The 236494-nt window shown below is 40.5% G+C and overlaps 3 protein-coding genes across 36 annotated transcripts; 1 reads left to right on the forward strand and 2 right to left on the reverse strand.

Annotated features, from left to right (window-relative positions):
* The first annotated feature begins 2195 nt into the window (after positions 1-2195).
* Positions 2196-104408, forward strand: CD44 (CD44 molecule (IN blood group)). Of its 28 annotated transcripts, none has more exons than XM_073347941.1 (23): positions 2196-2361; positions 5835-5934; positions 36904-37069; positions 41471-41607; positions 43043-43114; positions 43815-44048; positions 46148-46273; positions 51227-51367; positions 62596-62715; positions 65037-65156; positions 66464-66589; positions 67493-67606; positions 69388-69606; positions 71443-71664; positions 74150-74371; positions 76246-76467; positions 79231-79401; positions 83248-83427; positions 85169-85348; positions 86453-86638; positions 90965-91063; positions 92154-92232; positions 96578-104408. In XM_073347941.1, the coding sequence occupies exons 1-23, from the start codon at positions 2356-2358 to the stop codon at positions 96792-96794; spliced, it is 3459 nt and encodes a 1152-aa protein (XP_073204042.1). In that variant the 5' UTR covers positions 2196-2355; the 3' UTR covers positions 96795-104408. The 28 variants fall into 28 exon arrangements, with proteins under 28 accessions (XP_073204042.1, XP_073204045.1, XP_073204044.1 ...); XM_073347944.1 differs by having other exon boundaries at positions 86456-86638; XM_073347943.1 differs by having other exon boundaries at positions 79234-79401.
* Positions 104409-109504: 5096 nt separating this feature from the next.
* Positions 109505-229110, reverse strand: SLC1A2 (solute carrier family 1 member 2). Of its 7 annotated transcripts, XR_012159391.1 has the most exons (14): positions 228745-229110; positions 213103-213208; positions 162451-162530; positions 159337-159476; positions 156736-156888; positions 155789-156039; positions 151221-151389; positions 148207-148333; positions 141797-142030; positions 137196-137390; positions 132928-133062; positions 124126-124357; positions 119885-120010; positions 109505-118558 (listed from the first exon to the last, which is right to left on the reverse strand). XR_012159391.1 is itself a non-coding variant. In XM_073347973.1 (13 exons), exons 2-13 carry the CDS (start codon positions 213124-213126, stop codon positions 119936-119938), a joined length of 1815 nt encoding a protein of 604 aa, XP_073204074.1. In that variant the 5' UTR covers positions 213127-213208; positions 228745-229110; the 3' UTR covers positions 109505-119935. The 7 variants fall into 7 exon arrangements, 6 of the variants coding, with proteins under 6 accessions (XP_073204074.1, XP_073204075.1, XP_073204080.1 ...); XM_073347973.1 differs by having other exon boundaries at positions 109505-120010; XM_073347974.1 differs by lacking the exon at positions 162451-162530 and having other exon boundaries at positions 109505-120010; positions 213103-213205.
* LOC140912836 (uncharacterized) lies at positions 205675-207831 on the reverse strand. Its single transcript, XM_073347981.1, has 2 exons — positions 206870-207831; positions 205675-206282 (listed from the first exon to the last, which is right to left on the reverse strand). The coding sequence occupies exons 1-2, from the start codon at positions 207450-207452 to the stop codon at positions 206131-206133; spliced, it is 735 nt and encodes a 244-aa protein (XP_073204082.1). The 5' UTR covers positions 207453-207831; the 3' UTR covers positions 205675-206130.
* Positions 229111-236494: the final 7384 nt, after the last annotated feature.

Below are 236494 nucleotides of genomic sequence, written 5' to 3' on the forward strand. Positions count from 1 at the left end.
TGAAGCTTCTTAAACATTTTGAAAACCTTGTTTACTTTACATACGACAATAGTTTAGTTATATAATATATAGACTGATAGAAAGAGACCTTCTAAAAAACGTTAAAATGTATTATCAAAAAGAAAAGGAGGACTTGCGGCACCTTAGAGACTAACCAATTTATTAGAGCATAAGCTTTCGTGAGCTACAGCTCACTTCTTCAGATGCATATCGTGGAAACTGCAGCAGGCTTTATATATACACAGAGAATATGAAACAATACCTATTCCCACCCCACTGTCCTGCTGGTAATAGCTTATCTAAAGTGATTTCCAGCACAAATCCAGGTTTTCTCACCCTCCACCCCCCCACACAAATTCACTCTCCTGCTGGTGATCATCAGCAGGAGAGTGAATTTGTGTGGGGGGGTGGAGGGTGAGAAAACCTGGATTTGTGCTGGAAATCACTTTAGATAAGCTATTACCAGCAGGACAGTGGGGTGGGAATAGGTATTGTTTCATATTCTCTGTGTATATATAAAGCCTGCTGCAGTTTCCACGATATGCATCTGAAGAAGTGAGCTGTAGCTCACGAAAGCTTATGCTCTAATAAATTGGTTAGTCTCTAAGGTGCCACAAGTCCTCCTTTTCTTTTTGCGAATACAGACTAACACGGCTGTTACTCTGAAAAATGTATTATGGCACTCAAAACCTTAAATTAGAGTGAATAAATGAAGACTCGGCACACCACTTCTGAAAGGTTGCCGACACCTGGTTTAGTAGGTTGTTTGTTAATGGAAAGACTTGAAAATTCATTCCTGCATGTTTGTATTTGGTACACAACATAAATGTTGCTGTATAAGTAACAGGGGCGGCACACATCCAGCAGTGTTACTGTGCAAACAGTAACTGTCACACAGATGAATCCAACATGATTTTGGCTTCTGTTTTTTTAAAGTAGTAACGTATTTTGTGTTTATCACTGGCTGTGAATCTGACCATGCAATGCCACCTCTACTCTCCACACAGACAGAGAAAAATGTTCATGCAACAGGTGAGCCACGCACAATGCATGTGACTGGACAAAAACCCACATTTGTGCCAAAACCTGGATGAACATATGGCCTGATCTAAATCCCATTTAAATCAATGGAAAGATTCCCTTTGACTTCCAAGGGCTTTGGATCAGGCCCATACTAGGCAACTGAGGACAAAAAACACCTATCTGCACATGCAGCTAACATTTTGCATATGCAAATGTAGAGTTTTACTCAGGCAGCAGGAATGTGTGCATTTTGTTTGGTTCATCCGTTGTGCTAGGACTGTATAATTTTGGCCCAACCATTCAAATACACAGTGTACAAAGGAGGAAGGGTAGATGAGAGACAGGACAGAGAGGTCTGGGAGAGGGGAAAGAGTATGAGATGGGGGGAAGAAAGAGAAGAGGAGGTAAATGGGTGAGGGCTGGAGAGACTATGGGTGAGGGAGAGAGGAGGGTCTCAGAGGAGAGGAATAGAAAGGGAAGAAAAGGCAGAGAGGGAAGGAGAGAGAGAGACAAGGGACAGAATAAGACACATTGAGAGAGAGACCCAAATGTGCATGTTCCACCTATTATTAAGCTGGAAAGGAAAGAGGGACAAGAGGATTATGCAAAAAGAAAAGGAGTACTTGTGGAACCTTAGAGACTAACAAATTTATTTGAGCATAAGCTTTCGTGAGCTCAAATAAATTGGTTAGTCTCTAAGGTGCCACAAGTACTCCCTTTCTTTTTGCAAATACAGACTAACATGGCTGCTACTCTGAAAAGAGGATTATGGCAGTTTATACCCTGAGACATACATTTTCAGGTTCTCATTACTCCACATCAGGCTTTCCCGAGGTGGCAGAGGGAATGATTCCAACCACCTACAGAGAGAGCTTATTTCCCCCCTTCCCCCGAAACTCCACATAATGTTGACTTGGTTAATAACTAATGCATTCAGTATGACTCTGCTGCATGCTAGCACACACTTCTGGCTTGTGACTGCATCTCTAGTGTGCTCTGTGTAGATCTCCCACTATGCCTCCCTGTCTCAAACACACATGTAGGAAGTGGTAGATGGTGGGGAGATTATAAAGTGGGATGGGCAATCTGACTACTCTGTGCAGTGCTGCAAGCTCTATGGGCTGGCCAGGGACCAAATGCTTTGATTAAACATTAGCTTAAGGAAACTGGTGGAGGCACGTGTTCTAAAGTAGAAGGGCGTTTGTAAAGTGTCCTTGACAATAAATTTGAATATCTGAAGCCATTGTGGTTTTTGCTCTGTATTGGTCTAACTTGTGTTCGGGAGAACTGAGGCAAAGCAGCAACACAGACTGAGAGCTGAGGAGGCTGAACATGAAGGTACCGTTCTGGGTTGCTTTTCTTTTTAGAAGTAAAGGGCTGGGGGCCATTGTTCATCTTCCTAATGCTGTGCAGGACTCAGGCTGTAAATTACATCTGGGAACAAAAGGTTGATGGGAATAGAATCAGGTGCCCAACTTCCCAAGGGAGTGCTTTGCCCTCAAGCCAAAGAAGCAGCTTCTCCAACTACTCAGCACAGACTCTGTTATCCCCTCCCTGTCAGCTCCTGGAGCCCAAGGAAAGGTGCACTCAAGCAGTGTTTGCTACAAGGAAACTTTAGGACCATTTCCATTATAAAACCTTGTTTCAGGATTAGCCATGACAATTAAAGCTAGGCTGAAATTTAGCAAACAAGATTTCAGAGTGGGAACAGAGGAGCAAAACAGATTAACCATGAATGATGAAACAAAGAATGAGTTATTCAGGTGCTCGAATGAATGGTAAAACTTCTATCTATACCATATTCCAGATGTTTTACAGAAAAGCCATTTTAGAAAAAGTTTGAGAGAGTTTAACATTTTTAGTTGTGTTATTTTTGATGTTTTTCTGACTTTGTAGCCAAGTTCTTTTAATTCCATGAATCCAACTGTACAGAGGACTGAGGGAGTAAAAAAACTCTAATAAATATATTTTAGAAACTTCTAATATTTTCCTATAAAAATATCCTTTTGGTACCTAATAATTTCATGGGTCCAAATCCTCAGTTCTGGTAAATCAATGGCATTGTGCTGATTTACTTCAGTTGAGGATCTGGCCGAGGGTTTTTATGTGCCTATGTCATGGTGTTGTCTCAGGTTAAACATAAGTGCTGCATGTTCCACTAAAACGATAGGCAATTCCTTTCTCCAATGTCATAAAGCTCCCTTTTCTAGCCATCTAGCATTGTGGACCCTAAATCTGAGCTAAATTATGATCAACCTACCCCTCAGGCCAATGTATTTTGGGGGGAGAAATTCCACATTTGGGTGGAAAAGGAGGAAATAGTTTTGTGTCAGGCATTGTTTAAAGACAACTGTTTGAAGCTGCTTAATAGTTTGGAATGTTAGAATAAGTCCTAGGGAGATGAATTAGTGGGCAGAGGGCAGGTGAGGTGGAAAAAAGTACATACTAAACGCAATTTATCACCTGGCTCTGCAGTTTATCACATGGGGTGACATCCATGTGATAAATTGCGTTTATCATGTACCTCTGACTGCCTTTCTTGAACTATGCACTAATCCATCTATGCACCTGGACTACTACTAACATTCCAAATCCCTGTACAGTCCCATACAACAATCTACCAAAGAAATATTTTCTAACCCCACCCCAATGTGGAATTTTCCCCAAAATTACACTATTTTGAGGTGCAGGATTATATTCAGTCCTGGATGAGTGACGGGTTTATGATCTGTTGCCTTGGGACCCACAGAGGCTAGAAGTGGAAGCTTTATTCCAGTAGAAAGCCAAGAATTCCCATTTCCAGAGGGGAAAGGCTTTTGAGAAAGATCCTCAACCACTGTAAATGGGCATAGTTTCTTTTAAGTCAATGAAACTCTCCAATTTACATCAGCTGAAGAGCTGGCTTTTTGTTTCTAAAGCTGGTTGGGCCTTAAAACAGTGATGTCTTATGTGTAAAAACAGCTGTTTCATGTAGTTTTTTAGAGTTTTACAACACTGGTTACATGTTTTCCTTCCAATGAGTGAAGTCCAATAGACACATATGGCCAGATTTTTGAAAATCCCAGTAGGTGCCTATACACATCCTAGAACACCTAAACCTTTCATAATCTGGCCCATAGTCCAAAGGTAGTCTAGCTTTACAAGTGGAGAAATATAGGCTATAATACACTCACAATAGGCTATAAGCCTATGAACAATACAAATTTTCTTTTGAAACAATAAGGAGTAGAGAGGTTATTTTACCTCTGCATTTGATACTAGTGCAACCACTGCTGGAATACTGTGACCAGTTCTGGTGTCCCCATTCAAAAAGGATGTTGATAAACTGGAGAGTGCTTAGAAAAGAGCCATGGGAATGATTAAAAGATTAGAAAACATGCCTAAACGAAGAGAAATCATTATATCCACTCAGTGAATATGTTTTAAGTGTGACTTTGAAGTTGTAAGCTACATAAGAAACAAAACTCTGCATGATTTGAGGAAAGGCTTCCACTTTGACCATGTCCCATTAGATATTCTAGAGCTGCTGCTAAAATTGGGGCTAGCCGAGGAAGGGGGAGCCAACCATCTTTAAGTATGATTTATTAGAAATGTTTACAAAAGCAGTCACTGCTCTCAGTAGATTCATTATGTCTGCATTGTAAATACTCCCAGAACCTAACTTCACTCTGGATTTTCTATTTCATATAATGAAATTAGATACTAGAAAGACCTATTAGATGATCCAGTTCATCCACTGTCTCTCACCATCCTGGCCTAATCCAGTGCTTTATAATACATTTCCTAGAGATTTGTCCAATCAAGTTTGAAAGGTGCCCCAGATTGGGACCTTCCATCACTTTCCTTTAGAGACTAAGAGTGTCCTTGAACCCGCCTCTATTCGCCAGTTGAAAACTTACTGTTCCCCTGTATGTGAAAGCACTGGGTCTCCTGCTAAGTTTTACAGGCACATCCTGAAACACTGTGTGTTATTTCCCAAATCACATTCAAAAGTGAAAGTCCTGAAATTTCCTTAGTTGTGTAAAGATTTAGTGCCTGTGGCTGGGAGAACCTGTGCTCTATACTTTTCCATTGTTTATCTTATGCAAAACTAAAAATGTATATAAAAGATCTTTAATGTGTGGAACGGATGGTTCAACAGTATCAATAGTAAAATGATATAGAAACTTTAATCTGTAGGTTGCTCATTGAAATCTAGCCCTGATCAATCATAGAATCGTAGGACAGGAAGGGACCCCGGGAGGTCTTCTAGTCCAGTCCCCTGCACTCAAGGCAGGACTAAATATTATCAATAGTGACTGAAAGCCATTGCCATCTCCTCGTTGTTAAAGGTTGATGTGTAATGGGCACTGTGGTCTCTGTCCAGTGCCAAGTGAAGCGATGTCTACTTCATGTAAACTACCACTATAACTGACATCAGCTGGGATGTCGAGGTATGGATGGACCGTGAAGCATGAACAGGACAGGGCAGGATGGCGGGAGTTTACACTTTTAGTGCCCATGTTGTACCCGCCCATGCATAAGCAGTGTCCAAGTCTTTTCACTGGCACCTTTCAACAGCATTAAATTAACATAAAACCCAACACTGCAATGAATATATGTACATATAGAAAACAAAAAATGTCAAACTTTCACTGACTCTTACATTGTCTTTTTGGAATAAAGTAAATAAGTCCTTCCCCTCTTACACCATAAAAATAAGGAATCATTGGTTTCAACCCAGCTCCCAGTGAGCATCTGATGTCTCTGACACAAAACAACCCACCATTATAACTGGTGCTATTTACCTCTCTTGTTGGTGATGTCTGCAGAGAGGCCACGAATTCAATGGGCCATGGAGACTGAGCTGTACCCTCATACTTACTGCAGTGGTGGTCTCTCCAGATCAGAACAGAGGCATGTTGCCAGAAGGTAAGTGTGAAGGAAATCTAATCTACCTGTGCTTCACCTGGACATTGTATCCCTGTGCTGTCACTGTAGTGCTTTTTCGCCAGCGCTTAATTCATTGGAAAATGAGGGAGAGAAAATGGAAAGAGAAAAATATCATTTAGAAATGTTTTTGGAGAGTTGCGGATGCTTTGGTGGGTTTCTAAAACTCAGATATTTTATGTTCTTCTGTCTCTTATAATAAAGAGGCTTTTAAACAGGCTAAGGGAGTGGATGCTGATAACAGTCAGTCCCTTTCTAAGCTAACTTGTGAGCCGTTGCAGAAACTTTCCAGCGAAGAAGCAGTAATATTACACTCATGAGTAAAAGAGTCTTGGTGCCTCTTTAAAACCCTGCTGTAGCTGCTTACTCAGAAGTAGTAGCTTCCCCCCACCCCCGCCCCTTGCGCCCTCTACTTTTGTTTCTACATGGGTGTGACTTTTGATTCAGCTCCCCCTCCCTGTTATGTCACTGTTTCAATTTCTTTAGAATCGGAATAAAAACTGCAGCAAACTTCAGAGCTCATTGACTGCAGGCTGAACAAGGCTTTTTTGATTTGTGCACCCTTCAAGGATCTCCTTAGTTTTGGCAAAGTAACTCTAAGAAACAATGAGCAACTTTTTGTTGTGTGCAACTTTTGGATTATGCTTGCTGCAGCTTTGTTTAGCAGAGACACGTAAGTAGTGTATGAATGAAAAGTCTAATGTTTGCTAATAAGTTTATGCTTCAAACAGCAGCTGCTATCCAGCCAGCCAGCTAGCAGCCTGCTTGTCACACCAGCGCATTTTTGAGGAAAGTTTTATTATCTCTATGTTTTTTTTCCAGTGAAAATCATACCAAAATATACTTGTGCTGTTTTTCTTTTTAACATGCAAGGAAAAAAAGTGCATGTTAAGTACAGCTACAAATACTCGAGAGGTTAACTGTAGATCGTCAAAGTTAAGTTTAAACTAAGAACTGAAGTACAATAGGCAACTGAGCTTCAGCAGAGCTGTTCTAAATTAAACTGTAGAAACAGCTATTTATTTATTTTGCTATATCAATGCTGTAAAACAGACAGTTGGTGGTGGTGGGGAGGGACCCAACCCTCCTGGCGTACAATAGCTGTATTATTAGGTTCACACAAGCTGAACTAAAGGCTAATGAATACAGGGTTGAGATGCAAAAACTAGGACAGGCATGCTGAAAAGAAACTTAACTGCTATGAACTGTGACTGAAATCTGGAAGAGCTTTATGGCAATGGTGCATTTTTCTGACCTATCTTTAAAGCTTTCTTTTGGGGTTAACTGGTGAGGTTTTAGAACAAACAAAGGAGTTTGGAGATGAGCAACCTGCTTTTTATACTTGTATAGTGTGACTACCAATACCAGAATAAATAACTTATTTTCAGAAATAAAAGCACTAAATTTTTCAAAATCGGAAAACCAGATGCCCAGGATGACAAAATGACCTTAAAATTTGATGTGGCGCAGGCACAACAGTGTTTGGGGAAACTAGCTGCGCCTGTAACAGAGTCTCATTGTAACAGCAATTGCCTTGAGTTGCTTTGGAGGGAAACGATTTATCCTTCCACCTCAGTTTTCTACTAGCCAGTTCTTGGGAATCTAACAAAATCCATTTGTCATGGACACTGTCACCTCAGTGCTTTTATGTTTACCTCTTGTTTACTCAAGCACCAGTACATGGCTCCAATTGATGGAGTGGTGTCAGAGATCTAAGATGCAAAGAAAAAGGAGAGCTGGGAATGTCATTGAGAGAGAGAGGCAGAGTGCCCATCGGCGTAGAAGTGGTGGCCAAAGTTGCACCACAAGAGGAGGTGAAAAGAAAGGGATACTATAATTTATCAATCAGTCAACGAGAGAAAGGGATCCTACCTGCCATTTAGGCTACATATCTCTTATGCAAACCTGTACGTAAAACAATTTGAATAAGCCTTTTGTGCTAGTTTATTTCAGAAAGGATATACCATTGTATACGTTGGCTATTCTCCCAAAGCTCTCAGTAACTAGATTTTAATAACGATTGGCTTGAACTGCTGTAGTCGTTTAATGGAAAGGTACAAATCTGCCCTTAGGCTCTCTGTGCCAAGCCAACAGACTGCAGTTGGGGGTGGTATTGCATTGTCTGGAGTGGGTGCTGTTAGTTCTTTGGTCAGTGGTGGCTTCCGCAGTGGCAGCATATACAGAGGGAGCGGGAGTGAGGCTTAAATGAAGGGGAGGGAAATGGCATCACAGTGCTGAAAACCCTTTAAGCTAAGCTCTCTTATACACATGGTGTGTTGTTGTGTGTAGTGTTGTTGAAGCAACTCATCATTTCAGTTAAGATTAAGTGAAGGATCAGAACCATATCTGAGATATGTCCTCCTCTGTGGGACTACGCCCTGCACTCTTAAGGACCAGGACTTGAAACATTATTATGATTAATTATTATTATTATTGCTGCTGCTATTTATATTGCACCACAAATGGACACAGGGTTCTTCAGTCGTTAGAGTGTGCCAAAAAATGCTCAGAATCCTTGTGCAGAAGAGCTTCGAGACCATACGGAACAATAAGGTGTAGACCAACATACGGCCATTCCAGCAAGTTTGCTTTGTGGAACCGATCAGTTCTCAGGCCTATTTTCAAGGAGCAAAGGGAAGTAGGTTGTTGTCCTTAGCAGTAAAATAAGATGGATAAGAGGGATGAGAAGCAGAGTCCAGAGAGAAGAGAGGTTGCAGTAATACAGCTGGGATATAGCTAGAGCATAGTCTACAGATTTGACAGTTGGGTTAAAGAGAAAAATATTTTTTGTAGACACTGGATTTGGTGAAGGTCCGGATATGAGCAGATTCACAGGCAAAAACTAGGTAGTAGAAAATGTTTGTGTTGTTGCCAGAGAAGAGATGGTTTCATGGAAACATAGTTAATTTTGAGCATGTTAAGCTTCAGAAAACATCAGAGAAAGTGGCAGACTAAACCGAGTGGAGAAAAGTAATCATCAGCAGAGAAGTGATGCCCATAGCTTTGAAAAAGATGGAATCTACAGGGACAAGACTCTGGGGGATTCTGACAGTTTTTTAGCAGCCCTTTCCCATTCCAACTACTGTTCTCTTGTATATTCTGTGTTTCTGGCTGTGATAGTGAGTGATCCTTTCAAAATACAGAATCAGAATTGGGGAAAGGAAATCTATACCTTAAACACTTGCGTTTCCATTTCCTATATCAATATGTATATATCTATCTATCTATATTTAACCTAGACTTCCATTTTAATTGCTTTATACATGTCCATAATTGAATTTGCATAATTACCTACTGTGTAATGTAATTTCACAGAGAGGATAATAATGGAACAGGCACTGCCCACTGTAATATTCTTTCCTAAATTTAAAAAGAATGCAACAGTGCATTGGCCCGAGAAATCACAATTGTCCATCACCCATAAAGAAGCAATAATCCCTCCAAAGCAAGCCTTACCACCTCCAGTAAGTTGGTATGTAATTTATAATGGCCACTATGGCTGTTGTTACAATCCTAGTAGCAAATGTAAGTGGGGGAATGGTCGCGCTATTGTGGGGAACTTTCTGACTTCTGCACTACCCCGGTGAAATGGGCTAGCAGAAGGATCTGAGTCCTTACTCCCACTTCCTTTACCCAGAGGCCTCCTTGCCCTCGAGGACTCCCCTTCTACTCTTCTGTCTGGGAGAGTCCTTGTAACCCCACCAAGGCTGGACCCAGGATTCCTGGGGGGCTCGACCCACAACCTTGCTGTGGTCACCTAGGACAGGGGCTAGTGTGTCCCCACTCCGGTGTACTCTCTCTGCAGTGGACACTTCTCTGACCCACTGATCATTACATATGATTTAAAGCAAATACAATTTATTTAATCAGCAATTAGTTTAAAAAGGAATAAGAAAAATTGGAAAGGTTAAAGGAAAACACATCACCCCGCTCTGTGGCAGGGAACATTACAAACAGTGTCTCTGTAACGTCAGGGCAGTTTACAGTCTGTTCCTTGTAGGTCCCAGGCCTTCTTCTCAGGCCCTAGCTGTGTAGCAGGGATGCTGCAGGTTGGACACTTGCTCTGGTGGTGGCCACATACCTCCGGGCTTTGGGTGGTGGGACCCTTCTTCCCAGCGTCAGCCCCCCATTCGGTTAAGATCCCTCTCACAGTCTGGCATGCAAGGACCTTTGGCTGGGGGTGTCTTTCTGCGCTGGGCCCTTTGCCCAGGGTCCCTCCTTAGCTCTCCCCAGCTGCTCACAGCACCTGGCTCCAGATTGCTCCAGCCCCAGTTCCACCACTCCGTCTCAGCTCCAGCTCCACTCTAACTCAGCACTGCTGCTTCTCTGGCCCCTCTGGCTCTGGTTGCTACAGCTCTGCTCCCAGGGCAGGTCTGCTCTCTCTGGGCTCTGTCTCTTGCTCTGTGGCTGCAGCCCTGCTCCCAGCACAGGGTCTGCTCTCTCTGGGCTGCTTTTCTGGCCCCTCTGGATCTGGTACATCTCTGCTCCCCAGCTAAGCTCAGGCCCCTGCTTTCTCCTTAGCTCAGCCCCACCCTGTCTGACTCAGGCAAATACAGCTCACATGGAGGACGGGACCCACCCTGGCCTCCTGACTCCCTGATTAGCCTGCCCGCCCTGTCAATGAGGCTGACCTGGAGCGTTGGCCTCTCCCCATTGTTCCTGGGGACTGTCAGTCTCAGGGTCCTGATTACCCATCAACCCTTCCCCTTTTAGTACTGGTAGCTAGCCAACCAAAACAGCCCCACTGAATGTCAGTAAGGGGACAACAGTCCCTTTACACAAGGCAGTGAGGGTCAGATTTGATTTCTTGTCACTTCCTTACCCTTCAAACCACAGTCTCCCTTGCAGTGGTATCAGCTAGAACAGTAGCAGCTGGCTGTGATTTTCCTGTGCCTGCTGAAGCAGACCCCACCCAAAGCATGAAAGGGGAATTTCCGCATATGAATGAATTGGAGAAGAGTAACAAGAAATGACACAGAGAAGGAGGTTTCTTAGAGGAGCTTCTCTCAAATTGAAACTCCAGCTAATTCCAGTGCATTTGGTTGATGAGTAGTTCCATGACTTGGTTTCCTTTCTAATGATGTCTGCATCAGTATTTAGGGTCTGTGGGTAGTATTAACAAGGGAATTGAACTCTCTTATGCACCAAAGAGATACAGATCATGTCTCTGGGGTTTTCCAGTCAGTCTTCGTTACAATGCCGGTTATGTTGTACAATGCAGTTTAACTTCTTTGTGTACAACATCCTTTATCCACTGTGTCACAAAGCAAAAAAGACAGAATTAAAACAAGTTAAAGGGCAGGCTGTAATTTTATTATTCACTCTGAAGCTGAAGCAATCACACCAATTCAAAGTAAAACTCACAGGGAAGACCTGAATTTTAAATATATCCACAGCTGGAAAGTATGTAGGTTGGCTTTTTTTACTCATGACTGAAGTCATCTCAGTAGGCTTGGAATCTCTGTGATCGTTGGAACTCCATGCACTATCAAACTACGGTTGCACACTGATACGCTGTGCTGTGTGTTTGCAAAAATAATATCAGACTGTGGTAAAACTTCCATCTCTGTTGCTGCAAATAAAGCTGTTTGAAAAGCAGCTAGTAAGCAGTGATAGTCAACTACACCAGTGGTTCTCAACCAGAGGTGTGTGTACCCTGGTTGGTATGCAGAGGTCTTCCAGGGGGTATGTCAACTCATCTAGACCAGTGTTTCTCAACCTGGGAAGGTTGTGGGACTGGTTGGGGAGGGGGAGGGGTTGCAAGTGCAGGCTGGCGTTGGGGGGTGGAAAGCAGGGCAATTGTGTGTGGCCCCATGCCTCCGGGGGCCCTGTGAAGCTAAGATACATGCTTCAACCCTGGGTGGCAGGGCTCGGGCTTCAGTAAAGGTTTACAGTAGTCTGGAAAGGTTGAGAAACACTGAACTACACCATTAATGTCTGGTTTTGTAAATATTTAAATTGCCGCAGAATAAATTACAGTCAAGTGCCTGTTATAACATTGTTTTTGGAGACTGGTATATGTTTCACTTTGGGGAGCTGCTGAACTGAGTGGGCCCCAATGGGAAATGCATTCTTGGTACTGGATTTCCATGGAGTATTTTTGTGTTATTGGATGGGTGCCTTTAAATCAATAGGGTGTGGCATATGTGGGTAGATGTGCTAAGTATGTTCTTTCAGCGTATTCACATTCAGCAGTGAGCTATTTCCAGGCACTTGGGGATGCTTAGAATGTGACCTGTATTTGAATAGAACCCTGTTATCCTTTCTGTGAATTTAACAATAATAACGTTTAGGGCTTTTCATCTGATCTCAAACCACTTTACACAGATGGGTAAGACTTAATAGCCATCATTTGCCATTGGGAACATTGTGATTACAGAGATGTGAAGTGACATGGCAACTCAGTGTCAGACAGGAACAGATCCCAAGTCTCCTTACTCACATTCCAGGCCTCCACCTACTAGATGAAGTTGCCATATTGGGAATATGAATAGTTAGCAGGGAGGGTTCAAGAAAGAGTGTCATTATGCAAACTGTAGAGGGAAATGATTCATTAATACTGAAAACAGCTAAGGTGTGGCCTGGTTGCCTCTCCCTTTCATCTTCCTTTCCCATTTCACTTTCACTCACTTTCCTGTTCCTCCTCATCCTCTTCCCATTAGATAGCTACTGTTAATTTTTCTGTCCCTTCCCTTTCTCGTGGTTTATCTGACCAGTTATAGAATGTATAGAGTACTTTAATGTTCCTCTGTTTTGCTGAAGCTTCTTCAAATTTTCAGTAACCGTTTTTGTTATTCACCCTTCATTAATGTTTTTATGCATAAAATGTAATGATAGGAATAAAGAATATATTTTTAACAGGGAAAGAGAAACTATATATATTGTGAAGTCAATTCAGATTAATTTCCTCTGCAGCAAATTTGTAAAAAAACACACTTTGAATGAAGCGTTTGTCCCTTTTGTTGACATTGCTGTCCAATTTCCTGTTTCATTGCATAAATGCTACCTGCACATAATCCTAAAACCTTTCAGCTCTTACCATTCACTGTCATTCGATTTTTCTTAAGTAGAAGTGGACACAGGTTGCAGTTTCCTATTTAAAAGTGTTCAAATCCAAGGTTTTGATTCAGATTTGTCATTTTTTTTAAATTAGGGATGTTCAAAACTATTTGAACAAAATAAGAGCTGACCCAAACCTTTGCCCCAAATTGATGTTAAAAAAATCAGTCTTAAAATTGATTTAAATTAATTTTAAAATCATGTAATTTTTTTTATTTTTCATTTTCTAGTCCAGATGACAATTCCTAGAATGTTACAAATGTAGCAGCTACTTATATTGTTTGGTACTCATGGATTTTCATGGCTAAATGACATTAAAATATCATGCCTCCCCAAGCAGATTAAAAATTGCAAACCTTGTCCCTCCTAGACTGCAGACCACCATTACATGGGCCTCATTATTCTCAGTATGCAGAAACATCTATCTTTAATTTTCTGTGCTTCTTCAGAGTAACTTGCAGCTGCTGTTGGTATTCCGTTTAACTAATTCCTTTGTATATGATGATCCCAGAAGTCTGCTTCCTTTACATTTCTTATTTCCATCATTGTCATTATGTTTTCCTCCTTTGTTCATTTTCCCTCTCTCTGGTATCTGGCTGAAGCAATCTGACAGTCTCTGTAGGTTCCTATCTGTCTAAATAGGTAACAGAAGGTTAAATCCAATTTGTCTAAATTTGGTCAGTACTCTCGTCATCTTCAGAAGAAATAAAAATCTACCCCACCAATTGCTCTCAAGAAATGGGCCTTGGGGGACACTTGAATGAAAGGAAAGTTTACAGGAGCAAATATGTTCTGGTTCTGGACTATATTTTTGTCCCTCACAACAAATATTTCTGTTCCTTTTAATTTCAGCCATCCTGTCCATGTAGCTCTGACTTGCGTCCCTGTGTTTTTAACCATACTGATGTCATTCTGGGATCCTGGCTCCCAGTGCTGTCAGGAGAATGGTACTAATGAAATGTCTCTGTCTGCCAGGGCAAGAAAGATCAGAGTCGTTTTGGACACCTTTGGAGATAAGTGAAATCTGAACACTTTCAGTTTTTAGTGCAGGAAAAAAGATCCTTGTGTGAAATAAATTCTTCAGTCTCTGACTTCATATGTGCTACCAACCTGTAATGGTGCCTCTCTTCATAGCCAGGATGCAGACATTTCATTTTCTAACCTGCAGGGAATAACTTTCTGGAAGTTACAATTAACCACCAGAGGAGTGCAGTGACCTTTCAGGTGAAAAGACATCCAATGCTGTTGAAGAAGAAATCCTTCTTCACCTCTAGAGCGGTGATGCTCAGACTTAATGAGCTGGAGAGCCACTTTCTCACTGAATGGAGAAACAATTACAGCAGAACATCCTTTGTGCTTTTGTGATGTGTGTGTTGTGACAGCATCATCCTACACTGAATCCAGCATCATGATGACAATAGTGGAATCCTTTGTCAGCATGTTGCACCATGCTGATTTTTGTATCTCACTGCAGTTCTCTCTTTTCCCTGTAGCCCCATTCCCTCTGTGCTTGGTGGGATGGGAGATAACCTTAGCATCGCTAATCTATTTTCTTAGTGTGTTCCCCACTCAACAAGCTTCAGACGTGTTGTGTAGCAGTAATATGAGTAGTGTTCTCCATGAGATCAGGCAGACTCAGAGGAATGCCGCACAGATCTAAGGATTCTAGGAGAGCTGCATGGAGGGCCCTACCGAGACTCACGCAGCTGTTGGGCACAGGTTGAGTATCACTGCTATTAAGTCTCTTTATAGCATCCCAGGGCTACTGAATGTAGCAGGCCATTCTCTTTTTCTAGTCTGAAACTATTCAGTATATGGATTGAGGCAGATGGCCTGGTCCCTTTCCTTTCATAAAGAGGCATGCTCCACAACTTAGAGGTTATCCACATTCAATATGTCTATAACAGAGTGAGAGAGACTGTGTCCAGTTTGCAGCACATTAGTGGTTTTGTTCTCTATTAACCTTTGACTGAGAGTACAGTTTTACCTGTACAGTTCATACCTCAGGGGGCTGGGTTGAACAAAGTCTTTATTACATTCAATGAGTATTCACTTGGAGTCAGCACTGTAGTGGTAATTGTCGATGAAAGTGTACCGTAAATACATATACTACAGTTGAGCAAACCATTGCATCTCACAGCAACCTTCCCTCACTGTGCAAGCAATTAGTAAACTTGGAAACTGGAATCCATCTTTCTGTCTACTTATACATTATTACAGTGCCTGTTAATATAGAATATAAGCTAGGCTTTCCCAGCTGCTGCAAAGTGGGCACACACTTGCTTCAAACATATAGAATGGCCACACACAATCCAAGATCCAAGACACTGTTGTGTTGATATGGGGATGCTTTGGGCTAAAGAAGGGATAAGTTAATATTTACTTCATACAACAATATTTGCTGATATTGCCAAATAGATGTCATCTAACCATATCTCCCAAGGTAAATGGGCCGGAGAGCTCTAGCAGTGTGCTAATAACAGAGCTGATGGTGAAGTAACACACCCTCAGTGTATCCTATTACATCCAGAAAATGTAAACTGTACACTACACTACATCGTGCATGATATGTACTTAGCCTCACCTGTCTTGATCCTCCCTGGAACCATACATCTGAAGGAAAAACGCAGATGCCTGTACTTTCTTAATGGACACAATATGATATCTCCTCAGAAATGGCTGGAGTATAGGATGCAATTTTGCTGATATGATCCAATCTGAAGTCAGCATTTGGATATTTCCTCTTTTTTTCTAGCACTATAAGTGATTCTGTGTAACTGTTACATCATTTGAGCTAGAAGGGAAACTCTGACACAATAGCAGGGTTGGGACCAGGTTGTAGGTGAATAAAGTACCAAGGAGCTTGGAATTTCATCACTTAAGTATACACATATCATTATGTAACACAACACAGATGAGCCTAGACAATGAGAAGCAAATGAATTAAACTGTTGAAGGATGGCACATCATAATACCTCTCTCTCTCTCTCTAATGGCTTTCCATCAGTAGAACTCAAAATACTTCACAAAGCAGATCAGTATCATGATCCCTGTTTTACAGGTGGGGACACAGAGGCACAGAGGGGGAAGTGACTTGCCCAAGTTCACCCAGCAGGCAAGTATCAGAGCCAGGAATAGAACCCAGGTCTCCTGAAATCCCAGTCGAGTGCTTTATCCACTTGACCTATTTCTTTTGCCTGTTTTCACAGAGGACAACAGTTATGAATTCATATAGCAGCTGTTTCAGAAATATGAGAAGGCTGTGAGGAAACTTCCTCCTAATGCTCTCAAAGTCAACAATAGCGCATAGGGCCAGGGATGTTTTCTGGAATGTGGTGTCTTAAAAAAATTCAAACTAGGAAGGAATCCAGGAAAAAGATCTATATTAAATAGATCTTTATAACCTTTTTCATTGGCTTGATTATGCAACCCTTGCTGATTTCAGTGGGACTATTCGGGTGAGTAAGTTGTCCACCAATGTAAGTAATTTTTTTTTCAAAAGCAAGGGAAGTGCAAGCCGACATTCAGAAGCAACTCTACAATAACAAGCTACTGGTTGTAGACCAGCACTTTAAGTGTTAGCAATATCAGCCAGCTAAGTTATTAACAGACTTTATCACTTACACTGTGGGAGTTCAGATTAAACTCAATTTATCAGCATTACAGCACACTATCATCTACCCACTGACTCACACAGGAAGTTCAGGTTGAACTTCTGCAAGATGACTCATTAACCCCTGAAACACACTGTTTTTTCCCAAGAGAAAGGAATATACTCAAGACAAACAACCCCCTACAAACAACAATAACCATGGTAACACATGACTATGCCAAGGTGAGACAAGGTGGGGTGCGTGAAGTAATATGTCTTTTCTTGGACCAACTTCTGTGGGCGAAAGAGACAAGCTTTCAAGCTTACACAAAGTTCTTCCTTCACTCTTTAACTTACTGGTTTGGTGCATGAAGTTGATGAATGCCCATTTAGTATCTTCCAACCTTGCAGAATAGAGTTAGTCACCTTGATTAGGAATTTTTTCATGCATCTTCACTAATAAGCAATTGTCTGAGACAGACTTTCAACATGTGTCATTTCCTGGTGGATAGGCAAATCTTTCCCATCTACAGTTACTGATCTTGGATCCTCTGGATTGATTCATAGATATTCATAGATATTTAGGTCAGAAGGGACCATTATGATCATCTAGATTGTTGTACTCTGAATCAGCTGTTTCTGTAGGCCCGACAAGATGTCTCTGGTTTCTGTGAAGAACTTGCCCTTGCTTTGCAAGAACCTGACAGGATCTTGTCACTTTTCTTTTAAAACTCTTTCACTGACTTCTTCTCCCCTTCAGCATCAACATGAAACTTCTTGTCCTCACCTTTGAAGCTCTTTATAACTGTGCTTGACTGCGTCTCTGCTCAGTTCCTCCTTCCCCCCAAAATCTCTTGAGTCCGTCTAAACCTCTCGCCTAACAACTCCCTTCTCCGACTTACTTTTAACTTCATGCTTTTTTCCTATTTCATCCTCCTTTACTTCTGGTGGATGTGGGTGGATGTGGCCCATTCCCAACAGTTGACAAGAAGGGATGAATATCAACAGAGGGAAAATTACTTTTTGTAGTGCTAACGAGGCCAATTCAGTCATGGTGGATGTGGTACATGCCCAACCGTGGCCCATTCTCAACAGATACTCAGAGACTTGTCAACTGTTGGGAATGGCTAAAATCCACCCTAATTGACTTGGCCTCGTTAGCACTGACGCCCCCATTTGGTAAGGCAACTCCCATCTTTTCATTTATATTATTCCTTCCTGTATATTTATTCCTTCCTTCTATATTTTCCACTCCATGCATCTGATGAAGTAAGTTATAGCCCATGAAAGCTTATGCCCAAATAAATTTGTTAGTCTTTAACATGCCACAAGGACTCCTCGTTGTTTTTAGATGAAATTGGTTGATCCTAGCATTTCCAAGGGACAACAGTGGTTCTCCGTTTGCCGATTCCTATATCTGAAGCAAATAGTACATACTCTTGCAATAGTTTCAGTGTTTGTTTCCATTTGTACATGGCCAAAACAAAATTTCTGTGCTCTCCCGGATATTTTAATCCCAACGTCCTTCATGGACAAGCATTTCCCAACATTTAAGCAGAATATTGTCATCCTAGATAATTCTTCAGAATATGAAGAGTCAGGGAGGTTAGCACTTTGTTTCTACAGCAATTCCTGATTACTTTGATCCATGTTTAAAACATGGATTGCAGCAGTCTTAGTTCTCTTTTTCACTTAGTTCACTTCCACATTAGCTGAGAATCTTGACTTAATTTCCCCTTCAGTTGTCAAGAAGTCAATTTAACTTAAAATATTGGAAAAACTAATAAAGTTTAAAAAATGAAAAAAAACCCCTGAAATAATCAACAACCCAGCATTGTATAATTATGCCGGCATATTGTAGATGGGCAGAGGGTGAGATGGGGCTCTGTACTACTACAGCAAACCTGTACTGGTGTAGGGTCCCACAAGAATTTTTCCATTGACCTCAGTGAACTCTGGATGAGGCCTTTATTCATCAAATTGAGCTACTACACATTATGTGATACATTATTTGTTTACTCCGCAATGCCTTTTTCTGTGACTTTCTATACTTTTAGGTCCATCAACACCAGCTGAATTCAAATCAAGACTTTTAAGTTGCTGAAAACCAAGTTTGTCTTTAAGCACTTCTATAGTTAGTTTATGCTCCATCAGCAGCCAACACTGACACGTGTATTTCACGTTTCAATTTTAAGTGGTATGCGGTGTGCTTCCAGTTGTCCTAAAGAAACATCATTGTTTCCTTCCCCAAATTGGAAATGTTCACATGACTCAGCACCTCAAATATCTTGGCTTGCTGTGGTGAGAAGCAGCTTGACTTTCAGCCCAGGCTTCGTTTTTGTGACTGCAATGGCTTGTAGGTACATCTGGAAATCAATCTTAGCTTTTCCCCAGATTCCTTTAAGACTGTCTGTGAGCCTGGTTTCAGAGTCACAGCCGTGTTAGTCTGTATTCGCAAAAAGAAAAGGAGTACTAGTGGCACCTTAGAGACTAACCAATTTATTTGAGCATAAGCTTTCGTGAGCTACAGCTACAGTATCCCGTTTGCTTATTTTCTCTTCTATGTCCAGCATTCCTGATCTCTGCAAAGTTGCCATTCCTGGTAACATGTGTTGTTAACAACAACCAGACTGCTAAATTATTAGCAGAATTTATTTCCCAAAATCAAAGGACTCAAAGTAAGCAGAGCTTCTCAGCATTACGCTACACAGACAGCTAACTGCCTGCTGCTGATAGGCAGGTCCCTTTAGTTCCAGATCAGAACTGAGCTGATGCAAGCTGAATCCTGCACCCCATAGCCACATAACACTCATGAGAGTCCCTACAACAACAACACAGTATGCCCAGCCCAGCATTCACAAGTCGCCTTTAATAACAAACCAGCAAGTATGAGAAAACCTACAATAACAAATCAGGGTGCGTATACCATTGTTCACAAGCAGCCAGCGTATGTCGCCCAGAGCTCAGTCACAAGGCAGTATCCTCACAATAACAAACCAGTTTGTGCAGCCCAGCAGTCTTGAGATCTGTGGGGTAATAAACAAGCTTGCAAAGATCTGTGGCCATGAGCAACCTTACAGTAACAAATCTGTGCATGCATGGAAAGAAGGGTAAATGTTTTGGTAAGAAGAAACGTAGTGGTTTTACATTTCAAGCTTTGAAGGAGCAAAAGTAACAGTGAGGCGGAAAATGTCTTTTAAAGACTTGCTGATAACTTGCTTGTGTCTCATTTTAAGACATGGTATCAAGATAATATTTTCTTCCCTTCCTCAGGTTTTGATAACATTCATTTCTGGGAAGCCAGGGTTTAAACCATTAAAGGTTGTAGTGCTGAGGTGCCTGGCCATAAATCGATCCAGTAATTTATTGGACTTGTAGCTTCTCAAGTACACAAATAGAGCCATGCTTATTCCTCCTGTGTATTCTGTACGAGACAGGAATGCAAATGTTGCCATACCTATATCAATGGCACATTCAACCTAGTATTTTGCCTCTGACACCTCTGAATCTCCTGACCACTACACATATTCAGCAGGCCAGTTGTACAATATTATACAACAGAGAAGATTAATTTTTTTTTGGCCCTAGTAGGTGATCAGCATAAACCCTAATGGCATAGATAGTTTAGTATACAATTTAATATTTTTGAATGATAAATGATTATTTGATTCTCAAGTGAATTTTTTCTCTCATATTAAAAAAAATAAGGGTGAAAATTCACAAGACCTCCAGACCCCAATGCACTTCAACTTCAGGAATGTTTGGATCGGAATCTAGACTGTATCTCTCACACCCAACAAATATAATGTTGAATCTAATTATTAAACTTGGCAGTTCAATCCCGCTCCCAATGAAATCATTTGATGACTTCTATGAGAGCTGTAGCAGGTCCTAAGTCAGGGCTTCCAGTTGTGAACTTGGGAGCTCCGATTGATCCTTTGGCAACTAAATTAGATCACTGGGCACCTATGTGCTCAGATGAGCACACAGATGAAGTACCAGATTCTTAATTTCAGTGGATAATTCTGTAGTAGATTGCAAGAAAATAGTACAAAATGGGTTTTGATTTCATGTCTTTATTTTCCAGACACTTGAAAATAGGAGAGAGAGAGAATTAGTCTGTCCATGGTGGACAAACTGTGTTTGGAATGAAAAATTTTAAAATAGATCTGTTGTTTTGGGGGATTATCTCTCTTCCTGCCATTACTTGTTGGTAGGAGGTCAGAATGGGTTGCTTGTCTTTTGGCATGTCTTCCTTTGTTGGGCGTAGTCTAAGCAGTCTTGCTCTACTTAGTATCAGAGGCACCAACTTCCTGAGTTCCTGGGGCGTGATTGACCTTCGCTCAGCCCCAGGCCCCACCCCCACTCCACCCCTCACCCAGACCCCCACCTCCACCTCTTTCTGCCCCGGCTCCACCTCACCTCTTCCCATCCCTGCTTGCCCCACTTCTTCCCGCTCTGTTCCATCCCCTCCCCTCCTCATCCTGCCCATGCTGGCCTACTCCTCCCTCTCCCCACCCCAGTGCCTCCTGCATGCTGCTGAACAGCTGATCATCAGCAGGCGGAAGGCGCTGGTGGGGAGGAGGGTTGATCGGTGGGGCTGCTGGTGGATGCTGAGAACCCATTAATTTGTTTCCATCGCATGGAGTCGGCGCCTATGCTTAGTATAGTTGTTACCTTAATGTTGTGTGAGTCTATGTTAATTTGCTGGTTTTCAGAATGTTTAAAAAGCTTCTTGTGGTTTCCTTTTTCTGTTGTTATTTGTGGTACAATGGCTCTACCGTTAAAGTCAACAGACGCTTTTGTATTCAACTTTTTTTTTTTTTTTACTGTTGAGTTTTCTTAATAAACTTTTTAATAAAGCTGGGTTTTTTTAATAAACTTTCCACTTAAGCCAGTTTAAAACAGGGAGAATGGTTATGAGAGTTTCATGTAATACTGGGAGAAAAAATGTAGTAACTAATGTATTTTATTGATTCTAGTTTGGAAATTATCCATTAACAGATCATGATTATTTTAAATTTATTGTGTCAAATTAGTGGAAATAATTCTCAGTCTCATCAACTGGAAGCACACTGCAAGTATTTGGAATTCATAATCTGTGCCATTTTAATTGGACATGTGGATCACATATCTCACATGGCATGATTCTCTTATCTGACTGAATGAGCATAACTCTTTGGTTTCTCATGTGATCAACTTATGATTTGCATGGCAAGTGGGGAGAACACAATAAAAGAGGATTTGTTTTAAAGTTCAAACAGACATTGACATGTTTTGCATCCCCCTGCCATTCCCTCCCAGTTATTCACCCCACTCTAGTTTCCTGTAAATATCTTCACCAGGACTGCATGTAATTAACAGCAACAAATGTGACCTCCCTTATTCTACCTTTGGGATTACAATTATGTTTCTTTCCTCACGCCATTGAGTTATTCTAGTGTCAACATTCGTGATTATGTTTTGCTCACCTCAAGGTGGCGTATGGCATGGTTGTCTAATTCCAGAACAATGATTTCTCTGCCTGAGCTTTTTGGTTTTCTATTGAAGTATTTGGCTCTGCTGCACAGCTGTACCACATTCTGGTGCAGGCTGAAGACTGTCATTCTGCTTTTGGGTGAAGCAACTGAAAATAAGATAATATTTAATGTAGAGAGTAAGGAAGTTAAACATGAGTTATGACAGTGTACAGACTATCTCCGGATGTTTACCACAACAACTGTTGCCAAGCAGATAAACGATGGTTGGAAGTTCCATTTGCAGCTTTTTTTGCTGCAGCAGCTGCTGAGGAGTGAAATAAATGGCTTGTTCTGACTTGTACTTTCACAGCGAGTCTAGCCTGCTCGGTTCAACGCTATTCAATTTATTCCTATTTTTAATAAAACTAATTTACTCATCTTGAAAGTTGCCAAACTAAGAGGTTGAAGCTTTCTGTCTACCTGCAGAACAGGTGCACAACAATGGCTTTGGAAGCTGGTGGGCAGATTCCCTAAAGAGGGCAGACCATATAGTCACATGCTCAAGTCTCACTCCACATTCCCTTCCTCAAGGTGGGCTTATTAAAAAACAGAATAGACAAGAGGCTCAAAATAATGCAAAACAATGAGAAATACTTTTTTGCTTTCTTTCAGCTGGACAAATCCTTCCCCTACTACATAGACCTTCCTCGCTAACACCCCATCTAGGACCATTCCTGCTCCTGCCTTCCCCTGCTACTATTTAAAAGACAGCTCTATTTGTAGCAGGTGCTGCTTGCAACATTCAGTCACATGGCCAATATCACATGCTCCCTGAATTCAGTCCCCTCAGTTTTAAAGGGTCAGGCCAGGGTGCAGAGATAAGAACATGAGAATGGCTACTGCAGTGGGTTCCCAAACTAGGGGCGCCGCTTGTTCAGGGAAAGCCCCTGGTGGGCCGGGCTGGTTTGTTTACCTGCTATGTCCTCAGGTTGAGCTGATTGCAGCTTCCAGTGGCTGCGGTTCACCATTCTTGGCCAATGGGGGCTGCGGGAAGCAGCTCAGGCCGAGGGACATGCTGGCTGCCCTTCCTGCAGCCCCCATTGGCCTGGAGCGGTGAACTGCGGCCAGTGGGAGCTGCTATCGGCCGAACCTGCGGACGTGGCAGGTAAACAAACCAGCCCAGCCCACCAGGAGCTTTCCCTGAACAAGTGGCACCCCTAGTTTGGGAACCACTGCCATACTTGGTCACACCAGTGGTCCATCTAACACAGTATCCTGTCTTCTGACAGTGGCCTGTGCCAGATCCTTCAGATGGAATGAACAGAATAGGGCAATTATTTAATGATCCATCCACTGTCATTCAGTCCCAGCTTTTGGCATTTGCAGGTTTAGGACACCTGGAGGGTAGGGTAGAGTCCCTGTCCATCTTGGTTAATAGCCACTGATGGACCTATCCTCCATGAACGTATCTAATTCTTTTTTGAACCCTGTTATAGTTTTGGCCTTCACAACATCCCCTGGCAATGAATTCCACAGGCTGACTGTACATTGTATGAAGAAGTACTTCCTTATGTTTGTTTTAAGCCTGCTGCCTTTAATTAAATTGGGCGACCACTGGTTCTTGCGTTATGTGAAGGGGTAAATAACACTTCCCTATTCACTTGCTCCACAACATTCATGATTTTATAGATCTCGATCATATCTCCCCTTCGTCGTCTCTTTTCTAAGATGACCTTTGCCAGTCTTTTAATCTCTCCTCATATGGAAGCTCTTGCATACTCCAATCATTTTTGTTGCCCTTCTCTGTACCTTTTCCAATTCTAATATATTGTTTTTGAGATGGGACTACCAGAATTGCATGCAATATTCAAGGTGTGGGCATATACCATGGATTTATATAGTGGCATTATTATACTTTCTGTCTTACTATCTAGCACTTTCCCAATGGCTCCTAACATTCTGTTAACTTTTTTTGACTGCCGGTGCACACTGAGCAGATGTTATCAGAAAACTATCCACTCTGACTCCAAGATCTGCTTCTTGATCCCATCGTTTTGTAAGTACAGTTGGGATTATTTTTTCTAATGTGCATTACTTTGCACTTCTCAACAGTGAATTTCATCTGCCATTTTGTTCCTTAGTTCCCCATTCTGAGAGAACCCTTAGTAACTCTTTGCAGTCAGCTTTGGACTTCACTATCTTGAATAATTTAGTATAATCTGTGAACTTTGCCATTTCACTTACCCCTTCCAGATCACTTCTGATTATGTTGAACAACATAGGTCCCAGTACAAATCTTTGGGGAACCCCCTATTTACCTCTTTCTAGTGTGAAAATTGACAATTTATTCCTACCCTTTGTTTCCTATCTTTGAACCAGTTTCTGATCCATGAGAGAACCTTCCCTCTTGTTCCATGACTGCCTATTTTCTTAAGAGCCTTAGGTGTGGTACCCTATCAAAGGCTTTCTGAAAGTCCAGGTAGATTATATCAACTGGATCATGCTTGTCCACATGTTGTTGACTCCTTCAGAGAATTCTAATAGATTGGTGAGGAATAATTTCCCTTTGCAAAAGCCATGTTCACTTTTCCCCAACATATTGTGTTTGTCTATGTCTCTGATAATTCTGTCCTTTACTACAATTTCACTAATTTGCCTGGTACTGAAGGCTTACTGGTCTGTAAGTACCAGGATCGTTCTGGAGCTTTTTCAAAAAATTAACATTACATTAGCTGTTCTTCAGTCATCTGGTACAGAGGCTGATTTAAGTGATAGGTTGCATACCACAGTTAGTAGTTCTGCAATTTCATATATGAGTTCCTTCCGAACTCTTGAGTGAATATCATCTGGTCCTGGTGAGTTATTTACTGTTTAATTTATCAATTTATTCCAAAACCTCCTGTATTGACACCTCAATTCCTCAGATCTGTCACCTAAAAAGAATGGCTCAGGTGTGGGACTCTCCCTCACATCTTCAAATACAAGAATTAATTTAGTTTCTTTGCAGTGGCTTTGTTTTCCTTGAGTGCTCCTTTAGCACATTGATTGTCCAGTACTGTGAACCCACTAATGGTTTGGCAAGCTTTTGATAAATAATTTGCTGTTTTTGCATCTTTTACTACTTGCGCTTCATATTCTTTTTTGGTCTGCCTAATTATACTTTTACACTTGAGTTGACCAGAGTTTATGCTCCTTTCTATTTTCCTCACTAGGATTTGACTTGCAATTTTTAAAGGAGGCCTTTTTTGTCTCTAACTGCTTCTTTTACGCTTCTGTTTAGCCATGCTGGCATTTTTTGGTCCTTTTACTAACTTTTTTTTTATTTGGTGTATACATATAGTTTGAGGCTCTATTATGGTATTTTTAAATAGTTTCCATTCAGCTTACAAGCATTTCACTCTTGTGACTGTTTCCTTTTAATTTCCATTTAACCAACTTCCTCATTTTTGTGTAGTTAAATGGTATTGTGTTGGGTTTCTTTGGTATTCCCCTCCCCTGCTAAAGGATGTTAAATTTAACTACATTATAGTCCCTGTTATAGAGTGGTTCAGCTGTATTCACCTCTTGGACCAGACCCCATGCTCCACTTACAGTCGCATGCATGCATGTGCTCCAGGGTTAGTACCCTGGTACAGGCAGGGCTGCATGGGAAATGGTTTTCCTGTCCCTGGAGAATTTTTGAGATATTGAAACATTTTCCCATCACAAATGGGACAAAAAGTTGAAATGTAAAAAATTTCACAAAACAATTATCTGATAACAATTTCAGCTCAGGTCAATTACAATGTTTTTGTTTTGATGTTCAACCTTTATTTTTAAACCTTTTGTTAGTATACATTAACAAAAATTTCTAATTGAAAAGTAGTTTCGAACTGAAAAACTTAACTGTTTACTTCTGAAATGTCAGAACAGGATGTTTTTTCAATTTTGGAACTTTTTTTCCAAAATGTTTTGAATTGACCCTTTCCCACAGTTTCAGTTTTGACAAATCAGCATTTTCTGCTGAAAAATCCGTGACCAGGTCTAATATAGACTTCCTTAAACTCATCACACTAGTGGACCCAACTCTGTCCTGGTGAGACCATCTTCAGGGTAAAAAGGTAGATCATTTTACAGGCTTATTAAGCCTGGATGCTTCTGGCAAGACTGTTGTGGTGTTTTTTTCTAGTAGGTACTAAACTGAAACCTACCAACTCATTACGCTGAATCACTATGTAATACGCTAGATTGTCTAACTGATGTTGCCTATCTGTTTCTAGATCCATGGAGAGGATAAGGGACCTACATTTGTTATCTGCTAAAGGAGATCTCCTTAAGTCTAAGCGGTAGAATTCAGTGATTTTGGAACTAAAGGGACAGAGTTCTAGAGTTGGCTCCCCAGGTTTATACGTATGATTTACGTAGTAGCTATGCAAGTTGTCATCAACATGCCTAACAACACTCAGTCCTTAATACTGACTTGGTTTGGATTTGAACCAATCATTCAGAACAAAAATATCAAACTTATATAATCCCTCAGCCATCTAAGGAAGCTACTCTATGTGTCTATCTGAGAGTGGAAAATTCAAAGGCTTATTTTTTGTTGTTATTTTTAAAGCTTAGGAGTTTTTCATTTTCTTTTGAATGTGGGTTGCATGCTTTTCAAAGATTTCCGTGCATCATCTCATCTTGGCTGTACATCTAGCACAGAACAACGTACTGAAACCCAGTAAATCTGGTACCTCTTAGAAGTCCAACAAATGGAGAGCATCTCATGAGTAAAATATGGCTGAATTGGCACCTACTGTACAAAATCTTTGCAGGGAGCGCTTGGACTGCTTAACAGTACTTTAGTGGGGTCACTCCCTAAGGAAAAAGCTAAACTCTGCTGGGCTCCCTTTAGAGCTTGAAAATCATATAACTTCTGCTTCTTTGAAAGAATCTTTTATGTTGCTCTATGATATCAGACTGGTATTTCTCTCTGTCTCCCATTCTCTATTGTCTGACCTTCTGCCCAGCTTTTTCCTATTTATTATTTTTCCATAATATTTTTATTTTAGTATTTTGACTTTACCTAGGTAGCTCCCACGCTTTTGCTCTACAGGCAAGTATGAAGACATGGTCCCTGCCCTAATGAGTTGCAATTTAAGTGTAATCTTGCTGTCTTCTTGGGCTAGTATATCACTGATAGTGTTGTTAAAAGATGGTCTTTCTGATCACACAAAGGACAGAACTTCTTGTGTCTTGGTGCACATATTTCACCACTTTAAAGTGCTGATTTAGCAAAGCACTTATGCACCTACTTAACTTTAAACAGACAAGTAATCCTTTCTCATCCCTCTTCAGCAATGCATTTTAGTGCATGCTTAAAATTTATTAGGATTTATGCAAGTGGTTTAACCATGTGCTTTAAGTGCTTTGATCAGGTCCTAACTCAGCCCCATGGTTTTAGGTAAATTTGACACTCTTGTACTATTTTGGTGATACCAGTACTGTACTATGCCAGTCATTAACTGAGTCACAAATATTTGTGAAAGGTGTATTTCATCATAATAACAACACTGCACTGATATAGTCCCTTTATTAACATTAAGCCTTACAACATTCCTTTGAATTATGTTAATATTATTATCCCCGATTTTTGGATGGGAAAACTGGGAGAGAAGTTAAATGCCTTATCAAACACACAGTAAGTTAATGGCAGAGGTATGGGAATAGAACACACATCTCCTACCTCCAAGTCATCTTCACTGTCCTCTAGGTACATTTTGTTTTTGGCAATAATATGTAAATATTATTATTACTTTTCATGGGGGTTTTTAAGTGAGTGTAATGCTGGTGAAAGTTGACAGATGTACGGTCCTAGAGTTGAAGATCTCTGTTTCTCTTCAAATATCACAGTGATGGGAGCAATATAAAGATCTAAACAGAACAGAATAGCTACAGGCTAGGTGCAGCATAGATAACAACAGTGAAGCTTCCCACATATTACCCTACTAGTGTGCCTGTGTTGTCTTCTCGAAGGCATCTCTCGGAGTCAGCTGGTGTTTCAATATTGAATCAGCCTTGTAGTGAGTAATGAGAAAGGTGTCACTTGTGGTGAAGCTGAATTCTTACCTGGACACCAGTCCATCAGTCGCTAGATGTAGAATGCCAACTCACTTCATATAGGCCCCTCTGAGTCCTACAATGAACTGAACCAGTGACCTAGAGATTAAAGCCTCCTTAGGCCTACCCCAAGGCACCTTTAATTAGTTGAACTGAAGTCAGGTACTGAATCTATGAAGGGTTTCTCTATAAAAAAAGTTCTTTGAATTTGTTCCCTTTTAATTCTGCTCTGCCACATTGTAGATTGGCAATTGGGATACTGGGAAACACTGGGTTTTTTTCTGTTGCTGACCCGAATGACAGTTTAATTACTGATCATAGATATGAATGCCAAACTGTTCACGCAAACAAAGCAGATTATATTTGTTACATTTTTAGTGGCTGATAAAGGAAATCTGCTTCTTTGACATGTCCTTGTTAAATTATTGTGGGTTCTGCAGAATTTGACTTTTTAATGTTGATCAGAATTTATTCATCCTAGTAAATTATTTCATTCATCCCACTATAGACTGTAGTGTTCCAACTTTCTTTGGCCACAAAGCCTCAAAGAGTGTCCGTGTTGATGTGGTTTAAAAACATGGACTCTTGTCTACTACTAACTACTTAGACTAATGACTCATTTTGCACAACCTGACAGTCATCAGTTATTTTTTGGGCACTGCTGACCTGGGCTTTATTCTAGCCTCTGACATAGAGGTGGAAGCCTCTGTATTCTATTACCAGTTGGCTGAGCCATACATTCCTCTAGTGCATATGTTTTGATAATATAATTTAAAGAAATACTGTGTTACTCAGGAAATAATAAGGTAAAAGGTAGTGAAATGTCATGATGTGACCTTGCCTTAACTCCACATCTCAGTCTTTCTGATCTTAGTGTATTAATAATCACTGACTGATGGAGTTGTTTGTTCAGATTCTGCAGGAAGACAAAACTAGCTGACTTTAGAATCTCTTAGTGTTTGTGTTCTAATAATTCTTTGATTTTTTTCCTTAAACATCTAATACATCCAAATAACATGAGATCTCGACTTCCAATGGCATTTCCACCAGGTAGGTGTGAAATAACCATTTTAATTTGGTTCCATAACTGATTCCCTGGTGTATTCTGACATTGTATATACCCTTGAAAAATATAAACACAAATTAGAGATGGGCTTGAACTGGGAGCTCCGCTCTGAATCCTGAAAACTCTGGGGAAGTTTGAATCTTGTCTGGCCCCATTTCTATAATTGGCTGGAGAGAAACCCTGGTTACAAAAAAATTGACATTCGAGGAAGTCTGAATATGGATCCAACACCCCATTTTGCACTTTAAGTCCTCCACTAGTGCAAATAAACACAAATACTTGAAATACAAATGTGAAAGCTGACCCCGTGCATCTTCCTTCTAGTATATGAGAACAAAACAAAATGATGTAGGGTACTATGACAGAAATGAAAACAATTATTCTCATAAGAATTTTGTATTTTTTTAAATAAAGAGATGATATTTGAACATGTGCAGAGCTGCATGCAATGAAATAACACAATCAACACAAGGCCTGTTTAATAACTAAGGACAACATTTGTAGCCATAGAACCTGAATCCTCTTGAAGTGTGTAGAAAGAAAATCATTCGTGCCATCAAAACCCTTGCTTCATGTCTTCTCACAGTCTTCATTCATCACGTCCTGGTTACCTGTCAATCATCTTGAACCACAAACCCAAAAAAGAAAATCCCCAAGAGAACAGTGAGCTGAGCACTTCCTGATTCTCCATGGCAATAAACATTGTGGTTTTACTGAGCAGACTTCCTGAAGACCTTGAGTGTCTAAACACCGTTTTACTTCAAGGTTTTCTGTGAAATGAGGCAAAGTTCCTGCAAATGGGTTGCTGCTCCTAGTTGCTTCCATGTGTCTGCAATTATCAGCATGATGTTTTACAGTATTAAACAATATCCCAGCTGACTATTACACTGACAGGAAGTGCATCTTGAACAGTAAAAGCAGAGAAAAAATAAAACTTCTACAGGATTATCAATAGGCCTTATGGAAAAGAGACTACATCAGCTCACTTGCATGAGGAAGTGCTACTCACGGTCAGTAAAGGTTGTGAAAACAGGCTCAGATGTAAGATTGAACTTGGTTTGGTGGTTGACTGCAGCTAAAAAGCCTGTGGTACGAATGACTTGGAGGTATATCAAACCATGAAAAGGCAGAGCTCCTTAGCCTAGCTCAGCCCATTAGATCACTGTGGTGGGCACTGGATAACAGTGTGTGTTTATGGCTTTGGCTAAAGAGGTTCAGCTCTCACTATGGGCAATTGGTTCCAGAGATAAGCAAGCAAGGCAACTGCTAAGTGAAAGGAACAAGGCTGAATCAGATATAAGTCTTCTTGACAGGGTATGCTGACATATGGAGTGACAGGAGTGGTTTAGATTGGGATGGGGGGTAAGATTAGGAGAGGAGGGCTGATCAGGGAAGAATTTGCAGCTGCTTTCTCAATGCCTGTGGATGACAAGCAGAAGACAAAGGCTCCCAGGAAAGGCAAGGAGAAGAGTATCTGAGAGGTAGTTGTGTTAATCTGGATCTGTAAAAGTGGCAAAGAGTCCTGTGGCTTAACAAACGTATTGGAGCATGAGCTTTCGTGGGTGAATACCCACTTCCAAGAGTGTGTGTGTGTGTTAATGTTTTCCATGCTCATTAAATCAGAAACATCCTTGGGGCATTCCATGTCTTCAAGTTGAGTCACCAAAGTCTCGTGGTCTGGGTAAGATTAATGATGATGACAATTAAGGCATGTTGTGTAATTTTTGCCTCTTTTAAGAATGATTATTAAACAATATTGTCTTTCAGCTATAGCACATCACATGGCTGTCACGGAAAGAACGTGGTCATGCCAGCTCTGAAGGGCAGAGTGAAAGGAAATATTTTGGTATTGATTCTGATCCTAATGTAAGTGGGTTTAGAATCAGACCCTTTGAGACTTCAGGCAAGTTGAAAGTGTTAAAAGTAGTTTGATGCACAGCATGAGTTACATGTTGGTTGGGTGGAAGTGGGCTAGAACTGAGGGCAAAATTCTCTCTTGGCGCAACACTGGTAAAGTCAATAGAGTTTTACTAACAAAGAATTTGACCCCAAAACTCTGGATCTGAATAGCCCTGAACTTTGGAGAAGGTGGAATCTCTAGATTTGGGTCTGGACTTGGCATTCCAGACTCTTCTTTAGTTCACAAGTAGACTGGAATCTTTCTCACCATTAAAGAAAGATAAGGCCACTGTGTTGGTTTAGTTAGGAGCCTACATTTTATTTTCAATAGGGTTTTACATAGGCTAGTACGAATAGAAGCATTTTTATTAAATCAATTATTCGCTACATAAAGGGCAGCATTATCTAGAGATTAGGGTTTAGGATTGTAGAACAGGACCTGCTGAGCTCTATTTCTGATCCAGCCACTGACTTTCTGTGAAGCTTTGGGCAACCTTTGGTGTCTCCATTTTCCCATTTGTAAAATGGGGCTAATAATATTGACTTCACAAAGGTGTTAAGATAAATTAATGCTTGTACAACACTGCAAATGTAAAGCATTATGTGAGTGCTAAATATTGTTTGTTTCATGCATAGTGTCTCCTGGGGAGAGATGTCTGCAATGCTAAGTAAAGTTGGTCTTCCCAGCTGCTGTAACAGCATATAGAAGAGATACAGCAAAAGTAATATGGATTCCATTATGGGAAAGTTCTTTAGAAGTTAATAGGGATGAAAACAGTCCTGCAAATACCCACATGAGTAACTTTAGGCATGTGAATAGTCCCGCTAAGTTGAACTGGGTAGTTGTTTGCAGGATTAGGGTCAAAGGGTTTCCAATCGGAATGAAATGAGTAGAGTGTTTAGCAAAATGAGGTTCCAAACATAACGGGGGCTTCTGGGTGCTACTATAATGTAAATAATAATGATCTGAAACAATAAATTAGCCCAAATTTGCTCACATCTGGGCCAAGGTTCACACCAAAGAGCTGTGACTTTACCCAACATTTCCGTGAGGCTAAGCTGAGTTTCAGGTTTGTAGCACAACCCAAAACCAGGCAAGTTTTATGTGATTTCTGATTTCTTAGTGAAAGTTTCCTATAGCCCCAGAAATGAATCCAAAATTAATAACTAGTTCCAAAATCTCCAGGTTTGTTGTTCTTAATCTCCCTAATAGTTCTGTAGGATATAATAGCCCAATTTATTAATGAATCTTAGAGTTGATGGAATGTATATTATTCACAGATTTAGCTAGCTCATTTGTGGAGGAAACAACTATAATTCGGCAGCTTGTGCGACAACTCCCCAAATGCTTTATCAAGTTTTGAATCAGGAGCCCTCAGATCCAAAGCTCCATTAGCTGATTGCAATCGTAGGCTGTTGCCCTCTATGTGGGCCAGTCACTAAAGGGAGATGTAACACACACTTTGTGTTACGCCTACATCCTAAGAGCTCAAGGGGTAGAGTAGCAAGCAATGCCATTTCCCCTGATCACGCTGAAAGAGGCATTTTTCATCTGAGTGGAGTGAATGGCTATGGCCACATCTCTTGTTTTCAGCTAGCCTCAGGAATCAGCGCTGCAGAGCACCTGGGGAGGCTTTATGCCTGTTTCTGCACTCTGTAGGAGTAATGCCTCTGACTGCCACTTCTAAGGCAGCCCCCCAGCTTCTCCCCTCCCAGCACAATTCAGGTGCCTTGAGCCATACTGGGAAAACGTCTTTGCTTCTTCTTCCAGTCTGCATCATATACAAGCGCTCATTCTTGCCATCAAAGGCCCACACATCATGGCTACCATTAAAGCTGGTTACAAAAACTTACATGGAATCATTTTCTGTCAGAGAATGCAGTCTGTCAAAGTTGAAACAATGCAAAATCATGTCTATTTTTGTCATTATTTCATTTATGAGAAAAACTGATCAAAATGTTCCGACAGTGTCGAAATCTCTTGTTTTGATGTTTTCAGTAAAAAAATTTTGAATTTTTGTTTTCAAACAACTTTTGGTTTTGAATGTTTACAACTTTGAATCATATATAATATAAAAATTAAAAAAGGGAGAATTGAAATAAAATACTGAGATTGAACTGAAATACATTTTTTTCGGAATTTTCTGTTGGGGGGAATTGGAACCAAGACAGGTATCAAAATCTCAAAATCCTTCACCAAATGGAATTGCAGTTCTCCACACAGCTCTAGCTGCCATTTTGCTCTGATCTCATCTCCTTTCAAGTCCTTCTGCTCTAGCCAAGCTGAATAGCAAACCACCATCTTTGTTTGCTTCTCCCACTCTGATCGTTGTGCCTCTTTCTGGGTAGGCCCCTGAAATCAGCTTTTTCCTGACTAGTCTGCCATTCCTCCAGTCACCCCTTCCTTTAGACCGCTTCAGGTCTAACTGAAGAAACCACAATGCCTTCTTGTTAAAAACCACATCCTCCCTTTCTCCACCCCTCCTATCTCCAGGATTTGGTCCTAAATTTATACATGAGATGAAACATGTACTACCTGGTGCAATGTCTGCTACCATAATTTAGTCCCGCTGCCTTGGTAGTAAGTGTCTGCAGGATTGAGCCCATAGATTCTAAACTCTTCAGGTCAGGGACATTGTCAGTGTCACGTACCTTTATGGTGCAGTTACTCTTGTATAAATAATAAAAATCCTTTTACATACATACAGTCTGAGTCTGATTTACTGTTCCATTTGCTTATTTGTTTCCAACTTCCATATGGGAAGAAATATTCCATGTGGTTTACAACAGTGGTGATTATGCAGTACCCTTTGATTACTATCATTTATTTTGATGTGTGTGTTTATAGAATAACATCGGCTGTCTAGCTCATGGCAAAAGACAGGAGTTAAAGGAGAGTGATTGCCAATATATCCAGAAGAGGTGTCTATACAAATGTTTAGGGCTTGCATTCTGGAGCTCATAGGGGAGAGATTATTATGTGGTACCTTTTAGTTTTGTAGGCACCAGAGAGAAACAACATTGCAATGTGTGCAGGAGATTGGATCTGTTTTCTCCCTATGCATGTTGGAACTCCCACTAATGTTAATATGAATCATGCCCTGCACTTCACTGGGAAGAATAAACTGAGTTTTTGCATGATCTGGGATTGTCATTTTAGTCTGGGGCTGCAGTCAAGTTTCCTCTTGAAGGAAGGGTGGGGTCGGAGCTGAGTTAATTATTTTTTGCTTTGAAGTATATCGAGTCTTTCCCCACCTTCCAGAGCTGTTATTTTTTTCCACGCTGTCAAAAAAGCAGTTCATTGTGTATGTTTGCTTTCTTCTTCCCCTCGCTCCTTTTGTTGTTGTCTGTGGGCATTCTTCGGATCATACAGTCTTTTCCGCGCTTTACCATCCATACCGCGAAGGCTCTAACTTGCCAGGCCGAAGAGGAAGGGAGAGGTGTTCTCTTTAGAGCCGCTCTAGTTTTACGCCTTTCGCCATCTCATGCAGCCTCTACAGCACAATTTGAGGCACTTTCCTCCCTTAGGAGCTGAATGTGCTACTTGTTCAGTGGTCCCAGGCCAGAGGAATGATCGAGGCTTTTAGAAACGGATACCTAAAGTTAGGGTCTTACATCCATATTTAGGGACCTAAATAAGTGTCCTCATTTTCAAAAGTCCTACAGTACCTCTGAAGCCAGTGGGAAGTCAACAGTAGGGGCGACTGAGTGCCCACAGGAGAGATTTATGTTTGTTTGAATTTTTTTATTTTTGTTGTTTGTTGTGCCATTAGGCTTTCAGACATTTAGATCAAATTCAGAGGTGAGTCTAAGGGTTTGCCTACATGAGAAAGTTTGCGTGCAGCACGCTAAATTGTGACTTTTAAGTGCACTAGCTACTCCACACTAAGTCCCCGTGTGGACACTCTCGCGGTGCATTAAAGGGATGTCTATACTTGGAGCTAGGGTTGCGATTCCCAGATCATGTAGACACACTCACTCTAGCTCCAGCTGAGACAGTGCGCTAAAAATAGTAGCGTAGTCACAGTGGCATGGGCAATGATAAGTGGTGGTGCTGGCTAGCCTCCCTGAATAGAAACCCGCCTGGACCACCTGGATACGTATTCAGGGCAGCTAGCCTATGCCAACGCTACCCCTGCATGAGACACTGTAACCACACTACTATTTTTAGCATGTTAACTTGATGAGAGCTAGTGCGATATGTATACATGCTCTGGGAATCAGACCCCAGCTCCAAGTGTAGACATAGCCTAGGAGTGCTTTTGAGCTTAACACATTGCCAAAGTTCATTAACTAAACTGCACAACGGTACTCTTAGTGAGCAGTGAGAGGGTCCACATGGGGAGCTAGTAAGGAGTCGCTAGGCTTACACTGGCTATTGCAGCCTTTTTCCTGTCTAGACAAGCCCTAAATGACCCTCCCTTCAGACTAGGTTGATATAACTTAAGTGCTGAGAATCTGGAAGAAGACTTACATTGCACCAGAACTCACTCCTGACTTTGGCCCATTTGAGTTGTCACATAACAGTGGCACCTAGATTTTTCAATAATACATAATTGTTGTTGATAAAATTACTTAGTTCTAGCGAAATATAGTGCTTTTCATGGGCAAAGCGGTTTATGATATTATTAAATTTTTAACATCCAGCATTCTTTACAATATTAGTTACATTGTTGTGTTGTATGCTGACATTGATATAGTGGTTCACAGTAGAAAACCACAGAGATGTTGACCATATCTCTGAAACCAATGTCCATAATGTGCTTCCAAATGAAAGTGAGTTAGGTGTATTCCAACCATTCCTAGCTGGCTGTATGGTTCCTTAGAGCTTGCCTGCCAGGGTATATTTAGCAGCTCAGCACTTTTATAGTTAGAAATACTGTTGCACACTGCTTACTGGCTGTCTACATCAGCTGTGGCATATGATATCAAACTAGTCTAACTAGTCTGCCCTGACCTAATAGATGCCAAAAGGAACCTATTCCTTGTGCTGATGCTAAAATAGTTTCAGATGTTAGTTCTGCTTTGATGTATGTTTTCATGAAAAATGTTAAACCCTGAAACAAACAGAATGAGGTCATTTAATACAGGGACTGTATATTTCAGAAATGGTTAGATTATAACCATTTTCACCTTTTCTTGTTTATTCCCTTTATGAATGAGGTACTTAGATGGACCTGGATGGTTGGACACTGTTTCCTTAGATATAGGACTATGGCTGCAAAGACTCAAACAGTGTACTTTCTATATACTTTATACCAATGTCAGTGGAGCGCCACTTATTTATGTGAATCTGGCACACATTGTATAAAAACTAGGGAAATCTGCAAGACTGCAGTTTTGAATGTGGTACATATTTATTAACAGGTTATTTGCTAACTACAGCAGTTTGGAAAATTTCATTGACAAATGTTTACAGTGAAGCCAAAACTTTTCCAGACAGATGTGTTTCTAAAATATCTTGGCAATCTTGTCCCATTAGATCTTCTGCACCAAATTGTTGTTGTTGTTGATGATGGGGTTTTTTTGCATGTTCCCAAAAGTGCTAGGCACTTCACAGAAACACTATGCTACTGTTCTTGGACATTAATGTGATGTTTGAGCAAAAAGGATCTGAGTGTAGTTTGGAAAACCAGATTTCTTGTGCAAGCCTTCTCCCCTAATGAACTGGCGGATGTTGATGGTTCTCTGTAACTTCATTGTACTTGGAAATGAAATCTTGCTAGTGTTTCAGTGAAACAGCATGTATTATCATTGTAATAATTTCTGGGTTTTTTTTCAATCAACAGAATTTAATATAAGTTGCAGATATGCAGGGGTTTTCCATGTTGAGAAAAATCGTCGCTACAATCTCACACGAAGTGAGGCAGTTGAACTCTGCAGAGCTCTCAATAGTACCCTGCCAACAATGGACCAGATGAAGAAAGCTCATGAATTAGGATTTGAAACTTGCAGGTAAGGAAACTCTAAAGAAGATAATATATAGTGAATATGTATAGCTATCTGTCTGTCCATCTGTGACGATGTGGTGTGCCAATTGCAATTACTTTTAAGTGGCTATTAATTAGATGGTCTATGAGTAGAAAAGGATAACTGAATTGTAGTTGTAAATGAAGTATCATAATCAAGCAGGTGTATTTCTAGTGGGATCCTGCAGGGACTGGCTCTTGGCCCTACACTAATTAAATTTTTTCAATGTCCTGGAAGAAAACATAAAATCATTATTGATAAAATTTGCAGATGACACAAGGATTTGGGAAGTAGTAAATAATGAAGTGGGCAAGTCATTGATTCAGAGTGATATGGATTACTTCGTAAGCTGGGTGCAAGCAAACAATACGTGTTTCAATACAGCCAAATGTAAAGTCCTACATCTAGAAATAAAGAAAGCAGGCCATACTTATAGGATGGGGGACTCTGTTTTGGGAAGCAGTGGATCATAGTGGATAATCAGTTGAACATGATCTCCAAGTGTGGCACTGTGGTGAAAAGGGCTAATGTGATCCTTGAGCATATAAAGGGGTGAGATATTGAGTAATAGATGATATTACCTCTGTATTTGACACTGGTGTGACTGCAACTAGAATACACTGTCCAGTTCTGATGTGGACAATTCAAGAAGGATGTTGAAGAATTGGAGAGTGTTCAGTGAAAAATTGCATGAATGATTAAAGGATTGGAAAACATGCCTTATAGTGATAGACACTAGGAACTCGATCTATTTAGCTTATTGTGAGAAGGATAAGGGGTGAATTGATTAGTCTATAAGTACCTACATGGGGAACAAATATTTGATAATACAGGACTCTTCAGTCTAGCAGACAAAGATATAACAATAGGAAATGGCTGGATGTTGAATCTAGACAAATTCAGATGGGAAATAAGGTACAAGGTCTTAACACTGAAGGTAATTAACCATTGGGACAATGGATCAACAGTTGTGGTGGATTCTCCATCACTGGAAATTTAAAAATCAAGATTGGATGCTTTTCTAAAAGATATGCTCTAGTTCAAACAGGAATTAATTCAGGGAAGTCCTATGTATGGTCTGTGTTATGCAGGAGGACTGACTAGCTGAACACAGTTGTTCTTCCTGGCCATATAATCTATGACTCTATGAATTATCCAGGTTATCCCAAACATGCAGCTGTAGAAAGGAGACAAGATTCAAGTGCAGCAGGCGCAGAGGGGATTCATTGTCAAGCAGTGTAGACTCATAGCAATAAAACTCTTATTTAAGTCAAATGGATCAACTAACTTCAGTGGGATTTCAGCTTTAGTAGGAAGTGAGTAGGGATTTCAGAATTCATCCTGAAGTTTATTGGGGTAGAAAGCTCGGTGGGCATCTCTTCAACTCTTTAAATTTTGCCAGCTTGTACTTTTTATCAGTCCTCTAAAGAGAGTCCTAATATTTACCACCAGAAAAATTAAACCAAATGACACTGTTTAAAGTTATTATATGCGAAGGTGGAATTGTCTGTTGTAAATTTGACTCAAGGCTGTTTTGTTTTTCAAAAACCAGTCAGAGAACACTTCAATCTCTTTGGTCACTCGATTACAGACCTAAAAGTGGCAATTCTTCAACAAAAATCTTCAAAAACAGACTCCAATGAGAGACTGCTGAATTGGAACTAATTTGCAAACTGGATATAATTAACTTAGGCTTCAATAAAGACTGGGAGTGGATGTGTCATTACACAAAGTAAAACTATTTCTCCCTGTTTATTCCCCCCCCCCCGGTTCTTGTCAACTACTGGAAATGGCCCACATTGATTATCACTACAAAAGTCACCCTGCCCCCCCCCCCCCTCCTGCTGGTAATAGTTCACCTTTTCTGATCACTCTTGTCACAGTCTGTATGGTAACACCCATTGTTTCATGTTCTCTGTGTATATAAATCTCCTCACTGTATTTTCCACTGTATGCATCCGATGAAGTGAGCTGTAGCTCACGAAAGCTTATGCTCAAATAAATTTGTTAGTCTCTAAGGTGCCACAAGTCCTCCTTTTCTTTTTGCGGATACAGACTAACTTGGCTGCTACTCTGAAACTTGTTTTTCTCAGTCTTTTAACTGTTTTAATTTCCTTCCCTTTGCATTAGTCTGCAAATTCATGAGAAATCGGTAAAATTGCTTTCATGTTAGTGTAGTATTGGCAAAATCATATCTATGGAAAGTGATTAGTTTAATTAGTATCAAAGTAATTAAATTAGTTCATGTTTGTGCAGTGCTTTGAAAATGTTTAGTGTGATGCTGTATAAATGTCACGCACTGCTAATATTAATTGCAAATGCGTGGGCAGATAATCTTTAAAGATCTCCTGCAGCCCTAGTTGCCCTTACACCAGGACTGTGCCCTGTGCTCATTCACTGGTATAAATCAGAATAATATGTGTGCCTCTGCAGTGGGAGAATGATGCTCACCATATTCCCAGGGAATATCAGGCAAAAATTCCCGATGGTGAGCGTTACATAACAGTCTCCCAAGTGAAGTGGAGGGATGATTTAAAATGCTGCCAAATGGAAGACTAGACTGGGACAGTCCTGCAGTGGTGGGGAAAGTATTGAAAGACCAAATAGGCATTTTCTATCTCTAACTTTTGAGTCTCATGCACTGGACAGAGTCTCTTATAGGTAAGATGAGAAGAAAATGGAAAAGAACTTAAAGGGTAAAAGAAATAGAGGGAACTATTTTTCACATTGGAGGAGAGCTGTGGTTTTGCTTTCACTGCACTTTCTCCCCTTATCCATGAACCTAGAAGAGGACAGATGTGGAATTTGAGATATTTTTTAATAATTTGTGGGTGCTGTGTATTTGTATTCCTCTGGCACAGTACCATAAATCCAACTGTATGGGCTTGAGTGGGAGACAAAAAGAAGAACTAGTACGTTATATATAATAGTCAAAGCACACAAGGAGTAGAGAGTGAATATGAATGAGTCAGCAGGCCATAAAACAAGAAAGATTTTTATTATAACGCCGCCAATATGATAGTCTTAGCAATAGGATACCGGATCTAGGACTAATAAAAAATATGGCTGTGCCAGTGAAGTAATCTATTGTTCCACCCATATTAGAGATTTAGAATTGCAAATATCATTGCCATGATTTGATCCAGGTGGACGTGAATCATGGATGTGGACTGTAACAGGGCTTGGGGAACCACAACTGAGACAGAGTCCAAGCAGCTAACATACCACGCCTGCCCCTCCCTGACAAGTAGCAGCTCTTAAAACAATCCCCAAACCCTAGGGCTTTTTAACATTTAATCACCACTCTCATCTAAATAGATTTCAGGGAAACCAGTACCTTCACAGGAATTAGTCATTTGATATGAGATTGCAAAATAGTAATAACTTGTTACGTAATTTTGTTAATCACAAGCTCACTTGAAATTTCAGCCTGATTTATGTGCCCCATACTCAAATAGCAGCATTATTTGCAACACATATTATCCAGGGGGATATTAAGTATTTTAGCTAACATTCTGTAGGCGAAATATTGCTACATTTGAACACTTTATTAAAGTTTTGCACTTCGCAGAGACTGGCATGTTATCAATCATCGCTGCACATCTTTGCTCACGATCTCCATCCATTCTTCAGATTTGTGGCATGCAATTCCAGTGCAAAATGGTACTGTGCAATTTATTAGGCTAGAAGTAGTGAAAATGTAGCTCAATGAAAGAAAATCAGAGCCTTGATCCTCTGTGTTCTATAATACACAACCCAACTGAACGAGAAGTGTTTACCCTTTTTATCCTTCATTTTCATTGCATCCCCATGCAGAGCAGTTGTCTTATCGAATAATTCACACTGCATTGCAATGGTTATTAGTTCAGAGATTACATGCAGAATGATTTTGGAGGTGGTTGCTGGTGATGTTAATGTGGATGTAAAAAAGGAGTAATCTCCATGACCAGATTTGGGATTATTCTTATTTCATTATATGAAATACTCTGTCTCCTATTTGGCCTATTTGGCGGTATTGAAAGTCCTGAGGAAAGTATCTGTTGTATGCTGTGTTACATAACATGGGGGTCAGATCTGGTGGTGGACATGCCAAGGGTCAAAGCCAGAGTCAGGAAACAAGCAGGGGAGCAGGGCCAGAGCAAGGAGGAACAAGGCTGGCACAGGAGCGATTGCAGCTGTGGACACAAGCTGTTGAGCAGCCAGCAATCTTCTGATGTAGCTGGGTTTAAGAACATGCCCGCTGGTTCCCCTCAGCTAGTCAGGCAGGTTGATCAATCAGCCAGTTCTGCTTTAGTTGTGGTCATTAGTCAGCCTGGAGACCGAGCTAGCAGGCTCAGCTGCATGCCTTCCTTCCTGACAGTGTTGTTCACTCTGTATTCTTCACAGATATGGTTACATAGAAGACAAAATTGTAATCCCACGAATCAAGCCATATTCTGTTTGTGCAGCAAATAACACTGGAATTTACATACTCACTTCAAATATAACAGACCGGTATGATACATATTGTTATAATGCATCAGGTAGGTATTTGCTGTACTGTGTAAGTGAGAATTAAGATATTTAACAATAACATATGCTCTCTCTCCTTTAGATTACTCGAACCAGAGCTTCCATATTAAATTGTATGTGTATTGTGGTCTTGTTTTCGCATTTGAAGATAGAACACATTTTGCCAGTCACTGGAGCTGCACCTGCTGATGCTATCAGTGACTTTGGCCCATTGTATTTTGAACTAAAAAAAAATCTGAGTTCATATTTAACTTATGATTCTAACCTCAAGAATTGTCATTTTAGTAGGGAAGTACCACAAGTATGGATCCAAAGAACACAGAATTGTTGAATGTGATGATTTCTACTCCTCACATTCTTTTACTCACATGTTTTTAGAGCTAATAATAGTGAAGTTACAAGCGCTGAAAGATCAGGGACCCTGAAGACTCTTAGCTTGCTTTCTCTGCTTGCATGAGGCCCCTGGCAAGCACAAATTCAGGTGTTGCTTAGCTACATTAATATTGTAGGTTCAAAGGCAGGCCACTTCTTTTGTGGAATTCTTCCATTATATGGAGTTACAGTTCTTAATAATAATTTTAAATGTTTCTGATTTTGTTTATTTTTCTATGCCACATGAGGACCCCTGCAAAATTAAAATTTTCAGAGTCAAATTGTCAGGGAGCCGTGGATAATTTTGCTCAGTGTTTGTGCTGCAATAACTGGGCACAGGAAATGTGTTAAGAGTAAGAGACTGGCTTGATTGAGTTGCCTAGATTTTGTTAAATTAATTGGTCATATTCAGAGCTGGTATAGATAGAGGCAACCCCACAAAAATCCTTAGGCCAAATTCAACGGTGATTTAAATAGAAGTGACATTTTGAAATTACAATTTGCTTTGACATAAAATATCTGAAGCTTTATTCCACTCTCTGGAACTCAAAGGGCTTAATCCTGGGTTGGGGTAGAGAGAGGCAAAGGGCTCTGAGCTACCAGCTCTGATACTGGAGCTGTCGGAGGGAGTCAAACTGGACCATAGAGGAATTCTAATTTATATTGATTGGAATGATCCCTAAAGGACTGTTCCGCCAGCCCAGGATTAGCTTTGTATTCCGTAATAGATTTCCAGTGTTGCCTAAGTGCTCTACCCCGGAATGCCCTCAGTGCAGAGGAATCATACAGTCCATCCCTTTGGCAAAATGGGGACTTGTCCTGGGTTGAGGATCTGACTCAAATTGAGAACACTGAGAATAACTTTGTGAAATTTGATTAAAATGCACCAATTTTGTCCCTTTAAAAATGTTTATAAAATTCTTAGTTTTCTCAAAGCCACTTTCAGACGAGACCCCAAGAAACTTTTCTAAGAAGTTGTTGATAACACTATGAATCTAATAAATAGGGCAGAAAAGAGTGAATTTTTCTCACCACCCTTTGTCAAATTAACTAATTATTTTCTTCTCCTTTCAGAAACTAGGGATATGGCATGTGAACCAATCATAAAACTAAATGATTCTTGGCATGATAATCAAAGCCGAATAGGTAATGTATTGCATAAGTGAATGATTTAGCATTGATTCCATTTTCAGCTACCAGGTTTCTCTTCTGTATGTGAGTAATGCAAATGTTCAATATCATGCTACACATAAGAAAAGCAAGTCCAGAGATGGTAATATACTGAAAGTGAAGCAATCAGACCTCCATCTGCCACCTAGAATTAGGCTATATGTGACAGCATTTATCTTGAGGTGGTTCTAGCGTAGTAAATTTTCCATATTGACACTAGATTGTTTTTGATAAATAGAGGACTGATGTTGCTTCTTTGATGAGAGAGCTTTGTTGAAGCCTTCTATGTCCTACAGTTATTATGTACCTTCCACATCATGCCGAAGCCTGCTAGCCAGGCAAGGAACTAGGGATGGAACCGGGCTCTCAGGATGAAATCCTGGCCTCATTGGAGTCAATGGGAGTTTTATCCTTGACTTCAATGGTACCAGGATTTCACCCTGAAAGTTAATCCAGACTTTGGCCCACTTACCAGACTGGGCCCATTATGATGATGCATACACAAATTAGAACTACAATAGATAGATCAGTGAAGGATAAAACAGACAGACAGAAAACAAATTGCTTGATATCAGGTCTGACTACAACTGTGGCCATAGCCCTTTAACCTCACCCCACAACTCCAACATTCATGATGCCTCAGCTATTTCAATTGATCTCTTTCTCCTTCCAACAGTCATAGATAATGCAGATGGCTCACGTTACGCTGATGGTGTGAAACAGCCTGACCCAACTCCAGTTACAGATGATAATCATGTGGGTAGTGGTTCAACATATGACGGAGATACAACAAACCCCACCATCATCAGAATTCACACGGCTGGTGCCCCATATTATGAAGATACAACCCCAGATGCAACAGATTATTCTTCTGTGTCGGGCAGAAAGGAATATCATTCCACAAGTACCAGTAAGAATAATGGATTATATACTATTGTAGCTTAACTTGTCCTCTTAAAATAACTGTATGAAAACATTGCACTGTGATTCAATTCTTAGAATGCTAAGGGGCATCACTGGTGGACACAGTGTGTCTTAGGGCATCAAAATCTGTAATGGCTTTGTAACCACTGTAGCCATGGAAAAGAGAGAGCACAATCTCTGCCCCATATTCCTGGTGCTCTTGAGAAAGAATTGGACGGAAAAAAGTTGTGTGTCTTTGTGATCATAGAAACTTTTTTTTTCACTTTCCAGAGACATTTCATAATAACATGAGAGTGTAAAGCAATCACAAACCAAAAAAGTTCTGCTTTTCTTCCTCCAGGAATAATTTCACAGTATGTGTGATGATAGATCTTTCTAAGAGCCTGGTGTTGTGCCTACTGCAATCAATGGGAATATTATGGTTGATTTCACTGGCAGAAGGATCAGGCTCAATGAAATCTAGCAAAACATTATTTCTATAACAAAGAAATATCACAGGTGCAAAGGATGAACATAATTAAGTATTTTACCAGAAGAATCTGGAAAAGTAAGTGCAGAAAGATAGGATTTCAGTACCTAGAGATCAAGCTGGAATAGTCTTACCTACCTAATAGTCTCCGGTATGATCATATTTGTGGAGTCCATATTAAATAATACATGCATAAGAAGAGAGTTACAGTACAAATGCAGTTGAATCCCTTCTTTGCAAACCGTATGTTGTAAACTGTATTTGATAAGCATATCACAATATGCAAAAACAGTAAAAATGTTGGTGCTGTCAGCCTTCCGTTTATGGCTTTTCTTTTTCCAGGAGATAGGGAAGGGCTTTCTGTATAGACCAAAAACCATATTCTGCCCTGAGCTACATCCGGGAAGCCCTAGAGGAGACAAAATTGGGTCTGGGTTAACCATGGAGTTGTATAGGTGTGACCTAGGGCAAAATTTGTGTAGGTGAATAGAAGAGAATTAAATTGTTTCATTTTCTTGGTTTTCTTTTTCTTTTGACTTCAGGGCACATGTGGTAGAAGATTTTCTATTTAATCTCTTTATGTTGATGGTTAAGTACCTATTAGCTTTCATATTTGTAAGCACTTACATGGCCCACATCCTCAGAGTACGTGCGGGTCTCACAAATATTAATAAATTTGCCCTCACAAATTGGGAAGTGCTGTATGATCTCCATTTTAGAGAAGAGGAACTGAGATACAGGAAAACTAAGTGACTTGCCCAAGATCCCGCAGGAAGTGTGGATTAAGCCTAGGTTTCCTTAGTCCTGTTTCAGCAACTTAACCACAAGATCAGCCATCCTTCCTCTGTAGCAGAGAGCATTCCTCTGGGCTGTGGACACAAGGTTTTATTTAACCGTTCACTAACCATTTACAAGTAGAGGATACCAAGAGATCATGCCATTGTCCTACCCATCGATGTTTAGTTAAAATGTTTAGTTAATTGTTTGTTGAGTGGAAGTGTTAGCAGAGGATAAATTTGATTTGCTGGTGGTACTGTACTTGTGGGACTTTGGGCCTGCTTCTCCACATGGCTTACCAGTGACATCAAAATACTATGGCAGGGTAATGGGAATTAATGTTGGAACAACACTCTTCTCAAATTTCGTGAATTGTCTTTCCAAGAGGAAATTCTCCTCTTTTCTGCTTACAATTGTAGTCTTTGCCTGGACCAAAGCTCATAATATGTAAAAATAATGGCAGCATTACAAACGGCCTCAAGCACTTTTGTAGGTTCCAGATCCAGAGTTGCCACAGCTACAAGAACATAAATCCAGGCTTCGGTGAGCAAGTTGTTGTCTTTGCCACCTTAGCTGCCATGCTCATTATCATTGGGCTGCTGCAAATTCACACTCCCGTGAACAACCAGTGTTAGTGATTAGATACCAAGATTAGAAAATCAATTATATTTAATGACGAACTAAACAAGGACCCCAGTCTCCTCTCCTTTTATCCTTCCACTGGACCAACAAATGAAAGACCTAGGCTTCCTATAGTGTGAAAGCTCTAACAATGAGAACAGCAGGAGTGGTGGCTCAGCAAATGAAAAGTTACAGTTGATTCACCCTTCATCACACAGATGATATTGCAATACCTTTCGATGACAAGCGGGGTGAAGATTCAACCATGATTTCACTGATAACTGATGGTGTTCCTGGAAAAGACAGTGATCATCCTAGCAAAGGACAACATCCCACAAGTACTAGTAAGGCTAATGAATTGTAATAACTTTGCCAACTGCAGACTGTATTTAACCTACTCTCTTATTCTGGCAGGATATTATGATAAGTAGCCAAGTACTTATCTTCAGCATTGGAACAACATTTCAGAACAGAGCTTTCTGGGGTAGTTAAATCAGAAATGAGATCTACGGCAGTCACTGGTGATCAGAAGGGACAAGTGGAGACAAGGGTTGCCTTGTAACCTGCGTTTAAAGTTAAGAAGTGATTCGTGGACTCTTTGGTGCATATCTCTCATGTTCCATTTCATCACACCTATTCACCCTATACCAAGCAACATAATTTAATTTGTTTTGGGCTACAGGTACCTCTGTGCATCATCACTTGCAGACACTGTATATGAGAATTAGAAGTGCAATTTCTGCCCCTTTATGCAGCATATGTGTGCTTTGATACTTGATTCATCAGTGTGTGGTTTTAACTCATTCATGGCTGTGAAGTAGGTAGCACAGATCAAAATCCTGACTTAACTCACTAAGGAGGTACTTTGAGGGAGTGACAGAGTTAAGGTTGGAGATGCCATCCTGCTTGTGCACTGCATATAGGAATAGATTGTATTTCCAAGTGCTTGTTGTCATTTGCAGCATGACCACAATGGTACTGTGCTTACCAGGCTTCTTGGGCTTTGGGATACTTGAAGAGACATTAGGTGGTGACCTTTCCTCTAGTATTCAGTAGAACTCTAGCACTGTTTCCTGCCCTCTTCCTGAATAACTGTGCTAAGGTGTGTAAAAAGCAACTCCCTGTGATATCTTCCTCCAGCATCCAGTGCACCTGTGCACCATGGGGTAGGATCTTATGAGTAGTGGGACAGCAACATTAAGTAAAATCAACTTAATTTTTTTAAAATGGGTCTTTAAATATATTTGATGGAATTCTTCATTTTAAAGTTTTGGGATTTTTCTTTTGTGTTTAGAAAGTTAGGAACCATTATGATTTAACTGGGAATTGGTCCTGCTTCGAGCAGGGGGTTGGACTAGATGACCTTCTGGGGTCCCTTCCAACCCTGATATTCTATGATTCTATGATTAGGAAAGGGATGCCACAATGCCACTATATAAAGCCATGGTACGCCCACATCTTGAATACTGCATGCAGTTTTGGTTGCCCCTTCTCAAAAAAGATATATTAGAATGGGAAAAGGCACAGAGAAGGGTAACAGAAATGATGAGAGGTATGAAACAGCTTCCGTTTGAGGAGAGATTAAATAGACTGGGACTGTTCAGCTTGGAAAAGAGATGACTCAGGGGGGATATGACAGAGGTCTATAAAATCAAAAAAGGTGTGGAGAAAGTGAATAGGGAAGTGTTATTTACCCCTTCGCATAACACAAGAACCCAATGAAATGAAAGGCAGCAGGTTTAAAATCAACAAAAGGAAGTACTACTTCACACAACGCATGATCAAACCTATGTAGGGTGACTAGATGTCCTGATAAACTTGGGACTGTCCCAATATTTAACTCTTTGTCCTACATCCCGACCAATGTATGATTGGGATGCCATTTGTCCCGATATTGTAGGGTTGCCAGGCATCCGGTTGGTGCAGGGATGGCAGGCTCCCTACCTGACTCTGCGCAGCTCCCTGGAAGCGGCGACATCTCCCTCTGGCTCCTAGTTAGAGGGAAGGCCTGGGGGGCTCTGGATGCTGCCCCCACCATGAGCACAGGCTCTGTAACTCCCATTGGCCAGGATCTGTGGCCAATGGGAGCTGCGGGGGCGGTACCTGCAGATGGAGGCAACAGTAGCGCATGGAGCTGCTTGGCCTTGCCTCCGCCTAGGACCCAGAGAGAGATGTCACCACTTCCGGGGAGCCACCCGAGGTAAGCACACCTGGAGCCTGCACCCCCTCCCGCTGAGGGCTGGAGCTGGGGCTGTACACCCCTGACACGGGGCTGGAGCTGCTCGGGCCAGCCGGCCTGGGGTTCCTCTGGTACTGGGGGTTGGGTGGTTTGGGGTTCCAGCCACGGAGAAGGTAGGGGAGCTCAGGGCTCCTGCCACGGGAGGCAGGACCTTGTGTAGGCAGGGGCAAGGCCATGGGGGTAGCCTTCCCGAAGGGGGGAGTCCACCCACCACCCATGCCCACCCATGTGTCCTGATATTTTATTCTTGCGATCGAGTCACCCTACACCTCTGGAACTCATTGCCAGAAGATGCTCTGAATGCCAGAAGTATATGTGGGTTCAGAAAAGAATAAATTCATGGAGGATAGGTCCATCAATGGCTAGTAGCCAAGATGGTCAGGGTTGCAACCCCATGCTCTGGGTGTTCATAAATGTCTGACTGCCAGATGTTGGGACTGGATGACTCGATAATTGGGGATGGATATTCGATAATTGGCCTGTGCTGTTCATTCCCTCTGAAGCATCTGACATTGGCCACTGTCAGAAGACAGGATGCTGGGCTTAATGGACCATTGGTCTGACCAAGTATGGCCATTTGTATTGTCTTATGTGTCCTTGGAAGGACATAGATGTTTCTGGAAGGGGAAACGAATGCAGTATAGGAGTTCTTGTTGAAATTCCCAAAGACTTTTTCCACTTGGCTCAACTAGAACACTGTGTCCAGTTCTGGGAGAACACATTATCCAGTTTTATGGAATAGAAGAAATCAGTTCAACTCTGGACTCATCACTAAGGTTTCTTTATTCGCATACAGTTAAACTACACTTCAGTTGATCAAGCTCGAGAGTAGAGGGCGGGTACAGGGTATACCACAAACCCAAGATACATAATCATGAATTAGCTTATCGACATACTTACACTAAATACTATTTGTTAATACATTATATCATATATTTTATGATTGATGCACTAATTTTTATAATTGATCCTGGTACAGATCATGAATTGTCCAAGAGCTACAAAGTATGCTAGTAAGCAAAGCTGCAGCTACAAGCTTATCACATGTGACAATTCTTACAATTTCTTTATCAACTACCTATATATTATTGACAAGGCCACTTATGAACTTATGCTTTGTCCATTGTTAACCTCTGTTTCCTTACCTCTCTTTCTTCATTCCTTCTTGCATTGTTCATGCAAGGCCTACATTTCTAATGGCTTTTTGTGGTAAACACTGGGACTGGTGGAGAAAGAAAATAATAGAATGATTTCTTTCTACCATCTCTTGCTTCACATTGATGCCAACGGAACGTAAGCATGTATCTAAAGTTAAGCATATGCTTAAGAGCTTTTCTGGACAGAGATAAACGGATGAAGGAGGCCCTGATCACCATAGGTATGGCAGATATTTCCCCAATCACACAGGTAATATAGCAGAGTTAGAAGAATAGGATTCCTTACAGTGGTATTAAAAGCTTTATGAAAATGGGGAGGCTTCTTATGTAAACAAATGTGACCTTCTGCCTGAGAAAATGTGAAAGAGGTTCACACCTTATGGACATCCTCAGATGGAGACATAAAAGATCAATAATATTCAAAATAAGAAACATGACAGTTAATTTTCTAGTTGTAGGTTTGGATGTGGAGCAAGACTTTCTCTACAGCATGGCTTCTGGAAACCTTAGTCTTGCTAGGGCCTAGTAGGGAAAAAACAGTTCCAAAATGGCATAAAATCTTGACTTGTTTTGCAATTTTGTTGTCTGGTTGTTTCTACTGGGATTTTTTTCTTCTTGGTTTCCTCTTTCTTTGCATGAATAGTTTTGTGCTGTTGCAAAATCTGTGTATAATCTTGGACAGGGGCTTCGTGATGAACGTTTGGTTTTCTTTTCCTTAATTGTTTATGAAATGCATTGACACTTAAGGCTGATGTCTTGCTCGTGTTCTCACACTCCTCCTTCACTGGCATGACAAAGTTTTGGGGTGAAAGTTAGAGTGGAGTGAAGTTTCAATGAAAAAAATGATAAAAAAAATTCAACAATTTTGTGCACATGTGTGTGAAAATATGTTGCTATTTCTTGATCAGTTGTAGTGTGAAAATATTGGCAGGATTGCTTAGTAATATATGGTGATGCAGTAACTCTTCAGTTAAATCTGCTGTGGGGATGCCACTTGTGGATTTTCCTGACAGGAACTATCATCCATTGTTCAACAGCATCTTTTTTAACTGAGAGCAAGGCATTGTGCGAATTATACCAGCAGGGATTTCATTTTACTGCATTACAAACTAGCAAAACCAATTTCAAAATAAATTGTTACATTTATGCTATCTATCTCCCTGAACAATCTTCTCCCAGATAATTCTGTGACATGGGAAAAATGACAGTTACAGAAGAGAAATCTAAGGATTGGCTCCCATTATGTAGTATTCAGATCACGCAGACACTGAGGCTTATTCCATAACCACGATTAGGGTCCCAGGGCAGGATCTCACTGATTGGTAAGTAAATCACATGGCTTAGGGTAAACAAAATGGGATCAGCTTTATTCCCATTAGGAGTTAAGCCCCAGAGAGAGCCAAAATATAGTTCTTAGGTAGGATGGGAAAATCGTAGCCTAGATATCACAGTAGCTGTATAGATACACGAGAAAGAGAGACCGAGAACATCGCAGGGCTAGCCAACAATACTGCATCAGTTTAGCTAATCTGAAGGCTCAAACCCATACAGTTATATATGGGTAACAAGTCACACTCTAGCTCTTCCAAGTGGATCTTTACAATGCATTTGAAATGGCCTGCCATTATTGCTGCTATTTCCTCGTCTGTTGCTGCAGCTGCATTGCACATTATCACTGGGATGTCCTCCATCAGTTTCACAACCCTAACCTCAGGATGTCGTGAATGAATGGATGAGGGAAAAAACAGTGATAGTGTTGAATAGAGCAGAGGGCTCTGTCTGCTGTCCCCTTTCTTTGCCCTTTGCACTAGAGAAAGAAAACGACCTGGTGTAAGAGGAACAAAGAGGTGAACATATTGTGAATAGTGGCTCATTAAATAAAATGTCGATAATTCATCCAGCCATCATCACAGCAGATGAGGACTCCCTACGTGGGGCACATCATGAAAACTCTACTCAAGGTCAAGAAATTCCTGGATTTATTCCTTTGCAGTGGCACTCGACAGATCACAAAGAAGAGCATCCCACCACTGCTATCAAGGGTAATACATTATAATCCTTTTATCTAATGTACTTCTGTAAGATCTGTTAAGTAACCGGTGGAAAGGAACCTGGCAGACAACCAGCTTTTCTCTTGCTCACTGAGTTTACCATCTATTCCCAGGTTTTATTTCCCATTGACCAGATTCTGAAAGGAACAAAGCATCCACAGCACTCTACTGAAGACATTCTCCCATCATTTCCTCTCTCCAAGCCCAACTAGGCCTTTTGCTGGATCCTTTAGGGAAGTCATACTCTCCCTGTGGATGCGCCAGGGTATCAGGATAGCCCGGCTCTGCAGGTTCAGTGCCTTCACTGATCTCCGAGTTAGAGAATCCATTGATTGCTGCTACTGATTTTTTGCTTCCACTTTAAGTAGACCATTTTGTGCTCTTGTAGCTTCTTCCTTTTTCTTTGTTCACAATATTTCCCACAAAATCATGTCACCGAATAAAAGCAGCTTATCAAGTGCTGGTATGATGGTAGGCTCTCTTGTATATAAAAGAAACCCCTATATATCGACTAATTGCTAAGCTAAATAAATCATTGAGGTCTGTTGTTAAAACAAAGAGTAAAGGTGAGAATTATGCTTTGTGTTGGTACTAACTCAGAGGAAAAGTTCAAAGGAAATTAGCATATTACAACAGATGAGACTCATATGACAATGATGCTGCTGCTGAACACTCAGTACAAGAGCTACTAAAACCTAGGCTCTTTCCTGAGTGGGACAACAATGAGAACGATGATTATTATTGAGGATAGTGATTAATTGCCCATTTATCTCCTATACTTCATTTAAGCCCTATAGATATAGCTTAGTGAAGAGTAGCATTGGGATGCCATTCACAAAATTTACCATATTTGGAAAGATGACATGTGATGGATGATGGCATGTCTGGTGATGCTGTGCCATTGCAAGACCATGACTTTGTGTGGCACTAATTTCAGGAATGGCATTAGCAACATATTGACCCCTATGATCGCTCACGAATGGGAACAGGGAATGAACATCCCTGCTCTACACCTGGTTTTCAGGTTTTAAAAAGCATTATATTCAGAGTTCTGTAATTTTCCTGAATTTGCTGGGTCCCCTACTATAGTGCACCATTTACATCATTTAAAAGAAATATATCAAGTAATTATCTCCTCTGTGAAATTATGTGTTCCTCACCTGAACTTGAAATGGGAGATGGGGTGTTCAATAGATCTCTACAGAGCTTTATATATTTTCTTATATTTTCTTATTGTCTGACGTTATGGACACCAGATTTAATGAATAATTAGGGCTTATGATTTTAGGATTTCACTGATAAATGCTGATAAAACATGCCCAATGCAATCAATCAATAGGTGTTTATCCAATGAACATGGGAAAAACACCAGAAATGGTAACTTGAATCTCAGGGCTTATCTAGACGGAGCTGTAATGCATCCTACAGGGGTCTGATTTCTAAAGTGCACGAAGTGTTGCGCATTAATTGGTCCATGTAGACCCTACTGGTGCTCAGTAAAGGTTCCCTAGGTGCTTTAACATAGTGCTGTTTGAAATAGTACCACATTAAAGCGCACTAGGGAAAAGCTTACAAAGAGATTACTCATTACAGTATATACAAAGAAAGAGCCCCAAAACATCCTAATTTTTGGACATCTACATGAAACTCAAACATTTTCTAAAAAGGGCCCCAAAAAGAAAATAATTAAACCATGATAAACAGAAGTCCGATGAATAGAGTTAGGTTTCAGAGTAACAGCCGTGTTAGTCTGTATTTGCAAAAAGAAAAGGAGTACTTGTGGCACCTAAGAGACTAACCAATTTATTTGAGCATAAGCTTTCATGAGCTACAACATTGCATTCGATGAAGTGAGCTGTAGCTCATGAAAGCTTATGCTCAAATAAATGGGTTAGTCTCTAAGGTGCCACAAGTACTCCTTTTCTGAATAGAGTTAGTAATTAGTAGAAATGGGCCTCAGGACAAACTCCAGATCGCAACTCCCTGTACATTGGTGACACATGACTCCAAGAACATATCCAAATATGAATGCCCTGGTTTTCCCCTCTCTCAGTACTGGGATGAACCAAACGCTGCATACCTCAACAACCCTGCAATTTGAGGAAGTAGGGATCTGTAGCTAAACATTGCCACTCCAGCCTGTAACTCATGGCTATTTGGGTGATAATCCTTCGCACTGATAATGAAGAGCATCTGAAAAGATAAGCATTTCTATATGAATTAATGTGATCTCTTACTTAAGAGACTATCGGTTGCTAAGTGTCCGTGTGGGTAGCATCACATGAAAGGAAGGCCAATAACTTATAAAATAAGAATTGTGGGGGGTTTTTTAATGTTGATTGCATTATTAAAGTTGATTTTGCTGGATTAGGGGTGTGCATGTGCAGAAAGTTTTTCTCTCTGTCATTGGCATCATAAGACTTAATCAGGACATGATAGGAGACAAACATCTAATATTACTAGAGACCAAATTCCGCTCTCCTTTCTCAGTTATTAACAAGTCCGCTGATATATTTTTCCCTGAGGAAATGAACGCAGGATTTGACCCTAAAATCTTACTTTGCTTTGGCAGTTTGTTTGCATAACAGCTGGGTGTTTCTGGTGGGAATTCCCCTGCTTCATCTCTCTTTTGGCAATTGACTTTATGCCCATTGCCAATATCCTAGTCAACCTCTAAATCATCCTCTGGCCAGGGGCTTTTGTTCTCCTTACACTTATTGTTTATATAATAAATTAATACCAAAGGCTCATGTCCTTTTAACGTTCAGTGCACTACTGACATTATTATAGGCCAATACATAAAATCAAAACTTCAGTTGAAAAGCTGTGGTGGTGCTTCTTGTGACTTTGTTTTAGAACATGTCTGCAGTTCAAAAAGAAGGAAAGAACAAGAAGAAACAACAAATGGAGAATGAAAACAAGAAGTAACAACAATGGTTCCTTTAATGTAGAGCAGGGTTCTGTCTTTTTTACATCAGATGAGATATTTTATTTTGCTGCATCATAAACTAGATAAAGAAGTTGACCCCAATTCCAAATTGTTCTGAATGATCTTTTCCCAGATAATTATGTGATGTAGAGAGAGAATGTCACAAGTGAGTAAACTAGTGGTCACATACCATTACATTGCAACCAGATCATGCAATCTCTGCAGATTCAATGTCATTCCTTAACTATGATTTGGAACCATAAGCAAGTCAGTCACAGTGCTCAGAGTATTTTCCCTTTAGAAGCTCACACAGAGACTTTTATTTCCAGCACACATCTTTGAGATAGGGATTATGGAACTTGTAGCCTGGATAGCACATGTTCCTTTGCAAGTGCATAAGAAAGACACACATGGCTAGAAAGCTTAAAGACACATGGATAGGGAACTCCACAATAACAATATATGCACTTCACTAATTTGCCCCTTGTGATATGTAGAATAAACAATTACCCTCCTGCGCTCCCAAGTGACTCTTTACAAGTGATGGAAATGACAAGTTTATGCTGCTGGTTGGTCTATTGCTGAATCTACTTCCTCTTCTGTTACTACTGCTGCTTTGCTTATTATCACTGGGATGCTCTCCATCAAATTTACTTCTTCTCATCCCAAGACGATGTGTCCGGATGAATGAGAAAAGAACAGTGGTAATGGTAAACAAAACTGATGGTCTTCTCTACTATCCTCCTCTTTCTTCACAATATTCACCAAAGAAGGACAAAGACTGTGGGTTTGACCGTAGGGGGACAATCAGGAAGGTTAACCCAAGTTAACTAAAGGAGTGAATTGAAAATGGATTAGTTAAATTGCATTAAACCCCTGTGTGGATACTCCCATTCAGAATTAATGTGGCCTTAATTTGGTTTAGTTTAATTTATTTAATTCTGAATGAGTGTCTGCACAGCAGTTTAATGCAATGTACTTAATTCACCTTAAATTCACACCTTTAATCAATTTGTCTCAATTTTCCCAAGTCTCCCCCATGTAGAGAAGCTCTGAGTGTCAAAAGAGCAAAAGTTGAAAATAATAATGGGGTGGTCTCATAGCAAATAATTCATTAACCCATCATCACAGCAGATGAAGATTCACACGATGGGGCAAATCGTGAAAACTCAACTCAAGATCATTGGATTCTTGGATTTATTCCTTGGACATGGCACTCTGCAGATCACAAGGAAGAGCGTCCCACCTCTGCCAGCAAGGGTAAAACCTTACAACAATTATAACTAATGTCCTTTATACAGAGTAACTTGCTAACACTGATAAACAGCAGCACATAAGAATAAACTCTCCACTGATAGGATCTGGCAGCTAATCACCTTTTCTCATGTTATCTGAATTGTCCATTTATTCCCAAATTCTGTTTCCAATAGGTGAGATCCTGAGAGGTGCTGAGCACATGTAATGTCCCACTGAATACATTCTTCATCATTTTTGTCCCTCCATACTCTGTTAGTCCCACTTTCTCACACCTAAATTAAATAAGTCCCAGCAGGACAGCTAGGCTTACTGTAAAAACAATAGATAAGAATTAAACCTTTGGTGGCTCAATAAATAAAAAGTTCTTAGTGTATTTAACTTCACTGTGACAGATATAGACTCACACAAAGATGGTGCAGCTGGTGAAGACTCAGTGCACGATTTATTAAAACCTGGATTTTTTCCTGCAGGGGAGAACTAGATGATAAGGAACAGCAACCGCCTCATAGTAGTAAGGATAATAATGGATAATCCTTCTATATAATGAGTTTTATTTTAAGTCTATAGATATAGCTAAGTAAAGAGCCACACTGGAATTACGACACTATCCTTGGAAGGATGACGTATGCCAGCTGGTCAGCCTTTCAACTGATGGTTTGTCATTCTGGATCAGGTGATTATGTTTGCCATTGATTCCAGAAATGGATTAAGCAGCATGATGACCTATATGGTTGCTCGGAATAGGGAACAGGGAAGAGATTTCTCTGCTCTACTGTAGGGTTTTCATTTTGGAAAAACCCTGTATTCAGAGTTCCAAAAGTTTTCAGAACTTGCGGCATCTAGCTTTACTGGTGCACCATTAACGACATTTTAAAGAAACTCTCAAAAATATTTCTCATAAAACCTCATTGTGGTTCCTTAGTGTGACCTGAAGTGGGAGACAGGGTGTTCACTAGATTTCTACAGACACAGCAGGCATTTCCTTTATCTCTGAGTTTATGACCACTTGATTTCATGACTAATGTAGTTAAGAGAGGTGGGAACCATCCAAACCCTCAAATCTGAACACCTCTGTTTGGTGAAATTTGATTTCAGAGTGGGTTTTAAATCTGAGCTTCATGGCTGACTTTTATCTGTATCATCAGCTTACCCAGAAGCTGTGTTCCAAACTTCCCCAGACTTTACTGGAGGTCAGATCTGAAATCAAGCACATTTTGACTCAATATCCATGAACAGACTATGATACCATATTAGATTTTCTGCTCTGAGAGGAGCAATATACTCTTGGAGCAAAAACTCAGTAACATATCAGGTAAGGCAAACGTGATTTTTCTTTATTGTTATGTTAATACATTAACAATGTGGCTTTTGCTGAGGTAGGGTTTTGTGGAAACTGTAAACTCTCGCTCTGTGTACAGATCTCTGGCAACACAAATGTTTAGGATTAGAAGATGGAAAATATATTTTAAATACATTAGGGTATTTCCGATATTTTTGTTTTCTTGAATTTATTGGTGTTTGTGGTGATATTTTCTCTGGCTAAACTTCAGTTCTAGCAGATGGCTTTATGCCCATTGCCTATACTCTAGTTCAGCATGGTATATATTCTCTGGGCAGGGACTTTTGTTTTCCTTGCACTGGTAGTCCATTGTACCCTAGCTCATGTCTTCATCCTGCTCTCATAGATATGGCATGTTACTCTTGCTACTTGATCTTCCATTATTACTGCTAGTCCTTTTGCTGCATCGACTTCCTTTTCTGTTGCTGCAGCTGCTTTGCCCATTAGTGCTGGGTTGTGCTCCATCAATCTCACTCCTCCTGATCTCAGGATGATGTGACTGAATTGATGAGAAAAAAAATGAACAGAACAGAAGGTGCTTCTGGCTGTCATCCTCTTTCTCTACAATATAGAAAGGGAAAAGACAAAGATGTATAAGAAGATCAAAAGGTGAAAAAACTATTGGAGGTGGTGGGTCAGTAAATAAGATGTTCAATGATTGATTCATCCAACATCGCAGCATACGAGGACTCTCATAATGGAAACTCTACTCAAGGCCAACAGATGCCTGGATTTATTCCTTCACGGCAGCACTCTGCAGATCACAAGGGAGAGCATCTCTACACCTCCACTGCTGGCCAGGGTAATCCATTATAATAATGTTATCTTATGTGCTCCATCTACTGCCTGTTGAGAAACCTGAGCAAAAGAGGAACTCCAAACGGCAAACTCCTTGATGGCAAATGGCAATTAATCAGCTTTTCTCATCCTATTTGTGTTTTTTATTTATTACTAACTCTATATGGAATCCCCTCTTGTTGGAAGTTTTTAAGAACAGCCTAGACAAACACCTGTCAGGGATGGGCTAGATGTACTTAGTCTTGCCTAAGCACATAGGGATGGACTAGATCAGTGCTACTCAAAGTGGTGGTCCACGGATCGGTGCCTGTCCACAAGCCATCGGCTGCCGGTCTGCGTGCACATTGGAAAAAAAAATTGCCGGTCCACCACATCAGATAGCTTGAGAAGCACTGGACTAGATGACCTCTTGAGGTCCCTTCCAACCCTATATTTTTATGATTCTGTGATTCTATATTCTATGGCCAGATCCTGAGAGGATGCTGAACACTTGTAACTCCTTAATGTAGGTCCTCAGCGTCTCTCAGGATTTAGCCGAGTACAAGCAACGCAAACTTTATCTATAATTTTATGCTATCACCCATTCGAATTAATATGGTAAATTCATCATTAAAGGTATTACTCAAAAGGGGATGACTCATAGACAAAAGTGGTATCTCGGTACCATAAGCAATTTTCTTTATTAGTTTGTTTCTGGATGAGTGAAGAAATATTTTGTTAGTGGATGACTTGAATAAGTGAACAGATTTAGTCATTTTAAAAAATTGTAAGTTATAGTAAGGTATTTATTATATTTATCCTGCTGAATCATACAGACAAAAAGAGAGGAAAATTTGTACTTGGTCTGCACAGTGGGGTTTTTTTTTTTAATTCTCTGTCATTGAAGATATTTTAGTCATGTATTTGTCCCTTCCAAGCTATTCTCTCCTCCTTCTTGATCCTACAATTAAATCTTCATAATCCTGTACATATGACAACTGTCATGACTATCTCTTGACATAAAAATCATAATTATGCCACAAATTCATCTTTATTTCAGAGAAGGAGGCATTATTTTGACTTTCTTTGCTAGTAGAATACAGTAATTTCTGTTACTGTGAATGCTTCACCATTATTCAGGGATAATTTCCAGCAAATCACAATTTCTTCCAGTAAAAGCGTAAAATCTGTTGTAAAAACAAGAAGAGATGAAGATATAATTGTCTGCGTGCTGGCTCATTATCCAAAAGTTCATATCAGGTTTAACATCATCACAGCAGATGAGGACTCACAGAAGAATATTACACGTGGTGAAGATTCTAGGCAAAGTCCCCTAAACCGTGGCTCTCTTCCTGAAGGAGACAACAATGAGGCGAAGGAAGGACATCCCACAAGCACCTGTAAGGATATTGAATTATAATCCACTTGGTTAATTGATTTTATATAACTCTTATGGACCAAATCAGCTTTAAACTCATAAAAATAGCACTAAACACCACATTTGTCTATAATAAGCATAGGACTAAATCCGAAGGATCTTAGTCTATTTTTTCTCAGACCTTACTTGGGCAAAAATTGACTGATTTTATAAGTCCCCACCCTTGACAAGATGTCAAAGGCCTCTTGCAAAGTACTTCTGGTGCAGAAGTGTCATTCCTAGAGAGATGACTTTGTGCTGTGCTTAGTCCAGAAGTATCAATGGCAACACAGTGACAATTAGGGTTATTTATATTGGCAAGCAGGGAGTAAACTTCTCTGCTTTTTACCTGGGTTGACATTTTAAAAGCCCTGTGTTCAGAGTTCCATAGCTTTTCTGAACTTGTTTCGTCCATCTCCGACATGCACCATTTGTAACATTTTAAAGATGGAACTATAAAATGATTTTTTGTGTAAAACATTGTCACCATTTTTGAGAGAGTAATTCTGTAGAAGAGAGTTAAATTTGCCACATCTCCACAGATGCCGGAGGTATTTATCTTAACAGTTGATCTTTATTAGTGCCATATTTTTAGCTTAGTGGTATAAATCTCAACTGTAATTAAATGGTGTATGAGGAAGGTGCGTCTCTCGACTGAAATCAGTGACACGCCCTGCTTCAGAAGCTATGTCTTTTGCTGAGTGTTGCTGAGAAAGTCCGTGACACTGTGTTTAACTCATTTCTAGCTGTGAGAGGGGCAATAGCATATGAAGGGTGTAATAAGTGTCTAGCACACAAGTATCTTCGTAAGAGACTGGTTTTATTTGCTGGCCTCAGTCACATGATATAGGTCAGGTTTACATAGCAGAGGTGGGAATGCCATGAGTCCACTGCTTCATGTTATGAGTGGGATGGAATGCATAAAAAAATCTGTAATGTTTAAAGTCAGATGCTGTTCAAACTTTTTTTAAAATTGTTTTTAAAATACTGAGTTTGATTTTACTGGCATAGAGTTATGTGTATGGAGATGTGGGTGTCCAATTTTGCAGTCTGGTCTTTGACAACATAACTTGAAGGGAGAAAATTATCTAAAAGAACTAAAGGCCAGATCTTGCAGTCCTTACCAAAGTCAGGGGCATCTCGCTTACATAAAGACTGCAGTATTTGGCTTTAAAGTGTAACTTTGGGTTTTTTTTCTTGGTTTCTTGCTGTTTTGTGGTGGGAATCTTTGTGTCTTCATCTATCTTTGAGCTGATGGGTTTGCGTACAGCACTCTTCGCACATACTGTATATTCTCTGGGTTTCCTTGCACTAATCTTTTACAACATGCATTGATGCCAGATGCTCCAACCTTTATCTTGTACTCATATTCATTTCAATATTGTCATATTTATTGGCCAATTCCTCTTACCATTTAATTCAGTGGCTGAACTTGTATTGATTTCTATTGATTTCAAAGGGAGCAGGATTAAACCCTTTGTTTTTTGGTGGAAGTGTGCACAAATTTTTAGCTTCTATATGTAAGGCTGATATATTGGTAGTACTTTTGTACTTCTTCCTGATAAGCATATCTCTGTCATCCAGTAGTGATGGTGCAGTGTTTCTGCTATCCTTGGAAGGTTTTCATTTCATTAGGTGACAAACTAGCTGGAAAAAATATGGTTTTTTGAATCTTTTGAATTTTTTTGCATTGCAGAATAAACACTCTTCTGTCTGCTTGTTAGAATTGGTTAGTTGTAATTACAAAACAATAAGTGAATTTAGTTTTTGAAAGCAATACAGTTTCAGTGTCATTAACAAAAGATGAGTTAGAGGAACAATCAAATAACAGAAAGGTTGCTGCTATGTGGTCTGCCACTGCTGCTTCTGTAACTTCCTTTGTTCTTGCTACTTTGCTCTGTATTACTGGAAGAAATTCCAGAAAATTCACATTTCCTGATACCAGAAGTGGATGGATGGGAAAACCAGTGATACAGCTGAACAAAGCAGAGGGTCATCTCTATTTACCTCTTCTTTCTCCACTATATACACGAGTAAAAAACAAAGCCCAGGTGTAGAGAACAACAACGAATGGGAATCATGTAAGTTAAGACTCATCAGTGAAGTGCTCTACATTGATTTCACTATTGTCCTAACAGCTGTGGATCGCCACCATTACACACATCATGAAACCACCACCCACGCAAAACCTTTTTTTTCCCCATGGTGGCATTCTGTAAGTTCCAAGGAACAGCACCTGACAACTGCCAGTAACGGCAAAGAATTTATATAATTTCACCTAAGCAGCTTTGCTTAAAGTCTGTTGATAAAGCTGAGTAGAAGGCAGCATGGAAGTATATATGAAGTGGCAGCCAAACAGCCTTTCTGATACTGTGTTGGCTTCTTATGTGTTTTTCCTGTTTCTGTTTCCAATAAGAATAACTCATTCTTTTATATTCACTATGTATTCACTGGAACTAATCTGTTGCGTCTTGAGGTCCTAATCTAGTGCACTTTTATATAGCATGTGCAAAGGGCAAAGTTTATTGGAAAAACACAAGTGACAATGTGCATACTAGATAGCTAGCTGCTGGAGTGATAAAAACATTTAAAATGTGCATAATAATAAATATCTTGGCTTTAGAACGTAACTTATTTTAAATGCATATGTGGCATATCTGTAGCAACATAAACCCTTGTTTCTTACTGAGAAAGAATATATTTTGTTGGTAGCATCACAGGAATAGAATAACAAATATGATTATGTTTACAACTACAAATTATGTGAAAGGGATTTCTTAAGATTTCTTAATTGGAACTGTCACATTGAAATAGAGAATATATATATTAAATGTACTTGGCCATTATTTTCCTTGGTTTCCTAAGTTAATTTTTTAAATGACGGTATTCTTCCTCTAAGCCTGGATTCTCCATTGGCTTGATCCTACACTGAAGTCACCATAATCCTATACTTGTTACATCAAAGTCAGAGCAGGATTAAATTCAAGGAAGAATATATGGGTTTTACGAAGAAAAAATCCTTGATCAATCACAACTAGTTTTTAGCATAAGCCAAGATCTATTAGGCTTTGTTAACAAAGGGCCACATGCAGAACAAGTAGGGCTCTCAGTGACACCCGAGAGTGTATACTGATAGAGAAACTTTTATGGTTGAATGACATCAGCCATCTCTTAGAGTGATAGGCTTCTACCTACGTTGACTTCCACTGTTAGCAGGATGCTTTCTCTTATTGTGGTTTATTGGTGGAGGAGTTTGTAGTGATTTTATGCCTGGTGAACAAAACTGTGATGTTAATGGATGTTTTATAAAAAAGTTATGTGTGCAGAAGCTATTTCTGTGCATAAAAAGAAAGGTCCCCAACTTTTCTTCTCCTCTTATTAGACATGTACCATTAAAAATGAGACCATTGTAAATGGCAGGAGAAATACAAATGAAACTGATAATGGGTAGTAGTTTGGCAGATGAAAAGTTCACAGTACATTTAACATCATCACAACAGATGTGAACTCACATGACGGTGGTGCAGATGATGAAGATTCAACTGAAGAGACTTTAAAACCAATGGTACTTCCTGGATGGGACATAAATGATGTCAAGAACGAGTATCCTACAAGTACTAGTAAGGAAACTGAAATATATATCTGTTTTGCTCTATGTGCCCTATTCTTTATAGCTATATTGAAGAAAGAGTGGTAATGTTTTCAGTAGAATCCAACTCTGGAAAGTTGTCCTTTGGAAGGAATCCACCTGAAAAGAATTTCTAGTGCTGCATATTCAGGACAAATGACTATCTGTAGAATGAATAGTAGCCATCGTTGCTCGGAATTGGGAACAAGATGGAACATCTGCATTCTACATATGGATTTCATAAAAATAATACTGTGTCCAGAGAAGTACAAATATTCTGAAAAGGTCCTGAAGTCTGCACAGTTACTGTAGAATTATATGATTTCTACAGATGTGCATACTTGACTGGCATTATAGATCAAATGGGAGAGGAGTGAGTTCCAGTAATTTACATGATGCTCTGTTTGAAAACGTATTTCCTTTTTAAAATGTTCATGAGATCTGTATGGAATAATAATAGTTTATGTCTTGCTATTGGAGGACAACATTTTATGCATTGCATCAGCCAGAGGAAAAGTTCAATAACTTTTACTAAAAAGCGTTTGTTTCTGAAGTGGATTTTGCTGGTGCTTGTTTGTGTGCAACGTGGCTCTTGCTATAGGCCTGGTCTTTGGTAACATCAACTTAATCAGGATCTCCATGGACAAAAAAGCTAAATTAACACTCAGTTTTCTTGTGGGACATTTTTTCCCTTTCTCTTATCTGGATGGTTTTTTGTTTGCTTGGTTGGTTGGTTGGGTTTTTTTGTTTTTGTCTCTGTTGCTTCATCTGTTCTTGTGCCGGTGTTTGGGTGCTGGTTCCAACTGTGCTTTTAGTCACACTTATGCAGCCCAATGCAGACTACATGGACTTCTGTGGTGTTTGCAAGGACATGTAATTGATCTGGGCCACTGTAGCTGAGCACTGTGTATATTGTTGGGACTGGGACTATTGTTTTTTCTTGCAACTAATCAGTTAGCAAACGCACTGATACCAGAGTTTTATGTCTTTAACGTGCACTCATATTCAGCTTATTGGCATGAGCATATTTATGGGTGAAAGTGTTGATGGATTTTAACTTTGCAAGGAAAAGGTGGCTCAGCACATAAAAAAGATCACCAGTGATTTAACCATAGTCTTAGCAGCTGTGAAGCCCATTTATGAGGAAACCTCTACCCAACCTCACTGGAATCAATTTGCTGACTCGTGGTGGTGGTGGTCCCATCCTGACCACAAGGAACAGCAGCCTACTCAGGCAACAGGGGGTAAAGATTTTAAATATTAAATCATGTACTTTGTCTACAGTCTGAATAAATAGCAGCACAGAAATACCAGCTCCACAAAAATATCCAGTCACCATGAATTTGTATTTCTGATGCCATATGAGTTCCATCTTTAATCTTAAATTGTATTTTGAATGGGAAAATATACACCCCACCCTTGCCTATAACCTGTAATATTACCCAGATGACCCTGGAAGACTTGGTCTTGGCTATGAAGTAGTCATATCTTAAAAAGAAGAAATTCTGTATAAATTAAAGTGATATTTGGACTTCAGAAGTTCTCTTCTTTTCATTGTTTGTGACATGCCTGTGATGATTTTTTTTAGCTTATTTCTAGCTGACAGGATAAATATTTTGTTCATTGCATGAACAAAGAAACAGAAATAGTCTTTTTTAAAATGTACATTGCAGTAAAGGATTTAATCTGTTTTTATATGTCGACTTTCACCGTGAAGATGATTTGGAAAGAAGAGAGCATTTATACTAAACTAAATGAACTTGAAACTGTACTTTTCTGCGACCCTTTGTTATTCAAGATAAAACTCTTTTGTCCTATCACCTCCACTGTAACCCAAGAGAATTAGGCCTTCCTAAAAACAAGACTATATACATCCCTTTAACTTTTATTGACATCTTGGAATATTTGTTCATAGCTCCAGAAACAACTGGTTGTGTTGGTTTTATGTCATCAATTATCCCTGATTTTAGGGGAGCATTTAAATGCTCTTGATTAGTTTTTACTCCCATAATCCCATTTCTTGTAGAACACATTTCCTTCTGCTGTTGTGGCTGTTTGGCCAATTGTAGGGGGTAATAATCTACATTCAGAACATTGTAGCTGCTAAGGGAAAGTCTGATGTTACTGAGCAGTTTGCCAGATTGAAAAATGGATGTTTTGTGCATGAGAAAGAAAACCCTGTCCCCTTTGCTACATTTCTTTAAGATGAAAGAGCTGACATTAGTAAAGACAGGAAAAAATAAATTTGAAAATGATGTGGATGGTTGCTCAGCAAATGGAAACTTCATAGTACATTTAACATCATTATAACAGATCTCAGCTCACATGATGATGGTGCAGATGGTGAAGACTCAACACAGGATCCGTTAATACCAGTAATTTCCCTCGGAGGGGACAACAGTGATGACAAGGAACAGCACCCTCCAAGTAGCAGTAAGGATAATGAAATAATATCACGAATTTAGACCACAAATCAGCAAAGCATTTATATGTACATGCTTAACTTTTAATATGTGCTTAAGTCCCATGGAATTCAATGGGAGTAGTCACCCTCTTGAAGTTTAGTATGGTGAACTTCTGTCCCATGAAGGGAAAAATTCTAAACTAACACAAACTCAGTTTCCTTTGGGATTTTTCTTTCCTTAAGGTCTGGAATTTCCTTTTGCTTCATATCTCTCTGTTCCCATGTTTAGTGTACATTCCACATGCTTGGCCAACTCTGCTCTTACCCATGCAATTTGTGTGGACTTCTTTGGTGTTCTGTGGTGATTTCACAGGCATGTAAGTAATCTGGGCTATTGGAATTGAGCATTTTGGCCTTAAATTTCAAAAGTGACTGGTGATGGGAGGTTTCTCCATTTTTCGGTGCCCGATTTCAGATACCTTAAAGCAACCTGATTTTTAGAAAGTGCTGAGCACTTGCCCATGCAGATCAGACCCCTGTAAATTGATACCCAAACTCACTAGACACTTTTGAAAATTTAGGTCATGATGTCTTTTTCTGGACAGACTATTTTGTTTTCTTGTACTAGTCTTTACACATGAATTGATGCCAATTCTGCACACACATTCATGTTATTATTGGCATGATTCTACTTTCAGGTGAAGGTGTTTCAAAGCTTTCAGCTTTGTGGTATGGTTTTGGTGCTGTTACTAGTTGGATTTTTTGAGCATTATCTCTTTGTGGTTCAATAACTGCACCTTTAACAGGAAACGTGGGATGTGCCATACTTACAAAGTATTTTACTAAGCACTGGAATGAGATCAAATTACATTTTCCCTCTCTATGTTCCTGAATTGGCTAACTACCTAATTCTCTAATATAGCAAAAAAAGGATACAATTACAAAATTAAATTAATGTCCCCACCTACAGTTAGATGGATCAGTGTAAGAAAATTCTGTAAGTTCACTGGCTACAGTCAAACCTCAATTAAAAGTGCAAGTTGTTGCTTCTGCCTGTTCAGTTACTGCTGCTGCTTTGCCATGAAGACTGTGGTATTCTGTAGCAAGAACCTACCTTCCAATACCAGGATGATGTGGAAGAAGTGGATTAGAAAATCGATTAACCTGTCAACAAACCAGAGTTCCCACTTGACTCTGCTCCAGTTTCCTTGCAATCTGTATATTTGTAAAAGAGATATATTGGATATAGAAAAGAGAAGAACAGAAGCTGAATATATTTAGGTTAGTGGCTGAGCCAGTAAAAAAATCACAAATGATTGAACCATTGTCCTAACAGCTGTGAACCCGGATCATGGTGCACATGAGGAAACCTCCAGCCAACATGAGGGGAATCCGTCCCCTGACATTTGGTGGTGGTCCAATACAGATCACAAGGAGCAGCATCCAACCACAGCAACTAAGGGTAAATCATATGTCTTTTTAACTACTAGTGTTTGATTAAGATCATCCAATAAATTAAGTAATAAGCCACTTTACAATTCAAATAATGACCTATTGATGTCTGGTGGCTGTTAAACAGCCTTCTTAATGCTCCATAAGGGAGAATAATATATTTTCCTTCAGAGTCTACTCTCTTAGAGCAGGACTGTGTCTGGAATGCACAAGTCCACACTGGGAAAAAGTGAAGTGACACTCCCCAATGAGAACACCTGAGTAGACCCTTCCTGATGAGGCACATACCCACTGCTATTCCCGTGCTCTTGATTTAGAAATCTCTCTTTGGCACATCACTTGTTCACTCCCAGAAACTCTGCAAGGTTTATGTGTTCAGTTAACCCTGATTCTATGCTCCTTTTTATTTTGACCCCCATTGTTAGCAGCACACAATATTTTTTGCCTTAATGGCCCCTTGGTCCGTTATAGATGGAAAAAATTACAGAAATCTCATGCCTGCTAAATAGAATCATGATGTCAACAGATGTCATAATGACCTGAAAACCCAGAGCTGGCTGAGGGTGAGATGACTTTCACTTATTGTGTCATGTCAGAATTACATTGTGGGTTCTTCAGGGAAGGGAGCATGTCTCTAATTGCTTTATGAGTTTTTGGCACATTTTGGGGTGCTTAATCATAAATGCTATAAATAAGATAAACAATAATAATCATCATCATCACAAACAGCAACAGATTTTCTTCTACAAAGAATGCACCTCTATCACATTCTTTCTTCTTTGCTAAATAAATCTCTAAAAAAGCACAGCCTATTATAAAGGCAAGAAAGAATAAAGATGAGAATTATTTGAGTGATGATGGTGGTGGGTCAGCAAATGAAAAGTTTACAGGTGGTTTAACATCATTGCAACAGATGAGGATTCACAAGAAAATGAAACAGATGATGAAGATTCACTGCAAGATCCATTACACTCTGGATGGGACACAAATGATGACACGGAACAGCACCCTCCAGTTACCAATAAGGGTAATGAATTCTAATAGTTTTATCTAACTTACTATATTTAAAGCAAAATGACATACCTCAGTAAAGAGTGGCATCTGGTGCCATTTGCACAAGTAAGCTAATATGTCACATAGACCAGACAGCTCAGAAATCTGTCAGGTGCCACCAGAAATGCAGCTATAGTCTATCAGTGTTTATGGAATAAAGGGATGAAACATCCCTGCTGTAAATCTGTGTATTCAGTTATCTACTGTGCAATATTTAAAACAGTGTAATGATCATCTATCACATAATTAGTTCTCCTGTACTGTCCGTACTTTATGCCATGAACTAGGAGATGAAGCTTATATTTTACTGGGAGAAGACAGGAAAGTATAGGTGTTGAAAATAAAAAGCTCAGTTATGGTTATCAGTAAAGAGTTTTGTTGTTTATTTTAAAGATCTTATCAATATTTGTGTTTCTGAACTTGGTTTAGGTGTGTGGAGAGACTTTCAGTGGGTTCTTTTTTCAGCAGGGGATTTCATTAGGAATTCAATAAAGAATGCCTAATGAAAAACTCAGTTTGCTTTGGGATTTTTGTTGTCTTCATTGGCCTGAGTTTTGGGAGTTTCTGGTGTTATTTATTTATTTATTTTTTGCTTCATCTCTCTCTGTGCTGACTATTTATTATATCCTTACTACGCCTTCTGCCTTCTGTGATTTCAGTGATGGTTGAAAAATTGTGTCCCATTGCAACTAAGAGCTGTATTTAGTCTCTGATCACCTTGCATTGACCATTTATAAACTGCATTAATGCCAGAGGTCTCTGTCCTTATCTTGTGCTCAGATTCCTCCTAATTTTGGTATTGAGCTATTGGTAGATTTTAACTCTTTTGGCTAAAGTTGGTGGTGGAATGTTACTTACGGACTTTTTGTTGACTGCATAGCTCTCTGGCTCAACAACAGAACGTTTCACACTAATCTCTGAGCTCAGTATTAGCACTTGGCAAGGATGCATTATTCAAATCCAAATCCTTCATGTTATTTGTTGCAGCATTATCCTTCAAACTTGAGTTAGAGGGGCAAGTTGTTACAACAACTGCATTAGTTTTGTCACTGTTTCTGCTGTAGTTTATTCTTCTGTTGCTATTGTTTTTCCCAATATCACTGGGAAACTTCATAGAAAGAAAACAGCTCCTGAACAGTGGTGTGATGCAAATGGATGGATGAGAAAACTAGTGATACTACAGTAAAAACTATGCATCCATCTTCAATGCTCTTCTTCTACACTATGTATATTAATAATATATTACTGATGCATAGGAAAGAAAAGCAAATGGCTAATTGAGTGTGGGTGGTGGCTCAGCAAATATACATATCCCCTTTGAGACATCCATTGTCCTAGCACCTGTGGATTCCTGACATGCTGCAGTCCTGGAAACCTCCAGCTACCCTATTGAAAAAAATCCTCGTACATTTCCATTATTAAATGTCTGTTATAAGATCAATATAAACAAATGGTGAGCAAATGTGGTTGGTGGCTCAGAAAACAAAATATTTGCAATTATCCAAACAAATTTGGGTTGTCCATTACCATTGATATTCTTCTCAGCCAAATCATACTTCCTGAACAAAAGAAGATCTTGTTGGTTAGGATTAAACCAGAGGGCACCTTTTACTCTTTTCTCCTATCCATTGCACATTACACATATATAACTACACAGCTTCTTGCAGAAATAACTGGGACAGGAGTTGAGAATAATGTGAGTGGCAGCTCAGCAAATTTTAAGTTCACAATCTATTTCGAACATACCCTAAACAGATGTGGATTCCCATGGTGATCCCAAGCGTATAGAATCAACCCAAGAGCCTTTGTTGCATAATGTTTATCATGGAGGGGACAAAGATGAGGACAAGTATCCCACAAACACTACTGTGGATAATGTGAAGCCTGAACTTTTCCCTACAAAGGAAAGAGATCATTCCTCTTCAAGTGAGATGGTGAATAATGAAATAGGACTCAACACATCTACTCCTACAGGTATCAGTCAGAATAATGAACTGTAATCATTTTATCTCCTTGTAGGCCAAACTCTGGGCCCAGATTCTCAGCTGGTGCTAATTGGCATAGCTTCATTGACCATGATGGAGTTATGCAAGTTTAAACCAGTTGAGGGTCTAGTCCCTAATGTCCATAATTGCAAAGTGGACTTTTTTGTGAAAGAGACTTTTGCCAGACTAAGGACTGACTATCAACAGAATAAAGACTTTAGGACTCTCGTCCAGTAGTAGCAGAGATCCTGTTACTTACACATCCAAGTCATTATACTACAAGATGTTAATTAAGTTTATTACTAAATTTGGGTGAGGGAAGTACTCAGATTTCATTTGCAGAGTTTCGGCCTCTAGAATTGTATTTTGAATTGGCCTATTTGGTGTTAGTGATGGTGCTATGCCAACCTTTGGCATATGTCTTTCAGTAAGAGTAACTTCAGAATCTGAGCATTCTTACAGGTGTTCAGAAAGGAGAGTAGAGGGAAATGTTACTACCTGAGAGTCTGAAAAAACTCCACGTTCGGTGTTCTTAGATACAACTGAACCTATTTGTGGCTTTTGTACACTTTTTGAAAAATTTGATTGATGAATTTCAAAAAGCTAATTCTCAAGATCATTCAGAATCAAAATCCCAGTTGCAGTCTGAATAGAAAAGTAACCACAAGGTCCTATGTTGTGAGCGTATACCTAGTCCCTTATTCTATCACCGCTACTGTTAGCTTGGAAGCAGTAACCAAATGAATCTCAAAGATCAACAAAAAGGAGGACTTTCTGCATCTATCCACATGTTCCTCTTCCTCAGAAACAGTTTCTTTGGCTAATTATACATGAAATGTCTGTCATCTGATAGGTTGTTCTAGGCTGTGAGATGGCCGGCATCATATGGATGGCATCAAGTGGAAACAGTGTGCATTTGATAATACTTTAAATATGGAGTTGTGTGATATATTTTTATTGTATTATTACAGTTATTTTTTTAGTGAAGGTTGTGTGTTTGGAAAATGCCTCCTCTATGGTGTCATGATTGCTGACAACATTGTGCCGGCTTAGAGAGTGAAGGGAGAAAAAAAATCTAAAATAACCAAAAATACACACTTTACTGTGTGATTTGTTTGTGTGCTGCTTTCTTGACTCAAGGTTATGTTTGGTGGGATCTTTTGTTGTCTGAATTTCTCTGGTGTGATTTTCCTGCTTATTTCTTTCTGCTGCTGCGTGGGTACCTAACTGCATCCGGTGCAGTGGACTTTTATTTTTCAGTGGAAATGATTTACAAAATGGCTTTGTAAAGTGCCTTCTCCCTTTACTCTGCAATCACATTTAACTTGCCCTTGCAATCGTGTTTTCTGGTGAAATGGTTGGTGGTTTATACTTTTGACATGGTGGTGGTACTCATGGACTTTTCTGGCTGCTTTTCTCTGTGGTATGTTTAATAAGGGGTAGGACACTTTCTATATTGCCTCAATGATTGGTTTATTTGTCTATATCATCAACTATGAATAAAACTATGATGTAGATTTTCAAATCTTCCCTCTTTTCCCACAATGCCTCAGCAAAATAACCTCTCTGCGTAGCACAAATATGAGCAGCTGTACGATAGTGAAACCGATACAACAAAAAATCAAAAAGTTGTTGGCACATCCACTTTTACCAATCCTTATCAGGGTCCTGGAAATGGATGATTGAGATGGCGGTGATGTGGCAGAGCAATAAATAGGGCTTTACTCCTAAAAGGTGCATTAGGTAACAAGAACTGAAAGTAACGGTAATGGTGTAAGTGGTTCTGCAGATATTAAATTCAAAATTGATTCAACCATTTTTACAGCAGTTGTGGTCTCCAATGAAGGTGCCAAAAATGAAGATGCAACCGAAGATCCTTTCTTGCATAATGTTTATCTTGGAGGGGACAAAGATGAGGACAAATATGCCACAAACACTTCTGTGGATAGTGTGAAGCCTGAACTTTTCCCTGCAAAGGAAAGAGATCATTCTTCTTCAAGTGTGACAGTGAACAATGAAATAGGACGCAACACATATACTCCTACAGGTATCAGTCAGAATAATGAACTGTAATCATTTTATCTCCTTGTAGGCCAAACTCTTGGCCCAGCTTCTCAGCCTGTGCTAATTGGCGTAGCTTCATTGACCATGATGGAGTTATGCAAGTTTACACCAGTTGAGGGTCTAGTCTATAGGCGGGAAAACTTTTTGGCCTGAGGGCCCCATTGGGTTTCCAAAATTGTATGGACGGCCGACTAGGGGAGGCAGTGTTTCCCCAGATTTTCAGGTGTGGCCCAGCTCCCACCTCCTATCTGACCTCCCCTGCTTCTTGCCCCCTGACAGCTCCTCCGGGACTCCTGCCCCATCCAATACTCCCCTTTCCGCTTATGGCCCCCCGGTACTGCTACCCCATCCAACCACCCCTACTCCCTGTCCCCATCCAACCCCCCTGTTCCCTGCTCTCTGACCGCCCCAACCCCTATTCACACCCCCGTCCCCTGACCAACCCCCTCTCCAACTCCTCTGCCCTCTATCCATCCCCTATGCTCCCTGCCCCCTTACTGCTTTACCGGGAGCATCGGTGGCTGGCGGTACTACAGCCACGCCGCCCAGAGCACTGGGTCAGACCACGGCTCTGCAACTGCGCTGCCCGGCCACCCATAAAATTGTGCCGGCGGATCAGTGCGCGGGGGTTGTGGGGGTAGGGGGACAGCGGGAGAGAGGCCAGGAGTGAGCCTCCTGGGCCAGGAGCTCAGGGGCAGGGAAGGAGGATTCCACGGTCTGGATGTGGCCCACGGGCCGTAGTTTCCCACCTCTGGTCTAGTCCCGAATGTCCATTACTGCAAAGTGGACTTTTTTGTGAAAGAGACTTTTGCCAGAGTAAGGACTGACTATCAACAGAATAAAGACCTACGACTTTCGTCCAGTAGTAGCAGAGATACTGTTACTTTCACATCCAAATCATTATACTGTACGATGGTATTTAAAGTTTATTCCTAAATTTGGGTGAGGGAAGTACTCAGATTTCATTTGCGGAGTTTTGGCCTCTAGAATCACATTTGAATTGGCCTAGTTGATGTTAGTGATGGTGCTATGCCAACCCTTGGCATATGTCTTTCAGTAACAGTAACTTCAGAATCTGGGGGGGTGGAGGGTGAGAAAACCTGGATTTGTGCTGGAAATCACTTTAGATAAGCTATTACCAGCAGGACAGTGGGGTGGGAAAAGGTATTGTTTCATATTCTCTGTGTATATATAAAGCCTGCTGCAGTTTCCACGATATGCATCTGAGGAAGTGAGCTGTAGCTCACGAAAGCTTATGCTCTAATAAATTGGTTAGTCTCTAAGGTGCCACAAGTCCTCCTTTTCTTTTTGCGAATACAGACTAACACGGCTGTTACTCTGAAACCTTTCAGAATCTGAGCATTCTTACAGGTGTTCAGAAAGGAGAGTTGAGGGAAATGTTACTACTTGAGAGTCTGAAACATCTCTGCATTCTGTGTTCTTAGATATGACTGAACCTATTTGGGTTGTGGCTTTTGTACATTTTTTTCAAAAATTTGATTGATGAATTTTAAAAAGCTAATTATCAAGATCATTCAGTGTCAAAATCCCAGCTGCAGTCTGAATAGAAAAGTAACCACCAGGTCATATGTTGTGAGCGTATACCTAGTCCCTTATTCTATCACCACTGCTATTAGTTTGGAAGCAATAACCAAATGAATCTCAAAGATCAGCAAAAAGGAGGCAAATTGTGCCGGCTTAGAGAGTGAAGGGAGAAAAAAAATCTAAAATAACCAAAATACACACTTTACTGTGTGATTAGTTTGTGTGCTGCTTTCTTGACTCAAGGTTATGTTTGGTGGGATCTTTTGTTGTCTGAATTTCTCTGGTGTGATTTTCCTGCTTATTTCTTTCTGCTGCTGTGTGGGTACCTAACTACATCCGGTGCAGCGGACTTTTATTTTTCAGAGGAAATGATTTACAAAATGGCTTTGTAAAGTGCCTTCTCCCTTTACTCTGCAATCACATTTAACTTGCCCTAGTAATCGTGTTTTCTGGTGAAATGGTTGGTGGTTTATACTTTTAATATGGTGGTGGTACTCATGAAACTTTTCTGGCTGCTTTTCTCTGTGGTATGTTTAATAAGGTGTAGGACACTTTCTATATTACCTCAATGATTGGTTTATTTGTCTGTATCATCAACTACGAATAAAGCTATGATGTAGATTTTCAAATCTTCCCCCTTTTCCCACAATGCCTCAGCAAAATAACCTCTCTGCGTAGCACAAATATGAGCACTTGTACGATAGTGAAACCAGTACAACGAAAAATCAGAAAGTTGTTGGCGACATCCAACAACTTATCAGAGTCCTGGAAATGGATGATTGAGATGACGGTGATATGGTAGAACAATAAATAGGGCTTTACTCCTATAAGGTGCATTAAAGAGACAAGAACTGAAAGTAAAAATAACAGTGTAAGTGGTTCTGCAGATATTAAATTCAAAATTGATTCAACCATTTTTATAGCAGCTGTGGTCTCCAATGAAGGTGCCAAAAATGAAGATGCAACCCAAGATCCTTTCTTGCATAATGATTATCTTGGAGTGGACAAAGATGAGGACAAGTATCCCACAAACACTACTGAGGATAGTGTGAAGTCTGAACTTTTACCTGCAAAGGAAAGAGATCATTCTTCTTCAAGTGAGACAGTGAATAATGAAATAGAACGCAACACATATACTCCTACAGGTATCAGTCAGAATAATGAACTGTAATCATTTTATCTCCTTGTAGTCCAAACTCTTGGCCCAGATTCTCAGTCTGTGCTATTTGGGATAGCTTCATTGACCATGATGAAGTCATGCAGGTTTAAACCAGTTGAGGGTCTAGTCCCTAATGTCCATAATTGCAAAGTGGACTTTTTTGTGAAAGAGACTTTTGCCAGACTAAGGACTGACTATCAACAGAATAAAGACTTTAGGACTCTCGTCCAGTAGTAGCAGAGATCCTGTTACTTTCACATCCAAGTCATTATACTACAAGATGTTAATTAAAGTTTATTACTAAATTTGGGTGAAGGAAGTACTCAGATTTTATATGCAGAGTTTCGGCCTCTGGAATCGTATTTTGAATTGGTCTATTTGGTGTTAGTGATGGTGCTATGCCAACCCTTGGCATATGTCTTTCAGTAACAGTAACTTCAGAATCTGAGCATTCTTACAGGTGTTCAGAAAGGAGAGTAGAGGGAAATGTTACTACCTGAGAGTCTGAAAAATCTCTGCATTCTGTGTTCTTAGATACAACTGAACCTATTTGGGTTGTGGCTTTCGTACACTTTTTCAAAAATTTGATAGATGAATTTCAAAAAGCTAATTCTCAAGATCATTCATTCTCAAAATCCCAGCTGCACTCTGAACAGAAAAGTATCCACCAGGTCCAATGTTGTGAGCGTATACCTAGTCCCTTATTCTATCACCACTACTATTAGCTTGGAAGCAATAACCAAATGAATCTCAAAGATCAGCAAAATGGAGGCACTTCCTGCATCTATCCACATGTTCCTGTTCCTTAGAAACAGTTTCTTTGGCTAATTATACATGAAATGCCTGTCATCTGATAGTTTGTTCTAGGTTGTGAAAAGGCAGCATCATATGGATGGCATCAAGTGAAACAGTGTGCATTTGAAAGTAGTTTAAATATGGAGTTGTATGAAATATTTTTACTTTATTATTACCGTTAATTTTAATTAGTGAAGGTTGTGTGTTTGGAAAATGCCTCCTCTGTGGTGTCTTGATTGCTGACAACATTGTCCCGGCTTAGAGAGTGAAGGGAGAAAAAAAATCTAAAATAACCAAAAATACACACTTTACTGTGTGATTAGTTTGTGTGCTGCTTTCTTGACTCAAGGTTATGCTTGGTGGGATCTTTTGTTGTCTGAATTTCTTTGGTGTGATTTTCCTGCTTATTTCTTTCTGCTGCTGCGTGCTGCTTTCTACCTAACTGCATCCGGTGCAGCGGACATTTATTTTTCAGTGGAAATGATTTACAAAATGGCTTTGTAAAGTGCCTTCTCCCTTTACTCTGCAATCACATTTAACTTGCCCTTGCAATCGTGTTTTCTGGTGAAATGGTTGGTGGTTTATACTTTTGGAGGATGAAGTTGATATGGTGGTGGTACTCATGGACTTTTCTGGCTACTTTTCTCTGTAGTTCAAGAATGGCATGTTTAATAACGTGTAGGATACATTCTGTATTGCCTCAATGATTGGTTTATTTGTCTGTATCATTAACTACGAATAAAACTATGATGTAGATTTTCAAGTCTTCCCTCTTTTCCCACAATGCCTCAGGAAAGTAATCTCTGTGTGTAGCACAAATATGAGCACCTGTACAATAGTGAAACCGGTACAACAAAAAATCAGAAAGTTGTTGGCCGCATCCACTTTTATGGATCCATATCAGGGTCCAGTAAATGGATGATTGAGATGATTGTGATATGGTAGAACTATAAATAGGGCTTTACTCTATGAGGTACATTAAAGAGACAAGAACTGAAAGTAAAGATAACAGTGTAAGTGGTTCTGCAGATATTAAATTCAAAATTGATTCAACCATTTTTATAGCAGTTGTGGTTTCCAATGAAGGTGCCAAAAATGAAGATGCAACCGAAGATCCTTTCTTGCATAATGTTTATCTTGGAGGGGACAAAGATGAGGACAAATATGCCACAAACACTACTCTGGATAGTGTGAAGCCTGAACTTTTCCCTGCAAAGGAAAGAGATCATTCTTCTTCAAGTGTGACGGTGAATAATGAAATAGGACGCAACACATATACTCCTACAGGTATCAGTCAGAATAATGAACTGTAATCATTTTATCTCCTTGTAGTCCAAACTCTTGGCCCAGATTCTCTCTCTGTGCTATTTGGCATAGCTTCATTGACCATGACAGAGTTATGCAAGTTTACACCAGTTGAGGGTCTAGTCTCTAATATCCATTATTGCAAAGTGAACTTTTTTGTGAAAGAGACTTTTGCCAGACTAAGGACTGACTATCAACAGAATAAAGACTTTAGGACTTTCGTCCAGTAGTAGCAGAGATCCTGTTACTTTCACATCCAAGTCATTATGCTATAAGATGTTATTTAAAGCTTATTGCTATATTTGGGTGAGGGAATGTCACGGTTCCTCCCCCACTCTGAACTCTAGGGTACAGATGTGGGGACCTGCATGAAAAACCTCCTAAGCTTATCTTTACCAGCTTAGGTCAAAACTTCCCCAAGGTACAAAATATTACCCCCGTTATCCTTGGACTGGCCGCTACCACCACCAAACTAATACTGGTTACTGGGGAAGAGCTGTTTGGACGCGTCCTTCCCCCCAAAATACTTCCCAAAACCTTGCACCCCACTTCCTGGACAAGGTTTGGTAAAAAGCCTCACCAATTTGCCTAGGTGACTACAGACCCAGACCCTTGGATCTTAAGAATAATGAACAATCCTCCCAACACTTGCACCCCCGCTTTCCTGGGAAATGTTGGATAAAAAGCCTCACCAATTTGCATAGGTGACCACAGACCCAAACCCTTGGATCTGAGAACAATGAAAAAGCATTCAGTGTTTTACAAGAAGACTTTTAATAAAAAATAGAAGTAAATAGAAATAAAGAAATCCCCGCTGTAAAATCAGGATGGTAGATATCTTACAGGGTAATTAGATTCAAAAACATAGAGAACCCCTCTAGGCAAAACCTTAAGTTACAAAAAAGATACACAGACAGAAATAGTTATTCTATTCAGCACAATTCTTTTCTCAGCCATTTAAAGAAATCATAATCTAACACATACCTAGCTAGATTACTTACTAAAAGTTCTAAGACTCCATTCCTGTTCTGTCCCTGGCCAAGACGACTACAGACAGACACAGACCCTTTGTTTCTCTCCCTCCTCCCAGCTTTTGAAAGTATCTTGTCTCCTCATTGGTCATTTTGGTCAGGTGCCAGCGAGGTTACCTTTAGCTTCTTAACCCTTTACAGGTGAGAGGAGCTTTCCCCTGGCCAGGAGGGACTTCAAAGGGGTTTACCCTTCCCGTTATATTTATGACAGGGAAGTACTCAGATTTCATTTGTAGAGTTACGACCTCTAGAATCGTATTCTGAATTGGCCTATTTGGTGTTAGTGATGGTGCTATGCCAACCCTTGGCATATGTCTTTCAGTAACAGAAACTTCAGAATCTGAGCATTCTTACAGGTGTTCAGAAAGGAGAGTAGAGGGAAATGTTACTACCTGAGAGTCTGAAAAAACTCCACGTTCGGTGTTCTTAGATACAACTGAACCTATTTGTGGCTTTTGTACACTTTTTGAAAAATTTGATTGATGAATTTCAAAAAGCTAATTCTCAAGATCATTCAGAATCAAAATCCCAGTTGCAGTCTGAATAGAAAAGTAACCACAAGGTCCTATGTTGTGAGCGTATACCTAGTCCCTTATTCTATCACCGCTACTGTTAGCTTGGAAGCAGTAACCAAATGAATCTCAAAGATCAGCAAAAAGGAGGACTTTCTGCATCTATCCACATTTTCCTCTTCCTCAGAAACAGTTTCTTTGGCTAATTATACATGAAATGTCTGTCATCTGATAGGTTGTTCTAGGCTGTGAGATGGCCGGCATCATATGGATGGCATCAAGTGGAAACAGTGTGCATTTGATAATACTTTAAATATGGAGTTGTGTGATATATTTTTATTGTATTATTACAGTTATTTTTTTAGTGAAGGTTGTGTGTTTGGAAAATGCCTCCTCTATGGTGTCATGATTGCTGACAACATTGTGCCGGCTTAGAGAGTGAAGGGAGAAAAAAAATCTAAAATAACCAAAAATACACACTTTACTGTGTGATTTGTTTGTGTGCTGCTTTCTTGATTCAAGGTTATGTTTGGTGGGATCTTTTGTTGTCTGAATTTCTCTGGTGTGATTTTCCTGCTTATTTCTTTCTGCTGCTGCGTGGGTACCTAACTGCATCCGGTGCAGTGGACTTTTATTTTTCAGTGGAAATGATTTACAAAATGGCTTTGTAAAGTGCCTTCTCCCTTTACTCTGCAATCACATTTAACTTGCCCTTGCAATCGTGTTTTCTGGTGAAATGGTTGGTGGTTTATACTTTTGACATGGTGGTGGTACTCATGGACTTTTCTGGCTGCTTTTCTCTGTGGTATGTTTAATAAGGGGTAGGACACTTTCTATATTGCCTCAATGATTGGTTTATTTGTCTATATCATCAACTATGAATAAAACTATGATGTAGATTTTCAAATCTTCCCTCTTTTCCCACAATGCCTCAGCAAAATAACCTCTCTGCGTAGCACAAATATGAGCAGCTGTACGATAGTGAAACCGATACAACAAAAAATCAAAAAGTTGTTGGCACATCCACTTTTACCAATCCTTATCAGGGTCCTGGAAATGGATGATTGAGATGGCGGTGATGTGGCAGAGCAATAAATAGGGCTTTACTCCTAAAAGGTGCATTAAGGAGACAAGAACTGAAAGTAATGGTGTAAGTGGTTCTGCAGATATTAAGTTCAAAATTGATTCAACCATTTTTTTAGCAGTTGTGGTTTCCAATGAAGGTGCCAAAAATGAAGACCTGACCCAAGATCCACTGCTGAATGGGGCTCATTCTGGATGGAGTGATAAAGTCAAGTATTCCACAAATGCTACTAGGGATGATGTACTACCTGGAGTTATTCCTTCACGTGGAAGTGAACATTCAACTACAGGTATCAGTAATTAAGTGAGAACTTGAGAGTTTTTCTTTGGCATTGAACATTATTTTTGCTTTCTGAACTCAGAGGCTAAAGGCCAATAAGTTTATTAGGTGTGGATACTTCTGCGTGAACAGGAAGCATTGTTCAGGTGTCGCTGCATGGTGATTAAACAGGTCTGAGTTATAATTAGGTTTAAAGTACAGCTGGGTCTGAACTGTAGAGTTTGGAATATTTCAGATACATTGTTCCATTTCTTTCCATTAAAGAGAGACACCCAAATCCACAAAGTCTGGATCCAGAACCAACTTTCTGTTTCTATTTATTGTCTGTTTTAGGGACAGATGATACCAGATAAGCAGTACTTTTTTATGGGGCTTGTGGAGAGCCATCTCCTTCTCTCTCTTCCCCCAGCTTCCCTACTGGAAGTTTGGGGATTAATTGTAACTCATACAAAGTGGCATACAGAGAGACTGTGCCTGCTGCACCATCCGTTTAGATGTACATGAGATGAGTCTAACATCCTGATAGCTTCCTTTTTGGTTGTGAGATAGTAAAGTTGCTTTTTTCTGGAAGTGAAGTATTATGTGAGTGGCATCAGGTCGGACAACTACTAGAACAATAAACGTTTCAGTGAGGATTAGTGTGTCAAGGTTTATTTTGTAAATATTTTAAAGCTGTTTTATTCTTAGATTTTAAGGCCAGAAAAGACTGTTATGAGCATCTTCTCCTTCCTTTGGCATAACAGAGGACATAGAATTTAGCTCAGTAATTCCTGCATCAATCCCATAATATCAGGGTAAACTAGAGCATTAGTCAGTGCAGGTTGTGTAAGTGTAAAACGGCCTTCTCTATGAGCATTGTATTGCTTGCAATGTGGAGCTTGTTTAAGAATTGAAAGAATAAATGCCACCTTCTCTAAATAAATAAATAAAATCCACACTTTCTTGGGTTTAGTTGGTGTACTTTGCTCTTGCTGTCGCTTTGTGCTGATGGTCATTGCGTATTGCAAAGGGTTGTCTATAATTTTTTCATCCTCTGGATATGGGCCCTTATTTAACCATGAGCGTTTCACTCATGGAATGCACCGATATCGAAGGCAATATTCTTAGACTGTGTTCTAAATCATCCTAATCTTACATACATCATGTTTGCCAGTGTGTTTTCTGAAAGGCTTTTAACTTTGAAGGGTAAATCTGGTGTGGTGGCGGTGTTTCAAGACATTTCTGACTGCATCTCCTATGTCTAAACAACAGCACCTTGAATAGCGAACAAGACAATTCATTTACTGTGTCAGCTGACATTTTAATACAGCACAGAATACCAATACGAATATATTTTCAACTTCAAATGTATATACACAAGTACTCCAAATATCCAACCATAGTATCCTATACCATTCTCACAAACAAAGGCAACTGGAGCCAAATCTATAATTATTCAGAGAAGTAGAGTAAATGGTGGATTCTCTGTAACTTGAAGTCTTTAAACCAAGATTTGAGGACTTCAGTAACTCAACCAGAGTTTATGGGCCTATTACGGGTGGGTGAGGTCCTGTTGGCTATGATGTGCAGGAGGGCATCATGATGGTTCCTTCTGGCCTTGGAGTCTATGAGATACTATCTAAAAAAAATAATTTCCACTTATATGAATCCAGAAGCCACAGACTCTGCATATTAATTGGCATCTATCAAAGATGAGTGAGAGAGGTACAAGTTGTTGTTGTTACTTGTTCTGCCACTGCTGCAACTCTGACCTTTTCTGCTGTTGCCAACTTTCATTGGGACAATCTCCAGCAGACTTAAAGCTTGTTACTTGTATTGTTGTAGCACTTAGAGCCCCCAATCCCTCCAGAGATTGGCCCTATAAGTACTAGAATACCTAGTTTAAAATCTATTGATAAAGCTCAGTTTAGCATGTCAATATGACCTGGTTGCATGGAATCATCAGGTCAAAACTTCCAGTTTTTTGGCTTATTTTGATTATTCAGTTTATTATTTTGTTGTGTTTTCTTTTGGGTTTTTGAAGGTGTTGGTATTTTCTTTGGCTTCTCCGTGCTTGCTGAATAGAATAAACCAGGATTAACAAATGTTAGCAAAAATAATTATTCACCTGAAAATTCCCACAGGACATTTATTATTTGCTATTCATTTGACCCACCATTTGAAAGTTTCTGTGATCCACCCTGGAAACAGAAAGAACACCATGTGACTTATAGCCATTGATTATTGACTATTTTTTGTGTCATGTGGTTTGATATTCACAAACATTTCATAGATTCATAGACTTTAAGGCCAGAAAAGACCATCATGATCATCTTGTCTGACCTCCTGGATATCTCAAGCCACAGAACCTCACTCACCCAATCCTGTAATAGACCCATAACCTCTGGCTAAATTATTGAAGTCCTCAGATCATGATTTAAAGACTTAAAGTTATAGAGAATACACTGTTTACTCTAGTTTAAACCAAAAGTGACCCGTGCCCCATGCTGCAGAGGAAGGTGAAAAACCCTCAGAGTCTCTGCCAAACTGATCTGGGGGGAAATTTCTTCCTGACCCCAAATATGGTGATCAGTTAAACCCTGAGCATATCAACGAGACAAACTGTAATCAGAATAGGATTAGTTCAAACAATTCAATTAATACTTAAAATAACTCATATATTTGACAGGTTTCAGAGTAGCAGTTGTGTTAGTCTATATTTGCAAAAAGAAAAGGAGTACTTGTGGCACCTTAGAGACTAACACATTTATTTGAGCATAAGCTGAAGTGAGCTACAGCTCACTTCATCGGATGTATTTATTTGAGAAAATTGAAATGAAATGGCTTGTCTCAATTGTCAGAATCTGCCTGTCTGGAGACAAGCACTGTAATATATATAAAGCACTGAAATCCCCAAAAAAGAAAAATTATTCTTCCCTGCCATATTTGTGATTCAGTCTTCATGCCATGTAACTGAGCTCAAACCTGAGTTACAAAGGCAAGCTGATGCTGCTATTTCTTCTCTTCTCGCTGTTGCTTTTACCTCTGTTGTCAGAGGATTTCTGTTGAAAACATTGCCCCTGAACAGGAGCATGGCCAGGGATGGTGATAATGTTATCAAAAATAAAAAGTCCTCTCTGCTTTTCTGTTCTTATGCTCTAAAGCCCCATTCAGCAAACACTTAAGAAAATTCTTAACTTTGAATATGTGAGTAGTCTCTCACTGAAGTCAAATAAGCACATGATGACATGTTTGCTGCAACACCACCTAAATACAGCAGGAATATCAAATTAAATATTGGCCATTTCGTTCCATCATTTTCTTACATGTTGTTATGTGCCCTTTATGTTACAGAAGCAGGTTTTCTCCCACCCGTGGTCAGACTCTACTTGTCTGGAGGGAGTGTAACTAAATAAAACAGTGAAATCTTGAAAGAGAAAATTAATAGTTGTTGTTAATGAGACATAGTCCTCATTCTGAGTGTCTGATCAAACCTGAATTATGGGACCAAATTCTTGGAGCTACTTCTTCTTTGTTGTTCTTGCTTCTGTGCCCATTTCCACTGCATTTATGGTCAGCCAGGACACAGTCTTGAAAATTAGCATGGTGCTGGTAAAAAGGTTTTGAAAACTATTGATGTATCTTGAGTCAGAAGAGCATTTAAGTGTGAATTTAAGTCCTGTTGATGTCAGTGGGACAGTTTTCTGAACTGAGATAATAAAGAGGAGCAAAACCTTTATACTCCTTCTTTACTACTAAGTGTAGTAGATATATAAAAGGACGAGGCCTGTTTTACAGAGAAGAACTGAAGAGGAGAATAATATAGTGTGGTTCTGTGTGTATTAATTTCACAATTGCTTCACCATCATCGTAATAGCTGTGGTCTCCAATGGCGGGACCAAACATGAAGACTCAACCCAAGATCCACTACTGCGTACTGTTCATCCTGGTTGGGGCAATGCAGACAAGTATCCCACGAATGTCACTAGGGATGATGTGCTGCATGGAATTATTCCTCCAAGTGAAAATGATCAGGAAAAGGAATCTTCTCATACAGGTACCAAAAAGAATAATTAATTATGCATGAGAATTTCAAAAGCACTCTGCATTGACCTAAATCTGCTCTCATTGAAATAAGTAGGAGTTTTACTATTTGACTAGAGAAGAGTTTACTATTTTACTATTTGACAAGAGAAGAGTTTGACCAATGCTGAATTCTTTTCAAAATCCCACCCTATAGTCCATTTACTCCCTATTTGGAAGGAATAACACTACTTCTACATCTGTGTAATTTCATTATGATACTCTATTGAAAGTCTATTGATAAAATTTGGTTTAGAGTGGTACTGTGATAATCATTAGCATAGAATCAGCTGTCTGAAATTTCCTAGGTTGTGATTTCTTGTTTGCATTTTTCTGAGGTGATGGATTGGGGTTTTTTCTGACTATGCTGATTAAAGCTTGCTGAATAATGAAAAATAAGATTCACACATAACTTATAGGTAAACGCGAAATCCCAAATGAGAAAATTATTGGTCACTGTCATATTAATGGTCAGTCCTCAAATTCAGTAACTGAGCTAAGACTTGGATTACAAAGTCCAAGATATAGCGGCTGCTATATCTTTTCTTGCCATGACATCTATCTGTGTTATCAGCATGGATAAGTTCAGCCACATCATAGTGCCCAAACAGCAAGATGGTGTTGGTTAAAAGTTGAGAAAACCAATGATAATGTGGAGCAAAATAGAAGGTCTCTGCTTTCCTTCTCCTACAAACTTAATACAGTAGAAATATAAAACTGAATCCTGCCTCCAGATAATCAACCAGGATTGGGCAGTGAGGACAAATATCCTATAAATACCTCCAGGGATTATGTCATACCTGAAAATGAAAATGAGTCTTATACAGGAACCAGTAAGAATAATGAATTATATTCATTTTACCACCTTGTGTGTAATGAGACATTATTTCTTCTGCATACGATTTATTCACTCTCATACTTTGTTGGAAATCTAAATTCTCAGCAAAGAGGTGCATTGGTATATCTTTTTGACCTTATTGCATGGAAACAGGTGAACAAAAATTTTTATTTTTTAAATGTTCTTCTCTCTGTTTTTTTCTGGGTCTGTATATTGAACTTTCCTCTAGCTTTTTCTGTGTGCTGACTAGACCATATTGAATAGTGAAAATAAGATTCAAAAATGTATTTGTGAATCTGAGACTTGAATTGAATTTGATCATATATTTTGCTTTCTCCTTATTCTGTGATGACTAGGGATTCACCTAAACCGGGGAAATCCCTAAATGTCTTGGCAGGTCAGGTTGCTAGACATATGTTGAACATAGAGCCTGGTAATTCCAAAATCCCATTTTTTTAATCTTATACTACCAGCAGCCTAAATATTTTCTGTCTCGTTGTGCTTTAACGACATTCTGATTTACGGAGATAAATTTGGTGAGGTGCTGCTGTATTTGTGAGCTTATCTGACTGCTTCTCCCATTGGCTGAGATCAGACCTGAGTTCCAGAGACAAGTAGATACTTCTGCTTTCCCTGCTCAGGCTTCCATGTCCATTGTCATTAGGGTTCTGTTAAACCACAGTAATCCAACAGTATTGGTTGAAAAGGTGAGAAATGTGGATCAAAAGCATTCTGTGCGTCTCTCCTCTGCTACTCTAAATACAGCAGAAATTTTAGAGCAAGGCCAGGCATAGAGGCAAACACTGAAGATGAGACTAACGTGGCTAGTGCTTTTGCAAATATTAAGTTCCCAATTGCTTCACCATCGTTACAACAGCTGTGGTCTCCAATGATGGTGCCACACATGAAGGCTCAACCCAAGATCCATTGTTGCACAGTGTTCATCCTGGCTGGGGCAATGAAGACAAGTATCTCACAGCTACCTCTAGGGATGATGTGCTACCTGGAATCATTCCTCTAAGTGAAACTGAACATAAAAATGAATCTTCTCATACAGGTACCAGTAAGAATAATAAATTATAGTCTTGTTACTTCTTTTTTGGATGAGATCATTTTAATTGTTATTTCACCATTTATAATATGCTAAAAGTCTATTGATAACTCTTAATAAGTTGTGGCATGTTGTTGTACCTGATTACAGGAAATCAGTTAATCAAAAATTTCTGTAATACTGTGAAATTATTTTTTGTTTTAGTTTATTCTTGACTTGTTTCTTTTTGTGTTAAGAGTTTCCTCTTTGTGTTGTTGGATTGGTACATAATGAGCTTACATGAGGGCTATTCTTGTCTCCTTAGGTAATGCTAGGTGTTCTAATAATCATTCTTCTTAGCACTCTATCATTTTGCAAGTTGTACAGCTTGGTTATGCCAAGCGCTCTCATTTTTGATCTTGCATTCCTGTTAACCTTTAGATTATCATCTCTGAGTTTATATTCTGGTGCGCTTGTAATTGTGGGATATAAATCTGGTGCGGTGGTGATGTTTTTGGTGAGATTTTCTGTTGGCTTGCTCCTGTGGCTCACCAGTAACCTCTTTATAGAAGAGCACTGTCTAGAGGATCAGGGACAGGATTTTACAAAATAATTGCAATATCATAAATGCTCCATGCCATTCCATCAGACCTTCTTATGTTGCATGCGTCTTTTATGTCACTGAAGCCTGTTCTAAGCAGTATCACTTAAGGACAAGAACATAAAAGAAATTAGTGAAATTTCTAAAGAAAAAATAATTGCCATATTTATTGGACATAGTTCCAGTGCTCAGCATCTGTAATCACTCCCGATCACTCCTGGCTGCTTCTTGCTCTTGGGTTTGTTTTTTTTTTGGGTTGTATTTTTTTGGTGGTCTTGCTTCTGTGTCCATTGTCACTGAGACTCTTCTAAATTAAATCATAACCCTGAGGAACAGCAAGAGGGTGTCAGTTAAAAAGTTGATAAACCAGTGACAATGTGAAAGAAAGCAGAATACCTTCTCTTCTTATGCTCTTCTTATGCTCTAAACACAATAAAAATGTAAAAGATCAAGGCCTGTTGTAGAGGAAAATAATGGTGGTGGTTCTACAAATATTAAGTTTAAAATTGATTCAAGCATCATTATAACAGCAGTGGTCTCCAATGATGGTATCAAACATGAAGACTCAACTAAAGATCCACTGGCACCGAGCATTCAACCTGGAGGGGATAATGAAGACAAATATCCCACAAACAATCCCATTGATAATTTGATACCTGGAGTTTTTTCTGACATTGAAAGTGGACATGGCAGAGGACCAGCTTCTACAGCCACCAGTAAGAACAATGAATTACAATAATTGTATCTTATCCTTCACCCCTTTTTTAATGTCTCTGGATATAAAGGTAAATTTGTAAAGTATTGGGGGACATGTTATGATCCAAAAGTTTTTTCTTTTAATTGGAGTTTTGAAAGCTAGAAAATAGCCTCCTACCAATGTGCATGAAAGAGAAAGTGTTTTAATTGTTTTAATTTAAGTGTTTTAATTTAATTAACTATGTGGAGTGGGATGATTTAACTCAACTGTTTCCAGCAATCTTTCTTCTCAGAGAAGATGAGTAGCATTTCTTCTTTTCACCAACTCTGGGGAACCTCTCTAGAACATCAGAGAAATAAATGCATAAGAAAACATCTGATTGCAATTGCTAGTGTTCCATTGTCAAGCTGTGGAGATAGTATTTTCTATACTAAAGACTCAAACCACAGAACATTTTGTTCCATCTTCCTGATCATTTTATTTATTTTATTCTCTGTCATCCAACGGCAGTTATTTTGAATGCTAGCAAAGTAACACTTAGTCCAGCCAGCCCTCACCCCACCCTCCTGATATTATGGACATGTACCATGGAAGATAATTTCCAGTATGGCTTCCACCCTCCCCAGTAATTTTTGCTGTTAAGTAATCCATCAGTGATTATTGACATCTACGGGTGCTAGGAAGCAACAGGCTTTTCATTTCTCAGCTGCTTCAGTTTTAAAAGCTTGTTTCTGATAGAGCTAGTTTGCATAAAGAAATAACATGCACTGATCACAGTGTGAATTTTGTTGTTCCATGTTGCAACATGCAAGTAATTATTTTTGAAAATTAAGAGGCTTTCCTTGTGCCCAAATGTACTTTTCATTTAAATTATCAACCCAGAGGCTAAGGTTTTCCTAAATGGTACACCTTCTTATTCATGCTGCATCAAATTACCTGCTGGTATAACTCCATAGAAGTCAATACAGACATGCCAGCAGAGACTCTGTCCAACAATCTACAGCCATTTGTTGCACACAACCAAGAATATGAACTTGTATTAATACCACATCTGTCATCAAAGTATTTTAGAAGAGAGTCATGAAACATTAATAGTTTAAAAGAGTTAGAATTTGCATCAAATGAACTCTTTAATTTGATTTTGAAAGGAGCTTTGAATATGAAAAATGAGTTGGTTCTATAGCGGAGACACACTGATTTGGTTTCTATAGTTTCTGGACTCTAGCTGGGTTATATTAAAGGTTCTGGATGTTACTCTCATCTCACACCAGTTTTACACTGGCATAATTCCATTGGCTTTGGTGGAGGCAGTGTTATTTACATTGGTTTAAGTGAGATCAGAACCCAGCCCTCATCTTTTCAGATCTTAATGAACAACATGATACAAACTCAGCAAAATAAACCAGATCAAAAAACTGCCTTTAGAAGCCAAATTTTGTAGAGTCTAGATGCCTCAAGTATTATAAATTTAACAAATATCTTTTGAAAACTGCTATTTTATTTTTCTATTTGTAATATTTAAATGTGTAACTTGCAAAGGAGAACTCATGTGTCCTGACTTCCAGTCCCCCATTTTATTCGGCCGTCTCCCTAATTTACTGTGTGTACATTCGACGCTGTGTAGAAGGGTTTGGTTCCTTTCCTTTTTTGAATATGTAAAATCTGACAGAGCTGGTGCTGAGGTGACTTTCTGGGATCATCTGCTTAGATTCTTAGCAGAATCAAAGATGTGACGTTAACGGAGCAACGGAGTTCATGAGACCCAAATTTTCCCAACATTTTTCCGGCATGGCATGCTGTGTGTCTGTTTCTTTTAGTGCTGTGGCATCATAGCAAAGCAGAGCGAATGCTAGGTCACAACTCTACCACAGTGGAAAATGTGTGCACACATTGAGGGAGGGAAGGAAGGTCCTTTTTTCATAAGATGGGCCCTGCGAAGCATGAATGGGATGACAAAGAAAGTTCACTTCACGTGTTAATAGAACATATTTAAAGGCTCATTCTGAAGAAATTCTTTGTTCAGTCTGCTATGCCTCATGTTTTGACTTGCTTTCCCTCTATAGTCATGTTCAGCTGTGGTCTGACATCATACATATGTCTGATCTTTTGCCCAAAAGCCACAGTGGGATAGTGAAACCATGCACTGAAGAAATCCAACTACATATTTGATTCTTCACAAAGAAAGAATGTGGTTAAGAAGTCATAAGTTGAACCTCACAGAGGTCCCTAGAGCCCCTGTCTGTCTACTTACTGCAAGTGTCTCCTATGGAGTGGATAATCTGGGCCTGTGATGTTAAGTTGCATAGTTGAATCCTAGATATTGTGAATATTTCTGTGGTGTTGATAATATAGTTCTAGACAGCTAAAATCTTTAGTTACTAACTGGGCTTTATTGCTAAACAAAAGTTAGCTGTTTAGTTCAAAGGGGTTGGAGTATCATGCTAGGGCCCCTGATCAGGTAACTATGTCTCTTGAAGTCTGTGGGTACACAATCCACCATAATAGTCTAACCATCTTTGTCTGTTTTCTTGGAGATCAGGTCAGCTCTCCCAGTTGCTAAATTCAGTGCTCAGTTCTTGGTGCTGAGCTATGAATTTCCCATGAGATAGCATGAAGTAGCCCATCAGACATAAGTAAAAACATCTGGATGTTTCACGAAGAGCCTGTTAACAGCAAGAAAAAAATGTGCTTCTTAGCTCTGTGTTTGCCAGCTATTATTAATGAGGTCAGAGATTCTGGTCAGAGAGGAGTCGTGAAGTGCCTTGAAGGTAAGGGAAAGTTTAAACAGGACAAGGGAGAATCTATGAGGCATTCAAAGGGTTTATAGGTGTATGTGGCGGGGTGGCTTGACTGGAAATTGGCACCAACGTGGGGATAGAGATGGCCAAGATGTTACCATACTCAAGAATTAAGTTGATCGGTGCATGGCCCAGCAAATGTTTTTTTATGAGAAATAGGTCAGAGTGAGGGTATATGGTTGAATTGCAGACCTAATCCAACTTCACAACTCAATGTCAAGACAACTTGTCTTCCAGAGGGCTTCACTTCTGGAACATGAAAATTCTGAGAACTGTATCCATATTGATACCTAAACAGAGTCCCTAGGGTCTAGAAGGACCATTCATAAAACCAACACCAACCAACACGGTGATGTCGTGGTTCAGCACGAAAGAGATACCTGCTCCAAGCTTAGCCCACTGGACCTATCTCTATAGTGTGATCAGTTGATGTCAATATAGCAATGTTTGTGACCTTACAGATTGATTTGGCTAACCCATACCAATGTAAAATCCACATGTAGCATGGATTATAAACTTATTCTGGTCAGTAAATTGCTGTGTGGCTGACTCTACTTGATTCATGAAATCATGGAATCACTTGGGTCCAAGTACATCCAGTTCTTCTTTTGCTCCCCAGACAGAAGGCTTTGAGAATGCTGAGAGGACCGCGTGCTTGGCCTGATTGGAGAGAGTACCTAACACCTTGTCCAACAGCATATCAACTGGTTGTTTAAGGGCAGAGACCCATCCAATATAAGGCCAGAAAATAGTTGTAGCTGCATGATGGTGATAAAAAGACAAAGGGATCTATCTGCACGTGGCAGAAGACAATCCTTTCATTAGAAACAACATTCTGATGTTTGAGACCTCTTCATGATAGTAGCTATCAGATTTAGAGCTGGCCAGTAAATGACAATTCTGTTTCATGAACATTTGAGGTTTTCAAATGTGTTTTTGTTGCATATTGGAATGAAAACAAAACCTTTAGAAAGTTTTCATGGAACAGATTTGTGTTGAAACCTCCATTTTTGGATCAAAAAGGTCAGGATTTCAATTTCTCTCTGTCTCTGTCTCTGTCTCTCTCTCTCTCGAATTGACCAGACAGTCCTTCCTGGACCTCAGAAACCTTACTGTCAGAAATTTCATCAAAATCAATACATTTCTGCAAAACATTTTTATGTCAATGAAACAGCATTTTTTCCATGGAAATTTCCTGACCAGCTTCATATTTTAACCCATGAAACAGTAGCAAAATGAAAAGTGAAAACCGCCCAAAAACAACAACATACTATTGTTGAGAAAAATGAATCATATTATTCAAGATAATGAGGCCAGCCCTAGTTATACTGATTATGAACGTATTTTGATGAGCTGTGGGCTGTGCAATGTTTTTCTATGCTACTTTAGTCTGAGATTTTGCAGGGTAAACTCTTTGTTTCTGGACTCAAGGTGAACTTTGTAGTCATATCATCCTTTTAATTGTGAAAGGGCAAGTCTGTAGTGTATAGCTTCCTGTTAAGTATCCTCTAGGCTTGTTGGTCATAATGGATGTTTTTGTTGTCTAGGTTCTATAACTAACAAACACGGTGGCAGAAGAGCAAATCCATCTGGACAGGTCACATCACCAAAAATAGCTTCACAGCCGAGATCAGCCCAAATACCAGGTTGGTATCTGAAGCGATTGCCTTTGGCAGGCTGATCACAGAATTAAAGAAATGGAAATGAAGAGGTTATTACGGGAGATCATAGCTAATCCACACTCCTGTCAATGCATTCAGTTCGTCAGCTCTGAAGCAAAATATTCAGGACAGCTGGAAAGGTGAAAATAGAGATCTAGAGCACTGGGAGGTTCTGCATATGCCACAGATGCTTTTTCTAATGTATTGTCTACAATGTGTATGATTATGTGTTAGAAAGATATCATACCAGATTCTACTCCCATTGTATCATGCCTAACACAATATCAATGGAAGTGATCCCATAAAAGTAGCTTCACTGCTGGGCCTAATTTTGATCTCACTTACATCTCCATTGATGGAGTGGATTTACTCTCAATTTACACTGGGGTAAATGGATTCAGAATAAGGCTCAGAATTTACAGTCAATGTCAGGTTCTCATGTACTAGCTCTATGATGCAATGTTTGGATTGTAAACAGTGTAGGGGAATTTATTTACTGGAAACAAACAAACAAACAAAAAAAGCCAAAATATGCTGTTTCCATATTTCCATATTGCTGCTGGTATGATCCATTTTTTCTGAAACCAAAAACGGAGGGCAAAGTTTAGGATCTCACTTTAAATGGCAAAATGAAGAAAAGTGTAGACCCTCCACTCTGCTTTTAAGTCATCTCTGCATATTGTTTCAGATATCTCAAAACCAGGCCCCTTTCTCCCACTGAAGAAGCAAACAACTAATGTAAATCCTTTCCTTCGCTATAGGCCCAATCACTGTCTCACAGTATAGAGTTTCCAGATGTTAACAGTCAGCGACAGTTTCATTTAATTTGACATGCGCATCATTAAATGTATTTCTCATTCACATGCTCGGTAACTATCGGTAATATCTTAGCACAGTATTACTTACACTCTTGTGTTAGTACCGTATTATATTTACATCCTTGCATATTAGAAAAAACCCTGACAATAACAGGAGAGGTGTATTGTAAACGAATGCAAAAGTGTCCAAGTTCCTGCTATTGTGTCAAATTGCAAATTAGAATAGAAGATAAATTATTTCCCAATTCCACCCACAGAATGGTTGATCATAGTGGCTTCTCTTCTGGCACTGACATTGATTCTGGCAGTCTGCATTGCTGTCAACAGTCGGAGAAGGTAAGGAAGCCCATTTCTAGCTTTGGTTAGAGGAGGTCATTGTTGGAGAGCATGCTGCCTTGCTGTCTTTATTGTTGGGACATCTGTGAAGCTTCTGGTAGCTTTGGAAAAGTACAGAGAAGAGTTTCTGCCAAAATGGCAATCTCTGTGAACAGCACACCTCTTCTTTTGTAATAAACAGTAGTTATTAGACATTGCTGAAGTTTGAGGCTCTGGTCCTGTGCTGAGCACTGTGAAGTGAACCCTTGCACTTAGGTGGAGCCCTATTGAAATCAGTGGGTCATTATTGTTCATTTTCACAGTGACAAAAACTGAACTTATGCATGGCAGAGTAAGGGAATAATTTCTCTCTGTGTCTTACATACTAATGGCCTGATCCTGCTTCTTCTGAAGTTAATGAAAGTTAATAATATGCTAGATGGATGTGAACAGAAGCATGTACAGTAAATAACAAGCTGGTCCCCAGGTTAACTAAATATAAGCTGATGATGTGCATTGTATAGGCCACAAGAGTACAGTTACTCTGTGTGATAAGCTGTATACACCCCATCCAGAGGACTGTAGAGACAGGATTCACCTGCTCCCACTAGCTAAAGGAAGGGTCACAGCTGCCAATCCTGATTGCAGGAGTTTGCCGTGAGCCTGGCTGGATCAGCTGCAGAGAATCAATTCCCTAGGCCCTCCAGCAGACTATAAAGGGGTTCTGCTGTGGGGAATTTGAAGCTGGTGCTGAAGGAAAGGTTCTTTAGTTAGAAAGCTGGAACTGGGAGAAGAATTGAATGGGAGGAGGGAGAAGGAGGTCCTTTGGATCTTGGCTGACATGAGCCACGGTTTTGACCTTTGTTTTAGGAGTGGTTGAGGGAAACCCTGTAGTAAGCAAAGGGTCTAATAATTTAGGAGAAATCTTTTAAGTATTCAGAATATTCCTTGGCAGTGTCAAGTTCACTACTTTTCTTCCTTGTTCTTTTAGCTTATACTGTCATTTCTACAGCACCTTCCATATGAGGATCTCAGAATGCTTTTACAAACATTAGTGAAAATATCCTCACAACACCACTGTGAGATAGATAAATGCTATTTGCCCCCATTTTACAGATGGGGAAACTGGGGCACAGAAAGGTGACATGACTTACCCAAGTTTAACCAGGAAGTCTGTGGAAACCAGGTCTCCCTATTCTAAGTCCTAAACACAAGACTGTCTTTCTTATCTTAGTAAACCACAGAACAGTTACTAATATTTGTTAGTAACAAATTGCGACTTTTATTTTAAACCTGAACTTTTCATCAGTGCAAATATTCCCATACACTTTTGTCATAGTACACAGTGAGCTAAATTAGTTCCTGGTTTACACTGGCCCTCCTTGAAAGCACTGATTACCTCGCCTCTGGGGCCTGTATGCCCAAGAAAGTGAGTGATGCTTAATAGGGAGGAGATATAGCCAGATTGGCCATTGAAATGTGGTCTCCACTAGCAGTATACCATAGTGTAAATTAAAGCTGGAGGGAGGGAACCTTTGGTTAGATCCTGCACCAGACTAAAGCAGGCTTATGTGAGGCAGGGAAGTACAAATTGGGTGAACTCAGATTGTGATCTGAGGGTCAGGTCCTCAGCTGGTGTAAAATGATATAGTTCTGTTCAAGTCAACAGAGGTGGTGCCGATTTACACCAGTTGAGGTTATGGTCTTATGACTATATCCACATTAAATGTGCTCCTTGAATAGTTTAGAGTAGCAATTTCTCTAGACTATGTCACATGGTAAAACACACAAGAATCTACAACCTCCCTCTTGTTAGTTGATCTAGAAATTATAGTGTGAATGTTATGGTTTATTGATTTGTGTCACTCTGCTATGTCTACAAAGCTGAGACTGCCTTCTCCCCTCCACCCCCCACCCCCCCCGCAAATCACCATAGAAACAGACAGGTCCATCCATGATCGAATACAGATTGTTTGTTTCATTTCTGGACAGATTCTATCAGAAAGCTATAAATTATGAACTACTTTTTTTTATTAAAAACATATTTTTAACTATGAAATTCAGGGACTTAAATGATCTGTACAGCATAACACTAGGTGGGTACACACACACACAGCCCCCTGCTAATTTGTACTGACTGGGAGGAAAATTTTGTGAAATAGAAAGTAGGGGTCTGCTCCAACACACATTGAAGTGAAGGGGAATCTTTCCATTGACTTTAAGGGACACTGGATCAGGCCTTACGTTAATAAATACAGGGTTTTAAAAAAGAAAAAAACAAAAAAAAAACCATGAGTAACTTTTTGCTCATCTATTTGACAAGTGTAAATTAGTTTTAATTACTTAGTCATTTATACTACCTGATAAGTATACTGTAGACTATTTTCCAAAAATTATAAGTCTTAGAAATATGAAAATAGTAATTTATGATCTCACAATAGCAACTTTGTTGTGAGATCTTTGCTGAAAAGCAGGATGAAGTAAACTGAGGGTTTCGTGAGTGGGTTGTTAGAGAGTTAGAAAGTAGAATTTGGAAGGCTTTCACACATATATTTTTAAATGACCAGCTAAATTATGATGTGTTTCCAATACTTAATTGAACTTTTAACCAACCAATCACATATATTTTCAGTCTCCTCCTCATACACACTGGTCAGGATGGGCCCAGGAAGTATATATTGTAATGCTTCAGAATCCAATTTTCACAAGAAATCTTTGACTTGCCTAAAGCACCGAAATGTTTGATTCATTGCTCAAGAGACTGAGCCTCTCTAGTTGGGAGGTTTATGTGACACAGAATGTCTTAGAAATTCTAACCAAAGAAGTAGATCATTTTGGCGAATAGGGAATAGCTTGATCTTATTTAAATTTTCCTTTTTTCACAATTCCTACCTGGGTTATATTTTGAAACAGTGTGACCCAAGGCCCAGCATGGCTTGTGGAGCCCCAACAAAATGAATGAATATTTTATGTAAAGAATCCACCTTTCTAGTCCGAATAACCCCTCCACAATATTCATGGATTGTGGAGGGTCCTTCCCTCCACAATCCATGATGGGATGCAGCACAGTTTAGATATCATTTTGGAAAGAAATTATGCTCTGCCTTACATCCCATGGAATCCCATTACTGTGTACTATTTTCTGTATTGGTGTTGTGTGGGTGTAATTCAGGGCTGAATTTGCTCACATGTGTTGCATAAAGTAAACATAGTGAAACTGAGACAAGGCGGATCTGCTCTCTGTCACCTTGGCTAAAACAGCTGTCGTATGTCTGTCTGGCAAAAATATATATATATACTTGATTCAAACTAAAGATGGAGAAATAATTTAACTGCCAAATTAGTAGTTCAAATGGAATTCACTTAGCCAAAGCAGGAAGCATTTTAAAAGATGTTTGCAGAAACATTGTAGTTGTTTTCAAAGAATAGTGCTGCGTGTGTATGTCTTTAATTAATTATATTTAGCTGTGCACATCTTATACTTAACTGTGCATCATAACCAGAAAGCCAGTTTAACCAGCTCCATGAGATATCCCTGAATGGTATAGAACCAGCACAGCTCGCTTCTATGCCACTCCTCCTACAGCATAACACAGGGGTGTGTTAGGGGGAAGCAATGACTGTTCCCACCCCCTTTTTCCAGAGTTCTGATGCATTATAATGAATGTCAGCTGACATATCAACCCCTTGGGGCCATAGTCTGCAGGTATAGTTTGTAGCTGTACTAAGGCTGCTCAGAACTACATGAGGGATTGGTCAGCATAGAACCAGTCCCAGGATCAGAAAGCCTCAGATGACTTACTTGTGACCTCACCCGTAGCTGCATCCAGGATGCAGCTAAGAATCTGAGGCATAATCTCTAAGCCCAGTCTTTATTTTCCATCCTCAATATAGCCTTTAACAAGCTAAACTGTTGATGATAGCATTGTGACCCCTTCCATAGCATGGTCAGCATGGTTCTAGTCCAGACACACGAAAAAGAGAACAGAAGAGAAAAAATGATCCTCTGAGATAACTGTAGATAGGTTGGAACCCTGGATTGAAATATTACCAGTTCCAAACATTGAACCTTCAGACCTAGTTCTAAAAATAATTGAGCAATATATGAAGGAAGGGATTGTCAAAAGAACTGTGTTCCCACTTAAGTCAATGGGAGTAGAATAAGAGCAGTGGTGGATACTTTTGGATATCCCACCTGAAAAACTTAATATATCCATTAAAGACAAAAGCTTTATGTATTATATTTTAGCTTTTCTCCATTGACAGACTCAAGTTTTATTTCCTTTGCCCCCTTTCTAGAAAATCTACTCTGTATGTTGTGCTTCCCAGTTCCATAATCTCCATTTGTGTTGCTTATTTTTTCTAGATGTGGGCAGAAGAAAAAGCTAGTGATTAACAATGGCAAAGGGTCAGTGTCAGACAAGAAGATGGGTGGACTGAATGGAGAAGCCAGCAAATCTCAAGAAATGGTGCACTTGGTACATAAAGAACAGCCAGATAATCGAACAGGACCATGTGATGAATTCCTAACCACAGATGAAACGCAAAATCAGCAAGAAGCTAACATGAAGACTGGGATGTAGTAGTGTTGGGCCATCTTGTAGATCGAGAGTTGGGGAAATCAAAATCACATGGAACTGGGCCTGGAACTCACAGATGCAATGTGCTACTGATGTCTTTTGAGCATAATTAAGCGTACATTTTATTCTTCTTTTTAATATTTTTAAAAGTCAGGTCCAGATTTTTAAAAATTGACATTGCTTTCTGATATAAGTGCCTGAGACTTGCATAAATTTGGCAGTTCCCATTTCCTACCTGGAAGACACTTATATGTAAGGAGGGATGCTAGTTGAAATCATATTTTCCCCAGTTGCAGCACCTTCACTAAGTGAAAATACAGAAATATCTAGTCACTGCATCTCAAAGGCATTTATGGTAATAAATGTCTAGAGAAAAATAGAGTTAAAGAAAAAAAGGGCTTTGGTAGAGTCTGTATTACACCAGAATCTTTTAAAATCCCCTTCCAGCCCTGAGGAGTTTGTCAGGTGCATTCAGGATCTGCAGGTATAGGCAAACTGTGACATTTTAGAATGATTACAACTAGGGTTACAATGAGAAACCCCAAAAGGACAAAACTATTTATCTCTGTTTTTTTAAATGCCCATGGATATATAATGCCAATAATTTTTATTGGAGTGAGTGGGAAAAGACACAAAAACTTGAGCTGATACATAATAAATGTCTGTTCTTTATTATCTTAACAATCTGTGCAGTTATCCTTCAGTTTCAAAACTGTCTGTTGCTGTTCCCCGATCAATCATATTTTGAGTAAGTTCCCTAGTGAACCTTGTTAGTTAAGTTGACAAATAAATGCAGTGACCACAACTCAAACACATATTTCAAAACCTAGCAGTAGGAAATGATCAAACAAGATGGCAATATTTTGTTTCTTACAGAATAGGGCTCTATCTATCCCTGCTCTCAGATATTATCATAAGATGTTGAGCTTAGCACAACCTGTTTTTCCCCATACTTGTTGCATGTTACATTATCTTGCTGATATTTTAACAGTCAAATTAAAATTATGTGATGTTCTCTTTTGGATTCCATTTCATCCATCTTTTTGTTTAATCTCTGCTTCTTAAAAATGCCAAGAGAAATGTTGTTCACTTGTTGAAACAAGAAGTTGGAAAACTATATAAAGATCAAAGAAAACTATTCAAACAACATAAAATAGCTGCAGCTGCATTGCCTCATGTTTCCCTCCCCTTTGTACACCCCATTTATGTAAAGTATCTGTGTAAACTAAGATGGCGTGCAGTAAGGTACACTGAATTGATTGTACATATTATCAGCAAGAAATTGAATTACCAGCAATAGTCTATCCAACTTCACTTTAAGGAAAAATCTAAGTAAAAACAATTCATTATGTAATTATGATCAATGAGGACCCTATGCACCAGGGGATGGGAATTGTTAAATGGTTAGTCAGTTAAGCAAAATAGTCCCATTCACTGACCATAGATCCTTAATGAACTGAGACGAGCCCGCTAAAGTCATTTATTTTAATTCATTTTTAAAGAAACTTCAGCAGTTAAAATTTCAGCTAGAATTGTCTAATATTTTGCTTTATTCATACTACTATGCATGAGATTGCTGAGGTTGTGTTTCTCAATGTAGATCTTTAGCAGCTCACCATAAATGTTTGTTTTAATGACATACTGTAACATGGTAAGTTTTCTCAGGCAGATTGACATTGATGAAATTCACCCTTGTGCAAGAGGGCCAGCAAAGCATGACTTATTTTGACTGCTTAAGTGGCATATGTGACTTATTTTGACTGCTTAAGTGGCATATGTGCTGGCCCACTGAACAGGGATGTTTCACACATAGAAAGTCACACGTTCGTGGGCTGAATATGATCATATGCTTTGAAGTCAATGGAGTTATACCTGTTTACATCATCAGTAAATATGGTCCAATGTCAACATTCTCATCCTGTCATGAACATACATAACTCAGTTATGCTGTGGGAGATCTGTTTCCTTCAGGCATTTTTCATTCCTGAAGTAGTTTTTGACAATGTTTTCCATTGTAAATCAGAATGGTTGGTCTCTTGAAGGATGCATTGAAATGGGCACTGTGCATAAAATTTGATCAAAGCAGAGGTTCAGAACAAGGCCTCTTCACCTCTTGAGTCCTAGCTGAACATAGGGTCTCTGAAAAGACCTCTTTAAGTACAGGCTTTGGCATGTTACACATTAGAATTCTTACTCTAAACAGGAGTATACCTATTCAGATATTTAATGGGGAAATCTGCCATCTCCTTCCCAGATTACTCAATTTCAGTATCTAGTATGGCAAGGATATCATGACTTGACTTCTTTGGAGGGGTTTTTGGTTTTGTTTTTGTTTTTTGATAGGGTGGCATGCAATCTCTCCTACAGAAGCCGTGCCATTATTTTATATCTGCAAAAGTGATTCTATATTAAATGCCATGTGCCACATGTGTAATTAATTTGCATTATAGTTTCATGCATATAACAATCGTTTGTACTGAGGTGGGGTTTTATTGTTTGGGGACTTTGTTTATTACAGAGCACCCTTGGTATATTTGTATATTTATTAACAGATTAATTAGAAGGAAGAAAGAATCATCTCTAAATTGTAACCAGAAACCTGGGGGGAAAAGTAAATTGTAAATTGAGCTTCCAAAAATAAATTTAATTCTAAATTAAGGGAAAAGATAAGACTGGTATTATTATTAGCTAGGGTTTTTTTTTTTTTTTGTTTTGTCCCAATGAGCCACAGATCTATTTACCTGGTTGTAAACACTAGGCTACACCCAGCAGAAACTCCCTGTACTCTTGAATGCTTTACTAACATTGTGTGTGCGGTTTCCAAGCATTCATTCGTCTGGGGGAAAAAAGTCAGCTTGGCAGTTTGAAATGGGTGGTTTGGCTTCTCTAGAAATTGGATGATGAGTCTAATTCTCATCTCACCTAGAGCTGAATCCTGTAAGATACTGACCTCCCATTGAAGTCAGTGGCAATTGAGGGGGCTCAGCACCTAATGGAATCAAGCCCTTACATCTTTGTCTCACCAGTGAAATTCCACTAACTTAGACAGATTTGGTGTGTGCATGGACCTGATATTTTTTGCTGGCTCTACTTAATTTTCCAGTGGGACAGGTTTAACTCAGAAAAAGCAAAGGTAGGGCAGCCTTGTAAGTAGCATATGGTGTTAAATTACCTCAGACAATGCTGAAAATAAGAAATATAGCCAATACTTGAAGTTACATGGAAATATCTAAAGCACCAAGTGTATTAAGAGTGAGACGTGGCTGTAATCTCTCTCTTTCTGATCAATGACTTCACCCCTGTTTTCTGGATGATTTATAAAGAATGGTTTATTGAAGCAGAGAAGTGAGAAGGGTTACATTATGTTAAAAAGCTTTATGGCAAGAGAGTGTTTTAATATTTTCCACAAAGTCAGTGGGAATTGGAATTCCAGTATGATATTTCTATGTTTTTTTTCTGGCATCTCAGGGATGTTCTGTGTGTGTAATTTGACAGTAACACGAACCTACCCCTGTATTAAGTAGTTTGGAAGGATTTAGCATGCTGATGGAGACTTCCAAGGAGATCATTACCAGGGACCTGATTACTAGAGAGTAATGGAGCTGTGCAAGACAGAGTCTTGCCCCTTGGTTAGGGGAGTGCCTAATTATCCTTTCTATGGCTCCAGGAAAGTACCTATTTCCCTCTCAGAATTAGCTGTTGGACCCAGGAGACTTAGGACTTGTCTACACTTACCGGGGATCAATGCTGTGGTGTTCATAGTGAAGACCTGTTAAATCAACCACAGATCGTTCTCCCATTGATGCCAGTACTCCATTGGAAGAAGAAGAGTAAGGGGATGCTCTCCCGTCGACATAGTGTAGTGTGGACCCAGCGGTATCTAAAGCTTTGTCGACTTGAGTTACTCTACTAACATAACTCAAATTGCGTAGCTTAGATCGTCTTTCCCCCATAGTGTAGACAGCCTCAAAGAACTTAATTGAGCCAGCGGTTGTGGGGACTATTTTGATTTAGATTGGCTTCTTGGAGGAAGTTATTCAATATTGCAGCCAAAAGCTTTTACTTCATCTTAGTAAGCTACTCATCGCTCCTACTACTCTAGTTGAAGGCGATTAGATTGAATTAGATTTGATACTTTATATTTATCTAAATATAGACACAGGAGATAGATCTGGATATTGATTAGCTTTCTGATGTAGGGAAGAAGATGTTGAAACCTGAAGTTGCCCAGGGTGAAATCATGCCTCCATTGAAGTCAGTGACAAGTCTCCCATTCACTTTAATGGAGTAAGGTGTTTTGGGGAACAGAGCTTAACATGATGAGGATGGGAGAGAGAATGCTTTAGGCAGCAAGAAGTTTGTGAGAGAGTTAAGAGAAGGGGTGCAGTGAGAGTGAAATCTCTGTGTTACTCACTAGGAAAGTCCCTTCCCCAGAACTGGTACTTAGCATCTGACATTTGAACATGTTGTAATTCTAGGCAAAAAAACCTGAACTGATCTTTCCCAATGAGCTTTCCTCCCACTGTTTGTAAGCTGAATGTGAGATCTCTCCCACTCGCAGCTCATCTAGTTATTACTATGGCAGGTGGCAAGTAGTACATACCCAGTGCACATGTCTGCTGTTAAGAACTGCTTTCCCTACTGAAAGTAAAGAAAACCAGAGTGTGAATTTGGCAAAGAGGAACAATGATGCCCGTTAAATATGGTTCAGATTATACTTTTGTCTTCATTATCTCTATTTAAAGCTATTGTTAAAGATGTACTTTCCCAGTGCTTAACACGAGGCTTCTGGAACTGTCCTATTGGCACCTATTATTACGTTTTTAAAGATTACGCAGGCTAAGCAGGTTTGTGGTTGTTGGTTTTTCCCTTTTCATGGAGGAATTATGGATTTTACCAGTTAACATGGAATGAAAATCCACTTTTGTATGCAGGTACATTGCTCGCTTTCAAGTCAGCTGTGAATATTGAATATTTTCCGGTACTGCGATTTTTGGAAAGTAGTGATGATAAAAAGTTGCTTTTTATCAAAAGTGTCCTCAGTCAGAGGTGGCCTTCTGTCCTCAAGAATGCTGATTGTTTTTTCAAGGGGAAAGGCAACTGAAGTCAATGAAGTTCTACTTTTGCCCTTACAGTCAGCGTGTGTTCCATGGTGACCTGGAGAATGTCTAACCAGTGGTATTTGCACTGCTTAAAGGGAAGTCACCATTTTATATTCTAACCTTTTCCCCTCTTTTCAAATATTCTGTGGACAAGTGAATCCCTTTTATCTAATTTTGAACCCACTGGAATATGGAGGTTTGAAAGTTTGACTTAAAAATCACTGAGTTCTGCATAGGAAAAAAGGAACAGAGAAGAAAATCCAATGATAAAATGAAAGTGAAAAATTGACGAGAGAGCAGAATGAAAACCAAAGGCAGAGAGACTGACATAATGAACAAAGAGGGGAATGAAAAAAAATTCTCATAAAAAGTAGACATAGTTTTAATGCCATATATAGGAACCTCATTGTACCAGACTATATTTTTGGAAAGTTCCTCTATTCCTTATACATAGCACAGGCTTTCCTCTACCTAGGAAACAAATAGTTTCAAATAATTGCAGCATCTCTGGAAAACAGCATGTATTTTAACTTTCAGGGAAATAAGACTTGTGAATTAAAATAGGTTTTGAGTACCTTGTAAAGCTCAGTACAACTGTTTAAAAATTTCACAAAACTACCCTCCATAATGTTCACTAATCCCTATTTCTAGCTCAACCATAAAAATTTGTTCTGGACAGAAACTTGCTGAAAAGAAATCCAGAGACAATTAGAAGTTCTGCTTATTCCCCCACAAACTTTTGAGAGGAAAATAATGTTTTAGCAATTTTAAGATAGAATTGTGAAGTTAAAAACCATATATATTTTTGTACGTATTTTAGCAGTTTGTTTCTTTTGGATTGCTCAAAATAAAATGTATTATTTCTTCCAGTAAAAAGGCCAAATTCTGATCTCGTTTAGGCCTTGATTCAGGAAGGTATGTAAACATTTGCTTAGCTTTAAGTGAAGAGATTTAAGCAGATTCTGAAAAAAATAGTTCACATTGAGCTTAGTTGTGGAACTGGACAGGTGTGTATGAACTGGGGATGGAATGAGGCATCTAATTTCTTCCTTACTCGGTTCACCTATCGCTAACGCTGCTGTAAAGAAGGAACTAAGCTCCCCTGCCCTGTGTAGCTTTAAGGGTCTAAGGTAAAATAAGATTACAATACCAGGCATGTTCAGAGTTCATGCTGAAATAATGGACCATGGAATAACAACTTGATAAAATTGATCTATTGTTTATTCACTCTCTATACACCATAAATGAGAGCCTGGTTCTAGCTCTGGTTCCTTTATACCAAGTAAAGGGCCAGTGTGTTGTAAAGGGGACCTAAAAGCCCTGGTTCTGTCTAGGAAGAATTTGTCTGGTGCAGAAACTGAGACAGACAGTCGTAAGGCTGCCCACGGGTGGCCCTCTTGTAAGTCCTGGCATAGGGAGCATAGTGGAGTGGGTTTGGGGGCAGGAGAGGTGTATTGGGAGTACAGATTGCAGACATGGGAGGGTGCCAAAAGTTAGACAGGCCTCTAGGGCTAAATTATGTTTGGGGGGGCCCCTCCAGCCCTCAGAGCAGCTCAGGACCAGGATGGTGCGAAGTTCACTTTAAGCCATCTTAGCTTCACTTCCCCCTGGGTTGTGAATTCTGTGCTGCTCCTCTTAGAATCTCTCTCCAGGACACCAGTTTAGTAGTAGGTTCCAACTTCCATACATACCAGAGCACAAGCAAGTTGGGTTAAGGATAGAGTTTCAGCTGAATTTTCTTGCATTTGTTGGTTTAATCGGAGCCATTGGCATTATTTTCTCACACGGTTTTCTTGGTGCTTTGTTTGTTTTCCTTCACTGGCTTAACCTAGAAAACACTTAGATATTTTCAGTGACCCCATTTTCTCTGCAAGCAGGACAGTGAACGCAGGCTTCATGCCTTCTTTCTACCCAGAGCAGCCAGGGCTGAACTGAATACTTTTTACTCCTGTTCAAACCTTTAAACCTGGGGCTGTATTTACAGCTTTTGTCCACCTCTGGACAAACAGAAAGCACTCAGCTCTGGAATAGAAAGCACTTGGCTCAGGGCTGCTGTTTCAAGTTTCTGTCAGTGCCCTCACTGTGGATCCTGGGTGAAAAGTTTCCACTCCCAGTTTGTGGAATGTTTCTTCCCCACCCCCAACCCCAAGTTGACAGTGCTTGCCTTGGGTGGAAACAAGCCTCTACATCATGCCTTAGCTTCCTTCAGTGTCCCAAGTCAAAATGGTCCCAACTGACATTTGCTATGATTCCACAAATCCTGGGAGTGGGAGAGAAAATTCTTTTTTGCAAGTGCTCTGGATTAGAACCCTAAATGATGAGAGCCTCACCACAAAACTCTAGAGCAATGGGGTGGTTTGTTTTCCTTTTCAGATCCACAAGAGATTCAATGTTTGGGCTTCAATCATGCAGTGATGCTTTGTGTACAAAACCTGTACTTATTTGTTGTAGTTTGCAAATGTGGATGGTTTTTTATAATAAATGATCTGTTCTCAAATTATTAATTAAAATAAAAAGCTGGTTTTGTTTGACTGAATTGGCTCATCTTATTCACCAGAGGAAAAAGTGAAATTTGCAGCTAGAAGTCTGTTTCTTTTTCTCCTCTTTCCTTTTCTTCTTCTTTCTTTTGCGATTCGTTTGCTAATAACACATCTTCCATTAGCTCCAAAAAGTTGTGAATGAATTCTGTTTCATTTTTCTAAAAGCCAGTGATATAAACAGCAAAGTAGGTCAAAAATCACTTGTTCATAAGAGATTAAATTCACCTTTGTGCAGAGGGGCAATACAAGGCCTATGTTTCAGTTAGAATTTCCCTTATGTCCTGAAAATAGGGTGTAAATAGGATTTAATAATGGTAACACCACCTAGCTCTGATATAGCACTTTTCATTTTTAGATTTCAAAGTGCTTGACAAAGGAGGTAAGTATCATTATCCCCATTTTACACCTGGAGAAACAGGCATAGGGAGGGAAGTGACTTGCCCAAGGTTACCTAGCAGGCCAGTGGCCAAGCCAAGAATTGACTAGGAGTCTCCCAAGTCCTAGTCAAATGCCCTGTCCACTAGACTATAGTGCCTTCTTTTGTGGTGGCCTTCTGTAAAGGGATGAATTTCACCCATGAGACTATTAATCATTTCTCGCTCACAAGGAATATTGTCTTTGAGAAATAATGTAAGATGACAAAGGAGAGAATGAAAGAATTCAAATCACTCACAAAGGCCATGTGAGGCCCAGTCCTGCAGCCCTGACTCATGGGAGTAGGTTCTTACTCAACCAAGTAATTATGGCCATGAGTAAGGATTATGAGCCAAATTTTCAAAGATATTTAAAAAGCCTAAATAGGGAGATAGGCACTTACTGGGATTTACAGAAGGACCTAAGTAGGTTAGGCACCTAACATCAATGATGCAGGTGCTTAACATGCTTAGGTGCTTTTGAATCATCAGGTGCCTGCCAGTGTCTTTAGACAGCTAAATACTTTTGAAATCTGGCCCTAAAGGACTAGGTTTGTGTTCCCTCTGGCTGAATATAGCTGAGGGTTGAGGGGAACGTTTTGACCTGAGTAAGCCAGCCCTTAATTTCCCTCTGCCCCAAATCCTGCAGCAATCAACACCACAACAGTTTAAAATCATTACCGCCATCATTAAACATTATTAAAGGCACTCCATATTCTACCCTTTGTGCACCTGAGCATCAGCCTCCTCCCTTCAGATCACAGCGGATGTTTTTCCAGAGGATGGAAGGGTGTAGGCAGGCAAGGAGAGCAGTGTATGTGTGATCCCTTTTCCATTTCAGAAGTAGTAACTGGCCTTACCTGCTTTTGAGCTAGTGACTAAGAAGTGAAAGGATAAAAGCTTACCAAGACATGGCTACTTTATGCACTTCCCAAATCCAGGAGAGTCAGTAAAATCACCTTCACAGACACTGTATTACAATACACAGAGATGTCAGTAGCCAAACAGTGTTATTCCCAGGTTAGGTCCATCATACCTGGAAGATAGCCATACCTGCCTATCATCCCAGTGATAAAGTGCCACATCTGGAAATTGATGGTAAATATATGACAACGGACACACTGTATTTAGGTGTATGAATAATACCTCATTTATGAAATGCTTTGTGTTCTAGTCCAGGATGCTGAAATTTTTGCAAACATGCTCGCCTGTCTATAGTATCACATGCAAATTCTGTCCCTTGGACTAGACTTAAATCATGAGAGCAAAATCAGTTTCTATATTTAATTGTTTTCCTTAGGATAGCTGTAGCCCTGTCAGCCCCTCTTGGAGTTTGAAGAGGGATCTCACAGATGTACCCTTTTTAATATTCCTCTTCTCCTTTTCCTCCTAAACCTCATCAGCAATCTTCCCTTTGATGGAGGAGGGCTGGAGCATCGCTCCTTTCAGAGCTTGTCAATACAGTTTCCTGTGGGCAGAATTCAGTGTTCTACTTTATCCGTCTGTACATGTATGTCACGTGCATTACTGCAATACCTGAGTGCCTTACAAAGATAACTACAACCACAAGATGCAGACTTGCACATAGTCTAGTTTCCTCCCTACTACTTCTAATTCAGATGAGACATTTAATTTCATTCTCTCCACATAATGGCAAAGCCTAATGCCTCTATAATTCTCTCAACTCCTGGTAGCCCTCAAAACTGTCACCTAAACTCAGATGTCCCACTTCATAACAGAATTACTTCAGCTCCTGAAGTGGGGCCTCAACCCTGATTGGGGCCTTTGGCTGCTGTTATAAATAAATATTAATAATACTACTAGGCCAGTATGAGTGACTACACTTGGATCTATTATAGCTGACTAATTCTGCCTCAGGTCTCATGGTCACATCAGTTTTAATATTTTTCCTAAAGGTGTATTAACTTTAGGTGCACCAGTTTCTTTCAGTATGATGATGACTTCTCTTCCTGTTTACACAGCATCTAGTGCAAAGTGCATGGTAAAAGGATGTACATAAGATCAGGGAGTTGCATGACATTCTCATTCTTTTCTGAGAACCTCCTCTTCACTATTATTTTCTTACATGCCCTCAGGGGATTGGGGGAAAAGGGATTAAAAAACCCCTCTTTTGTTGTTAGTAAATGATCCACAAGATACCCTTTTTTACTCTACTTCATACTTCACTCACCTGTTTCCCTGATAAAGAAGGAATCACTCCATAAACGATCAGTCATGTTGGAAAGGAATGCTCCTCTAAGATTGGGGATTTTGGGGGCTGGGTTGGAACTGTGAGTTTTCACCTGGAGCACTTAGCTAGGCATGTCCTCTGTTCTTTCTATATTTTTTCTTCTATGCTTCTAACATAACAAAGCTTTGGAATGTAATCAGTGTAGATCTTGTTACAGTTCCTTTGATCCGAAAGGATCCCAAAGTATGGTCCAAGCTTATCAAAGTGAGGTCCCAATATGGAGAAACCATCTCTGGGTTGGAGCATAAAAGGGGTGTAAAAGTGCACAAACACACCAGATTAGGCCAGAAAGTGAAGGAGAATCCTGAGTCCAACTAATCTCAAGAGGAATTTTAGGGGAGCAGAATGATTTGACACCCTTAATTCTTGTAAAAAGTGTTGTCAGGAGATATTTAATGACAGAGCGATCAGGACTTCTGTTTTAAGTTTTGTCCAAAAAATCCCCTTTGTCACCATATTGGGGTATTGAATCATGACTGACTCAGAGGAAAGCATGCCAGCTATTTGACTGCCAACACCACTTTCTGCCATACCCTGGGTTTTCCTTAGCAGTATCCCCCTTCGTAGCTTTGTAAGAGTTAATAAGATCACAGCCTGCAGGCTATTAAATCTCACAGATTAAAGGACTGATCATTTCATATGATAGAAATAATATAACTAACTGTAATTATTCCCAAAAAGAAAAGGAGGACTTGTGGCACCTTAGAGACTAACAAATTTTATGCTCAAATAAATTTGTTAGTCTCTAAGGTGCCACAAGTCCTCCTTTTCTTTTTGCGGATACAGATGGCTGCTACTCTGAAACCTGTCATTATTCCCACTTTGACTATAAAGATTTTAGCTTCCCCATCACACTTAGCAGCCGAAGCACCTGTGATAGTGAGTCATTCCATTGTCATCTTCTAATTATAACTCAGATATTAAAAAGAACAGAAGGACTTGTGGCACCTCAGAGACGAACAAATTTATTTGAGCATAAGCTTTTGTGAGCTACAGCTCACTTCACTGAATGCATCGGATGAAGTGAGCTGTGGCTCACGAAAGCTCATGCTCAAATAAATTGGTTAGTCTCTAAGGTGCCACAAGTCCTCCTTTTCTTTTTGTGAATACAGACTAACACGGCTGCTACTCTGAAACCTGTCAGATATTAAACAGATTCCTCTGCAAAGAGCTCCAGAGGTTCAAAGGTACCTCTTATTTCAGCAAAACTAAAAAGGCAGGATTTAATTTTTAGTAGACAGCGGAAGGAGGTCAGGTTGCTAAAGCAACTGCATGTGTTCAGTGTTCTCCTTTATTTTGTAACAGGACTCTCAGGCTTCTCTAGAATTAGAATTTCAGTTTAAAAATATACATTGAAAATAGGACATAAAATATGCCACTGGGCTTCAAACCTCCCCGCCCCCACCAAGACATGTGTGTATCTTGGTATAACTCCACATTCTGCAGTGTGATATCAATAAAATAACACTCATGTTTCTTTACAGTTAATTACTATTTATGTACTACAAATATTGGGAGTATACAGCTCTGGATTGATATTTCTGATGCTTAGACAAATACAGATCCAACCTCTACAGTTTAGAATAGAAAGCCAATCAGATCATTCAATTTTATTCAAATTCATATCCAAGGAATGGTAAATAGTTCAGTAAGGGAGTACCAGCTAGCAGAGGTGACTAGCAATAAAAATTGATTGAGCACTCAAGTCACATGGCTTTTTTTCTGTGCCCTGCAACACACAGCAAGAAGGCCACAAAAGGATTCCTGGCACCAGGTGAGCACATTCGCACGAGCACACAACTTTCCACCAGTCAATCGTTTGTGCAAACAAAATATATCACTTGCATGAATGCTCCCTGAAACAACTCTAAAGGAGTCACGTCAAAGCGATCACAGCTCCGGTGACAATTTTGTCTTAGGCCTTTCTATAGCTCCATGGCTGTGGTACAGAGACATTCAATTAAAAGAGTAAAAATCACATTATTTTTTGCTCAAGGATTTTCAATGCTCCTGAGCCCTCCTAGATTTAGCAAACTGTAGTTGAATTGGGGGTTGTTTGTAGTGGCTGATCTCAGTCCACCGCCTACTAAACAGCTGCCCACATCATGAGAATCACCTTCACTATTAACATTAGCATCTTAACCACACCCCTTTGTTGGCCAAGCATTGGATTAAATGGGCATGGAGAGTGAAGTTCAACCATAAAGATGACGAGTCCAGAGCTGGATAAGATGCATTAGCAGGGCAGGGAGGAGCTTGCTACTACCACTGTGCTATATCTGTTCTGTGCATTACTGGAGTACTTCAGATTCAGTTTGGTATTCTTTAGTGGAAAGGAGGAATCCTTTAGTCTGTGGTTTCAACAAATGAATTGGTGTGCGTTATATACAAATATCAACCATGAGAATTACGAATCAACATTTATTGAAGATATATACATAAAAGGTACAACACTTAGTGAAATATTGTATTCACGGATTATTTCCAGTATATAAAGAATGTCCAGTTTGTTTTATACATGAAAGTTACAGAAATCAGTTCACACAGTAAGAAAGCATTTAAAGCAAATGGCTAAAGTATTACTGTAAGGAAGAGAAGTTCTGAATTACTTAGGCATTCCTACTACACTATAAAAGAAAGGGGGAGCCCAGAGTTAGTAGAAATTTTATCGTCTGCATCCATTAGTCTTCAAACAAAATGTGCTACAGATACTGTACAATACGTCACTTCAAGTCCCAGATAAACATTTACAATCGAAGGAAAAGATCAAGCTTCTTTTGTTTTGTTTCTTTTTACATGAAGGAGCCAAGCTAGTGAGTGGGCCTCTCTTGAGAGGAAGCACGTGAGGAAGCATGTAAGGCCTAGAAGTAAGCAGGGAAGACATGGAGTACTGTGGAACATTCAGTTTGAATGGAAACATAATACATCTCATAAGAAACCAGACATCCCCCACTGGTTGGGCCTGATTCTGAACTCATCCCAGTTTTACCCTGGTTTAACTCCATTGACTCTAATGGAGTTATTTTCAACTGTGAGGAGAATCAGGACCATTGTCTCCAGGAACTAATTGGCTTGGTGCATCTCTCCTGAGGTGTCTCAGATCCACTGAGCATCAGTTGCACTTCATAACACTTTCAGTTTTCAGTCCAGAAATGAGGATTTCTTCCTTATAAGCTCATGGACATGACTTATAGCACAGGTTTTACAATATCCCTGCCATTATATATTTGCCCTATATGCATTGTATGGATGTATAATTCTGCAAATCAAATAAGCATAAATGAACACCAAAGACCATTTTTTGTCTTTTTTGCATAACTGACATGCATTTGGTTTTGTGCTTAATTCTCAATATCTATTAATATCCTTATTTGATAATGGAAACAGCATTAGTCAATCCATTTACTTATGGTTCTATAAATCTTATGCAGATTGTTTCTACAGAGGAAATGAAATGAAGGTTCATGCTTTGCATTCCAGGGCACATAATAGAGTAAGCAGTCAAGCATGTGCTTCTGTTTAAGACTAAATGTCAGGCTTAGTCATGGTCTTCTGACTTTAGTTTCTTCACTGGAGTCTGCAGTCAATGAGTAACTGAAAGTGAGTCAGAGGAATCCTGAAACTCTGCTGTGTGAATATGGATTCCTTGTTGTAAGCTACACATATTGCCAAAGATAGACATGGTGCCGAGAGGGAGAGTAAAAGTTAATTTTTCCTTCTGACCATTGTGCTAATTTACACAGTGACTTACTAACCTTATGTTGCTACAATTCCAACATGTCAAGTGTACAAGAAGCATCTACTCCTAAACTAAATGAATCATGCACATGCACATTAATTCATAATGTATTAACTATTGCATTCACGGTGCAGCATATCCATACTGCAATCACTTTCACTGAGGGCCAGGGAATTTCAGATGCAATGCCAGTTAGATAGTTGAAAACTCACAACATATCTACGAGTGGGCTGTGTATAGGATTTGACCATTATCAAAACAAGATATGCATTGACATGTTGTTTATATACATAAACATACAAAGCCAGTTATCAAGCTATGGCAATTATTCAGTTAAATGTCTAAAATAAACACAACACAGACAACCAAACCAAAAACAACCAGAAAAGAGGTTTTCAAAACAGAGATCAAATTTTCTACTTTATCTCAATGCACATCAACAAACTAAATTACATGAAAATACAGCTACCTGTACTGTATGCACCATTTCACTGAAATTACACATAGATAGCTATGTTATCTACGCAAAATGGGGAGAGGCACTGATCATCATGCTTAAGCAATGAGTAAAAACTGGTATTTATAAGTATGCCATGCTTTGACAGCTATTAATACTTCAGCTACACACTACGCTACCTTCAACTCCAATTAAGAGAATACCTGATATGACTGATTTAAAAATATAAGGAGATTAAAAAATAAGGGCACATCAATACATAAATATATATCTTTTACCCACATAAACCTCAGGAGACTATCAGGGCCCTACAACAAATTTCTGAAAATGTATCTGCTTTGTGGACAGGTGGCATTTTCAATTCCATGTTCTTTTTTGTCTTGAATTGTAGGCCATGTGGTTGATTCACCACATAAGGAATTTTCCTTGATGTAATTTTTATTGTTGATTTTAACTAAGCAATTGACTGTAGTCATTTTTATTTACTAATTAAATATGCTTCATTAATTTCATGACCTTAAGTCCAACAGGTATTTGCCTACCAAGAATTGATTGTTATAAAAGAAAAATAAATCCCACTTGTCCTGGTCAAAAATATATGGTTTGTTTTTCTTATAAATGTTTAAGAAGGCAGGAGGTATTTCTACAGTGCTACCCTATTAAAGTGGTCCCATTGTTGTGTCATTGGTCCATTTACATGAAGGCAAAGCTAAGAGGCCAAATACTGAATTCTTTACCGAGGCCAAACTCATACAAGTTTTGCCTGAGTAAGATCGACTGAGTGGCTGATCCTTTACTCCTTGCACATGCAGCTCTCCAGCTCATAACCCAAGCGTTGTGGGTAAATCAGTTATTCAGGATCTGACCCCGAGAAACAACTAAGGATTTGGCCCAGGTAAAACCATGCCAAATGTCACACATAAGGGATGAGCAATCCATAAAATTGTCAATCTAGAAGATTGTTTAGGATATAATAATACAGTGTTCCATAGTGAACTGCAGCATTTAAGGACACCTCGAAATTCTTAATTCCTAATTGCATTTTGTGCTTTGCTTATAATTCATCACTAAATTGCTTTTCTTAGTTCATTAAACAAAATACAGGAAAAAAATATTAATCCTAAAATGTTGTTAGAAAACTGGTTTTGCTCTAAGGTATGGATCACCTGTAAGAATTTTTTCCCTTATCTTATATGGTCATATATAAAATATTATAAGAAAATATTTGTGTGTCTGTAAATTACAGATACTAAGTAATTTAGTTCCATCTACATTGTAGTTCTTTCTGGTTTCTGGAGAATAGGTACACACCCATAAAATCTGTATTAACGGCTGAATCAGTTTTGAGCATATCATATTTAACAAGTGTAATTACATGTGTAATTCTTTTCTCATGCATTCTATAAATTACAGTTCACACTAGAGTATTAACTGGATACATTAAGAAAGAAAGCAGGATAGGTAAGAAAGAAGTCTATAGATTTTTGTTGCAATATTCTTTAAGAAGGAAAGACAACCTGCAGTTCATGAGAAGTTACAAGCCTACATGAAGCCAAAAATGGAAATACTTGAATCTATAGTATTGACTGCAAAATCTGTTTGTAAATATGCTTTGCAAATGGTCTTCCAAAACTCTAGAAAAGAATGATACAAAAATCCCCATGAAGTATCCTATTTATGTACAAAGCACTACGCAGTAATTAGACCATCTAGGTTATGTGATGCTATCTATGAAACACAATTTTGTAAGTTTCCTCTCTACTTAAAGGTGTATGCCTCAGAGTATTTATTGAAAATATTGAAGACTCTGCTGTCTTTAGTTACGAAAATCACACTAGAAGCATTAAATACTCCAACAACGGCAGGTGACCGCTCTGTACAAGAACCTAGAATGACAAATACGTGATTTGGGGAAATAAACCAAAAAGCTGGGTGATGTCATAATATTATACCTCCCTACCTCTCTAAACCCTTCATTAGCACATTGGTGAGTGGCATCTTTAACTAGCAGAAAACCTATGTAGTGCCTCAACAGTATGCTTAAACAATGTTACCATATGGAGTTCAGAGTTTATAAAGGACCATGGCTTTAAATGCATCACTGCCATATCCATTAGGAACTGTAACTGTGGGTAGCAGAGAGCTGCCAGGTTTCAACTTATCAGATGAAGATGTCTCTTGGGTAGGAAGAAAGGCTGGGGGTTGGGTCTAAAGAGTCTTGTGTCACTAAACCCATGCATTCCACAGATAAACAAGTTCTCAGTGCCTTGGCATTAGTGAAAATTAGCAGCATTGTGGCTCATTACAGCAACAGATTTCAATTCAATACCAAACAAGAGCCTAGGAAGAAATAAGGGGAAGCAAAGGGTAACTATTAGTGTGGACCCAATTCTGCAGTCCTCTCTCTGGAACAGCTCCCATTGACTTTAGTGGAAGTTTTGCCTAAGTAATGCCAGGATGGCAGAGTCTGCCTGAGAACTGCAGTATTGGTCCCTGCATGTGTGTGTGTAGGGGTAATGGAAGATTACTGGAGAAGTGAAAAATATATGTTACAAAATATTGCTTCTAGTGAATATTGAGCAAGAATTTAACACTTGTGGAACACCATCTCAGGGCAAAGTTCAGCAAATTCGTTTCACATCTCCTCCTTATCCTCCCTTCCCTTTCTCAACCTTGCTGTGCAGGACAATTGCTTTTTGTAATGTCTGTAGCTATAATCTGTACGTCACTCTTCTGCAAGACAAAACTAGATAAAAGTCTTTTCTTCAACATCATCAGCATGACTGAAAAAGATCACTCTCAAACCTATGTTTTTTCAAAATATATTCTATGTGTAGCAGTAATTTCAACACAAGATGGCCTAAAAATTAATAATCATGCTACTGCAGCAGGAGCAGAATTGCTCCCTGGTGTAACTCCATTCAGATCAGTAGAGTTACACCAGAGAAGAATTTGTCCCAATGTGCTATATGCTTATGACAATAACCCACAAGGCAAATATTACAGTAATGGGCCAAGAATTCACAGTAATACGATCAGCTGTAGTCCTCTGGCTCAGTACAGTAGAATACTGCAGTGTATTTTTATAAGTTGCCTTTATTTATTATTCTGTGCTTCCTGGAGTAAAACCAAATGCAGTCAACAAAAATGGAACAAAAGGGACTTAATCTAATGAGAAGGAGATGTACTTTTAAATATTCATAATAGGGTTTTTCAGGCCTGGTACTGAAGCTCAAAGCCTTTCTAAAGGCATTCACAAGAGGCTGTGGAAGTCAGAGGGTAGATTGGCAACTGATGCTGTTTTCAGAAAATGGTTTGCTTTCCCAGCCTCATGCTGCTGTATGATGCCTGTTGTAGCAGCTCAGCAGCAATCAAAGAAAAGACAGGCAGTTGCTAGTGTAAATTAATTTGAGCTCTGTTGGGTTTTGCTGCCGCTTCTATTGTAAGACAAGTAGTTTGCTCTGCTAAACATCAGCATCCCTCAAAGTACCAACCCAAGGATTGATGATGGAAAACAAATCAGAACTCTCTGTTGCTCATAGATCTTTAAAAACCCGTAATGTTTGGAATTCTGTGTTCCCAGAGGTGTTGGCAGAGTCCACTTACTAGGATTCTAGACAAAAATGGACACTAGCTATATGTCGGGGTATAAACAGAGAAGAAACTTAATGAGAGTGGTCTGAATTCAGATGCAGAGGTTTAAACTCACTGCTGGGATGGGAAATTATTTCCCTTTATTGGCAGAGACCTTTTGGATGGGGGAGGCATCGTCAGCTAGAGAACCAAGAAAAGATAATTCACTGGGATCAGACGGAAGGAATTGCACAGTCTGTTTCCATTGGCTGAAGGAGGTGGGAGGGTCCACTGTTGGACCTTGACACTTCTTAGATTCTTCTATATTGCAAGAGTTTAAAAAGCTTTCAAAAGGTGACACAGACCATTCAATCAGTTTAATAAGAATCCATATTATTGTTTGTTGCTTACCTGCCAGCATTGCCAAAACAAGCTCCCACAATAGCCCTATTTATGAACAAATTAATCCCTCATTATTTTAGCTTAAAGCATTCATTGATTTTCTTCTGTCTCTGATGTTGTGGCCCATATTTTGGTCTTTGCAAGTGGAGGAAAGATGGTGTATTTATAATTATATATGACTGAGATTGCTATATGTACAGAAACTGAAAACAGACCATTTCAAATAAGACAGCATGGGCCTCAACATGAAATACAGGCTCTGATCCTGCTCCCACTGAAATCAGTGATGAAACCCCACCTGCTTTCCAACAATGCAGGACCAGGGCTAAAGTCTCCAGCTAGCACTAAGAACAGACAATGTATTAATAGCAACTTCTCTGGAATGGTGCAGGGTGAAAAATAACAATCCTTCTCCATCTTAAAATTAACAGGAGTTTTTAATGTATATAGTTGGGTTGATCAGGCTCTGTACAGGCTGCCAGGTGCTAAGTGCTTCTGGAAGGAAGCATACATCCTCAACTCCCAAAGGGAATTCAGAGTGGTCCGCAACTTGCAGGCTGTTTTCAAAGAAACAAAAATAGTCTCTCCGTTCTAAATGACAGGGGCCCCCCTTACTGTAATACTGTCTAATTGGCATAAATATAGGGGCATCTTAATGCATGAGACCTGTGTAAACTTGTTTTATACAAAGTGCTGGTGAAGTCTTTGTTTTTCTGGAGGAGGAGTACAGAAGAAGGAACACATTCAGAAGCAAACTGTTTCCCCAAGTTAACTATAATGTGCACTGGGTCTTGAAGACTAGCACCAGAACAAACCCTAACAGAGTCATGGCCCTCATTCAGCAAAGTTCTCAAGCAGGTGCTTAAATACAGTCCTATTCAGAAAAGCACGTGCTGCTAAATTTTAACCTAAGGATGCTTACCAGTATCCAGGCTTCCCATGTTCCACTGATGATGTCAGTGTTCTAGAGGGCACATATATATCCTACTTCTATAAGCAGCAGAGCAATAGCTAAGAGCAGAGCAAAGCAAATGACTGTAGAAGGGAACTTCAGTTCATATGGAAATAACTCCCAGCATGTGCTGCTTTATTCTGTGCACATCCTTGAGTTTTGCCATCCAAACAATGGGGAAATGAGTAAAGGAAGAAAACATTCTGAAGGCCACATGCAAAATAATGAGACTAAAGGAAGGTGTGACAGTGACAAGCATTATCCACTAAATGTGAAACTTGCATTAGCTCGAGTGGCCATTTCCTGGGTTTTTGTCTTGTTTGTTTAGTTACGCAGCAACCCAGCCTCATGTGGAATGAACAAATTACCAACTACAAGCCAAGTATGAGTTACATTTCCCCCCAAGAAAGCTTTTTGATGGTTAAATTCAGTACTGTGCCAGAGTAGCTACATGTTAAATATTACATGGGAGAATTCAGCCTGGCAGATAGCCAAATTGTTTCCCATAAGCAGCACATTTCTAAGTAGAAGAATAACATGATAATTATCTTTTGAAAGTTCCCTGAGTTACTGCAACTAACAAACTATAAAGTCTTAAAAGTCCTACAGTCTGCTTTTTTAGTCAAAACTAAAGCCCCAAATTTGCTCTCTGTACGTGGGTAGAGTTACTCTAGATTTTCACCTCCTCCTCCTCTAGTCCCATCTGAAGAATCACTTTTTAAAGGGAAATCTGGCCAAAGCCAGATAGTCCATAGGTGTAAGGAAGGATGTCTGAACCCCTGTTTCTCAATAGGTAACTGTGTGGAGCGGCTTAGTCACATGGTGCTGGCTCTCCTACCTGTTTTCAGCTATCATATTGCTTTAAAAGACAGCTAAAAATAGACTAAACACTTTCCTAATGTTACCTTTCTCTGTAAGCAGTTGGTGTAGCTGCCACAGGGAAGTTAGATTATTATGAATAGGGTGGAAGTGGTTTAGGAGATCACCTCTCTAAAATATGGGCCAGGCTATGAAAGTCTTTGAGAACCCAAGCTCAACACTACAACAAACACTATGTTCTAGTCTGGTACAATTTCAGGGTGATCATATGTCCCGTTTTGGCTGGGACAGGCCCTTTTTTAAGCCCTTTAAGCTCTTGGCTGTCCTAACTTTTTTAAAGGAGGCATTTATCCCGTTTGCTCTTGATGACTTGATCAGTTGGCACGAGCAAATGGGACAAATGCCCATTTTTGTCCAGAAAAAAAAAAGCAGGGTGTGGTGCAGAGAGGGTGAGCAGAGATGCCAGTCCCCGGTTGTGGTGGGAAGGCAGAGCTGGGGGGGAGACAACATTCCAGCATGGGGGGTGGGGCACCAAGGTTCCAGCATGGTCAATAGCCTTCTGAGTGAGCCCTCCTCCTCACAGGGTTCCAGCAAACAGCTTCCTGAGGGGGCCCCCGGAGGGCACCAATGATGGGGAACAGCCTTACGTGGCGGGGAGGGGGAAGGGGCTTCAGGTGAGCAGCTGGGGGTGTCCTGTTTTGTCTTTTGGAAATATGGTCACCCTATACAATTGCTACTTAGCTCTCAGTGACTTATGAGATGAGCCAACAGCCCAAATGTTAAATAGAGTTCATTTTAGAGAGTGTTAGAGCTTCTCTTGGGCAATTGATCCCTTTCTGTGGGGATCAGGGAAGTGAACTCTTCCTCAAATCCAGACTAGGTCCCTGATCCTGAGTTCTGCGTACCCACAATTTCCATTAAATATGTTGAACAAGATGGAACAGAATTCCATAGAATGGTACAAAAGACCTACAGAAAAGGACTAAATTCTCTATTAAATTCTTTAGGTTGTCAGAATAATGTCCATAGAACTCACAGTAATTTAATAGCTATTAAATTCATTAGGACTTTTCATTTAGTGAGACAGCAAGGGGATGTCAAAAGATCACTAATATTCCCAAGGAAAATACTGCACAGCTACAAATATTTGAATGGTGAATTTGTTGACTATAGGTTTGATTCTGCAAACCATTAAACAGGTGAGTAGTCCTTACAAGCAGGGCGGGGGCCCATAGTGACTTCAGTGGAATAGCTAACACGAATACAAATTAGCAAAACCAGACTGGATTATTGTTTAAACTCTACATTCATACATGTTGTTCCTGTTTACGTCCATGGTAGCATTGCACTATGCATGGACAGAGAGAAGCACATGTGCGTCATTTCCCATCTCACCTTGTAGGTAGGTTCATTATAAGCTCATAGGCTGGACAGCTCAGAGAACATTTTAAGAAACACTCACATCACAGAAGGTTTGTTCAGTGGGCAGGGTTTCCCGCAGCTACCTGGCTCAGCTTTGCTGTAAAACATTATTAATTTCATCATAGAGTTCACCTATGTCTTTACAAAAGTGAGACTGATTTTTAACAAGCACCTTTTAAACAACCTAAGAGAATGATTATTGCACCTCTACATCTTACAGATGAATGAGTTAGTTATACCGTGTCAACAAAACTCTGCCTTGTTCATTCATATGCCATGTGGACTAGAATCACTGCTTGTCTGACATCAAAGACATTTATACAAATTGTTGCTTCACAATAGAGAGATGGGGATTCAATTTATTGGACTGAATCCTGAAGTCCTGGTTTACTTTTCACTCAGTCCTAACTCTGGCAAAATTCCCATTGACTTCAATGCAAAATTTGACCAGGTAATGACTTCAAGATTTAGTTCATTGACTCAAATCTAAGACGTACTTGAGAAGAAAAAATAGTTATCACTTCAAATTAAGTGTCCTAAATATACATTTAGTTTAGCGTAGTTAATAAACCGACGCATGCTAAGCACCATTACATTTTAACACGCTATTAGATATAATTGCTCGATATTGAAAAAGAATGTTCAATAACCATTTGGGGACAGATTCTGGTGCTCTTCCTTAAGTTAAATAACACCATTCTCCTTGAATAGTTTCAGTGGGACTACATGGGCTGTAAGGTCCTATTTGATGTGAAGAGAGCATCAGAATCTGGCGCTATCTGAGAGAGGCCCAAAATCTGGCCCTTTGTATTTACTCCACTGATTTTAATGAAGTTATGCCTGGGATGAATTTTGCCCCCAAAATCTAAATGAAATATTTATTTGAGAAACTTAATTTAAAGCGTACCTGGTGAAGATAAAAATTCTGAGTCCCCCCCATGCCAGCTGCTAGTTATCAATAAAACTTATAGAAAACCTTTAGAGACACTTACAATAAATAGTGTAGTTACACAATGTTGACTGTACCAAAAGGTACACTGCAGTACGGATTTGTACATACATCACAAGAAGAGACACTGAGAACAATTTAAGGTTTATATGATACTATATGTTCATTACCCTGAGTCCCTGGAGAAAGCCATACCGGCTTTTTGATCTTTCCATTTTGCATCATCTACATTTTCTGCATTTTGAGCAAAAGGGAGAGGTTGGTGAGAATATATCTCTTAACTCAGAGTGTTCTCCAGTTGCATCCATTCAAACAGTAAAAGTGAGACAGATAGTTATGGATCACTGTTTGGCAAAAACACGGTAGCTACAATGACTTGATGAGATCATTGCTAAGTTTCAGTTAAATTAAATAAGCAGAAACTTTAGATGTTAAATAAATAGAGAAATATTCTTTAATCTTGATATCTTTTACCATAAGATAGCTTCAGGGGTTTATTAATGATGGAGATGGGACTCGCTTTCCTTAATTTTCAGGTTTCCAAGGCTCTTCCTCAACAACATTGAAGTCTGCAGATTTGCCATTGGTTGCCAGTGTCACCTGCAAGTAATTATCATTGACATCTAACTTAAAGGCCAAGGCACTTTGACAAGATAAGTTATGAGTTATATGGAGAAGCATGATATTTATAGGAATAACATACTCCATGTGTGAATATATATGTATTTTATATTTATTTATTCATAATTCACAGTGTCCCCAAAGTGTGGAGAGGTGCGGCGGGGGAGAGGACGGTAATTTTAATATTGGCTAGAAAACATTAGTGAACAATTTTATTTTCCCTTCACTGTTTGAAGTCGTATAGTTTTCATAAATATTTTGCACATATAGACAGTCCTGTCACTTTCAGATTTTTCCTAATTTGCAAGAAGAGTTTAACTTGAACTAAAAAATTTTCCTATAGAACTCATCTGCATTTCAGGACATCTACTTGAGGACATTGAGGAATGTGAAAGGGACAGAATGATAGAGAAATGTGGATACATATATACACACACATTACAAAAACTTCAAAGAAAATAGCAGAATAGTTGCTCCACAGACATGTTGTAAAGCATCTTTCATTGTGCCACTATTTCTACTCATGCATGTGAAAGGTTCAGTTACAATCAGGCCAAACAATTCTTATTAATACTATATTTTATACACAGAACTACAAAAAGATCATTGTAGCATTTCAAGGTTCATGCTTCAATATTAATTTGATAAGTATACTGGAAGACCAATATTGGTTTATCAGTTCATGGGAAATGTTGGTCGCCAACAGTCAATATAAAAATAGCCATGTGAAATCCTTAACAGGAGATGTGTGGGGCTCTAGCTAAACTATTTTGTTTGACTGAGGAAAAATTAACTGGACCTTTACATAGTATGTGAACCTTTGGTCTAATTCTAAATGGATGGCCTATTCTTTCCTAGCTTACCTTCCAAGTTACTGTCCTCAGCTTCATATGAAAACTTAAAGACAGGACTGATATTCCAAATGATGGGTAAACCATACGTATGGAAGCATTGGGACAGGGAAACATTACAAAAATGCACCAATGTTTAAAACAAAGCCAACCTTTTTCACAGATAATTGGAAGGGAAACACATGCAGTTACAAGAATAAACAGCATATTTGGAACTGAAAACCACAAAAAGTTGTGTGAAATGTGATCATAAAAATAGAGAAATATCATGTAATAAGAGCCACTATACTCCAACATAAAAAAATAGGCTACTTATTATAAATGTACAGTGGCTGCACAAGACTATAAACTACTTGAATTATATGGAGTATATTACAGGAAGTAAATAGAGATGTCATGTTAATATATTAGCTTTTCAAAACTTTGATCAGAGTTGCAGCAAACTTTTCTCCCCTTCAGTGAATTCTGCAGGATAAGGAAATCTCTCTTCAAGCTCAAGACCTTGGTATTTGGCGCCTGATATGGTAACACTACATCATCATCACCACCAGAATATTTTGCAGTTGTAGAGCACTTTACATGTTCAAAGTGCTTTCCAAATATCAGCTAATCCTCACAACACCCCTGTGAGGTAGGTAAGTATTATTATCCCCATTTGGCAGGTGAGGACACTGAGCCAGACAAGTATTTGCCCAAGGCCAGTCCTGTGTTTACTCTACAAGGTCAAGGTTCCTCTCATACACCTGAATGTACTAATTAGGGTCCCAATGAAGAGCAAGCCTAAAACAATGACAAGTGTCAAATTTTGCTAGCTTAAGAGTCAGTGGTATCCAAACAAAAAAGGCCTGCTGATATAATTCAAGAATTGTGTTAAATTCATGTCTGGTAAACAAGAACAGTGTGGGACTGGAAAACAATGAACCAAAATTGGTGTGTTTGAAATTAGAGCAAACTGGTGAACAAAATAATGAGGGGATGGACTAGTGCATCCATCACTCCCTTTTGAGGTTCTTAAAAGAGACTTGGGGGCGGGGGTGAAAATTAGCTGAGGGAAAAACCTGGCTAGCTCAGCACTGGTAGAGTGCAAGAAGGGGGAAGGAGCAAACGTCACCATTATGAAAGACAAAATTAGGGAAGTTCTGTTTCCCTGGGTTCTGAGAGTTCCTGTAATGAGGAACCTTTGTAGCTCAATCCAGTTTCTCTGTGGATCTGTCCAACAAAAATCCCACCTTAAAAAGTTCCTGGTAGCAGTGTCACCAGAGCATCATCTGCAAGTGATGACCTAAACCTCAAAATCCCACTGTGTTTGGCGATTGTAACACAGCCAGTAATTTATGGCTTGTTGGTATCTTTTAAATGAAAGACGGACTGGTCCTGAAAAGTCCTGAAGTGGTACATGTTCTGAACGCCTTTTAAAATCAAGCCCAGAGTGTATCTTCAGGTTAGGGTGACCAGACAGCAAGTGTGAAAAATCAGGACAGAGGGTGGGGGGGAAATAGGAGCCTATATAAGAAAAAAATCCCAAATACTGAGACTGTCCCTATAAAATCGGGACATCTGGTCACCTGACTTCAGGTGCTTCCTAGTAGCACTAAATCCAATAGAATCAGCCAGTAATTGTCAGGCCAAAAAACCCAGGACTGATTCTAACATCAAAGGTAATTGGTTCTTTCCACTTCTTTAGGAAGAGGAACAGTTTTATCAGACTGTGAAATGGTTTTTCAAAGGAAGTGATAAAAATCCCATCAATCCGGTCTAGAACTGGTAAAAAAAAAAATCGATTTTTTTCATGAAAAATGTCTTTTTAAAAGAAATGGATATTGCCAGACAATTTCTTTTCCTTTCAAAAGAAAAACACAAAAAATTGTATAAAAAGTTCATTTTGTTTCAATTTTCAAATTTTTATTTCTTTCCCCGCACCCTACTTCCCCCATTTCTTCTTGATTTTCCAGTAGAATGAAAGGGAAGAGAAGAGAAGAGAGAGGGGGGAAATATCCCCCAAAATTGAAAACCAAAACAAAATGATTTTTTCATTCAAAATGAAAAGTTTCATTCATCTTAACTTCATCAAAAAAAAAAAACTGAAAAATTCCATGAAAAAAAAAGTTGAACAAAATGAAAGCTTTGGTTAATTCAAAATTTTTTCAAACAAATCATTTGACCCTGGATAGGGCAAACCTCTGAAAAAATGTACTGTGAAGAATGGTCTTTGGCTTAGGGGTGGGGACAATGACATCATAAATCTTTTCCATCTCCATTGTCTATGATAATTTAGCAATTGGATTAGTAGAGATGGGACTCATGTCCATATTCTAAATCTGTTGTGGAGACTTAAAGGTGCCAGAGAAACCACAAGCTTTCTCTTTCTTTCTGTAGACAAATATCTGGATGTGGTTGACTCACTAGCCAATCTAGACATGTTTTGATAAAATATGGAACAGGTCACTTGATATACAATCAGGTGGGAGGAGCAGGAGAAGCAGCTAAAGAAAAAATTGGCCATAACATGAAAAGTTTTAATTTGGTTTTGAATTTTTCCCTTTTCAATTAAATATTGTCCTTTGACTTTAATCAGGCCTGTCTGAGTCCTGGTTGCCTTGTAAACCTTTATACACAAATCACTCAACCTAGCTTTTCATTCAACTGGTGGGGTTTCTGAAGTTCGCTTCACTCTAATCAAGACATTTTTTTCTTTTTAAAATCCAGGTTAGTTACAGTGAAGATTAGATAGAAATTGCAAAGTTTGTATTTTTACAATGACTACCAAGAATGATGATGAAAGAAAAGCATACATGTGCTGTATGAGTGCTGGAGCGATCAGCTGATATGGTGCATTTAACACGTGTGTCTCTTTATGGCGTATCATGGAAGACTGCCATCAAATAACAATACTTGCACTTGGTTTGCAGCTAGCCTTCATTTGAGCAGCAATAAACTCTGTTAACAAAGGAAACTAAGTAGATAGCCATATTCTGTCTGTCTTGGAATATTCCATAATACGCTGCATAATCCCTTAGTTTTTGATATGTAAACATTGTATATGATTTTTCACCTCAAATACCATGTTTAAGAAGAGTGCAAAAAATCTTTGTAACTTTTTAAACTTACTTAATGTCTGAGATTCACAGAGACTGTCACATTTGTGAAACAATAAAAAAAAAATACATGCAGGTTAAAAAATGAAGTAAAACACAGCATGCACAGCTATATACAAGTCTCAATATCCATAAATGTGAAAGGTACCTTGCATTCATCTACTATGACAGAGTTGTGAGCTGCATAAACACATTGGTTTGAGTTGTTTTCCCTATGATTTTTCATGTCATCATAAATTGACTGAGTCTTGGTCATTTCAATGTCTTCATGCCCCTTTTGCTGGGAATCTAGGTTTTCCAGCTCTGCCTTGGAGAGGTGATACACAATGCCAGCACCGAAAGAATCTCCTACAACATTTACTGATGTTCTCATCCGGTCTCTGCAGAAGGAGAGACAGACAGGTTTGATAGTTAATGATAAATCAGTTTGGAGTTCACTATTAGGGAAAGCGGAAAGTTCAGGATGAAAGGAGTGCCTAATTTTGCAGGTGCTGCTGCTGCTGTCATTTATCCTCTACAGAACGTTTATGGGATCTTTAGAGTGGAAAGGATTTTAGCTTTCAAGAGAAGTTGAAAAGAATTGCCTTCCCAGGGGACTATTCAAACAGAAACTATATACAAACTTCCATGGCACAGATGTCCACAGTCACAGATCTGGTTCCCTGATGTGGCAGAGTGATTGTCCAAAGAAACACCAAACTGTATTTTGTATTTTGCTGAGATCTGTAAAGTGCCTGCTTCTTGGGTTGGAGATTTCATATCGATATGCCCTTCCCACCTCACTGTCAGTAAATTAACCTGAATTCATCAGGGTCACGAATTCTCTTTACACAACCAGAGGAAATGATTTTTAGATTTAGTGATGTATTCCAGCTCTCGGGTGGTATAAATAAATAGCCTCTCCCCTTTATTCAAACTCAGGAAGCTATGGGAAGATGATGTGAAATCTCGCTATGGGACTCAAACCTTCAATGCACCTATTGGATTCTGGTCACTTCGCACCATACAGACACATGGCCAGCTGTTACAGTGGCACTGTGCCCATTCATACTGTACTGCCAGTATTGATCGGGTGTATGTGCCAACAAAATATAGGTCATAACCTGTGAAATGATAAACCAGTGACACTTCTTCAGTAATAAGAGCCTCCGGGTTGCAAGTTGATGCCAAATTAGGCCCACATGCGTCTTTACAAGGAAACATATTTGTTGGCACTTGCAGACATTAGACCATACAGTGGAGGCCCTACCTTTCTCCAGTATCCTTTTTACACTGCTGGTGATTCTGACCATGAAGGAATAGATTCTCCCCCACACCAGAACCCTGCTGAGGTGCAAGTTTTTAAAGGGAGGTTGTCTGAGAACAGGTTTCAGGGCTCTGATTCCATGCCTCCTGCCTATAGCAGACACTTGAGCTGCTCCATTGCACCTGATGTAGTCATTTATGTCAGTGTAAATTAAGTGCAAGTAGATGTAAAATGCTTTCACTCTGGTCTGGTGCCACTTTACACTGGGTTTACACTGATGTAAATGACAACAACAACACTGTGGGACTGTTAAAACGTCACATTTCACCCCAAGAGGCAGCTGTGGTTCCGGGGCAGAGGAAGTGATCCATGTATAGTGTTGTGAATGTCTATTTAACTTGAAAGGTGCTTTGAAATTCTTTTAGCGTCCAAAATGTAAAACATAATAATAATAATAATAATAATTAATAAATCTGTAGCCCTCTACCGATATTAGCTGGACAGAAGCATCCTCAGAAAACTCTGTTAATTCTAATCTAACAAACCCACAGCAAGCAAGGGAAGAATCCTTGTGGTGTCCTGGTTTCTGCTTCATCAGGGAGTCACTCAGAAATGGGAATACAGAAAGGCTGAGGTGTATTTCCAAAAAACCCAAGTCTACTCAGGAAGATTGAGCAATATGAACTTTGATCAAATGACAGAAAAGCAGGCATGTACAATTCCATGCTGGTAGAATTCCTTTCCACATGACAGTCATTGATTTGACAACATTGCTTTTTCCCTGCTCTTTCTAATATTGCTGGTACTAGGTTTGCATTGTACTGCCGCTCAGCACTGTGCTAAAAGTTTAAATCTGATTTACAAATCAGTTAACTACTACTAATCATTTTATATCCTTATGAGTGAAACTTTTGTTTAGCGCTTTGACAAAAAAATTCAGTGTAAACATTTACAAAACCCAATTGAATCTATTTCACAAGTGTTTTTCATTATTTTGCCATTGTATCTGACAATTATGGTGGAATTTCATAAGCATATCAGCAAATTTTTTGCAAAATATTCATCAAAATAGTACCAAAGTGTGAAAAACATTTTTCATTTATGGCCAATACTCACAACAAAACATTATAGAAGGAAAAATCCCTCCAGTTTTGCTTTGCTTGAGTGAAAGTTTTTACACAGTTATGTCATGCACGTATGATCCTAATTCTAGTGGAAGTGGCAGACTTGGAAAATATTACTTGCAGAGGGTTCATTTTTTAATAAAACCCATCAAATATACTGTACTCAGCAATAAGATCTCCATGGAAACATTATAGAACGCCTGAATAATTTTGAGTGAATAGTGTTACATCTTGAATGAATTCATTAATGCCGCTCCAGGGTGCTCAGAATGCCAAGACAGGAGGTGGAGACCAGAATCCACAAATATAGTTCCAGTATGTTTTATATTTAAAAGGTGAGGAGATGCCTCAATCTATCTGTGTCTGTTAGTAGACAAGAAAAGACATTCAACTAAGCTAACGGCACAATGTTTCAGAACTATTCACTTTAGACTGGGCTAGATTGACTTAACGGAAACACGGAGTGTGAAATCCTGGCCCCACTGACTCCCATTGACTTCAGTCAGGATGATTACATCCAGAGAAGAAGGATGGGTAAAGAGAGAAGGTTCCATTCATTTTTTTCTTAAAAACAATAGACCAAATTATGTTGATTACAGTGGTACGACCCCACTGAAGTCAATAGGGTTGCATCAGTGTAAATAAGAGGAAAATTTGGCCTAGTAAATTATTTGTGCAGCATATCGACTTCAATGTAGCCTGAAACATGAATTCTGAAATGAAGACTGAGAAAGGGAGTCAACCTGGCTTCTGCTGAGATACAGCAAATATTTTGGGAACACAAGGAGTCTCTCTCTCTTCCAACTACCCAAAATACTTAGTAATGTCAAGATCAGAAGAATCAACACATGGTTGATGGCTGGGTCAGCAATGATGAAACCCAGAGATCTGAAGAAGAAAGGATTTCTCATACTTATGTTATTTCTCTTGTAGAATCAGATCCAGCTCCCATTGACTTTTATGAGAGTTGGATCAGGCTCATAGGGTCTGACTCTGTATTCCACTCACTCCAGTATAAATCAAAGTTAGCAGCACTGGAGGCAATAAAGTTATACCACTATATGAGTGAGAGGAGAAGCGGGTCCACCAAGTGGTGTTGGGTGTTATTATTAATACTAGCATGTAAAAAGACGTTGTCCCTTCCAAGGAGTTTCTTGACTAGATACTCTAGATCCTAGAAATGATCCTAAAAAGGAGATTAAATAAATTCTTCAAGGCTCCCACTGACTCAAAAAGTGACATGCTTAACTTGCCTTCATCTTGTTGGCACTTAGGGGAATAGCTACTTCTGTTTTTCATATTTCATTCTACTTGAGTTTACATTCTAGAGACAGACCTAAGCAATAACATTCAAATCTCAACTTTCCCAAGGAATGTGGGCCTAAGCATTTTGAATTTAGACCCATGTTACACAAGCTACAGAAAAGATTCAGATGTCATGCAGACTTTACCAGTTGTGTTTCTGAATGTAGGTGTCTGCTTTAGATGTTGGATCTGAGCAGTTTTCCCAGTGCAAAGTACTTCCGCACCTGGGCCCATGGTATGGCATTTGCTAAGCTGGTCAGTCTCACAGCTGGAAGGTAGCCAGCTCTTGGCTACAGCTAATGATGCTGGATTCATTCCAGATGTTGGCATATAATGCTTTCCTATTAAATGTCACCACTGTGTTTTGTTTAGTTTTAAACTGAGAGAGTTGTGAAAGCTTGGTAAATTTGCCTGATAAAGTTCTGTGTGTCTGTCTTTCTACTCAATCTCTCTGTAAAAGAGAGGGACCAATGAGGATATGATCTGCTCTAGATCCAGAACTCCCTTAAGCCTCAATTTGAGGGGATGGAGAGTCAAGGCTGAGATCCAGTCAAAACTCAGGTTTGCATGTGAGTGTTCTGAAATTGTGAAAGCTGTTTTCTGTGAGATTTCAGCCTAATCCTGTCAAATCAGGTTATTTTGTGATCTTTCCTTTCATCTTGAACAATAAAAAGCTCACAAGATGAGCCATTTTTGCAAGATTTTTTCTAATTTGACCTGAAATGCCAGGATAATTGCTATTCTTAAAAGATTTCTACTGTATTGATTTGCATCCAGTTCCAAGACAAGTTCCAGATATCAGGCTCATCATGATTGTTTGTACCTGTATCCATCTCCTGTATTTATATCTATCACTCAGTCAGTTAATAGAGAGCCTGATTCTGATCTCACACAGAAGTTAATGGATTTACACTGGTGTAAAACTAGCATAACCGAGGTCAGAATCAGGCCCTGAATGTTTCATTAGCTTTATCAGCATGACAAGATATACAGAACTTGCCTCCTTTTTTTCTCTCTTGAGCCTTGACACTAAGCCTGCTGAATTGGAATTAATTTGCAAACTGGATACAATTAACTTAGGCTTGAATAGAGACTGGGAGTGGATGTGTCATTACACAAAGTAAAACTATTTCCCCATGTTAATCTTTTTATTACTGACCTGGGCACAAAAAGTGGGAGTGTGCTAATAAAGTTTGCAGATGATACAAAGCTGGGAGGTATTGCTAATTTAGAGAAGGACAGGGATACCCTACAGGAGGATCTGGATGACCTTGTAAACTGGAGTAATAGGAATAGGATGAAATTTAATAGTGAGAAGTGTAAGGTCATGCATTTAGGGATTAATAACAAGAATTTTAGTTATAAGCTAGGGACGCATCAACTAGAAGTAACGGAGGAGGAAAAGGACCTTGGAGTATTGGTTGATCATAGGTTGACTATGAGCTGCCAATGTGATATGGCTGTGAAAAAAGCTAATGTCGTCTTGGGATGCATCAGGAGAGGTATTTCCAGTAGGGATAAGGAGGTTTTAGTACCGTTATATAAGGCACTGGTGAGACCTCACCTGGAATACTGTGTGCAGTTCTGGTCTCCCATGTTTAAGAAGGATGAATTCAAACTGGAACAGGTACAGAGAAGGGCTACTAGGATGATCCGAGGAATGGAAAACTTGTCTTATGAAAGGAGACTCAGGGAGCTTGGCTTGTTTAGCCTAACTAAAAGAAGGTTGAGGGGAGATATGATTGCTCTCTATAAATATATCAGAGGGATAAATACCAGAGAGGGAGAGGAATTATTTAAACTCAATACCAATGTGGACACAAGAACAAATGGATATAAACTGGCCACTAGGAAATTTAGATTAGAAATTAGACGAAGGTTTCTAACCATCAGAGGAGTGAAGTTTTGGAATAGCCTTCCGAGGGAAGTAGTGGGGGCAAAAGATCTATCTTGCTTTAAGATTAAACTCGATAAGTTTATGGAGGAGATGGTATGATGGGATAACATGGTTTTGGTAATTAAATATTCATGGTAAATAGGCCCAATGGCCTGTGATGGGTTTTTAGATGGGGTAAGATCCAAGTTACCCGGGAAAGAATTTTCTGTAGTATCTGGCTGATGAATCTTGCCCATATGCTCAGGGTTTAGCTGATCGCCATATTTGGGGTCGGGAAGGAATTTTCCTCCAGGGCAGATTGGAAGGCCCTGGAGGTTTTTCGCCTTCCTCTGTAGCATGGGGCACGGGTCACTTGCTGGAGGATTCTCTGCTCCTTGAGGTCTTCAAACTACAATTTGAGGACTTCAATAGCACAGATATAGGTGTGAGGTCTTTTTTAGGAGTGGTGGGTGAAATTCTGTGGCCTGCATTGTGCAGGAGGTCAGACTAGATGATCATAATGGTCCCTTCTGACCTAAATATCTATGAATCTATGTTTATTTCCCCCCCTCCCCCTGCCCCCGCTCCTCAGACCTTCCTGTTAACTGCTAGCAATGGCCCACCTTGATTATCACTACAAAAGGTTTTCTCTTCCCCCCACCCCCCGCTCTCCTGCTGGTAATAGCTCATCTTAAGTGATCACTCTCCTTACAATGTGTATGATAACACCCATTTTTTCATGTTCTGTGTGTATATAAATCTCCTCACTGTATTTTCCACTGAATGCATCCGATGAAGTGAGCTGTAGCTCACGAAAGCTTATGCTCAAATAAATTGGTTAGTCTCTAAGGTGCCACAAGTACTCCTTTTCTTTTTGCGAATACAGACTAACATGGCTGCTACTCTGAAATAAGCCTCTGATATTATCACTATGGATTCCACTGTTGCTTGTCAGGCCAAAGAACCCCAAAGCCCTCCCAGTCTGGGAGAAGGTTCCAGGCTTGTCTTTCACTTGGAAACAATCCTGTAACATTCCTTTCAGAGGTTCCTTCTCTGACTCTGGCCTTGTCTATACTAGCAAGCTTCATAACTGGGATTCACCACCAACACAGCTTCATGGCACAGGCATTGCTACTCCCCTGTTGTTTAACCCTCCTCCGAGCAGGGCTAGATGACACAGAGGTAAAATCGTCTGAGCCCTGCCCACACTGTAGCTCCCGCCAGTGGAGCAGCACTACTCATGAATTACGGCTCTGAGGTTAGCTAGTGTAGGTAGGGCTTAAAATGACATTTCCCTAAGAACCCAAACAAACCACATGCTGTATTTACGCATCCTCCTACCAGTAGCAGAACGCTATCTACTTGGCCTATTTTGAGTTCCAATGAAAACATATATTTAAAACCTGAACATGGACCTCTGCTTGTCCTTCCACTCCTAGCTGCAAATTCCTACGCCGCTTTCCTGTTTTGAGCCATGACTTCACCAATATATTTAAAACCACATAATATCCTCTTTTCCCTTCGCCAGCTGCCTGCTGAGCCCCACCCTGGTTCCCCATTCTGAGCTATGATTTCACACAATTACAATATATTTTTAAAAATCATGTTTTCCCTTTGCTTGCCCCAGCTGTAAATTCCTGCCTCATTTTCCCCAATAACTGGGACTGGAGCTGTGAACTGTTCTTAGACACTGGTGTGTCACAGACAGGGTGATACGCTGGCTGTAATTGAAGAAAATCCCTCATCTCAGATCTAGCAGATATATCACAGAAGGATGGCTAAAGGAGCTATGTTACGGTGTGGATTGAGACCTTGAATGCTTCCCAATACGGCAACAAGGGCCAATGGCAACAAGGGATAAATAGCATATTATGTCACTAAAGTTTCAAAGCCAAATACTCAGCCCTGCTAAGCCCCTTCTGCATAACTCCAATGGCACAACGCACTGAAGATGCGTCAGTTGGGCTACTGGGGATTCCCCTGGCCTGGGGACATCAGTAAGTGGTATAAAGCTGCATAGCTAGAGTTACACTTCTTCCCAGCATTACTGCCTGCAACCTTATAGCTTAGGCTGTGTAGTGGTGTGCTGAAGCAGGAAAGGCAGTGACCGGAGAGAACTGTGCTCCAGTAATTCAGGCTGATGTAAAGGTTTCTAGGGGTCTGTCACCAATCAGTGCAACTTAGAGGAGCCCTGGGACTGCTCTAAGTTGTGTTGATGGGCTGAACTGGTCCCTGGGAACTCTGTGGCAAGGTGGCACAAAGATATCTACACCTCCAAACTAAAATGCACCTAAGGATCTAACTCTGGGTGTATTATTATTGTTATAATTATTAATGGGGCTTCTAAATCCCAGAGGTGAGGGACAGAAAGCTCTGGGAGAAGGGTGGAACAGGTTGATGTCTCTTGGCTGACTATCTGCAATGGCACTGAAAGGACTCTAACTCCAAGACCCTGAGGTTGATAGGTAGGTAAGGTCATATTTTAGAGAATTTCCTGGTAAAAACTGACCAGGAATTTCCTTCCATTTTCCAGTCTGCTTTCTCATTTCATTCAGTTTGTGGGCTCCTTTAGGACATTCATCCTACAGTGTCTTTGTTGAGAAGAATTTTATGAAGAAACCTGATTCTATTAGGAATGTAGAACTTGCTATGCTGGATCGATCAGTGGTCCATCTCATCTGTAGCTCCATAAGTACCTGATGCTTCAGAGAAAGATGTAAGACTCCTATAGCATAACAGACAACTATTATCATGGGGGTAGGGTGGGAGGATTTCTTCCTAACCTCAAGCAGTTGCCTGAAGCACTTTCATTCTAGCTAATGTAACTGGAGATTATATTATTAATACAAATGCCCAATGCCATATAAAATCCTTCTGTTCTAGACAGACATCATTGCAGTGTAATCCACAGACTCAGTACCCATCCCTCAATTTAGACAAGAATTATAATAGGGAAACATAAAAGCAGAGATGAATAACTGTTATTGAACTGTGTTTGTAGTTTGGAACAACAGCTTGGAAGGTTACGTATCTCTAGGGAATGTAGTGGCTTTGGCAGGAGTCTGTGAGTCAAGCCTCTTAGGGACAGAACCTCAGCTGGTATATGTTGTCATAGCTCCATTGAAGTCAACTGACTTCAATGTAACTATGGCAAGTTACATCAGCCACAGTTTAGATCTGCCCTTTAGGTTCTATTTCTTGTTCTAATGCTGACTTAAGTGGCCCGTATCAAACCACTTCACCTATCTGTTCCCCACTTGCTCCATCTGTACAATAGGTATATTGTAGAGTGCTTTGAGATCCAGGATTGAAAGGTAGCAGAGAAGAGTAAATCATTATTTGTTACTTGAAGAAAGTACATGATGACTTCTTCGGAATCATGGAGTCACTATTACTTACAAGAGCCAGTCAACAGCAACAAGCAGACTGATGTCCTGAGTGGGGAGACCCACCGCGGTGAGGATGAGAAGCATGGTGACCAGTCCTGCACTGGGTATACTGGCAGCTCCAACACTTGCTAAGGTGGCTGTCAGACTGTAAGAATAAACACATTATTGGGTAACAACAAAGAGGGTGTAACTTTCAACGTGTACTCACTTGATCAAAACAAAAGGTTGGTTTTCACTGACATTTCCCAGAAAATACAGGGCTGCATAGCTACTAGAGATGAGATCAAGCCACAGTTTGGAGGATTCTGTTCCTCCACCAACTCCAATTTAAGAAAGTTCAGATCTGGGGGTTTTGTTCAGACTACTATAAAGATAAAGTCAATTTGCAACATTCCTACTGTTAGCCTGGTTTTGATTTTCAACCTTCTTCCCTACATTTCGGGGATGTTTGAATCCAGGGCTTTTGCCCAGATCCACATCCCCATTCCAACTGGAATTTCTGCAGTGTAGGGGCTGCAGGCTGAATTTCCAGTGCAGTTCATTAATGTTAATTTATGGAACTTGCAGTTTGTATTGTGAGATAACGGTGTGGGGGAATTGGTTGTTATCAATAAGGAAATGGTGAAAGACTATGTCTCCTACAGTCACATGCTCCAAACTCTGGGAGCTTGTGATAAACCAAGCCCAGATACAAAGCTCTCTTGTTCTGGTTTGCAAAACCAACATTCAGCCAACTAGGTTTTGCAAATCCAAAGCCATGTCTGCTTTTGCTCCAATTAGTAGAATGTGAAAGTCAAGTACAGTGAATGTCTATGCTACAAATGCTGGAAGTTTGAAAAACCAGGCTACAGAGACACTGGGCATTCCTTTGTAGAATGGAAAATACATTAGGCAGTGAGGCAGCCAAGGAACAATAAAAAGTATAAAAGAAGTCTCTGTCTTTCTGAAATAGATCACACAATTTACTACTAAATTTGAGATGCTGTGAGTTCACCAAGGAAGATTTTAAAGTGCTTCCAATAAAGGGGTGGGGGAATAAGTGCCTCCATGGGGTAAATACTTGGCTACAGCCATGGTGCTAATGTGAGGACACAGCATTTGAGCCCCTACCATTTCCAGGATTATCATCTCCAAGGGGTAGGTTGCTTTGCCAGGTCTGGTTGTTGGGTTAAAGCAGAAATGCCAAAACGACAGATATGAGGTGCAAAAAGGAGAATTGCTAAGCCTGCCTGAGCCTGCATTTGGGTCATTTGAACCTAACCCCAGCATTGCTAGTTGGGTTTGGCAGATATAAGAGAACAACCTTCTAGCCATTTGCATTGTCATATCAGGACATAGTATGAGTGTCACAACACAAATGTCATCCCATCATATTGCACTGGGGAAAGAGTTGCTCTCTGCCAAACTCATTCAGATCTCAGACCAACATACATCAAGAATCATTCTGGGAAGTTCAGGGGGTCAACTGCACTAGTGTACACATGGTGCAAGATCTGAATCAGGCACAGTGAGTCAATTCTTTAGAGTAGGAGCAGGAGGAATAATTCAGGTTCACCAAGACTTGTGGTCAACAAGTTCCAGAACTTCCTCTGGCAGCAAATATTTTATTAGCAACTCACCACTAAAAAGAATGTTCTTATTTCTAAAAACTAAATTGTATTATTCAAGGTCCAACTTTGCAGCATCTGCCTTTGAGAGAAGCAGCCTAACCCCTTTAAAACCGTATGTTACTATTGTAAGTAACCTGCAGGAGGCAAAGAACTGGAAAATATGTTACTAATATAGTTGGGCAAGAAATGCAACACTAGAAATTCCAGTGCGGGCACTTCTTTATCCTGAAAAGGGGTTAGCTAAGACGAAGGTGGGTGGATTAGAGACACAAGGAAAAGGCAAACTTGGCAGCATTCATGTGTGGTTTGAATTATTATGATTCAAAATGTCAAGCTTGGTGCATCTGTCATATTTTCCATTGTAAATGAATTCAGCAGCAACAGTCATAACTTTACCATTCTCTTTTTTTAGTCACAGGATCAAATATGACTTTAAATTGGGTTACAGTAAAACATGCCAAAATTATACTAACCTAATTTAAATGTGCGTATTCCTTTTAGCTTCCAGATATTTCAACGTAGTTCTATATGTACTGATTTGACATAATAGGGATATATCTACTGTACTCGGGGTTAACGAAAGCACACTGAGGTAGAATTTAAGATCTACAGTCTCCAGTCTATTTTGCTGTAATGGTAGCTCAGGGGTGTCAAACTCATTTCATGTGACAGGACTGATCTGATACCCTGCCACTTGGAACAGTCAGCAAAAGTTATTAATATAGAAATAGATAAATATAAACCCTGTTGGTAGTTACTTACATCCCCCCTTAGACTTATCTGAAGTTTCCTTTTCTTTGACTTGCCTGGTTGGGGTACCTATTCTCCAGCTGGCAGGTAAGCTGTCTTCAGTGCCACTTCCCCTCACCCAGACATGTTCCAGCTTCTACCAGACTTGTACCCCTCTAGTGCCTCTTGAACATGACCAAGTGGTTCTACACCTGCACGTGAGATTTTGCTGGATTGCTGTGCCAGAGTCTGGACTATGGGGATATGAACTGAAGAGCACACAAGCGTTTTCCTCTCCAACTCCCCTGAGTGGACCCTGCTGGAGCACACTAAATGTCCCTTAGTGAGCATTGATGTAGTCCGGGTGGGGAGGACTGAATTAGGCCAGGCAGACCCAATTAACCAATTAAGTGGCAGACAGGAGAGAGATTTAGGCTAGGAGGCAGCCACTAATTGGAATCTAGCTCACCTGTGAGGGAACAGATGGGGCTTACATAAAGCCAAGAGACTGGCAACAAAAAGGAGGCTGTGGGGTGAAGAGTGGTGGTCTCTCTTCTTGAGAAAAAGAGGGTGAGGAATCCCAATAGGACCTAGTAGACCCTAGGAGAGAGGGACTTGACTAGTATGGGTGGAAGCAGAGTAGGAAGTAGTCCTAGGGCAAGAGCAGTAATGTTAGGGAAGCTGCAGACCTTGACTGCTTGGTAAAGAGCCCTGGGCTGGAACCCAGAGTACAGGATAGGCCTGGGTTCCCTTACCAACTAATCCTGCCAGAGTGGTATTGCCAGGGACAGTGAATTAGCAGACTGTTACAGGGGTAAGGCAGTGGATGTGAGGATTGTTGAATGCTATTTGTCTAGAGGTACCTAGAAAGTATCATACCCCGGAAGGGAAAACCACTTAGTGTCCTGTCCAGGAGGCTGAATCACAAAGGGGAAGCAGCAGCTCCTGGAGCAACAGAAGGGCTGCAGACAGAGAGTGAGGGAGTGCAGCTGCTGGAAAGGGGTGTTAGCTGAGCAGAACTAATCCCCAGAACAGCCTGGAGGAGGAGCTGTCAAGTGATGAGTAAAGTACCCTGTGACTCCTAGCCTTGCCTCTAGGAACTCAAGGGCTACATCAGTATTTGTGCCACAGCAACACTCATTGTAAATGTCGGCTGGGGAGGCATATATGGCCCTCTTCCCCGTAATCAAAGGGGCTGCCCAGAGCCAAACTGGCCCTAGGACAAGTTTAAAAGTGCATAAGGGCTGCTCTCATGTCTACTGGCAGATCCCAAGAAATCCCTCTGCTCATCTGGACTATGCCAGAATACATTACACAGCAGCCATCTCTCTTTGTCACCATTGCCCACTCACAGTCTGAAAATGCCTTGCACCAAGGCCATTATTTTTATTATTAACTGGCAAAATGAGAGGAAATAACACAAGCTAACCATATGCATATGGATACTTTTTATGGGAAAGTCTTTTTCTATTAGTACTCAGATGGACTTTCTAAATAATTAATGTCCTGTACCTACCTTGGAGCATCCCGCTACATTTAATTAAGTTTATTATTATGTTGGACAGACAAGACCATTGCCTTGCTCCTCGTGTTGTCATTTACTCCTGTGCAAAATGAGTTTAAAATGTTACTAACCCAGAAGTCACAAATGATGACACACAGTGCAAGGCAGTGGAGAATCTCTTTGGGAAGTCTTATGGCCTGTGTTAATACAGGAAGTCAGATTAGAGGATCACAATGGTCCATTCTGGTCTTAGAATCCATGAATTGAGGCCATAGCTATTTAACGGTCTTATCCATTCAATACCACTGTGAGAAGTCAAAGTCCATACATTTCACTGTATAAGAATCCATAGGCATTCAGAAGCCATCACTGCATCTTCATACTATACAGCCTTCTAAATCAAAGACCCAGTTTGCAGAAACATATAGAACCCACCTCACAGTGACTATCTGCCCACCATCCAACACAATTCCATTCATCTGTGCTATGAAGATGGCAGCAACTGCTTCATACAGGGCCGTCCCATCCATGTTAATTGTTGCTCCAACAGGCAGGACAAATCTTGTTACACGCTTATCAATACCCAAGTTTTCTTCAAGACAACGGAAAGTGACAGGTAATGTACCAGCACTGAAAAAATGAGCAAAGACAGGGTTACGTGGTACACAATATTCTTGCATGATGGTCATAGCAAAATTGCAATAGTTCTGGTCTTGTTCCATTTCCTTTCTCAAGTCCAATACATGCATTAAAGAACGTGCAACCAAATAGAAGTTACTGAATTCTATAGAAAAGACAAGCACAGCGCTTAATACGAGATTTTTAGTACCTAGAAAGCTGGCAACATTACATATTTCCCTTCCTTTGCCAAATTTTGGTTTTTTCAATCCTCCTGTGGCCATAAACCTTTTTTCAATCAAGACATACTTCAGTATTAACTGGAGGTCAGATTCTGGGTCACACAGGGGCTAGCTGGACTTTCTACCCAATGTATGAATTATTTCTTGGATTTTTTTTCAAAGCACAGAGCCAAATGGTTTTTTGCAATGGGAATTAAAACCAATATTGAAGAGTCAAATTCTGCATCTCTTCAGTTGAGGAGGTGTTCTTTGCAGAGGAACCAGTGGCCTGTGTACTCCTCGTTCACAGAGCTTGGGGGACAGCAAGGTTGGCATTGAGGAACAGGTGCTTGTGTGGATCTACCCTGCCACCCCTCTGTAGGGGGCAGAGCAGGCTATTTCACCCATTAGGCCTGAGTATCCTCAGCAGAGTAGTTCCATAACCACTCTTTCTGTCTAGTGAGTTGAGATTCCTTCCTCTGCTGCCTAAGTGTGCTTAGCTCAGCTGAAGGATCTGCCTCTAGATTAATGAATCCAATTCAATTACATATATTGATGTAATTTTCATTTTCAGTGTTTGACTCTGATCCAACCTTCACTAAATGAACTTGGTTACATCCTGACCAGAGTCAACTCTGAAAATGAACACTGTTCTGGGGAAATTCCTGTAGAGCAGTTGCTCAATATAAAGATAGGTGAAACATGTCTGTACCAACTCATTTGCATACCCCCAGATGAGCTAATGGAAATTTCTCAAAGGTCATCCTGATTACTGTACCAATACTAGTTTTGGTCTGACAAGAATGTTTACTATTGCTTATAGTGAGCAGAACAAAGGGCTGAATTCACTAAAGTATACTGCAATAAATCCTTACTGCATATTGCATATACTGCCTTGCAACTTCAGTTTTTAACATTCAGTACTTAGTCCCCACAGTGACTCTCTGAAGTACAAAAATATAGATATCTCCATTTTACAGAAGGATAAAATGAGAAACCAAAAGATTAAGTGACTTCTTCAATATCACAGATGGAGTAAGAGTCTGAGGTCAATTTGGTTCTTGTATTCCTGGCTCACGGTCCTGTGCTTATAATGCCACCCTGCTCTTCTCACTTGCTGAGGGTTTTTTAAAAAGAGATCCATGAACCTGGTAAATAGGTTCAGCCAACTCTGTTCCGGCACCCATGTGGTTTAGTTATAACATGCAATGTTTTTTACCACAGCCAATCAAATATTCATTCTGTGATGTGACACAACTAGAGTATATATAAAAAATCAGAATAATCTCACTTCAAGATGGGAAATGTAAGGCATGTTCCCCCATGAGCTGCTTTAGTAGTCCATGTATAAGACTGCATGTATGGAGATGGCTGAATGTATAAAGGAGTACTCCCTGTTTTTTCACTCTGCTATGCTGTGCTGGCTTCCATGACAAAGGGATTTCCATATCTTACTCCTTAGAAAGGGAAAAACAGTTCTCTGACACACCATTGAAGTTCAGTTAAATAAGCTTCATTTTCTCCTCCATGAGTCACTTTTCACAACTTGGAGCAGAGATGAAAGTGTGTACATAGTAGTGGCCTACCTAGGGCTGCTGTAATTGACTCCTCCTGGTTTTGCCATTTACACTGAGGTGTTGCTTTGTCATTTGGAGGACAAGCAAGCCTTTTTCCCCTTAATTTTACTCTCTTTTTTAGCATAGATGAATTCCGTGCTCATGAATGGTGCCAGATTGACTGCCCCGGGGCTGGAAGTGATTTTTATCATCTCTGGAAGAAAGTGCAGGGTAGGTAGAAGCAGTACAGGATTCCCCATCTTGTCCTAACAATCTTAATCATGGTATGAGGAAGTGTTTGATTGTCCAAGAGTTTTGGCTTCTCAGTGAGGACCCCAAACAAGAGTGCCAGCTGCAATACTGTGATGTGATGTGGACACTTGTCTATAAGAATTTGGACTGAGAACTACTGAATCATTTCACACAGGCTCTGAATAGCTGTCAGATGTTAAAGACTTTCAATCACTGCTGACCCAGGTTATATGTGAACCAATGGGTGAGATCTGGCTGTAACACAGATTATTTTTCCTGTGGAAAATTGTGATTGTTTTGGTGATAAAACAAAACATTTTGGACATAACACAACAATTTTCAGCCAAAAACTTTTGGTTGAAAACTGAACATTTTGATTCAGAAATGCTGCCTGAGTGCCACATGGCTCCCAGGCCAGATATCTCCCATGATCCACCACAATCTCCTGTCTTGTTGAGCCATTGCAGTGCATCATAGAAGTCACCGGCTATGGTGCATCATGGGAGATGCAGTCTGGCTCTGGGGAAATAGGGACAAGACTTTATTTTAGTCAAACCCAATTTTCCATTGAAAACCAATGATCCCTAGCAAAAAGCACCATATCTTATTACCGGTTCCTGAGTCATCCAGTGTCCTACTCCCTTTCCATTTACTGATTCACAGATCTGTGCTCGATGAAGGACTAAACAATTCAGATCCTTATCCAAAGCCCTTTAGCCTGCCAAACATGGCCAAAAGACACAGAAAAATAGAATTTTCAATGAGATTTTGAGTATCTCCTTCCTTCTGATTGGGCAAAATTTAGTTCCCAGTCCTAATTTGCAGAGAGCTCATGGGATACCTGTTGTGTCCTTTTTGGTAGCGAAGAGCTGGGAGCTGAGTTCTTAAAAATATAAATAGAACTTTTACGTCAAAATGCACAGACAAACTCTGGTTCTCTAGGTCTCAGACTAACTAAACGGCTTGTGCTATTCAATATCATCACTCAAGGTATTCCTAAATTCCAATCTGGAGGAAGCAGGCATGGGTGGAACTGCTGGTGAGAGTGCAGGACCTTCATCTACCTCTTGTGTTCCCTACTTGTAACCTAGCATTGCAACTTCATTTAGAAGCAGCAATGTGAATATTGTGACAAATGTGAGACCTTGAAAACGTGGAAAATTCAAAATATTTCTATATTGAGATGTACCATAAGCTATGAGCAAAGGGATTACTCATAAATGTGTGTCTATATTTACCTTCATGAGATGGGGATTGTATGCTAGCTCCAAGGAGAAGGGTTACTGTGCCAGCCCAGGGAACTAAAATCAGCAGGGGTAACCACTGCAGATCCTGGGACAGATAAACAGCTCCAGAGAAGTACCACCTCTGGGGCAAATTGCACATACTGGTTCAGACCCAGTTCAAAAGGTGTGGCAGACAAAGTAAGGGCTTTTGGAACAAAGGGTCAGCCTGAACTGGCTGGGGGAGCCTCACTTTGATCCTCAAACTTTCATGAAACTGTAACCAAGAGGCAAAAGCCCTGCTGGAAGAGTGGGAAGCAGTGGAACCTGCCAGGGTCTTCGTGTGGAAGATGGGTAACACCTGGTAAGCTTAGCTTGCATGCAAATTGTTTGTTTCAGGATATATTTCTCTAATGCTTTTGCCCTAAAATAAATGTACTTTACTTTGTGAAAGCTGGCTAGTGATTGGTAAACACTGTCATAGCCCCTGAGAGACAGCGGAACTGCAGGTGCTAAACTGAGATCAGAGCTGTTGGGATAGTCTACGTGAATTGCAGGGGAACAGCAAGGCTAAATCCCTGGTCTGGAGAGAGAGGGATGTGGGTATCCACCCACAGACAGGTGCTTCTGGAGGCCTGCAATGTAAAGGGGCATACTTGAGTACACCACAAAGGAGGGCAGAAGTGCAGTTAACCCCAGAACTGTGACAAATATGTAGCCCTGTGACAATTATGGCTCTGTACATTTCCATTTAATAACTAATAACACTCATAGCATTTCATCCACAGATCTTAAAGTGCTTAACCAAGGTGGGTAAGTAACATTATCCCTATTTTACAGGGCAGGAAACTAAAGCACAGATGTTACCTTGTTTGCACAGTGAGTCAGGGGCTACTCAGGGAACAGAAGTCCAGTCCCCTGACATTCAGCCTGGGGCCACTATCCAGCCTCTATGCCACTATCCATACTGCCTCTCTTTAAGTCTAGAGAATGTGAGGTAAAGATTTTTTTTTCAAATAGAAATAAGGTGATCAAAAGCTGTTTACTGATTGGTATTAATGACAAAATAACTTTCTGGTAAAGGTCAGAACAGCAGCTGCATAATGTCTAAATGGCAGCTAATGAGCTGCTAAAATATAAATAAGGTGGCAGTTCACATGGAGTACCTGGAAGCTGTGCCTAGAGCTGTGATCCATGCCTGGAAAATGCCAGCAAGGAATGTGAAGGGGCTTTTCCTTGTTATCACGAAGTACAGTGAAGGCAAGAAGATCCCACCGTGGATGAGAAGGCCCACGATCACTGTTACCATGTACATTCCAAGTTGCCTGGCAACCACTTCTAAGTCCTTAATTGCAATGATTTTCCCGCAAATAAGGCAGGCAATGCCGAAAGGAGAGTACCTAGAAAAAAAAAAAAACAGAACAGATGGAACTGATCCTTGCAGCATGCAGCCATAAAACCTGTGCACAAAAACATGTGGGACTATGGAGAGAGATCCAGGCTTCTAGACTGAACACTTTGAGATGTGAAGAGGACACAGAACTACTGAATGATGGTGGTTCAGTGGCTGTCCTTCATGCCTCTCTTAATATAGTATGAGTAAAGCCTATACAGAGGAACCTGCCATACTACAATACTTTAGGGGCCAAATCCTAAGGTTTTTACTCAATTTCTACTCAATTTTTTTTTACTCACCACCATTGAATTCAATGTATGTTTGCAGATTAAGGCTTTGGCCCTATAGTAATATCCCATAAGCAGGTAGTAACTGTACTATACATGCAAGTGTTTTGGATCTTTACTGAAGAATACTGTATTTTGGTTAAAATACTTAACTATTATGTAGTATTTTTCATCAAGTTCAGGTTTGAAATATTTGTTGAAGATAAATGATCTGACGTATCTAGCCATTTTTGCTGTGAGCCAATCTATTTTATGCTCATTGAATGGTTTCCACAAGCAGTTTTCAATCTATGGATTGTACATTAACTATATGCTTTCGATGGGGGGAGGGATAGCTCAGTGGTTTGAGCACTGGCCTGCTAAACCCAGGGTTGTGAAATCAATCCTTAAGGGGGCCATTTGGGATCTGGGGCAAAAATTGGGGATTGGTCCTGCTTTGAGCAGGGGGTTGGACTAGATGACCTCCTGAGATCCCTTCCAACCCTGATGTTCTATGATTCTATACCTGTGGTGTGTGATTGGTCACCTAAGTTACATGGTATTTCTTCTGCTCCTTGATTTTAAATGAGAATAACACATTTTGGTACTACATAATTTATAAGAACATAAGACTGGCCATACTGGGTCAGACCAAAGGTCCATCTAGCCCAGTATCCTGTCTTCCGCCAGTGGCCAATGCCAGGTGCTTCAGAGGGAATGAACAGAACAGGTAATCACCAAGTGATCCCATCCCCTGTCATCCATTCCCAGCCTCTGTTTGCCAGAAGCTGGAAATGGACAAGAACACCATCCCTGCCCATCCTAGCTAATAGCCATAGATAGGTTTATCTTCCATTAATTTATCTAGTTCTTTATTTAACCCTATTATAGTTTGGGCCTTTACAACATCCTCTGGCAAAGGGTTCCACAGATTGAGTGTGCATTGAGTGTGTTGTTCATTTATTATACTTCTAATAAATGACAAATAATGTGGATGAGGAATGCCTTCATGTCATGTGAATGTGAGTTCAGACAAGGTAACATTTACTCCACCTCAGGGGGATCAGTATAAAGTTTATAAGTCACTTCCATACATTTTTACCCTTGTCAGGAAGGTTTAAGTGGGACATAAATGTTGCATAGGTTTCGGCTGGGCTCCACTGCACAGGGATGAATTTAGTCCACATTGAAAAGCCTTTCCAAAACATTCATGTAAACAGTCACCGTTTGTGAAGATTCAATAAAGGGGATTTAAGAAAATCCTCATCATGTTTGAAGCAAGGAGACATTTTTCATTGTAAAGAATGTTTGCAAATGCTGGTTTGTGGTATTCATCTTGCTCAGCTTCTTTTTATAACATTCCTGCTGTGAGGAAACTGCACTTCTAGAGGAAGAGCAAACAATAAAATGTCCCTCCTGAATAAAATAGGGAGGGGTCTAAGTTTTCAAAAGTGGCTAGTGATTATGGGTGCCTAACTTGAGACGATTTGAAGGGATTTGAGTTTCAGAGGGCAGGTGCAAAGGGCTTTCTGAAAATCATGCTCTTTCAGTTTTCTCAGGTGTCGCACCCAAAAAATGACACCCTACTTTACTAGTCACTTAAAAATTTAGGCGTAATATTTCAAACCATTTCACCAGTTGCTGTGTAGTCTGTTTTTTCTATAAGATTCACCAAGGATAATCCCTGTAGAGGGATATACAGCATCACCACTGTAGTAAGATGTGGCCCTGAAACATAAGCCTTGTATCAGAGGCCCGGAATGAGGCCTGACGCCCCAACTAATGTAATGGTCAAGACTTTGCTAACATAAAGCAAAGTTAAGCTCTGAGCCAGAGGCAGGCCCTGCTCACAGAAGTTGGCAAGAAGGTGGCTGCTAATTGCACATATACAAATCTATAAGGTATAAAGTCCTAAAAGAATGAACGTGTGCCAGGATGGCACCAGAACATTCTGGTACGAACACATTCCACAGAAATAATGAGGAACAGGCTGACCCATCCTAAGGACAGGGTCAAAAGGCTAATATAATGGATAGAGTTGTTTGTTCGAACCAACATGTACCAGGAGAGAGGCAGCACCCTAACACATAGAGGGGTTGTACCTCAATACGTCAGGAGTGATGCGTAACTTGTTTGTACCTGTGTAAAAGAATGCATCCCTGAGTGGATGTCTGGAGTGTCCTGCCACTGACTGAGCTGCGTCCATTGTCAGGAAGCACATATGTACTAGCAGAACCGTAGACATCTGATCCAGGGAGTTAGAGACTGTGTTTCGTTTGGCAATAAACCTGGCTGGGCGCCTTTGTGCCTTATTGGAGTCTGTGGTCATTGGGGGTTCTCTTGAGATCTGCTGTGTCAGCTATCTGCACAGAGCTGGGGTAGCACACAGAGGGAACACACGCATTCAGCCGACTGTTATCAACATTGAACAGAGCAGAGCACCACAATGGTGATGTCTGACAACACTGGTGACTCCGACCACTGATCTGGTGAGTAAGCGAGCTGTCCGCTATAGGACTCGTGATCTAAGATGACAGAAAACCGCGAGCTAGGGAACCCCCTTAACCTCTCCCTGCAAATCCCCACAGAGTTTCAAAAATATAATGGGGAAGAAACATGTAATATAATTTGTAAAGCTAGGGCAGAGACTGTAGCCTTAAAATGTAAAATATTGCAAACTATAACCATGGCTGTTAAATGGTTAAAACAGCATGCCACAAAAAACACTGCATCCTAACTGAGGCACATGTTATTCAAAAACATTTTGTTCAATTGTCAGAGGTCACCGGTGTGGTGCTCTGCTCTGTTCAATGTTGATAACAGTTGGCTGTATGTGTGTGTTCCCTTTGTGTGCTTCCCCAGATATGTGTATATGTGAAATTTGCAGCTGCCTTCTTGCCAATTTCTGTGAGCAGGGCCTGACTCTGGCTCAGAGCTTACCTTTCCTTTATGTTAGCAAAGTCTTGACCATAACTTTAGTTTGGGGCCTCAGGCCTCATTCTGGTCTCTGATACACAACTTATGTTTCAGGGCCTCCTCTAACTACATTCTCCCACTTTTTTTCTTTTTATGAAGAGGAGGTTTACCTATTGTCCCGGAAAAGCATAATGCATGGACTAAAGATAACCCAGTGGGCTATTATGTGGTTACCTTATTTTACCATCCATACACTCATGCCCCACCTGTCTTTTTTAGTCTGCACATTCCCTCATACGACTGATATAGAGATTTTATTATCCAATTATTTTTAGTCCCTTATGGTAGGCCTAGGAATGTTAGGCCCGGGACCATGACTGAGGAATGTAGTATGATGATTGAGCCTTAGAGGCACTCCCAAATAATTAATATATATGAATAATATGGATATGGCGTACATATTTGTAGTGTATATTTGTATAGTATGTATGTGTGCATATGACACCACCTTATAGCCAAGCATAACCGTGTTTTCCAGTCTGGCATTGAACTCTGGCCCTTTTACTTCAGTGACACAGATAGAAACACACTCCTGTTAGGGCATTGCAGTTATCACCAGTATCATCATTAGTAGTAGGCTGAGTGTTTTGAAAAACTGAGATAGGCATTTTTATAGTGTGTTCCACAGTATTATGTATATGAGAAGTAAAAACAGAAATTTGGAGTAGGGACACTACAAATGAGGCCTTTATATATAAATGTCTTGTAATTAGTTACTACCCAGTACTGTGCATTCATGTTATGGGTTACCCTTACTGCTGGCTGTCACCCTCTGGTAAGCTATGCTGGGCAGGAAACAGGAATGGCTAGCTTCTCTGTTCCATGGTTTGCATTGCCCCTTGATACACCAGTAGTTGATGTAGATCCAGTTGTTTTTATGGATGTTGTTTTTCAGAAAGCCTACTGAATGGACAGTAACCAATTTCTCAAATATTGCTGTGTCAGGATTTAGTATTGGTACCCAAACAACCAGATGCCCAACTTTATTTTATGTTCTTATGGCTCATAAGAGTCTCAAATCACTGGAATTGCTCGAGGGCCTGGAGCTTTCTTCACAAAGAAATTTTAAATAGCTGGCATGATGACACCTCTGTATAAAGGAGGAAAGTTTTTATCTTTATGAACACAAAAAGCTGATTCTCGTCTCCTGCAACAATAACTTTAAAAATTCTGGGCCAAGATGAATAAGAGGTACTGCTGGTATCGCTCAGTCTCCCTCCTCTAGGACAGAGGAACGTGCACTTCATCAATGAAAAACTAATGTTGTTCTACTGGTAAGGCTCTAGTTATTACAACTCTGAAACCAACAGAAGCTTTACATTACTGATTAGACCAACATAAGTTTTGCCCTGGGTGTGCTGGCCAGTACTGCTTAAATGGAATATTGGTAAGCCCGGTTTCTTGGAGAATTTGAAGAATTATATTCATTGCTGGTCTATACATTAGAGAGCACCAGATTATAATAAATGCTGCAATCAAAATGTCTTTCCTCGCTAAAGCTACACTGTCGATTTGTGGTGAGGGACCAGACTGAAAAATAGATAGACTGTAGGAAAATGAGCCTGTCATTATCCACCGTCTCACACAGGTAAGCATCATTCTTATATAGTGCCTTCCACCTGAAACCTCAAATCGGTTACATTCCAGGCCCTAATGAATAGCACCCCAATGGGCTTAATTCATTTAAATCACATAGGGAGGCATATTTTAGTGCTGTGACTAAAAGGAAGTCAAACTTCCAGGGGCACCAGGGGGTCATGGAGAGCAGGGAGTCTTGTTGCATATGTTGCAATGGTGTGGTCAGTTCTATTCTTGCACTTCACAGCGGCTGGCAGTCAGTACATAAGGGACATGGGACTAATCCTGACACAAACAAATGCTAACCCAAAGTGGTATGTGAATTAAAGCTGCCAGAAACCCTAGAGTGTTCGCTCCTGGCATTCCCCACCACTGCTAGCCAAGGTATGACATTGTCCTGTGCTGAGTGGGTGAGTGAAGGGGCTTTTTGCTTCCTCTCTCGCTCTGGTTCATTAGTGCAGGACCCACAACGTACCAAAAGCAATAGGTTTTATGCCAAATGCTGTGGAGCATGTTCTGTTCTGAAAGGCTATCTGTAGATGACACAGGCATGCTTGGCACCTGTATATAAACAGTAAATAGCTCTGGGGCAATTCTCAAATAAGTGATACAAAAGGAAAAAAATCCTGCTCAAGAAATGTAAACAAGGCCTCCATCCCAACTGGCTGGAGTCACTCTGTTGCTGGGACGTGGAAGGGAAGTTGTTTTGAATGGGCAGGCCACACACTTTCCTAGCGAGACAACTCAGTTCAGTGCCTCTTATTCTGCTGATTTTATAGAATGCGAACTTTGCATGTGGACTCAGAGGCTATGGGAGGAGACTTTCGTATATTGACGCAAACCATTGGAATCTCATTTTGGTGGAATGCATATTTTGGGCAAGCCAATTTTGCTGTAGAACACTGGAAATAGAGCATGCCTCTTGGCTCCTCTGTAATTATACCTTTGAGCCTACGGTTTATTATTATGCTAGACTCACAGGAGAAGCTTAATGTTATGTTTTGAAGGGATGTTTGTTTTTTACTGTAGTGAACCACTAGAATAAATGTGATATTTTTACACTAGAGCTAAAGGTCTTAAGCTGGTGCCTGCATGTCTTGGAGCCCTGTATGCAGAAAATGACAGCATGCCTGTCATCTTCAGAAATGTTTCAAAATGCACCTTAATTATCACCCCACCCCACACCCAAAAGGAAACAATGTTATTCTAGTGGTGCCGTCTTTGTCATGGTTTAAAGAACCAACCCAGTGAGCCGAAATCTTTAGTTGTATGGATTGCCAATAAAATATAATGTGTCCAGTCTGTGGCAGGATTTGTCTTGTGTGTTTTTTGTATCTTAGAAGTTACGATATTGACTTACCACATGATCATAGTCACTAGTTTCATTACAATCTCATTCAGGATGCTGAAGAAATCCACCATCATTTTGGCTTGCTCTCCCATCTTCCCCATAGCAACGCCAAAAGCAATGAAGAACCCTATCAGGCCTGTCGGAGGAATCAGACCACAGAGAACCACCAGTTAGGACGTATGTTTTTTGGTCTGAGTCTCTGCAGCTATGTCAGAATAAAGTCACCCTGTTAATTCAACCTTCAACCAACTGCACTGTATTTCATAGCTGAAATGCTTTATCTCTTGTTAATGTGATCTTGTGCTAAACTTCCACAATGAAAACCAGGAAGTATTCTTCATTTTCTACTAGCCTATACATTCCAGGGCATAGAGATTGTTTTTTCTTATATTATGTCATAATATAGCACCTAGATTAATCAAATAAAATAATAGTTAATTAATTTACAGTATTTGATTTGATTCAGTTTGAAAGTAGGGGTACTGAGTCTCCATTGCATGGCCCCTTTACACTGCTCTTGTCTGTTCCTTTGGTTGACCGGTCCACCAAAGGAACACTCATAACATAGGCTTCAGTATGCCATACAGACTGCAGAGGCCTCACAGGCCTGGCAAAGGGGTGTGGCCAGACTCCGATTAGCTCTGGCTGCCATAATACCTTCTAGGGGCCATGTCCAGCTTTACCTAAGTTTAGAGCAGCCCTGATGCGGTTCTACCTTGTACAGGGGCCAACCTCAGAATACAGTGAGGTTCAAAGGGAGCATCCCTTCCCCATATCTCAACACACACAATTTTTGTCACTAGTTCAACCAAAAGGAATAATTGGGGTTTTATCTTTCCCTGTCTTAAAATATAGATATACATATTAAGGGACTAATGCTGCTCCAGATGAAATGATCGGGAGTTTTCCCTTTAAATCCAGTGGGAGCAGGAGCAGACCCTATTGTAATATAACAAAGGAAATTGTAACTGTTTTAAAAAAATGGAGGAAACTCTTGGATATTAGAAAACCAAACAGAGAATCAACTGAGTGAATGAGTACGCTAGGGACTATTTGATGATCTATATATGCTGTTTAGGATTAGTGTGCTCTGATGCAAGGCTTTGCTACCTGGGAATTTGCAGGGATCAAGAAAAAGTTCTAAAGCTCAGCAACCCTCAAGAGATTGAGCTGTGAGACATGATGAGAGTTTAGCATTTACCTAGTGTGTGAGCTCAGTTGGGAATTTCCCTTGTCAAAAAGCTAAGTAAGTCCCATTAGGATACAAAAACAGAGGAAGAAAGTGGTTGCAGATGTCAGAAATGACCAACTTGGCTATCTAAAAAAACTTACTCATTACTATGCGGGTGTTGTACTTGAGTATCACGAGTAGAAATAAAGGATGCATGTCTGTGTGTGCTGTAGAGCATGGAGGGATGTGTTGCTGATAAACTCTTAAATAGTCACTGACCAAGTAATTTCCTGGAATCCCAACTGTGGTCAGAAAATGTTAGTAGGGTTTTTTTGGTCCACTTAATGCCAAACTGGCAGTCACATTACTCATAGCACTCAAATTTGTTTGTGTTTGCTCGAATTTGCCCAGCAACTTTAACTCATGCAGCTATGAGGCCAATCCCCCTACATTTTCATTTTTCTTATAACCCCCCCGACATATTATGTCATCATGGGCCAAACTACTGTAGTAATGGTATCATGTAAGCTAGTGTTATTGGACCATTACTATATAAAACGGTAGTAGATTTATTTTCTTCTGCTTCAGCAATGTATTGGCCTTTCGGTCCCTCTTGTTGTTAATAAAAAGAACAGGAGGACTTGTGGCACCTTAGAGACTAACAAATTTATTAGAGCATAAGCTTTCGTGAGCTACACCTCACTTCATCGGATGCATTGTCAGTAGGATACAATTTCCTCCAAAACCTAGTACCAAATCTAATGTATCTCTCATATTATCCCTATTGTCTAGTGAGCCCGGTAGCATTCTGGCTTGGAATGATATGTACACATATATAGTAAGTGTGGATATGTGTTCAAACAGCACACATTTATGGCTGGGTTGTTATCTGGACTATACACAGGGGAGTAAGCAGGAGCAGGAACCTTCCTTAAGCCCTGGCGTGGCTAATAGGACCACGTGTCTCGGTGCATAGGTGCATGTCTGCCCCCTCTTTCTCTCCCACAGATGAGGTAAGCGGGCAGAGATGGGTGGGGAATGAGCAGAAACTTAACTCCATCTCTATTTGCTGGCCAGTACAGCTGAGATGGCATGGGGGAGGTTTGTAATTTAGTGCTTTTAAAGGTTACTCTCCCGTGAACAAAGAGGAAGCAGGGAGGGAATTGTGACTCCGGGAGGAAATTATGACTCAGATGCATGTCAATGTCCAAGGGATTCTCCTCAACTTGTGCAGTTTACAACCCCCCAGACTCCTTGTTTAGGGCTGTCCCTAAAGTTACAACTTAGAACAAAGTGCCCAAGAAAGGGTGCCCAGCAGACTGAAATTCTTTGTCTCCATGAAACAGTTAAAGCCGGGGGACCAGCTGTTCAAGCTTTCCCCGTGCATAGGATATTTTGGGTATTCACAGAGCCTAACACATTAATAGTAACAATGTCTTGATCATTTCTCAGCCTTTCTATATGGTTGAGAATTAGTGATACTTGTGGTGGTTGAATCTGTGATGTGGGCACATGGGCACTAGGAACAGGACTGAGACCATCAGATTTGTATCACTTAGGCCAACAAACAGTCAGCAAGTGGTAGCCACTTTTGGTGATGCACTGCGTAGGCCAAATTTGGGCTCCAGAATGGATCAGACGAACCCGGTTACTCACTGAGTGTCACTGAAAAGCAAGAGCTGGTATGTTATCAATAGAAGTTTCAATAGGAAACAAAAAGAAAAGGAGTACTAGTGGCACCTTAGAGACTAACCAATTTATTTGAGCATAAGCTTTCGTGAGCTACAGCTCACTTAATCGGATGCATTCAGTGGAAAATACAGTCAAACAAATAGGAAACAAGTTTCTTTACCTAAGACATTCATTCCATCTTTAAACTCAAGCCCCTTTTTAATGACCAGCTGGGCTTCTGGTGGTGCTTCAGTCATCGTCTCGTTCATCAGAGCAAAGACAGAGTCAGTGACGTTAGCTGGTTCTTCAGTTTGTGGAGGCACCAACACTTTCTTAGTGACAGTTTGGATCTGAAGAAGTTACAAAATGGGATGAGAATGGAATCACAACTGGATTTAATACATATGGGGGATCAGAGAATAAAATAATACTCCCCTTTCCAAATAACCCCAGGCAGTGCTGTTTTTAGAGGATCAGACTATGCAACCCACCACCTCTAACCCCTCTTCCAAAAATAAGTTAGTTTATAATGCTTCCAAGTTTAATTAAGTCCTGGGATCCTATTCCAAAACAGCAGCATAATGAGGATGGCAAACACCTTCGTCTTAATTGTTAATACTGTGACGGGGCAAGACCAGATGGCTATAGAAAAATAGTCGGAGATAGATCTATTAGCTCCAGGCTAAACAAATCCCTGGTACCAGGATAAGTGAAATGGAAGCTTCTCCAGGTCAATTAAGACACCTGGGGCCAATTAAGAACTTTCCAGAAGGCAGAGAGAAGGCTAGGTTGATTGGGACACCTGAAGCCAATCAGGGGCTGCCTGAAACTAGTTCAAAGCCTCCCAGTCAGTCAGGTAGGTGTGCATGTCAGGAGCTGTGGGAGGAAGTTGTGCTGTTGGAGAGGCTGAGTAATACACACCATATCAGGCACAAGGAAGGAGGCCCTGAGGTAAGGGTGAAGTGGAGCTTGAGGAAGTGAGGGCTGCTGGGAGGGAAGTAGCCCAGGGAATTGTACATGTCATGTTTCTAAAAGGTCAGCTACCGTAGCTGATACTATTAGGGTCCCTGGGCTGGAGCCCGGAGTAGAGGGTGGGCCCGGGCTCCCTCCCCCACCTTTGCCCCCTGATTAATCACTGAGACTGGGAGACAAGAGACTGTGCAAGGAAGGATAACTTCTCCTCACCTCCCTCACTGGCTTATGATGAAAATGGCTCAGTAGACTGTGACCCTTGTCTCTAGAGAAAGAAGGGTTACGTGGAGGGTCACAGTGAGCCTCTAAGGCTAGCGAAATCCGCCAGGAAATGTGGGACCCATGAAGGCAAGGACAGAGCTTTGTCACAATACATAACATCTTACATATAGGCCCTTTCATCCAGAAGGATCAAAAAGTGCTTCAGGCACTGTATTCCGTACAGACGTTTGGAACAGGTGATAGCAGCAATTCTGCCTCAACAATGCTACACAACAAAGACTTTTACCCAGAGGGGTACCTCCGATCTAAGGTACCATGGTAGTTTGGTTCAAAAACATGTTCTGATATTTCTAACACATCTCCACCCATCATGTGGCTGGTTCCTTTCTAGATTGGTTCAAAGTTCCTATCTAGGAGAGTTCAAATAAAACTAGTATACATAGAGACCCTCCTGGCATGGTAATTAATGACTCTGAGAGCTGGACTGCAGAAGAAATATCTAACCTGCCACACACCTGTTGCTAGCACCACAGTGGATAATCCAAAACATCTTACCACGGCAACCTGGAAAAGCATCTGCTATTTCTATATGTAGAGATAGTAGGATCTCATTAATGATAGCACTCAGAAAAAACATTGCTACATAACAGCTGGATAAGTTACGGTGAAATTAAATTATTAGGGATATAGATGCCCAGATTCAAAGCCTTAACATCTTATTTTACCCCTGTTTAAAAATGTGCCTCCTCTAAATATAGAAAATAAAAATATTCAGCTAGAAAAGTACACTGACAACGTGTGAGACACTCTTCAGCAACCCTGAAGCCAGCGGACATTTTTTATCTGATTTCATTTTTATCTTGGTAATTTTATTGTCCTGTGATTTTTATGTGAGATAGATGTAATGTCAAATCAGAAATAAATAGGGGGATTCTGAGCACTCACAACTCCCACTGGAGTCAATGAAAGCTGAAGGTCCCCAGCACTTCCCAGGATCAGACCCATAATTACTGGTGCAGGTTCAGATAAGCATCTTGAAAGTAAAAAATGCTTATCTGGACGTTAGTCATCATTCTAGAGCACACATTTAAGTGAGATGTTGTAACGCTTTTTAGAGGTACATAAACTCACAAACTAAGCATGGGTGGGTAGGGAAATAATGGGTTTCATTACAGGAAAATGAGGTTCACAAATTGAACTGTTTTTAAACCCAAAAAATAATAATTCAAGAAGTTCACAAAAGTCCCAAACTCAACCAGATTCAACTCTACAACCAAGCTGTACTTTCCATGCAACCTGAGAGCCTTTACTGTCATCTACCTGGCAGCAAGGGAAACTGTCTCTCTCCCTGGTGGATCATTACAATTCAGTGCTACTGCCATTAACATTACAAATTCATTTTAAATACCTGGTTGGAGCTCTGCAAAAAGACTTCTTGCATCCAAGGCCACCAGGACATGTTGAATGGCCACTAAGCTATTCCCAATAACCATAGGAAGGGAAAGCAGCTTTTGACACCACCCAAACTAGGTGAGGAGGGGAAAGGACCCCAACGTCCCCGGTAACCAAGAGAGAAAACAGGTAGAGGCCAACTCCAAAAGCTGGTATGTGAGGGGCTACAGCTGAATAGTAAAAGAGGTGTGGCTTTATGGCAGAAGCTTTGGTGGAGGCTAGTTTGGAATTTGTTCAGATAAAATACGGGAACACTAAAAAGCTCATTTAGGCCCCCATCCAAAGCCCTTTGAAGTCACTGGGAGTCTGTCCATTGACTTTGGTAGGCTTTGGACTGGGCCCATATGGGGCAATGTTAAAAAAGGGTCAGAGTGATAGCTGAGTCATAGGTGGCAAGATGAACTGTGCACACTAGCCATTAACACTATGCCGACTGAACAAGTCCAAGAAAAAAAAGTGTTGGATATTAGCAGCTTAATTCACCCTCACTCTTTCCAACTCATTCCCTGTTCCTACCTATGGATATTTGATCCATTTCCTACAGATCAAGGGCTGAATTCTCTTCCTCTCTATGATACAAGTAGGAGCAAAGAGGGAAAAACAGAACCCCACTTATTTTATGAGGACACTTCTCAATTTTCAAACAAAACATTGTGGTTTTTAGCCAGCCACGATTTGGCCACATGACTTCTATCTCCATGATGATTTGGGAATATTCTGAACATGCTCTTTTTAAACGCCAAGGACTCTGTGTTTTTATGTGAGAGTATGGGGAAGAAATAAAGCTCTCTGGGTCCTTTTGGCAGCTTAAGTCTGCCCCGTCTGTGTTCTCACTTTACTCCTCGCCCAATCCTCCCACCTGTAGCCACAGCTCCAGTTAACATTCTATTTCAAGTAGTACCATTTAGGAACATCTAATAATGGGTTTGGCAACAAATCTTGTTTGGTTCAACAAAAATAGACTGCATGATTGCCAAACAATTTAACTTTAGGAAAAAGCATCTCACACACAAGAAAGCTGCTGACAGAGGAACTGGGAAGCATATGTTCTTTGTAAGCATTTCTTTTATCTCTTACCAACACTGTGTTAATTTAATGCTGGTGAAAAGTGATTAGAGACTGAAGTATTTAACTCCAGAATAGGCAACAGCAGTATAAATCTCCTCCCTTCCTAGCCACTGCCCCCACAAGATGCCTTACAGCTGACATTGTGGAGCCCTCTATAGGCAGTTCAGCCATTTGTCTCCATTATCCATATAGATCTTGGTCTCCAGACAGACAATGAACTTGCGGTATGGGACAGTGGGTTTTGTGATGTGGACACCTGATCACTGGGAACTGGCCTGAAACCACCAATACATTTCACAGAGGGCATTGGACAACACTTAGCACCCGGACTGAATTCAAATTCAACCAGCAGCTGAGAGGTGAAATGTTCCATGACTCAACCATCCAGAACCCAGCATCTTTCTAGAGCAGGGGTAGGCCACCTATGGCATGCCTCCGCCAGCTGATTTTCAGTGGCACTCACACTTCCTGGGTCCTGGCCACCAGACTGGGGGGCTCTGCATTTTAATTTAATTTTATATGAAGCGTCTTAAACATTTTAAAAACCTTATTTACTTTACATACAACAATAGTTTAGTTATATATTATGGACTTATACAAAGAGACCTTCTAAAAACATTAAAATGCATTACTGGCACATGAAACCTTAAATTAGAGTGAATAAATGAAGACTCGGCACACCACTTCTGAAAGGATGCTGACCCCTGTTCTAGAGCATTAAATATTGTACATGAAGAATGAGGTGATTTTAAAAGATTACTTACTAGTGAACTGAAAAGACCTTTTTCAAAGAATTGATTCAAATAAAAGTGCTCAAGAACTGAAATCAGGAACAAAATTACGACATAGTAAAAGAAAATAGTTATAAACTATTTCCCTTCCTAATTTACCTGCCCAAAACTATAGTTCTGTATTCTCCCCATCAGTAATTTAATGCCTTTCACGAGGTGAAAGACAGAACTCTGAACACATATCTTGGAATGTAAAAAGGTCTTCGCATTTAAAAAGAATGTTGTGAGGAATAGGAATATTTACCTGCTGGAAGCATGCTTGGACTAGATTTTCAGGGAACAGGTTCCGGATGAGATCCAAGAAAGCATCCAAACTGGATACTTCATCATTTTTCTTTCCTTCTCCCAGCTGCTTCTTGAGTTTGGGATTTCCTGGGTGAATGGCTAAAACCAGAATCACCCCTAGCACAGCAGCAATGATAGTAGTAGACATGTAGTAGACCATGGCTCTTGTGCCCAGTCGGCCACTAGCTTTAGCATCCAAACCTGACAGTCCTGTGTTTAAAGAAATATGCAGTGGGACTAGTTATTATACAATTCATCAAATTATCACAAACCATCTGGAGACTCTGCCTATAGTTATTTCCATTTTAGTAACTATCTTGAGATGTTTTTTCTCCCTTAGGAATTCTTCACAATGTAGATGGTGCCATGAAGAACTTCCAATTTTTCTCCCATCTGAACAACACGTGTTTAAAGCTCCTGCTACCTGTGGAGAAATGGCTAAGACTGAATTCAACTGAATCCTTAATTGAGGGGTGTTATTGAGAAACACTAATCATGTTCATTAGGGCAAAGCAAACCTTGTAGTGATATCCTTTTGCCATTTATTTCCTGGAAGCTGGCCATTTCAAGGATGAGACACAGCTTTGAGCAATCCGTGCTGTCCAAACCTGTGCTACCATTCATACCCACATCCTTAAGTGGAATTTGTAAGACAGTATATTAGGGAAATGGTGACATTCAAGAGAGTATCACATGCTTATTTGGATACAAATTGGTTAGCAGCATCAACTACTGAAATCAATGAAGTTACACCAGAAACTGACTTCACCCATGAAATATGAATCAGCTATTATTAATTGCAAAAGACTCACTGCATCACATAATTATTCTTCCCTTCTCACTAAAGATGAACTATGTAATGTCTTTAGCTAGCATTTTAAAGTATTTATTGCTAATAGATCTCACCTGTGATTAAACTGGATATAATTAAAGGTAGGATCAACATTTTTAACATCCTCATAAGGATATCTCCTGGGAAGGCTATTAACATGATGATGTCAGGATCAATAGGAGTTGCCAGACGAAGAAGACCCCCACACAATGCACCCATTATGACACCTGAAAGGAGAATTAAAAAGGAAGGGTGGAGAAAGGAATCAGAGTCATAGAAGTGTAGCACTGGAAGGGACCTCAGGAGGTCTAGTCCAGTCCCCTGCACTCAAGGAAGGACTACGTAAATAAGGAGGCCATTCGTGACAGGTGTACATCTAACTGTTCTTAAAAACCTCCAGTGACACAGATTCCAGAATCTCCTGAAGCAATTTGTTCCAGTGCTTACCTAACCTGACAGGAAGTTTTTCCTAATGTTCAACCTAAACCTCCCTTGATGAAATTTAAGCCCATTGCTTCTTGTCTTATTCTCAGAGTTTAACTAGAACAATTTTTCACCCTCCTCCTTGTAACAATCTTTTATGTACTTGAAAATTGTTACCATGTTGCCCCTCAGTCTTCTCTTTTCCAGACTAAACAAATCCTTTTTTTGTTTTTCAATCTTTTCTCATAGGTCAGGTTTTCTAGACTTTATCATTTTTGTTGCTCTCCTCTGGACTTTCTCCAATTTGTCCACATCTTTCCTGAAACACAGTGCCCAGAACTGGACTCAATACTCCAGTTGAGGCCTTATCAGCATGGAGTACAGTGGAAACTTGAATCTTTATTCAACATACAGAAGAACAATCTTGAAGAAAAATGGTTTCAGAATGATCCTACTACATTCTGTCCAGTGTTATCTTTCATCTGACAATCCCACAGTAATTTGCAAATATTAATTAAGCCACAATGCCCTGAGAGGAAGGTAAGTCTAGTTAGTATAATCACTGTGCAGGTGGCTGAACTGAGGCACAGAGAGGTGAAGTGAATTATTCAAGACTATACCAGCAGCCAAAGCCAAATACAGTCAGTAGAAGAGCCAGAAATAGAACCCATCAGTCCTGAATACCACTCCTCTGCTTTCACCACTAGAACAGCGCCATTTCAAAACTCCAGTGGTATTACTTTGTCTTACCAAGCATACATTTTGCTTTGAGCTCTCTTCTTACAGAAGAATTGGCAAACAATATCACAGCTCAGCGAGAGATCTGATGGGAAAACTAGCAAGACTTTGTGATGAATATACATTCTACATTTTGTTACCAATATATTTAATATTAACGTTGAGTTCTCTGAATGGATTGCTATTAGTATCCAGTTCACAGACACACAACAGAGCAGAAAAGACCTAACAGATTACCCCCTATCAGGATTGCAATACAAACAGTGCATCTATTCCAATCTGAAATTACTAAGGCAATGGGGCTGCCACTATTCCCCTTCAGAAACTATTCCGTAATCCTGCACATGTCACTGTTAGATAACTTTTTTCAATATACAGCCTAAACCTTTGATTGCTGAATTTCTCCCATTGTTCTTAGTCTCACTATCTTAGATCATCCTAAACAATTCCTTTGATTAGTTTTTACTATTATTTATTTGTATTGCAATACTATCTTGGAGCCCTAGTCAGGGACCAGCACCCCATTGTTCTAGGTGCTATGTAAACAGAACAAAACAGTCCCTGCCCCAAATAGCTTACAATTTAAATACAGTGTTTACATTTTAAAATACTTGAATTTCCCTTTGCACTGTTACTGCATGTTTTTATCTCAGCTGTCTCTGTCTTTCTGATCTCAGGCCCTGTGTACAATCTCTATTGTAATAAGACACCACAAGACAATCTGAATTGTGCTTTGAAACTATTGTTGGAATAACTTATGGTTCTATGGTGATATCAGGTTGGTTCAATGTGAAATAAACTTATTTTATCATTGTGATCCTCTTGGAGAGTGAATCAGGCATCTTGGAGGTACTGGTCCAAGCCCAAACTTCTTGTCTATACAATTTCAGCTATGGGAAGGTTGAAAGTTGCACTACTTTTGAACTAAAGCTGCAGTTGGTCATTCAAGCAAAATGGACTGGGTCTGTGAATTCACTGCATTTGAAAAAAAGTAGTGGACATGGGGCCAATAACCCACAAAAAGATGTCAAACTGATCCCTATTTGGAGGGTTCTAAAACCAGAAAGCACTATTTCAAACTAGGTCACTGAACCCAATGTCTGTGTCAAGAGACACATAGGAGATAAAGCTTGAGTCTCAGCCAGGCTGAGTGGAGGAAAGTGTAAAAGATCAGGTAAAGGGTTTGTTTTTATATTTTCAAAGAGATTGAAAAGAAAATAGAGATTTTCTCTTTTAGTGATGGTGAAAGACATCACTTAAGTCCTATTACAGCCACAAAACACATGCAGCATGGACATTAGCTCTTCAGGATTCCTCCATGCTACTCCATCCATGTGCCTTTTCCCTGAACTAACAGAACCATGCTTACTGGGGGAAAGGGTAAATTCAGTCTCCGTTGCCCATTCATTCCTTGGCTGCCCAGCTGAGATTGGCAAACTTGCAGGCATTACTGAACACAAGTACAGTCTGTACACAAAGAACCATAGGATGCATACAAGCAGAGTATATCTTACCAAATACAGTAAGAGACAAGAGCAGGTTTTTTCTGAGTGATTGGCAGAACCGCAGGCATACATTCTTGGGCCTTGGCTCCATAGGGCTCAGTTGGCTTTCATGCATCCGCACTTCTACCTGCTTAGGCATATTGTTGGCACTAGAAGAAAAATGAATACCAGGTAAGCAGCTATAGTACCAGGTGCCAGAAGTGGGAGAAAACAGTTGAACTTTAAATGTACCACTGTCACATGTGTCTGGCAACTCTGATTCTGATAGCAAGATTTGGAACGTCCCATATCTTTGTAGGGTTTGAGTCCCAAAAGGCACAAACAGGTCAGCTGAGGTGGTAGTCTGGTATTGTCAAGGAAGTTCCATACAAACATGGCCAAATGCACAACAGCTAAAGTACTACGGCATCCTCAGTGGGGAAGGGGGAGGGGGCAGGGGGAAAGAGGCCTAAGCTCTGTCGATGGTGCCTTGTGATGTGCAGTGCCCAAGCAGCAGGGCTCTCAGTGTGTTGGGTGGATCCAGGTGAAAGACCACAAAGAGAAGCATGTTGAGCAGTGACCCCCACACTGGTGGCAGAGAGCTGCAGCCTGTGCTCTCTCTTGGAGGATGTGGGGCCCTGTATAACTGCCTGGGAGGAAGTTGCACACTAGCTCTGCTGCGTCTGTGCTCAGAGAATGAGTAGCAACAGTCTGCCCAGCTTCTGAATGGCTATGCTAGAGAGCATCCACATAGGACAAGACAGAATGTGTCCCTAAAAATATTCAGATTAAAAGCTAGGTCTATATAGAGTAGACAGGATATGCTTACACCGTATGCAAAAGCTGGTGCAGTGCCAGAGCTACTGACAGTAAGACAAATTCCCCTTTCTGCTCCAGCCATTTTGCACTGCCCGAGTGATGCTAAGTGCTTGGTTCCTTGTGAAGACTTTCCATGGTAGAGTTCGATTTCCCCACTGGTGTAAAGTTAGCACAGCCAGCACAGGAAAGGCATCAGGGAGGCAGGTGGAATGCCAAAGTGGGGGATCATGGTGGAGCAGAGCAATGCCATACATATGCTTCACTGGTGTAAAGTCCCTTCCACCACGCTAACTAATGCCAGGTCAGGCGGCGCCAAATCAGAGAGCTGCAACTGGCTCCCTCGGGCCCCCAACTCTTCTGTGCTGGGCACAGCTCAGGCATGGGAAAGAACTGAGCCAAAAATGCCTTTTATTTATCCAACGTTTTAAAAAGTCAATTGTTTGTGCATTATGGCCCTCATTCTGCCACCCCGCTCACATTGCGTGGTACCTTACACGCTGAGAGGCCCATTGAACTCAATAGGCCTACTCATGCAGTATAGGTACTCCTACTCAATATAAGGAGGGCAGATTATCGGGGTCCATAATGGGTCACATTCTGCCCTCAGTTAGATGTGTGCATCTTCCATTGATTTCCATAGAAGTTCCATACATTAGTGTGAGAGCAGAATTTGTATAGGCATTAAGTCCCAGGTCACTCTGGAAGACCAAATATCATTTACAAGGTAGAAATGGAGCCCCAAAAATTATATAAACAAATAACTCAGTCAGTCAGTCAGTCATCAGTCCATGTCAATGCAAATGCTATGATTCATAGAGAGAACAGATGTTTGGTTCTCAAGTAACCACAGAAAGATAACAAAAGTTGAACACTGCACTTGGGTTGTGATTTTATCATGTGCTACACAATCTATGTTTTGTTCCGAGATGTCGTATACTATATGCAGCTCACTGAAAACACTGGGGCAATATTTTCTCTGTCTGACCTGTGGATAAAAATCTCACGCCTAACAGCAATGTTAAAAATTCAAATGCTTAGATCATTATCCTTTGTGGCCTATTTTATTACATGCCGATTGTCATCTAGCACCCCGGCTTTTAACAGATATTTACACCTTACAAATTTTAGCAACAATGATTATTCTGCCTTATACAAGACTTATTGGTTAGAATTTCCAGAGTCAATGCATGCTGCCATCACACTTTTCACCCTAAGACCTAAAATATGTAAAGCTTGTCTTCTGAATGCATTGCAAAGGCCTCAAGTGAAGCACAGGACATCAAAGTGGGACTTGATCCGCTAGTTACTGAGAACTCCTCTGAGGTGTTTGCAATAATGTGGGGGATCTTTTCTTTTTGATCTTGCCTAAAGTTTCCTGTCAATTTATCTTCAAGGTTTCACAGGAATATAGGGTGAGAGAACACTGGGTGTGGGGTAGATATTTGGTCTAAAGTGAGTGACACATTCCATTTGGAGGTGGAGTGGAAACCAGAGATGAACCCTAATTGTAAAATTTTAGTCAGAATTTTCTCAGGGTGTTTGCACTTGGAGTTTTGGTTCAAGCCCCTCTCTAGCTAAAAGCTGGTGATGTGCATGAGTATCTGAAATTTGCAAACACTGGCACACCTTCTTTCTAATAGCTTCTCTCAAACAGACAATTCTGGCATACCATCCCCTGAAAGACAACAAGTTAGTGCAGGAAGGGGAGGTAGTGGCTGGCCCTCTTCCTAGTACAGAACAGAATGAATGCCCCAGCATGGTGGTACTGGCTACTATACTGATATTTTTGATGAGACTTGAAACTGAGACAAAACTACTTATGGTCAGCAAAGACCCACCATAGCACTTTGCACGAGAGTAGAGGCAGTAGGATCAATTTCCTCACTAAATTCCTATTCAAGTGTTTATTTGATAATAAAATTTGTTTTGGTGGTGGGGGAAAAACCGTTTCCCTTTTATGAGTTAGAAAAAGGAAGAAAAAATTAAAAAGTGAGAAAAAGTGGAATTTTTCCCACAAAAAGGAAAATAAAAACTTTCAAAAAATTATACCAACTTTTTTGTTTTGATACCAATGGGAATTTTTGTGCAACGTTTCAATTTCACTGACCTGCTCTAATATAGTAAGGAGCACCCGCCTGGAGAGGTATATCTGAGGCTTCCATAAAGGCTCAATCTAGCCTTAATCTATGAGTTTGCTTTGGGATATTCATTTACAAAAAATAAAGCTAAACATTGCTATATATTCTGTTAAAACTTTTCTAGAAGGACACTTAGTAAGAGTCTGAAAAGCAGCTTGCAGTCCTATAAATCAAAGAAAAAGCCTACCACAAGACATTGAGAAATCCAACAATTCTGCTACATGTTATTCCAACTTCAGCAGCATGACTTTGTATCTGAGCCCAGCACTGTAAAATAAATGCATTATTTAAAGAGCTGTAAAATCAAAATCACATTTTCCTTTTTAAAAAAGTTTTGCTAACTGATTTTAGGTCAGTGTGAGCTCTTCATATAGTGACCTTGTGTTCAGCAAGCATTCTATTTTGCTTTGAATGAGATAACCATGAATGTATTCAATGGTTGATATTATTTGCAACCTAATGACCTACTTTTATTAGAGTTTCAATTTTCAACACTCTGCCATGAATTTACATTAAGAAGACCATAAACTGTCATGTATCTGATTTAGAAATGCTTTGCTTCCCTGGACACTTCAGCTTTTTGCTATTTGATGTTGTGGTATTTAACATCCTGACAGTGATATGACCCAGGGAAACCTAATATGCAGTAACAGGACCTCTTAGAAAAGAGCCTGCAAAGGGCTGTTTGTTCTGTTAGTTTTTAAACGCTACATATGTGTCCAGCAGTATATAAATGATGAGCACCAGTAGTCACCTGTGTATCTATCTTTGTTCTATAACACTCATCACTCCAGTATATAAGCACTGAACAGGCAAATTTTATGGCCAGGATGGACATTTTATCATAATAATATATTTGTCAAATGAATGTTAAGACCCAGTATCTGAGAAGGGAGTCACCCAATAAAGATTTCTTCTGGGAGGGAAAGTGGGACATCCATCCTAGCATGTGAGAGCTCTTTTCCAGAGTGTCTAGAGAAGCACAGGACTCAAAATCCTGTGTAAAATGTGGTTACATGGATATACAGTAGAGCTGGTCAAAATATTTTTCTATTAGAAAATATTGATTTGATAAAATCAAAATGCTTCTTGGGAACATATTGATTTTGTCAATATTTTTATGGGAAATTATCAAAATATTTTGTTTTGTTTTGACTTTAACATGCCAATTTGTATATTATTGTATCACATTATATTGAAATTGAAACAATAAATTTGAACAAAATGTTTTGATAAGGTGAAAAAATATTTTGGAATCTTTCATTTTGTGAAAAATTCTGAGATTGACATTTTGTCCCAATCTGGGACAAAACCAAATTTAAAAATCTCATCTTTTCCTATGGGGTGGAAATTCTATTTTTTGTCCAGCTCTAAACTATAAAAAGAGATGAACCCAAACTCTAACCCCAGGTACAGAGCTGTTTCATTGCTGTGTAGACTTCTGGGCTTGGGCTTGAGCCTGGGCTCTAGGACCCTGTGGGCATAGGCTCTGGCTTCCTCTGGGCCTGGGGGATGCTCACCACAAGCCCCGCCCCCACCCAACACCTTCCCCCAAGTTCCCACACTGTCCCACCTCTTCCTGCCCCAGCTCTGCCCCAAGCCTCGCCTCCACCCCACACCTTCCCCCAAGTCCCCACCCCCGCCTCACCTCTTCCTGCCCCATCTCTTCCCTGCCTCTTCCCGCCCAGTTCTGCCCCCTCCCCTGAGTGCACCCCAACTCCTCTCCTACCCCCCCCAAGCCTCCTACATGCTGCAAAACAGTTGATTGTGGCAGGTGGTAGGTGTGGAGGGAGCGGGGGAGTTGATCTGCAGGGTTGCCAGCAGATGGGAGGCACTGTGGGGAAGGGGGTAGCTGGCTGCCAGTGGGTGCTAAGCACCTGCTAATTTTTTTTTGTGAGTGCTCTAGCCCTGGAGCACCCCTGGAGTCAGCGCCTATGCCTGTGGGATTTGCAGCATTAAGGATATTATCTACAGTAAATATAGGGCAGTATATAAAGCATTATTGCAGATATGCAAGTAAATATGTCTATTTAGCTTAGGTAAATTGCAAATTTTAAATGGCAGTTTGTATTACTTTCTGGTTTTCATGCACTAATACACAAGTGCAAAAATGGTTTCTTGCTACCTCCCCATGTGGAAGGCTTCTATTTGCTCTCATTTTCAATTGTTTCTTTCCTTCTTGCATTTACATTAATGGGTATAAACTTGAAACTAAGGAAAAGCTGCTTTTTCTGAGTCATCGAGTCATTACCAACCCCACAAGTTAAGGGATAACAAATTGTATGTTGCTGAGAGTGACAATTACCCTGTTCCCCAGTCACGGAGAAGGGTTCAGTTCCTCAAAAGTATTTATGTGCCTAGCTCCCAAGAATCTGAGCCAACATATGAGTGCTCATACAGATGGCAGAAACCTAGAGTGGATGCACATGGAGAAGAGTAAATTATAATGTAATTGAAGCCTATAAACCAAGATTGTGATGAGGCTAGTAAAAGTAGATTCTGAGTGCTGGGTAAATTAGCAGAGGCTGCATTAATTTAAGGAGCTAGTTCACCTGGGCCAAGTAAGCAATCAAGTATAAAATTCAGTGCTGGCTAAGCATGACTGTACCTATTGAGTTCCTGGGGGAAAGGGCAGGTATCTGAGGGCTGTAAGGGAAACTTAAAGCTTTTCAATAGCATGAATTATTGCTTTAGCATAGCAAAGGTTAGAAAGAGCACAGGAGTCAACTGACTTTAGTGGGAATATTGGTTGTAATATGTTTGAAGCCTGATAGCATAGGCTTGCCTAAGGGCTTTACTACAGCATTAGCTTTTCTCTGGAAAGGAAGATAATAAAGAATTTAGGGCTTACTGAATTTTGTAACAGTTGTCATTTCAACTATCAGGCTGTTATGTTTATTCTCTAGAGGCTATTTGCAGATGATATGGTATATTCTGTTGGACTCTGAACTAAAACATCTCTCAGCTTAGATGCCCATTAACAAATCCAGCGCCTTCTGATGCGGTCAAATTGTGTAAATGCCTCAATCGCAGTACTAGTTCAGGCCCCCGTCCTGCTTAAAAATGAGCCTAGGGAGAGGCTTTCTTGAACCCCAACACTTCTACTGGCAAAACAAGACATGTGAGAACAATGAAAATTTCCCAGTATGTCACCAGCTATCACTGTCTAAGAGGAGCAAAGTTAATGTGCACTTCTGCTCTGAAAAAAATCACTGTAAAAATGGCATTGTAAGGTTGTGTGTCTACTAGAGCTTAGTGATTTCAGGCCAAATTTGATCACTCTGACCATCAGTGGAGTTGTGTGTGTGCGCTACTGAGGACTTAATTTGGCCTGTATGATATTTATTAGTGGTATTAAGGCTCTTTTCCCACTCATCAGTATTTTGGCTTACAAATCCCAAGTGGAAGATAAAGGCTACAAGAGAAGAGCTCTAAAGTTTGTAGAAGAATGAGTGAGGAAAAAAGTGACTTTGCTCTCAGGGTATGAGGGTATATGGCAAATTTCCATAACCAACAATAATAAGTGACTAAGAAATTAGGGCTCAAGCACCACAAAGCCTGCTTATAGTGCAACTCCACTCTGTAGCTGAAAAAAAGTCCCAGACTGTTTCAGTGCATTGCAATGGGGTGACTACAGTTCAGCTTCTTTAAAGAGATGTTCTGTGACCAAATGTAATTTCACTATTGGGATATACACCATTGTCCTGTGTATATTTTGCTTTAGATAAGTTTTTCATTACTTTATGATTTTTGGAAAATCCATTGGCGCAGCCCCATGATCCTTGCAGGGGAAACTGAGCGCAGAAATGCTATTGTGTCTGTTTTCAGAGTAGCAGCCATGTTAGTCTGTATCCGCAAAAAGAAAAGGAGTACTTGTGTCACCTTAGAGAGTAACCAATTTATTTGAGCATAAGCTTTTGTGAGCTACAGCTCACTTCATCGCTGGATTTGACTATCACTGTTGCTATGTGTTGGCCAGTTATCAAACAGTGGATTATGTACTGCTAAAGCACATGGGTCAGGTTTAAGCCATATGCCTCTTTGCAAGTATCAAAAATAAAATAAAAACCACCCACCAAAACAAAAGCAGAATATAAGCATTAGTCTGCATTAAAGGATTTTTTAAAACCCCCTATGCCGTCACTGAAGACCTTGATGGAATTGCAATCTTATTATGTATGTTATTCCTTGTTATGTTTATGAGAACAAATAAGCCATGGCCCAAATACAAACCTCTGTTAAAGCACTTAACCCAGGGCTGGATCGGGCCCAGACGATGGCATTACCAATGACACATTTTGAAACGTGACTTGTTTTTCATAGTGGGAAGAAGATCTGCTCTGTTTGGCTCAGCTTAGGAGCTTGTTCTTTCTTCTTGGTTTAATCTTTTCTACAAGCGTAATGTCCCACATGTAAAGCAACTAAGCTGCAGCACACATGGGTGCACATGGGTGTTTCCAAGGGACTGTGCAGTCATTTCCAAACTGAATTGCTACATCTGCTCACTCATCTTTTGTTTCCTATTGTTTCCCTGCAGAAAAATTAAAAAAAAAAAAAAAAACTTATTTGCAAAAAAGACTTTCACAATCCACTTGAGTTGGCAACATTTGAAATGAAGCCCTGTTTGTTTAAAATCCTAGTGAAACTGCCAGGAGATTTTTTGCTGAGCGAATAATTTCTTTAACAGGTTCTCCAGCTTTTGAACCTGACAGGGAGTTTTGAACGCAGAGAATAAAATATTTTTAAGAGAACACTTTTTAAAGGAACAGAGAAAGTGGATGTGTTCTATGATTGCTTGCTGATGAGAGTGGCCTCCCTGGGTTTGACAAAAAACTAGAGCACATTGAGGTAGAATTTGGGAGGAGTCTATGGGTATGTCTACAGAAGTTCACAGACCATTGAGGAAAAGGGAAGATAGTAAAAAATTGCAGAAAGCTGGGAAGTATCTGATGCATTATCCTCATCGCTGGCTGAGTGCCAACAACATGGCACACCACAGAGCAATGGGTCTGCAAATGTCATACCATTGATTCATGACTTCTGATCCTTAATTTCGGGGCAATACTGAATATGCTGGAATCATTGTTTGTGCTTGTGTTGTGTAGCCATAAAAGAGCTAATGATGAAATCTCTTAAAGGATTTGTCTGTAAGTTTTTGGCATGGCAAACCTTGGTAGAAGTGAGCATGTTGTAGGGTTAGTTCCTAATGAACAAAACACAAATACCTAAGAACTTTACCATACTGAAAATTGACAATATGAAATGTGCCTGTTGTAGAACCATTTAAGAACCGATATATCCATGTTGTGTCTGCAAACTGCGGCCAGTCCTAGAGTGGCCTTAACTAACAAACGAAGTATATTGTATACTCCAGTCTCTGTGGTATGAATTAAAGGTGCTTTAGTAGAAGCCACCCACCTCTTTTAAGAGACGAGAAAGTTATACTATATTTCACATATTGGTACCCAATGGCAAAGCTCCTATTGACTTTAATGATCCAAGATCAGGGTCTCATGAGTCACAAAGTATTTAGATGAACTTACGAAAGGTACATATATACATGAGGGATCTATGCTGTTATCTGCTAGCATAACAGAGCCTTAAATGATGATCAATATTATAGTTAGTGGGCCCATCTTCAGATTTCTACTTGCTGAAGATCTCACCCTTGGTAATTATTTAAAATCTTTAAACGTGACAGTGATATATATGTGTGAAACTCTGGGGATGCCCTGTTGTCATATCATATTTTCACTCTTTGTCCGTGAACCTTGTGCCAGAATGACTTCATATAGGAAATCCCAGTGCAATACTGCAAAGGTCTGCTCTGAACTCCAGGTCCTAAAGTGACTCTCAGTTCTGTTTTTTGTACAAGCAGGGTACAGAGCAAACTATTTTAAAACACACTGTGCAATAAATTGCAATAAAGTTTGACATGTTTTATTTATTGGTGCATGGGTGGCATTCCCTTCTTACTGCCAGATTTCTGATGAAGCTTTATTATAAATGGTCTAAAAAATTAGGCAACACTCTACCACAGAAGATCAGGACCTAATGCTTAATTACTGTGGTAATTAAGCTTTGAGATCGACATGGAGACCAGAAGAATTAAACATGAATCATGTTATGACAAAAGGTGTAACAATGATGTGCCTCTTGGTGCAAAAATTATATACTCAAAAACTCAAAGGCAAATAGGTTCATGATGTTGCCTTGGCTTCTGAGGTGTGCCAGGTGGCATAGAAGAAAAGGCAGTGATATAATGCCTTATTGGTAATGTTTTCAAGAATAGTGACCGGAGCTCCTTAAAATAGTTGTGAGACAGGAGGGAAGTCAGAAATTGTGGAAACTCCTGGATATGCCCGTTGTGGATGGTCCCAAATTGTAGGCACTAGAAGCAGTGGTGTGGGTTTAAAGAGTCATGATTAAAAATGTTACAGGAAAGATGGACTGAGGAGCAAGGAGCACCTCTTGCTGTGGCCTATAATGATTCATTCTCTGACCATGAGTGGACACTGAATAAGAGCTCAAAGTTCTAAAACGTTTTTAATTCTAGAGTGTATGATGATCTTGACAGATCTAGACTGAGGAGTCCTTAGCATGCCTCTGGCTGGACACTTTGGAGTAAAGAAGATTGAAACCCAGTTGATCAAAGCTTCTTCTGTCAAATGTATAAAATGGCAGATTATTGCCAGATCTTTGATATGTGTTAAAGAGTATGAAAAATAGGGGCTATGGGGGAAACTGTCCTTGTTCTTACATTACGTGCACTGTTGGTATCCCTTTTCAGAGGGTATCTATGGCTGTCATAGCATCGCTGAAAGCCCCATTGAACTCAAACTATCCTTATACCTTAGTCGTGCAGTCGTCCACTATGTTGTGAGGTGCTGTGAGCTGGTGGGAGGTTTCACTAGCCAAGGAAAGGAAATAGAGGCCCAAGTATTAATCTTTTTAAGGCCCTTTCCTTGAGCTTGTTTTACTGACCTTAGAACAAAATAAAATAAAAAAAACCAAAAACCAATCAACTGAAATAAACTGGGAAATAATGTCCAGGACCTTTTCCTGCTCTGACCAACCAAAAGGACAGAAGTACATCCCTTCCTTATTGGGGGGAGGAAGAGCTCAGTGGTTTGAGCATTGGCCTGCTAAACCCAGGGTTGTGAGTTCAATCCTTGAAGAAGCCATTTAGGAATCGGGGGCAAAAATTGGGGATTGGTCCTGCTTTGAGTAGGGGGTTGGACTAGATGATCTCCTGAGGTCCCTTCCAACCCTGGTATTCTATGATTCTCTTACATCCATCTTCCGCTTCCCTTTATACAGCAGCCATGTGTCCAGCCAGGACCTATGATTAACCCTTAGCAAAGAGCTGCACCTTTACCTTGTCACAGGTACCCTGAGCCTTCTATGTGAGTATTTTTCCATTGTTCATAGCAACCTACCAGCAAAACTAGTAAAATTCAAATAGGGCAACACTTCAGGGTTTTTTTGCTACTGGTATAATCCCAGAGAGACCTGGACCTTTCTTGCCTATATAAGTGAAAACAATACTGTTATAGTCAAAGCTAAACACTGATGTACTCATAACAGCCCAAAGACAATAGCCCTTTCACAGAGTTGTTTAGAACCAAAGCATGCTCTTGTTTTTTAAAAGCCACATGGGTTAGGCTCTTAAAAAGCAAGAAACTTCATTATGAGAAACACTACCTTCCTGGAATATGTTAAAAGGATTGCAGAAATTAAGTGTAGCATAATAGAATCTCTTGTGACAAATTATTTTAGGTCCTAAAGCTTAGCATGTCCTGTTTTATCTTTTTTGACAGCTGTTCCTTGGAGCAATATTTATGATCACAATGCAGCATGCTTTGATGAGCGCATGCCATCTGCTGGAACCGAAAAGGCTTTTTACAAAGAAAATCCTAAAATGCTCCACTAGTTTTCACCCAATGCAGGGCATTTTTTTCTGTCTGATTGTACTTTTTAATGGTCTCATTTTCTATAAACTCCCTTCTGACCCAACAGAATGGCAGCATATACACTGCTGATCATGCTGGAAAAGGAGAGAAAAGATGACTATCAGGATAGACAAACATTTGTTTTGGGTAGCTGGGTGAGTTAGGTTGGGCATTCACATAAGTAGGTTGTCCAGGTGGTCTATTTTTATCCATTCCTTCCTTCTGTTAGACATGTCGGAAATACACCCTCTAAGAACAGCAAGCTAAACCGGCTAAGGCATCAATATTTTAGATAGGAGTGTGTGAATGTTGATGTGGAGTGAAAATCTTCTGTTGTACACAGGTGTAAAGTTTATGATTTTCTATATATCTGTATATAGCTGGATGGTGGTTGTTATTGTTACTCCTGTTTGGTTAACCAATATTTGGTGTGTTGTGCGTTTTTTCTATTATGAGAAGAAATTGATGATAGTCAGGTGTTCCTTTGATGCAATCCTCTTTACTTACAGAGGATGTCCACACAGTCGTGTTTCCCTGAACACAGTAGGAATCGAATAACCATTTCTTTGCTCACAATTCCAAGCCTCTTTCCAGGCAACACCCAAAAAGTACTCTTAGCTTCTTCTCAGGGCCCTGCTACAAGTGCTTCTCTGTCTGTCGGGCTTCCTTGCTGCCTTCTTTTTGTGCTTCTGTGGTGTTTCTCCTGCTTTTGTCTCCTGGTCTCTGGCTGCCTTTTGCACACACAGAGTATGTTTTCACTGCACAGGTAACCTGGGTTTTTACGTTGGTTTTTAGCCTAAATATGCTTCCCATTCACACTGAAAAACCACTTTCAGCTGATCTGGCTTACTTGGCTGAGGGGTGGGTTTGAGCCCATGCTCTGCTTTCACTTAGGCCATGTCTAAACTTACAAACTTACAGCAGCACGGCTGTACTGATGCAGCTGTGCTGCTGTAAGAGCGCTCATGTAGCCACCCTACGCTGATTGGAGAGAGCTCTCCCATCGACGGAATAAAGCCAGCTCAATGAGTGGCAGTAGCTATGTCGGTGGGAGAGCGTCTCCCATCAGCACAGCGCTGTGCATACGAGCACTTATGCCGGCAAAACTTATGTCGCTCAGGGGTGTGAGGTTTTTTTCACATCCCTGAGTGACAAAAGTTTTGTTGACATAAGTGCTCGTGTAGACGTGACCTTAAGGCTGGAATCTGCCCACTTTGCAGTGAGTTTCCAGGCAAAATTGCTTGAGTGCTGATAGTCATTCAATGTCCTTCTCACAATTCCCTTTGAAGGATAGACAACTTCTCTCACAGCTGACTAGGAAAGAATCCTAGAGCTTGTCTGTACAAAGAACTGTGGAATATTCCCCCAGCTGTACGTGGGCAAGTGCAGAAACAGTCAGTACACAGTAACGCAGGCAAGGCTTTGCAGTGGGAACCCCAGACCTGGGGTATGCTAACGTGGGGGTTCACACCCATGTGCCAATCACCTGAGTTAACTGTGTACTAAAGACCTATCCCCAGGCACACAGCTGAAATCAAATCAATGTCCTGCCCCTGTGTTTAGCAGAGCCCTGGAAACTTTTTTGGACCATATGGCTTAGCCAATGCCTAAAGTGGTATGTGGTCTAATCTTTGGGGTGGTTTTTCATTGTTGCAGCTATCACTCAATAAAGAGACATTTAATTGTTTCCTCATTTAGCCTGAATGGAAGGCAGCTATCACTCCCAAGAGCTTCAATGAGGTGGTATGATTACCTAACCCCAGAACAACATTATACATTATTATGTATTATTTATACAGTGCCTTACTTCTGCTAACACTCACTCTACAACCTATCCTGGAAAACGATCCCTCACTCTCACAGACCTTGGGAGACAGGCCAGTCCTCGCTTACAGACAGCCCCCAAACCTGAAGCAAATACTCACCAGCAACTACACACCACATCACAGAAACACTAACCCAGGAACCAATCCCTGCAGCAAACCTCATTGCCTATTCTGGCCCCATATCTTCTCTAGTGGCACCATCAGAGGATCCAACCACATCACCATCAGAGGCTCATTCACCTGCATGTCTACTAATGTGATATATGCCATCATGTGCCAGCAATGCCCCTCTGCCATGTACATTGGCCAAACCGGACAGTCCCTATGTAAAAGAATAAATGGACACAAATCGGACATCAGGAATGGTAACACACAAAATCCAGTGGGAGAACACTTCAATCTTCCTGGACATTCTAGAATAGATTTGAAAGTAGCTATATTTGAACAAAAAAACTTCAGAAACAGACTTCAAAGAGAAACAGCAGAACTAAAATTCATTTGCAAATTTAACACCATTAATTTGGGTTTGAATGGGGACTGAGAGTGGCTGGCTCATTACAGAAGCAGCTTTGCCTCTCCTGGAATTGATACCTCATCTATTGTTGGGAGTGGACTACATCCACCCTGATCGAATTGGCCCTGTCAACACTGGTTCTCCACTTGTGAGGTAACTCCTTTCTCTTCATGTGTCAGTATATTTATGCCTGCATCTGTAACTTTCACTCCATGCATCTGAAGAAGTGAGGTTTTTACCCACGAAAGCTTATGATCAAATAAATCTGTTAGTCTTTAAGGTGCCACCAGACTCCTTGTTGTTTTTGACTCTACAAGAAAGAGTCTCTGTGTAACTTATATGCTGAGGAGGCAAGAAAAGGTTGTATCTTACAGTACAGGGCAGGCTATCATTAAATACCAAAGTTTTCCTGAAGTGTGAGAGAATTCCCAGCTTTGGTGGGAGCCAGGTGATTTCTGGCATCAACCTTCCCCAAATATCCATCCATAGTCAGACATTTTTCTGCAGCCCACAGACCATTGTCCACATTCCCACTGTAAGTGAGTATGGGTGAGCATGTTGTGAATGTTTGACAGTATCATAAAACTACTGCAAACTTGGCAATCTTAGCCCAAGAAAAGCCTGGCAGTGCTTTCATGGTTCAGGATGGAGGCGCACTGGCTCAATTATATGAGAAACTGTGCTTGGTGGCTGTTCTTGTCCCATATTACAGATAGCTCCTTAAACCATAGTACTGAGACACAATAGTGAGATGCATAACTGTAAGCTGCAATGATTGATTACTTACACTGTATAGATATTCACACAATGCTGACTAAATTCCCAGTCCTGTCTCAGCATGGAATAAGATCTGTGGAAAACCTGGGATGGATTCCCTGGGCCAAGGTGTGTGTGTGTGTGATGAAGTGTTGGTGAGAAATTTGGAAGGGGTAATATACCCAGAGACATTACCTTGCCCTATAGTGTGTGTGTGTGTGTGTGTACATACACACACAAAGGCCAGTATTTGATCAATAGATACCTTCAGATTAGTTTTGATAAATGTTATAAAAAGTCTCTATGCATGAAGCACTGAAAACCTGTCTTATGTAATGACTATTCTAATTGCCACCACTTCAAAATGAGGCTGCAATGTGTGACCCATGCACTGAGTCATGGAGTAAATACATAAAGCTCAGAGCTCACTACAGCAGATGTCACAAACAGATGCATTTTCTTCTCTTCTGATCCCAAGTACTGTGAACTCTGGTGCTGCTGTAGCATGTTAGCTTTTCTGCTCTGACAGCATTTCAGCCCTGATATAGCAAAGCACTTACGCGTGTGCTTAACTTTAAGGACATGCTCAAGTGGTTGGCTGAATTGGGGACTTAACCAATGGAAACACATCAGGGTAAATATCAGAATGTTTTGCCAAAGAAAGGACCTAGCATCCTTGTGGTAAAAAGGGAACAATTTAATAGCTGTTGAATTATTCACAAAATTACCAAGGAAAGCAGACCTTTAGCCAAAGGCTTGGACACACCTTTGCCACTCTATTGTATGATAGGCTGAAAACTTTGTGAGTCCTTCATGCTTGAAAGCCAAAATACTGTGAACCATTGATATATTGATTAGCTAGGTAACCATGAACCTTAGCAGGATAGGAGTTGGGTTTTTGTTGTTGTTATATATAAGGCCATTATTTTGGTTATTTGAAAATGTTATTGGCTGAAAGAATATTTTTGAACAGTGCTTAAAAATAGCAATATCGGAGCAAAGAAACTAAAATTCTATTTACTGGTTCTGTTGCAGATTTCTAATAATCTGACGAAAGCTCTAGTTCCAATGCACCACACTCCAGACATTATTCAGTCAGAACAGAAGACCTCTGGATCATTTACATTTATGGTCATTCCCTGCCAACGGTTTTAGGGAAAGGATTATTCTGTCAAAAAACATGGTGCATGGATACTATGATAATGGACACATTAGAAATGTGATACATTAGATAATGTTGTGGTAATACCCACATTTTGGAGTAAGATTAATGCCCAAGTTAGGGTAAAATTTGTGGTGTCTACCCTTTTTTCTAGTTAATAGTTGGGTGGCTTTCCATAGAATCACTTTCCAAGTTTATTTTTAAAGCAAAATAGGATGACTGTAGTTTATTTAAATCTGTCTCACTGTAGAGAAAAACAACCCAGTAAATGATAGTTTATTGCTGATTTTGCAGCGGATATTATTTTATGTATTTAAAAGTCTGTGTTTTTCTGTAAACTCATTAAGAATTGTACAAGACAAAGTAGGATGGGGGTAGGGACGAGTTAAAGTTGACATTGAAACAAACAGTCTGATCTTTGAATATTCTAAAGTGACTGTCCCAAAAATCCTGCAGGTAATGATGTAATCAGCCAGTTTAATCACTGTACTTTTCTGCCTTATTAACTAGAAAGTTATACCAATCAAAGGACATCAGCCTATACCTGAGACAAGCTTTACATGCCCTGGGGCTTGAAGAATTTGCAGCCAGGCATTTATTGTGAACTATCTTCAGTTGTCATAGATATATCTCCTTCTAAGGTCAATGCATAACTATCAACCTATAAATCTCATACTCACTTCATTAGCTTCTAATACAAAGACCCTCTCAGTTATAAGGCTACAGATGTAGAGCTCTTAATTCTATAAGGACTGTGGTTACATTTCTGCTATAAAACCAATTCAATAAACAAGTTCTTGCTGTCTTCGTGGAATGTTTTAATCCGGCCACTTCCGCTCTATTATGTGTCTAACATGTCAGTACTGTCCAAGTTCCGTCACATTCTTCTGCTAGTGCGTAGCAAATCATTACCCGAGCCATTCTCTCCTGAGATAGTATGCATTTAAATCTGTGCTTCATGCACATAACCTATCTTGCTAAGCATTACAAAATAGGCAAATGTGTGTGCATTTACAAGAGAACTGTGACCATCACCAGATGTGACAAGCAAGCTCCTTCAGCTGGAGGAATGGAATGGATAACGTAAAATCTAAGCGTTCCCCCCACAGGAATTACTTGAAGTATCTGATTTGAAAAGGAATGTTCAGCAGTTTCTTTGAAAAATCTTTTTTTCCCCCGCATCTGTTTCAGTTCCTTCTCATCTAATGCAGTTGTTATCAGTTTCTCATTGCTTGGTGGCCTGAAATACTGGGAGATGAAAAGTTAACTGCATTGTGCTGCACACTCTAGCTGTACTCCTGCCATTTAAAAAAAAATTAAAAATGTAAATTTCTGGATTAGTATAAAATCACTGTTCTGGGAAAATGTCTAAACCAAGCCTAAATCAATCACTCTTTTCTTTAATTTGATTAGATTGAATTAAAATAAGTTACATTTCTTGCCAAATTCACTTGACCTTAAGGGGATTTAGGAAAAGAACCGCTTAGTTCAATTGGTGTCAATAAGAGTTTCTCACCAGCCATGTAAGTGTGAAATATATTTGTTACAATACTGTCTGCTTTCCTGTTTAAATTGCAGTTATGCTGTTCTGAATTCAGGACTTGTATGGTAATTATCTAACAAAGAGAAAATCTCTTCTATCGTTTACCATATATTAGAGATGAACCTAAGGGAGTGTAGGGACTGATCTAAAATGGAATTGGACCAATTTATCCCAGCAGAGAATTTGGCAAAATTCTAATCCAACTTCCCCTCAAAGCCTACGGGGAGTTGGGAGTTGGGATTTTGGATCAGAGATGGGAACCAGCCAGAGCTTCCTCCATTTTTGAGGTGTTCAGCTTTGGGCTTTTGGTTTGGGCTCTTCTCTATCACGATGTAATTAAACTATAATCACTCCATCCACTTTGTTTTAATAAAGGGATCATGCTGACTCCGACCCCTCTTTCCCTATCCCCTGTACTTGAAACTTGTGAAAATGAATTTTAGAGTGAGTTGTAAAGGCCTTTCTAAGTCAGACAGTGTAGAAGCCAAGTTTCAGAGGGAAGAAAGCCAATCTGAACTAGTCACGATGCTCTGAAGTCATGCTAAAATTTGGCTTTAATGAGAATCCTTTCTATTTCCTGCTCTGTTTTTAAGTTAGTTTTGGAAGCTGTATGTTTAAAAGAGTAGTTCTGGAAATCCTTAAAATCCCCACTCCTAGTGTGGCTTCATTCTGATGTTTAGCTACCTTAACTTCATTGACTTCAGTGGGGTTTTGCCTGATTTACACTGGTGTGAGAGCTCAGACACCATGTCCCTGTCTCGAGTGCTGAACACTTCCAGCCTGATTCTCCAGTTGCCATGCATACTGTGGAGTAACTTACGCCCACTTCAAGCTCCGTGTAAATGCTACCAGCTCAGAATTCTCACTTACATCAGTGATAGTGTTTTACACCCACTTTTCACTCATGCCAGTCATATTGTTGTGTCCAAAAATGTAGCAGGATTAAAAAAAGATGAGACATTTCTGTGAATAATAGGAATATCTACAGTTACTTTAGATAAAAGAATTTTTAGAAGGGACACCCTCATATTTTGGGGCATAAGCCAACCACTTAGAGTATGTCTACACAGCAAAGAACAATCTGCAGCTCCTTCCTCTGAAGCAGCTGCTAATGGCCACTGTCAAAGAGAAGGTACTATGCTAAATAGTCTGTTTTACCCAATACATCTATTCCTCTGTTCTTAGGTTCCATTTTGCACAGATGGAAATGATCTAATACATGCAAGGCAGCAGGGAAACAGGCCTTGACTGTAGCATTGTCTTTATTTATTTCTTCCTTCCACGCCCACTGGTGTCCTAGGTAACTCACAGAAAGACAGACAAGCATGGTACCTGCCCTAACAAGTTTACATTCTAGAATTCTGACAACAAATGAAAAGGGAGAGCTACCTAAACAAGATTACACTGTGATTCTGTTTCCTCATGTGGTGTTCTTTGTGAGCAGAGCTTTCTGTGGGGGGTGAGGGGTTGGAGAGGTGAGTAGTGAGTCCAATTCTACATTTCCTGGCAGAAGTTTTATTAAGTTATTTGATTTAATTTTTACATTTACAATAGTTGTCATTGAAATCATAACAAATATCTTTGCAAATCATTAATGTTACCATGGTATTCAGGATGCTGCTTTGGTAATTCCTATAGTAAGTCTAGTAAATACCGTAAGCACCATGGTAATATTATAGATTGCACTTGTAAAAGTGAAGCACAATGTATTTACTGGTGACCCTGTCACCTGTGTTGTTCTGGTATCCAGTTAGGAAAATATCTTGCAAGATCTTTAACATCTGATTTTTCCAGGCAAGCAAAGGATTCCAATGTTGTTTCTCCTTCCTCTGCTCTCCCCAAAACATCCCTATAATTGTGTAGGGAGACCAGATCTTGCTGTTTGCTACAATTGAGGGTGGTGAGAATGGGCAATAAGGCAGGAGTTGGTCAGCTTTAATCAAGTGCTGTTGATTTGAAGGGAATGGATATAGATAGACCGCATAGTGTTTACAGCTCCAGAGCCATCTGGGATTCTACCATTCTGTGTCTATATACTGCATGTTCTGTCTGGCACTGGAAGAGTTTAGCTAAATTCCAATATTCATGGCCTCAGCCCATATTTTGAATGCAAATTAAAGTACTCTAGTCTCAGAAAATCTTCTTAGCATTAAGTACCATTGAAGCTGTCTTTGTTCATTTTCTAAATCCTCTTTCCACTCTCTGGGAAGGGTGATATGGTTTATTCTGGCTCATTACAAGAGACTAGAAGACTCTTTACTGTAGTCACAAAGAATCCTGGAACTGTAATAAACTTGGCAGACTTCACAAATGAAAAAAGTGTACTCTAGTGGGGGGGTGCCAAGGGAGGGAGCTGAAATACACAATGTCCAGTTTTTTATGGTGAGTGTGTGTACAAAAAGTGGTTGCTGAGTGTGATTCTCCTACTTGAGGTGCAATACTATTATGATACATCAAAATAATTATCACCTGGAATTACTACCAAAACCACTAACAATAAACCAGTGATTAACAGAAAGAAAGTGATCTTTCCACAGAAGAAATAGCTGTATGTAATACAGCACTCTACGACGTTCAATACATATTAATAGCAGATAGTAAGTTGATATATTTTCTGTTAACTGTACTTTTTCCTGTAACAGTCATATTTCACCTGTAGCTTGTTGGCAACATATAGCTTGTGAGCTTGCAGTCTGAGACTTCCCTAGATTGCAAACCAGGCTTCTTAAAGTATCTCATTAAATGGATTTTTAGTACTGTTGAAGACTCAAGAAATTTGAAGCTGTGGTCTGATCTATACTACGGAATTAGGTCAACAGGAGGCAGCTTAGGACAACCTAACTATGGAAGAATCTACACTTTGTTCCTGCCAATGTAACTGCCCCGCAACCCCGACTTAATAACTCTACCTCCATGTCCGGTGTAGAGTCAAGGTCGAAGTAGTTACGTCGATGCAGCGTCACTGTAGATATGGCGTTGCTTTTGTCGACTGCTACTGGCTTTCAGGAGCCATCTCACAATGCCCCACGCTGACAGTACAATCAATACAAGTGCTCCTGATGAGGTCATGCCTCACTGACATAAGGAGCCACGTGCAGACACACACAAGTGATGTCATTTCTGTGGCAGCTGTATGTAGTTATGTCAACTTAATTTTGTGGTGTAGGCATGGCCAGAAGTTCTTTAACCACACGACAAGCACAAGACAGATGTAGGCTCCTCCTTGCCCCTGCCCTACAAACTCACTCAATGCTTCAGTCATCTTTTTTGGGTAAGACCTAAGCTGAGACCCATGTTGATTTGATTTTTGCCCTCGCTGCTGAAATGGCTAACAAGATTTTTACTGTCAATGCTGATTTTTGAAGGATGTGGATATTTGTTCTCCAGGAATTAGACCATGATCAACTCTTTTCACATGGGATATCAGACATCAAAAATGTTTGGTCACTCCTGATCTGTACTAGATTTGAACCGCTGCCTGAGAAATGAAAAAAAACTCTGGGCTTGTTTACATGAGGATCTTGACCAGAATAGCTATTGTGGAATAGTTTATTCCACAATAGCTATTCCAGTCAATTTCTCCATGTAGACAAGCCCTCTGTATTCCATTATAAGCACCCACTAGTGACATCTACTATCTCCTTATCTATGCTTGTTTCTGAATTTGTATTTAACAAAGAGCAAAGCGAGCATCGCTATATTTATAGGAGTAGGATAAATTCAGATAAAGAGTGAGAAATTCTATTATCTTATACACATATGAATGACATTCATTTCAATGGCAATTTCTTCCAGCCTTATGTATGGGTACAGGACTCAGTCACCTAACCAGCAGCTTTTTGGTCAACAGATGATCACAAATATATTAAGGGCTAGCATGAGGGAATGGACAGCTCAGTGGTTTGAGCATTGGCCTACTAAACCCAGAGCTGTAAATTCAATCCTGCAGGGGGCCATTTAGGGATTGGGGCAAAAATTGGGGATTGGCCCTGCTTTGAGCAGGGGGTTGGACTAAATGACCTTTTGAGGTCCCTTTCAACCCTGATATTCTATGAATACTGGTTCATCCATGAAAAGAAAAGGAGTACTTGTGGCACCTTAGAGACTAACCAATTTATTTGAGCATGAGCTTTCGTGAGCCACAGCTCACTTCATCGGATGCATGCCGTGGAAACTGCAGCAGACTTTATTTATACACAGAGAATATGAAAAAATACCTCCTCCCACCCCACTGTCCTGCTGGTAATAGCTTATCTAAAGTGATCATCAGGTGGGCCATTTCCAGCACAAATCCAGGTTTTCTCACCCTCCACCCCCCCACACAAATTCACTCTCCTGCTGGTGATAGCCCATCCAAAGTGACAACTCTTTACACAATGTGCATGATAATAAAGTTGGGCCATTTCCTGCACAAATCCAGGTTCTCTCACCGATGCATGCATCCGATGAAGTGAGCTGTGGCTCACGAAAGCTCATGCTCAAATAAATTGGTTAGTCTCTAAGGTGCCACAAGTACTCCTTTTCTTTTTGCGAATACAGACTAACACGGCTGTTACTCTGAAACGGTTCATCCATGGCTATTCTTGGCCACTGAACTGTCATATCAAGACCCTTTGCTTCCACCTTGAAAAACACTACTGGAAATAAGAAGAAGCTTATTTCTTCATAATAGCAAACTGTCCAATAATTTCCCACACTGGTAATAAATCTCACCAAAAAGAGCTCATGTTCATGTTGAACTCCAACCATACAATATGCTTTTCTCCTTCTTTAATAAGCTTTCCCAAGTTAACCAAGGTCAGTGCATGTCTCTCTGTCTCTTACTTGCGTGCCCCTTTAATCTCCTTATGTTTTCTCAGCTGCTCCATGTCACACACAGACACACCACTAGTGTAAGTTTCTTTTAAGGCTTCAGCATATCATTCAGCCCAGCTACCTTCTGCTGTCACTTCCCTGGAGCAAGAGCTCTCCTCCTCTTCCTCTCAATTATGCAGGTGTGTCTAAGATGTGAAGATCTGGCCAACTGATGGACAAAAGATAGGAATACACAAACAAAAGGACTCCAGTCCACCAATGCTCACCTTCCCAAAATGGAAGGGAAATGATTGTGTGGGATATGACCACTCATCCCGAATGTATGACTCCTAATTCATGTTCTCTTGATTTAGTGCTCTGTTACAAATAAATGACTAGAGTCGGGCGGAGAAAGGTCACAACTAAAACTGGTCAAAAATTTCCATTGAAACAATTTTTTGATGGCAAACTTGGGTTTTTCACAAATTTTTCATGAAAAGTTTGTTTTCTGCAAACAAATTTTGATTTTTTTTCTCCAGAACCAAAATATTTCCTCTTGAAACATATTTTTATTAATATATGCTGCAGCCATACCTCCTCGGATTTATTGTTTGGTTATCTGATCTCCGCATTCTCCTCTATGGTATGGGCTCCCCAGCCAGACTACCTCTCCCATGGTGCACCACCTGCCCTCACCAAGAGATGTAGTCTGACCAGGGAGCCCAGCCTATAGAGTAGAAGGAGGGCAGGAGGCACCACAGTTAAGTTCCCAATCAAAATACTTTGGTTTTCAGCCCAAATGTTTCAGGTTTTGATTTTTCTCCCAGAAGCCAATATTTTCCATGGGGAGGGGAACTTTTTTCCCAACCAGCTCTAGTCAGAACCCTCAAGATCCCTGCCCACATGCCTTGGAAGTAAATGCCTTCCTCATGCAATATTTTGCCAGCTATTTCAATCTTGTGCCATATGACCTGGAATGACCATGTTAACATTTTGGATCCCATTTGGAGAGGTGCTCCTGAACCAAAATCTCAGATCCAAGCATCTTAACCAAATCTTCACAATTCTACCTTATCTCTAGGATAGGTTGAACCATAAGATGGTAGCCAGATGTCCTTGAATTTTAGGAAAGTTTGGATTATAGTCCAGGTTCAATTATCCAGGTTCAGCTCAGTCATAACCTGAGATCCCTCCATTATTCATTTAATGTTGCCTTTTTTCCTTGAAGCCTAGCCATGCAGATTATGCCAGTACCTCCTGGATGCACAGAGTGACACACATGTGCACTGCATCTTTCCTTTGCTTAAAATCTTGGTAAAAATATGTTAAAAGAAATCCGAACCAATCAACCATCCTCTGAATGTGCAAAAGGGACTACTTACCCCATCACAACTCACCCAAATTCAAACCAGTCTCCATCTGAACACTCAGAGTCCCACCTCCTGTCTGAGTGGCTAGTTCCCTAGTACATTTTAAATTTTCTACTCCTAGGCTTCATAGCTGGAAGTTGCCAGACTATGGTAGTGGCCAAAGTGTAAGGCTTTTTCACACTCATACTAAAAAATGCTTTTGCTCAAACTTTCTAGAAAAATTCACTTTTGGGTGGAAACCAAAACTCAAAAATTTCAGCCACAAAGGGTGAAACTTATGAGCAACTGAAAACAAGATTATAATGGAATAGTTTTAGTTATCCACCCATAATAAATATTGTCACTAATTCTCCAGGTATAAAACTGAGATAACCAGCAATAGAGACTGTTAATTATTATGATATAATGTGATAAGTTATGATATATTTAGGACTTATAGAACAAATTTAAAAATTAAAACATATATTTTGTAATTTAAACAATGTGTTAATAAGGATGTCACAATGACATCAAATTATACCATGAAAAATATATTTAGGAAGAATGCAAAATACATATTTACTCATTAGCTAATGCAGGTTCTATAATAAAAACAATCCTTTGGACTTCTACAGGATCTCAAAATGCTTTACAAACATTAAGGAACATAAAGTATCTATTGAAAATTTATTCATTTTTCTGTTGGTGAAAATGAGCCATGGAGAAGCTAAATCATTTGTACAAGATCATACAGAGAGTTAGTTTCAGAACCAGGAATAAAGCCTGCATATCATGACTTCCATTGCAATATTCAAAAGACTAGACATTTGCTATAGCAAATGGTTCAGTTATGTTATATGGAGTTCAAGTTATCCAAGTAATTAATAGATCAGAAAACTTTTCTTCTGTTTCCACTGCTTCCAGCAAAGTATTACATAAAATTTTCTAAGATTCAGCTATCTAAACCAAGAACAAATTAATGTTTCTTTAAATCTCCTTAATTCCCAAAAGAAATCTATAAACCTGGGGTTTTAAAGATAACCTGCTAACAAGAACAGTTATTCAGACTCCACTGATGTGATTTATTTGTTATTGTCGATCTATGAAAGTACTCACTACCCCTCTCTATCTCTTCTTTGCAAAATGATCTTCAATGTGCTATGCCTGACTGTATTCTTGGTTTTAAAAAAAATTACAGTGATTGGCTTAGAGATCTATGTAAGCCCTCCCATATGCTTGATTTTTCAGGATTTAAGGCTCACATTGACAATGCAACTTGTTGCAAGTCCACAGCACTCCAGAACAATCAGAGTGGTTTGCACAATAAATTCCATGGACCAAATCCCGACCCACACTACATTTCTTTACAACGATTACACAGACATTAAGCTGCCCCAGGTGGGCTCTTGAGGATTTTCCCAATAGGAGGAAATTTCCAGGTGGCTAAAGCTGTGTTTGCTGGCTCTGAGCTCCACCTCCAGATTCCTCCTTCACATAATGGGTGTGTCATGGGTATGGCCAGAACGCTGCTGCACTCTAGCAAACCACTGGCCTTAAATCTGCCCCCAATTTATGCCAGCAGCCAAAGTGGCCCCAATAGCCCCAGGGATCTGAAGAGCATGATGGTAACGTATAGCCCCCTTTGATTTGTTCCCTGAGGTCATATGCAACAATCACACATCCTCTCTGCCACAGTCCTCAGACTCAGTGACAACACGTTGCATATTTTGTATCATTCTACTATTTGCCTTTGTTTATTCTGTAACCTCTCCCTGAATGTTGCAGGTTCCCCCCGTCCCCTTACCCCCACTTACAATGGGGAGGGAAAATATACCAATCTCAGCTAAAAATAGAGACGGATAATTCCAGAGAAATCTGGTCTGACCACTGACATTTCTACTTACCGATACACAAACATTGGTTCCATGACTTACAGCAGAGAAGGTCTGACTCATCTTTAGTATTCTGATTTGTAAGAGGCTTTTAACTAGACTCTCTTATCAAACCTCTAGTGTTTATTCACTCCATTCATGATGTCATGTCAAAGACTAATGATGAGGAATTCCTATTGATTACTTTCCTGGCTTTGGAGCTCAAGGCTGCTAAATGATTATTTGGGCAGTGTGTAATGCAGGCATGGCAAAATCATCTTACTTCATCATTGTTTTAAAGATATAAGGGCTAATTTTTCAATGTGGGCATCTGAAGTTAGGTACCCAGAACACCGACCTTTAGAGGCTCAAAACTTGAAAATTTGGACCACATGACCTTCATTCCCTTTGTTCAAGACCATTCCTATCACTTTGGTTGAAATGCACACCTGTCCTCTATGTGTAGGTTGCAGCCTGCAGAGCACATGGGCTGGGTAATAATGGCGATTCAGCAACCTACATATGAAATTATTTTTCCTGGATCCTTAACTTCTCTTCTGAGGCATTCAGAATATTGGCCTGTTCCTGACTCATGAGGTGACTACCAAGTTACTGGAATGTCCCATAATACCTGCTTAAAGAGATCACAACTTATCAAAATAAAAAAAAAGTACAACTTGTATTATTTTTAATATAAGCAATTTGGAGCCTGAAGGGTTCAATCAGATTAAACGGAGGATCAAATTAGTCAGTGATTTAATTACAGCAAGTGGAAGGTGGAATAGATCAATGGGATCTCACCTCAATTTCCCTCTTAATCCTCCTTTGTCCCAGAAAAAACACTCATGTTGGAGGGATCTCTCCTTTGGGCTGGAAGGCTGGATGAGGCTGTTTTTTGGAGCTCCTCAGTAGAGGTCCTGGCTCATTCAGTGGGGATTGCTGGTACACCTCACCCCAACCTACATGTATCCTGGAGCTGAATTAGCTGTATCAGCAGTCCTCTCAAGAACTGAACTCCTCTGAATATGCACCATCTTAATGGTGCTGGAGTGAAATTAATCAGAGCAATAATTTAGGGGAACACCCTCAATAAAAAAAATGTTGCCTAAAATTTCTGAAAAATCAAAAGAAGATGGAGAAGGAAAGAATGGAAGTATACATGGAGCTTTTCTTTACACCTATGGAAAGCAACCTTCCTGTTCAATACTCTCCCTGCTATACATCTGCCTTCTCATTGTGTAAGTCACACCCATTTGCGCATTTATTGAATATCAAATAAGCACAAGTTGCACCATCATTCACATTACCAGTGAATTTGGGCCCACATGACTACCTATAAAATACAGAAGAGAAACCATGCTATTCACAAGGTTGGGTCAAAAGCCATGTGAAAAGACTTTCCAATATGTAACTTATATGTAAACCAAAAGGAAGTAGTTAGCAATCAAAAGCTTCTCATCTGCTGTTATCACCACATTTACTTTAGTAAAGTTCAGAGTGATGAATGCCATATCATCTATCTGGCCTGAATTCCACTGAGGTTTATGGTTTGGAATGAACAAGGTCTTATCTTCAGGACCAGTCACTAAAAGCGTTCCTTCTGAAACCTCCACTTATTACTGGGGTTTACACTGTAGCCAGGAGTGCTGCTTCCTTTCCAGCAATAAAGCTATACAAACCCTAGACTCCTTGCAGTTTGTATCCAGCAGCAGAGCCCAGACAAGAGATGTTGCCTGTGTTCCGGAGTTAAGACCTATTTCCTTATGCTTCGTCACATTTCTTTGTCTTGAATTGGTCCTATCATGTACTGCTACCCTCACGTTTGGCAGGCCACTGTCATGATAACTTTGAGAAGATGAAAAGACAACTAATAATGGGAGAATGGAAGCAGAATGAGGATTTCCATCCACCCAATAGCTTTCTCCATTCTCCACAGAATGCAAACTATATCCCTGTTGATAAAGCTGGAGTTGTTGAGAAATTTATGAGAAACCATACTGCTCTTCTGATGTTGTTATGCATTTTCCAAGTGTCTTCTATCTGAAAGTCCTCAAAGCACCATTCGCAGGCATGAATTAATTAAGGCTCAGCTCACCCTATGTGAGACACTGGTGAAATTCAGAGCAGAACTGGTCCCTCTGGGTATCAAATACAAAACCTATTGCCCATGTGTGATTGAAAATGCTTTTTCTATTATTTTGCCTGTTATATAAAGTTATATCTACCCATTATCCATTTATTTTGAAGATTGCAGTTAAACTTACGCAATTCTAATAAAAAGAGAGATTCATTAGTCCTTTGTTTTTAAAAGAAAGCCCTATCTTCTGTCTTCTTACATTGAAAAGACCGCTACTTATTGCCTAACTTCCCAGGTCTCTGCCTTCCATCCTATGCTTGCAGTAATGATATCTCCACCAAGCAATGGGGCATGGAGATGACAATAGGTTTTTATCAGGTTCTTTTCTTTTGAAGTGGAAATTCTAAAGCTTTAACAATGTCAGCACAAACTGTGGCTAACACCCCTTCCGTCTTTCCCAGGGCCCTCCATAAAATGGAAAGGACAATGCCAGGTATCAGAGATTAGTCCTGACACTGGTGAACTTAATCCTTGACAAATGACGAGTTCCAAATGTCTGTTGGGCCTTCCAGTATGAGGACAATGTTGTATCGATATGTCAGCCAGCATTGACCCAAAATTCTGAAGTGCATATTTGTCCCAAAGGATCAATTTAAAAAGGAATACCAAGCCCTCAGGTCCAACAGAGCCACATTCAGCAGTAGAACCTGAGGAGAATGCAACTGTATCTTAAAGCCACCTTCGTATTCTTCTGATCTTATGAGCAGTCAGGGCTGATTCTCCCCCAAACACAAATTATACTTTGCTTAAAGTCTGTGGGCCAGAGTCTGTTCAGCTTCAGGTCTGCTCTAATTTATGTCAGTAACTGCCTCCTATGGATCATTTTATCAGCCTGGGAATGCCAACAATTCTAACCTCATCCCCTCTTGCCTGTTGCAAGTGTGTGTGTGGGGAGGGAGAGGTGAGGGGAGAAGGGGTAGGGAGGAGGTGCCATATAGCAAGCTCTGCTAGCTCTGGGCCATCCAGGACTTCCCTGATACAAAGGCAGCATTCCATCCTCTTTGTGCCACGGGTGCAGCAGAAAAGGGACAGAGGAGAGACAACGGATTTGCCCACATTGAATATCAAATCTGTGCAAGTTACAGCACTTCACCACTTCCACTATTATTTGTATCCCCATTAAATAACTCATATTCATAGGGCTGTTTCTAAGGCCGCAGGAAAAGATCTTGCAACATTTCATTAGGTGTAAACTAGAAAAAGAATACTCAGGCAGGAGTTTCCTATCTGTTGCCCTTTTACTTGGCTGCAGTTCAAAGTCTTTCACTTGGCCTGACTTCCATTGGGTGAGGTTTTGATGGGGAGTGGATGGGATCTTATCCCGAGGCTGTCACTGGAAGGGGATTAGAGGGTGACACCGTAACATTCAAGAGTAGATAAGTAGCAACGGGCAAGATGTGAAGGGCGAGAAAGACTATGGACACTGCCACCTTGAATAGAGGCTCACAAGTACGGTTGGGCTTCATGCCTTCACGGGAGAACTCAGTAAGGATGAGTCTCCTTGTGCCTCTCTTCCCTGCCACACCGCCACAAAGACTGAACATAATAGAGAAAGAAAGCCCCTCTTGAAATTGACTTACTATGGTCCTGATTCTGCAGCCCTTTCTGATGTTGAGCAGCACTTACTCTACAAGAGTAGTTCTATTGACTTCAATTGGATTAGTGCTTCTTCCATTTAGTAAAGGTTGCAGCATTGGTAAATGTCCTAAGGAATCAATAAAATGCACCAGACCCAGGATCCCATTTAGTTCAGTACCAAATCTAAGCATGGGAAATGTGGGCCCTTAACATTTAATATTAGCTAGTGTAACGCATCATAAAAATTGAGTGGTCATTTTTAAAAACTATTTAATGTCCAGTAAACGTGCACTAGCTCTCAAGCTGCCTGGCCCAAATGGAAAGAAAATACCAAATGGGGTGAAGACTCAAAATGAGGGGGAGGAGAAATCAAAGCATAGTAAAGTAAATGGTTCTGGCAACTTAAATCAATGCCTCCTTCACTTCTTTAGTACGTGCTGACACACACATATCTAACTTCAGTTTCACAATTTAGCTTTTTGACATAAATGACTTATACAACAGAAAGGAGAGAAAAGCACATTCTGATGGAATACATTTAGATCTAAAAGTTAGGAAAGTCTGTCACTAAGATGAGCACTAAAAAGGTATGAAACTCTCATTAATATGAAGGTAGAAGCATTGGAGCTAACAAAATGCAATTTATTAGTCATATGGAGTGGTTTAGGCTTAGATAATATCCTTTTAAAGATTCAAGAAGCTTTTCTGTGACCTGAATGGGAATGAATCATGGCAGACAACAAACAGCCAGTGATAACTACTATAATCTCTTTGCAAATTTGCTCTGCTTCCCAAAGCAGATTTAACCATTAATTGGTTACTTACAGGGAAATTCTGGCCAATCAGAATGAGAAATAGGTGGTGTGTGGCCCAGTGTCCGGTCACATTCTGTATTAGTTGTACATTTGTGTTCAAAACTGACCTATGTTCACAGTTGAAAAAACAAACAAAAAATCAATCCCAGTTTCAACAGAATTGCTGGCTGCCATGTGACCTCTGAGTTGCTGATAATAAGGACAGATCTGGGTCTGTCCAAGTCCAGATTTGTTGATCTTTTGGACTGTAAGACTCACCTTGTTTTTCCTGGCTTATATGGGGGGAAGGAGGCTGGATAGGATTGTCTGGAGAACGGAGAGAGGATGGGAAGAAATGGAGAGGTCTTTTCTCTATCGTCTATTTTTATATACTTTGCTTGAAGCCTGTGGGTCAGATTCTCAGCTGACTTCAGTGGAGCCATGGTCATGTACGCTAGCTGAGGATCTGGCCCTGTGGATGAAATTCACCCTACAAACACAATGAAGCATGCATACTGATAAGCTGGGGAGACAGAATTTGGGTTTCACCAGGGGACAGCAGATTTACATTTCCATGGAAAATTAAGTCATATCCCAGCTGGCCTGGTCCTGCCCCTTCTCAGTTCATAGGTTATGTCCTGGGCTCCCCAATGCAGCAGGGATATATATGTATATTGTCAGCTGTATATGCCACTCTCCACCTACCTTGTCAGACTTTCTGCTACTGAGGGTGTGGGGTTTGAAGCCCAGGTTCTTGGGTGAACCAAATCCTGAGTTTTTAATTTTTGTATCGCACTCAGGGAATTTGAGAGGCATCATTGAAAACTAACCTATTACCTGACAGTCTGGATCCTCCTTATGCTACCTCATTCACAGACTGAGCACAACAGGCTGAGCGTCCTGTGTTGGAGCAGCTGGGCACCCCATGTCTCTAGCAATAACATGAGGACTCATGTTACTGTGACACTAACTCACAGGCTTGTCTGAAATGAGAACTATGAAGACATTGGGGCAGCTTTCTGCCATTTCACCTGCACAAAGTTGCCCTAAAGCTGACTTAACCAGCTCTCAGAGAATCTCCCCTTCATAGCTGGATCCTTGGGTGACCCTTTCTGAAGTCAGCCCAGAGACCAGGGCCAAGGGAAGTGGGGGTAGCTGAGTTTCCCTTGGGGCTCATTGAGAGTCAGCATAATTTAGAATTTCAGACAGATCCAAGTTATGCCAGGGACCAGCACTGTTAAGTGCTTCATCTGTGCCTTATAGGGACTATCCCTTGAGTCCATGGCCTACTCAGTGGTTGACATCTTTCCTGAGACTTCTATGTAGGACCCTGCCAACCCTTAGGGACAAGAGGCTACATGAGGCTAGTGTTTCATGGGCTGTAAGCTCTTCAAAGAGTTGGGGAGAGACAGCTATGTAACCTTTCACCCTTCTGTACTAGCGTACAGAGCTGCCCAGCCCAAGACAGCAGTGCACCCTGCACCCTGCTAAGTAATAGCACAAGGGCTGTGTCTCCCTGAAACACATTCCCACAGAACCTCAGGTCTGTGCTACATGACTTGTCCATGGTGAAGCAAGTCAGGAACAGCACCCAAATCTCCTCACTTCCACAACTGCACTGTTCTTCCTCCCTTGGGGTCTGATCTAAAGCCCATTAAAGTCCATGATTTCCATGGGCTTTGGACCAGGTCTGCAGTCCTGCTTAAGAGGGTGATGGGCAAAACATAAGCTGAGAGTCAAGGAAGGAATTAGTCTTAAGGGCGGGGAGGAGAGGAGCTTCCCCTTCATGTGCTATAGGATGTAAATACACTATTATGCCACACTCCCTTTTTGTCACTGTTTTGCTGGCTTATGCACAAACCATGTCCAACTGCTCAAACAGAACAGCACAGCTGGTGAAATATATTTCTTTTTATAACTCATTCTGGATATGTACACAGAAAACTGATGCAAACACTTTGGTTCTCTCCTGGAGTGAGATGGGGCATGCATTTTCAAACTACAGAAACTAAAGGCAGAAAAGACTGCTTATAGATCAGATTGTGCCCGGCTGCTCCCGGGGATTAGGGGAGAGAAACAAGGGAGAGAGGAAACAAAGAACTTCCTCCTCATCATTTTTTACCCTTCACACAGGCTGGGTAACCATTGCAGTCCATATGCATCTCTCTCTTGGTGCATCTTCAGGCACAAGCCACCCAAACAGGGGCAGGCAAGTTGGGGAGCCAAGGTTTCTCCATCCCTTCCATACTGTGATGGTACACTCAGATGGAACCACAATGCCTTCCCTGAAAGGAATACCCCCTCTGGGTGCTGAGGAGCTCCAGGAGGGATTCCCAGGCATAGTCTACCCCAGAACTCCCCTGGTATGGGGTTGTTCCACACCATCCCCAATACAAGCCAGTGTCTAAAAAGAATGGTTCAGTTCTGCACTAGGATCTCTACCTACTCTATTCCTTCCCACTCCACCTCAGCCTTTCTCAAGGCTTTTCCTACTGTAACTCTCCCCAGTTTTCTCTAATGCAGTTTTAAAGGACTCGAGTGACAATACATACATTCTGCAAGGAGTCTGTCCAGTGGGCGGTTTAAACTTTTTCAAATATTAGTTTTTGCAAAGGCATCAAAGAGTACTCCCATCCCCAAACTCATGTTACTGCAGCATGGAAATAATTATCTATGAAAATTCCTTTGGGGACACTGGAAATGGATGTACAATCTGGTGAATAAAAAAATGCACCATATGATACTGTTTCTCCCCTATCAAACACAAACACATGTATAATTATCGTTCTCAACTGACTGCCATCAGACTTAATTGGAGTCTATAGCTTAGTGAGCTTCAAACAAATGACTAGACTTGATTAAAAATAAAAGAGCAACATCTAATATTATATGAGCTGAGGTAAATTACAAGAGCAATCAGTGCTCCTACTTCAGGGCATATAGTTATCATCAGCAGGGCCCAAGAAGAAATCCCACTATGGTAATTTCAGGGCAAGGTGCATTATTGGGGTTTAAGTTGGATCATCAGGCATTAAGTGCAATAAAAAGCATGTTATTAGACCAAACTAGTCCAAAATTTCACTTGAAATTTTATTCACAAAAATGGCCTTTTTCAAACCATATATTTTTGCTGGAAATTTTTGTTTTTCTAATTTTTTCATTTTTTAGATTAAAACCCATAAATCAAATTGTTTTTCACTGGAAGGCCAGAAAGTTTCTGTGAAAAATTTGGGGGGGAATTTAAAATTTTTCATTTAAAATCTTTTTTCACAAAAAAACCCACATTTTCTGACCAGCTTTATTAATAATTTTAGGGAATAACTGATCTGTTACAGGATGGCAATTCCTTATGTTTTTAAACTTATGCACATACTGATTATTTTACTAATGTCTTTCCATCTGTGATCATTGTTCTGAATTTTTGAAAACATAAATAGCTGATTGAGGGTCACATCACGGGCCTGCTGAAGACAATGGGACTTTTACCAGTTGGTTCAGATTTTGGACCTTTAGGTCTAGCTAGGAAAACTGATAATGCTAAGACAAAAAGGACATCAGAGAGGAGTTGGGTAGCAGACTTAATAGAAAATCTCTTTGGACCTAAAACCAATAAAAGACTGGTATGACATCTGGCAACCATTTGAAAGGTCTGTTAGAAAAGAATCCACAGCTCAGAGACTGAGAGGAATGACCAGATATTCAGTTTGGCCAATGGAAATAATTGAATAATGAAGATATATAGAGGTTCGTGTGTGTGTGTTTACTTTTACTTAATCATGCAGTTGGGCCAGGGTGGAGACTAGAAGGATAATTAATAAGATGATTTCATATGTATTTCTAAGGCCAAATTTACACTGAAGTAAGCTGGCTCAGTTCGACTGAATTCAATGGGGTTAAGTTTGCTTCTGCTAGTTATGAATTTGACCCCCAGCAAAAAACAAGGACATGGAGTCAGGACCCCTTAGTTCTGTTCTTAGTTCTGCCACTGGACTAAAGTAGTATAGTGGTTAAGTTGCTGAACTGCTGTACGCCTCAGTTTACCCTGCTGTAAAATAATATTAATATTACCTTCTACAGAGGTGTGCTATGATGTTTAACTAAAGCATTTTTTAGAAACTAGTTTGAACGTCATAACAGAAGTACAAAGTACTGCATTACTATCATCATTTTATCATTAGCACTGCAAAAAAAATTTTACATTTAAAAAAAGAAAAAGGAAATTCATCTACTGGCATGAGAAACCGCTGGAGCGTACTCTAATAAAGACCTCCAGAGGAGAATCATAAACAAAATTACTCAAATTGTCTTACTAGCCACATACCCACCATGCACCTCTCATTGGTAAGCTTACACACTGTCTGTCATTTTCTATTCTTAGAAAGACTCTGGAGTCTGGGAATCACACAAACTGTGGCAAAACAGAAATCTAGAAGAAGGCCTCAGGGAGTCCACAGCAACCTCTCTTATCTTGTAACAGACTGGTCTTGGCAGGCTGGGGTGCCTCTTCAGGTAATCCTCAGACAACCCCAGAACTTTCCCTGGGCTAATTTAAAATGAGGGTAAATACGTCCTTATGTGAACTTTACATTTCTGTTCCTTTCTACCTTGGTTATTATTCAAGACAACAGAAGTAGCGAGCTATTGATAAAAAAAATACATAACCATATTTACAGGTTTCAGAGTAGCAGCCATGTTAGTCTGTATTCGCAAAAAGAAAAGGAGTACTCCTTTTCTTATAACCATATTTCGGACAGTTGCAGAGTATCCTTTTATGATTTCAATTTTATAGTCTCAGCTCCCAATGCATTTTACACCCCCCACCCTGCAGATGTCTCTACGGGAGCCAATTAAATGATCTATGTTTCAAGTTCCTCATTACAAGCACAGTTACAGACTTAGCAAATAACAGCCAAGTCACTTTAGTCCATGATGTGTCTTTTGTCTAGAGTGTAAAAACAGGATTAAAAAATAGTATAGAAAACAGTAAGACTGACCCACTGCAGAGCCTTTCTGATGTATTGTAAGCACGGTTGTACTCCATCATATGTCATTCTGAATCTGATTTTTATTTCATTGCTTTTGATATCTCTGTATCATGTTTGTGAATCAAAAATAAATGCACTTAGACCCTCATTATCCACACATTCCTACTTTATTTAAAGCTGTGCTCTATCTAGGGTAGAAAAGGCAGAAGGCCAGATTCTGATCTCAATTACCCCAATGGTAAGCAGGAGTAATTCAGTGAAAAACCAGTGAATTCAGTTACACAGTTGGTAATTGGGAGACATGGGAGTTACATTTGATTTTCCACCCACATAACTGAGATCAGAATCCGGGACATAACTTTACATATATATAGAAGAGTGGGCTAAACAGGAAATTTATGTATTACACGCACACACTGGTCTCTCTTATACCAGTTTTACAGTAGTGTAACTTTAAGTCAAATTCTTCTTACATTTACGTAGTGCTGTTCCCATTGAAGTCAATGAAAGTTGCATGGCTGTAACTGAGAAGAGAATTTGGCCTATTGATTTCAGTGCAGTTACTCCTGGTATATAGAGGCTTAAATTAGAATCAGGGCATGATTCTGCAGCACTTTTTGGACCTGATTCGCCACTGGCACCATTCCTCTTTTACACTATTACTCTATTAAATTCAATAGTTAAAATAGTAAAAAACTAGATTTTAACTGACAAACATTTTGGTGTCTGCTCACTTAACTTAGTTTCCCATGGATGGATAATTTTCTAAATATTTCTCTTTCCAATGTTCTGGATGACTCAAACCTTTGGATTATTAATACCAAATTCCATGACAAATGTGTTTGAAAAGCAGGGAGTTTTAACGCAGATCATGCACTAAACTCTTTGTTCTAATTATACCTCCCAAGTGACCTCTTTGGAAAGAGAAAACAAAGAGGAAGCTAATATCTCTTACCATATTAAATCACTTTTGCGTTTCACAGAAGAACTACTACAAAATATTTTGTTAGAGAAATAAATATTCCATCTCATTTTGCAAAGAGCTTATTCTGGTGATAGATTCTGATACACTTACTCACACTGAGTAGCACCAGGTGTTATTCTAATCTAAGTGTATCAGGATCTGGCCTTTTATATTTAAACAGTTACATGTCATGTGGCAGGCTCGTCTCAAAATGCAGCAAAATGTTGGACACAGAAACTCTATAAAATATGGTGCCAACCGAATAAATCCAATACTGAGAAGCAAAGTAGAAACCCCATTGGTCTGATTGTGCTAAAATAGTTTGAATCACTATTTTCATTCTAAATATATGTATCATGTGGTGTATGTGTAACTGTATTTCATAACTCACTGACCAGTGCAGTTGCTTCCATCTTGTAAAGCTAATAACTTTCAGTTTTCTGACACATGAAAGGAAAGCCCAGTGCATTTTTGAAAGCATAAAACACTGTGCAGAAAGCAAACTAAGCCAGCTTTTCATCCATAACCCTTGTTTCTGCTTATTCCAAACTGCAGCTCGAGTATTAACTATTCTAAAAAATATATCCTATGGTTGCTCCTTCTCCAGAGGTAAAGCTGAAGCTGCTAGAATGCTGCAGGAAGAACGGTAATAAGGCAAAATCTGCCATTCAGAATAATGGCGGAGTTTAATCAATTCATCAAGCTCTAAGATGACATTTTAGTAAAGCAACCCATCTGTCTACCACATCCATAAAAGGTCACAGTCTAGGGCAAACAAATAGTAAAGTATTCAGTTATCATTTTCCAGGATCCTTATTGTATGTGATAACAGCATTTCTGATTTTCTTAGATCTAATGGGAAGAGAAATGGGTCACCTGATTATAGTCCTTGACAGATCTGATGATAGAATCTCAGGTAAAGGGTTCAAATGTGCCTAAGTGACTTAGGAACCTAAGTCCCATTGACTTTCAAATCTCTCAGGTACTTTTGAATATTTTACCCCTCCCCCATCTGACTGAATCTCATGATTTGATTCACGTCTCCTGGACAGTGAGCCAGCCCACTCATAAATCTACCAAAGACGTAAGTGGAATACAAGTCTCAGGTGCATGTCCAACACATTCCCCTCCATTCCTGATCCTATTAATAAACTTTCCCAAAGACTCTTCTGGGAGAATCAAGGGATCATAGTCAGACTGGAATAAACAGTGGAACTTCCATGTAAGTTTGAGCCATCTTCCAAACATTGATGACAGTAATGTAAGTAGCACATCAGGTGCAAGTTATTCTGAAAATGGACAGGAGTGTGTTGAACCATTTGTTATGGAATGGGGCCTTGATCTTGCAAAGGAAACCATTCCCATGGACAGGTCCCATTATTAAAGTCCGGTTCGAGGCATGTGTGAACTTCAAAGAGTGCGTTGCTTTACCTTAGTTACTTTTCTTGCCACATCCTCTCCATCTGCTTGGTGTGTATATTACACTCGTTTTGCACACCCACTGAAAGCCAAATTGGTCAAGTCATTTTCTGATCATCTCATACCAGACAGGGCCCAACAGTACCCCCTGATCAGCTGCCAATGATACTTCACTTGCATCTTTGTTTACATCACCAGTGAACTTGGCCCAAGGTGATAGATCCACAAATAGCTCAAGAGACTGCAGTAGGCATGTGTGAAAAGATACCTTGCTGATATTCTTAAATTTAAACAAATCCTACATTTGCAATTTGGGAGATTAGCAGAATTTTCTGAATTGAAGAAAAAGCCAGTGATTTTTCCACAGAACGACATGATCTGATGTATCTGATCTTTTTTTTTTTTTTTTTTAAGGAGACACACTCTGTCTTCATTTCATCCGTGGATGGCAACAGCAGCAACTTTTGGTACATGTAGGCTATGGAATTCACTCATGCTGAACAGTAAAATCCACCATTAAAAACTAAACTTAGAATATCACCCAAAACAAAACAGGTAATGTTTTCCTATGGCAGGTGCAAATGGAATATTCACTATCCAAGTATTACTGTAGAAATATTGGTGCTCCAAATAACTAGTGTGTATGTTTTAAGGACTAGAAAATGTGTGTTTGTACAGTGCGTATCACAATGGCTATTTGGTCCATGACTAGGTGTTATAATGCAAATATAGACTTAATGGGTTGCTTGCTTTTTTTAATTGTCTCCACTAAAACTATCTAATGTCACGTTAAATCTAATAAACTTTACTAAAAAACAAACAGTAAAGGCCTCGATTGCCTTCAGTCTTGCTAATCATCATCCTTCACAACAGCCATTTGAGGCTTGTTTTAAATCAGTGTGTGTTTTCCCCATTTGTGCTGACTTGAGAAGTCATACTGTTTACTTTTCAAACTCAACTGGCAGAATCATTCCATCTCCTATCCTCCCCTTTAATTCATTAAGGGGTCCCCTAAATTACAAATAAATGTAAGGATTTGTCAAATTTACAGATTCACACAGATTCATAGATTCGGAGGCCAGAAGATCAGGATTTCGTCTAGTCTGATCTCCTGTATAACACAGGCCACAGAACGACTCCAAAATAATTCCTGTTTGAAACCTGATTCAAAGAAAACTACTGTGGCACCCAGTATATTTCAATATCTTGTTGCCTTTTTAATTGAAGAGTTCCACTGTATGCTTACTTGTTGGTTGGTTGGGTTGTTTAATGACAGAGCACCAATTAACTTTTGGAAGTAGCCTTTAGAGTTTGTAAAATATGTCACTTGAATATCATGAGTACCAGATTTCAGAGTAGCAGCTGTGTTAGTCTGTATCCGCAAAAAGAAAAGGAGTACTTGTGGCACCTTAGAGACTAACAAATTTATTTGAGCATAAGCTGATGAAGTGAGCTGTAGCTCATGAAAGCTTATGCTCAAATAAATTTGTTAGTCTGTAAGGTGCCACAAGTACTCCTTTTCTTTTTATGAGTACCGAGGGAGCTAGCCCATTGGGGTCCTAAACAGCAATATTCCCCGCCGCTCACACACACACACACAAACACAACACATAATAAAAAGTGAATGGCAGGGGGGAGTTTACTTTTAGTGAACTTTTTCAAGGAGTTTTATTTTAAACCCTGGCTAATCTTTGCTGTTCCATGGACAAGGCTGATCTCTTGATAAATCTTAGCTCAGATTTGTGGTGAGCTGCAAGAAGATACCAAATGGCTTTTCAATTAATCCTCCTTTACATATACCCCATTGAAGAGAAGACCTATTGTAAATGAACTACAAAAAGTCAACTAGAATGATTGTGACACTTCCCTGTTGAAGATTCTAGTGTAATCTTAATAGTGTCTGGAGGAGGGGGGCTTCGCCCAGCTGTGTTTTTCTTAGTTTGTTTCTCTCTCTTTCTTTGGGTATTTTTAGACTCATGAGGGAGAAACAAATTCACACAGCTCTGCCTGTAATTACTCACTGTATTTTAAGGAGGCAGAACTCACACCTGTCTCTAGTTTTCTTGCATTAGGCATGAGATTTTGTTTCCTTTATCTTAGCCTATATAACTACCAAAGGTCTCTTTTCTCAGCTATTGAAGAGGAGATGAACTTATGGCAGACTTATGGGCAGCCATTGATATTATATTGTGTTATAATGTATGAGAGAGGCTCCCTGGCAAAGGGTGGGCCCCTATAGATTGGAAGATTAATACTAAATCATTCATATTGTTTAAAGCCTCTCTATTTGACTCTATGCCCCGTTGGATAGAGCGGTTCCACAGACTTCCACAGCGGTTCCACAGTCTGAGAATATGCTGTATGGAGACTTATTTCCTTTTATTTTTCTGTTCTCAATCTTCCTGCCATTAATTCTGAGTGCTCTCTTCCCCTGTACTGCAAGAAAGCCTGATCACTATTCACTGCATGCACCAGGGAGCCGTTTCCTTGCCCCAGTCCACTTCCTTCATGCTGATTTGATGGCACAAAGGGAGCGGACACTAGCCACAACCCTCTGGAGACCCCAGTAGGCAGAAAGCCATCCTAGCTACTCTCCCTGAAGCTCCCAGTGCAGTGGGCATGCTGGAAGCAGAGAAGGGCATGTTAAGATCAGGGAGAGGTGTGGAGGATGAATAGCCAGAGTGGGCAGTGCTCTTCTATCCTCAGCTGGCAGACAGCTCTTAAGGATTATTACTAGTGCAAGTTAGAGAAGCCAGGGTTGGCAGAGCCTCAGCCAAGAAGCTATAACAGGCTCCCTCCCAGACCCCTCCCTGCTTCACCAAGCATCAACTCTGTGAGGCAGAGAACCTGGCCCTACAATCTTAAATATCTATAAAAGGCTCAATTCTGCAACTCTTATTTATGCACGTAGCCCTATTGGCTTCAATGGGACTGCTTGTAAGAGTGTCAGGAATCGGGGCCTGCAGCAGAGCTAGTCTCCAGGAAGCCTCATCAGTACAGCTGTCCTACAGCAGACTGGCCACACCACCTGATTGGCAGCAGGGGCAAGCAGGCCAGCTCTTAAGCCAGCAGGAGAAGCAGCTTGATGGTTTCTCAATGCTCTTACCCACCACTGTGCATGTTCCTGCATTACCTTGTTCTTTCTGCTCCTGCCTTGCACCCAGCCTTGCAGCTGTCCTACCCTTGCCTTAAACTCCTCCTTGCCTGCTACCCTGCCCACTCCAGTTACTGACCTCCAGTTTGACCCTCACCTCTGGCTCTTGACTACAGATTCCAGCTTGACCCTGGGCTCTGGTTCTCAGTTTCTGCCTTCTGGTTTTACCCTTGGTTTTGGCTCTGGCTGCCCACTTGGCTACACCACTCTCATCCCGGTCAGATGACAGAGAGCAAACTTTGCACAATTGGGCTATAACTCTTCTCTTATATGCTACATAATCCCAGCATTTTCATCTTCATTTCAGAGACAGAGATACAAATACCTATAAGAAAAGACTGCAGACTTTGCAATTTTTCCTAAAATGAGACACCAATCTGCTGCTAAGCATGGGATGTTTGTTGAATTACAGGGCAGTTGAGTGCCTTGTAAATACAAGCAACTATCTCAGTGATACTCCACTAGAACTCATAAATGAGACTGTAGTGGTAGTGTTTTTGTCCTATTTTGGGCATGAATTTCAGGTCTTAGATTCCTGGCAGCAATTCATACCATCTCTGAAGGGGAAGTCAGCTTGCTGATTATGGTAGGGTTTAACTCCTGCCAGTCTGTGCAAAGAGAACCATGGATAAAGTTGTTGGAACAACAGATGACTTGGCTGCCTGCTAACTGGAAAAAAGGAAAAGATCTGAAAGTTAGTAATAGGAATGGGTGGAAAATATCAGCAAGAAGAGGAATTATTTTTGCTAGAAAGAAAGCCCCTAGAGCTTGCAGTAACTCACTATTTATCTCATTCATGTGAAGCAAAGAATGTATGCAAAAAAAAAAATTGTACTAATCACATCAGCTGAGAGACCTGGCCCGTTCCCATTCACCTACATATTGTTGCATTAGAAGGATTTCTGGAGCATTAGCCAGCCAGCCATCCTTTAGACCCATTACATCAGGCCCCCTGGGCTTTGCATGGTAATAATGATAGAAGAGCTGAGAAAAAATTCCATGCTCCAAAACCCCAAAGGCATTTCCTGAGTATTTTATTGCATTTCTTGCTATTTGATTGGTAATGTTTCCTTTTACAGTGATGAGGAAGAGGGAGTTGTCTGTTATTTCTGAATCATGATTACTTCTGCCTTTACTGAGCAGTTAAAACATCCCCTAATGGCAGTGTAAAGGTTTGGACTCACCCCTGCAGCACCTCCTGCTGGTTGTTGTCAGGAATTATCTCATCCAGCCATCAGAGTACCCTCTGCAGGCCAGTGATCCACCTTACCACCAGCCTGATGTCCCTCCCAGGACCCAGTGCCCCTTTCTCTGGGGTGCTGCCGCCCTGGCAGTACCCCCACACTCTCAGGTTCTGGGTCTCCCCACCCAAGGGAACCCCCACCCTCTAACCCCACCTCACTTTGAGCTACTGCCAGTCCCCACGTAGCCCCTTATATCGGGGGCAGACTGCAGTGTATATGTCACTCATTACAGGCAAGGGGGTTTGGACCTGCTGCCTCTCCACAACCCTGCACCTATTCGGCCTGTAGTCAGGCCTGGGGCCTGGCTCCTCTGGCCCTTCCCCAGCCCTGCTCCAAACTAGGTGTCCTGCTCAGCACCTACAAGCAGAAGGAGACTGACTGGGCTCCTAGCTCACAGCCTCTTATAGGGGCCAGCTGGGCCAGATTGAGCTGGCCACAACTGCAGCTGCTCCCTTAATCCGGCTGGGCTTTTCCCCACAGCCCCAGCCCTCTCCCCGGGCTGCCTTCAGCCCTGTCTGGGCTGCAGCGGGTAACCACCCCACTACAGGTAGTCTGAGTGCGGGTATGATAAATCGCACACACTGCTCACATGCTGAGTCTCTTTTATCCCCATTGTTTAGTATCCATTGACATATGGTTCAGGATCTCCCATGGTCCTAGTCATTAGGACGCATTTACCTCAGACTGGCAATCTGAGCCTTTTTCATGCACATAGTGCTAAAAGACATACTTTTCCTCCTAGAACAAAGCTGGCCTTTTGAAAGTGCTCAGACATCATAGCGATGAGCATAGACTATGCAGGTGGATAGGTGATCCTTCTCCATCAGTTGTGCTGTGCCCACTGAGTGTATCCCAAAAATATCCCCAAAACATTCCAGATTTTAAAGCCAGTTAGACTACCCATCTCCTAAGGAGAATTGATGAGAGGAGGTGGGCTCCTAACTTCCATTGTGCCCTTGAAAATCACCCCCCAATGAAATAAGAGATAAAACAGACACACGTTAGGCCATCTAGGCCATCACACATGACAATCTAGGATCGTTCCCTATAGTATAGTTGAGTGATTTGGCCAGTCCACTGTTAAAGGATGAAGTAATGGATCTTCTACTATTTTCCCTGGGAAACTATGCCACAGCCTAATGAATCTCATCATTAATAAATAAATACAGCCATCCATTAGGAATTTTTTCTGGATACTCAACCTAATTTCTACTTTGTTTCATTCTATCTCACTGTTCCTAATTATATCTCCTTGGAGAAAGCTAATTAATTCCTTTCCCTCCTTGGAGCTGAAAATGCATGTTTAACTCTGGAGTTCTATATCTCAGGATGCTGCCCAAATATTAGTGGAAAATCCTGTGCTAAGCACATATACTCCATGATTCTCAGATACTTAAAACTTCACACAAACTTATTGAGTTTTCTCCCCCTTGCCTCCAGTAAAGATAGGTAACAACCCTGCTTTGCTCTCTTATTTTGGTGGACTAATATAGAAAACTTCCCCATACTTGTGTATGCATAACTCTCCCTCTACCTTTCAGTGTCTCCAAGTAGCCAGCTGTTATGCTACCCTGTATATTCTAGGTCAGTTGCTGGGGTTATTTTGGTTTTTATCAAATATTGAATTCCTATAGTATTCTCAGCAATGGGAACACACATTCCTTTCTGTCAGAGTGCAGTGAAGTATAAGCTGGCTTGAATGACTGTCAGCAAGGCCGCCTGCGCTTCAGTTTGTCTTTTTGATGAGCAATGCACCAGGTGGGTGCCTCTGCAAAGCAATGGCTGTTACCTCTCTGCTTCCCCTGTTTCATTTTTTCAGTGTGCTCATTAAAGTCCTATGATGGGCAACTGAGCAGATATGGTTCATGACTGTTTGGCTGATGAGGAAGCATCACCTGCCCTAGACCCCTAGCACTCTTTTTCCATCCAAGTACATCAAACCTGTCTTTGATCTTGTTCCTGCATAGTAATGCCCATCTGGAGTGTAAAGAGAGCTAGAGGAGAGCTGTGGGGAAAATCTGCATCCTCAAGTTTATAAAACTCTTTGTCAACATATGATGAAGCTTGAGCATATGCACCATCACCGTATGGAAAGCTAGGAGTGGAAGCACTCTCTCTATGAGCACCATGTAACAGACGTAGAATCAAGATATCACCAGGAAATGGAATTGGTCTAGTGTAGTCAGGTTCAGCTCCCCTAGACTTCAGTCAAGTTGCTTCTCAAATCAAGCCTGATTTTATCCCCAAAACCTAAGTAGCTCCAAACCTAAATCCACAAAGAATAAAGACAGAGCTAGCTGCACCCTGTACCATACTGAATTACCAGTTCTTGAAGGGAAATAAAGCTCTGTGCTAGAAAGGTCCCCTTCATGATCCTAACCAGGACCTTGAAGATCACAGATAATGAAAGACCCCGAAGAACGCATCCCAAATTTAACATGAGAACATTTTGGGGGCTGGATTAGTTCCAGTCAGATAATCAGTAAAACTATTAACATTCATTAAATCATCCACTTCTTTGCAGCAATAGTCAGCCTTAGGCCCAAATTTTGCCCTTTTATACTTGAGCATAACTACAATTGACTTCATTGGAATTTGCATCCACTTATGCCAAAGTTGAATTTGGTCCCTAATGTATTAATTAAAGGCCTTCAGTTACCTAAGGCACAAGTATAATACCCTCACAGACTGAGGGTATGTCTATACTACGGAATTAGGTCGAATTTATAGAAGTCAGTTTTTTAGAAATCGGTTTTATATATTCGAGTGTGTGTGTCCCCACAGGAAATGCTCTAAGTGCATTAACTCGGCGGAGTGCTTCCACAGTACCGAGGCTAGAGTCAACTTCCGGAGTGTTGCACTGTGGGTAGCTATCCCACAGTTCCCGCAGTCTCCGCTGCCCATTGGAATTCTAAGTTGAGATCCCAATGCCTGATGGGGCTAAAACATTGTCGCGGGTGGTTCTGGCTACATATCGTCAGGCACCCCTTCCCTCCCTCCCTCCGTGAAAGCAAGGGCAGACAATTGTTTCACGCCTTTTTTCCTGAGTTACCTGTGCAGACGCCATACCACGGCAAGCATGGAGCCCGCTCAGGTAACCATCACTATATGTCTCCTGAGTGCTGGCAGACGCGGTACTGCATTGCTACACAGTAGCAGCAACCCATTGCCTTCTGGCAGCAGACGGTGCAATACGACTGGTAGCCATCATCGTCATGTCCGAGGTGCTCCTGGCCACATCGGCCAGGAGCGCCTGGGCAGACATGGGCGCAGGGACTAAATTTGGAGTGACTTGACCAGGTCATTCTCTTTAGTCCTGCAGTCAGTCCTATTGAACCATCTTATGGTGAGCAGGCAGACGATACGGATTGCTAGCAGTCGTACTGTACCATCTTCTGCTGGGCAGGCAAGAGATGAGGATGGATAGCAGTCGTATTGCACCATCTTCTGCCGAGCAGCCATGTGATGTGGATGGCATGCAGTCCTTCTGCACCGTCTACTGCCAGCCAAAGATGTAAAAGATAGATGGAGTGGATCAAAACAAGAAATAGACCAGATTTGTTTTGTACTCATTTGCTTCCCCCCCTCCCCTGTCTAGGGGACTCATTCCTCTAGGTCACACTGCAGTCACTCACAGAGAAGGTGCAGCGAGGTAAATCTAGCCATGTATCAATCAGAGGCCAGACTAACCTCCTTGTTCCAATAAGAACAATAACTTAGGTGCACCATTTCTTATTGGAACCCTCCGTGAAGTCCTGCCTGAAATACTCCTTGATGTAAAGCCACCCCCTTTGTTGATTTTAATTCCCTGTTAGCCAACCCTGTAAGCCATGTCGTCAGTTGCCCCTCCCTCCGTCAGAGCAACAGCAGACAATCGTTCCGCGCCTTTTTTCTGTGCGGACGCCATACCAAGGCAAGCATGGGGACCGCTCAGCTCACTTTGGCAATTAGGAGCACATTAAACACCACACGCATTATCCAGCAGTATATGCAGCACTAGAACCGGGCAGAGCGATACCGGGTGAGGAGGCGACGTCAGCGTGGTCACGTGAGTGATCAGGACATGGTCACAGATTTCTCTGAAAGCATGGGCCCTGCCAATGCATGCATCGTGGTGCTAATGGGGCAGGTTCATGCTGTGGAACGCCGATTCTGGGCTCGGGAAACAAGCACAGACTGGTGGGACCGCATAGTGTTGCAGGTCTGGGACGATTCCCAGTGGCTGAGAAACTTTCATATGCGTAAGGGCACTTTCGTGGAACTTTGTGACTTGCTTTCCCCTGCCCTGAAGCGCATGAATACCAAGATGAGAGCAGCCCCCACAGTTGAGAAGCAAGTGGCGATAGCCCTGTGGAAGCTTGCAACACCAGACAGCTACCAGTCAGTCAGGAATCAATTTGGAGTGGGCAAATCTACTGTGGGGGCTGCTGTGATGCAAGTAGCCCACGCAATCAAAGATCTGTTGATATCAAGGGTAGTGACCCTGGGAAATGTGCAGGTCATAGTGGATGGCTTTGCTGCAATGGGATTCCCTAACTGTGGTGGGGCCATAAATGGAACCCATATCCCTATCTTGGCACCGGAGCACCAAGCCGGCGAGTACATAAACCGCAAGGGGTACTCTTCAATAGTGCTGCAAGCTCTGGTGGATCACAAGGGACGTTTCACCAACATCAGCGTGGGATGGCCGGGAAAGGTACATGACGCTCGCATCTTCAGGAACTCTGGTCTGTTTCAAAAGCTGCAGGAAGGGACTTTCTTCCCAGACCAGAAAATAACTGTTGGGGACGTTGAAATGTCTATAGTTATCCTTGGGGACCCAGCCTACCCCTTAATGCCATGGCTCATGAAGCTGTACACAGGCAGCCTGGACAGTAGTCAGGAGCTGTTCAACTACAGGCTGAGCAAGTGCAGAATGGTGGTAGAATGTGCATTTGGACGTTTAAAGGCGCGCTGGCGCAGTTTACTGACTCGCTTAGACCTCAGTGAAACCAATATTCCCACTGTTATTACTGCTTGCTGTGTGCTCCACAATATCTGTGAGAGTACGGGGGAGACGTTTATGGTGGGGTGGGAGGTTGAGCCAAATTGCCTGGCTGCTGGTTATGCGCAGCCGTACACCAGGGCGGTTAGAAGAGCACAGGAGGGCGCAGTACGCATCAGAGAAGCTTTGAAAACCAGTTTCATGACTGGCCAGGCTACGGTGTGAAAGTTCTCTTTGTTTCTCCTTGATGAAATCCCCCACCCCTTGGTTCACTCTACTTCCCTGCAAGCTAACCACCCTCCCCTCCTCCCTTTAATCATTGCTTGCAGAGGCATTAAAGACATTGTTGCTTCACATTCATGCATTCTTTATTCATTCATCACACAAATAGGGGGATGACTACCAAGGTAGCCCAGGAGGGGTGGTGGAGGAGGGAAGGAAAATGCCACACAGCACTTTAAAAGTTTACAACTTTAAAATTTATTGAATGCCAGCCTTCTTTTTTGGGGGCAATCCTCTGTGGCGGAGTGGCTGGTTGGCCGGTGGTCCCCCCACCGCGTTCTTGGGCGTCTGGGTGTGGAGGCTATGGAACTTGGGGAGGAGGGCGGTTGGTTACACAGGGGCTGTAGTGACAGTCTGTGCTCCAGCTGCCTTTGCTGCAGCTCAACCATACACTGGAGCATACTGGTTTGGTCCTCCAGCAGCCTCAGCATTGAATCCTGCCTCCTCTCATCATGCTGCCGCCGCATTTGAGCTTCAGCCCTGTCTTCAGCCTGCCACTTACTCTCTTCAGCCCGCCACCTCTCCTCCCGGTCATTTTGTGCTTTCCTGCACTCTGACATTATTTGCCTCCACGCATTTGTCTGTGCTCTGTCAGTGTGGGAGGACTGCATGAGCTCAGAGAACATTTCATCACGAGTGCGTTTTTTTTCTTTCTAATCTTCAGTAGCCTCTGGGATGGAGAAGATCCTGGGATCATTGAAACACATGCAGCTGGTGGAGAAAAAAAAGGGACAGCGGTATTTAAAACGACACATTTTATAAAACAGTGGCTACAGTCTTTCAGGGTAAACCTTGCTGTTAACATTACATACATAGCACATGTGCTTTCGTTACAAGGTCGCATTTTGCCTCCCCCCACCTCGTGGCTACCCCCTCAACCCTCCCCCCTCCCCGTGGCTAACAGCAGGGAACATTTCTGTTCAGCCGCAGGCAAACAGCTCAGCAGAAACGGGCTCCTCTGAATGTCCCCTGAAGAAAAGCACCCTATTTCAACCAGGAGACCATGAATGATATCTCACTCTCCTGAGGATAACACAGAGAGATAAAGAACGGATGTTGTTTGAACGCCAGCAAACATACATTGCAATGCTTTGTTGTACAATGATTCCCGAGTACGTGTTACTGGCCTGGAGTGGTAAAGTGTCCTACCATGAAGGAAGCAATAAGGCTGCCCTCCCCAGAAACCTTTTGCAAAGGCTTTGGGAGTACATCCAGGAGAGCCGCGAATGCCAGGGCAAAGTAATCCTTTCACATGCTTGCTTTTAAACCATGTATAGTATTTTAAAAGGTACACTCACCGGAGGTCCCTTCTCCGCCTGCCAGGTCCAGGAGGCAGCCTGGGGTGGGTTCGGGGGGTACTGGCTCCAGGTCCAGGGTGAGAAACAGTTCCTGGCTGTCGGGAAAACTGGTTTCTCCGCTTGCTTGCTGTGAGCTATCTACAACCTCATCATCATCATCATCTTCTTCGTCCCCAAAACCTGCTTCCGTGTTGTCTCCATCTCCATTGAAGGAGTCAAACAACACGGCTGGGGTAGTGGTGGCTGAACCCCCTAAAATGGCATACAGCTCATCATAGAAGCGGCATGTTTGGGGTTCTGACCCGAAGAGGCCGTTCACCCCTCTGGTTTTCTGGTTGGCTTGCCTCAGCTCCTTCAGTTTCACGCGGCACTGCTTCGGATCCCTGTTATGGCTTCTGTCCTTCATGCCCTGGGAGATTTTGACAAAGGTTTTGGCATTTCGAAAACTGGAACGGAGTTCTGATAGCACGGATTCCTCTCCCCAAACAGCGATCAGATCCCGTACCTCCCGTTCAGTCCATCCTGGAGCTCTTTTGCGATTCTGGGACTCCATCATGGTCACCTCTGCTGATGAGCTCTGCATGGTCACCTGCAGCTTGCCACGCTGTCCAAACAGGAAATGAGATTCAAAAGTTCGCAGTTCTTTTCCTGTCTACCTGGCCAGTGCATCTGAGTTGAGAGTGCTGTCCAGAGCGGTCACAATGGAGCACTCTGGGATAGCTCCCGGAGGCCAATACCGTCGAATTGTGTCCACAGTACCCCAAATTCGACCCGGCAAGGCTGATTTAAGCGCTAATCCACTTGTCAGGGGTGGAGTACGGAAATCGATTTTAAGAGCCCTTTAAGTCGAAATAAAGGGTTTCATCGTGTGGACGGGTGCAGGTTTACATCGATTTAATGCTGCTAAATTCGACCTAAAGTCCTAGTGTAGACCAGGGCTGAGGCAAGCAGCATATGTTGTTATCTATAAATTCCTTAAGTCAAACTTAAATGAACTCCATGTTCCTCTTTAAGAACAAATGTTCAATATTTTCTCCAATAATTTGAAAATGTTACTGTGACAGGAGCCATCAGTGAAACACTTCAGTGTAGATAAGAAAAGACTCAGTGCAAAGACAAATTGGCTAATCAGAGAAACCTATTGTCCAAACTCTGAGAACTCAGTGAAGAAGGATCAGGCTTCATAATGAAGCCGATGAAGTGAGCTATAGCTCATGAAAGCTTATGCTCAAATACATTTGTTAGTCTCTAAGGTGCCACAAGTACTCCTTTTCTTTATAATGTTTTAAAGGAAGCCTACAGTATTCAGTCACTCACATCTTTTGAAAAGCTTAACATTCTGATATCCAGTTTTGTAGGTCTTGTAGGAATAGTTCTGGACCTTCCAGGACAACTGGATAATGTGTCTGCGATAACAGAACAAACTTACATGATTTTAAAGGTAAGGATAAGGCCTGCCCTCAGAGCTATGCCTGTGGTTCCCTTTGATTACATTTTGAGATGTGCATCAATCCATACAAAAATTTCAGTTTTAAGCCTCTTAAAAGATTTTTTGGAAATTTTGCAAAACAGAATGTTAGGAGACTCTTTCTGAGGAGAATAAAGATGAGAAATATATTATTTAATTAATAAATAGTTCAACTAAAACTTGAACCTGAACACTCTATTTACCCTCATTTAGATAATCCAAACATCAAAGTTTATCCCTACCTGTATACTGGCCTGGAACAAATGCCTGGATCTGAGCATCAGTGAACATCTGGAAAGTTTTAGTCTACACCCAGATCCAAGCTCGGAGTCTTTCAGACTCATCTCTACAACCATCCCATTGCTGCCAAGAAAAGTTGTGTAAAAAGCCAGGAAATGCCAGCAACATTATTTCTTGAATCATCATTTCTAAAATTACTGATTAGATTATAATTTAAAGTATTAGTTTATTAAAGGGCAAAAAGTATTTAGACATAAAAATACTCTGATTTTTTAATGAAATTGGTTATTTGGTTTTTGAAACTTGAGGGAAAAATATGAAAGAAATTAACTTTAAAACATAGCCCACTCTTTGTGTTAATTAGAGGGGATAATGGATTAAACTGCTGTGGCTGCTTAAAGGCTCTGAAAATAGATCATATAGTTTGTGGATAAAATAAATAAATAAAAGAAAGAGGCTTATGGCTTACATAGCCCAGTGACCTTTTCTGCTACAAAAGTCTCCTAGTGTTTTCACAACGAGACACTCAACATCACAGTCCACAGCTACAATGAATGTAGTATTGAATTTTCTGTTGCTGAAAGCCATTAATAATTCACTCTTGAATAATCAACATGACAATGTTAGGTTGCCATGGTAAGAGCCCTATTTATAAAAATGTATTTGGGCCATTTGAGCATGAATGCTGCATACTTGTCAAAGTGTGCAGGTGTGTGTGTGTGTGTGTGTGTATGTATGTACAGATAGTTTCAGTTGGGGTTGCCTCAAAATACACAATCTGCAACTCATTAAATATTGTATTGTACTTTTTTTTAACAAATCAGCAGAGCTCCACTGAAGTTAATGGAACTGGAACAATTTACCCTGGTAGAAAATTTAGCCCTTAAACTGTAAGGCAGTTTAAACTTCACCAGTTTGAATGGAGTGAAGTGAAGGATTGTATTTTACATGTATCTTCTAGTTGCACTCATTTGTGGATACTTGTGAGTTTCATGTTCATATTGTAATAGACCAATGAGAGAGAGAGGGTGACCATTTGTATATCGCTGCCCTCTACTGTATAGAATCAGAAATGCTGAACTGTATGTCATTGGGCCATGAATTTGATATATACTAACGTGCTGCTGTAGAAAGGTCCACGTCATATTTTTGTGTGAGCTGAAGATAATGAACAGATACCCAAGTAATCACAAAAAACTACTCTAAACAGTACCCACCTGGGCAGTCCCAGGGCTGAATAGGCTATAGATACTGAATTCCCTCATGCTCCTACAAAACAGCTAGGGAAGCAGGGGTTTTCAAAGGCATGCTTAGAATTACAGACAAAGCTACATTTTAAATACATTGGGTCCAATTCTGCACTTTGATACATCTGCGGGCAGAGTGAGTTTTGGATTTTTATCTTGACAGTGTCCCTTTAAATACAGGGAAAGCAATACTCTACAATCATTACTTGGAAATGGTAGAGTGTCTGTTATTCCCTTAATTGGGCTTTATTATCTTACTTAATGGCATTTTGTAAACAAAACGTCCACTTGCCATGTGTGAACTCTCTCCTCACAATCTCATAAAGGAAGTTTCTGCTTGGCTTGCTTTGGCTTTCTCAATCCATCATTTTTCATGTTAGTTACACACTTTCATATAGCTCCCATATGTCACTGAAATTATATTCTGTTCATATGGCAGTATTCATCACTATCCGAAGGCCATGTGATGGCAGATCTGGGAATATTGTCATTTTTAGCATCAATTCCTATACACAACATAAAGGGTTGCTGAACAGTACACAGGGATGCATGTTACCTTTCCAAACGGCCATAAGCAACTGTGTGCTTCTGCTTTCTCAACTTTTGATCTGTAGGTAAGGTCTTCCCATGACTGGAGAGATTCAACTGTGAATCTCTATCCTGTTCCTTATACACCCACAATAGGGTGTGTAGTAACCACACCATAGACTGAACAAGCAAAGGCCTGTTGTTCTGACACAGAACTGAACGATCTTTGTTTAATAAGTAGGCATGAGTCAAATTCATTTTGGGTACTGGAAGTTTCATCCACCAGGTTCAAACTTGCAGAGCATTATGTATGCCAGCTGATACCCAGATGCTAAAATGGATTTGACCATTAGTGTAACCCCAGTGCAGGTTGGTGAAACTTCCAGCAAGCTGTAAGAAGGTGTAAGTCAAAGTAGTCCTGCCAACTCCTTATCTTGTAAGTTACACCACCTTGGATTCCCTTGGACAGTGGCAGAATGTGTGTGAGTAGTTCTAAAAGAGTCTCACTGAGTGTATGGAAGTTAATAGAAGAGGACCTGACTTACACATTACGTCTGAATTTGTAGTGTGTTCATGTCTTGTGCATTATAACTGCTAACAATCGAGCAGGGACCAGCAAGGTCCACTGAAAGCAACTTTTCCATGTGAATGCAATAGAAGCCTCTCTGACTGAACCAGAAAGAGCAGAGGGGCAAGTAAAAGTCCTCTCTGTGGACTTAACAGAGCTTTGTGGTTCAAATGTGGGGGAAAGTTCAGCTCTGCATTCTGAGAGAGTCTATAATGACAAACCCAATTAAGTAGTATGTAGCTGGCCATTGAAATAATGGTTAGACATGTACCACATCCCGCACATTCCTTTCTAAATCATTCTTGTGAGGAGGAAATATAACACAAATGTAACATACTGGTGGAAACCATAAATTGCAGCGATGAAAATAGGGATATGGGAAGCACTGTAGAAAATTCTGTAATGCCTTAATTGACTTTATTTTAAAACAGACCCCTGCATTGTTAGATATAACCCTGATATATTTTTAGCACTAATCCACAGTCATGTGTGACTCAGATATATTTATATTTTAACCATTGTTACTACAGTGCATGGACAGAAAAGATAAGAGAAAGAATCACTGTGTAAAGCACAAATATGATTAGCAAGTCTGAAATACTGATTACTGTACATTGGCACAGGGTTGTGGTGGAAACAGTACATAGGACTGGGAGCCAGGATTCCTGAGTTCTATTCCCAGCTTTGTAGATGACTCACGATGTAACCTTAGTCAAGTCAGTGAGGGGCACGGTTTCACAAGTAAGTGTGCTAACCTGCACATTGACTTTTAACAAACTTTCAGTGCATGCACGCAACCTTGATTTGTACATGCATCGAGATATTTTTACCCACAAGCCACGGTTTGTACATACACACAAACACCAGCTTTTGTTTAATGACCCCACCATGGATCATCAGTGAGAATTAAACCTAGGACCTTCAACACTGAAAATACAAGCCACCTCCACTCGAGCTATAAAAGTAACTACATTAGGTTGAAGCAGTAGTAGACTCCAATCCGCAATGGGCACCAGCCATTAGAGTAAAACACTTAACCAATGAGCTACATTTGTATGCTCACACCTAGCACATTTGCATGTGTGCAAGTGCCTTTGAAATTTTGTCCTTCAGATTCTGTACTTTAGTTTTCTTCATAACACTTATCTATTACCCAGGGATGTTGAGAGATTTAGACAAGATGTATCAAATGCTCGAAGATCCTCACATGAAATGCACAATTGAGCCCCAATCCAAAATTCATTGAAATGAACAGGAGCCCTTCCATTGACTTGAATGGGCTTTGGATAAGGCCCTAGAAGGGCAAGATGATGTTGTTGTTGTTAAATACCAACAGTAAGTCAGAGTGTTTCTTCTCCACCTTGGAGACTGTTTAATCAATAGTTCTTTGCTTGTGTGTGTTTGTTTGTTTTTGAGGATGGTAGGGATACTCAATACATTATTTCAGGTCAAATATTTATGCACCAAAATAACTAGACTAGCTCTTTGTATTTGCTTTTACAATGGAGAATTATACTAACTTCCCTAATTATATACTTAAATCCCTGATACAACACAAAGATCCTTCTTGTCTGCCTTATTACTGCTTTCTGACTTGTTTTCAAATAATCCTACAAAGCTCTGCTGTACCTTTTGGCACCTAATGAAAACAAACACACATCCATCTAGCAAAGTATAAATACTGACAGCTTGGAAACATCTATAATCATAGACAATGGAATAACTTGTCATGGAATAATTTATGGCCACGTGGCATTAAAAGGTTTTAAAAGGCGACTAGATTAGGGGCCAGATTCTCTGGCCTGCTCCTGTGCTAAGGGAATTGAGACTGCCTTTAATTCTCCTGCTACAGGAGCTCCCAGTGAGCACAGAGATGTCATAGACCCTGGACTCTTTAATTCCCCTCTCTGCCTGTGCTAACATTATTCTTCAAATGGATATTTCTTCATTATGTACAGTAAGCAATGTTGGGTCTAGTCATGATCGCTTTAAAGTCAGTGAGAGTAGCACAAATCCTTTCTTGCAATGGTGTAGAGCTGGCCATAATTACAAATATTTCCTCTAGGCTTCAGTAGAAATCTGGGTCCCCTCTCCAAACAGGGAGAACTGTTTAATGCACAGCGCCAACAATTAATTGTTGCCTGTTTCACAGACACACACCATTACATTCTTTCTTACTCACATTTTTCCACGAGAAATTGGACATCTCCTGAACGGCTGGTTGTCTTTCATGAATGATTATTTAACAGATTTGGTAACTTTTCTTTGCCTCGTGCTGCTCTGTTCTGCTGTACAGGATATGATATAACATCATAGAGCATAAGTAATGAGAGAGAATCTACTTTTGCAACATGACACGTTGAACCTTAAATTGTTAAATAAGCCATGGTTTTAGGGTGGGGTTTGACTGCATTTCTTGAATATTTTTCTGTTAACCCCCAAAGCAATACCAAACCAAGTTTTTGTGGAATGCAATGAGCTGGCTATCTGCCATTGTAGACATTTCCATTCTGCCCTTCTTTGTATGTTTCACAGTGATACATTTCTAGTCACAGGGAAGTTTCTGATCCAGTCTTCAAGCACATATTGCTTGATGCCTTAACGTTGGTTTCGTTTCTTCCACTACCTTTAATAAGCACATCAATTGCAGCACAGTTAGAAACTGCAGTTCTGAGAAATGGAATCTGTCGCTGCAAATAAAATGTTGTCTGGTTTTTCAGAGGTCATTTTAAGCCACAGCAAAAATGATCCGGAAAAAAGAAAAGAACCTCATTATTCCATAGTAATTTGTGGGGGAAGGATAGCTGAGTGGTTTGAGCGTTGGCCTGCTAAACCCAGGGTTGTGAGTTCAATCCTTGAGGGGACCATTTAGGGATCTGGGGCAAACACTGGGGACTGGTCCTGCTTTTAGTGGGGTTGGACTAGCTGACCTCTTGAGGTCCCTTCCAACTCTGATATTCTATGATTCTTGGGAAAACAAAGAAAGGAAAGGAAGCCACAGCAGTCCTACACCAGAAAAATGGCTTAATTCCCTCAGTTAGGTCTCTCTCCTCTGCTGCCTGCCCAGAGGAGAGGATCTACCTTCTCAAGGTTGAGATGTATGAAAGGGTAGTCTGAAAGGAACTGATGGTCTTGTTTTTAAGGTCCTGGACTGGGAATGAAGGTAATCGGGTTCAATTCCCAGCCCCACCACAGACTTGTGTGACTTTGGATAACTCAATCTACCCTATTCTTCAGTTCCCAACCTGTAAAATGAGCATGATATCCTTTCATTTGTCCCACCTTTTGTGTAATTTGTCTGTTTGGGGCAAAGACTGTCTTTTAGTATGTGAAAAAGTAACTAGGCTACAATCCCATTTAGGCTTCTAGGCACTATGTTAATAGAAATAATTACTAAGAATGGATAATGTGAAAGGAACAGCCTGCATCGCTCCACAGTGACCAATCTGGCCAATCTAGCTAAGATACTGAAGAGAAAAACGGTTTAAAAAAAAACACAGGTCCTTGAGGGAGGGAAGTGGAAGCAGAAGGAAAGCTGATGGAGTAACGGGATGCCATGTATATTTCTTCTTCCTTCCAACCCCATGTAAAAGGATACATGTTGAGGGATACAAGTTTTTGTGTAAAATAACTAGTTATGGAAATAAGTTAGTCATGGGGTGATGTATGCTCATTATCCACTCAGACCTCACATGGAAGGATCACTTCTAGGTATTAGAGGGGGTTAATTTACACTTCAGCCCTTGGCCTCTAGGTTGAGACAACCCATACAGGCATTAATTGTTGTCTTTGTTTGATTTTCTGTATTGGAAATGCATATTCAATAGAGCACGGAGTGTTGAAGGTTACCAGGCTTATTCAGAGACCAGTCTTCAAATGACAGTGGCTTTTAGTCACTATTGACATAGGATGAATTAGAATGGCTAACCCTAAGGTGAAATGCTCTGTATCTCATTAACAGTCAGTTGGAGCCATCCAGCAGCCCATGCTCTTCTTGTTAGGAATGTTTTAACAATCTTTGACCTATGATGGTTGGTGTAATCCCCTCAGATTTGCAATGACTGCTGTACTGATTCACAAAGCACAGGGTTTTTCTACCTGCTATGTGACACTTGAATAGAACAGACGTATTATGAATTATTACTACCAACTAGGATTAAAAATGTCAATAAACACTTTTTAAAGTCAATTACATTAATTAAATATTGTCTTTGTGTCAGCTGGCCAATATCTCTGCATAACGAATCCATTTCATGCACAATAGGTCATGGGGAATTCTGTGCAATTTTGGTGCTGAACTTTCAAAAATTAATTGCATTTACTAGAGCAGAAAAAAAATCCATAGCAAATGGTGGGGGAAACACCTAAATAGTAAAATATAATTGTTCAGTTCTATAGTATCATGAAAGGGCTGCATACACTGGCCTACTAAGATGCTTCAGTGGACCTTGCAAGTCAAAAAGGCAAATAATAATAGCAATGCTGGCATTTGATCTTTTTTATTATTACACCTTAACTTGTTCCCCCATGATATAGAAATTTACCTTCTCCTATACAGTCAATGTGCCTGGCTTACTAAATACGACAAACAATGTTGTTGTTCTGAAGGTGACTTGTGTCTATTTTGTAGTGAATGAATAAATGCTACAAATTAAATTTGTCATAGCCCACCTGAGCCCTTTTATACAGTGATGTCAAAGCATCATGGTATCAATTGTTGGTGATATTTTAATCTAGAAAAAGATTTTCAGAACAGGGACAACTTCTGTTAATAGATGTTGGCATGTTCTCTCTCTATGGCTTTGAGGGAATCTTGACATAACATAAATAGAGATTGTAAATTGTTTAGGGCAGGGTCTATTTCTTTAATATATGCGTGTATGGAGCCTAGCACACAGTGGTCCCCAACCTGAGCCTCTAGGTACTTCCATAATACTAATGAACAATAATAATATCTTAAATGTAGAGACCTCCTTCTATTCAGATGATCCCATAACGTTTTACAAGATTAAATTGATATGTAACTCACCAGTTTAATTAACCTACTGTTGGGGTGACATTCAACAACTGTTTCATAGGGCATAGCAATACCACAGTTTAGAAAGGAAGTGGAGGATACAATTTAAACAATGGGTACTATTTGGGTATGCAGGCTGTAATTATCCATGTCTGAATTTGGCCATGGCATTGGAGTTAACATTTTTGTTCTAACAAAAAGTGTCTTGAACTCCTGAACTGCCACAGGACCTTCGTACTGTCTCTTTGAACGATAGCATTTTCAAAAGTATAGTGCCTCAACAAAAATAGCATTGATCAACATATCACTATCATTTTATTCATGTAAAGCTCTTTCTTTCCTTTTTTTTTTAAAGGTAATTGTCATATGTGAGTATGAACCAACCTAGTAAAAGTTTACAACCCCTCTTGTACTGTTGCTTTACCTTTGATCATAACTTGGTATTTACAAGCAAGGTAAATCAATAAACTCCCTTGGAAATTAATACAAATTAACCATGAGTCTTATCTTAAATAGATAAGAACACTGTGCAGAATTTTAGAAACATGCAGTAAAGACAATAGGTACTCTCATGAACATACTGACATGTATTCCATTAGAATTTGAGGGATTCTCTGAAACTGCTGTTGTACAGATTATCAAATTAGTAGCCATAAGAAAATTCCCATATTTAGCAGAATTCCAACTGAGATTCAGGAACTCTGAAAACAATGTATGACTATATGTGGTTTTGAATAAGCTGCAGTTATAAATGTCATAAAGGTATTATGGATTTAAAGAGCTAATTCAGAAGAGTTTGGGTTTTTTTCTAAATAAAAAGCCTGATAGCTTTTCAGAGTGGAGAAAGTATTGACATTTACTGCCACCTGTTGGGAAATATATAAAATTTCTCTCTCCCACAAGTATGCAGCAGAGATACCAATATATACTGATCCCAGCATGCATCCAGTATATCTCTTTGTGTTATCACTTTAGTCTGTCGGAGGATTGAAACATCCAGTTTTTCTATACAAAACTTCTTTCTTACTTCTATTTGAGGGCAAATGAACAAAATGAAACCTCACGACTTAGCTTACAAATCAACAGCTAAGTCGGGAGCACAATCAGTTTTTTGAAATACTTCAAAACCGTGAATCTTTGCATGTAATAATATACACATGAAACGTATCTGTTTGCAGGGATCTTTTTGACATTAAAGTATATGACTTTAAGTATAGTATAAAGCATATTTCAGGGGATCTTTGAGATTTTCCTTTGGAAAGCTACTATTTTCACCCCAGTTCAATAGATCATCAAATAATTTATTCCTATGATCTTCAAAAAAGAAAAACTATAGGTAGCAAATGTTAATACTAGAAATGCCATCGATGTACTTTAATAATATAATGAACAGAAAATTATAATGTTTCTAAGTGCTGTGGCTGTTAATGATTCCATGGCACTTTTTATAAGAATAGGGGCATTGCCCCAGAACAAATTGCTACATGGGTAATTACAATATGCCCACTTTAAATTCCCTAATATCAATTGGGTGCTGTGTTCTTCCTGTCCTAAATTGTCATCAATACCTATAGTAGTTATAACAATAGCGATTGTAATTATAACAATAGTTATAGCTGTATGCTCTAAACAGCCACCACATTCCACATTGCAGTAGTGTGTTAATTGATTCCTGTGCATATAGGGCCAAATCTTTCCTAAGCAAGCACAGTGTGGGCAGCAGTTCTGATACTCTCGAAGCTCCAGATAAATTCAGTGAATGAGACATTGTGCCATCACAGAGAAGGGTTATCAGAATCAGGGCAGGGCTAGCTATTTGCTATGGAAAACTGTAGATTTTCCCTCCAACCATGCCTCTTTTACACTGGTCCGTGTCCTCTGCTATGAGTAGTCTGAGTCTCGTTCATTAGCAGCATGAGCCCGTTAATGCACCATGGCAGAGCCTCATCTTCATTCCCACACCTGTTGCAATGCAGCTTGCATGTGCACTTGGATCAAATGAGTCTAAATGAATCCAAGGGCTCAGTTGTGGAACCCTAATATAGGTGAGCACTTACCAGCATAGTCCCATAGGCTTGAGTGGAGCTAGTCTTATAAGTGCTCGGCAACATGAACAAGGGTTCCACAGCTGGGCCTTAATTGAGACTAACAGGGCCACATGCTAAAATGAAAGTTAGATTCCCTTAGACCTTCTTACACCCATTCTACAAATGTGTAAGACAGGTGTAATTTAATGTATTTTGCACCTTCTTCCAGCTGACTATCCTCTCACCTACCCTGGTTTTATACTAGGGAACTCACTGATGTACCCTTGATTTGCACCAGCATAACCAAGAGGTGAATCAGTCCTATTTAATCTGACCTAGAAATACCTCCTTTCAAATATGGCATTCACACTCTCTCTCCATCTAAATTGGGCCCATTTAACACAAGGGAGTCAATGATGGCGTAATTCACATGCTGAAGGCCGAGAAGAAAAAAAAATAGCAAGACAGGAAAGTGTAAGAAGGTGCAAGTTAAATCGTGTGAGATTTACATTAATTTACATGTTCTTACATCTTCCTTCAAATTATCATAGTGTAGGCTACCCCAATCTAGCATCCCTTATACATGACTGAGTGTAAATTGGTTTAAGGGATTCTATATACAATTAGGGAACATGATCATCTAAATTTGGCCTCTCGTTTTCCCTGTATGCCAGTGCACATACAGTCAGAAATTAGCTTTAAAGTACTTTGAGATCCTTTGGAATGAACAGGTTTCAGGGTGGTAGCTGTGTTAGTCTGTATCAGCAAAAACAACAAGGAATTCTTGTGGCACCTTAGAGACCAACAAATTTATATGTTAGTCTCTAAGGTGCCACAAGGACTCCTCGTTGTTTTTAGAATGAATATAAATGCATAAATAAAAATATAAACACATATAAGCAGTTTTTTTAACTAAATGTCCAGATTTTAATGATTGCATGCAGTGTTGCTGTAGCTGTGTTGGTCCCAGATTATTAGAGAGACAAGGTGGGTCGCTCCGATCTTCATGAGTTATACGTTGTATTCTGTTGACAAAAACAAGTGTTTTCATCAGCAGAAGGCCAATCCAGAGATGCGACCATTGAAAGGTTTGTCCAATATTTTGAAGCACTTGTAATTAATTCATCTCAACAGTTCAGGACACCAGGGGGAAAATGAAGAGAGATTCAACAAGGAAGGATCAAGAATTGAAGCATTCTTCTTAGCATAGGGCCTTCTCTCCATCAGTTTTCTAACAGAGTGTCACATTGTGTGCAAACATGAGCCCAAGGCCTGAGGTTTGGATTGCAATATGAATTCAATATTCCCTCACATTTGAGGGTGTTTAGATTCAGTCTGGTTTGGTCAAATACACAGAAAAGGGACTACGCTGTGAAGTAGAGGTCTGGATTTGTATCCTGACATCCCCAAAGTCTGTGTGGGTTCACATCCAAACTTCTAGTTTGGGCCCATCTCTAGGTCTGCCTATGCTCCGTTCAGTTAGCTGCTCTCCAAATCACGTGGAAGTAAACTAGGAAACCCTAAACTTGACCCTGAAATCTAGTTTTTGCTTGCCAGTTTCACAGACAATTTCAAATTCTTGGAGAACATAGCTAGAAAAAAAATAAAGGAACTTAAAATAAAGCTTAAAAGGAAAAAATATAAATTATGGGCCAAATCCTCAGCCATGAAATGTCCCATTTGCACTCCTTCTGGCTATGCAAAACCATTGAGCCATCCTAAGCTGACAGATGAGGATTCCCGTCCAGGCGGAGTCAGCCCTACACCACTTTCTCTTCATCACACTGTCATGTCAGGGGGATGGGCTGGCACTCTGGCAGTTCCCCTCCAAATTAACAGCATCAAACAGCCTAAAACAAACCAGTTTAACTAAAGCATCATTGAGGCTTTATGTTACACCAGGGATCAAACTGTCCTCCAGCTGGGGATGAGGTGGTTTAATGCTGCACCACCATTACCCACACCTATAACCTGCACCAAATGCAGCCTGGCTGAACTTGGGGATTGGGGACCACATACACAGAAAGAGAGATTATGGCATATGTATAATTATACAATGAGGGATGTGGTTTAAGTTTTATTTGCATTTGTTTGGGATGGCCACATTACCCATGAGTGCCAATGTCATGAGTCAATAAGTCTATGCCACACATTTTACATAAAAACTCCTTTTGAAGTGTTTGAGAGCTTAAATTCTCATTTCCTTCTGCTTATAAAACTAGATAGGCCCTACTTAGTATCAAGAGTCCAAGTGCATATGTGAAGGGAGAAAAAAAATAGCCAACTATTTTTAAAGCCTAGAAAAATGCTGTAAATGTTATATCCTATAAATCAGGGTGTACGTTGTAAAGTCCAATATTTTACAACTAAACCAGGGCTAGCAATGGATGCTGCATACCAGGATCAATCTTGTAAATGGGAATTTTGTCAAAATATGGATTGCAGTACTGGGGTTATTACTGCAAACCTGTGCTATGTTCTCCAGGCAAAATAAAGCCAGTATTTCTAGCCATGACATGTCATCAGACATTAGAAGTGATGCAGGTCAAGAAATGGATATAGTACAGCCCAGACTTCAAGCCAGTGATCTTCTGCCATATTTGAGACATATACAACAGAACCCCAATTTTACGAACATCTATCTTATGAACAATGAGTTATAGGAACCATTTTTATGCCATATAGTTATTTTTTTTTTACCACTTAATGTAACTTCAACCCAAAGTTCAAGCAGCTGTTCAGGCTTGAACAGCCTGAGATCTGGTGGCAAAGTAGAAAGGCGTTTCTCTCAAACACAGTAAAATCAGGCACACTGCATATGTCTGTTACTATTCATCCCGACTGTAATTTTGGGATGTTACATGTTATTTTATTTTTTTTATGAACTCGATCCCCCATTAGCTCATTAAATAGGGGTTCTATTTGAATAAAATCTTTTTGTAGCAGTTTTTCTCATTGAAAAATGGTGGCTGTTTGAAAGCTCCCCAGAGATTTGCAGTGTTAGAAGCAGTCTTGGTGGAGGTGGATTAGTGGGTTAGAGCAGAGATGAGGAAGTGCTAGGGGTATCGTAGATACAGTTAGTTCCATGGTTCTGCCATGGCTAGAAGAATAAAGTCCTGTGCTCCAGGGCTATCAGAACATATGCAGTGTCTCTTCATATGCTTGTGCACGTATCTGTGTGTGTTTGTTTATGGAAATATGCTTATAAGTGTAAATATAACATAACTGGAATATGCTTTATGCTAGATATGCCATGTGACATATCTTTGCAAAGGTTATGATCTGCTGAATATATTCATCCTATTTGTGTGCATGTATCATTTTTATATCTGAAGTTATGAGCGTTGGCTCTATGCTTGTATTTGAAGTGTTTGCTGTAGGAAACACACAAGGGAGGTTTGGCCAACATATTGTGAAGGGGCTATTCAAGTAATTGGGAGTACTCAACTAACAGTGGACTTTGGGAGACACCAATACATATCTGAGCTTTCCTGGGAGCATTCAAACTAACATGTAAACAATGGCATCGGCCTGCAAAAAGCTGAATCATTCAAGGACATGTGACTTGCCCAAGTGGCTACAAACTCCATCTTGTTGCTGTGATTTTGCACAGAAGAACAAAAAGGTTTCCGCTCATGAAAGAGAATATAAAAGGCCCTGGAAGCCTCTTTATTTTGTCTTCAGCTGGCTCAAGAGATGGCCTCTCCAACCCAAAGAGATGCCTGAAAGAAACTGGAACAAAGGACTGTAACTGTGGGGGTCTGAGTGATTGCTGGACCCAGGCCATAAACTACAAAGTTGGTCTGAAAAGGATTTTACCTGAGATAACATCTAGGGTGAGAAGTTAGTATTTGTAACTAGATCCTTAGTGTATTAAGTTAGCCTTGCGTATTTTGATTTATTTTACTTAGTAACGTACCTTGTTTTGTCTGTTATTACTTGAAACCACTTAAATCGTACTTTTTATACTTAATAAAATCACTTTTGTTTATTAATTAACCCAGAGTAAGTGATTAATACCTGGGGGAGGAAACAGCTGTGCATATCTCTCTATCAGTGTTATAGAGGGTGGACAATTTATGAGTTTACCCTATATAAGCTTTATACAGAGTAAAACGGATTTATTTGGGGTTTGGATCCCATTGGAAGCTGGGTGTTGGAGACAGGAGCACTTCTTAAGCTGTTTTCAGTTAAGTCTGCAGTTTTGGGGGCGTGGTTCAGACCCTGGGTCTGTGTTTGCAGCAGGCTCATGCGTCTGGCTCAACAAGGCAGGGTTCTGGAGGCCCAAACTGGCAGAGAAAATGGGCTCAGAGGTAGTCTCAGCACACCAGGCGACAGCCCCAGGGGGGTCTCTGTAACTGAACCCATCACATTTTGTATAGTATGTTATATATACGTTGGTGGGAGCAGAGTTATGCCAACACCAGGTGCTTTATAAAATCTCACACAACCTTTGTAAGAAATGGCTACCTAACTTTTGGCTTTGAGATTCATATTTAGTAATTCGGTTTCATATTTAGTAACTTTAGTATTCAAATAAGTTACTCAGTTTTCAAAATTGCCAAGAATCCAGAAGTTCCCATTGACTTCTCTAGGAGCTGCTTCTGGATGCTCAGTGTAGTTGAGAGTCATATTTAAGTGCCTAGAAATGGATTTTAGGTACCTAAGGTACACAAGCTTGACATTTTTGGCCTAAGATTATATGGTATCTTTAAGCCCCTTTGTTTTCAGTTTAAACTGAACTTTACTGAAAAAATCCCAGGCTTTACAAAGAGTATGATTAGGTTTTTTTCCGATTTTCACCCTACTTTTGTTACATTCAAATATATGAAAAATAACTTGTTTTATTAGGACAATACAATACATTACATGAGATATTTGTATTATGATAATACATTAGTTTGTGTTAATAGGCAAAACTGCCTGTTGAGGTACGGCTATGTATTAGTCTAGAAGATACACACAATAAACAAACGGGCACGCTCGCAAGCTCTGAAGTGCATGTGCATCTGAATGTTCGAGTGAATCTCGCACCCACCATGTGCCCATTTCAAGCTGTTAGCAGAGAACAGTTTACAGATCTGACACACTAAAATGGGAAGAAAACGAAAACCTGTACCAGAATACATTTCAGAACACAAGGAAGTATTCTAAAATTTTAAAAAAGCAAAAACAGGACAAAAGGATGAAGTTGAGTGTATGCGCTGCAAATGGTGTTGCCCAATTATTAAATGTAACTATTTATAGGCTAATAGTTCTAAGTCTACAACAGTCAATCATTTATTCAAACGAAAAGTTTTATTTGGGGAGTAGAGATACATTGTTTTCTTAAAAAGAAAAGGAGTACTTGTGGCACCTTAGAGACTAACCAATTTATTTGAGCATGAGCTTTCGTGAGCTACAGATGAAGTGAGCTGTAGCTCACGAAAGCTCATGCTCAAATAAATTGGTTAGTCTCTAAGGTGCCACAAGTACTCCTTTTCTTTTTGCGAATACAGACTAACACGGCTGTTACTCTGAAACCTGTCATTGTTTTCTTAAACTCAGAGGTGGCATTGTGTTTTGAGTTTTGTTTTACTTCTGCAGCAAACCACCCTGATGAACAGAATTCAAAGCATTAATCTACTGAATACTTTTTCCTGTGTCCTTCTGTCCACCAAAATAAACCCCAATATTTGCCTAGAAAAATTATTAATAGTTCTTTCCACCAATTTTTCCTGTTTTTGTTGTTGGAGTAATAAACACTGATAAACTCCCAGGAAAAAATTAAATACAATAAAAACCGAAAACAAAGGGCCCTAGGTATCTTCTCTTTGAAATTGTTACTCAAGGTTGAACTGAAACCTGGTGTCTCATGGGCTGTAGTGTCATCAGCAGTTAGTTTTAAGGAACATGCTTTATATTTCACAGGGCCTAATCCTGTCCATTGAATTCAGTGGGAGTTTTGCTATTGACATCACTGAGAGCAGGGTCAGGGCCATAGTCCATGTCTTTCATTTATGTGCTTCATCCGTTCCATCTGCCCCACAGATGTGGAGACTGAACACAAATTAAGTGGTCTACAACACTGTTTGGTGCTGTGTCAATAATAAATAAAGATAATAATGAAATACATTGGGTGGATTTTATAATCCAATGTATTTAATCATATGTGCCAACACATTTCAACTAATGTCCATGTATACATTAATAGAGTTGTATGAATAAATTATTAAATGAAAATCAGGTGAAGGAAAATATGTGTGTGTGTAACAATGTGGCCGATTCTAGGATCCTGCATGGGGATGAAAAGCTCTTCTATGGAATCACCCTGATGTTAGCTGCTTGAACCCTGCAGACAAATGCAGAGGTAGTTTTTCTGACTCACTCTGAGGTTAAAATCAGATGTGTCCAATCTAGGAGTAGAAAAAAGGCCGTCATGCCTCAGAGCTGGTGAAACTAAGGGCTGAGATAGAGGTCCTGAAGGAAACTTAGGGAGAAAGCTTAGGCTGCAGTTTATGTTGTGCTATTGTTAATTGAGTCAATAAAGCCAAACCCCGGGAAGGGATAACTTGAACTATATACTACATTTACAACAGGGTGAGAACGCTGCTGGCATACAGTCTATTAAATAAACTCTATGTATATAAAATTATAAAGTACCTGAGATGATTTTACCAATAAGCTCACAGGACTGGATAAACATCTTGATACATCTGTATTGTTGAATGTCAGGAGAATTCTAGTGAGCTGTTCCATTTTCACTGGTTTTTATTTTTCATATTCATATATAATACAATTGTTTCTTTTTAACATATCTATACTAGTGCTTCTCTGCCTGTGTCTTTCTTATATGATGAAGTGCTTTCTTTTGCTGCCTGCATCATCACACTTTCTTGTCTCTGGGTCATTCATGAGAATGTTTTGTAATGCCACAAAGAGAGTTTTAATGGGACGCTTTAAGGAGTAATGGAAATTGTATGAGGAGGGCTATTCTGGCTTTGATTAGTTTGGACATTGATTGTTTAGCACTTATGTGACACCAGAAGCCTCACTATGGTTACAGTCTTGTTATGGGTAGATCCAAAACAAAAACTCTGGAAGTTAAGTATTTAAAATTCAAACCCAGACCCATATGCTAATTTTGTAAATATCCCCTATTGCAAGAATAGCCTAAAACCAAAACACCTGAGCTTTGGGAGGTCTTCAAAATATAGATCCAAATTTAACAGCTTCAGTCCATCTTAGATTGTAAAAGTAAGTTTTAAAGCAATACTTATGTACTAGGCCAACTCCCTTTAAAAAGAATAAACGTATTAAGAGATATAGAGCCTGATCCTGCTCTCCATGGGAAAACAGCCATTGACTTCAGTGGGAATCAGATTAGACTGATAAGTAGATACTATGGGACTTGATCCCACAAGGTGCCAAGCACTCTGACTCTGACCCAAGAATCACATAGGCCTATGCTTATCTTTAGAGGTAGGAGCGGTCCCCTGTAACTCAATGGGGCTACTCATATGCTGAAAGTGAAGAACATGTCCATCAGGATCAGGATTAGAGTGCTCAGCGCCTTGCAGGACCAAACCCACAGAAATTAAGTGCTACACTAGACAGTATGGTAATAGGTATTTTAGGAATATGTAATAATGTGAATGACTCTTTGAACTATACAGTACAACTGTGAATGTCAGTACCAGGCTCTGAACTTTCCTCCCTGCATCACTTGTTAGCTGTTTCCAGTTTGAGACAGCAGCCTAAAAGTTTGGTAATGCTATTCATGTCAGGGGACTCTGTGAAAGGAAGACTCAGCAATCAAAATACCAGCCAATGTATTTAGCATTAAGAAAACCAGCAGTGGCTGCAATTAAAGGAACGTTGATTCTCAGCCTTCACAAGGTTTGATTTTATTATTTCAAGGGACATTTCATTCTACATTTTCATTTTAGCTGGGTTTGTTGCTAGCAAAGAAACTTATCATAACAGGTTTCAGAGTAGCAGCCATGTTAGTCTGTATCCGTAAAAAGAAAAGGAGGACTTGTGGCACCTTAGTCTCTAAGGTGCCACAAGTCCTCCTTTTCTTTTTATCATAACAGATTTTTCCAGACAGTAGATTGCTTTCTTTCTTCAGTTTCTTCAGACTTTTGCCTCTGTGGCAATCACTATTGAAAGGGGGGAGTCAAGGAAATCTCCCTCCCCTGTGAACACTGGTTGTACATAGTCAATATCCTCTGGGGAATGGAGTGCATATTTGCCCTCCTCTATGTATATTTTTGGTGCTTTGTGTTATTATTTGCTAAATAAATTGTGATGTTTTTTGACTCATCCTCAACTTTGAGACTTTCGTGCAAATTCCCCAATTTAGAGATAAATTGTTAAATAACTCACAAATTAATTTTAAATACAGGTACAGCACACACACCTCTGAAAGTGTGTTTTTCTGAACGTCAGTGCCGCCCTAACTATCTAACTCAGGAGCAGAATGCCAGATTAACCTGTCTCAGTTCCATTTTGCTTTTTCATACTAGCCTCTATTTCTCTCTGTCTTTTCCCCATTTAGAAACACATACCTGAGAGACTGAGTCTCACGCTGTATACTGCTATACAGTGGAGGTCATCTGTGGCCTTCCAGCTAACAGACCCTCGTGTTAAATGTTGAGGGATTGGTAGACATCCATTCATAGAGAAAGTCCCATGACTCCAGAATTCACTTTCCTTGCTAGTCCAAAAGAGCATGAGTTTGTTGACGTTTAGACCATAGTTGAAGGCTTAGCTCTATCCTCAGATATATACCCGGCAGGGGAAGGGGCTGGAAGTTTTTTAGTTTGATTGGGGTTTTTTTGTCGTACTGGAGACAGGTGGTTTGGGAGAAAATCTCTTTGATAAAAGCAGCAGAGACTGAAGTTATGCTTATATCTGAAGGATCCTAAGACATGTTGGTTCATTTTTATATCAAATACACCAAATAAATAGAGATGATGCATGAAGTCACTGCTGCTCCATGCTCCAGATTTTCTTAATCTATATTCATTCCTGTAGGAGTTTGAAGACAATTCTTAAACTTCTTCCTTCTTTTCCTATCCTGCCCCCATTATGTGCTCCAACAGGAGAGAGAGAAAAAAGTGTGTTTATTGAAACCCTTTTCTCTCTCTTTTATCTGGCTGTACAATCAATGTATTTAAAAAGCACTCCTATGTTTGCTTATATTTTGAAAATGTTTACTTCATCTCAAACTGAAAAATCTACCTATCAGCCTGTGTCTTTGCTTATAGTTGATCTGGCTGTTGTGTTATCTTCCCTGTATAAACAATGTCACAGTAGCTAATACATTCGTTTATGGGTCTCTGAAATAAACATATACCTAGGAAATACTTCATAGTTTAAAATAAAAACAGGCATCTGGCTGCGTGGTGCACAGAGGAGAGTCAAAGCTGGGGCATGAAAACGCAATGGTAAGAGGTGGCCAACTACAGTCACTGGGACATACTCTGTTTTCCCAGTTTAAATCTGTTCCCTTGCCGCTCCATTTATCTGTTCATAACCTCTAATTAGTCATTTCATTGTCAACGGGAAATGCTAAAGTGCTGTGCAGTTTACTAGAACAGTTGTGTGTATATATATGGTCTATCAATTCCCTCCGGAGGTAGCATGGTACCCAAGGCTAAGCTATTATTGGCAGAGAAGAGAGTTTCTGTTGCTCCCCCGTGCCAGAGCTCTGCTGTGAATACACGTGGAATTAATTTTTTCTGGGGGTATTAGAATGCCTAGGGGGGGAAACAGCGCCTGTAATTTCTACACAACTTCCACAAGTCAGCTGGCCTAACGCCCATCTGCCTGGAAGAAGACACAGTTCTTTGCCCAGGTAGTGTGACACTGAGGTGCCTACGCTTTACAGCAATGTGCCCCTTGGCTCCAGGTTACTGAAATCAGCTCATCGACTCTTTCATCCCAGGAGACACAAACCCAATATATAAACAGAGCCTCCCTTTGCAGTGTGTCCTCGGAGGGTCCTGTCTAGCGCAGATCATGCTGATCCAACCTGACAAGGGCCACGGATAAAGAGGGAGGCTCACGCCAGACGCATTATAATGCTATTGCTAGACAATATCACAGGAGGGCAACCAGCGATCAAAGAAACCTTTTGCGAGCAGACCTTTTTAAACACACACACACACACACACAGAGCCTAGAGAAGCCAATAAGTGGCTGGTGCTCGCAGACATTTCACAAGAGCTGGAGAGGGATTGTCCTATCGTGAACACATTGTGTTTACTGTACCATAAATAATGCCTCTTGTGTAATATTCAGCACGCCCCAGCATTTCTTATCCCCTCTTACAACATTTCAACTGTAACTGGCACAGACCTTAAAGAGTTTTGCAATATAAAAATGGTTTTGGTTAGTTCCTCTGTTCCCTCCCTTTGTTTGTTAGAGCGCATAATATAGACTAGACATATACACCGAGACCCATTTATTGTTCATTTTAACCATTGATCTGGGCACCTCTCCAGCTTTGAGGCAGGTGGTTTGATCACATTTGCCTTTACATCTGCGGAAGGTAGGCAAATGAGTCCTTCCCAGCGGCTCATTTTTTGAAATTCCGTTCTCTCTCCTCGCTTGCCTTTGACTGTTTTCCGTCTTGCGCCCTGGTGGTTTTGTTTAAGGGGAGAGGCGTGAAGGATAAACCGAAACAGATGCAATGAAACTGTCACCCAAAGCACAACACAGCACAGCGAGCGCACACACACACACACACACGCTTTCTCCCAACCCACCCTCCAAAACTGACAGTCCTCCTCACCCTTCTGGCGATGCCATGGTCCTGAAAGCCCCCCTGTCTTCTCAAGAATCCAAGGGAGGTGGGATGCAAAGGAAGCTCTGTCTTTTGGATAACCCCCTTTAGCGTCTAAGTAGTAGCACAAAAATTCCTTGTATAATCCTCAAGGCTCCAAAAGGCGAGACTCCAGAAGCTCTGCTCTTCAGATTCCCCCCCCCTCCACTTCCACCACCTCCTGTTGGATTGATATTCTCCACGTCTTTTAGGTTTTCATGTCTTGGAGGAAAAAGCACCGCCAGCCCTAGTGGAAACTGAGCAGCGGACGGCCGGGTTAGGCTGTGGAGGACACCTGGGCTTTGATCCCTTGCTTTCTCCTCCTGGAGTGGTGGGGGAGGGGGGGGTTGGGGGAGGGGGGGGGTTGGGGGAGGGGGGGTGCATGTGAGTGTATGTGGGGGAAGAGGTGGTGGGTGACTTCACATTGACATGGTGTTGGCTGAGGCTGGATTGGAAGGTTTTAGCCTTCTAGCTGTGGATTTGCAGTCTATCCTTCTCTATTTTAGGCAAGGGCTGACATCACTAGCTGCTGTTACCCCTATAAATCCCCCCTCCCCCCCCCCCCAGCCTCTTCTTTAAAGAAGGGAAACAAATCCCACCGAGGGAATGCATGGATCCAGAGGAATGAGAGCGATTTCAGCTGCTGAGTTAGGGCAGAGATTCAGCCTTGCTCGGTTTTCATTACCTGCCCCCCCTCCCCCCTTTGCCAAGGGATTTAAAATGCACAGCGGTGAGGTTCAACGCAGGAGATTAGATCAGAAACATAAAGGACGCGTCTGAACAGCCGCAAACACACACGCTCATGTCCCTTTGCATTGTTCGTGCCGCGCTGCGATCTCAGCAGCTATAAATCTCAGCCGGTCCCTCACGAGGACCCTTCCCAGTCTGCTCGTTAGTTTCTTCTCTTTGTTTCCGTGGCTTTGCCTTTGGGGGGCTGTTGATTGGATTTTCCGGTTAGGAACCAGGGTGGGGGTGCTACCGGGGACCCTGCTGTGGCGGCGCTGGAAGCATAACTGGGAGTGTGGCTAATTAGAGCACATGTTTAGCCTTTTGGCAAACGGGGTGAGTGTGAGACACATTTCTGCAGCAGGTAAACTATAAGGAGAAAACAGGGGGACGGGGGGAGAGAGATCGCACTGGGGAAAGGGCACGGAAAGGGCTGGAGGCAAAGAGTTAATTTCCCCCTGGTCGATAGACTACTGCCACGTCCATGTCCTTTCAACCTGATTAGCAATCGGATTGGGACTCCAAAGGGGCGGGGTGCGGGGAGGGGTCACACTACTGTATAAGTGTGGGGGGGGGGGGAGAGAGAGAAAAGAAAAACACGCAACAGAGAAATAGGAAGCAAGGCAGCAGTTAGAGTTAATGCCGGAGAAAAAGCCTGTTCCTGCATTTCTTCTTTTGAGGCCGAAAATCTTTACCTGATTTAAAATATTAATTTGCATTACTATCAATGAAGAGCCGTACAGAGTGTAAATCAGAAGGCTGGGGGGAAATTCCTCATACAGGAGATCTAAATGTGTCTCTCTCCGGGCCCCCAGTAATAACGTGTCAGTTTCTTCTGCCGCTCTTCAACTGGAATGGGGTCCTTGACTTCTAACTTATTCAGGGCCTAATTTTGCAACCCTTTCCCCCCCGAAGGACTCCTTACGCGCAGACCTGTGGAAGTTAAGGGAAATATTCACTTGCGTAACGATAGCAGAATCCACGTTTCTTTCATTCATGATTTGCCTCTCAAGCTGCCAGAACAAGGGGAAAGTGGCGCAAAACATGTCAATAACGGACTAGGTCAGGTCGATAGATAGATTAAATAAACAGGATCAGATCTGCCTTCAGGATATGAAGCGCGAGAAGACTCACAGGAAACTGCTTAGCTTTTTAGAAACCAGTAATGAGAGGCGAATGTGTGCTTTGGTGATGGCCTTTTCATGTGGTCTGCTTTCAGACGCATATGAAGGGAATCTTTGCAATAATAAAGTATGAATACAGTAAATAAATCTCTCCAATGGGGCTCTGCTGACCTCTGTTGGAGATGTGGGTAAATCAGTACTTCTGGAAGGAGACAGTGAATTGTCTAGCAGAAAGGTGAATTGTCCCGAGTATAGTCAATTTTAAGTGGTTAGTTTCGTTTAGTTAAATTAAAAAGAAATAGCTAAATATGCAGACACTTCCTGATTTATTCTGGAGTCTAATCCCTGCGTTAGAGCTCCTAGAAACAATTAAATGGGGAGAAGCAGCAAGAACACAGATTGCAACGCCACAGCAACTAATTCTGCCAGTGACTCTGGAGCCTCTGACTCTGCCCTCCTGCTGGAATTCTAAAAATAAACAAACCTCTAATCATGATAAGTATTCATAAAAACTTAAGAATGGCCATACTGGGTCAGACCAATGGTCTGGTCCATCTAGCCCAGTAGCCTGTCTTCCAACAGTGGCAGGTGCCAGATACTTCAGAGGAAGTGAACAGAATAGCGCAAATCATATTTAAATAGTTCTCCATGAGGAAGGAGGAAAGCTGCGCACACACGTTCCAGTGTCATTGAATCAGAAAGCTGGTGTTATTTGTCACCACAATACAACATAACTGATCATTTTAAATGGTAGCAATGGTAGGTTGTTATCCTATGTGTGGACTAGGCACTAGAGGGGGATGAGGCATACACTGTGCTAGTGTGTTTTGCCAATATTTGCTGTCAGCAGAGGATAGTAAAGATTCAAGACTCCTACATTCAATTCCAGTTTCCTGAGACCAGTGTGCTATAGTTGTTATAGACACTTCTGTCTAGTCCTCCTCAAGCTTCTGTCCCCACCCCCATTTTCTCCTGTCTGTCTCCCATCCAGCTCCTGTCCCCTTCCCTTCTCTTTCTATCCACCTCCTCTGCTCATATTCTACCCAGTCCTACTGGATCCAGTCCCCTGTCCCTCTCTCCACTCACTGGTTTATTCCTCCCTGGTCCTGCTCCACCACATCACCCCCAGCTCCTGCATCCCTCCCCCTCTGCTTCTATCTGCCACATCATGCCCCAACTCCTGTCCCTTTCCTCCTCCCTCTCCTCTTCTATCCACCCTCACCCCATGGCTTCTGTCCCAGTCTAATCTTATCTATTCCCCCTCCCCAAACTCTTGCTCCCCTCCCCTTCTGCTCCTATCCACCATCCAACCTAGCTCCTGTCCCCTTCCTCCTCTGCTCCCATCCATCTTCTCCAACCTTTTGCTCCTGCCTACCTCATCATTCTCCATGTTAGTCAGGCATCCTACTCCTTCTCTTCCATGTTGCCTGGGCACCACCAGGAGGAACACTGGAAACGCAGGAGAGTCAGTCTGTCTATTCTTGGTTCCTGTGCCTGGCATCTCAGCAGCAACTGCGGACAGCAATTGCAAGGAAAGTCCTGCTCAGTCCTGGACTGGCACATGCTTGATGCAGATGGAATCTTTGGAATTCTTAGCAGTGATGCTGTAGGAATTCTCCACTGAGTTTATGCAAACTGAGATTTTTTTTCCCAGAGGCTTATCACTTGGCCAAATTAGGGCAAATTAACATGGGGACAACAAAAGGCACATCCATGACACCAGGGTGACCCCTCTCTCCCTGCCAAATGTTAAGCCCCTGGTCTAAAGTATGTTGATGCTAGAACTTCTCAACCAAACAGATGTAAGAATTTTTTTTAAATAAGCAAAACAATGTATTTTCCCCTACTCTCATTCTTGGAAATGGCTGACCAGTTTTACTGAAACTTTCTCAAAACAGTCAGCCTGAGGCAGACACCAGGGGTAGAAAATTTCAACCGGAACAGTTACATTTTTGCAAAGTTATAAGCAACTAAAAACAGCTTCTTATAATGGAAAGCACTGGGCAACCTTAACGATAGGCAGTGCTACCAGCTCCACCTATAATATATTGTGGCAGATGCTAAACTGATGTCAATCAGAGTCTCTTCATTATGGAGTGACATCAGTTAACACCAGCTGAGAATCTGGCTTCTGATCTTGGCACTGCCCTCTTAATTCAGGGGTGTCCAACCTTTTTAGCCTGAAGGACCAACATAGTATTTCACTAAAATTAAGGAGCCACAGTGTAATACTATGGATAAATTTTCTGCTCTGGTTCATTCCCCCCTTTGCACTGATTAGGCAGTACAAAGGGTCAGACATCACCCACAAGTACTCTGCTGGAGATTACCCCAGAGTAGAAGAGTCCCCAGCAGCCATAGAGTCAGCATAGCTGACTCTTTTGCCTCCCACTCCACAGTCCATGGTGCAGAGGCAAAGGCAAGGGGGCGGGGGATGGAGTGTGCTTTGCTTCATCTATCCCCAGCTGGTGTATGTTGCCAAGGGTACCATAGCCAGCTGGTACAAGTTAGAGCCGACCCCAAGTATGGCAGGGAATCAGGGAGTTGTATATGGTGGTTGGTTCTCAGCTTTTCCTCTTTTTCCACCTTTTCTATATCAAGAAGAGGAGCCATCACTCCCATGGGCTCATACAGAGCAACCAGACGCCTATCTTGCTTTCACTTCCTTCCTGGATGGAACTGGTTCCAACACTTCTATTTAAAAATTGAAACTCAGAGGACACACTATCCATGCAGATTCATATGCAAATTTCCCTCTTAACACAATCACTCTGCAAGGTCCTGATTTAGAGTCTTGAGTGTCACAAATGCAACAAGTTTGGACATCACATTATTCAAATATAAGCACTTACGTCTGACTAAATCTGCTTGTAGGTGTCTCAAGTGAACATTCAGGTGCCTAAGATGGATATAGCCATTAAATGCAGGTTTAGGGGCCCAAGGATCAAATTAATCACTGGGTAATTCTATTGAAATCAACAAAATTACACCAGGAATGAATTTGGCTCCCTTTTTTTGGCTCCTATAGTTAACTTCAGATGTTCACTCTGCACAAAACCATCTTCTACCACAAACACCCCCACTCCTTTTAGAGGTATTTTAAAATGGTAGGCATATGCCAACCTTTCAATCAGATTTTGCCCAAAAGACTTATGAACAGAAGACAGAGAGAAGAACCAGTCACTCCAGTGGAGTGAGAAAGAGAGGGTAGAGATTAGCTTTAAATAGGGATCTCTTTATGTAGCTTCTAAAATTCATAGACTTTCCCCCTGGTGCAAACGAATTGCTATCCCTGTTGTGCTATTTCACAGCCTTCCTTTAGCAGATGGCATAGATTCTCACCTGCTTAAAGAGGGACGTTTGAGCCAGTTTAATATTTTAAAAATAGGTTCTGGTGAAAAAAAGGAGTTGTGATACCAGCTTGTTTTCCAAATGTATTTATTTATTTATTTTGTTAATTATCTGAGCTTTGTGTTTAATTAGCATTTTGCTCAGGCCACACCATTGGTTTTGACTGTACGTGAGGCCAGAATACCAGAGCTGTGACAGCTTGATCATTTCAACTACTAACTTCCTGTGACATCACAACCACAGGGTCAAGCAGAAGTTGAAGTCTTGTTGGAAGAGTCTCTCGTGGGAACTCGCAGTAGCCCCCTCCCTCAAGATATTTAAAACTAGACTCAGAAAGTACTGGTAAATGCTGAAGGGAACAGCCCCTCATTGACCTTTGAGCCATGAAGGACTAGCTGACCTACCTTATCAGGGCTTTTCCATCTGTACTTTCTATGAATAGAAACAAGGTGTGTGTATATGTGTGCACGGCTCTGTATGAGGGATTATACATGCACACATATAAACACACAGCTGTGTGGGTGTATGACTATGACTCTGTATGTGTGTGGACCAAAATGGATTACAATTCTTGACCTGAATTCTGACAAACTCTCAGCCTGAGTTGGAGTTTTCATGTCCATCTCCTCTCAGAAGAGATTCAGGGACTTTGTAAAATGAAGGGAAATTGAATTTTGATGTATGTAACAGGTGTAATGATTTTTACTGCAGGGAGCTATATAACTCATTCTGAAGTTCATTTCTGTAATTCCTTCAGCTGAATCTCTCTCCCTGTATGATGGGGTATGTATGCTATTCCCCATCTGACTCTTGGGTAGCCAGTGGGCAGCTGGGTTATGGTCACTCAGATATAGCCAAAGCTCAACCTTTCAGTTTTCCCTGTCTGGTCTGTGAGGGATTGGAACTAGACAGGGAGAACATAAGTGGCTGAGGAGTGGATATGGCTGGGGATCATAATGCTGCTAGGCCCAGCTGATAGGTATAAAAGCAAGAAGAGGAGAAGTAGAGGCTGGACTTAACTCATAATGAGATTTTGCTGTGCTGCTTGGACTCCAGAGCACTGAGGATGTTTTATTTGGGCATAGTTTAAATCCAGAAAAAGGAGGAATCTGGATTCTGATTCTCCTCTCACTCACTTTGGTTTAAGTCCACAATAACTGCTGAAGGCAATGCAGTTACTCTGGTGTTACGCTGGTGTCAGTGAGAAGAAAATCAAGCCTGGCCCTTCTTTATTTCTGCTTTGGGAGTGAGCGACTCTTACTATTAAGGATAGAGAGATTCACCTTCCCTTTTCTTTCAGCCATGAAAGAGCTCTCACTGGATAGGACACGTTCCAATATACAAGTATCTTCCTTTGTCATACTCTTAGTTCACTCTTTGTTAATAGCCTTAGGAAGAAACACACAATGCTATCATTGACCTACTGCAAGACTGTCCTTTCCACAAAACTGCCACCTAATTACATCTAACCTCTACAGTAAGAGTAGGAAATCCCACACATTCACTGGCAAATAGTTCCTCCCACAGGAGGAATGAAATAGACCTGATTTTTCAAATTTAATTAAGACTTATTTTTCTTGTCATGCAGCATGTCAGCCAAGCACAGTCTGCTGGCAGATGAATGAATGGGAATTGAACTGGAACGGAAAAATGCAACATGAGAAGTCAGTTGCTGTGGCCATAGCCCTTAAACTTTTGAACTTTGGCAATACATTTGTCTACTCATATTGTCAATAAGAATAACACTACCCAAAAGATAACACATTGAGTCCCTCTGCCACTGAAAGCAAAATAAACTGTATATTGCTATCTGCCAGCAGTAATTGCCATCATTTTAATCATTTTCAAATCTGTAAATGCGGAAAAACCATTGAGTCCTAACCCTGTCTAACCAAGATTTTCATGGAATCCTAGAAATCAGAGCTGGAAATAGACTAACTAGTTCATCATGACTATCACTCTAACTCTGCAGGATTCAATGAAGAGCTTCACTGATTGTAAATCTAATCAGAACGTGTTAAAGAGATCCACTCCCTTAGGCCTTACTAGGTCTTGGATATGCCCCCCGAGAAAGCTTCTGAAAAATATCATTCAGGTTTTTAATACGTGACTAGGACTTTACAACTGTGTTTAATCATAGTGTTTCTGTGTAGACCAATAACAGAGCTGGATGTATTCAAAAAAGCTGTCAATTGTTTACACCTTAAACCTAATTTGTGCCAATTTTGCCTTTCAGTGTGCACGAACAGCACCCAGTGAGATCAATGCACATGCATCCACAGGAAGAAAATACCTCTTGGTGGGAGTTATGTGATGGACAAACCCCACACTGGAGAGTTAAGGGTGCAGGAACAATCCTGGGCTTGGGAAACCTTGCTGCCTCATGGGCCTGCTCCAGTTGGAGGAGAGCAGTGGAAAGTAGTCTCTCAGCACAGCAGGATGGTAGGTGAAGCGAGACAGACCTGCGCTTCCTGCTGCAAAGGGACAATGCCGGGAAGGCTTTCCCAGGGGAGATCTGC

This window comes from Lepidochelys kempii, chromosome 6 (genome assembly GCF_965140265.1).
Source record: "Lepidochelys kempii isolate rLepKem1 chromosome 6, rLepKem1.hap2, whole genome shotgun sequence".
Taxonomy (NCBI): domain Eukaryota; kingdom Metazoa; phylum Chordata; order Testudines; family Cheloniidae; genus Lepidochelys; species Lepidochelys kempii.

Coding starts and splice junctions, on each gene's coding strand:
- CD44 (XM_073347941.1), top strand. Junction 91,064..92,153: donor GAGATCAGCCCAAATACCAG/GTTGGTATCTGA, acceptor TTCCACCCACAG/AATGGTTGATCATAGTGGCT. Junction 92,233..96,577: donor GCTGTCAACAGTCGGAGAAG/GTAAGGAAGCCC, acceptor TATTTTTTCTAG/ATGTGGGCAGAAGAAAAAGC.
- LOC140912836 (XM_073347981.1), bottom strand. CDS start 207,452: ATGCAGAGCTCATCAGCAGAGGTGACCATGATGGAGTCCCAGAATCGC. Junction 206,283..206,869: donor AGGCGGAGAAGGGACCTCCG/GTGAGTGTACCT, acceptor TTTCTCCACCAG/CTGCATGTGTTTCAATGATC.
- SLC1A2 (XM_073347973.1), bottom strand. CDS start 213,126: ATGTCCAATTTCTCGTGGAAAAAT. Junction 142,031..148,206: donor CTAGTGACTATGATCATGTG/GTAAGTCAATAT, acceptor TTTTTTTTCTAG/GTACTCTCCTTTCGGCATTG. Junction 120,011..124,125: donor TCATAGTAGATGAATGCAAG/GTACCTTTCACA, acceptor AATTACTTGCAG/GTGACACTGGCAACCAATGG.